The sequence below is a fragment of the Hyperolius riggenbachi genome, chromosome 9 (genome assembly GCF_040937935.1).
Source record: "Hyperolius riggenbachi isolate aHypRig1 chromosome 9, aHypRig1.pri, whole genome shotgun sequence".
NCBI classification, from domain to species: Eukaryota; Metazoa; Chordata; class Amphibia; order Anura; family Hyperoliidae; genus Hyperolius; species Hyperolius riggenbachi.
The window spans coordinates 218797047-219064885 of NC_090654.1; the positions used below are offsets into that span (position 1 = coordinate 218797047).

Sequence of the window (267839 nt, forward strand, 5' to 3'; positions counted from 1 at the left end):
TATATTGGTTTATTGGCCTTTAACCAACTGGATTAATGATTCAGAAACATTAAAGTGGACCTGAACTCTTGCACAGGATGGAAGGAAAACAGAGAAATGCACCCTGTATGTACAGTATTTAGAGAGTTTAGCCTGCTTAATCCCCCTCATTTGTGTCTAATCGCAAGTTGTAATATGACCCTCCTCTGTGTCACATGACTGCTTATGGCAGATAAGGCCATTTGAAAGCACAGGCTGTAAACAATGTGTCTGCTTCCATAAATAAGGAAGTATAAACTTTGCAGATTTATTTTAGGATTTGTATCAGCTGTAAAAAATATACATGTTTTTTGTTTAAAGGTTATTATGTTGTGTATCTTTTAGAGCAGAGAGAAGTTCTGAGTTCAGGTCTACTTTAACTACTGACCACTGATCTGAGGGTCTGCTCTGCTGCACATTTTCAAGGTGGTGGTGGGTGGGGGGGACCTCATGCTTCATGCCAGCAGCAGGAATATATACAATGATCCCCAGGGCCCCACCCAAACTCACTCTCACCTAAATCCTAAACCCCCCTGAGGGTCTTCCTACACCTGCAGTGCCTGGTCCTTTCAGGTCAGGCATTTGCGCAATGCTCTGGGAGCGCTCTGCGCATGCGTATGATGTCAATTGTGACATCATGAGCAGAGCGCATCCAGCAGGTCAGGCGAATGATGAAGAATGCGTGGCGCGCCGTCAGGTCTGTGTGACTTGTAGGAGAAGCTGCGCGCCACCGGATACAAAAAGCCATGCGCAGTTGCGCACCACGACACCAGATACAAGAAAAGCATCAGGGCTTTTGAGTGAGCGAGCGGCCGGCAGTATTGTACTAGTGGCGGTGGTGTGGGGCCTCTTCAGGTACGGGCCTGGGGAGAATGCCCCACTTGCCCCCCCCCCCAAAGGCCGCCTCTGGTTGGAAGTATCATAAAATGTGTAAACTGTATCTGGAGGAGTGGGACGAGCAGAGAATTTTCTCTTCTTTCCTTGCTCACAAATTACTTAATAAGGAGTCGAGCTGCATTGCATGAGCTTGTTTTTGTTGTGAGTTTCCTGTATGTCCTACCTTGTATGTTAACCCATTTATCTATTGTACAGTGCTGCGCAATATGTTGGCGCTTTACAAATACAATAAATAATATGTACTGAATAGCGGAGATGCCGCCGCACGGGTGAGCGGCATGGCGGCTATCTCCGCGTTCCAGCCGGCGGCTTCTGCCGCGCAGCAACATGCTGCTGGTTCGCCTGGTCCTTCTAGTGCACACAGATTGAGAGCTACGCGAGCGCGCGCCAGGCGATAGGACCTTTATGCTAGTAGAAGGGGAGTCAGCTGATCAAGCCGATCAGCTGACTCCAGCTATGCCCCGGATTGGCTGAGTGACTGGGGCGGCGCTGTGGAGCGCTCTGGGTATATATAGGACTTGCCTGTCGGTTGCAAGTAGTCTGCTGTTGCGAAAGCTTACGTGTGAGCACTCAGAGTCAGACCATAGTCAGATCTTACAGTGTGTTAGAACCAGCCGGAGCTGAGAATTCACACTTAGTCAGATTCCGTTGATAGCCTTATTACTCTATTGTATTGTGAAACTTCTGTACCATTCTGTAGACTAGTTCCCAGGTGTTGAAACCAAGGACTTCACACCTAAGACTAGGATATTGCTACATTGCTCCTGTTTATGTGTTAGACTAGTTCCCAGGTGTTGAAACCAAGGACTTCACACCTAGATTAGGACTGTTATATACTTCTGTTTACCTGTTATGATCTCTGGCTTTCCTGACCACTCTCCGGCTTACTGATTTGGTACTTCCGCCCACCTGATAAACTGTTGCCGACCTTGCCTGTACCCGGATACTGAATCAGTCTTCCGTCTCTGTACTTTATTTGTCCGTATGTTGCTGACCTGGCTTGTCTGACCTTTCTGGCTGTCACCTAACCTTTAGGTGATCAGCTTTACTGTACTGTCTGTGACATTTGCTCTTCAGGTGTTCATTAGCTGCAAGCACAGACTTATGGTCACCTGCTCCTCAGGAGACCATCTTGCAGCACAGTCAGTGAATGGTCCCTGCCCCTCAGGGGTCCACTGGCTGCAGTACAGTCTGATTCTCTGCCCCTCAGGGAATCTTTGGCTGCAGTATAATCTGATTCCCTGCTCCTCAGGGAATCCTTGGTTGCAGTCCAATCATTATCTCCAATCCATCTGTTATCCCATTTGCAGCCCAGTAAGTGGTCCCTGCTCCTCAGGCGTCCACTGGCTGCAGTACAATCTGATTCCCTGCTCCTCAGGGAGTCCTCGGCTGCAGTTCAATCATAATCACTCATTCCATCTGTTATCTCATTTGCAGACCAGTCAGTGGTCCCGGCCCCTCAGGGGTCCACTGGCTGCAGTGCAGTCTGATTCCCTGCTCCTCAGGGAATCCTTGCCTGCAGTAGTGTCTGTGTCTCCCGCTTCTCGGGAGATAACTTCTCTGATTACTGTTGCATGAAACACAATACCACATTGGGTGTCCTGTGTCTAGCTATACTAGTATTATTGGTGATTCTGCAGATCACCACATAATCAGGTATAGCATCTGTTATTGGTGATACTGCAGATCACCAATAATCAGAAAAATCTGTGTTGCTGACACCAATCGTTACAGAACAGCAGACCAAAAACATAATGGACGCACTGCGCAGCCGAGTTGAAGGACTAGCCACTTCGGTGGATAACCTCATCAGGGTGCTTGATGCCCACTAGACTCAGATTACCGCTCTGTCTGGGTCAGTACAGGTCCTTCAAACGACTGTGAATACAGTGCGATCCCCTCCAGTTACAGACCTTCGCATGTCTGTACCTGAAAAGTTTTCTGGACATAGATCTGACTTACAAAATTTCAGATATCGAGTGTTATCATATTTTGGGTTGAGGCCTACCCTGTCGGGAACTGAGCCTCAGAGAGTTGTGTTCATAAAGATAAAGTTATCATCTGTTCAGGAATTTTTTAAGGCCATGGCCATTATATATGATGATCCGGATATTGCTTTCACCGCTGAACGGAAGCTAAAAACTAGGGGTGGGACGACGAATCCGGCGAATCCACGAATCCCTCGAATATTGGGAAATGTTCGAGATTCGTGGATTCGAATCCCGACGCCATTTTCCACTATACGAATCCGCCGAATCCCGACGCCGCATCGCCGCGCATCCGCCGCTCGCACTTGTCCTCCTCCGACCTCATCTGACCCCCCCGCGCCTCCTCCGCTCGCCCCCCCTGCCCGCATCCACTCACCTATCCATAGCGGAGCGCAGAGCGGCAGACCTCTCGCCGACTTCCTGGTTCCCCCTAGTGACCGGCTCTTACATCGACGTCATCAGTAAGAGCCGGTCCGGCCACTAGAGGTAACAGGGAAGTAACTAGTAGCTCTGCGCTCCACGGGAAAGGTGAGTAGATTATTATGCAGGGGTGAGCGGAAGAGGCACGGGGGACGGAGGGGGCCGTGGGGGGGTTGGCGGGGGAGGGGGGTTCTATCTACCTACCTACCTACCTACCGACCTAACACTATCCCTACCTACCTACAGGCCGCTATACCTACCTACCTACAGGCCGCTATACCTACTTACCTACAGGCCCCTATACCTACCTAAAGGCCCCCTATACGCACCTACCTGCCTACCTAAAGGCCCCTATACCTACCTAAAGGCCCCTATACCTACCTACCTACCTACCTAAAGGCCCCTATACCTACCTACCTACCTACCTAATGGCCCCTATACCTACCTACCTACAGGCCACTATACCTACCTACAGGCCTCAATACCTACCTACCTACCCACCTACAGGCCCCCTATACATACCTACCTACCTAAAGGCACCTATACCTACCTACCTACCGGACACTATACCTACCTACCTACAGGCAACTATACCTACCTACAGGCCACTATACCTACCTACCTACCTACCTACCTACCGGCCACTATCCTTACCTACCTACAGGCTGCTATACCTACCTACCTACCTACCTACAGGCCGCTATACCCACCTACCTAAAGGCCCCCTATACCTACCTAAAGGCCCCCTATACGTACCTACCTACCTACCTACCTAAAGGCCCCTATACCTACCTACCTACCTAAAGGCCCCTATACCTACCTACAGGCCACTATACCTACCTACAGGCCTCAATACCTACCTACCTACCTACAGGCCCCCTATACGTACCTACCTACCTAAAGGCACCTATACCTGCCTACCTACATACTTACCTATACTTAAGGCCCTATACCCTGCTACCTATACTGAAGGTCCCTTTACCTACCTACCTACCTACCTAAAGGCCCCTATACCTACCTACCTACATACCTACCTATACTTAAGGCCCTATACCCTGCTACCTATACGGAAGGTCCCTTTACCTACCTACCTACCTACACTGAAGGCACATGTACCTTACTACCTATACTGAAGGCCCCTATACCTAGCTACCTACCTATACTGAAGGCACATATACCCTGCTACCTATACTGAAGGCACTTATACCCTGCTACCTATACTGAAGGCCCATATACCCTGCTACCTATACTGAAGGCCCATATACCCTGCTACCTATACTGAAGGCCCATATACCCTGCTACCTATACTGAAGGCCCATATACCCTGCTACCTATACTGAAGGCCCATATACCCTGCTACCTATACTGAAGGCCCATATACCCTGCTACCTATACTGAAGGCCCATATACCCTGCTACCTATACTGAAGGCCCATATACCCTGCTACCTATACTGAAGGCCCATAAACCCTGCTACCTATACTGAAGGCCCCTATACCTTGCTACCTATACTGAAAGCTACCAATATTGAAGGCACCCATACCTAGCTAGCTATACTGAAGGCACCTTTACCTCGCTACCTATGCCTGGGTACCTATACTGCGGGCAACTATACCACGGATCGCACAATTTTTATGTGCAGGATTCGTTAGATTCGGGATTCGAAAGGTTCGAGATATTCGAGAACCTTTTTAGATTCGGATCCGGATTCGGATTCGAAGAAATTGTGGATTCGTCCCATCCCTACTAAAAACCCTGCGCCAGGGTCGAGATCCGGTAGAGGTTTACGCAGCAGAATTCAGGAAGTGGGCTGTATCAGCTAGATGGGGAACATATGCACTATTGGACTGTTTTTTGTCAGGGTTATCTGATGCAGTTTCTGACTTGGTGTTGGGACATCCTGAGCCCAAGTCCATAGATGAGGCAATTTCATTGGCTGTACGGGTAGATCGCCGCTTACGTTATCAAAAACAGACCCGAGGTAGAAATGCTGTAAGAAATGTCTCCTGCGCCTCCTCTCCAACCTCGTCATCTCCACCTGAGCCAATGCAAATTGCACATTCTAGATTGACGCAGGTGGAAAAGAATCGCAGGAAATCAGAAAGACTGTGTTTATACTGTGCTGAGGAGGGTCACATGGTTCAGAATTGTCCTAAGAAGTCGGGAAACGCTGCCGCCTAGGTGTAGTCAGACTGTTCCCACAGAAGTTTTTGTAGACTCCGGCTCTGCAGCCAACTTTATAGATTATGATTTTGCAAAAAGATTGGGAATTCCCTTACTCCCGTTAGACCGACAGATTCTGGTCACTGCAGTTGATGACTCTCCATTACAAAGTTGACAACCTCTTTCTCAAACTCCCTTGTTGGTGTGTAATATAGGGGTATTACATAAAGAGAGTTTACAATTCCTTGTCCTGCAGATGGCAACCTCCACCATTATCCTTGGTATGCCTTGGTTGCAACTTCACTCCCCTCAGATTGACTGGGCTTCAGGTCAGCTAAAGAGCTGGTCGGCCCATTGTCATCATCATTGTTTGGAGAAAGTAACTGTTTGTGCCACCAAGATTCAGGTTAAAGGAGTGCCAGTACAGTATGCGGAATTTGCGGATGTGTTCTGTCCTAAATCCGCAGATAAACTCCTGCCTCACCGTAGCTTCGACTGTCCCATTGATTCAAGATCTGGTTGTATGCCTCCTAGGGGTCACCTTTATAATCTGTCAGGACCTGAGAAAGTGGCAATGCAGGAGTACATCAAAGAAAATTTGGCCAAAGGCTACGTCCGCCCTTCCCGTTCACCAGCTGGGGCAGGTTTCTTTTTTGTGCGGAAAAAAGATGGAGGCCTCCGATCCTGCATTGACTACCGAAGTTTAAATAAGATTACAGTAAAAAATCGTTACCCTTTGCCTTTGATTGACGATTTGTTCGCTCAGGTGACCAATGCTAGTATTTTTTCCAAACTGGATTTACGAGGTGCATACAACCTGGTATGGATTAGAGATAGTGACGAATGGAAGATGGCGTTCAACACACCCGACGGGCACTACGAGTATCTGGTTATGCCCTTCGGGTTGTGTAACGCCCCTGCCGTCTTCCAGGAGTTGATCAATGAGGTTTTCAGGGAGGTACTGGGGAAATTCGTGCTAGTGTATCTAGACGATATACTGATTTTCTCTCCTAAACTGACTGAACATCGTAAACATGTCAGGTTCATTTTAAAGAAATTAAGACAGAACTCACTGTATGCCATGTTAGAAAAGTGCCTCTTCGAGGTCACTTCTGTTCCTTTTTTGGGTTATATTATCTCCACATCTGGACTCTCCATGGATCCAGAGAAAGTCTCTGCTGTTTTGGAGTGGCCACAACCTGTGGGTTTAAAGGCACTCCAAAGATTTTTGGGCTTTGCCAATTACTACAGGAGATTCATCAAGGGGTTCTCATCGGTAGTGTCACCCCTCACCAGTCTTACCAAGAAAGGGGCTGACACTTACCACTGGTCAGCAGAGGCACATTCTGCCTTTTCCACACTGAAAAAACTGTTCTGTTCTGCTCCCATTTTGAGACATGTGGATGTCACCTTCCCCTTCATAGTAGAGGTCGATGCCTCAGAGGTCGGGGTTGGGGCTGTACTGTCTCAACGCTCTGGTTTGCAAGGCAAACTTCACCCATGTGCCTACTTTTCCCGTAGGTTCTCTCCTGTTGAGAAGAACTACGATATTGGCAACCGAAAGCTTAAGGCCATTAAATTAGCCTTTGAAGAATGGCGACATTGGCTAGAAGGGGCAGAGCATACCATCACACAGTCTATATGGATCATAAGAACTTGGAGTACATAGAAGGAGCCAAAAGACTTAGCCCTCGACAGGCCCGTTGGTCCTTATTCTTTTCAAGATTCAGATTTGTCATAACGTACACACCAGGTAGTAAGAACATCAAAGCTGACGCTCTATCTAGGTGTTTCGAGCATGAGACAGTACAACCTTCAACCCCTGAAACCATCCTACCTCAGATAGTAGTCTTAGCAGCTACTGAGACCTGGGAGGACTGGATGGCTACTCTGGGCCCTTATCAACAGGACGTTCCAGAGGGGAAGTCTGAGGGAGTTATGTTTGTACCACTGCCTTTCCGCCTGCAACTCTTACAATTATTCCATTCCCATAAAAATGCGGGGCATCCTGGGGCTGCCAGAACTCAGGATTTACTGGCCAGATGCGCTTGGTGGCCTACGCTGGCAACAGATTGTAAGGAGTTTGTGAGAGAGAACTCAGTTTGTGCTAGAAGTAAGCCCTCTCGCCAGGCACCAGTGGGTACACTACAACCTCTACCAGTGCTAAATGAACCCTGGACTCATTTGTCAATGGACTTTGTAGGAGAGCTCCCCCGGTCTGAGGGCAAGACGGTCATTTGGGTGGTAGTGGATAGGTTCAGTAAGATGGGTCATTTTGTCCCTCTGAAAGGACTCCCCTCGGCCCAGGAGTTAGCTGATCTCTTCATTCAACACGTTTTCCGGTTGCATGGCATTCCGGAGAATGTGGTGTCAGATCGGGGAGTCCAGTTCGTGTCAAAATTTTGGAAAGCCTTTTGCCATCAGCTGGGTATGGACCTTTCATTTTCATCAGGCTACCACCCACAGACCAATGGTCAGACCGAGAGAGTTAACCAGTCCCTTGAGCAGTTTCTCAGATGTTATGTGGCAGATGCACAGTCCGATTGGGTAAAGTTTTTGCCGTTTGCAGAATTTGCACATAACAATCTGAAGAGTTCCTCTTCAGGATTTTCCCCATTTCAGGTAGTTTCGGGAAGATCTCCCAAGTTTGCTTCATTACCTGTGGCATCTACCCCATTTCCGGCCCTGGAGGATTGGCAAAGGGCATTGAGGGAGATTTGGGGAATGGTTAAGAGGAATTTGGGGAAAGCCTTCCAGACAGAAGAAACAGGCAGATAAAGATGGTCTGTGGAGTGGAAGTTTTCCTCAGGGGACATGGTGTGGGTATCTACTCGGCATTTAGCTTTAAAACAACCATCACCTAAGTTGGGACCTAGATTTGTTGGGCCATACCCGGTGTCAAGAAAGATTAATGACGTCACTTATGCGATTGATCTCCCAGCCAGCATGAGAGGTGTGAGATCATTCCATGTTTCTCTGTTAAAGCCTGCGGTGCACGTAGATTCCTCCCCCCGTGATGGTTGACGACCAACCTGAGTATGAGATCGAGAAGATTTTGGATTCTCGGTTAGTGCAAAATTCTGTACAGTATCTGGTCCACTGGAAGGGGTATGGTCTAGAGGGGTGTACTTGGGTGCCAGGCGACAGGACCTTTATGCGAGTAGAAGGGGAGTCAGCTGATCAAGCCGATCAGCTGACACCAGCTATGCCCCGGATTGGCTGAGTTACTGGGGCGGAGCTGTGGAGCGCTCTGGGTATATATAGGACTTGCCTGTCAGTTGCAAGTTGTCTGCTGTTGCGAATGCTTACGTGTGAGCACTCAGACCATAGTCAGATCTTACAGTGTGTTAGAACCAGCCGGAGCTGGGAATTCACACTTCGTCAGATTCCGTTGATAGCCTTATTATTCTATTTTATTGTGAAACTTCTGTACTATTCTGTAGACTAGTTCCCAGGTGTTGAAACCAAGGACTTCACACCTAAGACTAGGAAATTGCTACATTGCTACCGTTTATGTGTTGGACCAGTTCCCAGGTGTTGAAACCAAGGACTTCACACCTAGATTAGGACTGTTATATACTTCTGTTTACCTGTTATGATCTCTGGCTTTCTTGACCACTCTCCGGCTTACTGATTCGGTACTTCCGCCCACCTGATAAACTGTTGCCGACCTTGCCTGTACCCGGATACTGAATCAGTCTTCCGTCTCTGTACTTTATTTGTCCGTATGTTGCTGACCTGGCTTGTTTGACCTTTCTGGCTGTCACCTAACCTTTAGGTGATCAGCTTTACTGTACTGTCTGTGACATTTGCTCTTCAGGTGTTCATTAGCTGCAAGCACAGACTTATGGTCACCTGCTCCTCAGGAGACCATCTTGCAGCACAGTCAGTGAATGGTCCCTGCCCCTCAGGGGTCCACTGGCTGCAGTACAGTCTGATTCCCTGCCCCTCAGGGAATCTTTGGCTGCAGTATAATCTGATTCCCTGCTCCTCAGGGAATCCTTGGTTGCAGTCCAATCATTATCTCCAATCCATCTGTTATCCCATTTGCAGCCCAGTAAGTGGTCCCTGCTCCTCAGGCGTTCACTGGCTGCAGTACAATCTGATTCCCTGCTCCTCAGGGAATCCTCGACTGCAGTTCAATCATAATCACTCATTCCATCTGTTATCTCATTTGCAGACCAGTCAGTGGTCCCGGCCCCTCAGGGGTCCACTGGCTGCAGTGCAGTCTGATTCCCTGCTCCACAGGGAATCCTTGGCTGCAGTAGTGTCTGTGTCTCCCGCTTCTCGGGAGATAACTTCTCTGATTACTGTTGCATGAAACACAATACCACATTGGGTGTCCTGTGTCTAGCTATACTAGTATTATTGGTGATTCTGTAGATCACCACATAATCAGGTATAGCATCTGTATTATTGGTGATACTGCAGATCACCAATAATCAGAAAAATCGGTGTTGCTGACACCAATCATTACATAAAAATAATAATAACAGGTCCTGCAGCCAACAATGGTATCATTTAGCTCAGTGAGGATCAAATATGCATTTAAAATACATCAGTGCAGTCTTATAGTTTTTATATTTGTACTGTGTTTATTGTTTTTAAGGAAAATGTTATTTTTAGTGTAATCCTACCTCAAAACAGAGGGTACATGCAATAATTCAGCTTCCCGTGAACAAGAAAGATCTTCTATGATGCATGACTGCTGAAAATGCAAATCTGTTTTTAGTCTGAGGGCTTTTTGGTCTCTTTTTCACCTGAAGTGAGAGAGATATGAAGGCTGCCATCAGAACTGGATTAAGGCTAAATGGGGCCCTAAGCAAAGCAACTGATTTGGGCCCCCCCATCATGTCGTAATAGAATCAGAAGATGCAGCTGCACAGCAACATGCCGCACACACTGGGGCAGCCGAGCTACTGGTTGCTATGGGCAACAGCCCGCTTTCCTCTGTGGGTGCACAATGCAGGGAATAGCAGCGGCAAAATGCAGAGTGAGAGATGAATGACTGGGACATTTGCACTCAGGGGCTGGGGCACCCCTGTGAAGAGGGCGCCAGATATCACAGCAGCAGCACTTTCCCCCTGCATCTCCAGCCTGGCAATAGCAGAAAGCTCTGGACACCGCCAAACCGGAAGCCGTTCCCCAGACAGAATTACATAACTACCCCCACCACTGAACAACCGATTTCCTCCCAAACTAGACAGCCACCATGCAGCCTCCATCCCAGTGAATACGATAGTCCTGCAGAGAAGGCAGCCGCAGGGGGGGAGAATGACAGCACCAGATGATTTACATTCGCCTATTGCGATCCAAGCAATAGAGGTCCCGTCATCCGGAGCCCATCTGTCTCCTCTAGAGTGCTGCCGCTCTGTTACTACTACTATTACTATTACTACTTCCTACTTCCTGTCTGATCTGAGAATCAGGAAGTTCAGAGCGAGCGGCTGCACTGTAGAAGAGACAGAGCCCTTAAAGGGACTCCGAGCAGTGCCTGTGGCTATGCCTTTAAGCATACCCACAACTAATTCATTACATCCTCACACCTACCAGCATGATGTTTGTAATTATATCCCCCTGGGTTCCTTATTTTTCATTGCATTGTGCTAAATCGAGCTGCCGACTTTGGAGAAAAGTCGTCCTGTGTAATACAATGTAACTATGGAAAGATGCATATCATTTTTAAGCTCTCTTTCTCCTCTTTTCAATGATAGATAAACTGCCACCCAACGCCTTTTAATTTTCACTATTTTCGCGAAATTGCTGTGGCCGCGATTTCGATCGCGCAAATAGCAAAAACTAAGATGCATAGGGCAGCGGTTTATATATCATTGGAAAGAGGAGAAAGAGAGCTTTAAAATGATATGCATCTTTCCATAGTTACTGCACTGCTCAGAGTCCCTTTAACCATTATACCATCCATCCACCGCTGACAGGATGGCGAGGGCTGGTTTATGTGCTGATGGGGCCCCTTTGATTCTGAATGGGGCCCCAAGTGACTGCTTTTGTTGCCTGGTCGGTAATCTGGCCCTGGCTGCCATATATGCATACATATTGTTCCCACGATGGTCAGTTGGGTGGAGGGGGAGCTGAAAGAAGGTAAAATACTATTCCCCCCCTTCTAGTTACAGCACGTCAAGGGGACATTTAATTTGTGGTCTGGCTATTGTCGGCACCCAAATTACATTGTTTTTGGGAGATATCCCCCTGCGCCGTTATAGCCATAATTAACATTTTGGTCTACGGCACCACCCAAGTCAAGCAGCAGTGCATGGAGCGGATCAGGCGCCTAGATGACCTGTTTCAATATTTATTGCCTTTTAAACAATGTCAGTTTCCTGGTGTCTTGCTGATCTTTCATGCATCAGTAATGTCTGAATCACTCACCTGAAACAAGCATGCAGCAAATCCAGTTAAACGTCAGCATGCTTGTTTGAAGATAATATACAAACTCAGGGTTTGCGCTTCTGGAAAAGTCAATACAACATGAAACAATGTGGTGCGCAAATCTTACCAATAGGTGAATATTGGAAATGGAATAAATACATAGTTAAACATCAGCATGCTACTTTGAAGACTATAGCCAAAAGTATTAGAGGCAGAGGATCATCAAGGCCACCAGGCAATTTGTAATGCTTTTAATGAAGCGCCACACACTAATGTTGTTGACCCTCTTGCTGCCTTGTACGCCTCTCCATTCTATGTGGTACTAGTGTCTGGTAATGCTTTTATCCGTGTGAAAACAAAGGTGAATTTTACACTGTATGTGTGCTTCCACTCTTCTTACTTTGATGGATATTGCTGTTGCTACTTGGCAAGCTGCACACTGCTGGTTAACCTGACCACTGTCCTGCGCATTGGTCACTCCCTATTTCACAATTTGCACTTTTTAAAAGGAAATCAATATGGCACACTCCACATTCCTTCATGACCAGCCAGGTTATTTCTGTGAATACAGAGCTGACTTTGCTCATTTCCCCTTGCGCTACAAGACAGAGCAGAGAGAGGGGGAGGGTGGAATAAAGGACGGATGGCTATGTGCATAGAAATAAAGTCCTACTCTGCTAGCAGCTCTATACTTTGTGTACAGATCTCTGGGTCACATGAATAACTTTCAAAAAGGAGGAAAGAAAGAGGTGCATCAAATAAAACACCACCAGGAGGATGCACTCGAGACTTAAAGAGAAACTCCAACCAAGAATTGAACTTTATCCCAATCAGTAGCTGATACCCCCTTTTACATGAGAAATCTATTCCTTTTCACAAACAGACCATCGGGGGTGCTGTATGACTGATATTGTGGTGAAACCCCTCCCACAAGAAACTCTTAAGTACGTACTCCTGGCAGTTTCCTGTCTGTGAACCTTGCTGCATTGTGGGAAATAGCTGTTTACAGCTGTTTCCAACTGCCAAAAAAACATGCAGCAGCTACATCACCCGCCAACAGTAAAAATGTCACCATGTAATAAATGTCAGAATGTAAATCAGGGATTTAAAAGATTTTACAATGGGCAAACACTGAATAAATCATGTATACATAATTATTGTAAAAGTGAAGCACTTTTTTATTACATTATTTTCACTGGAGTTCCTCTTTAAGTGTTTTTATGGGAATGAGCTGCGCAATGACTCTGAGCACAAGACAGCAAAATAATAAATGAATAAAAATCTAATATAAAGAAAGGTGTGTCCTTCTCAGTCATGCTACACAATTGCTGGCAAAGTAGAACATAACCGTAATTGTGAAATCTGGCAATCATTTGCATTTATTTCCTGCCCCTCCACCACCACACACTTCACCGCACACCTCCTGCATTCATTCATCTCTCACAGCTACAGCCTAGCAGAATTGATTGGGTTTAGCTACACCTGAGCCTTTGGTAATGATAAACACCAGAGAAAAAACTGTCTTTATAAATCAGTGACTGAATAGAGTGGTACTAAGAGTGAAGAGGATGCAGAAGGCACAGTGAGAGCTTGGAAGACTGAGGAAGCTCAAGGATCAGGGGAATCACATCTGACCTGAGGAAAACTACACTGGATGGTATTTATTACTTAATCAATGATTCTTTGATTCATCCTCACTCAGAGCTTACTATTCCTTAGCCTTGTGGGTAGCCTATGCTTACCTCATACTTCAGTTCTCTCTGTTTCGTTGTTCCTTACCTCCTCTTGGGCTTGATTCACTAAGACAAATATCATGCCTTATCAAAGTTAGCACGCCTTATCAAAGTTTACACACCTTATCAGAGTAGCATAGCGAGCGCAATGAATCCGCTCAGGGCAGGACGAGTGGAGCTCTCGTCACTGCCAATTAGCAGGCATAAGTTTGCTACTCTGATAAGGCATGTTCACTTTGATAATGCGTGTTAACTTTGATAAGGCGTGCTATTTGTCTTAGTCAATCAAGGCCCTTGGCTTCAAAGTATTAACTCTGTCCTCTCTGTGCTGCATACTTCATTACTGCTCACCTTCTCTGTATATACACCACAGTCGTCTCTGTTTTATGTCTTATTATAGTTCATTACACTTAATAATAAGACTTTATTGATGGACTTACTTCCGAGTAGTGTTTTTTGGATCATTTTTTGCATTCTCTGATTGGCCAAATACTTCCAAGTTAACTCCGCATTCTCTGATTGGTCCAATGCTTCCGAGTTCTGTAATTGGGCTAAAATTACCGCGTTGTGGTAATGTATTATTTCTACAAAAATCTGATTTCCGATCGGTTTCCGATTTCCGAGCAGTGTCTTTATGTAATTTTTTGCATTCTCTGATTGGCCAAATACTTCCGAGTTGTTTCTGCATTCTCTGATTGGTCCATTGATTTCGAGTTCTGTAATTGGGCTAAAATTACAGAATTGCAGTAATGCAGTATTTCTGCAGAAATCCGATTTCCGAGTTCTGGTTTCCGATTTTCGAGTTCTGATCGGAAATTCGGAATTCCGTTCAGAACTCGGAAATTTCAATTCCGCGAAAATTGCATCCCTATTATTTAATGACAGATAATGTATCTAGTTAAGTGACAAAGTATTTACTATCGATAGTGGCAATTTACATGTATCAAAAGAAAGAACAGTGAATTTCTTGCCGGGGGTTTCCAGGTGGTCAGTAGGCAGTCCATAATTAAACACCTGGAAACCTGGTGCAACTGGCAACACTTTGGCCAGGGATCGCTGCACATCCGCAATATTGCTGCATAAGGATCCCTGACAAATATGCTTAAGGTTTGCACTATTAAAAGTTAGATTAAAAGAAGAAAAATGATGTCCCCACTTCCAAGTTTCTTTAACCCCTTGTAACCCATGCATGGGATTGTCAGAATGCAGAGCCCATACAGTGTGGGGGTCTGCAGCCTGATCTATACCAGACCTGTGACATCTCTGGCTACCCCTGCACTGTGTCCCAATAGGGGTAGGCACGGTACTGTGCTAGAGGAGGGGGAGAAAGGGGGCAGGGAGAGGGCAGCACTGGATGCAGTGTGGGGCTTTAGAATAATAAAGGACTTTTTTCATGGTTGTGTAATTTCACTTTTAAGTGTTCATGGAAATGGGTAAGGGGTAGATCAGAACCCATACACTCATTTCACATGGGGAGGGAGTGGGCATCTGAGGGTCCATTTGTTAAAGGGGGACTCCCAGATGCCACCAAGAACCTCCCCAGGGCCTACTCTCACTAGCCCGGTCGTAATTTCCCCACTCTCCTCCTGGGCACTGGAGGTGGGGATGAGCCCTTTTCCCACAGATTGGACAAGGGTTCTGGGAAAGAGGGGAGGCATTGCTGCCCCTTTCTTCCAGAGCTCCCCCATACCATGGACCATAGGGTCTGGTATAGCTAAGGTTGCGTAGCCCCACATGGTCCAGGCTCCGCTACAGGGCGAGTAGCGGCAGGTCTGATGGCTGAGCTGGGGTTCTGCGCTGTGGGATGGGTACTGACGGAGTGGTGGGTAGCAATGATCAAAGGAGAAGAAAGTAGGGGATCATGACCTTTTTTTTAAAGAACATACCTCCCCAAATCTTTAATTAACCCCTTCTGACCCATGCAGGCTGGTATAGTCAGGATGGCTGTAATAGAGGGGCAACAAAGCATCCCCCTCTTCTACAGACTGCTTGTTCATATCATGGACAAGGGGATGATTCTTATTGGCCCACCTAGTGGATGAATGGAGAGCCCTGGCAGGAGCGGCAAATATGCTTTTGCCAGGGCTCCATTGAAGGAGAGGGGACAGCATCAGTGGTGGTCACATCGGGTCCCACGGGAGGTGAAGATCGACTGGGAAGTGAGCAATGGTGCCAGCAGAGCCTGGCATGCTGCGGTGGATGTCAGGTAACTGCCAGGAAGCTTGCTGGCTCTAGCGATGGGTGACAGCGACAGGTGCACGCACCTACCCCAGGGGAGAGAGGAAGCTGTGCCGTAGTGCTGAAGGACAGCTCCACAGCACAAAACCTTGCTCCCCTTTGCTCAGTTGGTCATTGCACGAATGATGTCTGCAATCCTTGTGTAATGGCCAGGTGATAAGTAGCTCCCTTATTCCAAACTAAGCTACTTATCGTCTAGAATAGAATATGGCCTAATGTCTTTTACAGTGAATATCAGGCAATGCTCATTTCGGAGTGACAACGCCAAACCACATTGTGCATGTATTGCAAGAACATGGGTCTGCAGTAATATAAATTGGGTGCTGGGTAGCATCCAGTGAAAAATGGCGCCTGGTTAAATAATGGCGCCCCCTTCTGCCCGATATTTGTTTAAAAAGATATTTATTGTTTTAAATGGTTAAAATAGTGCAGACCTTGTGAACCCATGGGTGCTGCTAGGTGCCAGGCTAGGTGGGGTGACAGGTGATGAGACAGGACGCATTCTCTGCTATGTAGGGGGCGGCAAAGATCTTCAAGGTAATTAAAGATCGCAAGATTGGAGGATACTGTATTCGTTGGATCATTTACCGAGGATATTGGCGTAAGAATTTTTTTTTAAAGGTACAGATAAGTATTTCTGGTTAATTATGAATCTTAAAATACTTTGCTCGTTGTTGTTTGTGTTTCTATTTCATCTAACTCTTTGTAGAAATGGGTAAGGGGTACTTTGTACCCCTATACTCATTTCTCCTGGGAGGGGGGTGGGCATCTGGGGTCCCCTTCCTATAGGGGACTCCCAGATACTGCCATGAACCCCCCTCGGGAGTCATCGCCCCCACCTCCTTCTGGGGCACTGGAGGTAGGGAAGAGCCCCTTGTCCATGGATTGGACAAGGGCTCGGGGGGAGAGGGGAAGGCTTGACCAAAAAGTATAAGGTCTTATTGAAAAATTATTTTTCCTCTTGTTCCCAATATTCTTCTTAACATAACCTGCAAATTTGGTGTTTCTAGCTTTTAAGGGGGCTTTGCTATTAAACGTTAAAGTCGGCAGGCAGACATTTTCCAAACTGCAGAAAAGCACTGCTTAAAACGATAAATATCGTTGAGGCAGGACAAAAAAAGCAGGGTTTAAAACAATAAATAATGTTTTGACGGTCAGCGCCATTTTTTAACTTTATAAAATGATAAATATCCGTTAATAATGATTTTCAATGAGGCGCCATTTTTATAGCGCTCGCGCCTGGCGCCATTTTTCACTGGCTCGGCTGGGTACCCATTGAAAACATTCAAAGAATTATGTAAAAAAATGCATGTTTCTTCCAATTGGCACAACTGGCTTATGTGCCATACTAAATTTTTATTTTTACTTTTAAAATCAGTAAAATGATTTGTGAGGAAAAGTACAACAAAGGAAACTTCAAACTGTTGGTATCCAATAACAGACAAGAATTGGATATCATTTCCATCTCAAAGGTGATGTGCAGTGGCTTGCAAAAGTATTCGGCCCCCTTGAAGTTTTCCACATTTTGTCACATTGCTGCCACAAACATGAATCAATTTTATTGGAATTCCACATGAAAGACCAATACAAAGTGGTGTACATGTGAGAAGTGGAACGAAAATCATACATCATTCCAAACATTTTTTACAAATAAATAACTGCAAAGTGGGGTGTGCGTAATTATTCAGCCCCCCTGAGTCAATACTTTGTAGAACCACCTTTTGATGCAATTATAGCTGCCAGTCTTTTAGGGTATGTCTCTACCAGCTTTGCACATCTAGAGACTGAAATCCTTGCCTATTCGTCTTTGCAAAACAGCTCCAGCTCAGTCAGATTAGATGGACAACGTTTGTGAACAGCAGTTTTCAGATCTTGCCACAGATTTTCGATTGGATTTAGATCTGGACTTTGACTGGTCCATTCTAACACATGGATATGTTTTGTTTTAAACCATTCCATTGTTGCCCTGGCTTTATGTTTAGGGTCGTTGTCCTGCTGGAAGGTGAACCTTTGCCCCAGTCTCAAGTCTTTTGCAGACTCCAAGAGGTTTCCTTTCAAGATTGCCCTGTATTTGACTCCATCCATCTTCCCATCAACTCTGACCAGCTTCCCTGTCCCTGCTGAAGAGAAGCACCCCAGAACATGATACTGCCACCACCATATTTGACAGTGGGGATGGTGTGTTCAGACTGATGTGCAGTGTTAGTTTTCCGCCACACATAGCGTTTTGCATTTTAGCCAAAAAGTTCAGTTTTGGTCTCATCTGACCAGAGCACCTTCTTCCACATGTTTGCTGTGTCCCCCACATGGCTTGTGGCAAACTGCTAACAGGACTTCTTATGCTTTTCTGTTAACAATGGCTTTCTTCTTGCCACTCTTCCATAAAGGCCAAATTTGTGCAGTGCATGACTAATAGTTGTCCTATGGACAGATTCCCCCACCTGAGCTGTAGATCTTTGCAGTTCGTCCAGAGTCACCATGGGCCTCTTGACTGCATTTCTGATCAGCGCTCTCCTTGTTTGGCCTGTGAGTTTAGGTGGACTGCCTTGTCTTGGTAGGTTTACAGTTGTGCCATACTCCTTCCATTTCTGAATGATCGTTTGAACAGTGCTCCGTGGGATGTTCAAGGCTTTGGAAATCTTTTTGTAGCCTAAGCCTGCTTTAAATTTCTCAATAACTTTATCCCTGACCTGTCTGGTGTGTTCTTTGGACTTCATGGTGTTGTTGCTCCCAATATTCTCTTAGACAACCTCTGAGGTCGTCACAGAGCAGCTGTATTTGTACTGACATTAGATTACACACAGGTGCACTCTATTTAGCCATTAGCACTCATCAGGCAATGTCTATGGGCAACTGAGTGCACTTAGACCAAAGGGGGCTCAATAATTACGCACACCCCACTTTGCAGTTATTGATTTGTAAAAAAATGTTTGGAATCGTGTATGATTTTCGTTCCACTTCTCACGTGTACACCACTTTGTATTGGTCTTTCATTTGGAATTCCAATAAAATTGATTCATGTTTGTGGCAGTAATGTGACAAAATGTGGAAAACTTCAAGGGGGCCGAATACTTTTGCAAGCCACTGTAAATGATGGTTTATGTTTCACCTTTTCTGCTTTAACTCACATGTTTTTGGAAATATGGCTTATCCAGCTGTCTCTGCTCTGCTGATGAGCAGGGAGGGAAGGAACTCAATAACAGGTATATCACAATAACATGCACCTCCTGGTACCATTGCAGGGGTGTAGCAATAGCCATAGTGGCCATAGCAGCTGCTATGGGGCCCTGGAGCAGAGGGGGCCCAGGGAAGGCGGTACTTGATGTATTCCCAATTAATTTTCTTGTATTCCTCCTCATGCTCACTTTTGTCTCAGTACTCATGGGTTATATGCAGTGTAGAATAAGAATGTATATTGCCCAATAAACTCGTAGGGGCAGGTGGCATTGGCCAAAAACGCCTGCATCTGATGGCCCTATGAAAATTTTGCTATGAGACCCCATAATCTCTAGCTATGCCACTGTACCCTTGTCTTGTCTTGGTGTGTCACGAGGAGTAATAAAGATTATTATAACACATCAGACAGCAATACGTCAGAACCATGCTTAAAAAACAGGGCGGGTCTAAGTCCAATATAAGGATTGACGTTGGCACTCCAAATGCGATAATAAACTTGCGTTTATTTAGCAGGTAGCAAAACACAACATGTTTTGGGGTTACCCCCTTTCTCAAGTGTACAAGCAACCCATGACACACAAACCCTTATGTACAAAATGAAAATAGTGCACCACACCCATCATTAGGAGACCTATCCCTTTAGGTCAAATTAACCGCTCCCAACCACATAACCACACCCATGTCCTGCCTAATCACACCCATGTCCCCCGTTTAGGTGGTGAGTGACAGGGACCCCCGTTTAGGTAGTTAGAGACAGGGACCCCGTTTAGGCAGTGAGAGACAGGGACCCCAGTTTATGTAGTGAGTGACAGGGACCCCAGTTTAGGTAGTGAGTGACAGGGACCCCCTTTAGGTAGTGAGTGACAGGGACCCCGTTTAGGTAGTGAGTGACAGGGACCCCCTTTAGGTAGTGAGTAGAGATGGGCCGAACGGTTCGCCGGCGAACGGTTCCACGCGAACTTCGGTGGTTCGCGTTCGCGTCCCGCTGGCGAACCTTTACGGAAGTTCAGTTCGCCCCATAATGCACCTTGAGGGTCAACTTTGACCCTCTACATCACAGTCAGCAGGCCCAGTGTAGCCAATTAGGCTACACTAGCCCCTGGAGCCCCACCCCCCCTTATATAAGGCAGGCAGCGGCGGCCATTACGGTCACTCATGTGCTGCCTGCGTTAGTGAGAGTAGGGCGAGCTGCTGCAGACTGTCTCTCAGGGAAAGATTAGTTAGGCTTAACTTGTTCCTGGCTGGCTGCATACCTGTTCTGTGAACCCACCACTGCATACCTGTACTGTGAACCCACCACTGCATTCCTGTTCAGTGAACCTGCCACTGCATACCTGTTCTGTGAACCCATCACTGCATACCTGTTCAGTGAACCTGCCACTGCATACCTGTGCTGTGAACCCACCACTGCATACCTGTTCTGTGAACCCACCACTGCATACCTGTGCTGTGAACCCATCACTGCATACCTGTTCAGTGAACCTGCCACTGCATACCTGTGCTGTGAACCCATCACTGCATACCTGTTCAGTGAACCTGCCACTGCATACCTGTGCTGTGAACCCACCACTGCATACCTGTTCTGTGAACCCACCACTGCATACCTGTGCTGTGAACCCACCACTGCATACCTGTTCTGTGAACCCACCACTGCATACCTGTTCAGTGAACCCACCACTGCATACCTGTTGTGTTCAGTGAACCCGCCACTGCATACCTGTTCTGTTCAGTGGACCCGCCACTGTATACCTGTTTAGTGAACCCGCCACTGCATACCTGTTGTGTTCAGTGAACCTGCCACTGCATATCTGTTCTGTGAACCCGCCACTGTATACCTGTTCTGTTCAGTGAACCCGCCACTGTATACCTGTTCAGTGAACCCGCCACTGCATACCTGTTGTGTTCAGTGAACCCGCCACTGTATACCTGTACTGTTCAGTGAACCCGCCACTGCATACCTGTTCAGTGAACCCGCCACTGCATACCTGTTGTGTTCAGTGAACCCGCCACTTCATACCTGTTGTGTTCAGTGAACCCGCCACTGCATACCTGTTGTGTTCAGTGAACCTGCCACTGTATACCTGTACTGTTCAGTGAACCCGCCACTGCATACCTGTTCTGTTCAGTGAACCTGCCACTGTATACCTGTACTGTTCAGTGAACCCGCCACTGCATACCTGTTGTGTTCAGTGAACCCACCACTGCATACCTGTTCAGTGAACCCACCACTGCATACCTGTTGTGTTCAGTGAACCTGCCACTGCATACCTGTTCTGTTCAGTGGACCCGCCACTGTATACCTGTTCAGTGAACCCACCACTGCATACCTGTTGTGTTCAGTGAACCTGCCACTGCATACCTGTTCTGTGAACCCGCCACTGTATACCTGTTGTGTTCAGTGAACCCGCCACTGTATACCTGTACTGTTCAGTGAACCCGCCACTGCATACCTGTTCAGTGAACCCGCCACTGCATACCTGTTGTGTTCAGTGAACCCGCCACTGCATACCTGTTGTGTTCAGTGAACCCACCACAGTATACCTGTACTGTTCAGTGAACCCGCCACTGCATACCTGTTCAGTGAACCCGCCACTGCATACCTGTTGTGTTCAGTGAACCCGCCACTGCATACCTGTTGTGTTCAGTGAACCCGCCACTGCATACCTGTTGTGTTCAGTGAACCCACCACTGCATACCTGTTGTGTTCAGTGAACCCGCCACTGCATACCTGTTGTGTTCAGTGAACCTGCCACTGCATACCTGTTCTGTGAACCCGCCACTGTATACCTGTTCTGTTCAGTGAACCCGCCACTGTATACCTGTTCAGTGAACCCGCCACTGCATACCTGTTGTGTTCAGTGAACCCGCCACTGTATACCTGTACTGTTCAGTGAACCCGCCACTGCATACCTGTTCAGTAAACCCGCCACTGCATACCTGTTGTGTTCAGTGAACCCGCCACTGCATACCTGTTGTGTTCAGTGAACCCGCCACTGCATACCTGTACTGTTCAGTGAACCCGCCACTGCATACCTGTTCAGTGAACCCGCCACTGCATACCTGTTGTGTTCAGTGAACCCGCCACTGCATACCTGTTGTGTTCAGTGAACCCGCCACTGCATACCTGTTGTGTTCAGTGAACCCGCCCCTGTATACCTGTACTGTTCAGTGAACCTGCCACTGCATACCTGTTGTGTTCAGTGAACCCGCCACTGCATACCTGTTGTGTTCAGTGAACCCGCCACTGCATACCTGTTGTGTTCAGTGAACCCGCCACTGCATACCTGTTGTGTTCAGTGAACCCGCCACTGCATACCTGTTGTGTTCAGTGAACCCACCGCATCAGTGCGCATACCTGTGCAGTTAAGTGAACCCACAAAGGTAAAGCTGCGCTCAAATGTCCTAATACACAGTCCTTCCAATTAAAAGGATGCTCAGCAATGTGCAAGTCTACACAAATCTATGTTCTCTTCTACCGCAGGTGCAGTAAGCGCCACTTCAGTGAGAAAACCACCACCACACCCCAAGCAGTGGCCACTCACCGTTAGAATAAGACCCTCTGTCAGATGGGTCTTTAGCGCCTATGGGGTCATCTGGCCGCCCCCTGCCATATACGAACAAGTAGATCTTTTGCTTCCTCTGTGTATAGTCCACATCACCTCAGATAAAACAATGCAAAGCTTCCATAGCGTAAAACCATAAAATCAATTTTAATAAGTAAAAGATGTACACTTACAAACCAAGCCGTGGAGATGCGTACAGAGTTTTAATGGGCTCCACCCCAAACGTTGGCCGCCGGGTCGGCTGGATGGCGCTATCTCCTGAGCCTCCCTCCTGGCTCTCACGTCCCTCTCCACGGTGGATACAGTAACCGCGTGTGCTTGACTAGTTTCGTCGTATAAAACGACTCATCAGAAGCTAACGCGGCCCCCAGATGTCTAAAACTTTATACCCGTTGCGGTGAATCCTCCTCCCACCCCCCACTCTTTACCCCGGAAGTGAGCTAGGTGGCTCACCCTCGCTCCTTGGTTGCCGCTCACCACCCGGAAGTGATGTTATACGGCCACTTCTGCCTCTGATAGGCTGCCTCCCACCACCCGTGACCATCACTCTTTCCGAGCGGAATGGCTTCCCAGTTGCTAAGCAACCTTATACCTACGTTATCCTATCCCCTACTCACACAAAAGTAAAGTGTGCCCAACCTTTTAGCCTCCCCGGATGTCAACGTGTGCGGGACCCTTACAGTCAATCTCCCCCTGCCCATTGTCCGGACAAGACTACAGCCAATGCATGATATTATATACTCTCATTTAACCCCATCACCACCTCCCACCGTTTCCATATGTAACATATCACTGCACACTGCACATTAATGTGGAGCGCGCAGTGCATGACGTGAAGCCCATACACTTAGCTTCTTCCTATCCACTTAACATATATTTTCTTAAAGCTGTCCAGGCACAAATATTTTCTTCATTCTCTATATATATAAATCAGATCTACTTGTCTCTATTTGTTCTAGTCATAATTATTCAAAATTGTGGCTGGCCTCCAACCCCTCCTAACCCTAAAATAGGGCTGACATTCTGAGAATGTAATTATCTCCACTACGTGATCCCCAACCCTCTCACAAGTCCAATAAATACTAACCCTACAAACCCCCCAAACTGATCATAAACTAAACACCCCCCACCCTTATTCAATATAAATTCCAAAAAAATTCCAAAAATATAGTTCAATCTAATGCACATTTGTGTGCCACCACACAAATACGCTTGTGCTAAGATGGTTATAATAAACCAAAGTACCAAAAAGTTGTGCATCCCTTATACACTCTACTATCTACAGGATGAATTGGAGACCAGTCCCTCCCCTTCATCAATCGTTACTCAGAAAACATATCAGATCAATATCTGCATTTAATCCCCTTGGTTTTAATGTATTCAGAAGATATATCCACTTTGTCTCTCTTTGTGATACTTCCCTAATCATATCACCACCTCTCCATGGCCTACGTACTTTCTCTACACCGCAGAAGGACAACAGTGAGGGGTTGCACTGATGGAACTCCTTAAAGTGTGCTGATAACGTGTGGCTTTGTAATCCCTTTGCTATGTTTCTAAGATGTTCCCCTATTCTCTCCTTCAACGGTCTTGTTGTCCTCCCAACGTATTGCATTCCGCAGGGACACCACGCCACATACACCACAAATCGATCATTGCATGTGATAAAGTCCCTAATTCTGATGGTTTTGCCACTCGCTGTCCCCCTGATAGTCGTAATCCTCTCCGATCTTGCCTCCCTGCATCCCTTACAATCTCTGCACGGATGGAAGCCTGGTCGCTGCCATCCTTGAAACCTGGATGGTTGTTTTTGTGGCTCCACACAGCTAGGTGCTAATATATTTCGTAAATTCGGTGCTTTTCTATATATAAATTTGGGTCTTGGTGGTAATATTTTCCCCAATTCCACATCTGACAATAGTATCTCCCAATGTTTATTAATAATTCCTTCTACTGATCTATATTGACTACTAAATTCTGTGATAAATGCATAATTATGCACATTCCCTTGGTCTTCTTGTGGTACCCTATTAACCCTACTTGTTCGTATATGGCAGGGGGCGGCCAGATGACCCCATAGGCGCTAAAGACCCATCTGACAGAGGGTCTTATTCTAACGGTGAGTGGCCACTGCTTGGGGTGTGGTGGTGGTTTTCTCACTGAAGTGGCGCTTACTGCACCTGCGGTAGAAGAGAACATAGATTTGTGTAGACTTGCACATTGCTGAGCATCCTTTTAATTGGAAGGACTGTGTATTAGGACATTTGAGCGCAGCTTTACCTTTGTGTGTATTGTATTCGTTTTTAAGCAGCGCACCACCAGTATTAACACACCTGTGTGTATCAGCGCAGTATTTTGGTGTTTTTTATAAGTTAAGTGAACCCACCTACCTACGTGAGTGCACGCAGTGTGATATACCACTCCGTGCATACCCGATATGGACAAAACAGGTAGAGGAAGAGGTAGTGCCAGAGCCAGAGGAAGGCCACCCGGCAGGTATGCGCAAGGTCGTGTAAATGTAATTTCGTGTGGACCTGGCCCACAGTACAGTGCTCGGAAGAAGGCACGTCCCATCACCTCCCAAGATTGTCAGGACGTGGTTGAGTATTTAGCGACACAGAACACCTCATCTTGCTCAGCCACCAGCGCTACTACTAGCACCACTTCCGCTGCATTTGACACTTCGCAAGAATTATTTAGTGGTGAAATCACTGATGCACAGCCATTGTTGTTACAGCCAGATGATTTTTCACCAGCTCATATGTCTGCGTTACGCGGCAACACTATGGATGTAACGTGTAAGGAGGATGAAGGACCTACTGATGGTGCATGTTTGGATTTTTCTGAGGCAAGCGAAGCTGGGCAGGATGATTACGATGCTGACGATGATAGGGATCCTCTGTATGTTCCCAATAGAGGAGATGAAGAGGGGGACAGTTCAGAGGGGGAGTCAGAGAGTAGTAGGAGGAGAGAAGTTGCTGAAAGAAGCTGGGGCAGCTCTTCGTCAGAAACAGCTGGTGGCAGAGTCCGGCACCATGTATCGCCACCTATGTACAGCCAGCCAACTTGCCCTTCAGCATCAGCTGCTGAGGTCCCCATAGTGCCCACATCCCAGGGTGGCTCAGCGGTGTGGAATTTTTTTAATGTGTGTGCCTCAGATCGGACCAAAGCCATCTGTTCGCTCTGCCAACAAAAATTGAGCCGTGGAAAGGCCAACACTCACGTAGGGACAAGTGCCTTACGAAGGCACCTGGAGAAAAGGCACAAACAGCAATGGGATGGCCACCTGAGCAAAAGCAGCAGCAGCACACAAAAGAAAAGTCACCCTCCTTCTCCTCTTCCTCCTTCAGGTGCATCATCTGCTTCTGCCGCTTTCTCCCTTGCACCTTCACAGGCACCCTCCTCCACTCCGCCTCTGCCCTTGAGCGGTTCCTGCTCCTCTGCCCACAGCAGCAGTCAGGTGTCCGTGAAGGAAATGTTTGAGCGGAAGAAGCCAATTTCGGCCAGTCACCCCCTTGCCCGGTGTCTGACAGCTGGCGTGGCGGAACTGTTAGCTCGGCAGCTGTTACCATACCAGCTGGTGGACTCTGAGGCCTTCCATAAATTTGTGGCCATCGGAACACCGCAGTGGAAGATGCCAGGCCGCACTTATTTTTCGAGAAAGGCCATACCCCAACTGCACCGTGAAGTTGAGAGGCAAGTGGTGTCATCTCTTGCGAAGAGCGTTGGGTCAAGGGTACACCTGACCACGGATGCCTGGTCTGCCAAGCACGGGCAGGGCCGCTACATTACGTACACAGCCCATTGGGTGAACCTGGTGGTGAACGATGGCAAGCAGGGCGCAGCGGACCAAATTGTGACACCTCCACGGCTTGCAGGCAGGCCTCCTGCCACCTCCTCTCCTCCTGCTACATGCTCTTCGCTGTCCTCCTCCTCCTTGGCTGAGTGGCAGTTCTCCTCTCCAGCTACACAGCCCCAGCTCCGCAGGGCCTATGCTGCATGCCAGGTACGATGCTGTAACGCCATCTTAGACATGTTTTGTCTCAAAGCGGAGAGTCACACTGGAGCAGCTCTCCTGGCTGCTCTTAAGAAACAGGTGGATGAGTTGCTGACCCCGCACCACCTGGAGATAGGCAACGTGGTGTGCGACAACGGCAGCAATCTGCTTGCCGCTTTGCATATGGGGAAGCTGACACACATACCCTGCATGGCACATGTCATGAATCTAGTTGTTCAAAGATTTGTGGCAAAGTACCCTGGCTTAGCGGATGTCCTGAAGCAGGCCAGGAAGTTCTGTGAGCATTTGAGGCGGTCTTACACAGCCATGGCACGATTTGCAGAAATTCAGCGGAAAAACAACATGCCGGTGAGACGCCTCATTTGCGATAGCCCGACTCGCTGGAATTCGACCCTGCTCATGTTCTCCCGCCTGCTAGAACAGAAGAAAGCCGTCACCCACTACCTCTACAACTACAGTAGAATGAAACAGTCTGGGAAGATGGAGATGTTCTGGCCCGACAACTGGACGGACACTGATGAAAAATGCATGCAGGCTCATGCGGCCGTTTGAGGAGGTGACCAACCTGGTGAGCCGCAGTGAGGGCACCATCAGCGACTTAATTCCCTACGCTTACTTCTTGGAGCGTGCTGTGCGTAGAGTGGCGGATGAAGCTGTGAATGAGCGTGACCAGGAACCGTTACGGCAGGAACAGGCATGGGACCAATTTTCATCAGACCCAGCTGTTTCCTCAACACCTGCGGCAGCACAGAGGGGGGAGGAGGAGGAAGAAGAGAAGTCGTGTGCAGAAGACGAGTCAGACTCAGAGGATGATGAGCAAGGTGTTTCTTTGGGGGAGGAGGAGGAGGAGGAGGAGGAGGGGACGGCGGCAGGAGAACACCCGCAGCAGGCGTCGCAGGGGGCTTGTGCTGCTCAACCTTCCCGTGGTATTGTTCGCGGCTGGGGGGAGGATGTTGACTTACGTGACGTCACTGAGGAAGAGCAAGAGGAGATGGAGGGTACTGGATCCGACTTTGTGCAGATGTCGTCTTTTATGCTGTCCTGCCTGTTGAGGGACCCCCGTATAAAAAACCTCAAGGGGAATGAGCTGTACTGGGTGGCCACACTACTAGACCCTCGGTACAGGCACAAAGTGGCGGACCTGTTACCAACTCACCGGAAGGTGGAAAGGATGCAGCACATGCAAAACCAGCTGTCAACTATGCTTTACAATGCCTTTAAGGGTGATGTGACAGCACAACGCCAGCAAGGTACCACTGCCACTAATCCTCCTCCCGTGTCCACGCAGTCAAAGACAGGACGCTCCAGCGATCTCATGGTGATGTCGGACATGCGGACGTTCTTTAGTCCAACGCCTCGCCGTAGCCCTTCCGGATCCACCCTCCACCAACGCCTGGAACGGCAGGTAGCTGACTACCTGGCCTTAAGTGTGGATGTAGACACTGCTGTGAACAGCGATGAGGAACCCTTGAACTACTGGGTGCGCAGGCTTGACCTGTGGCCAGAGCTGTCCCAATTTGCCATCCAACTTCTCTCCTGCCCTGCCGCAAGCGTCCTGTCAGAAAGGACCTTCAGCGCAGCTGGAGGCATTGTCACAGAGAAGAGAAGTCGCCTAAATCACAAAAGTGTTAAGTACCTCGCCTTTATCAAAATGAATGAGGCATGGATCCCAGAGGGCTGCTGCCCGCCCCAAGACTAAGTCAGTCCCCGCACACACAGCATCTCTGCCTGCACGCCGTGTGACTGGCTGCCTGGGCTGCCCCAAGAAGACTAAGTCGCTCCCAGTCCCTCCACACAGCATGTCTGCCTGCAGGCCGCTTGACTACCTTCTCCGCCACCACCAACAGGGTCCGGGACTCCAGGCGGATTGCTGAATTTTTTAGGCCGCTGCTAGCAGCGGCCGCTGTAATAATTTTTCTGGTGCGTGTACATGACTGCCTAATTTTTCTGGCTGCACTGCGGGCAGCTGCAACAACAAAAGAAAAGGCATGTACATGCGCCCATTCCCCTTCGTGATCATTACCTTGCCGTGGTGAAGGGGCTTGCATATCACAATGAAGCAATGACCGGCGCCTAGATGAGTGTCTCGGGGGGCACACAAAAGATAATAAGGTCGTTGCTTCATTGTGGTCAGACCAAATTTGATCAGCTGGACAGTCACTGTTCTGTCATTCAGCTACATCAGCCAGGCGACCATATGGGCTGTAAAGCCACCAAAACCTGCACTCTCGCCATGGTGCGCACCAGTCCAGCACGGCCATCACTACACAAACAGCTGTTTGTGGTGCGTTACACGGTGAGTTTGGTGTGTCAGTGTGAAGCAGTACCTTAATTACACTACCTGATTGATGTATACACATGCAAGATGTTTTAAAGCACTTTAGGCTTGTCACTTAGCATTCAATGTGATTTCTGCCCTTAAAACGCTGCTTTGCGTCAAATCCAGATTTTTCCCTGGGACTTTTGGCATGTATCCCACTCCGCCATGCCCCCCTCCAGGTGTTAGACCCCTTGAAACATCTTTTCCATCAGTTTTGTGGCCAGCATAATTATTTTTTTTTTCAAAGTTCGCATCTCCATTGAAGTCTATTGCGGTTCGCGAACTTTAACGCGAACCGAACGTTACACGAAAGTTCGCGAACCCGGTTCGCGAACCTAAAATCGGAGGTTCGGCCCATCTCTAGTAGTGAGTGACAGGGACCCCCTTTAGATAGTGAGTGACAGGGACCCCATTTAGGTAGTGAGTGAAAGGGACCCCCTTTAGGTAGGGAGTGAAAGGGACCCCCTTTAGGTAGTGAGTGACAGGGACCCCCTTTAGGTAGTGAGTGACAGGGACCCCGTTTAGGTAGGGAGTGACAGGGACCCCCTTTAGCTAGTGAGTGACAGGGAGCCCCATTTAGCTAGTGAGTGACAGGGACCCCTGTTTAGGCAGTGAGTGACAGGGACCCCATTTAGGTAGTGATTGACAGGGAGCCCCGTTTAGCTAGTGAGTGACGGGAAGCCCCGTTTAGCTAGTGAGTAACAGGGACTCCCGGTCAGCTAGTGAGTGACAGGGACCCCGTTTGGGTAGTGAGTGACAGGAGCCCCCCCTCTAGCCGCCGCCGCTCCCCCCTCACCTCGCAGCCAGCAGACCTCAGGATCAGCGGGCGACCCGACCAGTAAGAGCGGGCGCCGGACGCACCCGCTTTGTATGCGGAAGTGATGTCACTTCTGCATATCAGTGCGGTGTGCTAGGTCCTAGCGTCCGCACTATTGGTTGTCGCCTGATCGAGGTCTGACGTGCTAGAGGGAGAGGGAGAGGGGAGCGACGGCTAGAGTGGGGGAGCAGTGGCCAGAGGGGGTGAGCGGCGGCCGAGCGGAGCCTCTCAGAGACAGGCGCCTGGGTGCAATGCACCCACAGCACCCGCCCAGGCGCGGCCCTGCCACCCACAATGCGGTGACCAATCATCACAACCTGGGGGAGAGAACACATCAGAGCATATGTATTAGATACAATTAAACATCTTTACAAAAAACATTTCGGATGAAACATATCATTCAGTCCTCTAGGGGTTATTGAATCCAACCTCCTCATCCATCTTGCCTCTTTTTGTAACAGCAATCTATCCCTATTTCCCCCTCTAGTGAGTGGAGGTACATGGTCCAACACCATCCATTTGAGCTGCGACACACACCATGTCCATGGGCATGGAAATGTCTGCCCATTGGTGTGTGGCTGCTCGGCTTGAATAGGTCAGACCCTCGGATAGAGCCTCTGTGTTCCTGTATTCTTGTCTTTACATCCCTTGTGGTCTTTCCCACATATAACAATACACAGGGGCACTTCAGTGCATAAACCACAAACTCGCTGCAACACGTATACATCGACTGGATATAGATTGTTTCACCCGAATATGGGTGTCACACATGATCCTCTTTGATAATCGTGCCACAGCAGTCGCAGTTCATGCACAGAAATGTTCCCCTTTTCCGTGTCAATTTGCTCATCTCAACACATCTCTCTGACAGATAAACCTTACTGACCATATTTTTTATGGTCCTCCCTCTCCTGAACGCAAACAACGGGGGTTCCTTGAACACCTCTCCGTACACTGGGTCCTGTTGTAACACTGGCCAATATTTATTGACCACCTGTCTAACTATACCTGACTGACTGCATTATGTTTGGACAAATGGGATCCGTTTAGAGATTTTATCAATTTTGGGTTTCCCCACCAACAAGGATTCTCTGTCAATCCTGCCCACCTCTGTCTTTACTCTATCCAGCATTTTGGGGTCATACCCTTTGGAGATAAACTTTCTCACTAGCTTGGCCGCTGCTGTCTGATACCCCTCCTTGGTGGACGCTATCCTCCTAGCTCTCGAAAACTGCCCCTTCGGTATGGCTATGATCACACTCCGGTTGTGGAAACTGTCAACACGGAGCAGGTTGTTATGATCTGTCGACTTAGTGTACAGATCTGTACACAACCCCTCCTATGATACAGAGATGGAAACATCCAAATACTGTATTACTCTATCTGAGTATTCCATGGTAAACTTGATTGTCGGATGAGCTGCATTAGCCTCATTCAACATCAGTTGTAGCTTATCTACCTCTCCCTGCCATACAATCAAAATGTCGTTGACAAATCTGTAGTATCCAACAATCTCGTTGCAATACTTTGCAATACTTTTCATTTGCCACAGGGAACCCCATGCTCGTGCCTTGTTTCTGCAAATAGAAATCATTTTCAAACTTCAAGTAATTGTTCACTAATACCATTTTCAAACAGTCGAGCAGAATTAGCCATCGTTTTCTTCAATATACTTCATACCCTCCTCATGCAGTATTGAGGTAAACAAACTCTGTACATCAAGCGTTGCCAATGTTAACCCTTCAAAGTTGACATTGAAACCTTTCAACCTCTGCAGTAAGTCAGTGGTGTCTTTCAGACACGTAGGTATCCCCCTGACAAGATCCTGCAAGTAATGACCAATAAACTTAGACAAAGGGTACAACACCGACCCAATAGCCGAAACTATTGGACGTCCCTGAGGCTGGGTCAAGCTTTTATGAATCTTGGGCAATAAGTATAACAGTGACACTTGTGGATGTTCTACTTCTAGGAATTTAGCAGTCCCCTTTGTGATCAAACCTAGTAACAAGGCCTCCTGTACCATGTGTTGCAGCGAGTTTGTGGTTTATGCACCGACGTACCCCTGTGGATTGTTATATGTGGGAAAGACCACTCACTAGAGGGGGAAATAAGGATAGATTGCTGTTACAAAAAGAGGCAAGATGGATGAGGAGGTTGGATTCAATAACCCCTAGAGGACTGAATGATATGTTTAGTCTGAAATGCTTTTTTGTAATGTAAAGATGTTTAATTGTAACTAATACATATGCTCTAATGTGTTCTCTCCCCCAGGGCATGATGATTGGTCACCGCACGGTGGGTAGTGGAGAAAGGGAACATGTCGTATCCCTGGGGCAATGAGTCACTGTAGAATAAGGCTTATACAGTTGTATTGTTGTATAAGTGATTATACTTAATGTATGCTGATGCTCATGTTTACTCATGTGTTTAGCTGGATAGACATGTCTATGTGTAGTGCCCAGTAAGAGGTTTTTGGACTGACCCTGCGGGGTTAATTGGATTTTGAACTGTGACATCACCCGGGTCAGCTGACCTAAAGGGGTCTCCTAATGATGGGTGTGGTGCACTATATTCATGTTGTACATAAAGGTTTGTGTGTCATGGGTTGTTTGTACACTTGAGAAAGGGGGTAACCCCGAAACATGTTCTGTTTTGCTACCTGCAAAAGAAACGCAAGTTTATTATCGCCTTTGGAGTGCTGACCTCAATCTTTATATTACATTGTCTACTTTGTGGATTGGTGACCCACGGAGGATCGTGCACCGACAGATCAGGTGTGTGAAGCCTGGGTGGGTGAGTACTCCAGTACCTTGACTGTCCGGGTCTAACACCAAATCAATGTGTGCTGTAGTGTTTTATTTATTTATTTATTTTATAAATAGTGCTGTGTATAATATGGCAAGGCTAAAAATTAAAATTAGGCCTAACACTGTACGATACCTCATGCCATACCCAAACAATAGGCTTTAATAATTTTGAAGTGCAGTATTTAAAAACAAATGAAGGCAAACATACTTACTGTTATGCACTGTTAATATAGCTTTGTGTATTCTGCAATGCCGTTTTTTTTTTTTGGGGGGGGGGGGGGGGGGGTTGCTTGAGAATTCTGGTTTACTGAGTTATGGATAACTGAGACTTTACTGTATTTGTAAAACAATTATTGCTTTCTCTTCTTCAATTAGTACACAATGCATCGGACAAAGGTTCTGGGATTGACAGCTGGAGGTGTGACTCTCCTGGTGATCGGAATTCTCATTGGACAATTTGCCATCAGTCCAAAACTACCTATTTGGCTGCAAAGAATGAGCAAAGATGGAGACCCTGAAATCAGTCGTCAACTTCAGCAAGAGATTAAGGCTGAGGAAATCCACAAAAACTTGAAGTACGACCATAAGGCTTTTTTGATTTTGCTTGTTCAATTATAAAGTGAAGCTGTCAGGAAAGCATAATAAAAGCTAATCCACTTGTCTATAAAAATGCAAGCTCTGGGATGTTTTAATATTCACTGCTGTTCATGGAAAAGACAAAACACAGAACATTTATAACGCGCTTTTCTCCTGGCAGACTCAAAGCGCCAGAGCTGCAGCCATTAGGGTGTGCTCAGTAGGCAGTAGCAGTGTCAGGGAGTCTTGCCCAAGGTCTCTTTGCTGAATAAGTGCTGGCATGATGAGGTGTGCAAGTCCTTCAAAGATCTCTAGCTGCATACTTAATTCAGGTCAGGGGCTTATTAAATTTTAAATGCCAACATCATGTTGAGTGCCCCAGAGCTTCTACCTTTAAAAACAACAAGTCAGTTATATCACCTGACACATTTTGGCCTTTTACATTTCATACCAATGTCAGTTTCAATTCACTCAGTCCCTGTATGGTTTAATATTTGAAAGGTTCAGTGTATACTGTACATAGATCAATGTCTGTATGAGAGATTATTCCTGTCATAAAATCTCAGCAATTCTTCCAATGATTATAAAATTCAATCACTTTATTAAATTTTAGTTAAAGCATATACATGACGAGACACTAGGAATTATAACAGCTGGCAATCATAAACCTCTATATACTATAATACTTCTGATTTGTTATTTAAATGACATCAGCAACACACAAAGGGCTTGATTCACAAAGCGGTGCTAACTGTCTAGCACGGGTGTGCTAAACAGTTAGCACGGCAAGTGCCGTTCGCGGACTTTTGCGTGCACAAAGTGCCGCGATTCACATGCTAACTGTTTAGCACACCCGTGCTAGACAGTTAGCACCGCTTTGTGAATCAAGCCCAAAATAAGCAGACACATTAGCAGACAGGAGCAAGAATTCACGCACACAATCAGTTTTTCCAGCAAAAAAAAAATTAATTTTCTTTTTTCCTATTTTTTTTTTAATTAGTGTTTTGTGCTGAAAGAAAAATATTATAGTAATTAATGTTTCTCTTCTCAATACAGCAAAGTCCCCAGCAGGGCCGGACCGAGGCAGAGGCGAGAGAGGCTCCAGCCTCAGGGCGCAGTGTAGGAAGGGGCGCAAAATTCACTCATTCCCCTATTGTGTTTGAAGCAGAGAGAAATAAGAAAAGGGGATACATGGCAGCGACTGCAAGCCAGATAACTAGAGATTAAGGTGTTGGGTGTTCTGGGGTGCCTCTTAGTCTAATAGCAATCAGGGTGAGACGGCTGGGGTGGAAGGGATAGAGGGCATACTTTGGTGTCTCAGCCTTGGGTGCTAGCGGACCTTTTCCCGTCTTTGGTCCCCAGTATCTGGCACTGATCGCCTGATGCTGGATACATGTGTTTGCTGGTTGCTTGCGCAACTGGCTTAAAAAAACACAAACTTACCCCCCGTGTAGCATAAAGTACTCACTGAGTGTCCAGCGCTGTCTTCTGACCCTCCTGTAGCTCCTAGCAGCTGTCCGGCATCCTCTGTGCGCAGCTCCAATGTGTCACCTGACCCGCTGGGATCCGTGCATGGATGCTGGAAAGCAGCTAGCAGCTACAGGAAGGTTAGAAGACAGTGCTGGACACTGACTCAGTGAGTATTTTTTGCCCTGCAAAACCCCCCAAGCATAGTCCCCATTATCCCTCCAGGCATGCCGGTTAGTTGAGACTTCCAGAGTCCTGGATTTAGAGCTGGTCCACACTAGGTCCGGAAACGTATCCGTGGCTGCGTTTTTCAAACCTGATGAAAAACGGAGTCCCGGATACTAATGTTTAAAATAGCAGCCAGCCTCACCTAAGTAAAAAACGGATCCATCTGCGTTTGCGGGGACCCGTTTTCAAAACCTGAACGGAAGGTCCGGACCTGCTGCATTTTCATGCAACGGATCAGGACCACGGATACACGCAGGGGTAGTGAAAAGCAATGAGAAAAAACGCAGAGCACTACACACAACCCGACCCACACCTGCAGAGCACTACACACAACCCGACCCACACCTGCAAAGCACTACACACAACCTGACCCACACCCACAGAGCACTAAACACAACTTGACCCACACCGCAGAGCACTACACACAACCCGATCCACACCTGCAGAGCACTACACACAACCCGACCCACACCCGCAGAGCACAACACACAACCCGACCCACACCCGCAGAGCACTACACACAACCCGACCCACACCTGCAGAGCACTACACACAACCCGACCCACACCTGCAAAGCACTACACACAACCTGACCCACACCCACAGAGCACTAAACACAACTTGACCCACACCGCAGAGCACTACACACAACCCGATCCACACCTACAGAGCACTACACACAACCTGACCCACACCCGCAGAGCACAACACACAACCCGACCCACACCCGCAGAGCACTACACACAACCCGACCCACACCTGCAGAGCACTACACAAAACCCAACCCACACCTGCAGAACACTACACACAACCTGACCCACACCTGCAGAGCACTACACACAACCTGACCCGCACCTGCAGAGCACTACACACAACCCGACCCACACCTGCAGAGCACTACCCACAACCTGTCCCACACCTGCAGAGCACTATACACAACCTGACCCACACCTGACCTAAAGCAAAAATAGGTACCCGAAACCAAACCGCATTTCAATGCAGGCCTCTAACAGGAAGTGAATGATATAACAGGGCATTAGGGGATGAAACCCATGAAAAATACATCAGTGATTGACTTGCTGATAAAAGCAAGTGCTGCTAATATGAGGTACAGCTGAGAGCTGCAACAGGAAGTGAATGATATAGCAAGGGATGAAACCCATGGAAAATACATTAGTGTATGCCTTTGTAACTATAAGGTTATATTATTAGTTCTGAGGCACTATTTGGTTTCCACTGGTTGTGAAATTTCTATTTACACTTTAGCTGAATTACATTGTTCAGGCTTTCAGATGAAGTGGCCCGACCTTTCAGTTTTACAACGTCTTTGGTTCAAAATATTTCATTTCTCAGCTCTTGCAATCATCTGTAAGAGCATTGTGCTTCAAGGTATGCTGCTGAATTATGTCACTTGCTGCTTGACTGAGCATCAAGGTCAGTGTTCAGTGCGGTGACACTGGAAGGTGATGGAGTCCAGCTGATTGTGCTGATCACCTAGATGTTTGCCATTGTTACTGTTTCATTGATAAACGACAGCACGCCCAGGCAAGCACTGGAAGTACAGTAAACGTCCATTGGCACGGGCAGCAGCACATTGCGTTACTCCTGGGAGGTGGAAGCAGAGATTCAATTGTGCAGGGCTTCCTAGACTTTAGTTAGCTGATTCCTGGTCTCTACTGGTGAACAATTACCTTAGGTCTACAACAGAAGTTACAATTTAAAATTACTTTTTAACTTTACATATGTGATTTGTTAGTCATAATTCATTGTGGGTTATGCTTAAAACAAGTTGTTCATTTCTCATGCATATTTATTCCAGCACTGACAGCACAGAACTGTGGCCCATATGCAATTACCGTTTTCTCTTAGGAGATTTTTCATGTTCTCTTTACAATAACTTTTCAGCACCTTGCAATTAAAAAAGTATCAAAAAAATAGGTTAAAAAGTACTATCAAAATTATTTTGAGTATTTTCTTGCATGCTGGTGGTTTAAAGGGCATTTTATTGACAAGTTATGAAAATAAAACTCAGGAGAAAAAATGAATTGCATACTGGTCCATGTTTTTCACAATGAGCAATCCTTGTTTTTCATTGGAGCTTAAAGAGGACCTGAACTCAGAACGTCCTCTCTGCTCTAAAAGATAAGCAACAGCATAATAATCTCTAAAGAAAAATATTTATTAGTTACAGCTGATACAAATCCTGAAATAAATCTGCACCGTTTCTACTTCCTGTTTTCCTGGAAGCAGACATATTATTAACATCCTGTGCTTTCAAATGAGCTAATCTGTCTTATCTGCCATGGCAGTCAGGTGACACAGGGAGAGATCAAATTACAGTTTGTGCTTAGTCGTATATGATGGGGAATTAGGCTAAATTCTCTAAATACATACAGGGTGCATTTCCCTATGTTTTTCTTCTGTCCGATGCAAGAGTTCAGGTCCACTTTAATTATGTCTTTTGTTGACAATTCAAGCTTGTAGCTGAATAGCACGATAGCCCATATGCAATTAACTTTTTCTTCTGAGTTATCTCCCAGGAGATAATTTTCATATTCTCTTTAAAATAACTTTTAAGTATTTTACAATTGAAAAAAGTAGTAAAAAGTACTAGCAAAATGATTCTGAGTATTTTCTTTCTTGCTGGTGGTTTAAAAGGCATTTTATGACAAGGTGTAAAAAATATCACCTGGGAGAAAAGTCAGGAGAAAAATGTAATTGCATATGGGCCCCATTAAACCACAGCAAGCAAGTAAATATTAATAATTTTGACAGTCCTTTTTACCCACCTATTGGTAGTTTTTCACTTGCAAAAGGGACATTACATTTTCAGCTCAAGTATTAAAGGGAACCTGAACTGAGGAAAATTATTTAAAATAAACACATGATGTAGCTGCAAATGAATATTACATACTTACCTCACCGTCAGTTCCTCTCAGAAACTCACCATTTTCTTCTTCCAGTGATCCCTTCCAGTTCTGACAAGATTTTGTCAGAATTGAAATATACCAGTTGCTGTCAGTTATATATCAACTGCTGTCAGTTACAACTGATGTGCAAGGTAATGTCTACGTTTTGATACGGCTCAAGTGGGCTATATTACAGTTTAACAGTGTGCTGACCAGGAAGCTATTATGGGGTAATGGCCATTTTCAAAATGGAGGATGGAGAATTCTATTGATCACAGTGGACAAATGGGACGCAGGAGAGGAGAAAGAGATTGATGAGTAGACTACACAGGAGGTAAGTATGCCCTGTGTATGGTTATTTTGACTTTTCAGTTCAACAACAACAACAAATAACATTTGAAAAGCGCTTTTCTCCCATGGGACTCAAAGCGCATAAGCATGGCTCCGACCATCGTGGTACAGAGGAAGAATTTTATAAGTCCGGAAATGCCAGGCTAAACAGGTGGCTTTTCAGTCTGGATTTGAATAGCTCCAGGGATGGTGCTGTCTTTACTGGGTGTGGCAGGGAGTTCCAAAGAGTAGGGGCAGCATGACAGAAGGCTCCATCTCCAGAATTTTTGAGGTGCACTCTGGGAGTGACCAAGTTTATAGAACTTGCTGATCTGAGGTTGTGAGAGGTAAATAGGAACTATAGTGAAAATAACGTAATGAATAAAATTGCTTATTTTTTACAATATTTATTTATCATGTATTTAGTCAGTGTTTGCCCATTGTAGAATCTTTCCTTTCCCTGATTTACATTCTGAAATGTATCACAGGTGGCCAGTGGCGTAGCTAGACATTATGGGGCCCAACAGCAACATTCTTGTGGGGCCATCTTATCTAGACACTCTTGAGCAATGCTTCCTGTCCCTACTCTATGAATATGAGTTGATTGGTCAATTTACATTCTGAGGCAATGCACACTATGTATAGTCCATGAGCACCGAGACAAGGTCAGAGGGTGGAGCAACAAAGCAAAGTTAATAGTGAACACATCAAGTACCTCCTGGACCCCCTCTTCTCCAGGGCCCCATAGCAGCTGCTGTGGCTGCTATGGCTATTGCTATGCCCCTGCAGGTGGCAACATCTTTAGTCCCGCCAGGTGATCTCTGAGGATTGTTTGTTTTGGATAGGTATATGCACAGAGGGAGATACTGCTTGCTTGGCAGTTGGAAACAGCTGTTATTTCCCACAATGCAATGAGGTTCACAGATTGCAAACTGTCAGGACCACGGCGCTTACATCACACTGCAGGTGTGGGGAGTTCACCACAATATCAGCCATACAGATGTCTCTGATGATCTATTTGAGAAAAGGTAAAGATTTCTTGTGGAAAGAATTGGCTACTGATCGGGGTGAAGTTCAGTCCTGGGTGAAGTTGTCTGCAGTGGGTATGAGTTATGGTAACCGTAGACATGAGGCAGTGACTACCAGAGCTGGCTATGCTCTTATCTGTAAAAGCTGTAAGCTACTGCCACCTGAGGGTGAAAGATCGATTGACAGATTTTGTTCATTTATTCATTGTTCTTATTTCTTGATTGCAAAACACTGTCTCGCACCCCTCACCCATTGCTTCCTTACTGCACACTGATCAGGGGCACTTGCACTGCCATATTTTAATGTCTCACCAAGGTCAGGGCCGGATTTGTACCCTTTACTGCCCTAGGCCACTGTCACCATCCATCCCCCCTTCGGTATAGGTAGAGAGATGACCCCTCCCCCTTCCCTCCAGTATAGGTAGCCAGATGACTCCCATAATCCCTCCTTTTCCCACCCCCTTCAGTATAGGTTGCCAGTTCACCTTCACACCGTAGCAGCCATCAGTGTCACTCACTTCTCTGCTTGTATTCACTGCAGAAGCTTCATCTTCCTTTCCCTCTCCAATGCTGCCCAAGTCCATAGCCGCTGGCCACAATGCAAACATGCACAGAGAGCAAGGTGCCCTGCTGCTCAGGCCACTGGCAGCAGAGTACCATGGTCAGGCGCTTGCCTGACCCCCCTGCATTGCAGCATTAGCAAGCTTGCACCAGTTTAGCCTGCTGTTTTGGTGCCCTTGCTCCTGTGGTGCCCTAGGCCATGGCCTAGGTGGCCTTGCCCTAAATCCGGCCCTGACCAAGGTTCATCTGTAGTAACGGGAATCCTTTGGAAGCAAATGCACATAAATGGAGGCAGAGCATTCTATTTTAAATTTGCTTTAAAGGCTTTTTGAATTGAGAGTCAGTGAGATATACATAGATGCTGCTTCTGGTCAGAGCACTGTGGGCAGAGGATGAGGACAGGAGGGTGGCATACTGTAATCAAAGAAGATATACAGAAGAAAAGAGAACTTGAAATAGACAAGGTTTATGATTCTGCATTTCAAAGACATACTTGTTTAATGCACTAAAGCATTTTTTCAAAATTATGGTAAATACATAAGGAGTCATAAATTACCCATTTTACCCATTTCTGTAGTTGGGGGTCATGGTCAGATTTTTGCATGGGGAGGGCATAGCATAGGGGAACTGATACCCACTCCTGCTACTGGACATGGGAGAGGAGACTGCAAATGAAATAGGAATGCTGTAAATGAGGGTCAACACATGAAAGAAGTTAGCTGCAGGCTGAGGGGCCTGTGAATGGAAGGGTATTGCACATGTAAGGGTAGCTGATGCACATGGAAAGGGGGAGAACTGCATTTGGAGGGAGAAGTGATGCAATACAGTTGTGTTAGACAGGAAAAGTATAAATCAGATCCTAGTGAGGAGGTGGTTATTTTGTTGCCGAATTAAAGAGAAACCGTGACCAAGAATTGAGCTTCATCCCAATCAGTAGCTGATACTCCTTTTCCCATGAGAAATCTTTTCCTTTTCACAAACGGATCATCAGGGGGCTCTGTATGGCTGATATTGTGGTGAAACCCCTCCCACAGTGGGGTGTCAGAACCATGGTCCTGACAGTTTCCTGTCTGTGAACCTCACTGCATTGTGGGAAATAACAGCTGTTTACAGCTGGGTCCAACTGCCAAAAAAGCAAGCAGCATCTTCTTCCAGTGACATCACATGCCAGCAGTAAAAATGTCACCATGTGGTAAATGTCAGAATTTAAACCAGGGCGAGGAAAGATTTTACAATGGGAAAACACTGACTAAATCATTTATAGATAAGTATTGTAAAAATGAAGCACTTTTTTATTACATTACTTTCACTGGAGTTCCTCTTTAAAGTGATAACCACATAGAACAAGTCCAACCATAATTTTACTACTACGGTACCTCTTTCTGGGCACCACTGTTGGGGAAGCGTTGTAACTGATTGTGTTATTCTAACTCGCTGCATGCAGGCTTTGTGTTAAAATCTATGTCCAGTCTCCAGTGTAGTTCACACTCATTATAACTCGAGTGTTATGCAACTGACCATTGTGAGACTATCCTAAGAAAGTGAAAGCCTTGTAGCTGATTCACACACAGTGGTAAAGCCATTTTCAGATTTTGAAGAAAGCAAGATGGCAGCCACCATGAAATAGAGACAAGACATTCTGCAGCTCTGTCCATAAAGGTTAGATGGCACTGTGTTTTATTAAAACAATGGTATTCAGGCATGTAAAATGTAGCAACATCAAATTGAGACATATTTATCACAAGTTAGCCTTGGGCAGTCAGTAAACATAATTTCCGTTGAAAATAATTGCAACGCATTTCTTTGCAGGTTTTTTGCCGGCAAGCCCCATATCGCAGGCAGCGAAAGGGATGAAGAGGTGCTAGCTAATTATATATACAAGACATGGCAATCGAGTTTACATGGAGCAAGGACATACAGTTATACAACTCTCCTCTCTTACCCCAATGCAAGTGATCCAAATTATGTCTCCATCTTGTCTGATGATGGGGAAAGTGAGATATCACAAAAAACTGAAAAGATTCTTACTCCTGACCAGAATGACTCCACCGTGGTCCATCCCTTCAATGCCTACTCACCATCTGGCGTGATTGTGGTAAGACATTTACCAAATACAGAAAAACATATTTAGGGCCGGTTCACATTACAAACGCGGATGGCCACGCATGTGGAATGCAACGCGTACAAACGCACGCCATCTGCGTTTGTATGCGTTGCGGGGCTGATCCCATCACTGAAAAGTGAATGGGACAGCCGCACGTTTTTGCTAAATCTGCGTGCAGCATGCGTTCCCGGACCGCACAGGTCCGGAACGCATGCAGTGTGAACACCAGACAGTGCACTCTATGCACTGTCTGATGTCGTGCGTGTCGGGCCACCCGCACGCGTTTCCAAAACGCGGCTGGAAACGCGTGTAGTGTGAACAGGCCCTTATTGTAACTGCAATGCTTAGGGAGCTGGTTATTTAGAAATATTTGTGTTGATAGATTTAATACATGTCTCAATAAAACCAAACGTGTTTTTTTATCACTAGTAAAGATTCCTTGTAAATGTATGCATGCGTACCTGCAGAAAGGGCACTGGGGAAATTTTGGCACCGGAAATAGCCACTAGTAGAATATAGGTGACTGATAGGGCAGTGATAATTCCGATACTAAAATATCAGTAAATATTACCAAAAATTTACCAATGCTAAACCTAACCGTATTCTCACTTGAGCCCACCCTCTACCTAATCTAACCACCCCCCACTGACTCCAAGCCCTAACTGACCCCACTGATGCCTAACCTTAATTGACCTTCTCTCGCCAATACCTAACCCTGACCACCACCCCCATCGATCCCTAACCGACCCCCCCACCGCAAACCCGATGATATGTATGCTGCCTGCACTACAATATACAAAAATATTGGCCAATGCAGAAGTTTGGGTGTCCAACTGTCCATGTTAGAAGCTCCACTATTTGTAGCCACAGTTTTATATTTTATTGGGTGCCTCCGATGTCCAAGTGTCCCTTTATAGCCACAATTAACATGAACACCTATGGGGTGCCCAAACTTCCCTAGTGGCTCCGGCACCCAAATTTCATGTTTCTGTATAGATACACTTTTATCTAGTTTGATATATATAGTACACAATAGTACACAGCAGATACATAAATACAACAGATAATAGTACAACAATCAGGCAACAAGCAAAGACTATTAATAATACTACAGTTCTTCTATATTCTGTTTCCCGTAGTAAAACAATTTATCTTTCTGTTAATTAGAGTGGTTTATACATACACTTGTGATCACACCACATGTACCTTTTGTACAGAGACATCAAATCACATTACTGTATGCTTGGAAAGCTGAGGAGTTCTGGTCCAGAACTTAGAATAGGAGTCAACTATAGAAACAGGAAGAAAAATAATCAGCAAATAGCTGCTATGCTTTTTCTCTGGCCACATTTTCATTGGTCCCTGTTTATTAATAGTTTTTTTTTCTGAAATGTACATACAGTATATCTGCTCCCAACTGTTCACCAAGATCTCCTAAAGGATATATAAAAGTCAAACTTTTTACGGCGAGTTGATAAGTTAAATTAATTTGTAATATTATTTAGCATGGTTTAGGTGCTGTAGGACCAGCTAACGCCCATAGGCGTCAGCAGGTCTTAAATGGATTACCATGGAAACGGCCGCAAACCGGTGTCTCCGCGAACAGCCGGAGAGCTGCCGATCGCGGCTCGCCGGCAAAATGTAAACACGCGGGGAAGAAATCCCCGCTGTTTACATCATACGGCGCTGCTGCGCAGCAGCGCCGTAGGGCAGATCGGCGATCCTCGGCCTCTGATTGGCCGGGGATCACCGTCATTTGATAGGCTGAAGCCTATCCTACAATGCGCAGGACGGATATCCGTCCTGCGCCGCTTACAGGGGGAGGTAGAGGGAGGGAGAGGGACGGAGCGCCGAAAACGCTGCAGAGGGGGGCTTTGAAGAGCCCCCCCGCAAAGCGCAGCAAGCCGGCGGCGATCAGACCCCCCCCCCAGGAGGACATCCCCCTAGTGGGGAAAAAAGGGGGTAAGTCTGATCGCCCTGGCTCTATCCTGATCTGTGCTGCGGGCTGTAGAGTCCACGCAGCACAGATCAGGCAAACCACCCCTGGTCCTTAAGTGGTTAAGTAAATCAATATCTAAAGCTTTAGTTTACCCTCAAAGATTCCTAATTCATTGTCATTAAAGCTGAATATAATAAACTTACGCTATTTTCAAGTTTGATGCAGCCATTCCAGAACAATTCTCTTCGGAAAAGTCAGTCATGTAACCCAAAGATCCCACTAGAAAGCATGTAGCTGCCACCAGCTGGGGGCCCGAATGGTTCGACCGCGAACTTATTCGCGTGAACTTCGGTGGTTCGCAATCACGGCGAACTGCGAACCCCTATACTACATAATTAGGGTCAACTTTGACCCTTTACATCACAGTCAGCAGGCACAGGGTAGCCAATCAGGCTACACTCCCTCCTGGAGCCCCACCCCCCCTTATAAAAGGCAGGCAGCATCAGGCATTTCACTCACTCGTGTGGCTGCAGTAATTAGAGAAGGGAGAGGTGCTTCAGAGACATTAGGGAAAGCTTAGTTAGGCTACAGTTAGGCTTGTTAGGTTGCTCTTTCTTGCTGATACTTATTGCTAAAAAGCACTCCTCATCCTCAACAGCTCTTTTGAGAGCTAATGTTGTTCTTGTGAACTATTTTTTTGTGTGTGTATCCCACAGACACTTGTGTTGCATATACAGCCCTGTCAGTCAGTCTTAGCTGCTGGACCTTGGCCCCTTGGTAATTCCTACTGTGCCAATGCCAGGCCCAGCACATTCAGTGACTACTTGTGTGTGTGACAGGTGCACATTTGTAATAACCATCACTGCAAATACCTACCTGTTGTTCAGTGCATCCACCCACCTACCTACGTGACCGCACGCAGTCACTGCACCTGTTTACGGTACCTGTGTGTGTGTGTGTGGCGTACGTACAAAAAGGGCGCCCGGACAAAAAGGGCGCGGGGTGTAAACTCTAAATAATAATTAATCATTAATAGGGTTTATAAAAATAGTGTGCTATATTTCGTTTACAAATAAGGTTTAACAAAATTATAAATCATTAAATAATGTTTATGAAGTCGGAAATTGTGAAAACGTTAATCTTCCCTGTTTCTAAAGTTAAACTTATAATTACGTTTATGAAAAAAACAATAATATATGTTTAATTGTTATAATTCTATATTATTGTGAATAACCTTCATTTACAGTTTGTTCTTATAATAAAATCTGAAAATATTCTTTATAACGATTATATAAATATAACTACGTTCGTAATAAGTGTTGTAAAACATTAGTAATTATTACTAAAATTTTACTAAAAATATACCTAAGCCTACTCTTACACAGAACCCTCCCTGTACCTATCCCTAACCCCTAGACCCCCCTGTTGGTGCCTAAACCTAAGACCCCCCTGTTGGTGCCTAAACTTAAGACCCCCTGTTGGTGCCTAAACCTAAGACCCCCCTGTTGGTGCCTAAACCTAAGACCCCCCTGTTGGTGCCTAAACCTAAGACCCCCCTGTTGGTGCCTAAACCTAAGACCCCCTGTTGGTGCCTAAACCTAAGCCCCCCCTGTTGGTGCCTAAACCTAAGACCCCCCCTGTTGGTGCCTAAGTAACCCTCCCTGTACCTACCCCTAACCCCTAGACCCCCCTGTTGGTGCCTAAACCTAAGAACCCCCTGGTGGTGCCTAAACCTAAGACCCCCCTTTATTATGTGGATAATAATGTTTTACTAATTGTGGATGCAAAAAATATTTTGCAATTTACGTTACGTACTGATCGCTTTATTTTGTGAATAATAATGTTTTACAAACAGTAAGGGATAAAACTTTAAATAATGTTTTAATTAGTTAAATAAGATAAATATGTTTAGTATTTTTATAAACGTTATTCGGCACGGGTGCATTTTATAAACGTAAATCACCACAAGCACACTTATAAATCATTAAAAATCTCCTGGCGCCGTTTGTAAACGTTATTTATGTCCTGCGCCCTTTTTTCCTGCTCGGCGCCCATTAAACGCTATTTATTATGAGAGTGAATGGCGGCGCCCTTTTTGTCCACTAGCGGCATGCGCCCTTTTTTCCCGCTTCCATGTGTGTGACAGTTGCACACTTGTAATACCCATCACTATACCTACCCGTTGTTTAGTGCACCCACCTACCTACGTGAGCGCATGCAGTGTGATATTTAATACCACCAGTCACTGTACCTGTTCACGGTACCTGTGTGTGTGTGTGGGACAGCTGCACATTTGTAATACCCTTCGACTGCATATGCCTACCTGTTGTTCAGTGCACCCACCTACCTACGTGAGCGCACGCAGTGTCACTGCACCCGTTCACGGTACCTGTGTGTGTGTGACAGCTGCACATTTGCAATACCCATCACTGCATATACCTACCTTTTGTTTAGTGCACCCACCTACTTACGTGAGCGCACGCAGTGTGATATTTAATACCACCAGTCACTGTACCTGTTCACGGTACCTGTGTGTGTGTGTGTGTGTGTGACAGCTGCACATTTGTAATACCCATCACTGCATATACCTACCTGTTGTTCAGTGCACCCACCTACCTACGTGAGCGCACACAGTGTCACTGCACCTGTTCATGGTACCTGTGTGTGTGACAGCTGAAAATTTGTAATACCAGTCAGTACCTGTGTGTCCTCACTCTGTGTAATATACCACTCCGTGCATACCTGTTAACTGCACCTGTGTGACAGGTGCACATTGTATTGTAATACCAGTCCCTGCATATCTTTTACTGCACCTGTGTGACTGCACATTGTATTAGTCAAGTCAGTGCATACCTTTTACTTCATCCCCCCCCCCCCCCCCGATATGGACAAAACAGGTAGAGGCAGAGGCAGGGGCAGACCCAGAGGCAGGCCACCCTGCAGGTCTGTTCGAGGTCATGCTGATGTGATTTCATGCGGCCCTGGCCCAAAGTACAGTGCTCAGAAAAAGGCACGTCCTATCAACTTCCAAGATTGTCAGGACGTGGTTGATTATTTAACACAGAACACCTCATCTTCCGCAGCCACCAGCGCTACTACAAGCACCACATCCGCTGCATTTGACACTTGGCAGGAATTATTTGGTGGGGAATTAACTGATTCACAGCCATTATTGTTACAACAAGATGAAGGCGCTAAGCAAGTTACACCACCTCATATGTCTGAGTTAGGCGACACTACAGGCGTAACGTGTGAGGAGGAGGAGGATGAAGTACCTGCTGTTGGTGCAGTTTATGAGGTGTCTGAGGCAAGTGAAGCTGGAGAGGATGATTATGATGATTATAATAATACGGATGCCACGTGGGTTCCTAATAGACAAGATGACCAAGGGGACAGTTCAGAGGGGATGTCAGAGAGGAGTAGGAGGAGGCGAGTTGCTGAAAGAAGCAAGGGGAGCTCATCTTCAGAAACAACTGGTGGCAGTGTCCGGCGCCATGTATCGCCACCTATGGACAGCCAGCCAACATGCCCTACAACGTCAGCTGCTGAGGCCACCATAGTGCTCCCACTCCAGGGGGGCTCAGCGGTTTGGAAATTTTTGTGTGTGTCTGCCTTAGATCAGAGCAATAGCATCTGTTCTCTCTGCCCCCAAAAATTGAGCCGTGGAAAGGCCAACAGCTGCGTAGGGACAACTGCCTTACGAAGGCACATGGAGAATAGGTACAAACAACATAGGTCCTTCAGGTGCATCATCTTCAGCCTCTTTCTCCCTTGCACCTTCACAATCACAGCCACCCTCCTTCACTCCGCCTCTCACCTTGAGTGGTTCCTGCTCCTCTGGCCACAGCAGCAGCCAGGTGTCCGTGAGGGCAATCTTTGAGCGGAAGAAGCCAATGTCTGCCAGTCACCCCCTTGCCCAATGTCTGACAGCTGGCTTGGTGGGAAATGTTAGCTCGCCAGCTGTTACCATACCAGCTGGTGGACTCTGAGGCCTTCCGAAATTTTGTGGCCATTGGGACACTGCAGTGGAAGATATCAGGTCGCAATTATTTCTCAAAAAAGGCGATACCCAAACTGTACCATGAAGTTGAGAGGCAAGTGGTGTCATCTCTGGCACACAGCATTGGGTCAAGAGTCCATCTGACCACGGATGCCTGGGCTGCCAAGCACAGTCAGGGCAGGTACATTACTTACACAGCCCATTGAGTCAACCTGGTGACCGCTGGCAAGCAGGGAGTACGTGACTGCGACACCTCCATGGCTTGCAGGCAGGCCTGCTGCCACCTCCTCTCCTCCTGCTACATCCTCTTCGCTGTCATCCTCCTCCTCCTCGGCTGAGTGGCAGTTCCACTCTACTGGTGCTGCGATCTCCTCTCTAGCTACACAGCCCCAGCTCCCCAGGGCCTATGCTGCATGCCAGGTACGATGGTGTCACGCCATCTTAGACATGTCTTGCCTCAAAGCGGAGAGTCACACTGGAGCAGCTCTCCTGGCTGCTCTTAACAAACAGGTGGATCAGTGGCTGACCCCGAACCAGCTGGAGATCAGCAACGTGGTGTGTGACAACGGCAGCAATCTCATTTCGGCTTTGAATTTGGGAAAGTTGACACATGTACCCTGCATGGCACATGTGCTGAATCTCATAATTCAGAGATTTGTGCGTAAGTACCCAGGCTTACAGGACGTCCTAATGCAATCCAGGAAGGTGTGTGGGCATTTCAAGTGGTCTTACACGGCCATGGCACGCTTTGCCTATATTCAGCGGATAAACAACTTGCCGGTGAGATGCTTGATTTGCGATAGCCTGACTAGCTGTAATTCAACCCTCCTGATGTTCGACCGCCTGCTACAACAGGAGAAAGCCGTCAAACAGTATCTCTACAACTACAGTCACAGGACACAGTCTGGGGAGATGGGGATGTTCTGGCCGAAGTACTGGACACTCGTGCAAAATGCCTGCAGGCTCATGCGGCCGTTTGAGGAGGTGACCAACCTGGTGAGTCACAGTGAAGGCGCCATCAGCGACTTGATCCAATATGCTTTCTTCCTTGAGCGTGCCGTGCGTAGAGTGGTGGATCAAGCTGTGGAGTAGGGATGGTCGGAATGCCAATTTCCGATTACGCGGTAAATCCGCATTCCGTCATGTACCGATTACCGATTCCGCTTTCCGCTACCAATTTCCGCATTCCAAGGCGGAATTTCCGCCGGAAATCGACGCAATTCCGCCCGACTTTAACATCGATTTTCTCAAACACTATAAGGTCTTTTTGAAAACTGAAGATTCTTTTTAATAAACCCTGAAAATTTGGTGTTTCTAGGACTTACGGGGGCTTTGCTATTAACTGCTAAAGTCGGCGGATTTTTACTGAAATGTAAAATGCAGAAAATAGGCAGATGTAGACTTTCTGCATTTAACATTACCGTAAAAATCCGCAGACTTTAGCGGTTAATAGCAAAGCCCCCTTAAGTCCTAGAAACACCAAATTTTCAGGGTTTATTAAACCGAATCTTGTGAACAAGATGCAAAAAAAGTTTTCAAAAAGACCTTATAGTTTTTGAGAACATCTATGTTAAAATCGGGTGGAATTTCCGTGATTTCCGGCGGAAATTTCCGTGATTTCCGGCGGAAATCCGCCTACGGCACTTGCATTACCGATTTCCACGTTCCGATGCGGAAATGCAATTTCCGATCGGCATTTCGGAAATTGCATTTCTGCGGAATCCGAATGAGCATCCCTACTGTGGAGGAGCGTGAACAGGAACAGGAGGAAGAGTTGTGTGATCAATTTTCATCAGAACCAGATGTTTCCTCAACACCTGCGGCAGCACAGAGGGGGGAGGTTGAGGAAGAGTCGTGTGGGGAAGAGGAGTCAGATGATGAGGAAGGTGTTGTTTTGGAGGAGGAGGCAGAAGAAGAACCGCAGCAGGTGTCGCAAGGGGCTTGTGCTGCTCAACTTTCCCATGGTATTGTTCGTGGCTGGGGGGAGGAGGAGAACTTACCTGATGTCACTGAGGAAGAGCAAGAGGAGAGGGATAGTACGTCTGCATCCAACTTTGTGCAAATGGCGTCTTTCATGCTGTCCAGCCTGTTGAGTGACCCCCGTATAAAAAAACTCAAGGGGAATGAACTGTACAGGGTGGCCACGCTACTAGACCCTCGGTATAGGCACAAAGTGGCGGAGATGTTTCCAAACCACCAGAAGGCAGAAAGGATACAGCACTTGCAGAACAAGCTGGCAACAATCTGACAAGTTAGCAACAATCCCCTATGAAGAGGTGGATTAGTCCAAAACCTGTCACTTCTGTCAGATTTCTACTACCTACTGTAAGTGACAGCAGCATAGGAGAGAAGTAATTTATGGCTCATTTTACTCTGGAAAAAATGTACTTATTATTTGTATATGTTTGCACATATTTTACATTTTACAGTTTTTCGCTGTAGTGCCCCTTTAAGGATGATGTCACAGCACAACGGAATAAAGGTACCACTGCCAGTAATTCTTCTCCCATGTCCACGCAGGCAAGGACAGGACGCTCCAGCGATTTCATGGTGATGTTGGATATGCGGATATTCTTTAGTCCAACGCCTCGCCTTAGCCCTTCTGGATCCACCCTCCACCAACGCCTGGACCGGCAGGTAGCCGACTACCTGGCCTTAAGTGTGGATGTAGACACTGTGAGCAGCGATGAACCTTTGGACTACTGGGTGTGCAGGCTTGACATGTGGCTAGAGCTGTCACAATTTGCCATCCAACTTCTGTCTTGCTTTGCCTCAAGCGTCCTGTCAGAAAAGACCTTTAGCGCAGCCAGGGCCGGTTCAAGTAACAATTGGGCCCTAGGGCAAAATTAGCCTGGGGGCCCCCCAACAGACATTCCCGACCAAAAAGCATCATTAGAGGCCCTTTGTTGCAGCCAAATTTCCCTCCTGGGCCCCTGAGCTGGCTGCTGACCCTCCCCCAATCACCTCCCAACTTAACAGACTCTGCAGAGTCCCTGGGGAGCAACAGTTAAGATGGGAAGAGACACCTTGGGGGCCCCTACAGGCTCTGGGGCCCTGGGGCAATTGCCCATTTTTTTGAGCGCAGCTGGAGGCATTGTCACTGAGAAGTCGCCTAAGTCACAAAAGTGTTCAGTACTGACTAAGTCAGTCCCCGCACACAGCATCTCTGCCTGCACGCTGTGTGACTGCCTGCCCCATGACTAAGTCGCTCCCCACACAGCATCTCTGCCTGCAGGCCGCTTGACTGCCTTCTCCGCCACCAACAGGGTCCAGGACTCCAGGCGGATTCCTGAATTTTTAAGCCCGCTGCTAGCAGCAGCCGCTATAATAATTTTTCTGATGCGTGTACATGCCTGCCTAATTTTTCTGGCTGCACTGCAGCTGCAACAACAAAACAAAAGGCATGTACATGTGTCAACTCCACTTCGTGATCGTTACCTTGCTGCGGTGAAGGGGCTTGCATATCACAATGAAGCAATGACCGCCGGCTATATGAGTGTCTCGGGGGGGGGGGGGCTAATAAGGTCATTGCTTCATTGTGGACAGACCAAATTCGATCAGCTGGACAGTCACTGTTGCTCTGCCATTGAGCTACCTCAGCTCAGCGACCATATGGGCTTGAAAACCGCCATGGCCTGCACTCTGGCCATGGTGTGCACCAGTCCAGCATGGCCGTCACTGCACAAACAGCTGTTTGCAGTGCCTTACACTGGGAGTTTGGTCTGTCAGTGTGAAGCAGTACTCTAATTACACTCCCTGATTGATGTATACACATGCAAGATGTTTTAAAGCACTTTAAGCCTCCAATTTAGCATGCAATGTGATTTCTGCCCTTAAAACGCTGCTTTGCATCAAATTCAGATTTTTCCCCGGGACTTTTGGCGTGTATCCCACTCCGCCATGCAAAAACTCAGATGTTAGACCCCTTGAAACATCTTTTCCATTATTTTTGTGGCCAGCATAAATGTTTCTAATTTTCGAAGTTCGCCTCCCCATTGAAGTCTACTGCGGTTCGCGGAACTTCGTGCGAACTGAACTTTTTGCGGAGGTTCGCAAACCAAAAATCGGAGGTTCGAGCCATCTCTACTGGGGGATAGTTATCACTGTCCAGCTTCTCCTTATGCTGCTGAAAGATTACCTCTTTGTGGAAGCACTGCAGCTCAGCAGATTTTGTTCATCATTAAGAGACTAAGCTGTAGCTGCAGTGCTTTCCAAAAAAAGTTAATCTCTCAGCAGAGGGAGGTGGTGGGGGAGGTCAGGTGATCTGTGTGATCAGGGAGAGTGGTTGCTGTCCACTCCCAGTTTCTTTTTGACTTCTTCATATATGGGTGATGACTGGATGGGGTAGTATCCTCTCCGTGTATGAGCACAGCCACACTGCATAGGCATGGAGAACGGCCGTAGCTGTGCAGAAAGATGGAACCCCTCCTGCAACAAGTGTATCTTGATCATGATGTTCAAACCCATAACAAGTGTAGTCACAAAATAACTTTATCTAGATTATTATGGATGACTATATCGGAAGGAGGGAAGGTTAATAGTCGCGGCCCCCATAACTCTGGGCCCACCTGCGGTCGCATGAGCTGCTGCCCTATACTTATGCTCTTGTTTACTATCTTATACATTTAAAAAAAATGAAATGCTGAACTTTATATTGCAATTTAATGTGAACAGATAGCAGCGATTCATTCTTAAGATGCTAACATTTTGTTCTCGCAGGGAGACCTGGTATATGTTAACTATGCAACTGTGGAAGATTTTTACTATCTGACCAGGAATCTGTCACTCAACTTAACAGGCACTGTGGCAATTGCTAGATACGGAAAAATATACCGAGGTGACAAGGTCAGTACAGTGAAATAGGCTGGAGCCTTGCAGCAGTATGAAAGTGATAACTGATGACTGTACCAATCCTCCTCCAGGTCAGCATTGCTGCAGAGTTTGGTTGCGCTGGGATGATACTATACTCTGATCCAGCAGACTACGTCTTTGGTCAAGTATATCCACATGACTGGTGGCTACCCGGCACAGGAGCACAGAGAGGATCAATTTATAGAAAAAATGGAGATCCACTGACCCCCAACTATCCATCAATCGGTAAGATATATACAGTCTGTAAATGTGGTAATAGTTCTGTTGTTGTGTAAAGAGTCTTCAAATCTAATCATACAAAGCACTACAACGACTTCAGAAAAAAAACCTGCTAAATTGCTTCAAATAAAATAAATTGTGATAAACAATGCAATCTGAAGATTACCATTACTTGAAACATTAGTCTTATAAATCGGTTCATCTGAAGATTAATGGACCACTATTGCGAAAAAAAGTAGTTCTCAGGGTTTTCTTTGTTTTCAACAGCATTTCCTGAACAGCAGTTGCAAAGTCTAACTGACAAAATAGTATGCAAGTGATTAGGGAGGCTGGCTGGTATCTTACTATTTTGACAGTTAAACTGATGTTCAGGAAATGCTGTTAAAAACAAAGAAAACACTGAGAATCCCCAAGAGCGGATGGACTGGCCCAAAACATGTCGGTTCTGTCAGATTTTAACTGCCTACTTTTTCATGATAGTGGTCCTATTAAAGTAGCAGCAGAGCATTGTACCTTGTTAGCAATCGTTAAAAACAAGAAGTTTTGAATCAGCATGAAGAAGATGATAAACATGCAAATTGATCAGCATTCAGCAAATGTTATGGTATAGCTTTATAATTAGGCCACAACACAGATGTCAACAGGAAAGGGTAGCAGGGAGGTTTTTGCCTCCTGGTCCCTTTGCATCCTCTAAAATTGCCCTGCTTTAGCTTTAAGGGCTATACTACATAGCCACTGCTAAGAGAAAATGGAGAGTGCTTCTTAAAGTGTACCCGAGCCAAAGCTCAGGTCAAAAAGGAAAAGCTTGCCTATGAAGTGGGAAGACACTGGATCCTGTAGAGGCTCCCCATGGCCTTCTTCTGATCCCCTGTAACCGATCACGGACCCCGCCAAAAATGTTGCCAAAAGCTTGTCAAATATGGCCCTCCTCTTCAAGCATGAGTGCAGTCGCACTTGCGCAGTCAGCTGGAGCTGCTCAGCCGCGCTTGTGCTTGAAGAGGTGCATGGCCCAGATCTTCCAGAGGGTCTATAGGATCGAGAGGCTTCCATTTTCTTAGGGAAGTATTTCTTTTTGGACCCAAGCTTTGGCTTGTGGTGGTTTGTTTAGCCAATGCTACTTTTCTGCTACCGAGCAAAAAATCATTTGCCATTGGTTCCCAGCAAGTTGTCATCGTGTCACATTTTCAAACTGCTCAAACGCAGCCATCATGAACACTACATGCAGCATCCAAGACAAGATGACGGGATCTACTGGGGCATTTATTCGAAAAGATGCAAAAAGCTATATGCGTTGTTTAAAGAATGCTTCCATTCATTTCAATCGAATAGGGGTTGTTCACTTTAAACGTTGCTTTTGTTGCCCGCTGAAAGTATCCCCTGAGAACCCTGAGAATCCACCTCCTTCCACACATAGGACTTGATTAAAGCGGACCCAAACCAAACATTTTTTTTTTATGAAAAATATTTAGTTGCACCACTCTGACACATACAAAGATAAATAAACACTCCTTCAAACCTATGAGCATTTCAGTGCATGCTTTTCACCCTTCTCTTTTCATTACTAGGGTTATACAGGTGGCAGCTATTAGCAATTCCTCCATTGCTGGACACCACCTACTTCACCGTTTGCCGGATTTTGTCTCAGCAATATGAAAGGAAGGGAGGGGTTCCTCCAATAAATGTAAAATAACTTATATTTGTCATCATGCAGCTGAAAAAAGGCTGCTATTTATTATTATAATTTAGAAAATAGATTTTATTTCTGAAATATTGTATTTTTAATTTGGGTCCACTTTAACTAAACCGTGATAACTCATATCACGGCCGTTTTCGCGTTTGCGCGCGACAGCGAATTTGTGCGCACAATCACGAATTGGCCGTTTTCACGCGCAAATTCGCGAACGCGTGAAAACGCCCGTGATATGTGTTATCACGGTTTAGTGAATTAAGCCCATACTGTCCACTCACAGAAGATGCAACATGGAGGTAGAGGCATGTGGGAAGTCATGCTCATACACATTGTGTTTCTGGTCAGGACAGCAGAAAGCAGGAGGACAGGAGTGGCAAACAATGGGGACAAATAGGATAGCACATCACCTTATCACTCCCAACGGCCGTACAATGAGGATGGGGATTCTTATTGCACTTCAGTCTGCATTGGATGGCACTGTATCAGGGCATTTATAAACAGCTGTACAGCTCTCATTTTCTGCCAGCTATCCCAGTGCAGCCCTAAATATCTTTCAGAAGTCACAGTGCAGCCCCCAATCTCTGTTAGCAATCACAGTGCAGCCCATAATATCCTACAGGAGACACAGTGCAGCACTCAGTTTCTGTCAGCAGTCACAGTGTAGCCCTCACTTTCTATCAGCAGACACAGTGCAGCCTTTAAAGTGAACCTCCAGACTAAAAATCCACTCAGCAGCACTGAAAAGGCGTGGTGTTTCTTTAACAGTTTCACAGAACTTTGTTTTTCTTACCCAAGCCTCATTTGTAGCTGCACAGAAGAAAACTGCCTGGGCATTTTTCCCCTGATGCTGTGCAAAGCATGATGGGATTTCTGATGTTGTTGTTCTCCTTCTGCTGTTTTGATGCAAATTAGTTTTTTTTTTTAATTTTGAGTTTGAGATTTTAGGCCTATAGCGCGCAGCTGGGAGGGGTGATCAGGACACAGGACAGTTTGAACTGTGTACCTTGCTCCCTGTCAACAAAAAAGATGGCTGCCTCCATGAAAAAGATGGCTGCCCCCACAAAATCACAAACATCTGCCTGTTCTTTTAAAACGGGGTGGGTAAGCGATTATATTACCGATCTATTTTAATTAACATAACTAATGTAAATTAATGACAGTATGTTTGTTTAGGCTGAAGTTCCCCTTAAATCTCTATTATCAGTTTCAATGCAGCCCTCAATCTGTCAGCAGTCACAGTACAGCCCTCAATCTCTATTAGCAGTCACAGTGTAGCCCTCAATCTCTATCAGAAGTCACAGTGCAGCCCTCAATCTTTGTCAGCAGTCACAGTGCAGCCCTCAATCTCTGTCAGCAGTCACAGTTCAGCCCTCAATCTCTGTCAGCAGTCACAGTACAGCCCTAAATCTCTATCAATAGTCACAGTGAAGACCGCAATCTCTGTCAGAAGTCACAATGCAGCACTCATTCTATGTCAGCAGTCAAAGTGCAGACCTCGATTTCTGTTGGCAGTGACAGTGCAGCCCTCAATATCTGTCAGCAGTCACAGTTCAGCCCTCAATCTCTGTCAGCAGTCACAGTTCAGCCCTCAATCTCTGTCAGCAGTCACAGTGCAGCCCTAACCTGTCAGCAGTCACAGTGCAGCCCTCAATCTCTGTCAGCAGTCACAGTGCAGCCCTAAACTGTCAGCAGTAACAGTGCAGCCCTCAATCTCTGTCAGCAGTCACAGTGCAGCCCTCAATCTGTCAGAAGTCACAGTGCAGCCCTCAATCTCTGTCAGCAGTCACAGTTCGGCCCTCAATCTCTGTCAGCAGTCATAGTTCAGCCCTCAGTCTCTGTCAGCAGTCACAGTGCAGCCCTCAATCTCTGTTGGCAGTCATAGTACACCACTTGAACTTTCTCACCAGTCTCAGTGCAGCCCTCAATCTCTGTCAGCAGTCACAGTTCAGCCCTCAATCTCTGTCAGCAGCAGTCACAGTACAGCCCTAAATCTCTATCAATAGTCACAGTGAAGACCTCAATCTCTTTCTGAAGTCACAATGCAGCACTCATTCTATGTCAGCAGTCACCGTGCAGCCCTCAATCTGTCAGCAGTCACAGTGCACCCCTCAATCTCTGCCAGCAGTCACAGTGCAGCCCTCAATCTCCGTCAGCTGTCACAGTGCACCCCTCAACCTCTGTCAGCAGTCACAGTGCAGCCCTAATCTGTCAGCAGTCACAGTGCAGCCCTCAATATTTGTCAGCAGTCACATTGCAGCCCTCAATCTGTCAGTAGTCAAAGTGCAGCCCTCAATCTCTGTCAGCAGTCACAGTGCAGCCCTCAATCTGTCAGCAGTCACAGTGAAGCCCTCTAACTCTGTCAGCAGTCACAGTACAGCCCTCAATCTCTGTCAGCAGTCACAGTGCAGCCCTCAATCTGTCAGCAGTCACAGTGCAGCCCTCAATCTCTGTTGGCAGTCACAGTACACCACTCTAACTTTTTCACCAGTCACAGTGCAGCCCTCAATCTATGTCAGCAGTCAAAGTGCAGCCCTCGATCTCTGTTGGCAGTCACAGTGCAGCCCTCAATCTCTGTCAGCAGTCACAGTTCAGCCCTCAATCTCTGTCAGCAGTCACAGTTCAGCCCTCAATCTCTGTCAGCAGTCACAGTGCAGCCCTCAATCTCTGTCAGCAGTTACAGTGCAGCCCTAATCTGTCAGCAGTCACAGTGCAGCCCTCAATCTCTGTCAGCAGTCACAGTGCAGCCCTAATCTGTCAGCAGTCACAGTGCAGCCCTCAATCTCTGTCAGCAGTCACAGTGCAGTCCTCAATCTGTCAGCAGTCACAGTACAGCCCTCAATCTCTGTCAGCAGTCACAGTTCAGCCCTCAATCTCTGTCAGCAGTCACAGTGCAGCCCTCAATCTGTCAGCAGTCAGGCCTAGTGCACACCAGAGCAGTTCGGCAGCGTTTTTCGATCCTTTTGTGGATGTGGAAACGCTTGGGTAATGTATTTCAATGGGCTGGTGCACACCAGAGTGGGAGGCGTTTTGCAGAAACGCATACTCCCGGGCTGCTGCAGATTTTGGATTGCGAAGGTGTTTCTGCCTCCATTGTAAAGTATAGGAAAAACGCAAACCGCTCTGAAAAACGGCAGTTCAGAGTGGTTTTGCAGGCGTTTTTGTTACAGAAGGTGTTCAGTAACAGCTTTACTGTAACAATATATGAAATCTACTACACCAAAAACGCTTCACAAAACCGCAAAATGCTAGGTGAAATGCTACAGAAAAATAAGAAAAAGCGTTTCAAAATCTGCTAGCATTTTGCGGATGTGCTAGCGGGTTTTGGTGTGCCCCAGGCCTCACAGTGCAGCCCTCAATCTCTGTCAGCAGTCACAGTGCACACCCCAATCTCTGTCAGAAGTCACAGTTCAGCCCTCAATCTCTGTCAGCAGTCACAGTGCAGCCCTTAATCTCTGTTGGCAGTCATAGTACATCACTTGAACTTTCTCACCAGTCTTAGTGCAGCCATCAATCTCTGTCAGCAGTCACAGTTCAGTCCTCAATCTCTTTTAGCAGCAGTCACAGTACAGCCCTAAATCTCTGTTAGCAGTTACAGGGCAGCCCTCAATCTCTGTCAGTAGTCGCAATGCAGCCCTCATCCTATGTCAGCAGTCACAGTGCAGCCCTCAATCTCTGTTGGCAGTTACAGTGCAGCCCTTTCTCAGCAGTCGCAGTGCAGCGCTAGATCTCTGTCAGTAATCACAATGCAGCCCTCAAACTCTATCATCAGTCATGGTGCAGCCCTCAATCTCTATCAACAGTCGCAGTGTAGTCAATTCACTCACTGGCATAAATGGATTTTACTGAGCCAAAATGAATAATTATTACATTTTTACTAAACAATGACTTTGTCTACTTTTTGATAAATAACTTGCAAAAAAATTACACTTTTGTCTTTGTTTTTAGAAATAGTAAAAGTACTGCTAGGTACACACAATGCGTTTTTTCGGTCAATTTTCCGTCCGATCAATTTTCCGCTCGATTTTCCACTCGATTCTCTTACATAAAAATAAATATCGGAAATAATATTGGACATGTCGGAATTTATCTATCGAACCATCTATCTGCCACAAAAACGTAAGGTGTGTACCTAGCATAAGTAGTGAAACAAACATAATTACATTCTTTCTTTTTTAGTAATGTGGTGCATAGCTTACTCAGTGGCTGGTTGAGTTTATTGAAACTGGAAACCAATTTTATTTTTTAGACTCTGCATTTTTCTTGAACGAAAAAGATATTGTAATATCAAAGATCCCAATAACTCCAATAGGCTACAATGATGCAGTCAAGTATCTCAGGTAATGTCTCCACTGTGTTCAATCTCAACTACTACTACTACTAATAATAATAACTGTGTTGACATTTTTTTTCAAAATTAGACATTTTTCAGGGAAACCAGTTAAGTTTCTGCTATTAGCTAGAATAGAGTCTGATTGTTTACTTTTGGTAACAAATCCAATTGTCATCCTATTTACTTTGCTCATTCAGATTCTGTGGAAATTAAATTTCCACATTTCGTATCCTTCTGTCCCCCTTTGTGCCTCCTTTTGTCCCGCACTGTGCCTCCTTCTGTCCCCCTTTGTGCCTCCTCCCGCCCCCTGGGTGCCTCCTTCTGCCCCCCTGTGCCTTTTCCTGTTTCCCTTTGTGACTCCTGGTCCTGAGGCCTCCTCCTGTCCCCTTGTGCCTCCCTCTGTCCCCATACCTTTTTCTGTCCCCTTGAGCTTTATTCTGTCTCTTTGTGCTACCTCTGCCACCCTGTGCATCCTTATGTCCCACTGTGCCTAGGCTCCTTCTGTCCCCCTTTGTGCCTGTCTCTGTCCCCCGTGCCTCCTTATGTCCCCTTGTGCCACTATATGTCCCTGTCCCCCTCCTGCACTCCCCCAGCCCAGTGTGTAAATGCAGAGTTAGAGCAGCAGAAGCTGTCCGCTGGCCTTCCTTCCGGAGTCCAGCACTGTGCCTGTGTGACTATACTGTCTGCTTTGAGTCCGCCAGGAGAAAAGCGCAATATAAATGTTATTTGTCTTGTCTTGTCCTCTAGTGCCAGAATCTCACTATCCTCATGTCGCGTGTAATCATGCTACATGCAGTAGGAGAAGCTGGGCACTAGGCCAAGCGGACAGGCAGAAGCACAGCCCTGGACTCCAGGGGAGAGGTGAGATCACAGCTTCTGCTGCGATATACTCTGCAGTTGATTTAGAAGTGTTTAGCAAAACTGAAGTACTTCAGGTTACTGCTCCATACTGGATGCCTGATTCATTATTATAAGAGCTGGTTAATTAACTGGCAAATAGGAAGGTTTTATTGAGTCAATTCGTAACCCTCTATTGGTCAGGGGAGGTGAGTACCGCAGAAGAGTGTTGCACTCATCAAAACCCATTTATTGCATATAAATGCAAACAGTACTCAGGTGTTGTGTTTATTCTAGTAAGATGTCTGGTGTGGAAGCTCCAAGCACCTGGAGAGGAAGGCTGAACATCACATACAGATTAGGACCAGGTTTTGACACTCCATTTGATAAAAGGTAATCATTTCATAGACTTGTTTAGATATTCTTTATATTAACTATATAGAAAATGTGGTATGTTGGCCTCCTGGTAATATAATGTCTAAGATAATGATTTGCAAAGTTCTCCTTTAACTCTTTTAACCAGATAAAATGCTTATGCATTTCTAACGTCAAGTGACTCTTTCTTACAGTACATTACTTAATTACATGTCTAATATATTCACTGTCACTTACACCAGTTTTGTCTACTCACTTTTGATCAGCGGAATTTCGATTGTTTCTGACAAATTTTAGTGTTCCAAAATAAACTCTCACTGTGTTCTGTAACTCTCAGAGCAGGAGACAGACAACAGGCACAAGGTAATACAGCAGAAACTAGGTGACACCATGCAAGCTTTCAGGCCACTGTTATTTATGAGCAGTAACCAAGCCGGTAACCAAGGCAGGCACTGGGCAGTAGAGATGGCCCGTATGGTTCCCGGCGAACTTCCGGTGGTTCGCGTTCGCCATGTAACGCAAACTTTTACGGAAGTTCCGTTCGCCCCCATAGTGTGCCATTAGGGTCAAATTTGACCCTCTAAATCACAGTCAGCAGGCACATTGTAGCCAATTAGGCTACACTCTCTCCTGGAGCCACTCCTCCCCTTATAAAAGGCAGGCTTCGCTGGCCATTAATTCACTCGTGTACCTGCATTAATTAGTGAAGGGACAGCTGCTGACTCTCATAGGGAAAGATTAGTTAGGCTCTTGTAGGCTTGTTAGCTTGCTCCTGGCTGATTGTTATTGCTAAAATAACACCACTCAACAGCTCTTTTGAGAGCTAATGTTCTCCTGATGTGTTTTTTTTTTTGTGTTGCCCACTGACACTGCATTATACAGCCCTATCTGTTGCAGCTGGACCTTGGTAATTGTTATTACTGTGCCAGCCAGGCCCTGCCTAACTATCTATACTGGGACACCTACCTATGCCTACCTAACTACTGGGGCACCTACTTACCTATACAGGGACACCTACCTATGCCTACCTACCTACCTATACTAGGGCACCTACCTATGCCTACCTACCTATACTAGGGCACCTACCTATGCCTGCCTACCTATACTGGGTCTCCTACCTATGCCTACCTAACTACTGGGGCACCTACTTACCTATACGGGGACACCTACCTATGCCTACCTACCTATACTGGGTCTCCTACCTATGCCCAGGGCCGGGCCGAGGCATAGGCTGGAGAGGCTCCAGCCTCAGGGCGCAGTGTAGGAGGAGGCGCACAATTCATTCAGTTGTCATTCCTAATTGTGTATGAAGCAGAAAGAAATAAGAAAAGGGGATACATAGCAGCGACTGCAAGCCAGATAACTAGATATTAAGGTGTTAGGTAGGTTGTGGGCCCTGTGGCCCTCTTAGTGTAATAGCAATCAGTGTGTGACAGGTGGGGTGGGAGGGGATGGAGGGGCACACTTTGGTGTCTCAGCCTTGGGTGCTGGAGGACCTTGTCCCGGCTCTGCCTATGCCTAGCTAACTACTGGGGCACCTACCTATGCCTATCTACCTATACTGGGACACCTACCTATGCCTACCTACCTATACTGGAACTCCTACCTATATCTACCTACCTATACTGGGACTCCTACCTATGCCTAGCTACAGTGGGTTGCAAAAGTATTCGGCCCCCTTGAAGTTTTCCACATTTTTTCATATTACTGCCACAAACATGAATCAATTTTATTGGAATTCCACATGAAAGACCAATACAAGGTGGTATACACATGAGAAGTGGAACGAAAATCATACATGATTCCAAACATTTTTTACAAATAAATAACTGCAAAGTGGGGTGTGCGTAATTATTCAGCCCCCTGAGTTAATACTTTGTAGAACCACCTTTTGCTGCAATTACAGCTGCCAGTCTTTTAGGGTATGTCTCTATCAGCTTTGCACATCTAGAAACTGAAATCCTTGCCCATTCTTCTTTGCAAAACAGCTCTAGCTCAGTCAGATTAGATGGACAGCGTTTGTGAACAGCAGTTTTCAGATCTTGCCACAGATTCTCGATTGGATTTAGATCTGGACTTTGACTGGGCCATTCTAACACATAAATATGTTTTGTTTTAAACCATTCCATTGTTGCCCTGGCTTTATGTTTAGGGCCATTGTCCTCCTGGAAGGTGAACCTCCGCCCCAGTCTCAAGTATTTTGCAGTCTCCAAGAGGTTTTCTTCCAAGTTTGCCCTGTATTTGGCTCCATCCATCTTCCCATCAACTCTGACCAGCTTCCCTGTCCCTGCTGAAGAGATGCACCCCCGCGCATGATGCTGCCACCACCATATTTCACAGTGGGGATGGTGTGTTCAGAGTAATGTGCAGTGTTAGTTTTCTGCCACACATAGCGTTTTGCATTTTGGCCAAAAAGTTCCATTTTGGTCTCATCTGACCAGAGCACCTTCTTCCACATGGTTGCTGTGTCCCCCACATGGCTTGTGGCAAACTGCAAACGGGACTTCTTATGCTTTCTGTTAACAATGCCTTTCCTCTTGCCACTGTTCCATAAAGGCCAACTTTGTACAGTGCATAACTAATAGTTGTCCTATGGACAGAGTCTCCCACCTGAGCTGTAGATCTCTGCAGCTCGTCCAGAGTCACCATGGGCCTCTTGACTGCATTTCTGATCAGCACTCTCCTTGTTCGGCCTGTGAGTTTAGGTGGATGGCCTTGTCTTGGCAGGTTTACAGTTGTGCCATACTCCTTCCATTTCTGAATGATCGCTTGAACAGTGCTCCTTGGGATGTTCAAGGCTTTGGAAATCTTTTTGTAGCCTAAGCCTGCTTTAAATTTCTCAATAACTTGATCCCTGACCTGTCTTGGACCTGTCTTGTGTGTTCTTTGGACTTCACGGTGTTGTTGCTCCCAATATTCTCTTAGACAACCTCTGAGGTCCTCACAGCGCAGCTGTATTTGTACTGACATTAGATTACACACAGGTGCACTCTATTTAGTCATTAGCACTCATCAGGCAATGTCTATAGGCAACTGACTGCACTCATATCAAAGGGGGCCGAATAATTATGAACACACCACTTTGCAGTTATTTATTTGTAAAAAATATTTGGAATTATGTATGATTTTCGTTCCACTTCTCATGTGTACACCACTTTGTGTTGGTCTTTCATGTGGAATTCCAATACAATTTATTCATGTTTGTGGCAGTAATATGACAAAATGTGGAAAACTTCAAGGGGGCCGAATACTTTTGCAACCCACTGTAACTACTGGGGCACCTACCTATGCCTATCTACCTATACTGGGATACCTACCTATGCCTACCTACCTATACTGGGACTCCTACCTATGCCTAGCTAACTACTGACCAAATTTGATCAGCTAGACACTCAGTCACTGTTGTTCTGTCATTCAGCTACCTCAGCCCGACCATATGGGCTTGAAAACCGCCATGGCCTGCACTCTCGCCATGGTGCGCACCAGTCCAGCACGGCTGTCACTACACAAACAGATGTTTGCGGTGCATTACACAGTGAGTTTGGTGTGTCAGTGTGAAGCAGAACTCTAATTACACTCCCTGATTTATGTATACACATGCAAGATGTTTTAAAGAACTTTAGGCCTGCAATTTAGCATTCAATGTGATTTCTGCCCTTAAAACGCTGCTTTGCGTCAAATCCAGATTTTTCCTCGGGACTTTTGGCATCTATCCCACTCATCCATGCCCCACCTTCAGGTGTTAGACCCCTTGAAACATCTTTTCCATCACTTTTGTGGCCAGCATAAGTGTTTCTAGTTTTCAAAGTTTGCCTCCCCATTGAAGTCTATTGCAGTTTGCGAAAGTTTGCGCAAACCGAACCTTTCACGGAAGTTCGCGAACCCGGTTCGTGAACCGAAAATCAGGGGTTCGGACCATCTTTACTGGGCAGCAGGTGGCTAGAATAATGCACCTCCACTCCACCTGGTGGCGCACAGTGCAAGCACGGGATAATTGATTAGTTGGTAAGAAGGTGCTTGGAATGAGAGGAGTCATATTAAAATCAAACTTCTACTCTTTGTAAAGGTAACCACACAAAATACATTTTTTGTGTATATTTCTTTTAAATTCAAGAAATGCAATCACATTTTCTGACTGATTGTAACATTTGAAAAATCTGGCCAATATATTACACACGTGTTCAACTTTTTCCCAATTATATATAAAAAAAAATTGATTAAAAAAAATTGCTTGGTTCTCTAAATCAAAATATTGACAATCTAGCGTACACCATTTAATTGTAATAAAAGTTTATCATAGAAATCGGCAACTCCTGGCAGACTTGTCTCAATAAAAATGGGAAATTCAATCTTTTTTAATTGAATAAAGAAGAAACTTGATTTTTCTGTAGAAATGATCATTTGTCTCAAATGACTGTAAAATGTAATCTTTTTATTGTATCTTGTGTGGCCACTTTGAGTCTGCAACTAAAAGTGGCTGCCTAGTGTACTGGTTAAGGGCTCTGCCTCTGACACAGGCGACCAGGGTTTGAATCTTGGCTCTTCCTGTTCAGTAAGTAATTTAGAAAGGAAACCTTGGGCAAAACTCCCTAGCACTGCCCTTTTAAGTGCATCCTAGAGGCTGCAGCTCCGGTGCTTTGAGTTTGCCAGGAGATAAGCGTGATATAAATGTTCTGTGTCTTGTCTTGCAACTGTGCCAATCACTTACTCAAGTTTTTAGGGATAGCGAACATGCACATCTGTAATTTGCTTCTGACATAATTTTGTGAAACATATAGGTCGGATCTTAAACACAGCGTTTAAACCAGGCATGGGCAAACTTGGCCCTCCAGCTGTTACGGAATTACAAGTCCCCTAATGCATTTGCCTTTATAAGTCATGACTGTGGCTGTCAGACTCCTGCAATGCATTGTGGGACTTGTAGTTCCTTAACAGCTGGAGGGCCAAGTTTGCCCATGCCTGGTTTAAACCTTAACTGGGATTCTATGGATTATTGTTAACATTTATTGCGTAACCAATACTACTTAAATGCAGATGAAACACCTGTTTTATAAAGGAACAATTATGTCAGAAAAAAGGATGGGACAGACCAAACTATTATAGTTAAAATACAGCTTTATTAATACAAATTGGGAAAATATGAATTTTACAAGGGTGGGAGGAAGGATGAAAAATGATGACTACCAAGTACCTTAAATGCAAACTGAAACATCAATCCTACTGTCTTTATGATGAGATATCAGAGGGCTGGATTTACCATAAGGCACTGTAGGCACGTGCCTACAGGTGCCTGATGATGGAAAGGTGGCTCACTCCTCTCCCCAAGTGCCTCCTTCCCTCCTTGTTTGATGAGATTCCTGATGAAAGTGTAAATGAAATTTTAATCTATCTTTCACCATGTGTTGTGATCCCACTCGGATAGATTATCTTGATCTTACTCTGAGTGGGTCTCAGACATCGGGCAGGATCGTCACGCAGACCTACAGGAAGGCATGTTCCGGCAACTCACTTTTGCTTGCAACAAGTTGCCATCCTAGCCATACGCTGAGGGCAATCCCTTATGGTGAGATGTTGAAAATAGCTCGTAATTGTTCTGATCCTAGTGCTTTGGGGCAGGAGTTGGATGTGGTGGAGGAAAGGCTTCGGGAGCGGGGATATAGTGACCAATTAATTAGTAAAGCCAGACAGCAGATATTGCGCAAGAAACGCCAGGATCTGCTGAGCGCGGGAACCGGAAGCAGGACTGAGCAAAGAAGGAGTCTTACTTTTTCTACTCCTTATAGTTTAGAATACAATAAAATTGTCAACATTGTGAAGAAGTATTTGCCGGTCCTGCATTCGGACCCCAAACTCCGCAAGATACTGGGTGAAGGATGTGCTTTTTCTGCACGGCGTGCCCCCACTTTGGGGACCCGTCTCTCTCCGAGCCTTTTTTCTAGCTCTCCCAGGCCGGTTCCTACTTGGTTGACCTGCAAGGGTTCATATAGATGCGGGTATAGCACCTGCAGGTACTGTCGCGTCCACAAGCAGACACGAGATATTTTCTCGATTTTTAAGGGCGAGAGATTTGAAATGAAACAATACATTAATTGTAATTCTAGCAATGTTGTTTATCTCATCACCTGTGATGCTTGTGGACTGCAGTATGTGGGGTGCACTACCCGCCCCCTGAGACAACGCATCTCAGAGCATTATAATGGACCAGGCAGATGCATCAGGAATGAAGCTTTTGTTACCCAGGTTTCTAGCGTATCTAAACATTTTTTGAGGGAACATCGGGGGGGATATGGCTAGTTTTACTTTTCAGGGGGTAGAGAGGGTCACACGTTCACCCAGAGGAGGTGACTTATACAGATGTCTCTTGAAACGGGAGGCTCTATGGATATGGAAACTGGGCACACGTATCCCTGCGGGTCTTAATTCTAAAATGGATGTTAGTTTAACATATGACATAAGAACATAATCCCTCTGGGTTTCTTTTTGCCTGCTTCCTTCCTCCTCTCCCCCCCCCTCCCCCCCTCTCCGTTTCCCTCTCCCCTCTTTCTCCCCCTTTCTTTCCCTACCAGTATCCTATTTTTGTATACCATATTGCTTGATAAACTTATGTCTGTTGCTAGGCTGTTTACTTATCTTGATGTGGAACAATTTACCATTGGTTTTTAACCTTTTGATCTTTGTATGTTGGTTCTGCCATTTTAAATGTAACTAATGTATATGTCACTTTAAGAGGGATAGCCATGCTCAATGTGGGCGGGCACCCGACTATTTAAACCTGTGCTGAATTTATGTATGTTGGCTATGATTAAGGAGCCTTTCAGAGCTCTGATACGCGTCAGCCTTTTGTGTGTCTACTGATAATTCAATAAAGAAAGAAAAAGTTTTTTACACTCACCCTTGGTGCAGCGGGCTATCATTTTTTTCTACCTGTAAATGAAAGGTAGCTCACCCTGCTCTCGGTATTCCACTATCAAGTTCTCCCTTCAGTCAGGGGCACCTCTAGCTACTTAATACTGAGTTTCCACTAGCTACCTAATACTTAGGGGCCACATAGCTACTTAATATTGAGGGCACTTCTGGCTACCTAATACTAAGTGGAGCCTGTATCTACGTATGACAGAAAAGGGAAGTAAGGAAGAAGTTACAGCTGGGACAGCCAGCACACTTGTGGTGCAGTTCTGTGGGGGATTTTAGGTCCATGAAGGGTGAAGTCCAAGGTACCAGGACATCTGTGCCTGTAGGCTCCTGTGAGGTAAATACAGGCCTGTGAGATATAATTTATGTTATAGGAATAAATCACCAATAGTGAAACTGGAGACATCCCTGAAACAATTGTTATAGTATAATTTCAAAGTTGCATAGGCCAGCCAAAAGATTGATGGCCATCGATAATTAAAGTTACTATATTTGCCACAACCAATTACCTTTTTTGTTCATCATTGCCCATGACAAAAGCTACTGGTGGCTCTGGCTCTCCATACTTTAACTGGGTACTCTGTCCTCTGGTACTCTGTTAGCTGAGTTGGTCCCTGGCCACGCGCATCATTGTTTGCGTTCTCGTCATCAAGTGCGTCCTCTGCAGGCACAGTACAAGGTCTCTCTTACTGCACCTGCACAGGACGTGCTTTAGGATAGGAATGTATACAAGGATGCACGTGGCAAAAATAAAACTAACCCGAGGCTGGGGACCGGAGGATAGTGGAAGACAGGCGAGGTCACAGGATGGCTGCAGGGGGCTTGGGGAAGCCCCAGGTAAAAAATAAAACTATTAACTAAACTAAAACTGATTGTAAACTTTTTATTTTACCACTAGATGGCAGTCAATGTGCTCTATACAAGTGCTGCTGAGCAGTGTACAGAGAACATGGTGTAAAAATAACCATTCTACTGAAAGAGGATGCTAGCCCAAATAAACCCTGACAGCAAATTCACATTAACTGTATATGGTAAAGCAGGACTTACCTGCTAAATGTCTCTCTTTTCTTTATGAAATGTGATAATGCAGAGTTGCTGGTATTGGAAGCATCTCCTCAGTAGAGATGGCCAAAACGGTTCGCACCCATATTTATTCACGCAAACTTCGGGGGTTCACGTTCGTTCGACCCCCCCCCCTATACTACATCATTAGGGTCAACTTTGACCCTCTACATCACAGTCAGCAGACACAGGATAGCCAATCAGGCTACACTCCCTCCTGGAGCCCCCCCCCCCCCCCTTATAAAATGCAGGCAGCGTCAGCCATTTCACTCACTCCTGTGGCTGCAGTAATTAGAGAAGGGAGAGGAACCTGCTGTAGACATAGGGAAAGCTTAGTTAGGCTCTTGTTAGGCTTGTTAGCTTGCTCCTTGCTGATACTTATTGCTAAAAAGCACCCCTCAACAGCTCTTTTGAGAGCTAATGTTGTTCTTGTGATCATTTTTTTTGTGTGTCCCACAGACACTTGTTGCATATACAGCCCTGTCAGTCAGTCGCAGCTGGCCCTTGGCCCCTTGGTAATTCCTATTGTGCCACTGCCAGGCCCAGCACATTCAGTGACTACCTGTGTGTGTGACAGCTGCACATTTGTAATACCAATCACTGCATACCTGCCTGTTCAGTGCACCTACCTACGTGAGCACGCGCAGTGTTATTTACCAGTCACTGCACCTGTTCACGGTACCTGTATGTGTGTGACAGCTGCACATTTGTAATACCAATCACTGCATACCTACCTGTTCAGTGCACCTACCTACGTGAGCGCACGCAGTGTTATATACCAGTCACTGCACCTGTTCTCGGTACCCGTGTGTGTGACAGCTGCACATTTGTAATACCAACCACTGCATATATGTTCACTGCACCCGTGTGACTGCACATTGTACTAGTCAAGTCTGTGCATCCCTTTCACTTCACCCCCCCCCTCCCCCTCAATATGGGCAAAACAGGCATAGGTAGGCCACCCGGCAGGTCTGTTCGAGGTTGTGCTGTCGTGATTTCGTGCGACCCTGGGCCAAAGTACAGTGTTCAGAAGGCGCGTGCCATCAACCCCCAAGATTGTTAGGATGTAGTTGACTATTTAACACAGAACACCTCATCCTCCTCAGCCTCCTCCTGCTCTGATTCTGGCACCCCACTTAACACTCAGTCGGCCACCACCACCAAAGTGCCATCACCCCAGGGCTCAGCGATGTGGACATTTTTGTGTGTGTCTGCCCCAGATGAGAGCAATGCCATCTGTACTCTCTGCCACCAAAAATTGAGCCGTGGAAAGACCAAGACCCGTGTAGGAACAACTTCCTTACGAAGGCACATAATGACAAAGCACAAACTACAATGGGATGACCACCTGAGGAAAAGCAGCACACAAAAGCAAAGCCGTACACCACAGTGGAAGATACCAGGCTGCAAATATTTCTCAAAAAAGGTGACACCCAAACTCTACCGTGATGTTGAAAGGCAAGTGGTGTCATCTCTGGCACACACCATTGGGTCAAGGGTCCATCTGACCATGTGGTCTGCAAAGCACGGTCAGGCCTGCCCGAAGACTAAGTCAGTCCCCACACACAGCATCTCTGCCTGCACGCCGTGTGACTGCCTGCCCCAAGACTAAGTCGGTCCCCACACAGCATCTCTGCCTGCAGGCCGCTTGACTGCCTTCTCCGCCATCACCAACAGGGTCCAGGACTCCAGGCCGCTATAATAATTTTTCTGCTGCGTGTACATGCCTGCCTAATTTTTCTGGCTGCACTGCAGCTGCAACAACAAAACAAAAGGCATGTACATGTGTCAATTCCCCTTCATGATCGTTACCTTGCCGCGGTGAAGGGGCTTGCGTATCACAATGAAGCAATGACTGCCGGTTATATGAGTGTCTCGGGGTGGAGGGGGGGCACACCAAAGATAATAAGGTCATTGCTTCATTGTGGACAGACCAAATTCGATCAGCTGGACAGTCACTGTTGTTCTATCATTGAGCTACCTCAGCCTGGCGACCATATGGGCTTGAAAACCGCTATCGCCTGCACTCTGGCCTTGGTGCGCACCAGTCCAGCATGGCCATCACTACACAAACAGCTGTTTGCTGTGCGTTACACAATGAGTCTGGTCTGCCAGTGTGAAGCAGTGCACTAATTACACTCCCTAATTGATGTATACACATGCAAGATGTTTTAAAGCACTTTAGGCCTCCAATTTAGCATGCAATGTGATTTCTGCCCTTAAAACGCTGCTGTGCGTCAAATCCAGATTTCCCCCCCGGGATTTTTGGCATGTATCCCACTCCGCCATGCAAAAACTCAAGTGTTAGACCCATTGAAACATCTTTTCCATCACTTTTGTGGCCAGCATAAATGTTTGTAGTTTTCAAAGTTCGCCTCCCCATTGAAGTCTATTGCGGTTCGTGAAAGTTCACGCGAACCAAACTTTTGCGGAAGTTCGCGTTCGAGGTTCGCGAACCGAAAATCGGAGGTTCGAGACATCTCTACTCCTCAGTAGCAAAGCAGAACTCTGCACCGAAAGCAGTTTCTGGATGGATGAGTAGTAGTCTGGTTTCCCATTCACTTGCATCAGGGTATGTGCACGTATCATAAAGTGAGTGAATCGGAACTGGGTTTAGCTGGTCGGAAATGGCTTTCAATGGCCAATGCGATGGTCTATTTTGCTCCTCAGTAGATGCTTCTGGTCCTAATCCCTTTACATTAATTTTTTTTTTTTAACCTAAAGCATAGTTTATTGAGAACAATGCAGCGAATGTTACAACACTGCCTGGTGCAAGGCAGAATGCACATATAGAAGTATATATAGAACATACATGCAAAGTAACAGACAAGGTGTATAATTACATAGTGAAAATAAGGAGATACATAAGTCAAATGTTGTAATTTAAAGGTTTAGATCTTTTACATGATGTCAAAAAGAGAGAGCATTATCATACAATTGAGGCACACATTTCTGACACAACCTAAATGGTATAGTGCGTCATGTTATTGAAGGTCAAGTGGGAACATGAAAGGCGGGGAAACATTGTATGGCAGAAAAGGACCGAGATTTTAAAGTGACTATCTTTCTATCCAACTATCCCATATCAGATGAAATTTATTTATGGCGTTCCTGTGAAGATAGATGAGCTTCTTGTATGAAAGAGTGCTATCTATTCTAGTTATCCAGGCTTGGAGTGTAGGAGGTTCAGCTGAAAGCCATTTTTGAGCTATTTCTTGTCTAGCTTGGAATAAGGTTTGAGAGATAAGTATTCTGGTATTATTAGACATAAAATCATCTGTAATTAGACCTAAGATGCACATAGCAGGATCCATCTTCACAGGGCAGCCCATTTTGTCATGTAAGAATTGTACTAGTTGTTTCCAGAACATTGCAATAAGGGGACATTCCCAGATTAAGTGAAAGAAAGTGGGAGTAGCGGAGGAGCATTTAGGGCAAACGGGGGATATACTGGGGTCAAACTTAGCTAGCTTTAGGGGAGTAAGATAGGCTTGGTGGATGATGTATACCTGTGTAAGGCGTTCTCTAATAGATGGGGAAGTAAGTCTAGCCGCCTGAAGAATATCATCCCAGTCCTCATCATTAATTTCGAGGCCACATGCCACCCACTTTCCCCTAGAAGGGGCGTTGTATAATTCGGATTTATGTTGAATAAAAATTGAGTATAGTTCTCCCACCATATGTTTCTGTTGACCATTATGGATCTTATCTATAATAAGGGATGTGTGTATAGGTACTGCTGAAGTGCCAAATTGGGCTTTAAAGGCATGAGATAACTGGATATAGCTAATGTAGAATTTGGACGAAAGGTCAAATCTGGAAGAGAGAGTCCCAAATGAGAGAAGCCTGCCTCTCTCCAAGATCTGACCCAGGAAGACTATACCCTTTGACACCCAGAGATGGACATCAGGGAGGCCCATGAGTTCGGGAAGGTGGTGGTTGTTCCAAAGGGGAGTGTGGGATTCCATTTGAGTGGTAGGGAAATACCAGAAGTTCCACTGCCACACTTTAGTTGCTTGGTCAAGAAGGGTATGTGCTTTGGGGCCACGAGGTAAAGTACACCTCATAAGGTCTAGAGCAAGGGAAGCGCATCTGGGGTCCCTATCATAACCATATATTTCTGGGTTATAAGCCATATCTGAGGAGAACCATGCTGCTATTTGCTGCAACTGTGCTGCAATATAGTATTTTTGGAATGAGGGTAGGGCTAGTCCGCCTTCACCATTGGGGTTTTGCATTAGCTTATAGCGTATTTTCGCCCGCCCATTGTTCCATACTAAACTGAGTATTAATGACCTTAGGCGTTTAAAAAAGTGTTGGGTAATATATACTGGAGAATGATGGAGAACATATAAAATTTTAGGGAGGAGGATCATTTTTACTAGGTTGACTCTACCAGTCACTGAAAGGGGAAGTTTAGTCCAAGATCTGCTCTTATCTCTGACTAACTGGAGAAGAGGGTATATCTCGTTGTGTATATATTGTTTAGGATCTAGATGGATAGTAACTCCCAGATACTTAAATTATGTCACAATTTGCAATGGTGGAGCAGGTACAGGTGATTCTGGGTCGGGCTGGTCTATGAGTAAGATTACTGTTTTTCCTTTGTTTAGCTGAAGACCTGAGTAGTACCCAGACTCCTGGATTACATCTAGTGCTAGGTCTAAAGAGGGGCCTATATCAGCCAAATATAGAATGGTGTCATCCGCATACATGGATATTTTCTCATGCGTATGGGGAGTACGAAGACCATGTATATTTGGATGATCTCTGATTCTGCATGCAAGGGGTTCAGCTGCTAAAGCATATAAAAGAGGGGACAGGGGGCACCCCTGCCTCGTACCTCTTTCAAGGGAAAAGGACTCAGAGACCCAGTAGTTTGTGCATATGTGGGCACAGGGATTTGTATATAGTATTTGTACCCATTTCATAAACCTGTCTCCGAATCCAAATCTGGCAAGAACCGCCTGTAGATATGGCCATTCGACGGTATTGAAAGCCTTAGCCATGTCAAGCGAGGCTACCGCTTTCTGACCTGGGTTGCTGTGTGCACATTGGAGGTTCGCCATAAGCCTCCGAATGTTTATGGCCGTGTTCTTGCCAGGCATAAAACCTGTCTGATCAGGATGAACTAGGTCTAAGATTACAGTATTAAGTCTAATGGCAAGTGCTTTGGCCAAGATTTTAGCATCAACCGGAAGTAAAGATATGGGCCTATAAGATTCACATAAAAGTATATTCTTCCCAGGCTTAGGGAGCACTACTATTAAGGCCTCACACATTGAAGAAGGCAATGTAGCATTTTCAAAGGCCTCTTCATACAGTTCTAGGAGTAAGGGCGATAGTTCCTCTGAGAACCTTTTATATATTTCAATAGGGATACCATCCAGGCCGGGCGCTTCCTTGGAGGGGAAGCTAGCTATTGCCATTTCAAGCTCAGCTATGGTAAAAGGTTTGTCTAGTAGGTCACGTTGTTCAGGAGAAAGGCGTGGGAGATTAATTTCAGTTAAGAATATCTCAGAGTCTGATTGAGTTGCTGGCGATTTAGTTTGATATAGGTTCTTATAGTATTCCTGAAATGTGGAGTTTACAATTTCTGGGCCCCGTACCTCAACACCTGCCTTATCTAAGATGGATGCAATTACAGGGGGTGCTGCATAAGTATGTGAAATTTTAGCTAAGAGGGTACCAGTGCGCTCCCCTTGCTCATAGTATGTCTGTTTTTGAAAAAAAAAGTGAGGATTTGGCCCTTTCCTCATGGTGTAGGGCAAGGCTTCTAATAGCACGTTGCCAACTCTCATAATTAGTGGGCTGTGGCTCCTGAAGGTATTTCTGTTCTAGGGAGGATACCTGTGCCTGGAGTTTTTGCTCCTCTTGCACGTTTGACATTTTATGGGAAGAGACTGCTTTGATAAGGATACCTCTTAGGTAAGCTTTAAAGGTTTCCCATACTAGCATTCTGTTATCCTCATCTCTATGAATGTGTATAAACTCTGTTATCTCTCTGCGTATCTTCTCATCTGCTCCAATGACATCCAGCCAAAATGGGTTAAATTTCCATAGTCTGGGCGGAGGGGGAGTTCCCCATTGTATAGAAAGCTGAATTGGGGAGTGGTCAGAGACCAAACGGGGTAGTAGCTTAATTTGTGATACCAGTGGGAGCAGATGAGGTGACGCCAAAACAAAGTCAATACGCGATAGGGTACGGTATGTAGCTGAGGAACAGGTATAACCTGGCTCCCCAGGGTGCAAATGGGTCCATACATCCAGCATACTTATTTTGTTTAAAAATAAAGAGAAGGAGGTTTCTTTATCTATTTGCGGAGGGAACCTGTCGTGTTTTGGGTTTTTGACCGAATTAAAGTCCCCCATCCATAGTGCGGGAATCCCAGGGTATCTCATTATGAAGGATAAACCCTCTTTAAGAGGGGTAACCGAGTGTGGAGGGGGGACATAATATACCAATAAGAGGAGAGGCAAACACGCTATAGTGCAATTGAGAAAGATGAATCTACCCATTGGGTCAATTTGAGAGGCAATAAGTTGAAACTGAAGTTTCTTATTGATTAGAATTGATACTCCCCGTGAGGTCTTGGAAAATGTAGCATGATACGCCCACCCCACCCATCCCCTTCAAAGACTTAAGGTTTTAGTGCCCGACAGATGGGTCTCCTGAAGAGCCACTATGTCAGGTTTTTGTTTGTAGAGATAGGATAGCAGTGTTTGCCTCTTTATCTTATCGTTCACTCCTCGTACATTCCATGTAATTAAGGTTAGCTGAGATGCCATTTGACAGTATATCCAAGTAATTTGCAATGTTCTATATCATTATAAAAATAGCATGTGTTCATTCTATAGCTGCACGCATAATGCTGAATCGCACCAGTTACAATGGTTACTAAAAGTAGATCCCAATACCCACCCTGCCCTTCCTTTAACACGAAGAAGTTTTGAATCAGGATGATACCATTTATTGGCTAACTTAGAGATGGATAAACAGTGAGCTTTCGACTTATAAAAAGCCTTCGTCGGACTGATTCCTGACCAAAACTGAAAAACACAGCTTATATACACTGACATACAGAGGAGAAACATTCTTTAGCATTCTTTAAAACGAGGAGGGCTTTAACCCCAAACCCAATAACATATAACCAGCTAACATAGAAGCTATAACCTAACTCCAAATAGTAGCTGAGGAGATAACACAACAGAAGCACAAGGTAGAGACACATTAGTGCTAGAGGTGGAGGTTGCACTTGAGATCTGAGGGGGGGGGGGGGGGGGTCCGTGCCCCAAAAAGAATGGAAATGACATATTCCATCAGGCACCCGGCCAGTTACTGAACTCAGTATAAGTTATATGCCCAAGTCCCAGAGATGTCCCGTATTCACATCCATTATGCTATGCCGCAATGCACTGTCAGCAATCAGGTGTTGGAAGGGGGGGGAGGGGTGAAGAGGAAAAATAAAAGGGGGGGGGGAAGTGGATTAGGACGAGGGGTTTGGGCAGGGGGGGGGGGGGTTACATAGTTACATAGTTGTTTTGGTTGAAAAAAGACATACGTCCATCGAGTTCAACCAGTATAAAGTACAACACCAGCCTGCTCCCTCACATATCCCTGTTGATCCAGAGGAAGGCGAAAAAACCCTTACAAGGCATGGTCCAATTAGCCCCTAAAGGGAAAAATTCCTTCCCGACTCCAGATGGCAATCAGATAAAATCCCTGGATCAACATCATTAGGCATTACCTAGTAATTGTAGCCATTGATGTCTTTCAATGCAGGGAAAGTATCTAAGCCCCCTTTAAATGCAGGTATAGAGTTTGCCATAACGACTTCCTGTGGCAATGCATTCCACATCTTAATCACTCTTACTGTAAAGAACCCTTTCCTAAATAAATGGCTAAAACGTTTTTCCTCCATGCGCAGATCATATCCTCTAGTCCTTTGAGAAGGCCTAGGGACAAAAAGCTCATCCGCCAAGCTATTATAATGCCCTCTGATGTATTTATACATGTTAATTAGATCCCCTCTAAGGCGTCTTTTCTCTAGACTAAATAAACCCAGTTTATCTAACCTTTCTTGATAAGTGAGACCTTCCATCCCACGTATCAATTTTGTTGCTCGTCTCTGCACCTGCTCTAAAACTGCAATATCTTTTTTGTAATGTGGTGCCCAGAACTGAATTTCATATTCCAGATGTGGCCTTACTAGAGAGTTAAACAGAGGCAATATTATGCTAGCATCTCGAGTTTTTATTTCCCTTTTAATGCATCCCAAAATTTTGTTAGCTTTAGCTGCAGCTGCTTGGCGTATGATTATTTAACTTGTTGTCAATGAGTACTCCTAAGTCCTTCTCCAAGTTTGATGTCCCCAACTGTATCCCATTTATTTTGTATGGTGCTAGACCATTAGTACGTCCAAAATGCATGACTTTACATTTGTCAACATTGAATTTCATCTGCCATGTATGTGCCCATATAGCCATCCTATCCAGATCCTGTTGCAATATGACACTATCTTCCTGAGAGTTGATGATTCTGCACAATTTTGTATCATCTGCAAAAATAGCAACATTGCTCACTACTGCATCTACTAGGTCATTAATAAATACATTGAAGAGCACTGGACCCAGAACAGACCCCTGTGGGACCCCACTGCTAACAGTCTCCCATTTTGAGTACGATCCATTGACCACAACTCTTTGTTTTCTGTCCATTAGCCAGTTCCCTATCCATGAACACAGACTCTTCCCCAGTCCTTGCATCCTCAACTTTTGCACCAGACTTTTGTGGGGAACAGTGTCGAAGGCCTTTGCAAAGTCCAAGTATATCACATCTACAGCATTCCCAATATCCATATTAGCATTCACTACCTCATAAAAGCTGAGCATGTTAGTCAAACAGGACCTGTCTTTAGTAAACCCATGTTGATGCTGAGAAATAAGATTATTTTCTACTATGAAGTCATGTATAGTATCTCTTAGTAGCCCCTCAAATAGTTTGCATACAACTGATGTTAAGCTTACAGGTCTATAATTTCCTGGATCTGATTTTTTGCCCTTCTTAAATAATGGGAAACGTGGGCTGTACGCCAATCCACTGGGACTCTGCCAATTGCAAGAGAGTCACAAAAGATAAGATAAAGGGGTTTATCTATAACTGAACTTAATTCCCTTAGGACCCGAGGATGCATGCCATCCGGGCCAGGTGCCTTGTCTATTTTTAATTTATTTAGTCTTGCCTTCACTTCTTCCTGCGTTAAGTATTTAATATTACAGTTAGAAGATTGAGACTCTTCCACCTCTGTAGTTTGCAACAGTGCTGTTTCTTTTGTGAAGACAGAAGCAAAGAAAGCATTTAATAACTTTGCCTTACCTTGGTCATCCACCATTGAGTTTCCACCCTCATCCTTTAGGAGTCCTATACAGTCAACCTTTCTTTTTTTAGAGTTAATGTACTTGTAAAGATTTTTTGGGTTAGATTTGATATCCTTAGCGATTTGTTTTTCAGCTTTAATCTTTGCCTGCCTAATTTCTTTTTTACAATTTTTATTGCACTTCTTATAATTGCTTAGTGCAGCCTCGGTCCCCTCCTGTTTTAAGACCTTATAGGCATTCTTTTTCCTCTTCATTTTATCTTTAACCTTTCTATTCATCCATAGAGGCCTTTTTTTATTCCTAGATATTTTGTTTCCATATGGGATATACATACTACAATATTGATTGAGTATAAGTTTAAAAGCTTGCCATTTCCCTTCAGTGTCTTCCCCTTGTAGTACATTATCCCAGTTCACCAAACTTAGTGCCTGCCTAATTTGATTGAACTTTGCTTTTCTAAAATTCATAGTTTTAGTGGTCCCGCTGCCCCGTGGCCTATCAGTCACCAGATTAAACGTTATCATGTTGTGATCACTATTTCCCAAATGTTCTTGAACCTGCACATTTGATACATTATCTGGTCTATTAGAAATATTCAGATCCAGTAACGCATTCCCCCTAGTTGGTTCAGTTACCATTTGAGTCAAGTAATTGTCCTGTAGTGCTGCCAGAAATCTGCTGCTTTTACCAGAATGGGTAGCCTCAATACTCCAGTCAATGTCTGGAAAGTTGAAGTCGCCCATAATTATGACCTCATTTTTACTTGCAACTTTTTCAATCTGCTGTAGTAATCGCAGTTCTGCAGCTTCATTAATAAGAGGTGGCCTGTAGCATACCCCAATAAGCAATTGTCAACTTTTATTTCCACCATGAATATTTACCCAAACGGACTCCACATCTTCGCAATCTTCCTCCATCTCATCGTTGAGGACAGCTGTAAGAGAATTCTTAACAAAGAGACAAACCCCTCCAGTTGAGTATGGAAAGAGGGAGGGATGACAGGGTAAGGGGGTACAGTGCAGAGATATCTGTTGTCGGTTACTGGCATATTAGAGAAAAAGACATTAGCCCATGCAAAACATGATAGAGTGCTAGCAGCCAATAATGATGTGCAACCAGAGGCGTATCTAGAGGGGTGCAGGCATGGCATGTGCCATGGGCGCCACAGCACCATGGGCGCCATGGCTGCCTCCTCCTCCCTCATACTTCACCACCTACTACTGAGAGATGTCTCTCAGGCATTTGTACCGGCTCTTTTACTGGAGGACATTTCTTACTACCTATACTGGGGGTCTACTTCTACTGGGAGACACCTGCCAAATCTATACTGAGGGGGATACTTACTGTGGGGAACCTCTTATTACCTATACTGAGGGACTACTTATACTGGGTGGATACCTCTTCCCACATATGCTAAAGAAGGCTGCTTATACTGGGGAGACATCTCTAACTACATATACTGGGAGGGCAACGTAAACATATGTGTACTTATACTGGGTGAACTACCTCTGGCTACCTATACTTGGGTGCTACCTCTGGTTACCTATACTTGGGTGCTACCTCTGGTTACTTTTACTTGGGGGTTAACTCTAGCAACCAATACTGGGGAGACTTGTATCATTGCAAGAAAAGAAGCTGTTATTATGGGACAAGGTGGTCTGATGGGGGGAGGGGGGGCGCAATTTCAGTGTTTGCCATAGGCGCTATGTCACCCAGATACGCCCCTGTGTGCAACACTGTGGTTGCTGTTGACTAAGCAAGCCTCTTTTTTGCATCCATGTTATAGCAGGGTCTGGAGTACAACAGTTCTGGTTGCAATAAGATCCTCAGGATCAGCAGTAGCCTATGTAGGTATTCAAGTATGTGTCTATAAGTTTGCATTTCAGGAAGATGTTGCATAGGCAGATGGTAAAGGCCGCTGTAGGTATATTAAAAGTAGGTGCGTCACAAATCAGGACAGCCATTGTTGCGGAAGGTAGTTAGGACTCTGAGGCCATGGCCTCTAAGTTGGTAAGGTTCAGCAAGGCGATACAGGTGAAAGATTAGTCTTGTTCACCATCATCAGGGTGAAGGGTCTCTTGTGAGGTGTAAAGCGAAAGTTACTCACTGTTCAGGCGATCTTGAAGGTGACTGGCGAGCACGGGGACTTCGTGGCCTAGTTTCAAGCCAGTTAAATACCTCTTGTGGGGCTGCAAAGAACTGGGCGCGGTCTCCTTCTTCCACACGCAGCCTGGCAGGATACATCATGGAGTATGGTGTGTGTAGGTCCCGAAGGCGCTTTTTAGCTGCTGTAAATAATGCACGTTGCTTTTGGACTTCCAGGGAAAAGTTGGGATAAAAGGAAATTCTGGCATTTTGATAGGTGATTTCCCCTTTGTTCCTTGCGACACGGAGGATGGTGTCCCTGTCGCGGTAGTTCAGGGCTTTGAAGATGAAGTTGCGTGGTGGGGCACCCGGCGGGGGTATCTTAGATGAGATGCGATGCGCCCGTTCTATAATGAATACTGAAGAGAAAGTATCTCTGCCAAAGATGTCGGTCAGGAGTGTTTCCGAGAATAACTCTGGGTTGGGGCCTTCTACCTTTTCGGGCAGGCCTACGATTCTAATATTAGATCTGCAGTTCCTGTTTTCAGAATCAGAATCAGAATCAGAATCATCTTTATTGTCGCCAAGCACACCGATTGGTGAGCCCGGAATTGCTTGTGGTTCACATGGCAATGGCAGTTCAGGAACATATAACATATATAACATATGACAGAAATATAATGCCCGGCAGACATAAGCAAGGCAAAGCAAAACATACACGCAAATATATGGAGCAGCACAGTTAGAGTCTTGGGAGGGTCAGAATTTACAGCTTTGGGGGAGGGTTGCCCTGGGGGCTAGGGTGTCCCAGTGGTGGGGGAGGGGGGTCTTGAGTTTAGTGAGTTCAACAGGTGGACTGCTTGGGGGAAGAAGGTGTTCATGTGTCTAGTGGTTTTGGTGGGGATGGATCTGAACCGGCGACCCAGTGGAAGGGTCTCAAAGTAGCATCTGCCCGGGTGGGAGGGGTTGACTAGGATCTTGGAGGCCCTTGTCTTCATTCTCATGGAGTAGAGGAGATCTAGCGAGGGCAGGTGGGCGCCTATGATCTTTTCTGCTGCGTTTATCACTCTGTGGAGTTTGTATTTATCCTTAGAAGTTGCGCCGGCATACCAGACGATGATGGAGCAGCAGAGGATGGATTCGATGGTCGAGGTGTAAAAGCTGTTTTTGAGGTCATCTTGCCTAGAGTGCAAAGTTTTAAGTTCCCGCTACGTTGCTTGCATTGCTGGCTGCAGAGGCCTAGTGGAGTTCTCTAGCGAACTTATACGGTCTTCCGCTTGGGTGACACGCGCTCTCAGGTTCTGCATGTCCTGCCTCACTAACGAGACATCCGTGCGGACCTCTTCCAGTTTAACAGTTATGACAGTTAGACTCGCCTGACATGCTGAGACCCCCTCCAGGAGCTGTTCGAGCGGGCTTGGTAGTGGTGCTGGCTGGGAGGATTCATCTTCCGAGAGGTTGTCTGGAGTGCCTGAGACACTGGGAGTATCGGCGCCATCTTGGCTGGTATGTTTGAATTGTCGGAGCTTCGCCGCCGCTTCTGTGGCTCTGCGAGTCATGACCGGAGAGAAGGGCTGTGGGTTGCGGGGATTCTTAGCTGTGTCCTGGGTGGTATTAAGGGCATCCAGGGTGCCGGCGAATATCTTTAAAACGGGTTTAAGCACAGAGCCTCTCCGAAGTGCTTCTTTACCTCATGAGCTTCCGGTCACGCCCCCCCCCCCCCCCCCCACCTTTACATTAATTTACATTTAAAATAAACGGGAGAATTAAACAAGAAAGATTTGCTTCACCGGATTAAGTTTATACAACACATATAAGTATGTTGAGGAGTACTTGCAGGGGCGTAGCAATAGGGGATGCAGAGGTTGCAACTGCACCCGGGCCCTTGGGCCAGAGGGGCCCACCCTCAACCACAGTATTAGCTTTTTGTTGGTCCTGTAGTGATAATAATTAGAGATGGCCTGAACCTCCGATTTTCAGTTCCGGGTTTTTTGAACCTACCACGAAAGTTTGGTTCGCGCAATCTTTCGCGAACTGCAATAGACTTCAATGGGGAGGCGAACTTTGAAAACTAGAAACATTTATGCTGGCCAGAAAAGTGATGGAAAAGATGTTTCTGTAATGATCTGCTCTGCTGTCTGCACCAGCAGACAGCTTTTTGACCATTTCTTAGGTCTGAGTGCTGCAGGTCCCTGGAAAAGAGACCTGTCTTCACTCTGCAACTTGCTGAGCTGCTGCTCTGGTGAGGAATTTGCATCCACTTGGCATGCAAATTGCTTAGCTGCTTCCTTTGATGGCTAGCAGTATAAATACCATTTCCTCCCAGAATCCCTTGCTGGTCATGATGGTTTGTTCCTGCTAACTTACCTGGAGTCTCAGCCTTTGCTAATTGTTTGTTAAAATTATCTTAGAGTAATTCCTTGGGAGTGCACTAAGCATTCCTTCTAGTGTAGTCAGGTTGTATTATCTGTATTGCCTTGTACTGTCTATCTGTTGCGATTGTCTTGTCGTCAGTGGCGGTCGACAGGAAATCGTTCTGTCTGTTGGAATCGCATTCGCCCTAGCGGTAGCGGCGGTGGTTCCTTCTGTACTCTGTCTTAGGGGTGCAAGCCAGAGCAGCGGTTGCTACTGGTTACCCCATCTGTCTGTCTGTTTGGATCGCATTCGCCCTAGCGGTAGTGGCGGTGGTTCCTTCTGTATTCTGTCTGGGAGTGTAGGCCAGAGCTACGGTTGCTACTGGTTACTCCTTCTGTCTGTCTTGTCTGGAACGAACGCTTGCAGTAGGCTCGGTGAGGTAACCGTTTAGCAAGCGTTCGCGTTCTCTTTTCATTTTCGTGTTTCATTGGTTAGTTAGGGTTGGCGTGTTTTGTCTCTGTTGCGCTTTTCGTGCGGAGACCACGCCATTAGCGTGCTTTGTCACTGTTGCGCTTTTCGTGCGGCGACCGCGCTTAGCGAGTGCGTTTTTATTTTCCTTAGCGTTCTGATTATTGTTATTTGCTGTGTCTTTCTTGCTACACTCGTGCACTGTCTTGCTCAGTCTTGTGTCACTGTTGGCAATCGCCACTCTTGCGATTGCGTTCCTACTTGGTTTCTGCTGTTTTGTGTTCACCGTCGCCGGGTGGCGACTAGATTGGTGGACACACATACATTCTGTCTCTGTGCTCACTTTCTCTCTACAGGTGCATTGCACCCAAGCTCGGTTCTGTCATTTTATACGCTTGTGGAGGACTTCCGCAGTGCCAGCGCACATCTTGTGCGCTGACCACGGAGATAATTCCACAATCGTTACAGTTTCAAGGGGTCTAACACATGGAGGGGGACATGGCGGAGTGGGATACATCCCAAAATTCCCGGGGAAAAATCCAGATTGGATGCAAAGCAGCGTTTTAAGGGCAGAAATCACATTGGGCTTGATTCACAAAGCGGTGCTAACCTACTTAGCACGTCTAAAGTCTTTAGACGTGCTAACCAGGGTGCTAAGTAGGTTAGCACCGGATTTCTCAATCAGATTGCGTGCTAACTTTGAGCGCGCAAAGTTTTACGCGCGCAAAGTCCTATGCGCGCTAAGTCCCATAGGCTTTAATGGGCACTTCGCGCGGAGCGCCCTGCGCTCTGTGCAGTGTGCGCGTAAAGTTTTACGCGCATCAAGTTTTGCGCGCGAAAACTCGTTTAGACGTGCTAAGGGGGTTTTCACAGGCGTGCTAACAGTTAGCACCGCTTTGTGAATCAAGCCCATTGAATGCTAACTTGCAGGCCTAAAGTGCTTTAAAACATCTTGCATGTGTATACATCAATCAGGGAGTGTAATTAGAGCACTGCTTCACACTGACACACCAAACTCACTGTGTAACGCACCGCAAACAGCTAGGCTAGTGCGCACCATGGCCAGAGTGCAGGCCATGGTGATTTTCATGCCCATATGGTCGCCGGGCTGTGGTAGCTCAATGACAGAACAACAGTGACTGTCCAGCAGATTAAATTTGGTCTGTCCACAATGAAGCAACAACCTTATTATCTTTGGTGCGCCACCCCCCGAGACACTCATATGGCCGGTGGTCATTGCTTCATTGTGATACGCAAGCCCCTTCACCGCGGCAAGGTAATGATCATGAAGGGGAATGGGCATATGTACACGCCTTTTGTTTTGTTGTTGCAGCCGCAGTGCAGCCAGAAAAATTAGGCAGGCATGTACACGCACCAGAAAAATTATTATAGCGGCCGCTTAAAAATTCAGGAATCCGCCTGGAGTCCTGGACCCTGTTGGTGGTGGCGGAGAAGGCAGTCAAGCGGACTGCAGGTAGATATGCTGTGTGAGGAACGACTTAGTCTTGGGGCAGGCAGTCACACAGCGTGCAGGCAGAGATGATGAGTGTGGGGACTGACTTAGTCTTCGGGCAGGCCTGAGCGTGCTTTGCAGACCAGGCATCCGTGGTTTGACCCAACGCTGTGTGCCAGAGATGTCACCACTTGCCTTTCAACATCACGGTACAGTTTGGGTATCGCCTTTTTTTGAGAAAAAATTGCGGCCTGGTATCTTCCACTGCGGTGTGTGGCTTTGCTTTTGTGTGCTGCTTTTCCTCAGGTGGTCATCCCATTGCAGTGTGTGCTTTGTAATCACGTGCCTTCGTAAGGTAGTTGTCCCTACACGGGTCTTGGTCTTTCCACGGCTCAATTTTCAGTGGCAGAGAGTACATATAGCATTGCTCTCATCTGAGGCAGACACGCAAAAATTTCCACACCGCTGAGCCCTGGGGTGATGGCACTTTGGTGGTGGTGGCCGACTGAGTGTTAAGTGGGGTGCCAGTATCAGAGAAGGAGGAGGAAGATATGTCACGCTTCCGTGCGGAAGCTGAGAAAGATGAGGTGTTCTGTGTTAAATAGTCAACTATGTCCTGACAATATTGGGGGTTGATGGCACGTGCCTTCTTCTGAACACTGTACTTTGGTCAAGGGCCACACGAAATCATGAGAGCGCGACCTCGAACAGACCTGCCATGTGGCCTGTCTCTGCCTTTTGTTATGTCCATATTGGGGGGGATGAAGTGAAAGGTATGCACTGATTTGACTAATACAATGTGCAGTCACACAGGTGCAGTTAACAGGTATGCACGGAGTGGTATATCACACTGCGTGCACTCACGTAGGTAGGTGGGTGCACTGAACACAACAGGTAGGTAAATGCAGTGATTGGTATTACAATGTGCACCTGTCACACACAGACAGGTAGCGGACAGGCACTGTGACACTGCGTGCGCTCAGCTCACGTAGGTAGGTGGGTGCACTGTGAACAACAGGTAGGTAGGTATATGCAGTAATGGGTAATACAATGTGCACCTTTCACACACAGACAGGTAGCGGACAGGCACAGTGACACTGCATGCGCTCAGGTCACGTACGTAGGTGGGTGCACTGGGAACAACAGGTAGGTAGGTATATGCAGTAATGGGTATTACAATGTGCACCTGTCACACACACAGGTAGTCACTGAATGTGCTGGGCCTGGCAGTGGCACACACAGTATGAATTATCAAGGCTGCCTATGCAACACAAGTGTCAGTGGGACACACAGAAAAAAAATTAGATCACAAGAACAAGATTAGCTCTCAAAAGAGCTGTTGTGGGATGCTATTTTAGCAATAAGAATCAGCAAGGAGCAAGCTAACAAGCCTTCAAGACCCTAACTAATCTTTCCCTATGAGAGTCTGCAGCAGCAGCAGCAGCTGTCTCTTCTCTATTTACTGCAGGCACACAAGTGAGTAAAATGGCCGGCGTTGCCTGCCTTTTATAAGGGGGGAGGAGTGGCTCCAGGAAGGAGTGTAGCCTGATTGGCTACAATGTGCCTGCTGACTGTGATGTAGAGGGTCAAAGTTGACCCTAATGGTGCATTATGGGGGCGAACCGAGCTTCCGGGAAAGTTCGCCTTAGATGGCGAACGCGAACCACCGGAAGTTTACCTGGAACCGTTCACCGGCGAACCGTTCGGGCCATCTCTACCTGGAATATGCTGAAACGTCCCGGAGCAAAATTTTAAAAAGTACTCTAACTTCACAGTTTACACTGATATTAAACATATACATATGACAGCTTTTCCTGCATGAACAACCCGTTCGAATTCTTTCTGATACACTGACTATGCCTATATCTAGTCTTAAGAAAGTACTCCACTTATGCTTGTGGAGTTTTGGCAATTTCTTTGATTGGAGTGTTCTCAGCTGGCAAACTGGATATTTTGTTCATCACTTCAGCATTTGAGCAGCTGTAAAGTGCTATGATCTGGCCAATCTGTTCTAAGAAATATTGACGTTGTTGATCCAGCTTCAGATGGAATCCTTATGATTTTATGATGGTCGAGTTTACTTAAATGGGCACTACAGCGAAAAACTGTAAAATTGAAAATATGTGCAAACATATACAAATAAGAAGTACATTTTTTTCCAGAGTAAAATGAGCCATAAATTACTTTTCTCTTATGTTGCTGTCACTTACAGTAGGTAGTAGAAATCTGACAGAAGTGACAGGTTTTGGACTAGTCCATCTCTTTATAGGGAATTCTCAGGGATATATTTATTTTCAATAGCACTTAGTGAATGGCAGTTGCTCTGTCCAACCGCCAAAAACTGTGTAGCGAGCAGGGAAGCTGGCCAGCATCATTGTTTAAATCCTTTTTCAGGAATATCTTTATAAAGAATAAAAGCCTTGCTGAGAATCCCCTATGAAGATATGGACTAGTCCTAAACCTGTCACTTCTGTCAGAATTCTACTACCTACTGTAAGTGACAGCAACATAGGAGAAAAGTAATTTATGTCTCATTTTACTCTGGAAAAAAATGTACTTCTTATTTGAATATGTTTGCACATATTTTACATTTTACAGTTTTTCGCTGTAGTGCCCCTTTAATAATTTTCATAAATATGTGTTTACAGTAATTTATATATATATAAAAAAGCTCACACTTATTCTTAAAGCCATTTGGATGAAGTTCATCTGTGGCCATTTGTTTGTCCAGTACTTACCATTGGGATGGTAGATACCTTCATCGGTATAATTATTTGAATAATGTAACAACAAACATGGCATTTGCAAAGTGCTTTTCTCCCCTAGGACTCAAAGCGCATAGATTTGTTTCCGATCAATACGTAGTTCCAGGGTGGAATGGTATAGAGGGAAATGCTATGTATTCATAAATACCAGAAGAATTATGCAAACGGACACAGGAGCATGGCTGTGAAGTCAATATTGTCTAATCTGAGCTTAACCTCCTTGGCGGTAACCCCGTGTGTGACACGGGGTAAGCCGCCGGAGGGTGCCGCTCAGGCCCTGCTGGGCCGATTTACATATTTTTTTTTCAAACACGCAGCTAGCACTTTGCTAGCTGCGTGTTTGGTCTGATCGCCGCCGCCCGCCGCCGATGCGCCGCTACCCGCCGCGGAAACAGGCCCCCCCGCATACCCCTTGCGCAGCCTGACTAATCGCCACCAGGCTGCGCTATGGGATGGATCGGGACTCCCTGTGACGTCATGACGTCCATGACGTCACTCCGTTCGTCGCCATGGCGACGGGGGAAGCCCTCAAGGAAATCCCGTTCAGAACGGGATTTCCTTACGGGCAAGCAGCGCCGGCGGCGATCGGAGGGGACGGGCGGACGCCACGGGGAGGGGGGGGGGGGATCATGTAGCTAGCGCTAGGCTAGCTACATGCTAAAAAAAAAAGTGAAAAAACCCTCCCACGGCTGCGCAGCCGCAGGAATTATACCGCCAGGGGGGTTAAATAAAGCTGATGTAAAGAAAAAAAAATCCCAGACTAAACAGGTGCCTTTTCAATTTGGCTTTAACCTCTTGCCAACCGCTCCATGCCAATTGGCGTGAACGTGGCGGCAGCCCCAGGACCACTCCACGCCAATTGGTGTGAAGTCCTGGGGCGGGGTTTTGCAGGAGACATCTCTGCTTGATTGACATAGCACCGCTACGTCATCAGTCTCCCAGTGGCGATCGCTTCTAGCAGACTGTTATACAGTGAAACCGCCATCTATTTACACTGTACAGCGCTGCGATCTACGGCAGCGCTGTACTGTGAGGACAGCCATGTGACAGCCGTGGGGGCAGCCGATCGCTGTCATAGGCTGGCGGCGGGAGGGAGGATTATAAAAATAACAATAAAATAGGATCATTTATTAAAAAAACACAATAAATATTTATAAAAAAAAAATATCCTGGGAGTGATCATAGCCCACCAACAGAAAGCTCTGTTGGTGGGCAGAAAGGGGGCAGGGGATCACTTGTGTGCTAGGTAGTACAGCCCTGCTGCGAGGCCTTAAAGCTGCAGTGGCCTAATTAGTAAAAAATGGCCTGGTCACTAGGGGGGTTTACGCCTGTGGTCCTTAACTGGTTAAACAACCCAGGAGTTGTGTTCTAAGGGGTAGGTGCCACATGACAGAAATCTCTGGCTTTTGAGTTGGACCAAGTTTTTAGGGCCTCTTGATCTGAGGTTGTGGGCGCTGTCATGAAGTTGCAGCAAATTCTTCTGGTATCCAAGGACTACATTATTTAGAAATGTGAATGTTAGAAGGCCAATTTAAAAAAGGATTCTCAATTTTGTTGGTAGCCAGTGGAGTGATCCAAGGATCTGCGATATGTGACAGCAGAAAAAAAAAAGAGCAATAGGAGTAACGTTCAAATTTAAAACATAGCTTTTAATTCAAAGTGGGCAAGACCAAACATTATTACAAAAATATAAAAATGTCGACATAAACAAATATGATCAACAATAAGATGAACACCTGATGTGTATGAATGATAAAAATGCCTGTGATACCAAATGATCTAAAACTGAGCCCCATATGAATAAATCCATCTTTAGAGTACATAGTGAATTAATTTTTGGGAAGGTAAGCCAACATCTACCTGTTCTTCAAAGTGTTTTTAATTGTGTTATTTATTTTTTTGGCACTTCCAATGTTTGCCTATTTCATTTCTCCTCTGTTGAGAGGTTGAATTTGTAAAATTTTCATAACAATTATCTTTCTGGAGTGCGACCACCCAAAGCAGGTAGTTTTGGCACTTGGTGCCGCTATAGCACTAATGCTATAGTGCCCACCCCACACAACGGTAGTTCGGGGTTCCGGAGATCACCGGACCCCGAATTAATGCTCCCTTTGAGCTGCTAATAAGGGGAATAGTATTTAAAGCTGCCAGGAATTTGAGCAACAGCAGGGTGAGCCGTCATTTGGCTCACCCTTCTCCCAGCTCACCAGCGAGGTACGACCACCATCCTCCTGGTTTTCACAGTGGCAACAAGGGTTTGTGAGTACAACCTTTTCATACATTTTTTACTCTGGCTTATTTAGATACGCCATATTTGGCTTCTTGAGTTGTAATGATGTTGTGGATCTCTCACTGTAGGTGTTGCTGAAATCAGCACAGCAATGTGTGGCTTGGCCTCAGGACGTAAGAAACCAAAATACTGCAGACGTCAGTCAGTCTGAAAATAGGCTTGAAACAATTGATTTATTGGTTACGCTGGGCAGAGCATTTAAAATTAGCAATCACAGCAGTAATGATTTCAGTGCAAATAACAGTTTAACAGCTGTATGATCTAAGCACAATAGAGTACTTTTCCAATAGGATTCTATCTCGGTTTGCCTGGAAACATTTCAGGGTGCTGTGTCACTGCCATGCACTTGCCTTAGGGGATAGGAGAGATCAAGAGAAACAAATTACACAGGTTTCAAGATGCACAGTGAAATGAAGCCATGAAGAAGAAAATTAGAGTCATCCTGGTTATTGATACAGGTTTCACCAACTGAAAATGAATCAAGGAGGATAATCTAAGAATAAGTAGGGAGAACCAGAAGCAACAGCTTAAGGTCTGACAGCTGATATCATTGTAAATCTTACTATCTACATATATATATATATATATATATATATATATATATATATATATATATATATATATATATACACAATATACAGTATATATATATATATACACACAGAGCAAGAGAGAGAGAGAGACAGTACATTGGAGAGAGTGTGCTATGGTTCACCTGTACGGCCACAGCATCTGTCTTCCACACTTCCACAGGGTGTACTTCACGTGTGTGAGCGGATAGCTGCCTTAATAGCAGGATGCAAACTCCGTAACCTCCAGCCAATGAGAATGCATGTGCGTGCCACTACCGTGCACATGCACAGTACCAGACCATGCCACCTGTTAAGTCCTTAAAAAGTGCTTCTGTCAGCTGGATGATGCTGTAATCTCAGCAGTTTACTCAGTACTACGTTCCCTCTAATAATTGACTGACTTCTGTTGTGACCTGGCTTGCCCTTGGCCCAACTTCAAACCCGACTATCTGACCTTGGCCTGAATACTGTTCTTGAACTTACACTACTTGTCCTGACCTTGAGCTTGTTCCTAGACCATGACTGCCTGACTGGGCCTCCTGCCTGTGACCTTTGCTTATGCATACACCAGACACACTCCCCACTGACCTTGTTCTGCCGAATGACTATTCTTCTTGTCTCTGGAGGGGCAATCTCAGGTGTCATAACCTGGAGGCTATAAGTTGGCTGTCACCCACTAGAGATGGTGGCCAAAAATCTCTTGCAATGTGCTTTGTTGAAGACTTGTAGCCAGGGCCGGCGCTACCATAGAGGCAAAAGAGGCAGCTGCCCCAGGGCCCCAGAGCTTGTAGGGGCCCCCAGTGGCTACAAGAGGAAAACATTTTTTTCAAATCGGCCTTATAGTTTTTGAGAAAATCGATTTTAAATTTTCAAAGGGAAAAAAATACACATTTAAAAACCTGCCGACTTTAATGGTTAATAGCAAATCCACCTCAAATGCTAGAAACCCTAAATTTGCAGGATATGTTAAGGAGATCATTAGGAATAAGAGGAAAAAAACAATTTTTAAAAAAGACCTTATCATTTTTGAGAAAATCGAATTTAAAGTTGCGAAGGAAAAAAGTATACTTTTAAATGCGGTAAATGTCACTTTTAGTAGCAAACCTAACGGTAGTGTAATTTTACATGCATCAAACTAAAGCGCAATAAATTTCCTGACAGGGTTTCCAGGGGGTCTATACACAGCCACAGCGCTTTGGCCAGGGATCGCTATACAGCCGCAATATGGCTGTATGAAGATCCCTGGCATTTTTTCCTGTTTTCCCAATTTTTTTTTTATGTTTAGAGTGTGGGAATTATTATTATTTTTTTTTTTTAATTATGTGGGGTCCCCCCTCCTGAAACTTTTTAACCCCTTGTCCCCCATGCAGGCTGGGATAGCCAGAATGTGGAGCTCCGACCGATTGGAACTTCACACCCTGACTATACCAGCTGCAAAAAAGGTCCCCTAATGCCGATTTTTTTTCCGGGGTATATGTTGGGGTGGCCCCCCAGGTTTATTTTGCCCTGGGGCCCCATTGTTTCTTAAACCTGCCCTGCTTGTAGCCACCTAAATTCTGTGCCCTGGGAGAGCCCACATCTACTCACCAGAGACAGGTGCTCATGGGTTTTCTCCAAGTAGAGAGGGTTCTCAGCTTTCAGTTTAGTAAGCCACCTATTTAGTGGCAAGGTTTTGGTTATGTTTTGTTTCCTGTTTTTTATGTAACTTTAGCAGGTGCAGTCTTTTAGACCTTAGTGTGATATCCCCACCTAACCCAGTAAGAGGGGGCACTCACCCTTTTCCTAGACCCTCAATTAAATAGGGTCAATTTTGGGTCATCTATGCTGCCCACCTTATCTAGATACCATCGCCAGTTCTCCTGCTTGATTATAGCTGATGAACCAATTCACCCTAAATAAAAGACAGTCGAACCACCATAACATAAAACTGTATGATAAAATTGAATTGACTTAAAATTCACACTCACATGTAACAGCAGCAACATAACTCCCAGAGTTTTAATGGGCTCTAACCCGAGTGATGGCCACCTGGCTGGCTGGGAACAGCGCTGCTTGCCTGATTGGTCCAGATCCAAGTTCCACCCTCCAGCAATACAAATCGATGCGTCCACGCCCTCCACTCTACTAGTTTTATTGCTCTCGCCATCATTTGTGTATTCTAATGCAGCATGAGATGCTATATGTAGCACCCAGCATCGTTTGTGTTTGTGGTTTCTGTGTCCTCCTAGGGACTCAAAATGTGATGCGAGGACGGAATGACGGGAACTGAAGTCAAATGTTTTTCTGTGTGGCAGTCACACACTGTACTGGGCCAAAAAGTGAATCGAGGAAGGGCCTGGGAGGATAGCAAGATACCAAGAAGCCTATGGGGACTGTAAGAAGCCCCAGGCAAGTAAAACAAAAGAACTCTATTTATGTTTTAGAAAAAGGGTTCTGAAGGGCACACCATCAAGGTTATTGTCGGGTGCTTGACACTGACACATAGGCAGTGTCTCAAGTATATCTATGGAAGAATGTGTCAGCACACCGCTTTTCCTTTAAATCAAGCTCTTTTAATGAGCCATACGTCACAAAAGGTACAAAACCGACAATTGTTTCGGGGGCCTCACAGGGTCCCCCTTCTTCAAGGCGTAGTTACAAATACATGCATGTACAAATCACCATATAAACTAACATAATCCCCCAACACCCCACCCATAATGATGCTAAACAGTGATGTCATCTCCATTGTTTACAACATAATCTTGCCACATAATCAATTGCAACCTGTAATCAAAACACTTGGTTAGGAAATAATGTTTATCAGTGCGCACAGTTTTACTATATATTGTGATTCATACCCTCTGGGGGTCCTTCAAGTCACCCCCCGTTATTAGACAGTAGATAATTGCTGCAGCATTTGAACGTGCGAACTAGGGCAAACCGTTACTGACCAGACTGATAGGCTGGTTGTCCTCGCGCGCTGTTTCCAGAAGCTCCGCCCCTCGCCTGCGATAGGTAGAGGGATCTGTAGCCATGTAGTGCGCCGCTCTCTCTGTCTAATTCCGCCCGACCATGACGGAGCTACATGCTCCGCCACTAATGAGCGTGTTCGCCATCACTGCGTCACGGGGCTGGTCGCATCCTATTGGCGTACAGCCGTCGCTATGCCACAGCAGCAATTATCTACTGTCTAATAACGGGGGGTGACTTGAAGGACCCCCAGAGGGTATGAATCACAATATATAGTAAAACTGTGCGCACTGATAAACATTATTTCCTAACCAAGTGTTTTGATTACAGGTTGCAATTGATTATGTGGCAAGATTATGTTGTAAACAATGGAGATGACATCACTGTTTAGCATCATTATGGGTGGGGTGTTGGGGGATTATGTTAGTTTATATGGTGATTTGTACATGCATGTATTTGTAACTACGCCTTGAAGAAGGGGGACCCTGTGAGGCCCCCGAAACAATTGTCGGTTTTGTACCTTTTGTGACGTATGGCTCATTAAAAGAGCTTGATTTAAAGGAAAAGCGGTGTGCTGACACACTCTATTTATGTTTGACTGTTGCTTGGGTATCCTTCACATTTCCAAGGTAACACACCCTAAAGGATATCTGAGATAAAATATAAAAGTTTAGCTTTACCTATAAGGGGCTTCTTCCAGGCCCTAGAGGTTTATTGGTTCCAGTGCTATAGTGCGGCTGCCCTCCACAGTGCCGTTCTCCTGTCCATAATATCTCTGATCCAAGCTGGGTTGCTGGATTCTGCATTACCGCTCCTGTGGCTAGGAGCATTCTGCGCTTGGGTTGACGATGTTATGGACGTGACAGTGGCAACATGGTGGTGACCAAACTGAAGCACTGGAACTAATACACTTCTAGGGTCTGAAAGAAGCATCATGAAAGAAAAAGCTGAACTTCAAATAAGCAGTGTCTTTACTTGTGTCCATAATGCTGGACGTGGACTGCGTCCTCTGTTGCCCTACCCATGGCTCTGTTCAGCTATAATTTGGACTGGACTAGGCCTCGACCCAAGGAAGAAGTGTTTGCCCCACATGTGCAGTTCAGCCTCTCATGCACTGCTGCCAGCTGCTGTGAGTACGCGCTGTGAGTACGCTTTCTGAATAAACTGCTCATGCACATTATGCACAAGGCCCAAACTGTACATGTGCAGCAGATCTCTTCCAATTCAAACATCCCCCTAGTCCGGACTAAATTCTAAATTACAGCTAAATTGAGCCATGGGGGGGGGGGAAATGGAGGACACATTTTGCATCCAGGAAGCATTTTGTACAAAAGGATTGACAGTGCTTAAAGGAAAAATAGCTTAACTTAGTTACCTGCACCTTTTGCAGCTCCCTGCAGTCATCCTGTATCTGCGCTGTAATTCTGAGACCCTTCGGCCAGCAGCGGCGACTTCCTGAAAGCTGTCTGGCCATGAGCCTCCTCATCGCCTCCCCGTGCATGGCAGCGTTCTGCGCTTGCATAGTATGGGAAATTCGCTACTGCACATGCGCAGAACGCTCCGGTCAGCAGGAGAACGATTAGGGTGCACACAGCTCAGCTCTGCACAAGCACAGTAGCCACTGATTGGCCACAAACGGCCAGCTTTCAGGGAGTCGCTACTGCTTGCTGGTGGGTAACGGAAGGATGGTGTGGGCACAGGATGGCTGAAGGGGACTGCAAGAAGCCCCAGGTAAGTTAAACTGAGAGGGTTTTTTAGGCTTAACTGTAATGCTTTAATTACAAATACCAAATGTATCTTTAAATAAATAAATCTTTAAAACTCCCACCCACCATGAATACATACTTTTCCTCAGACTCCAGGAGCCTGACTCTCCTTGGCCTGCTGCCGCTGCTTGTACTGTGCCTGGTCAGGGTCATTGATGCCAGACTTCACACACAGTTCTTTCCTGCTGTGCCTGCTGCATCTCTCCTCCTCCCATCAGCCCAAGTGCAGTGTGGGGAAGCAAGAAGGAGACATAGGGGTGGAACTGGTGGTGGAAATAGAAACCACCAGCTCAGGGAGGTGGAACGGAGGAGACGGAGACACCACCAGGGAGGGGGGTCAGAGGAGAACAGTGCAGACAGGGTGACAAGGGTAATGTAAACGTATTACATTACCCTAATGCACACACACGCAGCAGCGCGACCCCCTACACGCAAACAGTGTGGCCGCAAGCTCAATGATGCGCACCCACAGGAGAGGACAAACATCACTGCAACTGCTGCCTGGGGCCTGGTGTGTGGCACTGTGTTCACCGGGCCCCAGATTTACTCAGGCCCCATACGCTTCTCCCTTCTGTTCTACCCTATAATCGGCCCTGCTCCCATCAGCACGGCTGCACTGTGCAGGCACACTGATGGCCCATGCATTCATGCACTGAGGAAAAAGCTGTACATGAGTGGCTCCATGCTACTGCACAGGCTGTCTTACACCTGCACAGTGCGGCCACGCTCAGGGCCGGTGCTACCATAGAGGCAAAGGGGGCAATTGCCCCAGGGCCCTAGAGCCTGTAGAGGCCCCAAGGTGTCTCCCCACCAACTTAACTGTGCTGCCCTGCCACATCTTCGGCAGAGTAGCATTTCACCTGTCCTTGCAGGCGTGGGTGACAGAGGAGCATGCCTGCTGGGACAGGGCCCTGAGGACCACAGTTAAGTTGGGGTAAGTGGGGAAGGGTCACAGACAGCCCAGTTGCCCTGTTGGGAAATATGGCTGCAACAAAAGGGCCCTAAGGCTACTTTATGGTTGGGGAAGGGGGGTATCTGTTAGGGGGCCCCGGGTTCATTTTGCCCAGCGGCCCCATAGGTACTAGAACTAGCCCTGTCCACGCTCGTACACAGATGGGAGCAAAGCTGCGCTAACATATTCAACAAGTCCTTATCAAAAAGGTTCTGTGGGTCCCAGCACTGGAATGGCGAGCTTGAGGGGGAAGCCTCTAGATTATTTGTATTTGCTCTGCTGAGGTAAGTATGAAACTTTTTAGCAAAATTTCACTTCAGGTACCCTTTAACTAACTAAAAATTTCCACAATGTGGCTTCCAATTTGTTTCTTAGAAACTGGAGAAAAATGCATGCCTGCAAATATAACATAACTTTACAGCCTGGAATGTTCACTGTTTATAAAAAACTTTACCACTAAATCTTTTTTAGTAGTTAGCATTGCCTTACCCAAGAAAAAAAGAGAAAAAATAAGTTTTGTTTTCGATAAAAACATACAAAAGCAACGAGAAACCAAAGGACAAGTTAAAAAATAAAATCAATTTCAAATGTAAGAGCAGTACTTAGAGCAATCAGGTATCATTAGACTCTTTTAGTTTCCATGGCTCAAACATAGCAATATGGAATATTGCATAAAAGCGGTTAGCTAGATCGTCCAGCTAAAAAAGAGAACCAGCTGCAGAAAGTTGCCTGCTATTTTTCTGTGTTGAGTGTATAAAATATTTTGATTGCATCATATTATTATGATTACTATTATCATCAGTGTCATTTTTTTTTATTAAACACTGCAGCTTGCAAGTTTGGAAACATCAATAAACTTTCATACAGAAATGGAAATGTCAAAAATATCACACAGTAATTAAACAGCCAGGAGTGAACCACGCACATTGTGCTTGCTGCAGTAGCAAAGGTCTCGTGTAACTATGGCAACCAGGCGCAAGCTGCTAATAATTCCTTCACAACAACCCCCCAAGCATGACAAAACTCAAGACATCTAAGTAACGGACTGAATGGTACAAAGTATATAAAACTATTCAGTCTGTAGTGTGAAGTAAATCACCTCTGAAAACAGTGAATTTTATTATATATATATTTGATTTATTTATCTGTTAAAGTATGACCTTCTGCCTCATTTCATGATATTGGGGCACTTCACAGTCATGAGAAAAATAATGTACACTCTCTTTCATTCCTAAAGTTTTTTGTATCAAATTATAAAAAAATCATCTGTTCCTAAAATTAATTAATGCTAACCAGGGGCGTAGCAATAGGGGTTGCAGAGGTAGCGACCGCATCGGGGCCCTTGGGCCAGAGGGGCCCCGAAGGGCCCTCTGTCAACTACAGTATTAGCTCTCTATTGGTCCTGTGCTCATAATAATCACTTCTATAGATACTTTGAATAGTGGTAATCCTTAACAAACTGTTCCCCATTCCCTTCTTGCACCTCTGACACTGTAGTTGCCCTTGGCAGGTTTTGGTGCGCCGTATCAATTGTTACGTATAGAGTGCTTGGGGGGCCCCATTGTAAAACTTGCATCGGGGCCCACTGCTCCTTAGCTACGCCACTGATGCTAACCTCAGGTGTAAAACAACACACCACAGATTCCACGAGTTATCATTTAACAAAAATGAAGCCAAAGTGGAGAAGCTATGCATAGAAAACGAATCATTTAATAGCTAGTAGAACCACTTTTACTATCAATATCTTTAAAGGGAACCTTAACTGTTGTAAAAAAAAAAAAGAGTTTAATTTACCTGGAACTTCCACTGGCCCCCTGCAGACGTCCTGTGCCCACGCAAACTGGGCCTCCGGTCCCTCGCTGTGAGCCAGTTTCGTTGCCAGCGATTGGCCAGTCGGTGGGCTCCTGCGCAGCCCTGGCCACACGCGTCCTCGATCACGCTCCAGTTGCCTACCTGCGCATGTGCAGCCTGAGGTACATTTTTTAGTGGATACTACATGCCTTATCACCATAATGATAACACTAGAAACATTAGATTATTAAAGACAGGAGATGAGTTTAGTGAATTGAGGCCATTACCCTGTTGAATTAACTAATTTCATCTAAGCTTTAGCTTTTAACTGGGAACCATATTTTTTCTATCTTTCTCTAACGGTACTGTCATAAACTTCAGATTTAACATGTTACCTAAAAGGTAAAAGGCTGAGAAGTGAGCTTTTTTTTTCCTGTTTGTTATTTTTGCAATCTCTCTGCTTGCATAATCTGACCTTCGCATGAATTTGATTGGACGTCTACTCTTGTCGCACAAAAGCGATTTCCCTTTGAGTTAGTGCCGCTGATTCGCACTGAAACGCAACTTCCTGTAACGTGCATGTGTTAGCTAGTGAGATACTTTTTACTTCACTTAGCTGCTAATTGATAAGAATGCAGTTGACATCCAGAATTCTCAGATTGTGTTGAAGTATAACAAACTATGTATACAATGCAGAAAAGCTTCTGTTGTACATCACTATGTACTGATATGAGACTTATGTGCTTTAGGTCTACTGGAGAAAAGCGCTTTACAGAGGTTTTGTTGTTGCTATTGTATCCAGGGGAGAAGCAGACAACTTTATCTCCTTTATTTGCTCATTTACAAGTCATTGTAATAATTTGCCCCCAAACTGGCAACTTTATCAAATAGCTTCAGTGAAGCATAAATATACCTTCAAATGACATTAGAGAAGTCTTATACTGTTTCATATTTATTTTTACTGTGTTTAATGTTTTAGAGCAACATTTTAATTTTAAAGTTCCATCCTACTTTATTCTGTACGCTTTGCCTCAGCAGTAGTTTGGGTCCTTTCACACTGCAGCAGCAGCGTTGCAGAATAATTCTGCATGTCAACTCACTGCCTAGTGCCCATACAATTACAGGATCTTCTCAAAAAATTAGCATATTGTGATAAAGTTCATTATTTTCTGTAATGTACTGATAAACATTAGACTTTCATATATTTTAGATTCAAATACACACAACTGAAGTAGTTCAAGCCTTTTATTGTTTTAATATTGATGATTTTGGCATACAGCTCATGAAAACCCAAATTTCCTATCTCAAAAAATTAGCATATTTCATCCGACCAATAAAAGAAAATTGTTTTTAAAACAAAAAAAGTCAACCTTCAAATAATTATGTTCAGTTATGCACTCAATACTTGGTCGGGAATCCTTTTGCAGAAGTGACTGCTTCAATACGGTGTGGCATGGAGGCAATCAGCCTGTGGCACTGCCCAGGTGTTATGGAGGCCCAGGATGCTTCGATAGCGGCCTTAAGCTCATCCAGAGTGTTGGGTCTTGCGTCTCTCAACTTTCTCTTCACAATATCCCACAGATTCTCTATGGGGTTCAGGTCAGGAGAGTTGGCAGGCCAATTGAGCACAGTAATACCATGGTCAGTAAACCATTTACCAGTGGTTTTGGCACTGTGAGCAGGTGCTAGGTCGTGCTGAAAAATGAAATCTTCATCTCCATAAAGCTTTTCAGCAGATGGAAGCAGGAAGTGCTCCAAAATCTCCTGATAGCTAGCTGCATTGACCCTGCCCTTGATAAAACACAGTGGACCAACACCAGCAGCTGACATGGCACCCCAGACCATCACTGACTGTGGGTACTTGACACTGGACTCAAGGCATTTTGGCATTTCCCTCTCCCCAGTCTTCCTCCAGACTCTGGAACCTTGATTTCCGAATGACATGTAAAAGTTGCTTTCATCCGAAAAAAGTACTTTGGACCACTGAGCAACAGTCCAGTGCTGCTTCTCTGTAGCCCAGGTCAGGCGCTTCTGCCACTGTTTCTGGTTCCAAAGTGGGTTTATGCTTCCATCTGCTGAAAAGCTTTATGGAGATGAAGATTTCATTTTTCAGCACGACCTGGCACCTGCTCACAGTGCCAAAACCACTGGTAAATGGTTTACTGACCATGGTATTATTGTGCTCAATTGGCCTGCCAACTCTCCTGACCTGAACCCCATAGAGAATCTGTGGGATATTGTGAAGAGAAAGTTGAGAGACGCAAGACCCAACACTCTGGATGAGCTTAAGGCCGCTATCGAAGCATCCTCGGCCTTAATAACACCTGGGCAGTGCCACAGGCTGATTGCCTCCATGCCACGCCACATTGAAGCAGTCATTTCTGCAAAAGGATTTTGACCAAGTATTGAGTGCATAACTGAACATAATTATTTGAAAGTTGACTTTGTTTGTTTTAAAAACACTTTTCTTTTATTGGTCGGATGAAATATGCTAATTTGTTGAGATAGGAAATTTGGGTTTTCATGAGTTGTATGCCAAAATCATCAATATTAAAACAATAAAAGGCTTGAACTACTTCAGTTGTGTGTATTTGAATCTAAAATATTTGAACGTCTAATGTTTATCAGTACATTACAGAAAATAATGAACTTTATCACAATATGCTAATTTTTTGAGAAGATCCTGTATATAGGCCTGTTCACATCTCTGTGTTTAGTTTCAAAGACTTTTATTAGGAATAATCAATGAATACAAATTCGCCATGAATCACCTCAAAGACACATCTCTGTGTTTAACAGATCACAATATTCTAACTCGCTGCATGCAGACGTTTATGTCCAGTCTCCATTACAGTTCACACACATTATAACACGTGTATAACGCAACATGTGAACCCAGCCCATGTCTTTGTTGAATAAATGACACATGTTTGTTCTGTTTTTAAAATCTTGCTAAGGGCGAAAATATTTTTTTTCCTTGTATTCTGACAAGACCTTTGTATTAAAAGGAGGTATAGTTTATTTTTCTCATGGCTGTAAATAGATAGAACCACTACAAATGGACTTATACATGAATTAGTATATTCATGTAAAGGTGAACCTGGCAGCTACTTTGGAATCCACAATGTAGGCAACCCTGATTTTTCAGCTCTGTAGCTCTTAAAGCAGTAAGGTCAGCCATACCATGCCAGGAAAAAAAACACACATAAATACGTTATCTACTTACAAAACAGATGTATTGTTCTGTCCATGTTTTGATTTCAGTGAATTTTATATAGTAAATGAAGAGAATTCTGTTCCTGGCCAGGGGCAAGTCTTTTTCCCATAGTCTGAAGCTAAATCCTGATGTCATTTCATCCCCTAAGTTTTTTTTTTTATTTTGTCTTCCAATCTGCTGTGTCATCTCTGGCTTGCTGGTAAACACGTATGAGCACAGTATCAGATTTCACCCTCAGCCTGTCACACTGCAGCGTGCTCAGACCAATCAATGAGAAGCAAGAATGTAGGAGGGGATAGAGCTTCCCTCTCTCACTGTCAGCAATGGTGAGACAATAGAGCTTGGCAGAGTGAGATAAGATAATTACAGCACAGACATTTCTGAATAGATTGGAGAGCTTCCACTGCAGCGTGAGATTATTGGCAGCATTATAAACACAATGCAGTGTTTAAATGGAATTTGATCTTGTGGCTGACAACCCCGCTTTAAGGCAAACACAATTATCATTCGTCAAATACTTAACACTCGGCAATCCCTAAACAACTATTATGAAAACAATTGAACTACCTTGTTGCACTTTTTACTGGTTTAGAATAGTTTAATTCTCCATTGACTGGAGAATGGAAATAAATGAACCAAAGAAAAGCCTGAAGCTGCTGATCACCAAGCTAAGTTCACATGGACAGCAGACAGATGGTGGAATCACATCCTGTTAGCTGCTCACATACAACAACAGAAATTTGTGAGCAGCTGTAGGTCTTAATATTGCAACACCTGAATGGCTGGCAACCATTTGCCAGATGTTACATGTGAGCACTGTCCACCACACATTTACCATCTGTCAACCACTATCCCTGACTACACTTGTGAATCACCCTATTTGGCTGCACATCCAACAATCAAGTGGGAGTTTTGGTGACAATAATATGTTAAAGTGTATTTGCAATTAACTCACATAGGGTGATCAAAATAGCCTTCCAGAGACTTCCATTCAAATCCATCGAATTACTGAAATAAAATCAACTGTTTGTCATTAAATGGACAAAGCCATACACCATACAATCTTTATTGTACAATCTTGTTTCTATTTTCCAACTCTTTGTAATATGAAGACTTACTTTATCTAAAGATGTGGGAACACTAAAGATTGTACAGTGAAGACTGTATGGTGTATGGCCAACTACCGGATGTAGTATTGCCTTCCTGTGTCTGAACACTCCCATCTCTAGAGCACAACAAGAAAATGGATGAAGGTTTCACTGTAATGTTTAATGCAAAATTGGTCAACTCGGGGATTTAACCTTTTGAGGACTGCAGTGTTAAACCTCCTAAAGACCAGGCCATTTTTCACTAAATTGGCCTCTGCAGCTTTAAGGCCTTGATGCAGGGCCGCACAACTCAGCACACAAGTGACCCCCCCCCCCATTTCTCCTCACCTACAGAGCTTTCTGTTGGGGGGGGGGGGTCTGATCGCTCCCCCAATGTTTATTTATTTTTTACATATATTATTCTTATTTATCTTTCTATAAATTTACTTTTTTTTTAATCCTCCTCCCTCCCCCGTCAGCCTATCAGCGCGATTGGCTGTAATAGGCTTCAGCTATTTGTGGTGCATTACACAGTGAGTTTGCTCTGTCAGTGTGTAGCAGTACACTACTTACACTAACTGCTGATCCATGTATACACACTCAAGATGTTTTCAACTTTAGGCCTCCAATTTAGCAATGCAATGTGCTAGATTCTCCGCGGGCGGACAATAGCGGGGAATCGAGAGGAAGATAAGGAGCGCCCGTGTGGACAAGCGGGGATCGATCCAGGCACCGGTGGGGACAAGCGGGGATGCGCCGGGATCGAGCCAGCGGCTCCATCCGGCGCATAATCTTATCCGTGTATGCCCAGCAGAGCCGAGACAAGGTCCTCCAGCACCCAAGGCTGAGACACCAAAGTGCGCCCCTCCATCCCACCCACCCCAGCTGTCACACTGATTGCTATTAGACAAAGAGGCGCCTCGGGGCCCCCAACAACCCCAACACCTGGATTTCTAGTTGTCTGGCTTTCTGTCACTGCCATGTATCCCCTTTTCTTATTTCTCTCTGCTACAAACCAAACAGGGGAATGATAGCTGAGTGATTTGTGCGCCCCCTCCTACACTGCACCCTGAGGCTGGAGCCTCTCTCGCCTCTGCCTCGGCCCGGCCCTGATGCCCAGCATTAGACTCCTTGAAACATCTTTTCCATCACTTTTGTGGCTAGAAACGGTGTTTGTAGTTTTGAAAGTTCGCCTGCCCATTGAAGTCTATTGCGGTTCGAAAAGTTTGCAGGTTCGCAAACTTTTTCGGAAGTTCGAGTTCGAGGTTTGCGAACCGAATGTCGGAGGTTCAAGCCATCTCTAGTGCAGACACTGGGGAATTAGACAAAGGGGTTAGCAGTCATTCAAATGGTTTCAATCCATATTTGTACTGCTATAGGATATTTATAAGATATTAATAGCAAGAACAAGGACTGCAATAAGATGTAGGTACATGTATTGTTCATTCATCGTGCACTGTCATTTCTTTCTGTTTATTTCTGCTGCCTATTATTTGCCTGCACTGAAGCTGCCATTAGCTGGTGATGTCAGCATTATGCAAAAAAGATTTCACAGTATTGAAACGCAGCACGTGCACAGTCAATGCAGAGTGTCATCTGGAAAAGCTAAAGTAAACAAAACTCAGGTTAACTCATTTTTGTTTGTACAAGGAAGGCAAAATATGTTCACTTCTGCGCCTTAATTAATGTCAGTTCAAACTCCCGTGTGTTCAGTCTTTTGTCTTATTTGAAATCCTTCTTCTTCTTTTTTTTTTTTTTTTTAAAGTAAGTTGTATTTTAACACAAATGCTAGCTTTATATTTGTAAATATATGTATATTTGGGTATCAGTCCTTGGATTAGAAGAACTATAAACATGTAAAGGTGTTATTGGATTTAATGTTTGAGAATAAAAATACAAATAAAAAACTTTAAAAGCACAGGTACTGAAAGGGAAAAGAAACAAACACATCTGCACAGTCTGTATTGTGATACTAAGGGCTTGATTCACTAAGACAAATAGCATGCCTTTTTTGAGTTAACACTCCTTATCAGAGATAACACACCTTATCAAAGTTAACATGCCTTATCAGAGTAGCACAGCGAGCGCTACGAACTTATGCCTGCTAATTGGCAATGACAAGAGCGCCACTCATCCTGCCCTGAGCCAATGCGGGTTCGTAGCACTTACTATGCTACTCTGATAAGGCGTGTTAACTTTGATAAGGTGTGTTATCTCTGATAAGGAGTGTTAACTCGGATAAGGCATGCTATTTGTCTTAGTGAGTCAAGCCCTAAGTGTCATAATAGTTTACATGCAAACTCAACAGCAGATGATGCTAATGCTGATAAATGTAAACTATTTGCAATATGAAGCCTTCATTCTTAGCGGGTATATCCAAAAGATAGCATCCTTTTTTTGTTTTACAAACACTTTGTAACGATTGTGGAGTTGTCTCCGTGGTCAGCGCACCAGACGTGCGCTGACGCGGCGGATTTCCTCCACAAGCGTATAATTGAGGACACCCAGGCTAGGTGCTATGCACCCGCAGAGGGCAATTCCCACCGGCAGATGGCGCTGTGGGGTGCAGGCGAACACAGCCGCTGCACAGCCACAGATGCCAAATGGGAATTGTACAGATCCAGGACAAGGTACGATCAGGCAGGGCTGGATAGCCCACAGGGAACAGAGCAAAGGGACAGAACCAATGTGTGCCCAGCAAACTAGTCGCCACCCAGCGACGTCAAACACACAACGGCGGAAACGAAGTAGGAAATGCAATCGCAAGAATGGCGATTGCCAATAGCGACACAAGACTGAGCAGGACAGAGCACAAGGGTAGCAAAGGCACAGCAAATCATACAAAGAGAACGATAAGGAAAATAACAAACGCTAGCTGAACGCAAACACTGCACTCATTCGCAACAGTGCACGCATTCGTGCGCGGTCTCCGCGTGTTACGCACAACAGAGACAAGCACGCCTAACTAACCAAAGACAGACAAACACGAAACAGAGAACGCGAGCGCTTGCTTAACGGTTACCTCATCGAGCCTCCAGCAAGAGTTCGTAGCAGACAAGACAGAAACACACGAAAACAGGGACAGGCGAGAGATAGGATCCACAGCACTAGCGAAAGTGGCCAGCGTGATCCAGGTAGACAGAACAGAAGGATCCACAGCACTAGCGCTAGGCGAGTGCGATCCAGGCAGACAGAGTAGCAGAAAAGAAGGATCCACAGCACTAGCGAAAGTGACTAGCGCGATCCAGGTACAGAGTAGCAGAACAGAAGGATCCACAGCACTAGCGAAAGTGACTAGCGCGATCCAGGTACAGAGTAGCAGAACAGAAGGATCCACAGCACTAGCGGAAAGTGGCTAGCGCGATCCAAGGAGACAGATCAGAAGAGATAGCTGGTAGCAACCGCTGCACCAGCTATACTCCAAGAACAGAGATCAGAACCATTTCCTGTCGACCACCGCTGGGACAGGACAATAGCAACAGAACAAACAAACAGATAAACAATTCCAACTGCACTAAGGAAACCTGCCTAGTGCAGTTTTCCAGGAATTACTCTAAGATAACTTCAACAAGAAGTAGCATGGCTGACACTCTCTAGGAGTGTTTACTACAAACCCTGAAGGAATGACCAGCAAAGGACTGTGGGTAATCCCAACCTTTATACAGCCAGTCATCACAGGAGGCAGGTAGGGGATTTGCATAACGAATGTATGCAAATTCCTCAGCAGCAAGCTGCAATACTGACAAAAAGTCTCTCTTAAAGAGACCTGCAGAATGCAGACCTGAACAGTGGTCAAAAAGCTGCCTGTCTGCACAGGCAGCTGAGCAGATTCTCACACACTTCTTGCTTTATGGCAGTCTGTGAACTTACCATAAGCCCGTTTGTAATATGACTTATCAGTCATTCTGGGCTAAAACTAGGTACACAGGCTCAATCAGTGCCAAGCTTGATTCTACAGGCAACACTGCAGCGCACAAACTGTGTACAGATGCATGTTACTATGGGGGGAGAGTAGGGTTAATGGTGCAGCGGTTGATGGGTGGAGTGAAGTGGAGAACAATGGGATTTGGTTTTATTCTGATGTCACTGTCTCTAAAGTGGTAGATCTTTATGCAGTGTTGGGAGACTTACATAGACATTGGACTCAAAACACTTGAGAGTTGCACTTGCAGCCACTAAGGGTACACTTAGTGGGTCACCCTGGAGTGCTAAAGTGTACCAGAGCTTAATGAAACAAAAAGATTTATACATATCGGCTCCAGTCTACGCAGTCTTACATCAGACTTCAGCCAACTGGCAGAAGTGGGGGACCAGGTTCCCAAAGCTGCAGGCAGTGGAGGACGGCAGTGTGGTACCGATCTGTGCATATGGGGCTGGAGGAAGCCCCAGGTATGTATAAATCTTTTTATTATATTCAGCTGAGTCCCTTTAAGGCACATGCATGATTAAAGTTGGCTGAGGCCGCTGATGATGACTGCCTTAGCCATTAATCTGGTGTGTGTGCAGCATCCTCTGACAAGTGACTACTGCTTGGCTAGCAATCCCTCCAGTGGAACAACTCAGCCAAGTGACAGACTATTGCTTTGTGCACACCCGCCACGTCATACGTGCACCACGCATTAGCCCTCCGCCTCCCCGCATAGCAACTGAATGTGTCATCAGCTATACAGCTGACTGTGTGACTGACCCCCAATGGGCGACATCAGTCACCATGGCATCTAGCAACTGCTTGATCTGAAATGTAAGGATTGAACACTATACTATCAAAAAGCATATTCAGGTAACCAATACATTTGTTAAAGGAATACTGTAGGGGGTTGGGGGGAAATGAGTTGAACTTACCCGGGGCTTCTAATGGTCCCCCGCAGACATCCTGTGCCCGCGCAGGCACTCACCGATGCTCCGGCCTCGCCTCCGGTTCACTTCTAGAATTTCAGACTTTAAAGTCTGAAAACCACATTGCCTGCATTTACGTGTCCTCGCTCCCACTGATGTCACCAGGAGCGTACTGCACAGGCCCAGTAGGGTCTATGCCTGTGCAGTACGCTCCTGGTGACATCACCGGGAGCGAGGACACTGCAACACAGGCGCAGTGGTTTTCAGACTTTAACCACTTGCCGACCGCACGCTTATACCGTGCGTCGGCAAAGTGGCAGCTGCAGGACCAGCGACGCAGTACTGCGTCGCCAGCTGCAGGCTGATTAATCAGGAAGCAGCCGCTCGTGCGAGCGGCTGCTTCCTGTCAAATCACGGCGGGGGGCTCCGTGAATAGCCTGCGGGCCGCCGATGGCGGCTCGCAGGCTAAATGTAAACACAAGCGGAAATAATCCGCTTTGTTTACATTTGTATGGCGCTGCTGCGCAGCAGCGCCGTAAGGCAGATCGGCGATCCCCGGCCAATCAGCGGCCGGGGATCGCCGCCATGTGACAGGGGACGTCCTGTCACTGGCTGCACAGGACGGATAGCGTCCTGTGCAGCCCAGATCTCCCGGGGGAGCAGGTAGGAGAGGGAGGGGGGAGAATGTCGCAGCGGAGGGGGGCTTTGAGGTGCCCCCCCGCAAAATGCCTGCAGGTAGGAGCGATCAGACCCCCCCTGCACATCATCCCCATAGGGGGGAAAAAAGGGGGGCGATCTGATCGCTCTGTGTGGCCGCGGATCTGTGCTGGGGGCTGCAGAGCCCACCCAGCACAGATCCAAACAAACAGCGCTGGTCCTTAAGGGGGGGTAAAGGGTGGGTCCTCAAGTGGTTAAAGTCTGAAATTCCAGAAGTGAACTGGAGGCAGGGCCGGAGCATCAGTGAGTGGCTGCGCGGGCACAGGATGTCTGTGGGGGACCATTAGAAGCCCCGGGTAAGTGCAACTCATTTTCCCCTGACCCCCCTACAGTATCCCTTTAAGTTCATGGATGCTGCCCCTCCAAATCATAAACATGTTATCTATGTACCTTGCCTAAAAAACAGTGTGGCCAAGGTATATCGGTTACTTAAACACATATACCTCTTCAAGATAGTCAACAAATAGGTTAACAAAGGCTGCGGCTGCCTAGCTGACCATTGCTGTGCTCCTGCATTACCTATATTCTATACCATTCCTGTTCAAAGCTAAAACAATTTACGGTAAGAATTAATTCAAGGCCCACCTATATAAACTCTGTGGGAAAAATTCTATTCCCTTGTTTAACCACTTGAGGACCGCAGTGGTAAACCCCCCTAAAGACCAGGCCATGTTTTGAGAAATTGGCCATTGCAGCTTTAAGGCCAAGCTACAGGGCCACACAAAACAGCACACAAGTGATCCCTCCCCTTTTCTCCCCACCAACAGAGCTCTCTGTTGGTGGGGTCTGATCACCCCCAAGATGTTTTTTGTAAATAAAGAATTATTTCTTTATTTTAATAATATTTTTTACAATTTTTTTTATAACCCCCCCCTCCCTCCCTCCCTCGGGAGGCCAGCCAATCAGCGTGATCGGCTGTCATAGGCTGAAGCCTATGACAGTGGATCATTTCCACAGCAACAGAGGGGACAGCCATGTGACACCCCAGTACAGCGCTGTTGCAGATTGCAGAGCTGTACCAAGTAAAAAGACGGCGGTTTCGCTATCTAACAGTCTCCCGAGCGGCGATTGCGGCTGGGAAACTGAAGGCGGTGCGGGGGGCTGCCTACCAAGCAGGGGATGCGCGCAGCCTGCACGCGATCTCCTGCAGTAGCCTGCCCCAGGACTTGATGCCAATTGGCATTAGGCGGTCCTGGGGCTGGTAGGTAGTTAATGGAAAACTGAGGTGACGTGACCGAGTCGGACTGGGTCAGACTATGGCATAACCCTCGCTAATTAGTAATTACAGCCATAAAATACTTTTCTGTCAGTAAATAGCTTCTGAGGGCAGGAAAGAGATAAAATGATCAATAATTCATAGATTTGAGCTCAAGCATGCTTCAATGAAGGTGTCATTCAGCATTCAACAGTAAAAACTAGATTTAAATATAAAATAAAACTTTGGGATATCTAAAAAAGGTCATTTTTAGGAGAAGGAGGATGGATACAATTGTTTTTCTCATCAGTTTATTTTGACCTTGGATGTCCTTTAAGCAAAAGGTGTCTTACCGTGTCTAGGCTGGCCTAGTTGGCGATGGGGGTGTAGAGAGAGTCAATAACTATTGTGCAGAGGATCCTGTAGCTAGTTTGCTCAGACATTGTGCTCAATATCTATAGGAAATACTTTGTGTCCTTATTGTGAGTAGCACATAGTAGAAAGAATCACAACATTTTGGGCACTTGAGAAAGGGCGTTTGCCCAAAATATTCAGCTGGTTTATACTATGTACACCTCATAATATAAGCGGGATCATTTGTAGTTGGCTGAGCTTTTTAAACAATGCAAATTGCCTGGCAGTTAGGCTGATCATCTGCCTCTAATACTCTTAGCCATAGACCCGGAACAAGCATTCAGATCAGGTGCTCTGACTGAACTCCAACTAGATTAACCACATGCTTGTTTCAGGTGAGTGATTCGAACACTACTGAAGCCAAAGAGATCAGCAGGAATGCCAAGCAATGGGTATTCTTTTAAAGAAAACCTGAACTGAAAATTAAAAGTCAAAATAAGCATACACAAGTCATACTTACCTCCCTTGTAGACTACTCCTCAATCTCTTTCTCCTGTTCTGCATCCTGTTTGTCCACTGTGATCAATGGAATTCTCCGTCCTCCATTTTGAAAATGGCCAATACACCATAACAGCTTTCTGGTCAGCACACAGTTAAACTGTAACATCGCCCATTTGAGCCATAGGGAAACATGGACACATCAGTTCTCCTCTCAGATGTAACTGACAGCAACTGATAGATAACTGACAGCAACTGATATATTTCAGTTCTGACAAAATGTTGTCAGAACTGGAAGGGATCATTGTCAGAAGAAAACGGTGAGTTTCTGAGAGGAACTGATGGCAAGGTAACTATGTAATGTTCACTTGAAGTTACCTCATGTGTTTATTTTAAATAATTTTACTCAGTACAGGTTCTCTTTAAGAGAAAATGAATACATTGTCCCCCATATGCCTCTCACTTTAAGTACTGGCTCTAGCCAGGAATCAAACCTTGATCTTCTATATCAAAGCTGGTGACCTTAACCAGTATACTATCCAGCCAATCAGATCCCTTCAAAAGGCTTATATTTACACAAGATACAACTTATCAAATCAAATCAAAGATAGCTTTATTGGTATGACCAAGATTTATACATGCATTGCCAAAGCATTGGGATGGGGGACATGAAACAGGGTGGGGTAAAGATGGGTAGCAGTTTTGTGGACATTTTTAGGTTTACAGTTCATTTATGCTATGTTCTTCTATGCTGTGACATAGTGTGCAGCGAGTGTCACTGTGGATTCCTCTTCTCGTAGAGTGTAGTGCTTTCTCTCATCCTCTAATGCGTGGCAGTCTGGAAATAGTTCCATCAATTTCTTAAACACGGTTTCTCTGGTTGCAGTATATTTGGGGCAGTGCAGCAGGAAGTGATTCTTGTCTTCGAGGGTCTTCTGCTCACAGTGTTGGCATAGTCTCTCCTCCTTGGATTTGTATGTCTGTCTGTACTATACATAAATTATTAATTGTGTGTTCTTGTATATTTACAGTCAAATAAAGCTTTATGTGAAAACATACAATGTAAGGAAAAGAATCAAGAATGTCATTGGATTCATTGAAGGACAATATGAGCCAGGTATGTAACTTAAACTGTAACTCAATACAACTGTTATAACTATTATACAACTAGGACAGAACATCTCCAAAGTGACAAGTCTTAAAGGAGGACTGTAGGGGGGTACATGTAAAAAGAGTTGAACTTACCTGGGGCTTCTAACGGTCCCCCAAAAACATCCTGTGCCCGCGCAGCCAGTCACCGATGCTCTCGTCCCTGCCTCTGGTTCACTTCTGGAATTTCTGTCTTTAAAGTCAGAAAACGACTGCGCCTGCATGCCTGCGTCCTCGTTCCCGCTGATCTCACCAGGAGTGTAGTGCGCAGACCCAGTATGGTCTGTGCCTGCGCAGTACACGCCTCGTGACATCAGCGGGAGCGAGGACAGGACACGGCTGCTCAGTAGCAGTGGTTTTCCGACTTTAATGTCGGAAATTCCAGAATTTAAATGGAGGTGGGGACCGGAGCATAGGTGAGTGGCTGCACGGGCACAGGATGTCTGTGGGGGACCAGTAAAGTCATAGGTAAGTTGAACTCTTTCCCCCCCCTACAGTATTTTTTTAAGGTGTATTCTATTCATATAGACTCCACTTCACAACTTACAGGAGTTAAATAATCTGGTACTAAAGGACACCTTCAGAAGTCTAGTAGATTCCATGCCTATTTATTTTTTAGAAAAAATTCTGAAACATTTATCAGAAATATCCACCTTATCCACCACTCCCAGCTGAATCCTTTTATTGTATCATGTGTATCATGTGCTTAGATGAATGTTCAAGGTTAGTGTTTTGGGAGGGAATAGGTTAAGGTTAGGGTAGGTCAAAGAGATAAGAGGTCATGAGAGGTCAAATCTATGCCCTGTTTATCTCAACTTGTCCCAGCCGGGGTGAACAGTTCAACTTCCACGCTGCATGCCTCAGCTGTTCCCATCGCTTGAGCCGATGCAACAATACTGCAGCCTACTCTGCAGTCACAGTGACAGCAAAGCATCGTATCTCAGTCAGAAGTGACCTCCTGATATCTGTGAGCTAATAACAGTTATCACTGTGTACTAAAGGTAAAGGATGGCTCTGGTTCTAAAGGGTCCAGACCCTTCCAGTCCTGAAAGGGTTAAGGAAAGTCAAGTTAGGAGGAGCAAGTTAAGGGACATCAGGACTAATGTTTCAACTCACAACAAATGCACTGGGAAGATGGCATCTTGATGTGTCCTTTACAAAATGACAGGTAATAGCTAGGCTGATGCCTTACGACTTCTTTAGTTTCTGAGATGCCGGTTGTTTGATAGCAGGATGGGTGTTTCAGAGCCCACCTGATTCATATTTCATATGTTCCCTTCTGTCCCATCTGTTACAGAACCATAATTATACCATAAAATATATTTTAAGCAAACCTGTACTTAAAGGGATACTGTACTAAGACTAAACAAACAAAAAAAACCCTAAACATAGTACCATGCAAAGCAATTACTATATTTAGAGTCAGTGCTGTTTGTTATGTAATTTGAGTTACTATAGTGCAATATCGCCTGATGTGGAACTTTTTGCAACTCTCACCATAATCGTGGTCACTGGAAACAAGACCTGGATACAGTGGGCCAGCTCCATCCCTCTCAGTCCACATTGTAACATCAATCCCCACTAATCCAGCATGATGTCAAAATGTGGGAAGGGTGGAGCCAGTCTCTGTATCCAGGTCAAGCTCTGTGTGAACATGCTACAGCTGGATTTACATAGATGGAGCTTGAAAACATTTGAGGATACTGGATACCGATGGATCTCTTGTAGTCCTCCAATGGGCCTCTTGCCATGGTAATCTCCCGATGGGCCTCATGCCGTGTTAGTCCCCGATAGGCTTCTTGCAATGTTAGTCCCTCGATGGGCCTCTTGCCGTGTTAGTCCCCCGATGGGCCTCTTGCCTCATTAGTCCCCCGATGGGCATGTTGCCTCATTAGTCCCCCAACAGGGCCTCTTGCAGTGGTAATCCCCAATGAATTTCTTGCTGTGGTAATCCTCCGATGGGCTACTTGCCGTATTAGTCCCCGATAGGTCCCCTGATGGATCTCTTGCCGTTGTAGTCCCCTGATGGGCCTCTTGCGGTGTTAGTACCCCGATGGGCCTCTTGCCGTTTTAGTCCTCCGATCGGCCTCTTGCCTTGTTAGTCCCCAATTATCTACTTGCCGTGGTAGTCCCCCGATGGGCCGCTTGCCGTTGTAGACCTCGTTGGGCCTCTTAACGTGTCAGTCCTCTAATGGGCCTTTGGCCATTGTAGTCCCTCGATGGGCCTCTTGCCATTGTAGTCCCTCGATCAAGGTCTTGCTGATGTCGTCCCCGATGGTCCTCTTGCCGTTGTAGTCCCCAGATGGGCCTCTTGCCATTGTAGTCTCCCGATGGGTCTCTTGCCGTTGTCATCCCCCGATGGGCCTCTTGCCGTTGTTGTCCCCCGATGGGCCTCTTGCCGTTGTAGTCCCTCGATGGGCCTCTTGCCGTTGTAGTCCCTTGATGGGTCTCTTGCCATTATAGTCCCTCAATGGTCCTCTTGCCGTGTTTGTCCCCCGATGGGCCTCTTGATGTGTTAGTCCCCAGATAGGCATTTTGCCATTGTATTCCCTCGATGGGCCTCTTGCATTGCAGTCCCTCGATGGTCCTCTTGCCATTGTAATCTGCGATGGACCTTTTTCCATTGTAGTCCCCGTTGGGCCTCTTACTGTGTCAGTCCTCTGATGGGCCTCTTGCCGTTGTAGTCCCCCGATAAGTCTCTTGCCATGTTAGTTCCTCGATAGGCCTCTTGGCATGCTTGTCCCTCGATATTCCTTTTTCCGTTGTAGTTCCTTGATGTCCTCTTATCGTTGTAGTCCCAGATGGGCCTCTTGCCACTGTAGTCCTCGTTGGGCCTCTTACTGTGTCAGTTCTCTGATGGGCCTCTTGCCATTCTAGTCCCATGAATTTGTAGTCCCACGATGGGCCTCTTGCCATTGTCCCCTGATGGGCCTCTTGCTGTTGTAGTCCCCTAATGAGCCTCTTGCAGTTGTAGCCCCTCGATGGTCCTCTTGCTATTGTAATCCCCAGATAGGCCTCTTGCCATTGTAGTCCCTCGATGGGCCTCTTGCCGTTGAAGTCCCTCGATAGGTCTCTTGCTGTTATCGTCCCCCGATGGTCCTCTTGCCATTGTAGTCCCCTGATAGTCCTCTTGCTGTTGTAGTCCTCTGATGGGCCTCTGGTCGTTGTAGTCTCCCGACGGAACTCTTTAATTTGTCGTCCCCCGGTGGTCCTCTTGCCGTCGTATTTCACACATGAGCCTCTTGAAGTTGTAGTCCCTCGATGGGCCTCCAGCCGTTGTAGTCACCCGATGGTCATCTTGACATTGTAGACCCTTCATGGGCCTCTTGCCGTTGTCGTCCCTCGATGGTCATCTTGCAGTTGTAGTCCTCTGATGGTCATCTTGCCATTGTAGTCTCCCGATAAGCCTCTAGCTGTTATAGTCCCTCTATGGGTTCTTTGCCATTGCAGTCCCTCGATGGTCATCTTGCCATTGTAGTCCCTCTATGGGCCTCTTGCCGTTGTAGTCCCCCGATGGTCATCTTGCCGTTGTAGTCCCCCGATGGACTTCTTGCCGTTGTAGTCCCCCGATGGTCATCTTGCCGTTGTAGTTCCCCGATGTTTATATTGCCATTGTAGTCCCTTGATGGGCCTCTTGCCGTTGTAGTCCCTTGATGGTCATCTTGCCGTTGTAGTCCCTTGATGGGCCTCTTGCCATTGTAGTCTCCCGATAAACCGCTTGCAGCTGTAGTCCCTCGATGGTCATCTTCCCGTTGTAGTCCCCCGATGGTCATCTTGCCGTTGTAGTCCCCGATAGTCATCTTGACATTGTAGTCCCTTGATGGGCCTCTTGCCGTTGTCATCCCACGATGGCCATCTTACCATTGTAGTCACCCGATGGTCATCTTGCCGTTGTAGTCTCCGGATAAGCCTCTTGCTGTTGTAGTCCCTCGATGGGCTTCTTGCCGTTGTAGTCCCTCGATGGTCATCTTGCCGTTGTAGTCCCCAATGGTCATCTTGCCGTTGTAGTCCCCCGATGGTCATCTTGTAGTCCCTCTATGTGCCTCTTGCCGTTGTAGTCCCTCGATGGTCATCTTGATGTTGTAGTCCCCCAATGGTCATCTTGTCATTGTAGTCCCCCGATGGTCTTCTTGCAGTTGTAGTCCCCCGATCGGCCTTTTGCCGTTGTAGTCCCCCGATGGGCTTCTTGCTGTTGTAGTCACTCGATGAGCCAGATACCCTGCTGAATTGTCAGCTAAACCCTCCCCTCTTGCTGGGAACTAGTTCATCCCACCAACCTAGTATATGTTGGCACAACCCACCCCATACTAACTGAACAAGAGAAGAATCTTCCAATGTAAAACACAATCTTCTCTAAGGAACCTACCCCCACCCCTTTTATATCCTATAACAGTTGAAACGTCTACTATGACAATACCCTAACTAGTTGAAAGGCATACAAACTCAAGTAAAAATGTGCCCTCCTAAGGGAAACCTCCCACCCCACCAGTATGCTATAGATGTGGTCTCAATTTCACTTCTGACTTGGACCCACACAATGCCTTCTACTTCCCCTGACAAACATACCAAGAAGAGTACCACTTCTGGCTGCAGATATATTGTAATTGATTTGTGTGACAAATGAAAGGTGCAGTAGAGATCAAAGTCTCTGCTTCTGTTAAGACCCCATAAATAGCATAGATGCATTGTCCCTACCCTGCTGAATTGTCAGCTAAAGCCCCCCTCCCTGGGAACCATTTCATCCCACTAACCTAGAATATATTGGCACAACCCACCCCATGCTAACTGAACAAGAGAAGAATCTTCCAATAAAAAAACCCAATCTTCTCTAAGGAACCTACCCCCCACCCTTTTTATTGCCTATAATAGTTGAAAGATTTACTATCACAATACCCTAACTAGTTAAATGGAGTACAAACTCAAGGAAACCACACACTCTTGCCGTGTTTGTCCCCAAATGGGCCTCTTACCATTGTGGTCCCTCGATGCTCCTCTTGCCATTGTAGTCCTCTGATTGGCCTCTTGCCATTGTGGTTTCTGTTGGGCCTCTTGCCGTGTCAGTCCTCTGATGGGCCTCTTGCCGTTGTAGTCCCCAAATGGGCCTCTTTGCAGTTGTAGTCCCCCGATGATCTTCTTTTCATTGTAGTCCCCCGATGGGCCTCTTGCCGTTGTAGTCTCCCGATAAGCCTCTTGCCGTTGTAGTCCCTAGATGGGCCTCTTGCCGTTGTAGTCCCTCGATGGGCATCTTGCATTTGTAGTCCCCCGATGGTCATCTTGCCATTGTAGTCTCCCGATAAACCGCTTGCAGCTGTAGTCCCTCGATGGTCATCTTCCCGTTGTAGTCCCCCGATGGTCATCTTGCCGTTGTAGTCCCCGATAGTCATCTTGACATTGTAGTCCCTTGATGGGCCTCTTGCCGTTGTCATCCCACGATGGCCATCTTACCATTGTAGTCACCCGATGGTCATCTTGCCGTTGTAGTCTCCGGATAAGCCTCTTGCTGTTGTAGTCCCTCGATGGGCTTCTTGCCGTTGTAGTCCCTCGATGGTCATCTTGCCGTTGTAGTCCCCAATGGTCATCTTGCCGTTGTAGTCCCCCGATGGTCATGTTGTAGTCCCTCTATGTGCCTCTTGCCGTTGTAGTCCCTCGATGGTCATCTTGATGTTGTAGTCCCCCAATGGTCATCTTGTCATTGTAGTCCCCCGATGGTCTTCTTGCAGTTGTAGTCCCCCGATCGGCCTTTTGCCGTTGTAGTCCCCCGATGGGCTTCTTGCTGTTGTAGTCACTCGATGAGCCAGATACCCTGCTGAATTGTCAGCTAAACCCTCCCCTCTTGCTGGGAACTAGTTCATCCCACCAACCTAGTATATGTTGGCACAACCTACCCCATACTAACTGAACAAGAGAAGAATCTTCCAATGTAAAACACAATCTTCTCTAAGGAACCTACCCCCACCCCTTTTATATCCTATAACAGTTGAAACGTCTACTATGACAATACCCTAACTAGTTGAAAGGCATACAAACTCAAGTAAAAATGTGCCCTCCTAAGGGAAACCTCCCACCCCACCAGTATGCTATAGATGTGGTCTAAATTTCACTTCTGACTTGGACCCACACAATGCCTTCTACTTCCCCTGACAAACATACCAAGAAGAGTACCACTTCTGGCTGCAGATATATTGTAATTGATTTGTGTGACAAATGAAAGGTGCAGTAGAGATCAAAGTCTCTGCTTCTGTTAAGACCCCATAAATAGCATAGATGCATTGTCCCTACCCTGCTGAATTGTCAGCTAAAGCCCCCCTCCCTGGGAACCATTTCATCCCACTAACCTAGAATATGTTGGCACAACCCACCCCATGCTAACTGAACAAGAGAAGAATCTTCCAATAAAAAAACCCAATCTTCTCTAAGGAACCTACCCCCCACCCTTTTTATTGCCTATAATAGTTGAAAGATTTACTATCACAATACCCTAACTAGTTAAATGGAGTACAAACTCAAGGAAACCACACACTCTTGCCGTGTTTGTCCCCAAATGGGCCTCTTACCATTGTGGTCCCTCGATGCTCCTCTTGCCATTGTAGTCCTCTGATTGGCCTCTTGCCATTGTGGTTTCTGTTGGGCCTCTTGCCGTGTCAGTCCTCTGATGGGCCTCTTGCCGTTGTAGTCCCCAAATGGGCCTCTTTGCAGTTGTAGTCCCCCGATGATCTTCTTTTCATTGTAGTCCCCCGATGGGCCTCTTGCCGTTGTAGTCACCCGATAAGCCTCTTGCCGTTGTAGTCCCTAGATGGGCCTCTTGCCGTTGTAGTCCCTAGATGGGCATCTTGCATTTGTAGTCCCCCGATGGTCATCTTGCCATTGTAGTCTCCCGATAAGCCTCTTGCCGTTGTATTCCCTTAATGGGTCTCTTGCCGTTGTAGTCCCTCGATGGTCATCTTGCCGTTGTAGTCCCCAGATGGACATCTTGCGGTTGTAGTCCCTCGATGGTCATCTTGCCATTGTATTCCCTCTATGGGCCTCTTGCCGTTGTAGTCCCTCGATGGTCATCTTGCCGTTGTAGTCCCCGATGGTCATCTTGCCGTTGTAGTCCCCCGATGGTCTTCTTGCCCTTGGAGTCCCCCGATGGTCATCTTGTCATTGTAGTCCCCCGATGGTCATCTTGCCGTTGTAGTCCCCCGTTGGTCATCTTGCCATTGTAGTCCCTCTATGGGCCTCTTGCCGTTGTAGTCCCTCAATGGGCCTCTAGCCATTGTAATCTCCCGATAAACCACTTGCAGTTGCAGTCCCTCGATGGTCATCTTTCCATTGTAGTCCCCCAATGGTCATCTTGCCGTTGTAGTCACCCGATGGTCATCTTGACATTGTAGTCCCTTGATGGGCCTCTTGCCATTGTCGTCCCTCGACGGTCATCTTGCCGTTGTAGTCCCCCGATGGTCATCTTGCCATTGTAGTCTCCCGATAAGCCTCTTGCTGTTATAGTCCCTCGATGGGCTTCTTGCCGTTGTAGTCCCTCAATGGTCATCTTGCCGTTGTAGTCTCCCGATGGTCATCTTGCCGTTGTAGTCCCCCGATAACCATCTTGCCATTGTAATCCCTCTATGGGCCTCTTGCCGTTGTAGTCCCTCGATGGTCATCTTGACGTTGTAGTCCCCTGATGGTCGTCTTGCCGTTGTAGTCCCCGATGGTCTTCTTGCCGTCGTAGTCCCCCGATCGGCCATTTGCCTTTGTAGTCCCCCGATGGGCCTCTTGCTGTTGTAGTCACTCGATGGGCCAGATACCTTGCTGAATTGTCAGCTAAACCCTTCCCTGTTCCTCGTAACTAGTTCATCCCACCAACCTAGTATATGTTGGCACAACCCTCCACATGCTAACTGAACAAGAGAAGAATCTTCCAATGTAAAACACAATCTTCTCTAAGAAACCTACCTCGACCCCTTTTATATCCTATAACAGTTCAAACGTCTACTATGACAATACCCTAACTAGTTGAAAGGCATACAAACTCAAGGAAAAATCCACCCTCCTAAGGGAAACCTCCCACCCCACCAGTATGCTATAGATGTGGTCTAAATTTCACTTCTGACTTGGACCCACACAATGCCTTCTACTTCCCTTGACAAACATACCAAGAAGAGTACCACTTCTGGCTGCAGATATATTGTAATTGATTTGTGTGACAAATGAAAGGTGCAGTAGAGATCAAAGTCTCTGCTTCTGTTAAGACCCCATAAATAGCATAGATGCATTGTCCCTACCCTGCTGAATTGTCAGCTAAAGCCCCCCTCCCTGGGAACCATTTCATCCCACTAACCTAGTATATGTTGGCACAACCCACCCCATGCTAACTGAACAAGAGAAGAATCTTCCAAAAAAAAAACCCCAATCTTCTCTAAGGAACCTACCCCCCCACCCCTAATATTGCCTATAATAGTTGAAAGATCTACAATCACAATACCCTAACTAGTTGAATGGTGTACTAACTCAAGGAAACCACACACTCTTGCCGTGTTAGTCCCCGAATGGGCCTCTTACCATTGTGGTCCCTCGATGCTCCTCTTAGTATTGTAGTCCTCCGATGGGCCTCTTGCCATTGTGGTCTCTGTTGGGCCTCTTGCCGTGTCAGTCCTCTGATGGGCCTCTTGCCATTGTAGTCCCCAAATGTGCCTCTTTGCAGTTGTAGTCCCCCGATGATCATCTTTTCATTGTAGTCTACCGATGAGCCTCTTGCCGTTGTAGTCTCCCGATAAGCCTCTTGCCGTTGTAGTCTCCCGATAAGCCTTTTGCCGTTGTAGTCCCTCGATGGGCCTCTTGCCATTGTAGTCCCTCAATGGTCATCTTGCCGTTGTAGTCCCCCGATGGTCATCTTGCCGTTGTAGTCTCCTGATAAGCCTCCTGCCGTTATATTTCTTCGATGGGTCTCTTGCCGTTTTAGTCCCTCGATGGTCATCTTGCCGTTGTAGTCTCCCGATGGTTATCTTGCCGTTGTAGTCCCCCTATGGTCATCTTGCCATTGTAGTCCCTCTATGGGCCTCTTGCCGTTGTAGTCCCTCGATGGTCATCTTGCCGTTGTAGTCCCCCGATGGTCATCTTGCCGTTGTAGTCCGCCGATGGTCATCTTGCCGTTGTAGTCCCCCGATGGTCATCTTGCCATTGTAGTCCCTTGATGGGCCTCTTGCCATTGTAGTCCCTCGATGGTCATCTTGCCGTTGTAGTCCCTCGATGGGCCTCTTGCCATTGTAGTCTCCCGATAAACCTCTTGCAGTTGTAGACCCTCGATGGTCATCTTCCCGTTGTAGTCCCCCGATGGTCATCTTGCCGTTGTAGTCCCCCAATGGTCATCTTGACATTGTAGTCCCTTGATGGGCCTCTTGCCGTTGTCATCCTTCGATGGTCATCTTGCCGTTGTAGTCCCCCGATGGTCATCTTGCCGTTGTAGTCTCCCGATAAGCCTCTTGTTGTTGTAGTCCCTCAATGGCCTTGCCTTGTAGTCCCTCGATGGTAATCTTGCCGTTTTAGTCCCCCGATGGTCATCTTGCCGTTGTAGTCCCAGATGGTCATCTTGCCATTTTAGTCCCTCTATGTGCCTCTTGCCGTTGTAGTCCCTCGATGGTCATCTTGCCATTGTAGTCCCCCGATGGTCATCTTGCCGTTGTAGTCCCCCGATGGTCATCTTGCCGTTGTAAACCCCCAATGGTCTCCTTGCTGTTGTAGTCCCCCGATCGGCCTTTTGCCGTTGTAGTTCCCCGATGGGCCTCTTGCTGTTGTAGTCACTCGATGGGCCAGAAAACCTGCTGAATTGTCAGCTAAACCCTCCCCTCTTCCTGGGAACTAGTTCATCCCACCAACCTAGTATATGTTGGCACAACCACCCATGCTAACTGAACAAGAGAAAAATCTTCCAATGTAAAACACAATCTTCTCTAAGGAACCTACCTCCACCCCTTTTATATCCTTTAACAATTGAAACGTCCTATATGACAATACCCTAACTAGTTGAAAGGCATACAAACTCAAGGAAAAATCCGTCCTGTTTAGGGAAACTTCCCATCCCACCAGTATGCTATAGATGTGGTCTCAATTTCACTTCTGACTTGGACCCACACAATGCCTTCTACTTCCCCTGACAAACATACCAAGAAGAGTACCACTTCTGGCTGCAGATATATTGTAATTGATTTGTGTGACAAATGAAAGGTGCAGTAGAAATCAAAGTCTCTGCTTCTGTTAAGAACCCATAAATAGCATAGATGCATGGTCCCTACCCTGCTGAATTGTCAGCTAAAGCCCCCCTCCCTGGGAACCATTTCATCCCACTAACCTAGTATATGTTGTCACAACCCACCCCATGCTAGCTGAACAAGAGAAGAATCTTCCAATAAAAAAAACCCAATCTTCTCTAAGGAACCTACCCTCCACCCCTTTTATTGCCTATAATAGTTGAAAGATCTACCATCACAATACCCTAACTAGTTGAATGGAGTACAAACTCGAGGAAACCACACACTCTTACCGTTTTAGTCCCCTAATTGGCCTCTTACCATTGTGGTCCTTCGACGGTCCTCTTGCCATTGTAGTCCTCCGATGGGCCTCTTGCCATTGTAGTCTCTGTTGGGCCTCTTGCCGTGTCAGTCCTCTGATAGGCCTCTTGCCATTGTAATCCCCACATGGACCTCTTTGCAGTTGTAGTCCCCCAATGATCATCTTTTCATTGTAGTCCCCCGATGGGCCTCTTGCCATTTCAGTCTCCGATAAGCCTCTTGCCGTTGTAGTCCTTCAATGGGCCTCTTGCCATTGTAATCTCCCGATAAACCTCTTCCCGTTGTAGTCCCCCGATGGTCATCTTACCATTGTAGTCCCCCGATGACATCTTGCCATTGTAGCCTCCTGATAATCCTTTTGCAGTTGGAGTCCCTCGATGGTCATCTTGCCGTTTTAGTCCCCAGATGGTCATCTTGCCATTGTAGTCTCCCGATAAGCCTCTTGCCGTTGTAGTCCCTCGATGGACATCTTGCCGTTGTAGTCCGCCGATGGTCATCTTACTGTTGTAGTCCCCGGTGGTCATCTTGCCATTGTAGTCCCTCGATGGACCTCTTGCCGTTGTAATCTCCTGAGAAGCCTCTTGCCGTTGTAGTCCCTCGATGGTCATCTTGCCGTTGCAGTCCCTCGGTGGTCATATTGCTGTTGTAGTCCCCCAATGGTCATCTCTCCGTTATAGTCCCCCGATGGGCCTCTTGCCGTTGTAGTCTCCCGATAAGCCTCTTGCCGGTGTAGTCCCTCGATGGGCCTCCTGCCATTGTAGCCTCCCGATAAGCCTCTTGCCGTTGTAGTCCCTCGATGGCTATCTTGCCATTGTAATCCCCCGATGGTCATCTTGCCATTGCAGTCCCCCGATGATCATCTTGCTGTGTTAGTCCCCCGGATGGGCCTCTTGAAATTTTAATCCCCCGATGGGCCTCCTTGCAGTTGTAGTTTCCCGATGATCATCTTTTTGTTGTAGTCCCCCGATGGTCCTACACAACGCCTTCTACTTCCCCTGACAAACATACCAAGAAGAGTGCCACTTCTGGCTGCAGATATATTGTAATTGATTTGTGTGACAAATGAAAGGTGCAGTAGAGATCAAAGTCTCTGCTTCTGTTAAGACCCCATAAATAGCATAGATGCATGGTCCCTACCCTGCTGAATTGTCAGCTAAAACCCCCCTCTCCGGGAACCATTTCATCCCACTAACCTAGTATATGTTGGCACAACCCACCCCATGCTAACTGGCTAACTGAACAAGAGAAGAATCTTCCAATAAAAAAATCCTATCTTCTCTAAGGAACCTACCCCCCACCACTTTTATTGCCTATAATAGTTGAAAGATCTACAATCACAATACCTTAACTAGTTGAATGGAGTACAAACTCGAGGAAACCACACACTCTTGCCGTGTTAGTCCCCAAATGGGCCTCTTGCCATTGTAGTCCCTCGATGGTCCTCTTGCCATTGTAGTCCTCCGATGGGCCTCTTGCCATTGTAATCTCTGTTGGGCCTCTTGCCGTGTCAGTTCTCTGATGAGCCTCTTGCCGTTGTAGTCCCCACATGGGTCTCTTTGCTTTGTAGTCCCTCGATGGGTCTCTTGCCATGTTAGTCCCCCGATGGGCCTCTTGCCGTGTTAGTCCCCCAAAGGGTCTCTTGCCATGCTAGTCCCCCGACGGGTCTCTTGCCGTGTTAGTCTCCTCATGGGCCTCTTGCCGTGTTAGTCCCCCGATCGGCCTCTTGCCATGTTAGTCCCCCGATGGGCCTGTTGCCATGTTAGTACCCAGATGAGCCTCTTGACGTTGTACCCCTGTTGTGCCTCTTGCTGTTGTTGTCCCTGATGATCATCTTGGCATTGTGGATTCCCCAATGGTCATCATACCGTTGTAGCCTCCCGGATGGGTCTCTTACAGTGTTAGTCCCCCAATGGGCCACTTGTCATGTTAATCCTCTGATGGGCCTCTTGCTGTGGTAGTTCTCTGACGAGCCTCTTGCCGTGGAAGTCCTCCGATGGGCCTCTTGCCGTGGTAGTCCTCTGACGGGCCTCTTGCCGTGTTAATCCCTTGATGGGCCGCTTGCCGTTGTAGTCCACCGATGGGTTTCTTGCCGTACTAGTCCTTATTGGGTTTTTTACCATGTCAGTCCTCTGATGGGCCTCTTGCCATTGTAGCCCCTCGATGGGCCTCTTGCATTGTAGTCCCTCGATGGTCCTGTTGCCATTGTAGTCCTTCGATGGGCCTCTTGCCATGATAGTCCCTCTATGGCCCTCTATGGGTCTTTTGCCGTTTAGTCCCCTGATGGATCTCTTGCCGTTGTAGTCCCCCGATGGGCCTCTTACTGTGTTACTCCCCTGATGGGCCTATCTCTGTGTTAGTCCACCTAAGGACCTCTTGCCATGTTATTCCCCTGATGGATCTCTTGCCATATAGTCCCCCGATGGATCTCTTGCTGTTGTTAGTCCCCCAAAGGGCTTCTTGCTGTGCTAGTCCCCCGATGGATCTCTTGCCATTGTAGTCCCCTGATAGGCCTCTTGCCGTGTTAGTTCTACGATGGGCCTCTTGCCCTGTTAGTCCCCTGTTGGACCTCTTGCAGTGTTAGTCCCCCAATTGGCCTCTTGCCGTGGTAGTCCCCCCGATGGGCCTCTTGCCGTGTTAGTCCCCGATGGGTCCCTTGCCGTTGTAGTCAGGGGCTTACTGCACATGTGCGGCTCTGGCCGCATGCTTCCCCTATTGCACTCCCATAACTGGGAGAGTTCAGCATGTGTAGAGTACTACTGCACAGGAACAGAACACTTCCAGCACAGCAGCGAGATAGGGGAATGCACTTGACCGCACTGCGCCAACTTGCTGATTTACCGGGCCGGATTGCGGAGGCTGCAGGCAGCAAAGGAACACAACAAGGGAGCGATCAGGCCGAAGGGAGGTGGAGGAAGCCCCAGGTACATACAAAACTTTTTTTCCTTCATCTCAGGAACACTTTAAGTTATTTCAAATTGCAGTGAACTCATTCCGCAGCAACTAGTAACCGAAAAGTTGGTTAAATTGTAAAGTAAAGTTTTTACAAACAAAAGAAGGGAAGTAAAGAAAACAATCAAGCATCCTGGTATTTCAAGAATAGTGTACAAAAAGTATGAAACTTTCATCTAAATGAATAAATTATTTGTTCTTTAAAAGACAATTCACAGTTTTATATTAGGTCCTCTTTTCTCAATTCAAGTAGGCCTTAAGTGCCAATCTAAGATTCAAACCAACATTTGATAATTATCACAAAGCCCGACCAATTAGTGACAGACTAAAGGCTCGTAGAAACAACCAACCAATTCGGCCGATTGTCATCTGAATTTGGTCTGTTGGACAACAATCAAGCATGTGTACACATGGCAAACAACTTGACAAGCGACTGATAACAAGCGGTTTGCCCGATTTAACCAGCCGATCAACTCACATGACTGTTGGGCAGGTACCGCGCAGTTGGCCACATAAAGTGCTTTAAGCGACGTGGACTTGTTTTGAATGAGGCCATGTCATGCATTCTGTCATTTTGCTTGCCCGTGCAGTGCGTAAATGAGTTGGTCGTTTAGTTGGTTTGCGTGCAGAAAATACCAGTTGTGTAAATGGTTTGTCGCGGAGTCAGACAAGTCGTGCAACTGGTTGTGCACTTAATTGGATGTGTGTATGAGCCTTAAAGAGACTCTGAAGCGAAATAAATTTGCTACATTTACCTTATAATTCGCTTCAGAAGTTTCATCTGCGCTAAACTGCCGCATTCCCCTTGAAAAACGAGGGCTGCAGACCCCCAAAATCCCCAGGGGGACTAAGGCCGGCGCTTCCTGGAAGGGGCAAAGCTCTCTGCTGTAGCTCTGCCTCTCCTGCTGTCAATCGCCGCACATTGCCGCCTCTCCCCGCCCCTCTCACTCGTCCTTCACAGAGAGGGGCGGGCCCCGCTGATCACCACCTCTCACCGCTCCTCTCAGTCCTCTTTCCCTGAGAGAGGCGGCAATTAGCTGAGGATTGACGCTAATGGAGGCAGAGCTACAGCGCTAAGCTCTGCCTCCCTGGGCAGCAAAATCCACAACTTTGAAAGTTGTGGAGTTTTGCCCCAGAATTTGGGGGGGGGGGGGGGGGGGTATAAAACCCTAGTTCCGCGGTGGGAATGCAGCGTTTTAGCACTGGCCATATTTCTTAACCTAAATAACAGGTAGTACCACGTTTTTAAATTGGGTTCAGACTCTCTGTAAGAAACAATTACATGTAGGTATACAAGTGCCTCATCCTCAAGATCACAGGTGCCGAACCTCAGGCCTGGAGGGCCAGATCTATGCCAGTGTTTAGGATTGACTGAGAAAGAGAGGAATGTGTTCTACCTGATGGACCACACCTTTCCTGATTTAGTCCCATCAATTCATTTGAGCTGCGTCAAAAATGTGTGAGAACTTCGGCCCTCGAAGGACCGGTTTGATATCCCTGCTCTAGATCACCACCCCTGCTAAAGCCCCATACACACGCTCAACAGCGGTCTTTATGCTTTCACAACTTTTGTTGAGGCACAAGTTTAAACACCTAAAGAAAGGCTTTTGCTATTGATCAAAGAGCTGATAAAACTGATAAGAAGTCAATCCAACTGTTGGAGACCGTTGAGCGTGTGTATGCCTCAGAAATAGTAAAATTAAAGATACAGCTGTAGTAAGAATTTACACACAACAATCAACATTCACATTGTCGCAATAAAAATCAAAGGAAGGCACAAAATTCAATTTACAGCCTGAAATACACGTTAGAAAAAGTGCAGCCAAGATGATAATTCTGTCATCACAGCCAAGCATCTATTGCATGCACAGCTGGCAAATTCCATATTTCGATTATGCGATTCACAGCAGTAGCCAGCGTCACAAACAATTGTACTATTTGTTTTATTTTCGTGCTGCAGTATTTTGCTCACTCAAATGCCGCCGGTCTTTCCTACCTTTCCTTTTCAATTAACAGTACATGCTGCACTTTATAACTGAACAACATGTCTGTACAGTGCTTGTGCCCTGAAATTTTACCCTACCAATCAATGATCGTTAAGGGTGACATGGTTTAAGAGTGTTTAAGAGGTTTAATGGAAACCTAAAGTGAGAGGAGTACGAAGGCTGCCATTTTCATTCCATTATAAACAATGCCAGTTGCCTGGCTGCCATGCTGAGCTTTTGGCCAGGTTCACAGTTGTCCGTTGCATAGAGCACACGTTAGCATATGTGTGAACTGCAATGGAGACTAGATATAGAGGTTACTTCAAAGCCTGCATGCAGCTAGTTATTTACAATGCAGAGATGTGAACAGGCCCATAGATTTGTATGGGCAGTGAGTTGACAAGCAGAATTATTCTGTGATTGGGCTAAAATTTCCAATCGGAAATGGGGACATTTAAATTCTGCATAATCCGAATAAGCATCCCTATTCCTCACCTCGGTTTTTCTTAACATTTTACCCGAGCTGAAGTTCGGGTACAAAAGGGGATATTTACTTAAAGGGGAACTGAAGAGAGGTATATGGAGGCTGTCATGTTTATTTCCTTTTAAGCAATACCAGTTGCCTGACAGCCCTGCTGGTCCTCTGCCTCTAATGCTGGGTACACACGATGAGATTTCCCGTTCGATTCCCGGATCGATTCGATTAAATCAAACATGTTCGATTGGATTTCGATCTATTTTTTCATGATAGGTATGCAAAATCGACGGAAAAAACGATCGAAATCCAATCGAACATGTTTGCTTTAATCGAATCGATCCGGGAATCGAACGGGAAATCTCATCGTGTGTACCCAGCATAATACTATTAGCCATAGCCCCTGAACAAGCATTTAGCAGATCAGATGTTTCAGTGGTTCAGACTTTAAAGTCAGATCTGCCAAGACTAGCTGCATGCTTGTTTCTGGTTTTATTCCGATACTACTGCAGAGAAATAGACCAGCAGGGCTGCCAGGCAACTGGTATTGATTAAAAGGTAATAAACATGACAGCCTCCATATAGCTCTCTCTTTAGTTCCCCTTTAAAGAGTGGGAAACATCCTACTGAGGCTTCTCTCTGCGTTCTGCTTCCCTCCTCCCCTTGCCGAGCACGGATTCCAGAAGATTGCCAAAAAGGGATCGTCAGCAATCCTATCGGGCGCCGCGCTCCTACTCTGGCATCTGTGCGGCTGTGCAGTCGCCTCTGCATGGCTGCACTCATCACAGAATAGGAATGCGGCCTCAATATTTCTTTAACCTTCCTGGCGGTAAGCCGCGCAGGAGGTTTTCTCCGGCCCTGCTGGGCCGATTTTCTTAATTTTTTTTTTGCTGGGCGCAGCTAGCACTTTGCTAGCTGCGCCAGCACACTGATCGCCGCCGCCCCGCGCCCGATCACCGCTATACGTTGCGGCGCGCCCCCCCCCCCCCCCCCCCAGACCCCGTGCGCTGCCTGGCCAATCAGTGCCAGGCAGCGCCGAGGGGTGGATCGGGACTCCCAATGACGTCACGACGGCGCTGACATCATCCCGCCCCGTCGCCATGGCGACGGGGGAAGCCCTCCAGGAAATCCCGTTCTTTGAACGGGATTTCCTGATCGGAGATCGCCGAAGGCGATCGAAGAGGGCGGGGGGATGCCGCTGAGCAGCGGCTATCATGTAGCGAGCCCTGGGCTCGCTACATGATATAAGGAAAAAAAAAACAACCAAAAAAAAACTGCCGCGCTGCCTCCTGGCGGAATTTTTCATACCGCCAGGAGGGTTAAAGGGAATCTGTAAGAAAAAAAGAGCTCCTGGGGGGTACTTACCTCAGGAGGGGGAAGCTTCTGGTTCTGAATGAGGCTTACCCCGTCCTCTTCAGCCTCTGGGATCCAGCACTGGCAGCTCCTGAAAATTCCACTGATGGTAGCAGCTGCAGTGCGCAGCAATATTTACCATCTGCGCTCCCGCGCAGGCGAAGTAGTGGCTTTCCGATGTGGTGGAAATAGCCAAGCTGATGAGGTCTGCTCTACTGTGCATGTGCAAGTCACCTGCGTCTGCTGTTCAGGGGCTGCCAGACCTGGATTGCCGAGACTTAAGGTGGCCACACATGATACTATAAAATGATTTGATTTTAGGTCAGGATCGGACATGTTGGATTTAATTGAATCGTAAATAGAATCGTAATCGAATTGTACAAAGAATCGTATCGTGTAGATGGGGCTGAACAGATATTTAAAAAATTGTATGGTGTGTTGCCACCTTTAGAAGGATGGCGTAAGCCTCATTAAGATCCAGAGGCTTCCCCCTCCAAGGTAAGTCCCCTCCTGGGGAAGTTTTCTTTATTACAGGATAACTTAAAGCAATGCATCCCCACACCAGAAAATATTATTTTAGGTAGAAGTCCAGCCCCACAAAATTCAGCAGTGTGTTAAAAATGATGTATGAAGGATTTTGTGGTGGTGGGAACACTGGTGGCAGAAGATGCAATCACTGTTGTGCTGAAATTCAGTCTGCCATTACCTCTGCAAACTTGCCTTTTTCAGCATTTGTGGAACTACAAGTCTCAGCATGTCTTTGGTAACCAAAACTTCCTGAGACTATTATTTAGACAACTAACTAAATGTACTGAGACTGCCTCTTTAGCATTTGTGTCAGCAGAATCTCCACCCATTACTGTTCATTTTGAATCTCTCATAATGTGACTGGTTCAGCTGCCTGCTTGCTGAGGCTGCTGGGGTACAGATCCACATGGCTGTATACAATGTGCAGTAGGGGAAGCTTCAACCACTCACACAAACCTCTGCTCTTAGATTGAAGAAGCCACACCCTCTAAGACTGCCACTGGGGCAACAAGTAGCAGGGTTATTGGCCCTGCAGTGGCTATGTGAGCACTATGATTGGCCAGGTAGCCGGTGTTCCGGGCTTAATGCTGGCATGTGAGAAGTGACATGCAGCTGGGCTCATCCTTGCACCATGTAATGGGAGGAGGAGGGTCTGAGGAAATACATCAGTGGCTACCCTGCCCTGTGCCGTGCAAAGTGGTGGTATGGTAACATCTAACTAGCAATGAGGCACAGATATTCTGAGCTCACTCCTGGGCACATCACTGAATGACAATATAGGGGCACATTACTGTAACGATGCACGTGGTGCCTAGGTTTTCATAGACGGGTCATTCCACTGACGGCCAGTAGGTGGAGCGCCGGACACAAAGTTTGGATGGCTGACATGCACGGTGAGCTCTCATCGCTCCGTGAGATGCGGGTAGGCTGTACAGCGATGTCTGGTTATCTTGGGATAATCCAGAGACACGTCCAGCTCTTCCCCGGTAACGCGGCTAGTCCGTCCACGGAGGATGTTTTCCTGTTACCACAGCAACGCATGTGATGTGACGTAGCCCCGCAGCTGTGCGGGAGACGATGCACGTGGCTACAGCATCCCTTCCGCTGACAAAGTGCTTTAAAGGGGAACTGAAGAGAGAGGTATATGGAGGCTGTCATGTTTGTTTCCTTTTAATCAATACCAGTTGCCTGGCAGACCTGCTGGTCTATTTCTCTGCAGTAGTATCTGATTAAAAACAGAAACAAGCATGCAGCTAGTCTTGTCAGATCAGACTTATAAGTCTGAACCACTGAAACACCTGATCTGCTGCATGCTTGTTCAGGGGCTATGGCTAATAGTATTAGAGGCAGAGGATCAACAGGGCTGCCAGGCAACTGGTATTGTCTAAAAGGAAATAAACATGATAGCCTCCATATACCTCTCTCTTCAGTTCCCCTTTAAATTATTATTCAGATACAGTATATATTTGCCTGTTATTGTACATTTATCATTCTGTCCAGCTGTCTTTCACAACACGGTGTACTTTTTAGTGAGATCACTGATTCTGGTCCATCTGTGGACGTAGCACGTCAGACCTCAGATCCTAGATACCCAGAATGTCACCAATGGTTCTGTAAAGGGAGTGATCCGCTGGTTGTGTTTTGTTGTTGTTGTATTTTCTTTGTTTGGGCGAGGCTTTCTTTATTTCTAATATTTATTTCCCTCTCTCGCATAAAGAGCCCCACCCCCTACCCGCGGGAAGCCCCACCCCCACCTGGTTAACTCTAGAGTGGAGCACCAGTAGTGCATAGAAGGGCATCTTAGTGTGGTATTTGGGTGCTGCTATTACATTTGTAATTTGGGTGCTGGCAATGGATCCAAAATTAGGTGCAGAGGTTTAGAAATTAAGTAATTAGTAGATATTTTTTTATATATATTCCCCTTGATTACTTTGCACAGGGAGAGCCATTGCAGCTTCTCCCTGGGCCTAATCAAACATGATGTGAACATACCTATGCTTCACAGTGACCTCTCCCGTCCGTAGCACCCAGTACTCACATCTGCGTAGAGCAGGGGTCCCCAAACTTTTTCGATCAAGGGCCGGTTCAACATACTTCAGACTGCTGGGGGGCCGGAGTATAAATAAAATGTAGAAAACATTACAATGAGCCTAGGTAGTGTAAACTATTACCTGTTAACATGTGCAGCCCTTATGTCTCCCATTTAACCAAATCCGATACTATGCCCCCCAACACAGCATGTGCAGATAGTATGTCCTGCAACGCAGAGGAGAAGTCCCAGCAGCAGCCATTCATGTGGCACCCGAAGAACATCTTTGCTACAGACAGTGAAGCATACCCAGGTGACAACCTGCAGTTCGACTGGACCCATGTAGATGGGTGGAGCCAGCACTGCTATTCTATATGTGGGTCGCAGATATTTAAAGATGCAGTGGACCGCATCTATAAGTAATAGATTTTGAGAGTGGGGGGCCGGTGAAAAAGCATTAGTGGGCCGCATTCAGCCCGCGGGCCTTAGTTTGAGGACCACTGGCGTAGAGCCTCCACATGGCACCCACTATCTGCACTCACATGATAACCAGTGGCAGGGGTCGCAGGGGTGATTGCTACGGGCATACATACATATACATTTATATGTGTGACATTTCTATATTTTCTATTCAGCAATGGGACTTTGGATACTATCTGTAAGCGTATGTTTGTTTTAACCAATGCGGTTGCTGTATGGTTTTTATATTTAGTTTTTTTTTAAGTGGTTTCTGTTATAAGTTCGATAATACTGTACATTATTTTGGATTTCATGTAGTTTTCACTACATACTCATTCAGAGCTGGTTTCGGAAGTCATATCTGTACTCAGTGGTGCATGTGTAAGTTTACATATACCTTGTTTCCCCTATAATAAGACCTACCCTGAAAATAAGGCCTAGCTTATATTTCAAACATGCTTGAAATATAAGCCCTACCCCGATAATAAGTCCTAGCTGGGACGCTTTGTGTATGGGGAGGTGTGCGGTCTCTTACTGCAACTACCTTGTGGCTGCGTCCCCCTCCGTTCCAAGTAACTTCTCCAGTGTCAGCAGAGGCATCGAATTCAAGCTGTGAGGGTTCCCTTTGACCCTCACACTGACACTGTGCGCAGTACGTTTTTCCACCTCTGCGCTGGTGCTCCCCTCTTGTCATAATCATGTGCGCCCGGCTGATGCGTTACAGGTGCACATTGATTATGACGAGGGGATCGCCATCGCAGAGCAGACCAAGCGTGCTGCACCAGAGTCGCGGTCAAAGGACTCCCTCACAGCTTGAATACTATGTCGCCACTGATACTGGAGAAGTTACTTGGAATGGAGGCACAGCGGATGTGTGGTAAGAGACCACACACATCCCCATACACAAAGCGTTTACCCCTCTCTGGAGAGTAAACCCTCCCCAAAAAAGCCCTAGAACATATTTCTCTTTGCAAAAGAATATAAGACAGTGTCTTATATTCGGGGAAAGACAGTAGATGTAAGTATATGATGATGGTTCTCTTCACTGCACAGCCTTGTGCAGAAATGCTTATTGTGATATTTTCTCATGTATTGGTGGTCTGAAAGATACACCACTCTGTGACATATATGATGTTATGGATATCTGTTGTTGCTATTATTTGTCGGTATTCTTACAATCTTTTCAATAAAAAGAGTTAACAAGATATGAAACGGATCACAATGGATGCTAATGGATCCTAAACAAAGCAATCGGATTCATTCACATTAGGCCATTCATTACGGATCCATTCCGTCCAATATGGAAAACTGAAAGTTTAGGTCGTTTGCAATGATCAGGGTTGCCAACCTAATTTTTAAATTTTTCCAGACAAAATGCCCAAAAAAACCTGGACACCGAAAATAAATTTTGGACGGACAGGGGGCAAAGTCAGTAGCAAACTTTTAAAGGAATACTTAAGCCTGAAAAAAAAAAAACAGTTTAACTTACTGGAGCTTCTTGCAGCGCCCTTGCAGTCATCCCGACCCTTCAGTCACCAGCAGCGACCTACTTAAAGTTGGCCGGTCATGGCCAGTTGCAGCTGAGCCACACGTATCCTGATTGCTGCACATGTGGAGTAGCGATTTCCCCTGATCAACTTTGAGGGGGTCGCCGCTACTGACTGGAGGGTTGCGGAAGGACTGTGGGGGCACAGGGTGACTACAGAGGGCTGCAAGAAGCCCCAGGTAAGTTAAAATGCATTTTTTTTTACGGCTTAAGCTTTCCTTTAAGGAGAGTTGTGGGTGGGGCTAAACTGGACATTATTACAATTTGTTTTATTTCTTAGTATTTATATGGCACTGACATCACTGTAGCACTTTACAGAGTACATAGTCATGTCACTGACTGTCCTCAGATGAGCTCCCAATCTAATTCTACCATAGTCATAGTGTAATGTCCTACCATATTATTATTATAATTATTGTGTGTTTGTGTAGCTCTGACATTGTCTGCAGCACCTTACAGAGTACATAGTCATGTCACTGACTGTCCTCAGAGGAGCTCCCAATCTACTCCTACCATAGTCATAGTCTCATGTGTAACCTACCATATTATTATTAAACTGGACATTATTAAAATTTGTTTTATTTCTTAGTATTTATATGGCACTGACATCTTCTACACTTTACAGTGTACATAGTCATGTCAGTGACTGTCTTCAGAGGTGCTCACAACCTAATCCCTACCATATTCATAGTTTACAGTTATGTTTTACCATATTACTGATATGTATTTATATAGCACTGACATCTTCTGCAATGCTTTACAGAGTACATAGTCATGTCACTGACTGTCCTCAGAGGAGCTCACAACCTAAACCCAACCACAGTCATAGTCTAATATCCTACCATATTATTATGATTATTATGTATTTATATAGAACTGATATCTTTTTCAGCACTTTACTTTACCCTGTCTAATCCTACCATAGTCATAGTCTCTTGTCCTGCCATATTGTTATGTATTTATTAACCTGCCTAATCACAGTAATGAATTATCAGATATAAAACTGTTGAATGCAGAGAAGAGTAAAAAGTGCATGAATCAGCAGCCGTGAAATGAGCAAAAAAACTGCAACAGTGCAATGTACAATATTAAATAAAGTGCAAGTGCATAAGGAATTAATAGGTGCTGTCTGCAAAGCAGCACTCTGTATATGAAAGGAGAAGAGTGACTCGTCATAGCAGATATTAAATAAAAGATCAGAAGCAAGGTTAAACATAGTACAGAGCCATGTAAATAAGGTACTTATCAATAAAAAGATAAAGGTTGGTGAAAGCAGCAGTGTGGAGCCCCCGGTCAGCCTCTCCAATGTTTCACACGCTAGCGTTCTTTAAAGGCTGCTGGGGAACTCGGGCAGTAGGGTAGCAGCGCAGTAGTACAGCCCTGTTTTTAGGGACGGGCAGAGCGGGTGACTGCCCAGGGTGTAATGGCAGAGGGGCGCAGAATCAGGGGGAGCGCAGGCACATGCAGGGAGGAGATAAAAACTCACCCTCCGGGATCCATACACTGAGTCTATCTTCTTCCTCTTAGGCGTCATCACAGGGCGAGGACGAAGATAGACCCAGCATGTGGATACCGAAAGGTGAATTTTTAACTGCTCTCTGCATTTCCCTCGCCGACCGCTGAGTGGTGGTGGGAAGACCTCTCTAACTAAAATGTGTGTGGGGGATAGGGAGGGGGCTCCAGCTGACAGTACTGTGTGTGGGGGGTGGGAAGGGGGCGCTCTGGCTGCCTATATTGGGCGGGTATCTTTCGACACTCGCCCTGGGAGCAAATTCACCTAGAAACTGCCCTGCAGTAGTATGACGTGCTCAGGTCATAAAGCTAATAACAGAGGGCGTGTCAAGTATGTAGCGTGTCTCCGTCGTTGCAGACATAAGCAGCAGACGAGGGGAGGACCTGTGGCTTAAAGAACAAGTGACACCCATGCTAACCTAGAAATAAAAAACACATATATAAGTAGATAAATACTACTTCTACTTGCATAACAGTGGTATTGTGCTATCCACGTAATGATTCCTGTGAATTTTATAAAGGAAAAGCAGAAAATCCTATTCTAGGCAGTAGCCATCTTGCCAAGCTAATGCTGACATCATATCCTCCCTGACTCTTGTTTTCCCCCCCTCCCTTCTCTTGTTCATTGTGTATTCATTAGCTGCCCTCCTCCCAGAGTCTTCAGACACTCCCACTGAGGTGTATACTAGGAACTACACTGTCTTATCCTCCAATCACTGAGTCACCTCAGCCTTGCTTGTAAACACAAGTGAGCAGAGGTGTTTCAGATAAGAAAGCTAGGCAGGAAAATAAATGGAAGAGGAGGAATATATTATAGATAAAAAGAACTCCCAGCATGCAGTTCTTTGGCACTGTTTGGCACTAGGATCAGTGTTCATAAAGTATGTGATAACTCCAGCAGAAAAAGTTTTTTGCAAGTTTTGAATGCAGGATTAGCATCTTTATCACTTAATACACTCAGACCAGTTGCTGTTGAAATTTTATTTTTATGGAGACAATACCGCTTTAAAGGTGTCGTGGCCAACGCAAGCCTCATATAGGGAGATACTTACAGTCTGACACGTGCACTAGAGATTTGGAGCAACGGACTCCCTTTAATTGACGCGCATACAAAAAATATGGACTAGTATGGGCGGCCCAATATATCCTTGATTTTTATGTACTGTCCATCAAAAGACGGACGCTTGGCAACCCTGGTAGTAATTTCAGTTCGAATATGGTACTCAATTTGTCAGGTGACCAGGCAACAGCATCACTAAATCTATGTATCACACAATGGAGACTTTGAGAAGTTTTATTCCCCATTCAGTTTAAAAGCAACATTTCTAGCTTGGCCTAAATTTGACACTTAATGTAACTACACAGAGCACTAAAGAGTGTAGAGATATATTGCAAACTAACAGCTGACAGACTGCTTCTTTCCCTTATGTCTTATAACAGATCGCTATGTGGTTCTGGGAAATCACAGAGACGCCTGGGTTTTTGGAGCCATTGATCCTTCTAGTGGCACCTCTGTCATGATGGAGTTGAGCAGAGCAATGTCCCAGCTACTTAAAAAAGGTACAAAAGCAAATGGTTTACCGGGGGAACACCAACTTTTAAACAACTTCAGAAAGATGTTCCCATGACAACATTCAATTATCAAATGTATTTGAATTTGCATTTTTCTTATGAACACGGTTGCATGGGGCTTGACCTAGCTGCAGCACACACCTCCACCTACATTTTAACATTATCACTCTCCACACTAGGGCAAGTGGACAGGTTGGCAGGGGAAAGGGGTTTGGAAGTGACATTGCAGTAAGTATTGGAGCCAACCAGTAAATCCAGATCAAAAAGTTTTTGCATTTCAAATATGCGCCGATGACGTCTACAAAAACAAATACCAAAATATTTCCTATGTCTTTGTAACCGCTCACTAACAAACATTCCGCAGAGATCAGTTGAAGGACTAAAGATGTTGCCACCTCACCTGTGATCAATTTCAGAATGGAAATTGATGAAAGATTTTACAATGGACAAACACTACTAAATAAATCATAAATCAATATTATCAAAAAATAAGCAATTTTATCCATTTTGTTATTGTCAGTTTCTCGTTAAAGAACAATTTCAGCTCTCTGATCAAGCTAAAGTAACTGAAAGCACACAGTTGCCACTCTTGGCAACGCTGGCATTGCTGCCTCTTGTTACCCTATCTTTCACTGTATTTTCCAGTAGACGTTCTCACTCAGCAGCTTTACAATAACACCAGAAGGTGATTTTCTCATCTCACGTCCACCAGCTGGGATAAAGTGCCCAACGCTTTATGTTTGCTCCAGTATCTACAACATATGTATAGGGGAAGAACAGTGAGCCAAATGTGTAGGACTATTCCATTTCAAAACTGATACATTTACTAACTTAGACTATAAATACACTAACGAGTTTGCATAGAAACAATTACGCCAGCTGTATAGGAGTTAAAGAGAACCCGAGGTGTGTTATCTGCATACAGAGGCTGGATCTGCCTATACAGCCCAGCCTCTGTTGCTATCCCAAACCCCACTAAGGTCCCCCTGCACTCTGCAATCCCTCATAAACCACAGCCATGCTGTGAGGCTGTGTTTACATCTGTAGTGTCAGTCTCAGCTGCTCCCCCGCCTCCTGCATAGCTCCGGTCCCTGCCTCCCGTCCCTTCCCTCCAATCAGCAGGGAGGGAAGGGATGCAGGCGGGGACTGGAGTTCTGCAGGAGGCGGGGAGAGCAGCAGACTGACACTATAGAGATAAACACAGTCAGCTCTGACAAGCTGTTTTTCAGCAGCGTGGCTGTGATTTATGAGGGATTGCAGAGTGCAGGGGGACCTTAGGGGGGTTTGGGATAGCAACAGAGGCTGGGCTGTATAGGCAGATCCAGCCTCTGTATGCAGATAATATTCTTCAAACCCACCTCGGGTTCTCTTTAAAATGTCTTTACCAGTATAGACTGTATATTACTTAGCGGTTTGTTTTCAAGACTCATTTTCTTTGACATTATGATTATAACCAGAATGAGATATTTGGCCGCCAAGGCAGCAACCTGAAACTGGGCCTCCCCAAGTATATAACAAAATGTATCGGAACTCCCCAAGCTAAACATTGTGATGTATTTATTTCTTTAATATAAGCAAATAGGAATATCCATCAATTGCAAATATGGCTGTGCCACACCAAGAGAATAAGCATTTCTCATTTTCAGAGCTCTATCATTCCTGCCACACCTGTGTATTACAATTGGAATTATTCCAGTGACATTATTTTTTTAGAAGAATATCTGGGAAATGTTCAAGCACAACAACATTCTATAGAAATGTTTGTACAGTTTTCATAGATACTAAATAGGCTTAAAGTGGACCTGAATTCTTGCACATGACACAAGGAAAACAGAGAGAAATGCACCCTGTGTGTTTTTAGAGACAAGAGCCTGTCTAATTCCCCCTTATCTTTAAAGGAGTACTGTAATAAAATTACTTCAACTTACATGGGGCTTCCACCGGCCCCCGCAGACGTCCTGTGCCCGTGCCGTGACAAAACTATCCTCCGGTCCCCGCTGCAGCTCGCTTACAGCTGTTGTGACTTTAATGTCGCCAGAAACTGCGTCCTTGCTCCCGCTGATGTCTCCAGGAGCTAGGAGGCAGGCGTCCAGGGCTTGCGCAGTTGCTTGCAACATTAAAGGGAACCTAAACCGAGAAGGATATGGATTTTTTCTTTCAAAATACCAGTTGCCTGACTCTCCTGTTGATCCTGTGTCTCTAATACTATAAGCCAATGTCCTCAATTCAGTAAGATCATGCTGGAGATAATGAGGCAAGAGAAAACTTGCCACCACACAGTGAGAGAGTTATCTTATCACTTCATTCCTTAAAGAGAATCTGTACTCTAAAATTCTTACAATAAAAAGCATACCATTCTATTCATTATGTTCTTCTGGGCCCCTCTGTGCTGTTTCTGCCACTCTCTGCTGCAATCCTGGCTTGTAATTGCCATTTTTAGGCAGTGTTTACAAACAAAAGACATGGCTTCTAACTAGAGTGTGATAGGCTTGAGAATAGCTCAGTCTCTGACTCATATAGAGCTTGGAGAGGGTGTGTATAGCTTCTGCCAATGACAAGCAGTGCAGCACATTCCACACATTCCAGCCTCAGCCGACAGAGTCGACAGAAGAGAGAAGATTACATCCTATAACAGAGATAACACAGCCACTGTGCAACTAGAAAAGGCTGCAGTAACACAGACCACATTAGAACAGGTATAGGAACTTATAGGATAGAAGAAATAAGGCTGAACATTTTGTTACAGAGTCTCTTTAAAGAGAACCCAAGGTGGGATTTAATTATGTTAGTGGAGCAGTTGTGCACACTAACACCAGCCTCTGTTGCCCCATGGTGTGCCTCCAGGCCCCCCCTGCGCGCCGCTATACCCCCCGCAGTGCTAGCGACACACAGCGTGTCGCCAGCACAATGTTTACATATGCCTGTCTGTCAGCGCCGCTCCCCCGCCTCCTCCGTATCGGCACTACCCGCCCGCGCCACTTCCCTCCAATCAGCGGGAGGGAAGGGACGCGGGCGGGTAGCGGAGGAGGCGAGGGAGCGGCGCTAACAGACAGGCATAGGTAAACATTGTGCTGGCGACACGCTGTGTGTCGCTAGCACTGCGGGGGGTATAGTGGCGCGCAGGGGGGTCCTGGAGACACACCGTGGGGCAACAGAGGCTGGTGTTAGTGTGCACAACCAGCCTCTGTGCCCCACTAACATAATTAAATCCCAACTCGGGTTCTCTTTAAGTTACCTCCTCTGCAGTTAAGTTACCTCCTCTGTAGTTACTTACACACACACAGCTAATTAACCTCCTGGGCGTTACGGACGAGCTCAGCTCGTCCAGTAACACCGCAGGGCACTGCTCAGGCCCTGGTGGGGCGATTTGGACAATTTTTTTTTCAAACACGCAGCTAGCACTTTGCTAGCTGCATGTTTGTTCTGATCGCCGCCGATGCGCCACTACCCGCCGCGAAAGAGGGCCCCCCGCAGACCCCGTGTGCGGCCTAGCCAATCACCGCCAGGCTGCGCTGTGGGGTGGATCGTTAACTTAAAGACAGAAGAGTTAACTTTAGGTTTGCCTGAGGTAAAATGTTTCCTGAATACTACATGCCTCGTCACCATGGTGATAACTATAGAAACGTTATTAAAGACAGGAGATGAGCTTAGTGAATTGAGGCCATTATCTTATAAAGTATCTCTTTTGGGCCTGATGCACTAACTTTTGGTAAACTACTTATGCCAGGGGAGTAATGCGTGTTGTGCAATAAGTGCAGCTCATATTACCTGGGTAATGTGCGCATCGCGGTGGTAAGGGGCAATTCCTTACTTACGCAAGTAGCATACTATGCGTTACCATAGCAACTCGCACGTTGCTTATTGCATCCCACGCACTACTCACCTGGATTCAAGACCGGTATAAGACTGGTTTCACAGTAGGACGTTGCGTTTTAGGGGACGTTATGGTCGCATAACGTGCCCCTAACGCAAAGCCTGGTGCTCTCTGATGTGGACGTCAGAGTGAGCCGCGTTGTGCAGCTGGCGTCCGTGATGCGTACTCTTGGACGCATGCGGCATCACGTGGTCCCGCCCGGCCAATCGCCGCACAGAGCGGCCGCTCCAGGAAGTAAACACTGCACGTCACTGAGTGCAGTGAATATTAATTAGCCATGTGCCTGGCCGCTCTCCGCTCCTCCCCAACATTACTGAGCATGTGCAAGCAGTCTAACGCGGCTCTGACGCTTATAAAGTACTGCATGCAGTATGTTGTCTTATGGCGCAGCGTTACTAGGTAACGCAACGTGGGCACTGTGAACAGCCCATTGATTTTTCATTGCTGTGCGGTGGGGTGCGTTACAGGCTGCTCTAACGTGCGCCTGTAACGTCCCACTGTGAAACCAGCCTAACTGCTGTCCGCTGCCTGTACACAGCAAATTTACCTAAAGTAAGTGCATCAGACCATTTATTTCCTTATTTTATGATTTATTACTCCTTATTTGTCTTCATGCTAGGTACACACCATATTTCCAACATGTCTGATCTGAATTTCGATCGATTTTCCGATCGACTGTTACTATTTTTATTAATCGATTTTAAATTTTCATAGAACTGAACGAAAATAGATCTAAAAACGATTAAAAACACAATCAAAAAATCTATTGAAATTCAGATCGGACATGTTGGAAATAATTGATCTGGCAGGTAAATCTGCCAGAAAATTGTATGGTGTGTTCCCAGCATCACACAGGATTTATTTTCCTTTACCTGTCTTAATTCATAGTTTATTCCTCCTTATCTGTTTACCTTGTGAATCATCTCTTCTTTTCCTGTTTATCTCATGAATTATCTCTCCTTATTTGTTTTATATCATGAATTAACTCATGAATATCTCATGAATTACCGTATTTCGCGCCGTATAAGACGCTCCGGAATATAAGACGCACCCAAATTTAGAGGGCAAGAACCAGGAAAAAAATACTAAACCTAGTGCGTCCATGTTCCAGGAGCATCTTGTACATGTTGTGTGCTCCTGTGTACCTCATGTCTCTTCCTGTGTGCACCATCTGTCCTGCTGTATGCCCCATGTGTTTTTCTATGTGTCCAGTGTGCCCCTTCTCCCCATGAGTACCTGTCTGCCTGTCTCCCTCATGTGTACCCTGTCTGCCTGTCTCCCTCATGTGTACCCTGTCTGCCTGTCTCCCTCTGTGTCCTGTTTCCCCCATGTGTCCTGACTGCCCCATCTCCCCATATGTCCTCCTGTGTCTGTCTCCCCATGTGTCATGTCTCCCATATGTGTCCCTTCTCCCCATGTGCACCTTGTCTGCCTGTCTCCCACATGTGTCCTGACTGCCCCTTCTCCCCATATGTCCTCCTGTGTCTGTCTCCCCATGTGTCATGTCTCCCATATGTGTCCCTTCTCCCCATGTGCACCTTGTCTGCCTGTCTCCCACATGTGTCCTGACTGCCCCTTCTCCCCATGTGTCCTCCTGGGTCAGTCTCCCCATGTGTCCTCCTGTGTCAGTCTCCCCATGTGTCCTCCTGTGTCAGTCTCCCCATGTGTCCTCCTGTGTCAGTCTCCCCATGTGTCCTCCTGTGTCAGTCTGTGTCCTCTCCCCATGTGTCCTCCTGTGTCAGCCTGTGTCCCTCTCCCCATGTGTCCTCCTGTGTCAGTCTGTGTCCCTATCCCCATGTGTCCTCATGTGTCAGTCTGTGTCCTCCCCATGTGTCCTCCTGTGTCCCTCTCCCCATGTGTCCTCCTGTGTCAGTCTGTGTCCTCCCCATGTGTCCTCCTGTATCCCTCTCCCCATGTGTCCACCTGTGTCAGTCTGTGTCTATCTCCCCATGTGTCCTCCTGTGTCAGTCTGTGTCCTCCCCATGTGTCCCTCTCCCCATCAGACCTGTTTCCCCCATGTGGCATGTGCCTGGCTCCCCTGCGTGCTTAAGGTGTCCCCCTCTAATTTCCTCCTGCCCCCTCCATGTGTGCATCTCCCCAGTCCCCTACACCGCCCCCCCCCCCCCGCGTGTCTCCGATATCTCTGAGGTAAAGCCTTCCTCCCTCCGGGTCTGCATCTGCAGCAGCTCACCTCATACATGCCGCCGCGAAGACTGCAGACACCCGGCTACTCCATGTGTTCCCTCTACTGCGCGGCTTGTACCGATGACGCAATCAGTACAAGTCGCGCAGTAGAGGAAATACATGGAGTAGCCGGGTGTCTGCAGTCATCGCGGCGGCATGTATGAGGTAAGCCGCTGCAGATGCAGACCCGGAGGGAGGAAGGCTTTACATCGGAGATATCGGAGACACGCGCGGGTGGCGGGGGGGACCGGGGAGATGCACACATGGAGGGGGCAGGAGGAAATTAGAGGGGGACACCTTAAGCATGCAGGGGAGCCAGGCACAGCGAGCGCACACACAGGCAGGGAATCCCCAATGGCGGCGGGTCGGCGGTTCATATCAGTCGGCGTTCGCAAGTTGGGGATTCCCTGCCTTTGCCGTATAAGACGTAGGGACTTTTTCTCCCTATTTTTGGGGGAGAAAAAGTGTGTCTTATACGGCGGAAAATACGGTATCTCTCCTTGCAGCTGAAGTGTAAAATAAAGTGTCTTATGCCTGGTACACACGATGCAAATTCCCATCAGATTCATGGTCGAATTGATACTTTCCAACAGGTTGGATCTGATTTCCGATCGTTTTTCTGATCGATTTTGTATTAAAGTGATCGGAAAATTAATCAGAAAAACGATCGGAAATCAGATTGGATATGTGCGCTGGTTGTGCATGGCAATATAACCGCTATTTTGTGCATCTGGCCCAAGGAGAAAGATTTCATGAGATGAACAGATAAGGGCTTACTTAGGGCCCATTCACACCTGAACGGGAATCACGCGATTCCAGCTCATGGCAAACCGCTAGTGGTTTTGTAAAAACCGCTACACATTGTAGCAAGTGGCAGTGTTCTCACTGCCGCGTTTGCAGTTAGCGATAACAGCAAACGCGCTGCATGCAGCGGTTTGCCGGCGATTTGCAATTGTGATTAGAGTGCAAAGCATGCTAATCGCGATCACTCCAAAACCGCCACAGTGTCCAGTGATTTTTCCGCGTTAATCACTCCCGCAAGTTTTGCGATTCTAGGTGTGAATGGGCCCTTACAGTATTTTTCACCATATTTATTTTAGTTATTTATTGTATTATGTATTTATTGTGTTGTAACCTCATTGTGCCAGCTTGCTTAGTTGATTTTTTTGTACACATAAAATACAGCCATGTTCCCAGCAGAGAATATGAGAAGAGATGTCAGTGCATGCGACAATCACTAGATTAACAGGCTAAGTGAAAATGTAAAAAAAAAAAAAAGTAAGAAGGGTTACTGTCATGTCCCATGACTTTGTGATTTATTTATATTGATCTGTGTTGACACTCTGCTGCCCCCTACTGTCCATTATCTTTGTTTGTTAATGCAGAGATTTATTGTACTGTATAATTTTCCCCTTCTCAGCTCCTGTAGTTAGACTTGTGATGCTTAACTCCTCCCACTCTGCTGTGAGGAGCCATTTTATGCCAGTACATGATTGTATGCAGAAGTCTCTCTGTACCTGGTCAAAGTATCGTCTTTTACCTATTGAATTGTTCACTTACAAGATCTGGAGTGTGAAGAATAAACACTTAGACCTTTCTTCGTGTCAATTTGATCGAGTTAAGCTGTCTGATGAGACTGTAAAGGAGTGAGTCATACTATTACAGGTCAGTCACACACACAGAGTAAGCTGCCTCAGTAATATCTACACTCACTGCCAGCATAGCCGAGTCAGAACAGTAAAAGACGGCTTGCCATTACAGAAGAAACTGTCTCACAGAGCTGTAAGCCAGTTACAGCTCCAGCAGCATACAGTCAGGAACTAACAGTGTCAGCCCAAATCATCAGTGTGTGTGTGAAGAGGACAGCTGCATCTCTGACACAGCTCACCTACCTCACACAGCTACAGGCCTTTCCCCTCTGCTCTGCCATAGCTGTCTGTCACCATGTCTCAAGAGGACTCTACAGAGGGTGAGGCACAACTCCAGTCAGTGCAAGAGGAAAGCACAGATCCAAGTCTGCAGTCTAGTGACACAGGAAAGAGGCTCACTAAGCCAACTCGGAAGGTGAAAGAAAATCTAGAAAGTTCTAGACAAAGTCTCTCATCAAAAGTTACAACTTCATGGGAAGAAGTGCTGACTCACTCTAATTCAGTATCTCAGTTCACAAATGATGTGTCATCTCTAGAATCAGCTCTAGGACTGCTATCTAAAGCATTTCAACAGTACAAAGATGTAAGTGAAAATTACATTATGATTCTGCAAAGACTAAATGCAGAAGATGCATTAAATGAACTAAGAAGTTTTCAAATCCTGAATTCTGAAAGAGAAAGCCTAGTATTACAAATCCAGTCTAAAGCAGAGGCCAAAATCAATCAACTTCGCAAAGCACAATCTCACACATCTGTTTCCAGCAAGCAGTCAAATCGGTCAAAATCACGATCATCGAAATCACGATCATCAAAGTATTCAAGTATCAGCGAGCAACTTATAAAGGCACGTGCAGATTCAGAAGCCCTTAAAATACAGTCTGCCTTTGCACAAAGAAAAGCAGAAATGGAAATTGATGCAGCTCGCAAAAAGGCAGAAATAGCAATCCTGGAACAACAATGTGCGCACGCCACAGCAATGGCAAGGCTGAAGGTTCTAGAGCAAGCTGCCAATGAGTGCGATGAGGTTAATACAATTTTAAGCGAAATTCAAGAGGAGGATGCCCTTAAACTAACAAGAGACTATGTTCTGAACCATCAAAGTGAACCGTCGGTTGGTTTAGATGTGCCTCGCAATACAAACATTCTTCAAGACCAACGGAAGATTGATTCTTCTGCCCCACCTCATACCGAAGATCACAACAGTACATTACCTACTTGCCATCCTGATCCTTCCTCATATGCCACAGTGAACCAAGGCCCTTGGCCTCAGCAAGCTCAGCACTTAAATGCTCATGTGCAATCTTATTTGACAGCAAGTCAAATACCTGCCAACCCAGCAGTCCCATACTCACATGCAACTAGGCCTATGGACTTTAAACCAGCTCCTGAGCTGAATGCCTATGCAGTCCCTTACATCCCAGCATCTGTTCGCCACAACACCACAAATAATGCATTCAATGCCACTCAGCCTGCAAACTCATTCCCAAAGTCAGAGAGAACAGATATGTCAGAGTTTGCTAGGTTTATGATTCGCCGGGAGCTTACCAAGACAAGCCTGACAAAGTTTGATGATCTGCCGGAGAATTATAGAGCCTGGAAGTATGCCTTCAAAGGTGCAATTAGTGACCTTGGCATCACTGCAGCTGAAGAGCTAGACCTTCTCATCCGGTGGCTAGGCCCACAATCTTCAGAACGTGTAAAGAGACTCAGATCAGTTCACCTCTGTAATCCTACAGGAGGCCTCAAAGCTGCTTGGGACCGACTAGAGCAGAGCTTTGGCAGCCCTGAGGTTATAGAAAATGCCTTGCTCAAACGTTTGAAGAACTTTCCAAACATATCCAGCAAAGACAGCCTGAGATTTCAGGAGCTCAGCGACCTCCTTCTAGAACTTCAGCTGGCTAAGCAAGACACTCACCTACCAGGCCTCAGTTACCTGGACACATCTCAGGGAGTGAACCCCATTGTCTCCAAGCTGCCTTACAATATTCAAGAGAAGTGGTCTGGATTAGGGTCAAGGTACAAAAGACAGTATCAAGTCTCCTTTCCTCCTTTTTCTTACTTCTGTGAGTTCATCAGAGACATTGCAGAGATCAAGAACGATCCAAGCTTCTCCTACTGTCAACCCAATTCCCCTGGTCCACCTCCTGCTAAATCTGACAGCTCTCACCCCGACTATACAAGCTGTAAATATCCAGTATCAGTAAAGAAGACTGATGTCCTCCCCACACCTTCAACTACTCCAGTTGAAAGCAATCTGGGTGACAAGATTGAAGACCCTAATTGCCTATGTCCTATTCACAAGGCACCACATGCCCTCAAAAAGTGTATTGGCTTCAGAAAGAAACCACTTCAAGAACGCAAGGAGCTTCTTAAAAGATTTGGAGTGTGTTTCAGATGTTGTGCTTCTACTGAGCACCTTGCCAAGGACTGCAAAATTTCCATTAAGTGCAAAGACTGTGGCTGTGAAGATCATGTACAAGCACTCCATCCATCTCAGCTCAATCTTACACAGCCTGCAGATTCTTCCACAGTGACAGCGCATGGCGGGGAGAGTGCCAGTCAAACAGGACCTCACACATCAGTATCATCTTCATGCACAGAGGTCTGCGGTGATAATCTCCATGCCAAGTCCTGTGCGAAGATATGTTTAGTCAATGTATACCCCAGCGACCAACCAGAAAAGACTCTAAGAGTATACGCTATTCTCGATGATCAGAGTAATCAATCGCTAGCTAAGTCAGAACTCTTTGATCATTTCAAGCTAAAGGGAGAACTTTATCCTTATACCCTAGGAACCTGTAGTGGTATTACAGAGGTCTCTGGAAGAAGAACCAGTGGACTGATGGTATCTTCTCTTCAGGGCAATCTAGAGCTTCCCTTACCAACACTCATGGAGTGTCACCAGATTCCATTTAATAGAGAAGAAATTCCTACTCCTGAAGCGGTTCTTCATCATCCCCATTTAAGGCCTATAGCCAGTGAAATACCAGCCCTTGACAAAAACGCAAAGATCTTGCTCTTGCTCGGCAGAGACATCCTCAAGGTGCACAAGGTGCGCCAGCAAATAAATGGTCCAGATGATGCTCCATTTGCCCAGCGCCTTGACTTAGGGTGGGTTGTCATAGGAAATGTTTGCATAGACAACATGAAAGGGCATACCAATGTTTCCTCATTCAAGACCTGCATCTTGCCAAATGGTCGCAACACTTCTCTTGAGCCATGCCCACACCATTACCAGGAAAAGGAAAGGCTGAGCTGCAGCAAGTGGCAGCATGACCAACAGAGTAACGTGAACACCTTTCTGTCCTGGGATGACACCCTTGGATCAACAGTGATTCATTCAACAAGTGAAGACAGTAAACAAATACCTTCAAGGGAACATAGACAAGCTCTCAGTCTCATGGTCAGTATATTTGCTCAAGATGATTCAAACATCCAGAAATTAATGGAAATCTTCCTACCTGAAGACCAAGCAATTAACTTGCAAGACCGAGATCATAGCTCTGATATTCCTCCTACACAGCGCAGCCTTTGTGATATCAATCTTGATGCCTTCAAGTTTCAGGTGCTATCTTATGAAAAACCCTTCTCCAAGTGGGCACTGCTGTCTGTAGTGAACACCAACTATGACCCTCTCGAGTTCATAACCCCTGTCACCACTCAAGGAAAGATACTGTTTGGACAATTTATTGTAGAAAATATAGACCGGGACACTTCATTACCCAATTGGAAACAACTATCAGAGACATGGAAGAAATCTCTGGAGGCATTACAGCAACTCCAGGTCCCCTTCTGTTATGCTATCAGCTCCCTAACAGCTCTTACCAGAAGGGAAATCCACATCTCACCTAATGCATTGATTGAAATCATAGCAGCAGTGGTCTACTTCAGGAACTCAGGAGCCTACAATATTTCCTACGGCTCAGAGCGAAGCTCATCCCAACCAGTTACAGAATTGGCGCCTCCTTTGCCAAGGGAAGAAATCACATAAAGGAACTTTGTCTCCTCATCACGGCGGGGAGCTTAATGCCACAGGCGGGGAGCTTAATGCCACAGACTATGTCATGACTTTCCTTGAACACCTATATACTTTTCCACTTGGATTACAATGGAGTGGTGGAAGTTTGGCCATGTGCGGCTTCCCCAGCCCGAAGATGGGTTTCTTCAAAGTATTTGTTGACTATTGGCCTCAAGTTTTCGCTGTAGACTTTATAGTTGGTGCTGTTTACCATTGCATTGTGTTATGTTTCTTGTTTTTCAGATCACCAGACCCATGGATTGAACAGTTATTCCAAGAACTTTAGTGTAATAACACTTTGTGTATTGTGAAATCTAAAAGATTTCAGGCGGGGAGTGTCATGTCCCATGACTTTGTGATTTATTTATATTGATCTGTGTTGACACTCTGCTGCCCCCTACTGTCCATTATCTTTGTTTGTTAATGCAGAGATTTATTGTACTGTATAATTTTCCCCTTCTCAGCTCCTGTAGTTAGACTTGTGATGCTTAACTCCTCCCACTCTGCTGTGAGGAGCCATTTTATGCCAGTACATGATTGTATGCAGAAGTCTCTCTGTACCTGGTCAAAGTATCGTCTTTTACCTATTGAATTGTTCACTTACAAGATCTGGAGTGTGAAGAATAAACACTTAGACCTTTCTTCGTGTCAATTTGATCGAGTTAAGCTGTCTGATGAGACTGTAAAGGAGTGAGTCATACTATTACAGGTCAGTCACACACACAGAGTAAGCTGCCTCAGTAATATCTACACTCACTGCCAGCATAGCCGAGTCAGAACAGTTACTGTCTTGTGGCGTTACTCATGCATCCAACCTCCATCACTGAACTCAGAGGTACTGTCTCCTCCCAGGATGTGAAGAAAGTTAGCAGAATTTATGATATTTTTGCTGCTATGATATATGCAAATAAATATTTGCTATTTATATATCAAAAGACAAGTTGATTTGATTTCTCATTTACTGGCTGCTGACAGGCTGGCGCCCGCGAAGGTCCATCTTGTTCTGCAGTTGGGGAGCAGAGGAATATGGTTTAATCGGATCAACAGAATGGGTGGAAGTAAGTATTGTGCCCTTAAAATTAAATCTTTTTTTTCTCTAATCAATGCTTTCAGAATAATGACATTACCAAGATAGGTATTTGACAAAGGCCTATACGAGATTGGAGTTGGTGAATTCCCCTTTAAGTTGTTTTGCTCCCAGTTACTGTCTAAACTCCAAGCAAGCTTGGTTGGTCCCCACAGCAATATATATTTTTGCAAAAGTAGACACATAGCCTTATGTCAATGTCCCAGCTGCAGGCACAGAATTCTGTGCTTGCTCGGTGTAGCGTATACTATACAGTGGTGTGAAAAACTATTTGCCCCCTTCCTGATTTCTTATTCTTTTGCATGTTTGTCACACTTAAATGTTTCTGCTCATTAAAAACCGTTAACTATTAGTCAAAGATAACATAATTGAACACAAAATGCAGTTTTAAATGATGGTTTTTATTATTTAGTGAGAAAAATAACTCAAAACCTACATGGCCCTGTGTGAAAAAGAAATTGCCCCCTGAACCTAATAACTGGTTGGGCCACCCTTAGCAGCAATAACTGCAATCAAGCGTTTGCGATAACTTGCAACGAGTCTTTTACAGCGCTCTGGAGGAATTTTAGCCCACTCATCTTTGCAGAATTGTTGTAATTCAGCTTCATTTGAGGGTTTTCTAGCATGAACCGCCTTTTTAAGGTCATGCCACAACATCTCAATAGGATTCAGGTCAGGACTTTGACTAGGCCACTCCAAAGTCTTCATTTTGTTTTTCTTCAGCCATTCAGAGGTGGATTTGCTGGTGTGTTTTGGGTCATTGTCCTGCTGCAGCACCCAAGATCGCTTCAGCTTGAGTTGACAAACAGATGGCCGGACATTCTCCTTCAGGATTTTTTGGTAGACAGTAGAATTCATGGTTCCATCTATCACAGCAAGCCTTCCACGTCCTGAAGCAGCAAAACAACCCCAGACCATCACACTACCACCACCATATTTTACTGTTGGTATGATGTTCTTTTGCTGAAATGCTGTGTTACTTCTACGCCAGATGTAACGGGACACGCACCTTCCAAAAAGTTCAACTTTTGTCTCGTCGGTTCACAAGGTATTTTCCCAAAAGTCTTGCCAATCATTGAGATGTTTTTTTAGCAAAATTGAGACGAGCCTTAATGTTCTTTTTGCTTAAAAGTTGTTTGCGCCTTGGATATTTGCCATGCAGACCGTTTTTGCCCAGTCTCTTTCTTATGGTGGAGTCATGAACAATGACCTTAATTGAGGCAAGTGAGGCCTGCAGTTCTTTAGGTGTTGTCCTGGGGTCTTTTGTGGCCTCTCGGATGAGTTTTCTCTGCGCTCTTGGGGTAATTTTGGTCGGCCAGCCACTCCTGGGAAGGTTCATCACTGTTCCATGTTTTTGCTATTTGTGGATAATGGCTCTCTCTGTGGTTTGCTGGAGTCCCAAACTTTTAGAAATGGCTTTATAACCTTTACCAGACTGATAGATCTCAATTACAGTACTTTTGTTCTCATTTGTTCCTGAATTTCTTTGGATCTTGGCATGATGTCTAGCTTTTGAAGTGCTTTTGGTCTACTTCTCTGTGTCAGATAGCTCCTATTTAAGTGATTTCTTGATTGAAACAGGTGTGGCAGTAATCAGGCCTGGGGGTGACTACAGAAATTGAACTCAGGTGTGATAAACCACAGTTAAGTTATTTTTTAACAAGGGGGGCAATCACTTTTTCACACAGGGCCATGTAGATTTGGAGTTGTTTTTTCTCACTAAATAATAAAAACCATCATTTAAAACTGCATTTTGTGTTCAATTATGTTATCTTTGACTAATAGTTAACGGTTTTTGATGAGCGGAAACATTTAAGTGTGACAAACATGCAAAAGAATAAGAAATCAGGAAGGGGGCAAATAGTTTTTCACACCACTGTACGTGCCAAGAGCATCTGGCAGCTCTTCAGGTACAGATACCAAAATGCACTTATCTCACACTTACTTAAAATCATAAATGTACGAATTATACATGTTAGTGTTATTAAAGCGTATGCAACCTGAAAATGGACACAGCTGTGTTTAAAGTGCAACTAAACTGACTTTTGACATGGGGCAGTGCCGCCATCAAACATTTCTGGGCACAATACTGAGCAGACCTACTGCCACCTCCACCCCCTCATGCCAAAATAATTTGTAGGAAAAAACTCTTTGCTAAGTTGCGCTCTGCTGCGCATGTGCCGGCCTGCTGTGTGCCTCCTTGATCACACTCCCGTGGCCAGTATTGCTCTCACTATATTAAGACTCATAGCTGCACATGCACAGGAAGCAGATCAAGGAAGGGAACTGGGAGGACAGCAAGAGACCAACAAGCCTATGGGAAATGGAAGAAGTTTTACTTACCTAGAGTTTCTTCCAGCCCCTAGAGGCCTATCAGTTCCAGTTCTGCAGTTCCACCACCCTTCATGGTGCCACTGACCTCTCTGTAACACTGTCGACACAAGCTGGGTCGTTGGCTTCTGTGCATGCATGGACGACTTTGCGCACCTCTCACAATAGAGCAAAAAAAAAAAAAAAAAAGAATAAGGAAAAGAAAAAACTTTAGCAAAATATAATTTGTTTAAATTGCCAGCAAATGTTATTTTCTTTATTACTGCTAAACAACAGCCTTTATGTAGTCTTATAACTGGTATACAAATAGGTAATCGGGAATACAGTATATTTCCTAGGGCTGGATTTACCATAAGGCATGGTAGGCACATGCCTACAGGCACCTGGTGATGGAAAGGCGGCTCACTCCCTTCCCTGAGTGCTTCTCTCTTGCCTTACCTAAGCACAGTCCTGATGAGTGTAAAATAGAATTGACTCACCCTGCGCTTTGCATTTCACAGAGCAGGGTGAGTAAGAGATCTCCCTTCAGTCAGGGGCACCACCAGCTGCTTAATACTGAGGTTCCTCTAGCTACCTAATACTTGAGGGAACCTCTAGCTACCTAATATTTGGGGCACCTCTAGCTATTTAATATTGAGGGTACTTATAGCTACCTAATACTAAGTGGCACCTGTAGCTACCTACGATGGGCAAGGGAAGTAAGGGAGAAGTGACTGGGACAGACAGCACACTTGCGGGGCGGTTCGGCTGGGGTTTGTAGGTTCATGGAGGACAGAGTCTAAGGTGCCAGGACATCTGTGCCTATAGGCTCTTGTGAGGTAAAGCCGGGCCTGTCAGGGCTGCATATCTGTATTTTTTACATTACTTCAACTGGTTCTGTTTCCACAGCATTTATTAGATAAACATTCACATTGAAAACACATTATTAATGTATTTTGTCATTCAAGTTAAATATATTGATTTTTAATAACTCCGGTTATCAGTTTAATTTCCTTCTGCTTGCATTAGTGCTGGTTTTGTGGTTTCCTGCTATTGAGTTTGCTCATTTCTGCTGCTAATTGTTTGCCACAACCCACCACTCCCCCTGTCTGTTCAAAGGACTCTTAACAAGTCAAAGGAAGTACAAGTGTGATCCAAATGTACTAGGCTTTTCTGTATCACATGTGTGCATACATGTACACGATCCTGATATGTAAGAACCTCTGAGTTAAATGTCTTTTATTGACTTACTCTGCTAAAGGAGTCATTAAGTGTGCAGCAGGAGAGAAGCAGATATACCTTTATTTTCAAGTGTTGCCCTATGACAATATCTGATGTGCTCCTTAGGTTCAGCTGATACAGTGAAATTAAAACCCCTCTATTTAGGGCTACATAAACACTTTGCAATTGCGAAGACTGAGGCCCTTTGCACACTGGCATTGTGAACCTGCATTGTGCTACCATTTCTTACCGCAAGGTGCCACAAGGGCAATGTACTGGTAAGGTAGTGGAGCCTTACAGAGTTAATGCCGTGCAACAAGAGCATCGCTCTGCAAATGCACACACCCAGTGTAAAACTGGTCTGAAAAAAAACCCCAGGAATAAAAAAATATTTTTTGCCCTACTGCTGTGTTTTTGAGTGATTTCTGGGAGATTAGTTTTATAAGAGTAATCTCTAGGTGGGTTATCTAGAATGGGAAAAATATCCTAAATGAACAATAATCTCACCATTGAGGTCTATAGTCAAAATTAAAAGTGATGGGTTGCTAACATTTTTCCTAGTTCCAGGGCAGACATACTTTTGCTGCCTAGGGCCAGTTTATTTGTTTTTTGTGGACACCGGGCCTCCCCCCCCCCCCCCCCCATCTTTTCTTGAGAAGTTCCTGCTCAAGCATAGCAGCTTCCCTATCAGGGGCTTACCGTAACTACAATTTATGATTCCTCTAGCAAAAGTTTAATGAAGCCCCCTCCCTATGCACGAACCCGATTTCGGGCACGCGTTACGACGCACGTCATGACAGCGAGTTGTTGTGCTGCAGCGCTTTAGCGCCACTAGTTCTAAATCATGCAACAAGAAAACTCTTGCGTCCTGCGATTATTAATGTTCCCACAGGCGATACAACTTAACGCTCTGAAATGCTTTAGCTAATCAATAGACTTTTGTGTTACCTTGCTTGTCGCATCCTATGTGCGGTCCGTCAGAATGGACGGCACAGCACCTAGTGGGAAAGGAGCCTGAACAGGGAGTGATCTACAGTTCAGTGGCCCAGCAAAAGGGATAAAGCTGTTTCTACTGTACTTTGGACCTTGGACTACGGGAGCCCAACTTCAACTTCTGTATTAGCTCTTCATTGGTGCTATGCTGGTAATGATCACCTCTGTGTAGCAATCTCCCCTACGAACCAGGAAAAAAGGGCGCAGGAGCCCTTATGGAAAAAAATGGTGCCGCCATAGGCGACTGTAATGAAAGCCACATTTTGTTGCATTGTTTGTTGCACAAGGAAATTTGGGCGCATGGCAGTGGCCGTTAGCAGGTGCCTCAGGGTGCTGAATTTTACCTTCTTTGCCGCAAATCTTGGCTGTTTGCCGCAAGTCTTGGCTGCTTTAAAGGTAAATTTGGGCACCCGGAGGCCTTCATAGCCGCATATTGTGGCATTGCAGAAGGTGGGAGTAGCTTTAGAAAGGGGATTTAGGGTTAGGCACCACCACGGGGGGAATAAGGTTTAAGCACCACCAGAGGGTCTTAGGGTTAGGCACCACCGGGGTAGGGCGGGTCTTAGGGTTAGACACCACCAGGCAAGGGTTCTGTGTGAGACTAGGGTTAGGTTTAGCCATAGTTAATTATCACTAAATATTAACGATATTTTACTAGTGGCAATCCCCTGCACCCTTTTTTTCCAGGCACCTTTATTTCATGTATCCCTTCCCTGCCCTGCTTACACCTCTCTTGACTCTGCATCTATCCTTGGCTTGTTATGTATAAAGGTCGTGAGGGGGCTCAATGTAATACCTGCACTGTGGCCCCTGACATGAGGGAGATCCTTGCTCAAGGATGGGTGGGAGGAGTCACTCTAATTTAGGGCTTGTACAAGAAATCAAGCATCTACAGCTTCCCCCCTCTCCTTAATGCACATAGAGAAGAGCTGCCACTTTTTAATAACTCCAAGTTCTTAGCTTCTTTTAAAACGACCTTTAAAGGAGTCATCAATCAATCCTTCCCCCTAATCTACTTGCCTGGAACTTCTTCCAGCCCCTTGCAGCTGACATGTCCCACGCCGCTGTTCCGCTCTCAGCCGCTGGCCGGGAGCCCTGCATGGTGTCTGGCCAGGCCATCCTCACCTGCGCAAGCGCCACTGTACAGTCCTGACAATGTGGACTTGATTGACAGTGGTGCAGGCGCAGTAGAGAATGGCCTGGCGAGACACCATGCGGGGATCCCATGCCGGCGGCTGAGAGCGGAGCTGCGGCGTGGGACTTGTCAGCTGCAAGGGGCTGGAGGAAGCCCCAGGTAAGTAGATCCGAGGGTAGGGGAGATTGCTTGATGACTCCTTTAAAATAGCAAGGGTAGCAAAGCAGTAGAATTGGTACCAAAGCGGTTAACAATCTGCTTATATAGCTGTTTTATATACAATTCATGAAACAAAACTGAGCAAAGTCTTTTCATTGCTTTATAAAAAGGAAAAAAAAAACACAGTCCGTAGGCATTTAAACAAGCAGCAAGTGGAAAATGATCTCCCTAAATAACATCACAAAAGAATCTATAAGCCCCATTGCGCTCTTTGACTTTACCTCCCTGAGTGCAACAAAGCCAGTGTAAGTCAATGGAAGATTTTTTTACCTTACAGTTTCTCTTTAGACTACCTCTTACAGCTTTTTGAAGGTGTTTTTCTTGCTTTTTTTCTTTTTGAAGTTTTCATCAGTTCACTACTGCGTGATGAAGTATTAGGTGTTTGTGTGACTAATTACATATACTGGGCAGTTTATATTTTAAACATAGTATTAAAAAGTAGATATTCTCAGGTATTAAGCACTTACTGAACCGGAGTTATTCAGTCCAACTGCCCAATTACATCGTGCAAATGAGCAAGGAGGGTGACCGGCATCTTTAAATCGATCCTTTCAAGGGAGCTCTTTTGTAAAGCATACAAGGGATATTCCCCCATGAGGAAATTGACTTGTCTAAAATCTGCCAGATCTGTCTGCTTTTTATACCTATTGTAAGTGAAAGCAAAATAGGAAAAAAGTAATTTATGCTGCATTTTACTCTTGAAGAAATGTATATTTACATGTATGTATACATGTATGTATGTATGTATACATACATACATTCGTATGTATGCGTCATGTAAAAATGTTAACATTTTTACATGACGGTTGTCCTTTAACCAGTTACCCTCAAGATAATAGCCATATTTTTATGAAAACTGGAATGTATGGCTAAACCTTCCATTAAAGGATATCCAAGGTAAATCAATAACAATGGATTTACTTACCTGGAGCTTCTTCCAGCCCCTAGAGTTCTCGTCTGTCCCTCGCCGCAGCTGCAGTCTGCTTGTTGGTCTCACCGGTAGAGATGGGCCGAACCTCCGATTTTAGGTTCGCGAACCCTGTTCGCGAACTTCTGCGAAAGGTTCGGTTCGCGAAAAAGTTTGCGAACCGCAATAGACTTCAATGGGGAGGCGAACTTTCAAAGTTTTAAAAAATTCTATCAACTGGAAAAATGATAGAAAACATGTTTCAAAAGCTCTAATACCTGGAGCCCCACCTAATTGAGTGAAATACACATCACTGCTGGAGGACCCACCCACCCACCCTCCCTCCCTCCTCCAAGCAAGGTCCTTTATACCATTTGCCTACCTACACTAATTAGTTATGGGACAGCTGCTACACACTCTGCTAGGGAAATTTTAATTGGCCTCCTCCCACCTCCCTTCTACCTATTCCCTCCTCCCTCCTACCAGAGGGAGGAGGGTCTCTTCTGCCAGAGAATTATACTATTTTAAAAACCAGTATACATCATACCATAGCTGGTACATCATACCATAGCTGGGAATACATACATGAGTATACATCATACCATAGCTGGGGATACATACATGAGTATACATCATACTATAGCTAGGAATCGAACCCAGATCTCACTGTGTGGTGGGCACGTCACCCTAAGCACTGTACCACTACAGAAGTAAGTGAAGCTAGCCTAAAATTTAACATTTATGCTCAATGCAATAGAACCATTAGGTTGCTTAAAGGAGAACTGTAGTGAGAGGTATATGGAGGCTGCCATATTGATTTCCTTTTAAGCTATACCAGTTGCCTGGCAGCCCTGCTGATCTATTTGGCTGCAGTAATAATAATAATCCAAACATTTGTATAGTGCTTTTCTCCTGTCGGACTCAAAGTGCTCAAGAGCTGCAAGCCACAGGGACACGCTCAAGAGGCCACCCTGCAGTGTTAGGGAGTCTTGCCTTGAACTCCTTACTGAATAGGTACTTGACCTAGCCAGGATTCAAACCCTGGTCTCCCATGTCAAAGGCAGAGCCCTTAACCAGTACACTATCCAGCCACTGTAGTGTGAATCACACCAGAAACAAGCATGCAGCTAATCTTGTCAGATCTTACAAAAATGTCAAACACCAGATCTGCTGCATGCTTGTTCAGGGTCTAGGGCTAAAAGTATTGGAGGCAGAGGATCTGCAGGATAGCCAGGTAACTGGTATTGCTTAAAAGGAAATCAATATGGTAGCCTCCATATACCTTTCACTACAGTTCTCCTTTAAAGGGAACCTTAACTGAGAATGATATGGATGTTTCCTGTAAACAATACCAGTTGCCTGGCAGTCCAGCTGATCTTTGTGACTGCAATAGTGGCTGAATCACACCCTGAAACAAGCATGCAGCTAATCCAGTCTGACTTCAGTCAGAGCACCTGATCTGCATGCTTGTTCAGGGGCTGTGGCTAAAAGTATTAGAGACACAGGATCAGCAGGCGATTCAGGCAACTGGTATTATTTTAAAAGGAAAAATCCATATCCTTCTCCGTTTAGGTTCCCTTTAAGGATTTGTAGCATAAAAGCCAACTCACATTGGCTGGGATTTGAACCTGGGTCTCACTGTATGGTGGACAAGCACACTAACCACTATACCAACTGAAGCTGGCCTGAAATTGCTGGCCATGCAGCAGATCTGGTGTTTGACATTTTTGTAAGATCTGACAAGATTAGCTGCATGCTTGTTTCTGGTGTGATTCACACTACAGTGGCTGGATAGTGTACTGGTTAAGGGCTCTGCCTTTGACATGGAAGACCAGGGTTTGAATCCTGGCTAGGTCAAGTACCTATTCAGTAAGGAGTTCAAGGCAAGACTCCCTAACACTGCAGGGTGGCCTCTTGAGCGCGTCCCTGTGGCTTGCAGCTCTTGAGCGCTTTGAGTCCGACAGGAGAAAAGCACTATACAAATGTTTGGATTATTATTATTACTGCAGCCAAATAGATCAGCAGGGCTGCCAGGCAACTGGTATAGCTTAAAAGGAAATCAATATGGCAGCCTCCATATACCTCTCACTACAGTTCTACTTTAAGCAACCTAATGGTTCTATTGCATTGAGCATAAATGTTAAATTTTAGGCTAGCTTCACTTACTTCTGTAGTGGTACACATGGCCGGATTTCTGGCAAGGCCACATAGGCCATGGCCTAGGGCACCAGATAAACAAGGGGCGGCCTGCAGACAGTGGGCATTATTTGCAGGGCATTATTTGCAAGTGTCCAAACAAATGAAAGTGGTCAGGATAACTGCACTATTAGTACCAGCTGGCATCTGCCTGTACTGTGCTACAGGCAGCTGCAGTCCGTTAACCAAACGTTTGTGAACAGTGTGTGACTAGCAAAACGTCAGACCTTGACCAATGACATAGCAGCAGCTGCAGGCAGTTACAGAAGGCCGGGTCTCACGCACTTGGTGTGGGGGATGAAAGAACCAGGGGCAGCACCAGCAAATAGTACAGAATACAGAAGGCAGCCTCTCACAGTACCCATTTCTTAATTATTGATTGGCCAGCACTGTTACCCTGAAAACAGCAGTGGGTACAGGACTCAGTTTTACGTGTTGCTGACCCCACCCAATGTCCAATGGTGAGCCACTTTTGACTATGTGTGTGTGTGGTGGAAGGCTCCCACCACGCCCATCACCTGTAGATCGCTTGATTGACCAGTTCCCCCATCTGACATGATTGATTCACTTCACGTTGCCATGGAGACCTCGGCACTAGCCCCAATAGTGGACACCATCGGCCCAAAAATTTTTGGATTGGTGTGTGTGGAGAGAGGTGGTAGGAACGGTTTCGGTTGGGGCGGCTGGTAATAGTCGGCCTTGGGCGGTAAGAAGTACAAATCCGGCCCTGGTGGTACAGTGCTTAGGGTGACGTGCCCACCACACAGTGAGATCTGGGTTCGATTCCTAGCTATGGTATGATGTATACTCATGTATGTATCCCCAGCTATGGTATGATGTATACTCATGTATGTATTCCCAGCTATGGTATGATGTACCAGCTATGGTATGATGTATACTGGTTTTTAAAATAGTATAATTCCCTGGCAGAAGAGACCCTCCTCCCTCCGGTAGAAGGGAGGACAATTAAAATCTCCCTAGCAGAGTGTGTAGCAGCTGTCCCATAACTAATTAGTGTAGGCAGACAACTGAGTCAAATGGTATAAAGGACCTAGCTTGAAGGGAGGGTGGGCGGATTCTCTAGCCCTGAAAGCAGTGTGTTTGACAATAACATGTCTGCTGACAGTGAAATGGAGGGTAAAAATTTTGCTCAATACAGCAGTATGGGGCGAATCGAACTTCCGCAAAAGTTCGCCTGATGCAGGCGAACGCGAACCCCCAAAGTTCGCCTGGAACCGTTCGCAGGTGAACCGTTCGGCCCATCTCTACGTCACCGGCAGGCTCTGAAGTATCGCCGACCCCAGCAGGTCGGCATCTTATGCACATGTGCTTGCGTACATCCGCACCCTGCATGACTGTGTCATCAGGAGCGTACTGCACACAAGCGCAGTATGCTCCCGGTGACGGCACGGGTGCTTGTCTGCACATGTGCAGAAGATGCTGACCCGTTGGGGATACTTCAGAGCCTGCCAGGGGGACCAGCGAGGAGACCAAATCTGCGGCGAAGGACAGATGAGGGGCTGGAAGTAAGGTAAGTCAATTGATTTTTATTGATTTATTGATAACTTGTCTATATATCTTATCTAAAGTTTAGATAGTTTACACAGCATATCCCGCTGCAAACAGCTTCAAAAGTTTATGATTATTTATTCCTGTGATACAATGAGGGCAACCATGTTCTGTTTGTCACATTGTCACAGGCTGAGGGCTGGAGATGCTTTCAGCTTGCCTGTCTGTAAATTCTGTCCCCACTCCTCCTCCCTTCTTCCATCTGCCTCTGAAATCAATGGCTAGTAACCTCATCCTCCTCCTGCCCAGACTGCGCTCCCATAAGCCCTTGCTACAGTGCCAAGGCACAAAATGAGCTGTGGATGAGGCTTGTTTAGTTTATAGTGAATTAGAGTGTTAAAACAAAACAAAAAAATTTATTTGGCTTGAGGAATGCCCTATAAACTATATGAAAGGAACACAATTAAAGGGGCACTACAGCGAAAAACTGTAAAATTTAAAATATGTGCAAACATATACAAATAAGAAGTACATTTTTTCCTGAGTAAAATGAGCCATAAATTACATTTCTCCTATAATGCTGTCACTTACAGTAAGCAGTAGAAATTTGACAGAAGTGACAGGTTTTGGACTAATCCATCTCTTCATAGGGGATTCTCAGCGAGGCTTTTATTCTTTATAAAGATATTCCCTAAAAAGGATTAAAACAATGATGCTGGCCAGCTTCCCTGCTCCCTACACAGTTTTTTTTGGCAGTTGGACAGAGCAACTGCCATTCACAAAGTGCTTTTGATAATAAATATATCCCTAAGAATCCCCTATAAAGAGATGGACTAGTCCAAAATCTGTCACTTCTGTCAGATTTCTACTACCTACTGTAAGTGACAGCAACATAGGAGAAAAGTAATTTATGTCTCATTTTACTCTGGAAAAAATGTACTTCTTATTTGTGTATGTTTGCACATATTTTAAATTTTACAGTTTTCACTGTAGCACCCCTTTAAGCAATGAGTAAAAGTTTATCTTGGATCCACTTTAAGATCCCACTTATTGTCACAATTTCCATTTAAATCTAGGTATAATATAACCAACTTTGTCACCGCCTAAGACTAAGATTGGTTGATTCCATTACATTCTACTCTCCTTTCTTTGAAACCAGTAAGACGTTTAATTTCAGCTCTTTCTTTGTTACCTTTGTTTGATTGTTTCATACCTTCATCTTCATATAAGATAACAAGCATTAATACATTGAAGAGGCACTGTAGTGACAATATAATAGAAAGCAGTAAATTATTCAGGATACCCATTTTCCTGTTCTCAGCATCAGAAACACGTCCTATACAGGTAGTCCCCGGTTAACGATTGAAATAGGGACTGTAGGTTCGTTCTTAACCTGAATCTGTTCTTAGGTTGGAACATTGTGCCATCTCTTTCCCCTGTACCTCCTCTGTGCCTCCAGTGCCCCCCTCTGTGTCACCTCTGCCCTTTGTACCTGTTTCTGCAAGTTTAAAAGCCATTTTTTCTTAGATTTTTTTAAAATCGATTTTCTCAAAAACTACAAGTCCAGTTTGAAACATTTTTTTTTACTTGTTCCCATGGAAACAGAGAATCCATGCCGTTCGTAAGTCGGGGACTACTTGTATGTACCTCCTGGCCCACAACTACTTTATGTTTGACGGCAGTTTCTTCCTCCAGAGGCGGGGTGCCTCTATGGGCGCTAAATTCTCACCATCCCTTGCCAATCTTTATATGGGGTGGTGGGAGGAGTGCCACATTTTTGGGGGAGACTGCCGTCTGCTCTAGAGTGTTGTGTGGTACGGGAGGTACATCGACGACCTTTTGATTATCTGGAGGGGCGACGCTTCAGGCGCAGCATGTTTGGTTGAATATTTCAACCAGAAAAATTTGAACTTACAGTTCACTTATATGGCTGACATTGTTTCCATCAATTACCTGGTTATTACATTGAGTGGGGATGCCGACACTGGATTTGTTAACACCTGTACATATACGAAATCGTGTAGTGGCAATGCCACTCTCAGAGCGGATAGTTGTCATCCAGCACACACTATCCGCGGCATTCCTGTCGGTGAGTTTATCAGAGCCAGACGGAATTGTTCTAGGGAAGAGAATCTATCTGGGGAGCTAGTCATTGTTGAAAAACGCCTGAGGGCACGAGGTTACCCCCCAAGGACAATCAAGAGGGGGAGACTTAGAGCCATGGAAAGAAGCCAGATTGAGCTGTTACAGAGTGACAGTCATTTGGCTCGCGACCAACTAAAACTAACCTTTGTGACCACCTATTCAGTGGAGTACAGGCGTGTGACCAACATCATTTCTAAATACCTCCCTATTTTGGAAGGGGATGTTGGTCTTTCGCCTGTCCTGAGGGGTGGCGTGAGATTTTCCAGCAGACGGGCTCCCACTTTGGGGCAGAAGCTCTCTCCTAGTTTGTTTACATCCGGTACCACTACGGACACTTGGTTGGCAGTTAAGGGGTCCTTTAGATGTACCGTTGCGATATGTAGATATTGCCACCTACACTACAAAACAAGAACGTCTGTCTCTGCCTCAAATGACCGCCGTTATGATCTTAAGCAGTTTATTAATTGTGGCACCCGCTATGAAGTATATCTTATTGACTGCACTTGTTGCTCAATTCAATATGGCGGGTGCTCTACCAGGCCTTTGAGACAGAGAATAGCCGAACACTACTTGGGGGCGGGATAGTCCACTACTAAAATTTCGAATGTAGCAAAACATTTTAGGGATGTACATGGTGGGGACATGACGGGTTTCCGTTTTCAGGGTGTGGAGAGGGTTACGTTACCGAAGAGAGGGGGCGATTTATGTAAAATTCTTCTCAAAAGAGAGGCAATGTGGATATATTGCCTGGGGACCAGGCTGCCCCATGGCTTAAACGCCTGGTGGAATCTAGCATTTATTACTTAAATGGCTACCAATGGTCTCGATTCTCCCGATTTTATGTACCCTATCCTGGTATGATGGATTCCATTTGCCAACATAGTTGTGTGGACTCCACTTACCAATATGGTTGTGTTGCCTCATCTATACTTATTAGACTTTTGTCCATTATCGCTGTTTTTTATTTACTTTTTATTAGTATTCTTGTATTTTTTATAAATTTTTCTTATTCGCTTTTATAAGGTATATTGTTTGGTATAACATTCACAAGAATGACTGCCTTTGTCTCCACCTCCATGTGGGGGTGGAGTTTTGATTGGTAAGAGTAGGACATCCCACTATTTATAGGGGGTTGTGGCCATTGTTCAATCAGCTATGATTAAGAGCTGAGGTAGCTCAAAACATGTTAGCTTATTGATGCATGTGTGTATTGCTATACTGGATACGTCCTAAATAAAGACTTTGAATCCTGGACAAGTGCGGACCTTCTTGCTGTGTACTGTGGGCCTTGCTGACCTGGCCGTGCACGGTCCAGCGATTGGTGGGTCGAGCGGTTTTCACACAGACTTCATCTGTATGTATATATTGCTGTAAATTGGTATTTAGCCCCACCCTCCCAGTGATTCCTAGCCTAGGCTTTTTAACTATGCGTAATTCTCCTCCCAAAGCATTTTGGGAGACCAGGTATTATTTTCGTTAGCTTTGGGATACTCAGAAACAGACATTCCGCAGAGCTGCACCTGCCTAAGACTAAAGATGTCACTACCGGTGATAAATTTCAGAATGTAAAGCAGGGTGAGGAAAGTTTTTACAATTGGCAAACACTGGCTAAATAATTTATAAATGAATATTGTAAGAAAAAAAAAAAAGTTGTATTCATTCTGTTATTTTCACCATTGTTCATCTGTAAGTTTGATGTAATTTGTCTTTTTCTACTAATACTACTTTGCCTTACTGTAGGATAACTATTGCTCATTGTTTATTAAGATTCATCATCAGATATATATATACATACACACATTTGTTATTAGTTATTAGTTCTCTTTACCATTAAAGAGACACTGAAGCGAAAAAAAAAATTATGATATTATGATTTGTATGTGTAGTACAGCTAAGAAATAAAACATTAAGATCAGATACATCAGTCTAATTGTTTCCAGTACAGGAAGAGTTAAGAAACTCCAGTTGTTATCTCTATGCAAACAAGCCATTAACTCTCCGACTAAGTCTTAAGGTGGCCATACAATGGCCCGATTCGTGGCCGTTTCGACAGCAGATTCGATCCTGGGATCGAATCTGCTGCCAATCGTTCGCGGTAAACGTACCCGCCGATCCGATTTCCTCCTGAAATCGGATCGGTCCGTCGATCGCGCCGTGCGGGAAATTACCCTCGATCGCCCGCGGGTAGGGAGCGCGTCGCTAGCGGCGGCCGATCCGGTATACATTACCTGAAGCTGGCTCCCGGGCATCTTCTCCGCGCTGCACGGCTCTGTTCCGGCTCCATCCCGGCGCTTCCTGTGTCACTCCGTGACCAGGAAGTTCAAATAGAGGGCGCTCAGGTAATGTATACGGGGGGGGAGGGGGGACAGGCGGCAGGAGTAGCTCAACAGATTGTGATCGGTTTCAGGCTGAAATCTATTCACAATCTCTTTGCAGTAAAGGCAGCCATACGATCCCTCTCTGATCAGATTCGATCAGATAGGGATCTGTCAGCTGGTCGATCTAATGGCAAATCGACCAGTGTATGGCTACCTTTAGTCGTGGAGAGGGCTGTTATCTGACTTTTATTATCTCAACTGTAAGTTAACTGTTTACTTTGTCTCTGCTAGAGGAGAGGTCATTACTTCACAGACTGCTCTGAAAGACTCATTTTGAATGCTGAGTGTTGTGTAATCTGCACATAATATAGAATGATGCAATGTTAGAAAAAACACTATATACCTGAAAATAAAAGTATGAGAATATTTTCTTTGCTGCTAATCTTCTAGTAATTATTCATAGTACACAACCAATTCACTATATCATATTTTTTTTTCGCTTCAGTGTCTCTTTAATGAAGCTTTTTTTTTTTTTTGAGCAAATTGCTCTTATTAATAGTGGGAAGAGCACTGGAAGCACACCAGCCACAAAACCGGAATGTTCTGCTCAATGTCAGGGCTATCCCCAAGCTTATCATGTACTTTCAGTAAGGAGTCATTGGGCAAGAGTTTGAGTTTGACAGGAGAAAAGTACTATAAAAATGTTGGAATTATTATTCATAAAAGAGCAGAAATGTGTTAATATTTCATACTGCCCATAAAGGAAACGTTTGCAAGTAGGTAAAAAAAATTGACTTTTTTTTACATGTTTACTTTACCTATAATACACATTGCTAAGGATAGTGAATGTAATGTTTTTCTTGTGTACCAGTGAAGCTGAGAATGACTGTACTTTGCCTTCCGCAGGAGATGGAGAAAGTCTTAGGCTCCCGGAGTGTTGCCTACATAAATTTGGACTGTGCTGTTATTGGTAAGGATAAATCACATGCTGGTTAACAAATTCATTATAGTGAATGTGTTGGACAGAATATTCCATTTGTACATGTAAAGAACTAGGCAGATACCTCTAGCAATGCTTATTTGATAGATTACAAAATTACTAAATGTATCATTCAAATAAAATTATTCAGGTGAAAAAGAGGTCTGTTTTTTATGTGAAACTGATTTGATGCCAAACTTTGGCTTATAGATTTCATTTTTAATTTTTAAGGCTGGTTCATATACAGCAGAAGTGTAACAATAACCATAGCAGCCATTAGTGACTCTTATGGGGCCCAGGAGTGCAGAGGGGCCCGTTGAGCCCTAATCTGCTAACTGCCACTTTCATTTCTGCGTCTTTTCCTCCCTGTGACCATTGGGCAATTGTAAGTGGTGGATTTTAAGGAAGGGTTGGATGCATTCAGAGTGTAGGGATTTGGGAAATGAGGGGGGGGCGGGGGTAGTAGTGATTATGGCCCGATCCAATTCACCTTTTCTCCAAGTTTTTTTTTTAGGGTATAATTTTCAACTTCTGTTTAAAACAACTTTTCAGCACTCTGCAATTGAAAAAGCACCAAACAGTAGGCGCAGCAGTACTGTCAGATATATTCTGGTTATTGTCTTGCTTGCTGGTGGCTTAAAAAGCATTTAATCGATAAGATATGAAATATCTCCTAGGAGAAAACTTAGTAGTAAAACAACATACATTGCAACGTCTATTTATATACATAAAGGAGGATGGAGGAGTGATGTCATTGCTTAAATATGGCTAGGTCTAGTGGCCCCTTACAAAATGTACTTTGGGGCCCCATGATTTGTAGTTTTGCCACATATTATACTCATCTATACATTATGTTAAGATCATCATTATTTTCACAATCTGGGCACTTTTACTTGTATACACTTATATGGGAGACACTTTAACCATTCTGCGACCGCCTCACCCAGAATTGCGGCCACAGTGTGGCTCTTCTGAGACCGCCTAACCCCGGATTGCATCATCTCGTGATGTACAAGATTTGCAGGGAACGAGCGCTCGCTCTGTGACTGTTCCCTGCAGGGGGAGAGAGGCGGCCACAGCAATCAGGCTGTTACCAAACAAAAAATACATTTATTTATATGTATAACGCTGCCATCTATTGCAGTGCTATACAGGGGACAGCTCTGTCGTTGAGCTGTCCCCAGGAGAGTCATGGAAACGGATCCCGCTCATAGGCTAATGCCTATGAGAGGTGATCTATATGACTGGATGTTGGGTGGGGGCGGGGGGGCAACATAAATTTAAATAAAATAGTTTTTTTTCAAAACAACAAACAAAAACAAATACATTAATTAAAAAAAACAAAAACATCACAGCAGCAATCAGATGCCACCAGTGCCACCATCAGACAGCTGCAGAGCACTGGATTGTGAAAAATGGCCTTGTCACTAAATTATAACAAAACTAAAGGGGGAAAAAAGAAAAGCTGCCTTCTAGGTATCCTGTTTACTTACATAGCTACCTGTCTAGGTATTTTTATTGTCTCACAATAGGATTATACCTCGTCAAGTCTCAGGAGTGCTACAGCAAAGAAAGGGGATGACAACCCTGTGGCACAGTTCTTTGCTGGTGCCAACTGCCAAGTGATGATGTCTACGCCGTGATGAAAGCTCCTAGACCATGCATTTAAAGGGTCATGTGAATTGTCCCTCACACACACTTTTACTTTTTTATGAGTTCAGATTAACAAATAAATAATAATAGTACCTTATATTCCTTTGAAGGGAATCCAAACCAAGTAAAATTATTTAAAATAAACATATGATGTACCTGCAAATGAATATTACATACCTTGACGACAGTTCCTCTCAGAAGCTCACCATTTTCTTCTTACAATGATTCCTTCCAGTTCTGACAAGATTTTGTCAGAACTGAAATATAGCAGTTGCTGTCAGTTATATAGCAGTTGCTGTCAGTTATAACTGAAAGGACAACTGATGAGCAAGGTAATGTCCATTTTTCCCTATGGCTCACAAGGGGCAATAGTGCAGTTTAACAGTGTGCTGACTAGAACGTTATTATGGGGTAATGGCTATTTCCAAAATGTCAGACAGAGAATTCCACTGATCAGTGTATAAACAGGACAGATGAGAGGAGAAAGAGATTGATAGGTAGACTACACGGGAGGTAAGTATGATGTGTGTATGTTTATTTTGACTTTTAATTTTCAGTTCAGGGTTGCTTTAAAGCAATGAATGATAGCGTAGTGGATAGCATTCTCGCCTTTCAGCACTGGCTCCCTGATTACAATCCAGGACACTATCTGCACAGAGTTTGTATGTTCTCGCATTGTCGGCATGGGTTTTCTTCAGGCAGTCCGGTTTCTGCCCACATCCCAAGAACACACAGATAAGTTAATTGGCTTCCCCCCTAAGTTGGCACTAGACTACAATGGACATATGACTGTGGTATGTCCATCAAGAGCTCCTCTGAGGGACAGTTTGTGACAAGAGTATATAAACTCTGTAAAAGCAATGTGGAAGATGTCAGCTCTATATAAACACTAAATAATAAAAATATGAGCACTTTCACGTATGATGAGGTGGAACAGGTTACCTTCCCTGCTGCTACCATTTCACCGTACTCGCTGTTCCCTATTGATCCACTGTCAAGTGCTTTCTTCTGCATTATCCTTTGTTCTGGATCTATTGACCAGCAGTCCATGAGCCCTTGGAGCAAATTACAGTTTATTTCTGTTTTGACTTGTGCAGGTAGTCAAGTAGTGATTAGTTTGTATGGCTACGAATTTTTCGTTTTTTTCTTGCTATGCTTTTTTTCTTCTCTAGTGAAAGTAATGTAGAATAAAATAAATAACAAAGAGGCCTCAGTCCTTTTTGTTGACATTTTCTCATAGGTAATTGTAGAAAAGGAATGCAGAAATAATGGTTGCCAGATTTTCTCCATAAAGACAAATCATCGCACTAATCAATATCTTACTATTTTTTTCATCCACTGTTTTGTTGTCGTAGAAAATCAATGAATAGAAGTTTGATTGCAGAAAACATGAATGTAGGTTCACATTTGAGATGATCGACTTTTTGTTATTACTTATCATGATGACTGTAATCATCAGGCTGCTGGTGGGCTACAATACCACTGTTATATATCTCTTTTAGGCTTTTAACCTTTAGTCAGGGCCAAAACCATCCTTCTACAGGACAAGCATACAGTGCACAGAATTCAGGCTACCAGAGCCAGAGCTTACTTGGTCAGCACACTTTTGTATGTGGGGACTCAACCATGGCCATGGCCTTGTCTCCTTGTGGAGGCTGCATAAGAAGAGATTAGGGTTAGGTGTGAGGAAGGGGGAAGCGCCAAAACCACCAATGAGAACAATGTCACACAGTGAAGTTTGCTTAGTTTGCCTTCTTAAAACAGAAGAAATTTACAATAATTCAGCTTTAAGTGAACATCTGTGGTTACACTTAATGCACAGCTGAAGCTTGTAAACTTTAGCAAGCCATATAGCCAAAACCCAGTACCCTATTCAGATGAGCAACCTGGTCCTCTTGGAGATCTAATGGCTCTAAAGACTAAGGTCAGAATATGTTATGACATATCTAAGATGGCGCTGTAGCAAGACGCCACGGCACACAGGGCTCCGGCTCTTTTTCTTCTGCTGCCCTTCTCCCCCGTCGTCCACTCGTCTTTCTGGGCGGGATGGACTCCTCTCATCCAGGGGACACAGGCAGGCCAGGCGCCGGCAGTCACGAGCTGCCGATCGGTTCGGGATAGGGCCGCCACCCACGTGGCTGGCCGCGGATCCCCATGCACGCCCATCTCCGGCTGCTCCGCATTTCCAACAGCACCCGCCGCTGTGGCAACCCAGGACGCCCAGCTACCACGACTGGGACATGGCCGCGTGCAGGACACCTGATGCGGGCCGGAGGTCACGGGAGGCCACTCGTTTTGGGATCGGGCCGCCACCCACGTGGCTGGCTGCGGTCCCCCGTGCACGCCGCTCCTGCTTCGCCCTCCAGCGAGCCAACGCCGCTGCCAGCGACAACGGCAGGCCAGGCGCCAGCGATCACGAGGGGCTGCTCGTTTTGGGATCACCTCCCCTCCCCAGTGGGAGCCGCTCCGCTGTGCAGCCATGGAGGACCAGGCTGCCACTGCTGAGCCTTTTATCTCAGGTAACGGGTCTGGGAGCCGCAGCCAGGAGGTCACATGGACACATCTGCCGGGTCGAGGAGCCGGAGGGAAGCACAGCAGCGGTCATCACAATCATCATCAGCCCCCTTCGGATTATCTGCTGGGGGGGGGCGCAGGCCAGGGGCTAATTTTTGCAAATCTGTGTGGGAGCTGTGGGGCTGGGACTTTTATGGACCATGTGGACTGGTTAACAACTATGGGGACGAAGGGACTCTATGTCTATCTCTCACTACATGTGGGGGGTCTGGAGGGCTGCAGGGCAGAGAGCGCAGCTCAGATTGTGGCTGGCAGCTCCGCTGGACATAGCTCTTGGACAGACCCCTCTGGTCTTTCTTGTCTTTCTCTCGTCAATGTGCAATGTGTTATATGTAAGGTATGCTCTGAGGAATGCTTATTGTTTGTCTACTGTATTGTCTACTGTAACTTGTGTAATGCATAACCTATGTTTACTGTACCATCACCGACCCTGATTGTGCCAAAAATAATTCCGGGTACAACTCACAGTTGTACTTGGCGAAATAAATCTGATTCTGATTCTGATGATGACTAAGGTGACATTTATGGTACATTATGATGAAGGAAGAATTTTTGCCCTGTGAAGTAGTAGCACTGGCTTTCAACTGTATGATGTAATTTCTTGACTGTAGAATAAAGAGGAAGAGTGCTCGAAGGAGACCTCAGCATTAGACGCACTCTCAGAATAAGGTCTCGCTGGTAACAGATGGATTAGGAGTACCAACCTGGATATAGAAAAGCTCTTCCAGCAATTCATCCTTTAAGCTTTGACTGCCTTCAGTTGCAGACTGGCCAAATTTACCACTGGTGTAGTATGATAGCCTACCTATTCAATCTGCTCATAGTATTGAAAACCTGAAGGGGGAGGGTTGGAGGCTCAGTACACCTAGCTGCTAACCATAAAAGGAGGAAGTAACACCTGGCTAATGAAAGGGGGACACACACACCTGACTAACTAAAGGAAGGAGGAGGAGGCACATCTGGCAAACTAATGGTGGAAGAATACCTGGCTAATCAGGTAACCTATACTAGGCGGGTGGGGAGAGGGGGGATTGGGGGGCGAGTTGGTCGAGATGCTTTTATCAGGGGCGACAGATGACAGTGGGACTTCGGTGGTACAAAGTAAAAAACGGCCCTGGCTCTCACTGCATTAAAGAACTTCTTTGTGCCTTAAAGAGACTCTGTAACGTCAAAAAGATCCCCTGGGGGGTACTCACCTCGGGTGGGGGAAGCCTCCGGATCCTAATGAGGCTTCCCACGCCGTCCTCTGTCCCACGGGGGTCTTGCTGCAGCCCTCCGAACAGCCGGCGACAGACCCGACTGTCAGTTCAATATTTACCTTTGCTGGCTCTAGCGGGGGCGCTGTGGCTGCTTTCGGCTCCGAACTACACGGAAATACCCAATCTCAGTCGGGTCCGCTCTACTGTGCAGGCGCCGGAAACTTGCGCCTGCGCAGTAGAGCAGATCCGACGGCGATCGGGTATTTGCGTGTAGTTCGGAGCCGACAGCCGTCAGAGCGCCTGTGCAGGAGCCGGGAAGGTAAATATTGACGTCATCTTTCACAGAGGGCTGCAGCGAGACCCCCGTGGGACAGAGGACGGCGTGGGAAGCCTCATTAGGATCCGGAGGCTTCCCCCACCCGAGGTGAGTACCCCCCAGGGGATCTTTTGACGTTACAGATCCTCTTTAAGTAAATGTGGTTGCAGAAAGATATAAGCTCCAATACTGTGGACAGTATGCTGATAAATTCACAGTGTGTTGCAAAATTGAGACAGCTGGTGACGAAGTGTGAGTTTGGTACCCTTGCAGAGGAGAGGATTGAGGATCAACTGGTAGAAAAGACAAACTCAAATTGTGATAGGGAGGGACTGCTTTTGGAACATGGTTTAACCCTAGAAAAGACTAATATCATTGCAAGCTATAGGCTTGCTATACACCACTGGTTCTGGATGCTTGCCTTGCTTACAAGGGTGAAAAGGGATAATTTGCATATTCAGTAGTGAAGCATTGCGGATAACCACAAATGTTCACTTATAGCTGAGTTATTGCAAATTTCCTTCTGTTTTAAGAAGGCAAATTTCACCAAGCATTGCTTATTAGTAGGAGGGCTTTTCGGTCTACTGCTAGACTGGTTCAAGAACCCAACAAGGACAGGTAGATAAGACTCTGCTCAGTTATAGTGTTTCAGGGCTGGCCGCGAAGAGTTAAACTCTCAGAAGAGGGAGAATGTGGGCGGAGGTCAGGTCTGCTGCCCACTCCTAGTACCTCTCTGACTATCCCATTTGGATGGGTAGGGTATGGAATTTAGTCTTTGTTCAGATGGGCTTCTGCAGAGTGGCTGTTGTTGGTTCATTTAACTGATGGGACGTACACAGTATCGTAACATGGTGCAGTGCGAGGAAAGAAGTGAAATCAACGCAATATGGGAAACTAGCCTCAAGGTTAGTTGGCAATGTTTTTTTTTTTTTAAGGTTAGGCAAGGGGGGGGGGGGGGGTGGAGTCGGTTAGGGTTAGGCATCAGAGGGCGTGGCTAGAGTTAGGCATTAGTAGATGGAGGGTTCTTTGTGAAAATAGGGTTAGTAGGCCTGAAAGATAAATCGAATTCAAACCAAAATCATGATCACCAAGATCACGATTTTGGAATCGTCAAAGCGGCAATTATCGCAATCACGTCTTTTCCACATGGGGAAGTTTGAAGAAGTGGCTTCAAACTTCTCCAAAGTCCCGATGCATGCGGCCCTCAGCATTGGACATACCTTCCGCACGAGTCCAACGTTGTCCGTCCTCTATCGCAGTCTGCCGGCTTTTGTGCTTGCTTGGCAAACTCCAGGTTCCTGTATGTCACATGACATATAGGAAGTATTCCGTGCATCAGAGCCTGCAGGAGGCGAAGTGGATAGACTGGACTCGTGCTGGAAGCTATGTCCAGAACTGATGCAGCTTGGGGGACAGAGGAGGCACAGAGAGATACAGAGTGGGCACAGAGAGTGACAGAGACACAAAGGGGGCAAGATAGACCCAGAGGTGGCATGAAGAGGCAAAGGGGGCACAAGGAGAGATGGGGACAGAGGGGGAACAAAGCTTGATTTGAAGGAAATCGTGAATCGAAATCACAATTTCAGACAAAAATTGTTCAATTCAATTTTTTCTTAAAATCGTTCAGGCCTAAGGGTTAGGTTTAGTTGTAGTAAACTATCAGTATCATTTACCAATATTTTACTATTAGAATTTGAGATGCAAAAGAATAGAATCGGTAAAGTTACTGATATTCTACTAACCGCTATTTCGGACACCCTTTTTGCATGTACGCGGAAACTGGGGTTCTTATTACAAAGCTCTCTAGTTCTAAAACATTTCTGTAGACAATAATTACCAGGGATGCATCATGAAGACACTGTACAGGGACTATTGGTTTCTTGTCTTTAAGACAAGACAAAGAACATTTATATTGTGCAGTAGCAGTGTTGGGGAGTCTAGCCCAAGGACTCCTTACTGAATAGGTGCTGGCTTACTGAACAGGAATAGCTGAGATTCAAACCCTGGTTTGCTGTGTTGGAGGCAGACCCCTTTACCATTACACTATCCAGCCACTTTAAGATGTGCCCCTGTAAATTACTTTCTAGAGAAATGTTTTAGAACTCGAGAAGTTTGGCATGTACTCTTGTTGCGTGGAAGGATACCACATATATTTATCCGCAACTAACAGAGTGTAGTGAGAAAATATGAGTTCTGTCTCTCTCACACAGCAGATGGTGATAAGCAGCACATGTTGTACAGCCTTCAGGGGCTGAAAAGGAACATGAGTGGCAGCTTGAACTCTGCTTATTTAAGATGTTTAAAAATGAGCGGTGACCTCATCTATTTAGCAGTGAATTCTGGAACGCCAGTCTGATTCCTTCTACTGAAACATTTCTCTAAACGGTTCTGCAGGTTTTCTGACTGGTGCTGGAGAACAAAGATAATAAACCTTGCACCTCCGATTTCATATTACCATAACTTTATCTTCTTAACATTTAGGCTGTGTTTATCTTGGTTGAGACTTTATTTGTTCTAGTGGAAACACTTCTTGATTCATGATTACATCTCTTCCTCGCAGGAAATTCCACCCTCGGTGCGGCTGCAACTCCCATCCTGCATAAACTGCTGTACGCTGCCGCCAAAAAGGTACAAGCGTCACTCACTACTGGGCTGGACAATACACACTATATACACGCTATGTACTCACTATAGAATGTTTCCTTGTCACATCACTCATCATAGAAAACAACTCTGCTCTTATCTGTTTGTATGTAAAGCTATTTTTAATGTAAATGATGACACGGAAATTCCACTTTTGTTGGGAACATCTCAGTTTGCCTTTATGTGTAGCAAGGATTAACAATAAACATTGTGGTTGATTTACTAAAGGTATTGCATTATTTATCTCCCCTCTTTTATTTTTAACTTAAACTATAAAGGTCCGTACACACACGCAACAAAACTATAAAGGTCCGTACACACACGCAACAAAACTATAAAGGTCCATACGCAAAGGTGTACAGAGGCGCCGAAAGGATAAAAATATATAAAAAGTTTAAAATTGTTTTGGTTGCGGTGGTGGACCAATCAACCATAAACAGACAACCGAGCTGTCGATTTTCAAAATATATATATAGTTTATTCAATTGCTCCCAGTAGAGAGTCGCAACGCGTTTCGCGGGCAAGGACCCGCTTCTTCAGGCAATAAAGGGCAGGAGCAATACACTAGAAAATGACAGAGATACATGGCGATCATCAGAATACTGTGTGTGGTACAATTGTATGCATTCAGTATGTTATATAAACACATAATTATTACAGCGTGGATAGTAACAACAACATGCATATGTTTATCATAAAAATTCCATATTGCAACTTATATTACATTGTACAATTTTTATGGAATTTTAATGATAAACATATGCATGTTGTTGTTACTATCCACGCTGTAATAATTATGTGTTTATATAACATACTGAACGCATACAATTGTACCACACACAGTATTCTGATAATCGCCATGTATCTCTGTCATTTTCTAGTGTATTGCTCCTGCCCTTTATTGCCTGAAGAAGCGGGTCCTTGCCCGCGAAACGCGTTGCGACTCTCTACTGGGAGCAATTGAATAAACTATATACAGGATCTTCTCAAAAAATTAGCATATTGTGATAAAGTTCATTATTTTCTGTAATGTACTGATAAACTTTAGACTTTGATATATTTTAGATTCATTACACACAACTGAAGTAGTTCAAAGCCTTTTATTGTTTTAATATTGATGATTTTGGCATACAGCTCATGAAAACCCAAAATTCCTATCTCAAAAAATTAGCATATCACAAAAAGGTTCTCTAAGCAAGCTATTAACCTAATCATCTGAATCAACTAATTAACTCTAAACACCTGCAAAAGATTCCTGAGGCTTTTAAAACTCCCAGCCTGGTTCATTACTCAAAACCGCAATCATGGGTAAGACTGCCGACCTGACTGCTGTCCAGAAAGCCATCATTGACACCCTCAAGCAAGAGGGTAAGACACAGAAAGAAATTTCTGAACGAATAGGCTGTTCCCAGAGTGCTGTATCAAGGCACCTCAGTGGGAAGTCTGTGGGAAGGAAAAAGTGTGGCAGAAAACGCTGCACAACGAGAAGAGGTGATCAGACCCTGAGGAAGATTGTGGAGAAGGACCGATTCCAGACCTTGGGGGACCTGCGGAAGCAGTGGACTGAGTCTGGAGTAGAAACATCCTGAGCCACCGTGTACAGGTGTGTGCAGGAAATGGGCTACAGGTGCCGCATTCCCCAGGTCAAGCCACTTTTGAACCAGACAAGTGGCAGAAGTGCCTGACCTGGGCTACAGAGAAGCAGCACTGAACTGTTGCTCAGTGGTCCAAAGTACTTTTCGGATGAAAGCAACATTTGCACGTCATTCGGAAATCAAGGTGCCAGAGTCTGGAGGAAGACTGGGGAGAGGGAAATGCCAAAATGTCTGAAGTCCAGTGTCAAGTACAGGTCAGGCGCTTCTGCCGCTGTTTCTCGTTCAAAAGTGGCTTTATCTGGGGAATGCGGCACCTGTAGCCCATTTCCTGTACATGCCTGTACACGGTGGCTCGGGATGTTTCTACTCCAGACTCAGTCCACTGCTTCCACAGGTCCCCCAAGGTCTGGAATCGGTCTATCTCTGCAATCTTCCTCAGAGTCCGATCACCACTTTTTGTTGTGCAGCGTTTTCTGCCACATTTTTTCCTTCCCACAGACTTCTCACTGAGGTGCCTTGATACAGCACTCTGGGAACAGCCTATTCATTCAGAAATTTATTTTTGTGTCTTACCCTCTTGCTTGAGGGTGTCAATGATGGCCTTCTGGACAGCAGTCAGGTCGGCAGTCTTACCCATGATTGCGGTTTTGAGTAATGAACCAGGCTGGGAGTTTTAAAAGCCTCAGGAATCTTTTGCAGGTGTTTAGAGTTAATTAGTTGATTCAGATGATTAGGTTAATAGCTCGTTTAGAGAACCTTTTCGTGATATGCTAATTTTTTGAAATAGGAATTTTGGGTTTTCATGAGCTGTATGCCAAAATCATCAATATTAAAACAATAAAAGGCTTTGAACTACTTCAGTTGTGTGTAATGAATCTAAAATATATCAAAGTCTAAAGTTTATCAGTACATTACAGAAAATAATGAACTTTATCACAATATGCTAATTTTTTGAGAAGATCCTGTATATATTTTGAAAATCGACAGCTCGGTTGTCTGTTTATGGTTGATTGGTCCACCACCGCAACCAAAACAATTTTAAACTTTTTATATATTTTTATCCTTCCGGCGCCTCTGTACACCTTTGTGCATCCAGAAGTCCACCCTTGGTGGAAGGGTGATCTACCCTACACATTTCCTCTATCCACGGAGAGCGACATCTTAATCCTGAGTGGGGACAGGCTTGTTCTCCCCACCTGCCTGAGCAGTGGTTGCTTTGGAGGCAACCCTGGTTTGTGAGTATATTACTTGCATTTCATAATACATCCCTCCCCCTATTTATACATACTACACCATATTGGGCTCTCGGTCTTCTATCTTTTATCTTTGCAAAGGTCCATACACACACGCAACAAAACTATAAAGGTCCATACACACACGCAACAAAACTATAAAGGTCCATACACAAACGCAACAAAACTATAAAGATCCGTACACACACGCAACAAAACTAAAGATCCGTACAAACACGCAACAAAACTATAAAGGTCCGTACACACACGCAACAAAACTATAAAGAACCATACACACACGTAACAAAACTATAAAGATCCGTACACACACGCAACAAAACTATAAAGGTCCGTACACACACGCAACAAAACTATAAAGGTCTGAACACACGCAACAAAACTATAAAGGTCCGTACACACACGCAACAAAACTATAAAGGTCCGAACACACACGCAACAAAACTATAAAGGTCCGTACACACATGCAACAAAACTATAAAGGTCCGAACACACACGCAACAAAACTATAAAGGTCCGTACACACATGCAACAAAACTATAAAGGTCCGTACACACACGCAACAAAACTATAAAGGTCCGAACACACACGCAACAAAACTATAAAGGTCCGTACACACACGCAACAAAACTATAAAGGTCCGTACACACACGCAACAAAAGTCGCAGAAAACAGATTACCAACATCGCAGGAACAATTTTACCGCGGCTTCATTGAAAAGGCTTGTCTTCTCAGCCCTCCCGACTTTCCATACAACCATCTCAATTAAATAGTTTGTGCACAGGTGAAAATGACACTATGCACAATATACGCCCATTCAGTAAAACAATGTTGTTCAAACAACATTGTACACGTGTGGCGGTCTGCACGATATCTGCCCAACACTGGTCTGATGGATGGATCGGCAAAATGCACGGTGTTGGTCACTTGTTGTTGTCTTTTGGCTACATGTTTGCATATGATTGTTGTGCACGGCTATATTACCATTACTTCTAGCAGGTCTACTTTAAGCAGAGGAACAATTTGATAATGATTAACACTACTGAAAGCACAAATAGAGGTGATTATTACCATTATAGGGCCGATGAAGAGATCATGTAGCAGTTGAAGGCGGGATCCTGCTGGGACCTTTAAGCATCAACTACAAGGTACAATTTTCCGTCAGATCGGCTCTTTTAGATGGATCTACTAGATAATTTCCAACTGGTCCAATCGGATTGCGTTCGATTTTGCAGTAGATTTTGGGTATTTATCAAAGCAAAATCTATGGAAAAATTGATCTGAAACAATTTGGACGTCTACACACGATGCAATTTCTTATTAGATCTATCTAATAGACCTGCCTATCTGATGGAAAATTGCACCGTGTAGGTGAGGCTTTAGGTCCTGGGGCCCTACTGCAATTGTAGCCTCTGCATTCCCTATTGCTGTGCCACTGCCAAATGGCAATTTAACCCTCCTGGCGGTTTAATTATTTCCGCCAGGAGGCAGCGCAGCAGTTTTTTTTTTTTAAAATCATGTAGCGAGCCCAGGGCTCGCTACATGATAACCGCTGCTCAGCAGCATCCCCCCCCCCCCCGCCCGCTTCGATCGCCTTCGGCTATCTCCGATCAGGAAATCCCGTTCAAAGAATGGGATTTCCTGGAGGGCTTCCCCTGTCGCCATGGCAACGGGGCGGGATGACGTCACCTACGTCAGCGACGTCGGGATGTCATTGGGAGTCCCGATCCACCCCTCGGCGCTGCCTGGCACTGATTGGCCAGGCAGCGCACGGGGTCTGGGGGGGGGGGGGGCGCGCGACGCGACGGATAGTGGCGATCGAGCGCGGGGCAGCGGCGATCGATGTGCTGACGCAGCTAGCAAAGTGCTAGCTGCGTCCAGCAAAAAAAAAATTAAGTAAATCGGCCCAGTAGGGCCTGAGAAAACCTACTGCACGGCTTACCCCGAACTACGTTCGGGGTTACCGCCAGGAAGGTTAGGAGGATTAACTACTTGTTGCACGCCGTGCAGTACATTCATGGCCCTGCAAAATTCACAGGATGCACCAGGGCCGTGAATGCAAGTCTGCAGCGGCGTGCATCCGACGCTCGCTCCCGTTCGCCCACGTGCGCGCACCGCCGCTTAGAGGGGAGGTTAATGAATGGGACCGCAGTTCCCATTCATAAATCTAAGTCCCCGATTTAATGAATACGGGCGTCTAAGAAACAATTTTTTTCTACGAGACGCTGGCATTCATTGTATCTTCCTGTTGTTACACTGCTACGCATTTCTTCCGATTCACGTGCTTACGTATGTGAATCAGAAATAATGACGGAGCAAATCTTGTGGCCAAATAGTATATTACACCAAAAATCATTTTTATTTAATAAAAATCCCCACACTGACTTTTATAATTAACTATTTCCCTCCCACACCCACATTAAAATTTATGTCAAGGTGGTATATTACTATTAATTTTTAATTTATGGGCTTGTAATTGGTGATGGCCGCAAAACTGAAAAAATGCACCTTTATTTCCAAATAAAATATTGGCACCATACATGGTACTAGGGAAAGTAAAATGGAAAACGGACAAATAAAATGTGTGGCTTTTATCCACAGTAGAACGTTTTATTTTATGGCCAAAAACTGAAAAATAATGAATTTTTTCAATTTTTTTCTTATTGTTCATGTTAAAATGTATTTAGGATAAAATAATTCTTGGCATACTGCACCTCCCAAAGAAAGCCTAAAGGTGGCCATACACTGGTCGATGTGCCATTAGATCGACCAGCTGACAGATCCCTATCTGATCGAATCTGATCAGATAGGGATCGTATGGCTGCCTTTACTGCAAACAGATTGTGAATCGATTTCAGCCTGAAACCGATCACAATCTGTTCAGCTGCTCCTGCCGCCTGTCCCCCCCCCCCCGTATACATTACCTGAGGCTGGCTCCCGGGCGTCTTCTCCGCACTGCACCGCACCGCTGTTCTTGCTCCATCCCGGCGCTTCCTGTGTTACTCCGTGACCAGGAAGTTCAAATAGAGCGCCCTCTATTTCAACTTCCTGGTCACCGGAGTGACACAGGAAGTATAAGCGTACACTGGGACATGCGGAAATGCGGTGCAGCGAGGAGAAGAGGACCCCGGAGCCAGCTTCAGGTAATGTATACATGCTCGGATCGGGCCCGAATCGTACGCCGCAAGCGACGCGCTCCTACCGCCGGGCGATCGAGGGTAATTTCCCGCACGGCGCGATCGACGGTCCGATCCGATTTCGGGAGGGAATCGGATCGGCGGGTGCGTTTAGCGCAAGCGATTGGCAGCAGATCCGATCCCAGGATCGGATCTGCTGTCGAAACGGCCGTGAATCGAGCCAGTGTATGGCCTGCTTAAATGGTGGCGAGAAAAACAAGATAGAGATCATTACGCTGTGATTTGTAGTAATTAAGTTATTGGCGAAAGAAAGGGAGGAGTGCTGACAGGTGAAAATTGCTCTGGTCCACAAGGGGAAAAAACCCTAAGTCATCAAGTGGTTAACAGAGTATATATTTTCAGAAAACTAGGAATTTCCCATCTGCTGAGCTACTGCTATGATTAAAGGGCCTATTGGTAAAACTGGTCATCAACCAGATAGTCCGAAAAGTGTGTTTAGTTCTGCATTAATAACGGCACTTTTTAGATTACCATATTTATAAAAAAAAATTCTGTTGCTACTGTTATGCGTGCTACACAACTAGTGTGACACACATTACATTACAGACATGACCGTTGTGTAAGTAAGGTTGAATGCACTAAATACACAACTCACTGTATGTCAGTGGCGTAAGTACCAATAAAATTGCGCACAGCAACAGGTGCTACAATGGAGCAGCACCGGCAACTGTAGGAGGGCCCAGAGCTTTGAGAGGGCCCCAACTACTAACCTTCCCTTCCACCACTAAAAGGGTCCATCCTCCAGGTCAGGTGTTTTTCTGGCTGCACTGAAACCCCAGTCTGTGAAGGTCATCATGGATAGGCAAGGGAAAGGGTGTGAACATTGAGGGACCATTCAAAGTTTTGCTGGGGGGCCCCTTGATTTGTAGATACGCCCCTGCACAGCACTTTTACCATTGGTTAGTGAATATACTAAGCCATTGTCACTTTAGTGGGTCAGTGGTTTGTTTTTTATTACCTTTCTCATCAGCAATCTACAGTCAAAATCCACAATCACATCAACTGAAAAAAAAATGAAGCAAAAGTGGAATTTCCCTTTCATGCCACAGTAAGATGTACTGAACTGTGACAGCCCATGGCCTAACAATGCACATTGTTCTGCATGGATCCCTGTTGTGAATCAGCAGGGTGACCACTTCCTGCCCAGATTTATCCTGGTGATCATCAGTCAATCATCTCGCTTAGCCTGCCCGGGTTAGAGGCAGTGGTATTTACACACAGCACATTCATGCTGTGAGTCTCAAATATCGATAAAAGGTCACACAATCATTGTTGTGCTGATATGATTGCAGATATTCTTCAAAACTCTTATTGTATTAGTTCTCTCATATATGCTGTTATAGGCAGGAAGTACTGCTAGTGGCATTTTACTACTGCACACAGTCGTGTGAAAAAGCCAGTGCACGCCAAAAAGTCTTCTTAATGTACGGTATATATGAAAGTATGAATATTTTATCTCCATACACTCCAACAGTGTATAAAAAAAGAGATATAACTGAACAAAAAACTAAGTGAAATATTGATTGTGCAATGATTTACACATGGAAAACTGACAGCTATGCCATTTCATTTTCGTGGGTATTGTATACAATGGAAGAAACAACCTTAAAGAGAAAGCGTAACCGAGAATTGAACTTCATTCCAATCTGTAGCTGATACCCCCTTTCTCATGAGAAATCTTTTCCTTTCGTTCCCAACTGCCAAAAAAGCAAGCAGCATATTTTTCCACTGACATCACCTGCCAGCAGTAAAAATGTCACCATGTGATAAATGTCAGAATGTAAATCAGGGAGAGGAAAGATTTTACAATGGCCTAACACTGACTAAATCATTTATACATAATTATTAATAATTTTCTAGTGAATACTGAAAATGGATTTTTGTATATAATAACAGGTAGAGAATCCGAACCCAGCTGAGGTACAAGCAGGACGCAGATCTGTTTTTGACACATGGTTAAAGAGTACACCATCTGCTCATAATCCAAGTCTCCCAAGGTATGTGCATCAAGTGCCGATTAGTAGCTTTATATTTTGTGCGGAAAGACAAGATAGTGAATGACAGCACTGCGTGACATGCTCACATCCTCTAAAGCTGTGTACACATGCTAGGTAACACTCAGCCAAGATGGTCCAGAGCCTGAATCTAGCTGTGTGCAGGTGTCCCCAACTTCCCGTAAAAATTCAGCACAAGGAAGGTTACAGTCATTTGGGCTACAATAATACCTATCTCTCAAGTTTAAGTTTCTGAGCCTGTCTGACCGAGATAGAGAAAAGACCACAAGGGCAAGATTTTTCCCTAAAGTTGAATGAATTGCTTGTCCATTCCCACAACTACTCATGCTGCACCCCAAAACCACAGCATTATTAATACCTACACACAGAGGCGGGACAAGGTACTTCAGCACCCAAGGCTGAGACGCCAAATTGCGCCCTTCCATCCCTCCCGCCCCAGCCGTCACACACTGATTGCTATTCTGGAGTTATCTGGCTTGCAGTTACTGCCATGTATCCCCTTTTCTTGATTCTCTCTGCTTCAAATACAATAATGGAATGATAGCTGAGTGAGTTGTGTGTCCCCTCCTACACTGCACCCTGACGCTGGAGCCTCTCCCGCCTCGGCCCGGCTCTGCCTACCCAGGATGTGTAGTGCCTACACAGGATGTCATTATTAGTACCTACACAGGATTAGTACCTACACATGATGCCTAGCATAGCCACACCAGAGTGCAGGGACAGTTCAAGCGGTGTGGGGGCTCGGGGCAAAGGTATCCTGGGGGCCCCCTAACCTCCCTCCTCCCCCAAGCAAAATCAGTCCCAGGGGCCCCCTGAGCTGGCTGTCACAAGGACCGGGGTAAATACCTTAATAGGAGAAAACTTGCTCAAATAAGTAAGAAGTGATATATTTACAGATTTGCTTTCAGATTGCAGTCATAAAATTGTGGTTTATTACAAGGCATAATAGGTGAACCATCTTGAATGTCTTTCAGTGTGAATAACTTGGGATCTGGGAGTGATTATACGGCATTCCTACAAATTGCTGGAGTTTCTGCAGTTGATCTATTTTATGACTATGATAAGGTAATGTAAAGACAAGTATATAATGCAGTCTTTTGCTTTGATTTAATAATCAATTCAGTTTAATATAATGTAATATATATATTTTTTTTTTTTTCGGAACAAACTAGTCTTTCTTTGGGAAGGATTTTCTCCCAAGAATGATTTTATTTCTTAAATACATTATTTCGGATACCCGAAGTGACATGGGACATGATAAGATAGACATGGGTATTTACAGTGCCTAGCACACAAATAAATATGCTGTGTTCCTTTTTTTCTTTCTCTGCCTGAAAGAGTTAAATATCAGCTATGAAAGTGGCTGACTCAGTCCTGACTCAGACAGGAAGTGACTACAGTGTGACCCTCACTGATAAGAAATTCCCCTTTTTATCTCTTTCTTGCTCTCAGAAGCCATTTTCTGCTAGGAAAGTGTTTTATAGTTGGAATTTCTTATCAGTGAGGGTCACACTGTAGTCACTTCCTGTCTGAGTCAGGACTCGGTAGTTTTGGGGCGATTCCGCCTCAATGTAAAGTATAGGAGAAACGCAGAACACTCACAAAAACGCCTTGAGTAGCGATTGCGTTCGCATTTTTAAAAATAAATACATTGTATTTATTCTTTTCCGGGTCAAAGAGTTCACTTCCTGACTTGCATCAGGGAGTGAATTAAAAAGCTGATTGGGAAAAGCGCGTATAAATGCGCTTTGCACAAAAACGAATTGCCCACCCAAGCGCCGGGAAGAGAAAGGAAAAAAACTCCTAAAAAAACGACCAATGCGAACGGCGACGTGAGCAGAACGCAATGTGAACGAGGCCTAAAGTGGCATGGGAATGGCAGTATTGAAGAATCAATTCCCAGGAAAGCTCTGTGAAATGTCAGTGGATTTGGAATTAAAAAGGAACTACATTTGTAATCCATACATTTTAATTGTTTTTGTCCTTCACAAGCTACTGGCTGCGCAAGTTCCAGCTGGCCTATTTACCTATTTGAATCTCTAATGCTAGGTACACACCATACAATTTTCTGTAATGCCTAGTCTACACGGCACGATGCTACTTATCAATCGAGCCGCTGATGCGGCTCGAATGATAAGATCCGACAGGTCCAATCTCGCCGCCGCTCGATTCCCCGCGAGCGGACAATAGCGGGGAATCGAGCGGAAGATAAGCGATGCCAGCGGGGACGAGCGGGTATCGAATCAGACGCGGACGAGCGGGGACGCGGCGGGGATGCGGAAGAGGCGTTCCGGCGGCTAATCGAGCAGCCGGATCGCTCCGTCTAGATCTAGCTTTAGATTTACCTGCCAGATCAATTTTTTCCAACATGTCCGATCTGAATTTCGATAGATTTTTCGATTTTCCGATGGTTTTTAATCGTTTTTTGGATCTTTTTTTAATCAATTTTCATTAAAGTGAACAAAAATTGATTGAACAAAAAAAAAACGATAAAAAATTGCGGAAGAGGCGTTCCGGCGGCTAATCGAGCAGCCGGATCGCTCCGTCTAGATCTAGCTTTAGATTTACCTGCCAGATCAATTTTTTCCAACATGTCCGATCTAAATTTCGATAGATTTTTCGATTTTCCGATGGTTCTTAATTGTTTTTTGGATCTTTTTTTAATCGATTTTCATTGAAGTGAACAAAAAATGATTGAACAAAAAAAAAGCGATAAAAAAAAACGAAAAACCGATCGAAATTTAGATTGGACATGTTAGAAAAATCGATTTGGCAGGTAATACTAACAGAAAATTGTATGGTGTGTACCTAGAATAGGGAAGATGATCAGAGAAACAGATGACAGGAGATTTGAATTACAGCTTCGGGGACAATAGTATTAATGCTGGGAATACATCATGAGATTTTTTGACAGATAAATGGTTCGATAGATAATTTTCGACAGGTCCGATCTTATTTTTGATCGTTTTTCTGATCGATTTCTCATAGAAGTGAATGGAAATCGATTATAAAAATGATCGGAAAATCAATCGGACAGGAAGGGCTTGATTCACTATGCGGCGCTAAGTGTTAACGCCGCAGTGAAAAGCCCATTAGCGCATGTAAAGTAGCTTTGAGCGTACTAATAGTCTTGCAGAGCTACATCGCCGAAACCATCGCGCGATGCGACGATAACATCGCATGCGGTGTGCTGAAAACGGGGCATATGGTGCCCCTGAAACATTGCACCAGTGCGCCCTAAAGGTCGCACCGTCGGGTGCACTGCTGCGACGTTAAAGGGGCATCATATGCCCCGTTATCATCGCATTGCACGACGTTTTCGGCGCACCACGGTACCACGCGCAGTGCGACGTTCTCGCACACAAAGTCGTTATCACTGCAGTTTGGAAGTCTTAACCTTTAAGAAGTCCAAACTGCCATACCGCCGCTTTGTGAACCGAGCCCTAAATCTGCTGAAAAATCTCATTGTGTATTCCCAGCATAAGGTGGCCACTAAAGATCCAATTTCTAGCAAAAAATAATTTGAGCGATCAGATAATTCTGATCGGAAGTGAAATATCGTAATGCATCATTCACTACACCACCAACGAAACAATCTTTACTTCCTATCTATCACAACCGAGTCGATGAAATCCAAATTTGGTTCGAATGAAATCCAGTCGGACGGCTGTTTTTATAATTGTTTCTAATTGATTATGCCTATCAACTAAGATTTTGACAACCAATCCGATCACTTCGATTAGAATTATGATTTTTCGCTAGAAATTGGACCGTTAGTGGCCACCTTTATTGTTGCTTGGCAGTAGCTGCTAGTGCTTATCGTTGTTTATAGAAGTACTGTTTTAGCAATATTTCAAAGCATATTGTAAGCAAGGGACAAATATTAATTGCATTAGCTGAAATAACCATGGATATACATCTATGTAATATATTGTTAAAGATACACTGAAGCGAAAAAAATGTTTATGATATAATGATTTGTATGTGTAGTACAGCTAAGAAATAAAACATTAACAGCAGAGATATGAGTCTAAGATTGTTTCCAGTACCGGAAGAGTTAAGAAACTCCAGTTGTTATCTATGCAAAAAAAGCCATTGACTTTCAATGTTGCAGAGAGCTCTGTCTTCTGAAGCTTATTATCTCAACTGTCAGTCACTGTATTTTCTTTTTCTCCCCAGAGAACAGGTCAATAGTTCACAAGACTGCTGTGTAAAAACATTTAGAGTGCTGAGTAGTGTGTAAACTGCAAATATTAGAGAATGATTCAATGTTATAAAAAACACTATACAATATAGCGGAAAATAAAAATATGAGAATGTTTTCTTTGCTGCTAATCTTCTAGTAATTATCCGTACTACACAACCAATTCATTATATCAATTTTTTTTTCGCTTCAGTGTCTCTAAGTTGTTATCTAAGACCATCTTTGGAGCTCCTTGAAAAGTGTTTTTTGGGTTAGATACCGTAATAACTTTTCAATGTCCCTTTTATAGGCGAAGCCCATTGTATAATGTCACCAAGTGAGGAAAGGGTGCTAAGAGTGTTTGATCTTATCAGTTCTTTGACAAATATACAATTAGGTCGACTTTCCAATATTATATTTCAATATCTATTGAGTGGTGCTAGGTTTTCATTGTTCCAGGACGTTGTGATGCCACTCCACTAAAGAACAAACAGCAGGAATATACCGCTATACTGGTGGGAACTCATGGGAACAATGTGCACTCGTCAATGGTAGCAGCAGTGGAGGGCCAACTTAAAGAGAATCTGTATTGTTAAAATCGCACAAAAGTAAACATACCAGTGCATTAGGGGACATCTCCTATTACCCTCTGTCACAATTTCGCCGCTCCTCGCCGCATTAAAAGTGGTTAAAAACAGTTTTTAAAAGTTTGTTTATAAACAAACAAAATGACCACCAAAACAGGAAGTAGGTTGATGTACAGTATGTCCACACATAGAAAATACACCCATACACAAGCAGGCTGTATACACCCTTCCTTTTGAATCTCAAGAGATCATTTGTGTGTTTCTTTCCCCCTGCAGCTATCTTCCACTGAAGTGTCAGGCTGTTTCTTCCTGCAGAGTGCAGACAGCTCTGCCTGTATGTAATTCCTCAGTATGTGAAAGCCCAGCCAGCTCAGAGGAGGATTTATCCAGCTTGTAAAAGATAATAGAGCAGAGAGAAGCTGCACTAATCTAAATAGCACACAGCAGTGTGCAGAGAGGGGCCTGGAGGGGGGAGATGCATCACAGAACCACAACACTGAAGAACTTGGCAGCCTTCCAGACACAGGCTGACAAGTCTGACAAGAGAGAGATAAGTTGATTTATTACAGAGATGGTGATAGTAGAACGTGCTGCAGTAAGCCAGAACACATTAGAATAGCTTTTGGAACTTGTAGGATGATAAAAAACAGGATGCAATTTTTGTTACGGAGTCTCTTTAAAGGGGAGCTGTAAGGACATTAAATAGAGCATAATATATGATTTTGAATACCCTTTTCCCTTATTTAGCCTGGTTTCATCAGAAATGCTTCTTATATCTATATATTGCTGTATACTGAATGTAGCCCCGCCCTCCCAGTGATGTATAGCCTAGACCAGTGGTTCCCAACCTTTGCCAGGTTGTGACCCATCACGCCAAATATTCAGATCTCTGTGACACGTCACACATATGTAATAGAAAAATATCCATAATAATCATGAAAGAGGGCTCCAGAGACAATGTGACTGCTGCTGACCCAAGAAGGGGGCTTCAGGGACAATATGCTGATGCCACAATGGGGGGCCGCAGGGGAAATATGCCTATGGTGGTGCTACCGTACTGGCACAAAGGAGGGGAGGGGCTGCAGGGGCAATACACTGTTACAGGCACAATGAGATGGGAGGGGATTGCAGGGCTAATAAGGTGCTGCTGACACAATAAGATGGCTGCAGAGGCAATATGCTGCTGCTGTGATTGATGTTGCCTAGTGCAGAGATGCTTCTCTGCGTTTTCAGACCAGTCAGTCAGATACAGCAATCTAAAACCAGCTTTTCCAGGGTCATTTAGCACGGTACTTGCCATCACAGGCCATATAATGGGCAATAATATCCCTTCCACAGGCACCAAGTATCATAGCTAATAGCATTCTTCTCACACCTCTTCCTGTGTTGCTTGAAAAGCTGCAAGAGAACATCTTCCAGTTTACTATGGCACAGATTTGCTGCCTGTGGTTCCCCAGTCTGGCTCCCTCCCTTGCTTCTCTGCTCACTTATCAGGGTTACAAAAAACGATCACCAATGTACACAAATGCGGACCACGGACATTTTCTTGTAGCCATGTTTTAGCTGTAGTCATAGCAGAGGAGGATGAAAAACAGAGAAGCGGGAGGGAGAGGCGACACATACCCGAAGACTGGTTCGGGAACCAGTGGCCTACACTATGATATAATGCAGACTTCTGCCCTGTCTGTGATACCAACTGACATTCCTGCTCACTACACAGAGGGAAAAAAATCCACCATGATTCACCTTGCCAGCAGTAAATATGTCTGCATCTCCTATATTTAAGACTGTAAATCAGAGTCAGATGAGATTTTACAATGGGTAAATATTGACTAAATTATTCCAGTTATATACAGTACAGTTCTAAATAACTGTATATTCCTTTCAATTTTTATGACATCACATTCACATTGTAAAGAGAAACTCCAACCAAGAATTGAACTTTATCCCAATCAGTAGCTGATACCCCTTTTTACATGAGAAGTCTATTCCTTTTCACAAACAGACCATCAGGGGGCGCTGTATGACTGATATTGTGGTGAAACCTCTTCCACAAGAAACTCTCTCCTGGCAGTTTCCTGTCTGGGAACCTTGCTGCATTGTGGGAAATAGCTGTTTACAGCTGTTTCCAACTGCCAAAAAACCATGCAGCAGCTACATCACCTGCCAACAGTAAAAATGTCACCATGTAATAACTGCCAGAATGTAAATCAGGGGTTTAAAAGATTTTACAATGGGCAAACACTGACTAAATCATGTATACATAATTATTGTAAAACTGAAGCACTTTTTTTATTACATTATTTTCACTGGAGTTCCTCTTTAAGCCTTGCAGTGCAGTTAAATCAGAATTAGGATGTGGCTGGACATGTCCAAAAATTTTGCATAGCAACCTTTCATTTTACTGTGATATGGCCTGAATTTTGTCACAATGACAGATGAACAGGTCAATTCGGTTGCAGTTTCTCATATCTGCTACCAACGATAAATCAATTAGCCATGACATAACAAGAACAATATGAAAGATCATAGTTCTTTTTATAGATGCACACCAGGTTAACACGATATATACTATCTGCTCCTTCCTCACTAGGCTATGCTCAATGCTGCTTCAGGCTAGCCAACAGAGTTTTAAGAGCTTCTTATACCAGGGGCAAACCCTGCCCACATTAAGGCAACAGAATCTGATAATACAATATTTCTCCAAAACAATATAATGAGAGTTGTCACTGCTCATTTTTGTGTGTGCCATGGCCTGCATTATGGTCAGAGGCAAGGCTGGATTTACCATAAGGCACTGTAGGAACGTGCCTACCAGCGCCCAATGATGAAAAGGCGACTCACTTCCTTGCCTGAGACCTACCTCCCTCCTTCTCTATACAGAGTCCTGATTAGAGTTTAAATGAGAGGTTACTCATGTGGCTTTCTGCATTCCACTGACAGATCTCCTTTCAGTCAGGGGCACCTCTAGTTACTTAATACTAAGAGTACCTCTGGTTACCTAAAATTAAAGGGCACCCATAGCAACCTATGACAGGCTAGGGAAGTAAGGGAGAAGTGACAGCTAGGACAGCCAGCACACTTGCAGTTCGGTGGGTGTTTGTAGGGTTATGGAGGGTGAAATGTAAGGTCCCAGGAAATCTTGCCTATAGACTCCTGTAAGGTAAATCCGGGCCTGGTCAGAGGGCATAGTCTTCTTTGGCTGAATAGCCCTTAGCACTGTTATAGGAAGTAGAGATGCCGGCGAATGGTTCCCGAACAAACTCCTCACTTGTACTACTTCTGGGTCACTATGACCCAGAGTAGTACGGCTGTGCTGGCCCGGCAGTGCGCATCCTAGATCGTGCTCCTGCTGCCGGGCACTTTCTGCGCATGTGTGTGACGTCGTGACATCACGCTCATGCGCAGAGAGTGCCCGGCAACGTGAGCGTGATCAAAGACACGCAGCGCCAGGCCAGCGCAGCCGTACTACTCCGGGTTATAGCGACCCAGAAGTAGTACTGCCCCCATAGAGATTCGCCTGCGAACAGTTCGGGCCATAATAGGAAGCAGCTATAGCAATCAAAATACACATTTGTAGGGTTAGGGTTATTGAAAGGTCGTAAGATAATTTGGGATTAGGCACAATTTAAAGGGGGATATTAAAGTTTAGCGTTGGGGGAATGGGAAAAGTTTAGATTAGACATCAGGTAGGGAAGAGAATAAAATTTGTGATAATAGGAGATAAGAAGAGTCATATGGAGGTCACACACAGGGCAAAGGGGACATTAGGGTTAGAAAAGGGTTGGGACGGGTCAAGGTTTGTTTGCAGGGCCCTAAAACTTGTTATTAAAGATGGCCCGAACCTCCGATTTCGGGTTCGCGAACCTTCGCCAAATGTTCGATTCGCGCAAACTTTCGGGAACTGCAATAGACTTCAATGGGGAGGCGAACTTTGAAAACTACAAACATTTATGCTGGCCACAAAAGTTATGGAAAAGATGTTTCAAGGGGTCTAACACCTGGAGGGGGGCATGGCGGAGTGGGATAGATGCCAAAAGTCCCGGGGAAAAATCTGGATTTGACACAAAGCAGCGTTTTAAGGGCAGAAATCACATTGAATGCTAAATTGCAGGCCTAAAGTGCTTTAAAACATCTTGCATGTGTATACATCAATCAGGGAGTGTAATTAGAGCACTGCTTCACACTGACACACCAAACTCACTGTGTAACGCACCGCAAACAGCTGTTTGTGTAGTGACGGCCGTGCTGGACTGGTGCGCACCATGGCCAGAGTGCAGGCTGTGGCGGTTTTCAAGCCCATATGGTCGCCAGGCTGTGGTAGCTCAATGATAGAACAACAGTGACTGTCCAGCTGATCAAATTTGGTCTGTCCACAATGAAGCAACGACCTTATTATCTTGGGTGTGCCCCCCCCCCCCCCCTCCGAGACACTCATATAGCCGTCGGTCATTTCTTCATTGTGATACGCAAGCCCCTTTACCGCGGCAAGGTAATGATCACGAAGGGGAATTGGCACATGTACATGCCTTTTGTTTTGTTGTTGCAGCTGCAGTGCAGCCAGAAAAGTTAGGCAGCCTTGTACACGCACCAGAAAAATTATTATAGCGGCCGCTGCTAGCAGCAGCCTTAAAAATTCAGGAATCCACCTGGAGTCCTGGACCCTGTTGGTGGTGGCGGAGAAGGCAGTCAAGCGGCCTGCAGGCAGAGATGCTGTGTGGGGAGCGATTTAGTCTTGGGGCAAGCAGTCACACGGCGTGCAGGCAGAGATGCTGTGTGTGGGGACTGACTTAGTCTTCGGTCGGGCAGTAGCCCTCCGGGATCCATGCCTCATTCATTTTGATAAAGGTGAGGTACTGAACACTTTTGTGACTTAGGCGATTTCTCTCCTCAGTGACAATGCCTCCAGCTGCGCTGAAGGTCCTTTCTGACAGGACGCTTGAGGCAGGGCAAGACAGAAGTTGGATGGCAAATTGGGACAGCTCTGGCAACAGGTCAAGCCTGTGCACCCAGTAGTCCAAGGGTTTATCGCTGCTCACAGTGTCTACATCCACACTTAAGGCCAGGTAGTCGGCTACCTGGCGGTCGAGGCGGTGGTGGAGGGTGGATCCAGAAGGGCTAAGACTAAAGAATGTCTGCATGTCCGACATCACCATGAGATCGCTGGAGCGTCCTGTCCTTGCCTGCGTAAACATGGGAGGAGGATTACTGGCAGTGGTACCTTTATTTCATTGTGCTGTGACATCACCCTTAAACGCATTGTAAAGCATAGTTGCCAGCTTGTTCTGCATGTGCTGCATCCTTTCTGCCTTCAGGTGAGTTGGTAACATGTCCGCCACTTTGTGCCTATACCGAGGGTCTAGTAGCGTGGCCACCCAGTACAGGTCATTCCCCTTGAGTTTTTTTATACGAGGGTCCCTCAACAGGCTGGACAGCATGAAAGATGCCATCTGCACAAAGTTGAATCCAGACGTACTATCCATCTCCTCTTGCTCTTCCTCAGTGACGTCAGGTAAGTCCTCCTCCTCCCCCCAGCCACGAACAATACCACGGGAATGTCGAGCAGCACAAGCCCCCTGCGACGCCTGCTGCGGTTGTTCTTCTGCCGCCGCCTCCTCCTCCTCCAAAGAAACACCTTCCTCATCATCCGAGTCTGACTCCTCTTCCCCACACGACTCTTCCTCCTCCTCTCTGCTCTGTGCTGCTGCAGGTGTTGAGGAAACATCTTGTTCTGATGAAAATTGCTCCCACAACTGTTCCTCCCATAACTGTTCCTGTTCATGCTCCTCCACAGCTTGATCCACCACTCTACGCATGGCACGCTCCAGGAAGTAAGCGTACGGGATCAAGTCGCTGATGGTGCCTTCACTGCGACTCACCAGGTTGGTCACCTCCTCAAACGGCCGCATGAGTCTGCAGGCATTTCGCATCAGTGTCCAGTTGTTGGGCCAGAACATCCCCATCTCCCCAGATTGTGTCCTTTTACTATAATTGTACGGGTACTGGGTGACGGCTTTCTCCTGTTCTAGCAGGCGAGAGAACATGACCAGGGTCGAATTCCAGCGAGTTGGGCTATCACATATCAAGCGTCTCACCGGCAAGTTGTTTCTCCCCTGAATGTTTGCAAAGCGTGCCATGGCCATGTAAGACAGCCTGAAATGCCGACACAACTTCCTGGCCTGCTTCAGGACGTCCTCTAAGCCTCGGTACTTTGACACAAATTTTTGAATGACTAGATTCAGCACATGTGCCATGCAGGGTACATGTGTCAGCTTTCCCAAATTCAAAACGGAAATGAGATTGCTGCGGTTGTCACACACCACGTTGCCGATCTCCAGCTGGTGCGGGGTCAGCCACTGATCCACCTGTTTGTTAAGAGCAGCCAGAAGAGCTGGTCTAGTGTGACTCTCCGCTTTAAGGCAAGACATGTCTAAGATGGCGTGACACCGTCGTACCTGGCATGCAGCATAGGCCAAGGGGAGATGGGGCTGTGTAGCTGGAGAGGAGATCGCAGCACCAGTAGAGTTGAACTGCTACTCAGCCAAGGAGGAGGAGGAGGATGATAGCGAAGAGGATGTAGCAGGAGGAGAAGAAGAGGAGGTGGCAGGAGGCCTGCCTGCAAGCCATTGAGGTGTCACAAGTTGGTCCGCTGCACAGCCACGTACTCCTTGCTTGCCATCGGTAACCAGGTTGACCCAATGGGCTGTGTAAGTAATGTACCTGCCCTGACCGTGCTTGGCAGACCAGGCATCCGTGGTCAGGTGGACCCTTGACCCAACGCTGTGTGCCAGCGATGACACCACTTGCCTCTCAACTTCACGGTATAGTTTGGGTATTGCCTTTTTAGAGAAATAACTGCGGCCTGGTATCTTCCACTGCGGTGTCGCAATGGCCACAAATTTACGGAAGGCCTCAGAGTCCACCAGCTGGTATGGTAACAGCTGGCGAGCTAACAGTTTCGCCAAGCCAGCTGTCAGACGCTGGGCAAGGGGGTGACTGGCAGAAATTGGCTTTTTCCTCTCAAAGATTTCCTTCACGGACACCTGGCTGCTGTGGGCAGAGGAGCAGGAACCGCTCAAGGGCAGAGTGGGAGTGGAAGAGGGTGGCTGTGAAGGTGCAAGGGAGAAAGTGGCTGAAGATGCTGCACCTGAAGGAGGAAGAGGAGAAGGAGGGTGGCTTTGCTTTTGTGTGCTGCTTTTGCTCAAGTGCTCTTCCCATTGCAGTTTGTGCCTTTTCTGCAGGTGCATTCGTAAGGCAGTTGTCCCTACATGGTTGTTGGCCTTTCCACGGCTCAATTTTTGGAGGCAGAGAGAACAGATGGCATTGCTCTGATCTACGGACGACACACTAAAACATTTCCAAACCGCTGAGCCCCCTTGGGGTAATGGCACTATGGTGGCATCAGCAGCTGACGTTGAAGGGCATGTTGGCTGGTACCGGACACTGCCACCAGCTGTTTCTGACAACGAGCTCCCCCTGCTTCTTTCAGCAACTCGTCTCCTCCTATTCCTCTATGGCTCCCCCTCTGAACTGATGAACTTGTCTCTTAGGATCCCACGTGGTATCCGTATCATCGTCATCATCATAATCATCCTGCCCAGCTTCGCTTGCCTCAGACACCTCCAAAACTGCACCAACTGCAGGTACTTCATCATCCTCATCCTCACACGTTACGTCCATAGTGTCGCCGCCTAACTCAGACATATGAGGTGGTGTAACTTACTTAGCGCCTTCATCTGGTTGGAACAATAATGGCCGTGAATCAGTTAATTCCCCACCAATTAACTCCTGCGAAGTGTCAAATGCAGTGGCTGTGGTGCTTGTAGTAGCGCTGATAGCTGCGGAAGATGAGGTGTTCTGTGTTAAATAGTCAACCACATCCTGACAATCTTGGGAGTTGATGGGACGTGCCTTCTTCTGAGCACTGTACTTTGAGCCAGGGCCGCACGAAATCGCATCAACACGACCTCGCACAAACCTGCCGGGTGGCCTCCCTCTGGGTCTGCCTCTACCTCTGCCTCTACCTGTTTTGTCCATATCGGGGGGGGATGAAGTGAAAGGTATGCATTGACTTGACTAATACAATGTTCAGTCACACAGGTGCAGTTAACAGGTATGCACGGAGTGGTACAGTATATCACACTGCGTGCGCTCATGTAGGTGGTAAGGTGCACAGTGCACTGAAGTGAACAACAGCAGGTAGGTATATGCAGTGGGTATTACAATGTGCACCTGTCACACACAGACAGGTACCGGACAGGCACAGTGCCTCTGCAAGCGCTCACGTAGGTGGATGGGTGCACAGTGAACAACAGGTAGGTATATGCAGTGGGTATTACAATGTGCACTTGTCAGACACACAGACAGGTACCGGACAGGCACAGTGACACTGTGTGCGCTCAGCTAACGTAGGTAGGTGGGTGCACTGTGAACAGCAGGTAGGTATATGCAGTGGGTATTACAATGTGCACCTGTCACACACAGACAGGTACCGGACAGGCACAGTGACACTGCGTGCGCTCACGTAGGTGGGTGGGTGCACAGTGAACAACAGGTAGGTAGGTATATGCAGTGATGGGTATTACAATGTGCACCTGGCACACACACAGGTAGTCACTAAATGTGCTGGGCCTGGCAGTGGCACACATAGTAGGAATTACCAAGGCTGTCTATGCAACACAAGTATCAGTGGGGTACACACACACACACACAAAATAGATCACAAGAACAAGATTAGCTCTCAAAAGAGCTGTTGTGGGGTGCTATTTTAGCAATAAGAATCAGCAAGGAGCAAGCTAAGAAGCCTACAAAAGCCTAACTAAGCTTTCCCTATGAGAGTCTGCAGCAGCTTTCCCTTCTCTAATTACTGCAGGCACACGAGTGAGTGAAAAGCCTCACGCTGCCTGCCTTTTATAAGGGGGTAGGGCCTCCAGGAGGGAGTGTAGCCTGATTGGCTACAATGTGCCTGCTGACTGTGATGTAGATGGTCAAAATTGACCCTCTTGATGCACTATGGGGGCGAATCGAACTTCCGGTAAAGTTCGCAGTTCTCCACGATCGCGAACTCCAGAAGTTTGCCGGCGAACCGTTCGGGCCATCTCTAGTTGTTATTGGCATGATTCTCGACTGCTTATACCCAGAACTGAACTGAAGAGGCTGGTGACTGGGAAAAACAGGTCTGCCAGTATATGTCAGCTCTTATACTTCTCTATTGTAAATGTTAATGCTGATTTAGCAACAATCCACAAACCTGAAAAGAAATAAATATATGATTAGTAATTATGCTTTTTAGTGCAAATCATTGTCACTGAGATTCTGTAAAATATTTGTTTCTGATTTCAGAAATACGCTCTAGGTTCATACCCCGTGTATCACTCTGTGTACGAATCAGTGGACTTAGTGTCTCGTATTTTGGACAGAGGCTTTAAGTATCACCAAGCTATGGCAAGAATTACTGGGGAAATAGCCCTGCGCCTGGCTGATGATGTCATCCTGAACTTTGACTGCGTGGAATATGCAGAGGCCTTACGGAGGATTGTCCGTGATGTACAAACCGGTTATAGACAGATATTTCACAAGCATAATATAACAACAGGTAAGCATTCACGTGTTTAATTTCTATCATGTTACATTTTTTCTCCAGAGCTTGTAATACAAAACCCAGGGTGTGGCTAAAATGCCCTCCTCCAGGCAGAGGCGTAACCAATGGGGGAGCATTCCCTTGCACCTGCACAAAGTACAGGTGGTGGGGAGGGGGTCAACTTTATACTTTCCCTCTAATACAGGATCCCTTCTCCTTTGATGTTTGGTTGGAAAAGTTATGGTGGACCTGATGACTACACTAGTTACTGTATATGACCAGTGGTAGATGGGCACCTTGTACGTGGGGCTCAACAAAGGGGTAAAAGGGAATAAACATGGGGGGCCCCATCAAAGTGTTTCATGATTTGTAGTTGCTCCCCTTGCTCCAGGCGCACACGATTGCCACTAAGCATAATCTTAGAGGCAGCTATGCTCACTCCAAAAAAGGAAGCGGTTTAACACTCAACTCAACCTCCCGCCTTAGATAGCAATAAGCAATACTAATTCATTAGTGGAGGCACCATTTTTTTGAATGGTCATGATGGAGGCACTCTTCTTGGGCACAGATCACTTTCAAGCACTCGCCTGCTGAGTATATGTGTACAATGTGCATGCCTGTATTTTGCATGTATATGTGTAAAGTGTGTATGTAAGGCACATTAGTGATGAGTGTGCATTGTGAGTATGTACAGTGTGAAAAATTATCTTATAGTACCAAGCTTAATATAGTAAGTAGTGTCCTGGTTAGCCGAAACTCAGAAAACCAGGACTCTCAACCAACCTGGGGCGAGCGCCTCCCTCCCACTAATGCAGAGCAGTGAGCAGCAGAAAACCCTTATTAGTGCTCTGGGCGCCAGTCTTCTTCACTTCTTACAGCTGCCCTGCTGCATCCACCATAGGTACCATGTACTATCTACAGGATTAACAGATAGCACTTTCTGCAACTTGGCCTGATGAAGGGTCTTTTGTGCCCGAAACGAGCGTGTCGTTGCCTCTTCCTAAATTGCATTAAGTTTACGATAAAGTTCATGTTTGTGCTATAATTCTGTATTGGAAGCATCCGCAAGAAACCTCTTACAGAGATATTTTTAATCAAAACCCTTTTTCAATTTTGTGTCAATAAAGTTTTTGATATTTTTGCATTCAAAAGATCCTGTATGAACTTTTCTTGCTATGGTCCTTTCTATATGCATGAAGTGTGTGAAAGGGTGAAGTGGATGACCCTAAAAAGGATCGAAATGTTTTTTTCTTTTTTTCCTCTTATGTAAAAAAGGCATCACTCCCAATTACACTACAACTAAACAGCATCCACCATAGGTCCCTGATGTGTCACCTGACATGTACTGGGTCATGTGACACCCAACGGGAGCCGTACAGTAGATGCAGCAGAACAGCTGGCAGCTTTAAAGTGAACCAGAGACGAAGCACCCTCATGTATTTTACCATATATATCAGTGGGAACATTAGAGAAAACACCTACTCTGCTTTCTGTTTCATTCTTCACTGCTCAGCCTGCTTCTAATCAGCCCTGATAAAATCCCCAACTGAGCATTCAATCTGGCTTTGCTCAGGAATCATTATAGCGGAGTCTGCCTTTTCTGATGACTTTTCAAGCCCAAGCCTGCCCCCTTCTGGCTCTGCTATAATGACTCAGTCTCAGCTATAATAATTCCTGAGCAAAGCCCTATCAGGGCTGATAAGAAGCAGGCTGAGCAGTGAAGAATGAAACCGAGAGCAGGGTAGGTGTTTTCTCTAATGTTCCCACTGATATTTATGATAAAATACATGAGGGTGCTTCATCTCTGGCTCACTTTAAGAAGTGCTGCAGTCTTGAAGGAGAGCATCTTTCCAGAAAGGCCAGCTGGATGGTTCTTGTGATGACATCATCAAGATTTGCTCTGCTCCGCAAACATCACTTTCAATAAAGGTTTTGTTGTTTTTAGAATGAAAATGCCATCAACGTTTGAAAGGTAGATTTATATTTTTTCCTTTAGCTCAGTGGTAAAATCCAAGAAACATATCTGCATAAATGGACTAATCCATCTTTTGCCTTTGAAATGTATATTAAAACATCCTGGAAAGCACTTACTGAAAGATTAGAATCGTATGCATTATGTACAGCCTATAAGGAGCACAAAGATAAATAAAATGCACTTCAGCCTGAAATGTTTGCATTAAAGGATGGGGGTTGCTATACCGACTGGCAGTGTGTTCTGTGCTTTTTTCCAGATGCTGTCAGGGATGCCACAGAAGTATTTTATCAGGCAGCTATGGCACTGCAACAACGGGCAGAGAAGGTGAATAGAGAGGAGTGAGTATCAGATATGTTTATAGTGATTTCCCTGCCTTCAGAATGATATGACATCCACAAAAGACATGCAGCTCCTTCACATACAAGTGCTGACTGAAGGGGGAATACACTTCTATTATAAAATTACCATATAGTGCAGTGCAGCACAAATATTTCCTAAGTTAATATTATTAAAAGGTATATTTGAACCTGTTGCTCTTTTTTGTAATAAAACATTGTATAAGGATTGAATTCAGCTGCCGCTTCAGTTTCTCTGTGGGTGGGCAGATGGATTTGCTGGTCACCACCACTCCAAGTGCACTGAGCACCATATCAGATGACAAACAAGCACTTCTAGGGCATGTTCTGCAAGTTCTGGCCAATGGTATGTCTTGGACTTCCAGTAGTACATACAGGGCCGGTTCTAGATACAATGCGGCTCTGGACAAACCCCTTCCCCCCAACAGACACCTCCTCCTCAAAGGAATTCCCCCACCAATCCTCATAGTCCTTGAGTTTGGGAGCCTGACTCAGCAACTTCAAACTTGCAAGTAGGACACAGAAGGAATCAGCTCACCAATGTAGATAGAACAAATGTAGATAAAACAATGTAGATAAAACCAATTTTTATTGTGGGAACAGACAAGTGGACAATCAGCCTAAATCATCATCATCATCAGCAGCAGCAGCAGCAACAGTTTATGCGTATTTGAGCAAATGCAGTGGCGTAGCTAAGGAGCTTTGGGCCCCGATGCAAGTTTTACATTGGGGCCCCCCAAGCACTCTATACATAACAATTGATACAGCGCACTAAAACCTGCCAATGGCAACTACAGTGTCAGAGGTACAAGAAGGTAATGGTGAGCACTTTGTTAATAATTACCACTATTCAGAGTATCTATATAAATGATTATTATGAGCACAGGACCAACAAAGAGCTAATACTGAAATTGAGAGAGGGCCCAAGGGCCTTGATGCGGTCGCAACCTCTGCACCCCTTATTGCTAAGCCCCTGAGCAAATGGTGTCTCCACCTTCTAAAAAGTTGTTGCTTCTGTTCTTAAAGAGCACAAATTCAAAAGTATAAAAACCTCCCCCAACCCCCCTGCTTAGCTGGTTTTGCTGTTAATTAAATGGCAACATTTCTCCGACCTCCTTTTGCTGCTAACCTACCAGCATGTTCCTGAGCTCCAGTGAAGTCTGTTTCAGCAGGTAGACAAAAGGTATATTATTGCTCTGCACTGCTTTCAAATGATGACTTTTGTTGTTTACTTAAAGGGCTCTAAACTCAAGAGATCTCCAAAATATTGCCTCACCCCTACATACATTAGCTGGCTGCTGTATCAATAAATGGAGGTAGTGTGGAAAACCTAATTCACATTCAAAAGAATCGGTACTAAAGGCATTGCTATCACATGCATTCATCCACAGTAAGAACTTTATTTTTTTAAAAATCTAGGAGACTTTCAGTTCCACTAAGTGTCAAATAGTGTGGAAAGAGGTTAGATTCTATTGCATTTTTTCCTACTTCACAATCACAAAAAAATATTAGCCCTGATATATGAGAGCCCCCCAGCATACATTACCACCTGTAGCGATGGATGGAGGTAGTGTATGCAGAGTTCCCCAACCCTGTCCTCAAGGCCCACCAACAGCGAGTCAGGTAATCTCGGCACCGGCATGGCACCGTGTAACACCTGACTTGGACACCACCATAGACCATAACGATATTTACGGCTATTTTTGCGCTGGGGAAATTTCTCCTGAAATCACTGTAATTTGTGTGCCGGCAATAGACGGACACCTAATTATGTCTCTGAAGGGACAAATTAGGTTATCAGTAGGGGAACATACTTGTTATATTCCCCTACATTAGGGAAGAATTGGCAGCGCAACCTAAACCAGGCTGCATCTGAAATGACTACCAACAGAGGTGTGCAGAGCCCCTCCCCCCTGAGGCAAACACACACCTTGTATTCAAAACAGATGCTCTACTATGCACTCAATTCCTAAACTCTGACTAAAAATGGAATGCAAACATGAAATAGCAAATGGGAGCAGCTAGCCATAAAGTAAACTTACAATTTTTTGAACATCAGGGAAAAGTGGCAGTGCTTCCCAAGACAAGCCGCGTCTTAATGACTAACAGCATAGATGTGTAGAGCCTACTTATAGGCAGAATACACATCTTGCATTCAAAACAGATGCACCATAATGCCCCTACATTGCCTAGTACAGGGAAAGCTGTCTCTCTTGCTTCCCTCAGCACCCAGCTGACCACTGCCAGGAACATACGTACACACCAACAATACATGTTTTGCAGGAAACCAAAAACATTCACAGGTGGTGTAGTTAGTGTCTCTGCAGCCGTGATTAACCACTTTACCCCCGCCCGTACGGATTTCTCCGTACTTTCCACGTTCCCGCCGCTGCCCGCGCTTCCGCTCGTAAACACGCCGCCCGCCGCTAGTAAACACGCCGCCGCCCGCTCGCCCAGAGATCAACGAACGGGAAAATCCATTCCCGTTCGTTGATCTAAGCCCCGCAATGATCCGCTGCCGCTCGGCTGAGCAGCGCGATCATTGTGAGAAATAACAAACTCCCAGCCTCTTTCTACTTCCTGCAAGCGTCCGGAAGGACGCTTGCAGGTCGCATGAAACAAAAAGTTACTGTTGCCATCTTTTGGCCAAATAGTAAAACTACACCCTAAGCATTTTTTACACACAAATAAACTAGTTTTACACAAAAAATTAACTCCTTACCTCCCACACTCCCCATTTTTTTTTTTGTAATTAAAAAAAAAATAAAAAATTTACAATTTAAAAAAAATACATAAATAGTTACCTTAGGGACTGAACTTTTTAAATATTTATGTCAGGAGGGTACAACACTGTTACTTTATAAACTATGGGCTTGTAATTAGGGATGGACGCAAAACTGAAAAAAATGCACCTTTATTTCCAATTAAAATATTGGCGGCAAACATTGTGATAGGGACATAATTTAAACGGTTTTATAACCGGGACAAATAGGCAAGTACATTTAATGGGTTTTAATGACAGTAGCATGCATTATTTAAAAACTATAAAGGCCGAAAACTGAAAAATAATAAATTTTTTCCCACATTTTTTCCTATTTTCCCATTAAAACACATTTAGAATAAAATTATTCTTGGCATAATGTCCCACCTAAAGAAAGTCTAATTGGTGGCGAAAAAAACAAGATATAGTTCATTTCATTGCGATAAGTAATGATAAAATTATAGACGAATGAATGGAAGGAGCGCTGAAAGGTGAAAATTGCTCTGGTGGTCAAGGGGTAAAACCCCTCAGTTGGGAAGTGGTTAAATTACATCTGCGTATTTTCACAAAACATTCACTGTTGGTGGGCCTTGAGGAGAAGACAGGGCTTGGGAACATCTACCACAGAAAGTGTTTAGTGGCAGAATCTCTTCTTGAGTACCATGAGAAAGGTGGCACCACCGAGTTCTCTGCCCATGAGTGGGGAACAATAGTATAGCTGAACTTGTTCTTAGAAGCTAACTTGTGCTTTAGTGCCTTCTCCGCCATCAGCTCCCTCACAGTCCATTCTACTCATATAAAAGTCTGTTCATTATGTTACCATCTACTATGGCAGTGATAGGCAAACTTAGCACTCCAGCTGTTAAGGAACTGCAAGTACCACAATGCATTGCAGGAGTCAGACATTCATGATTCATAAAGGCAAATGCACTTTGGGACTTGTAGTTCCTTAACAGCTAGAGAGCCAAGTTTGCCTATCACTGTACTATGGCCATTGTAGTAAAAAAGAAATCTAAAAAAAATCACAGAAGCTGTCAGATTCCACAGAGACGTCTGATTTTATATGCTCTGTTTAATATCCATTTTACATGTGTGATACATACAGTATGTTATAACAGTTAACTGTCAGCATTCATTACAAAAGCATAATATGTCCCTCCAGCAGGGGAAAGAGGAAATGTCAGGGCCATTGTTGTTCTTTTTATGCTGCATTTAGTGTTATTCCCAATTCCCATCTCCACAGAGGAGTTTCCCTACAGGAAAACGCACTGCGACCTAAATTAGCATAACCTTCCTAGCTGGGAATTTCTTGTCCTTGACAGCCAATGAAGGTAATTTCCCTAGTGCAGAAAAACTGGTCCCACGGTGCCAGAATCGCTCATTCTCGTAAAGCACAGCTGCCTGTTAAAACCTTTTTTTTTCGTATGGACTTGTATGTAGTTCTAATTTATGATGACGAAAATCATATGATTTCATTTTTTTCACCATTTACCCCATAATTTATGAAGGTGAAATACACTGAGGTCAGTGGAGGAAGGAAAGTCTCCCCAAAGAGGGTCTTAAAGGGACACTTAAGTCAAACAAAAAAAATGAGTTTGACTCACCTAGGGCTTCCAATAGCCCCCTGCAGCTGTCCGGTGCCCTCGCCGTCTCCCTCCGATCCTCCTGGCCCCGCCAGCAGCCACTTCCTGTTTCGGTGACAGGAGCTGACAGGCTGGGGACGCGAGTGATCCTTCGCGTTCCCAGACACATTAGCACCCTCTATGCTGCTATATGGTATATGATATATGCTATAGCAGCATAGATGGCGCTATTGTGGCCAGAAACGCGAAGAATCACTCGCATCCCCAGCCTGTCAGCTCCTGTCACCGAAACAGGAAGTGGCTGCCGGCGGGGCCAGGAGGATCGGAGGGAGGTGGCGAGGGCACCGGACAGCTGCAGCGGGCTATTGGAAGCCCCAGGTGAGTAAAACTCAATTTTTTTATTTCGACTTAAGTGTCCCTTTAAAGCAGTAGGATCAGCCATACTATGCCAGGGAAAAAAACACATATATATAAGTAGATAAATACTTGATCTACTTACATAACACATGTATTATACTGTCCACGTTTTGATTTCAGTGAATGTTATATAGTAAATTACGAGAATTCTGTTCCTGGTGGGGGCCATGTCTTTTGCTCACAGTTAAGGCTAACTCATGATGTCATTTCTGCCCTTTACTTTTTTTTTTGTCTCCTCCAATCGCTGAGTCGCCTCAGCCTTGCTTGTAAACACAAGTGAGTAGGGGATCAGGTTTCAGATAAGCAGCAGACAGGGAAATAAAGGGAAGAGGAGGAATATATTATAGATAAAAAGAACCCCCAGCATGCAATTCTTTGGCACGACTACTAAAGGGCCAGTGTTCCTTAAGTATGTGATAACTCCAAATCATAACAGCAGAAAAAGTTTTGAATGCAGGATTAGCATCTTTATCACTTAATACACTCAGACCAGTTGCTGTCGAAATTTGATTTTTATGGTGACGATACCGGCACTCTAGCTGCCAATTTTTAAGTGCACCTGATAGCTGAAGAAAACAACAACGAAGAAATAAAAGTTTAGGGGGTTTTTTTTACATGCTATCTATACAGTAGTTCCCATTGTGTTAGGTTTTATGAGCCACTTCATAAAAATATAAAAAAAATAAAATAAAACAAATATAGTTAAAGGAAAACAGAGCTGACATAAAGTAAAAGCAAGAAGTTTTAAATCAGGATGATACCATGCAAACCTGGGGCTTCCTCCAGCCCCATACACGTGGATCGCTCCCATGCCGCCATCCTCAGTCACTTCAGTCAGTCGCGGCCAGTCTGACGCAAGTGAAGTGCGCTATTTATGTATCTCTCCAGCAGCTACCGGAAATATACGTAGAGTGCGCACTTCTCTTGTGCAGACTGGCTGCAACTGGCTGAAGTAAGGGGACCCGGTACCGGAGAGGAAGAAGACTGAGGACAGCGGCGTGGAAGCGATCTGTGCGCATGGGGCTGGAGAAAGCACAAGGTATGAATAAAATGTTTACTTTATGTCAGCTCTGGTATACTTTATTAAATTATACTTAAAGAAAAATGGATGAATTTATTTTGTTTGATTAATTGGCCAAATTTGTTAACCAGGAACATTACCATATCGATATGTTTGCAAATACACTGCTCAAAAAAATAAAGGGAACACTTAAACAACATATTGTAACTCCAAGTCAATCGCACTTCTGTGAATTCAAACTGTCCACTTAGGTAGTAACACTGATTGACAATCAATTTCACATGCTGCTTTGCAAATTGAATAGACAAAAGCAGTGGCGTAGCTACAAACCTCTGGGCCCCGATGCGGAATCTGGATGTGCCCCCACGGCAACAACAGCCCCCCTCCCCCGGCAACACCCGACACACACACATATCCAAATCCCTACAGCCAGCTATAGGTCCCCCCAGTATAGGTAGCCAGGCATAGGTAAGCCAGTATAGTTGCCCCCGGTATAGGTTAGCCAGGTAGGTGCCTCCAGCATAGGTAGCCAGTATAGTTGCCCCCAGTATAGGTTATATAGGCAGGCGCCGCCGGTATAGGTTAGATAGATAGGTGCCCCCAGTACAGGTTAGCTAGGTGGGTGCCTCTAATATAGGTAGCCAGAATAGTTGCCCCCAGCATAGGTTAGATAGGTAGGTGCCCCCAGTATAGGTTAGTTAGGTAGGTGCCTCCAATATAGGTAGCCAGTATAGTTGCCACCTGTATAGGCTAGCTAGGTGCCCCGAATACAGGTTAGACAAGTAAGTGCCCCCAGGTTAGATAGGTAGGTGCCCCCCAGGTTAGATAGGTAGGTGCCCCCCAGTATAGGTTAGATGAGGTAGGTGCCCCCCAGTATATGTTAGGTAGCTGCCCCCCAGGATAGATTAGGTAGCTTTCCCTCAGGATAGGTTAGAGTAGGTAGCTGCCCCCAGGATAGGTTAGAGTAGGTAGCTGCCCCAGAATAGGTTAGAGTAGGTAGCTGCCCCCGGGATAGGTTAGAGTAGGTAGCTGCCCCCCAGGATAGGTTAGAGTAGGTAGCTGCCCCCCAGGATAGGTTAGAGTAGGTAGCTGCCCCCCAGGATAGATTAGGTAGCTGCCCCCCAGGATAGATTAGGTAGCTGCCCCCCAGGATAGGTTAGATTAGGTAGCTGCCCCCCCAGTACAGGTTAGATGAGGTAGGTGCCCCCCAGTATATGTTATGTAGCTTCCCCCCAGGATAGATTAGGTAGCTTTCCCCCAGGATAGGTTAGATTAGGTAGCTGCCCCCAGGATAGGTTAGAGTAGGTAGCTGCCCCCCAGAATAGGTTAGAGTAGGTAGCTGCCCCCCGGGATAGGTTAGAGTAGGTAGCTGCCCCCCAGGATAGGTTAGAGTAGGTAGCTGCCCCCCAGGATAGGTTAGAGTAGGTAGCTCCCCTCAGGATAGATTAGGTAGCTGCCCCCCAGGATAGATTAGGTAGCTGCCCCCCAGGATAGATTAGGTAGCTGCCCCCCAGGATAGGTTAGATTAGGTAGCTGCCCCCCAGGATAGGTTAGATTAGGTAGCTGCCCCCCCCCAGGATAGGTTAGGTAGGTAGCTGCCCCCCCAGGATAGGTTAGGTGGGTAGCTGCCCCCCAGGATAGGTTAGGTAGGTAGCTGCCCCCCAGGATAGATTAGGTAGGTAGCTGCCCCCCAGGATAGGTTAGGTAGGTAGCTGCCCCCCCAGGATAGGTTAGGTAGGTAGCTGCCCCTCCCAGGATAGGTTAGGTAGGTAGCTGCCCCCCCCCCCCAGGATAGGTTAGGTAGGTAGCTGCCCCCCCAGGATAGGTTAGGTAGGTAGCTGCCCCCCCAGGATAGGTTAGGTAGGTAGCTGCCCCCCCAGGATAGATTAGGTAGCTGCCCCCCCCAGGATAGGTTAGGTAGGTAGCTGCCCCCCCCCCAGGATAGGTTAGGTAGGTAGCTGCACCCCCCCCCCCAGGATAGGTTAGGTAGGTAGCTGCCCCCCCAGGATAGATTAGATTAGGTAGCTGCCCCCCAGGATAGGTTAGATTAGGTAGCTGCCCCCCCAGGATAGGTTAGGTGGGTAGCTGCCCCCCAGGATTAGGTAGGTAGGTAGGTGCCCCCCCCCATAATGAAGGGGGGAGCCGCAGCTGCGGGGAGGGCAGCCCGACCTCTCCCTCCCTTCCTCTCCCCGGGCCCCCCCCCCCCTTCAAATGCAGAGTGCGCGGTGCACGGAAGCGCTGTAGCAGGCAGAACTCACCTCCGTCCCTGCGCTGCTGATCTCCTCCCGCTCTGTATAGATGTTGTTACACACTGCTTCCTGTTTAGCCGGAAGCAGTGTGTATCAGCATCTATACAGCGGGAGGAGATCAGCGGCGCTTGGAACGCAAGGACGGAGGTGAGTTCAGCCTACTACAGCGCTTCTGTGCGCCGCGCACTCTGCATTTGAAGGGGGGGGGGGGCCCGGGGAGAGGAAGGGAGGGAGAGGTCGGGCTGCCCTCGCCGCGGCTGCGGCTTCCCCCTCCCAATAGCGCGCACGGGCCGCACGGCCACTACAAAAAGACATGGGCCCCCCCGGGCCCCTCCCCCGCCTCTTCAGGAGCCGGGCCCAGTCGCCGTGGCGACCGTTGCGACCACAGGCCCTACGCCCCTGGACAAAAGGTGGAAATTATAGGCAATTAGCAAGACATCTCCAAAAAAGGAGTGGTTCTGCAGGTGGTGACCACAGACCACTTCTCAGTTCCTGTGCTTTCTGTCTGATGTTTTGGTCACTTTTGAATGCTAGTGGTGCTTTCACTCTAGTGGTAACATGAGACAGAGTCTACAGCCCACACAAGTGGCTCAGGTAGCTCATCCTCATCCAGGATGGCACATCAATGCGAGCTGTGGCAAGAAGGCTTGCTGTGTCTGTCAGCATAGTGTCCAGAGCATGGAGACGTTACCAGGAGACAGGCCAGTACATCAAGAGACGTGTAGGAGAAAAAGAGAGAACACCAAGAGCCCAATATAGTGTAGTATGTGCTGGTAATGTATAATTGGAAGAGTAATATTAATTTAATACTCACAAACCAGGGTTACGAATTAGGCAACCACTGTCAAAGCAGGTGGGGAGATTGTCCTGACCCCACTCAGAATTAAAAAGTCGCTCTCTGTAGTAGAAGAAGGAAGGGTACAACCCTCCACCACGGGTGGACTTGTTGTAGATAATGGGATAACAGAGGTGCCAACAGGATAAAAAACTCTAAAAGAACTTAAAAACCCATCTTGGTAATAGAGGAGGTAGTGGTGGACTTACCTCCTCCAAGCAGAACATACGACTGTGCATTTTCAGTCAAAATAATTTTATTGGATACTCCAAATAAAGTGCAACGCGTTTCGCGGGGTACAAACCCTCTTCATCAGGCAATAACAGATAGGAGTAAACAGCATCTGCCAGTATCATCAACAGGGCCGGATTTGTACTTTTTTCCACCCAAGGCCAGCTGTTGCCAGCCGCCCTCCAACTAACAGCTTCTCCCAGCCCCCCCCCCCATAGTTTTTTTTATGGTGCGAGCATATGGCCATCGGCAAGTGTTTCCGTACTGGGCATATGAAAGTAAGATCTGTAGATGCTGTAGGAGCTAAGGAGCTTGTGTATAGTTTTTTTCCTCCATGCACTTCATATTACTGGATATATTCGGACCTACAGTACTGATACACTCGCCCACTGTTGCTCTTATGCACTGAAGAAACCTATTTGACCAGGGAGGGACCCAGCACTGGAATTGTGTGTGTATACAGTATAAAAGGAAGCAATTAGAACTGAGGAAACCTCCACAGGTTCCAGCATGCTCTCCTCTATATAGTATTGGGGTGCCTCCAGAGCAAGCTGCCGAGCCCCAAGGCAGAGTGTGTTTGCTTCATCCTCATGTGCTGTCAGGTCACAGAAATGAGGCACCTGCGAAGATGAAGACCGAAGCACGCAGAGTAGTGTGCTGGCTGGACAGGTGGGTGGATTCCACTGCAAATACTCTGCAAGGGCCACCAAGGACAACTATTAACTTTGCAGGAGATCAGAGGGTTTGGGACCCTGGGATTCACCCCAATACTATAAGAAGGAGATGGGGCATGTTGGAAGATGTGGTGCCTCTATGTAAGAGTGAGCCTGCTGGGAGCTATGGTGCCTCTATGAAGCAGAGTTGCATGCTGGAAGCTGTGAAGCTTCTATGGAGCAGAGTAGCATGCTGGGAGTTGTACTATGGAGGGACATGCTGGTAGCTGTGGTGCCTCTACAGTAGGAGATTACACAAATGAGCCACCACCTAATGTTGCTTCCTGTGTTGGGCTACAGGGGTCAGGACCATGTACTTACAGATTAGCTGCAGAATGGATTTTCACCCAGGCATGGGATCCTACAGCCTCGCTTCTACTCACTGGGGAAAGCTGCCTCCTCTCTCTCCCTCCCTCCCCCGTGCTCTGGCATCTTGCAAGGAACTTCAGAAGGGAGGCTAGCGTGTGTACAAAGAGCTGCCGCGACCCTTCTGATCTGTGCACGGAGGTTTCACTCTGCTTGTGCTCTCTGGGGTTTCTGACCTGCTATACGTCATCCCCAGTGGCACAGCGAGACCTCCTTGTGATCAGCGTCTTTCTCCTCTTTAGCCGCCCGCTGGTGCTGCACAGAAACAAGTTCCATCATGAAAAGCAATGCGGGCGGCCGCGGATGGACAACAGAGAGGACTGTGAACATGAGTGAGTGGCTCTAGCTCCAGGTGCACCAGCGGTGCACCCTCCTGTCCGCGGCCGCCGACCGCTAGCCAATGCTTTATGCAAACTTTTACAAATAGTGGCCACGGACGAAAGGACTCTTTGCTGCATGTGTGTGTTTGAGGAGGGAGGGGGAGAGGCAATCAGAGAGTGAGGGTGGACGGACTGGCGCCTGGGCAAGCCGCGGGTGGCCGGCCACCATTGTTTACTACCCGCCTGCACACACATTTTCTGCCCTTTAGTCGCCCCAAGCAGTGCTGAATTTCTGGCGCCCTAGGCCAATGCCTATATTGGCTTGCCAGAAATCCGGCCCTGATCATCAACGCTGAGCGCCTCACAAAGAGCATTGATGATACTGGCAGATGGTGTTTACTCCTATCTGTTATTGCCTGATGAAGTGGGTTGTACCCCGCGAAACGCGTTGCACTTTATTTGGAGTATCCAATAAAATTGTTTTGACTGAAAATCCCCAGTCGTATGTTCTGCTTGGAGGAGGTAAGTCCACCACTACCTCCTCTATTACCAAGATGGGTTTTTAAGTTCTTTTAGTGTTTTTTATCCTGTTGGTGCCTCTGTTATCCTATTATCTAGAGACGTGGAGGAGGCTGTAGGAGGGAAACAATCCTCCGCTTTTGTACAAGGAGGAGCACTGCCAGAGCCCTGCAAAATGACCTTTAGAAGGCCACAAATGTACATGTGTCTGCTCAAACGGTCAGAAACAGACTCAATTAGGGTGGCATGAGGGCCCAACATCCACAGGTGGGGGTTGTACTTACAGCCCAACACCGTGCAGGACGTTTGGCATTTGCCAGAGAACACCAAGATTAGCAAATTTGCCACTGACGCCCTGTGCTCTTCACAGATGAAAGCAGGTTCACGCTGAGCACATGCGATGTGACAGTCGTGATAGGTTCTGGAGATGCCCACAACCTACCTCTACTGGTCTCTTCATCTCCACAAGTATGGTCCATGTATGCCCAGTAGACTGAAGCTGCTTGCGCACAGAGGAAAAAGCTATGCACAAGTGGCTTCATGTTACTGGGCATCAGTGGTGCTCAAATACCCCTTTTCAAAATTCGAGTTAGGTCGAATTCGAATAGTAAATTATTCAAGGTCAGTCGAATATTCGAGTCGAATAATTTTTACTATTCGATTCGACCTCGGAATTCGAGCTCACTATTCGAGTCGGTATTCAAGCTCATTATTCGAGCTGACTATTCGAAATGGCCTTAAATAGCTTCCAACACTTGTTTTGATGGTGAATGATGCAAGAAACCTCTTTTTTTCCAAGTAACAACAGCAAGTGATTATGTGGGGATGTTCCTTTAAAAAAAAAAAGTTGAAAAGAGAAGTTGTGTCCAGAAATTTGTTCAGTACTGTATATACTTCTTCTTCTTCTTCTTTATCTTCTATATCTTCTTCTTCTTCTTCTTCTATATCTTCTTCTTCTATATCTTCTTCTTCTATATCTTCTTCTATATCTTCTTCTTCTTTTATATTGTCTTCTTCTTCTTCTTCATCTTCTTCATCATCATCTTCTTCTTCTTCATCTTCTTTTTCTTCATCTTCTTCATCTTCTTCATCTTCTTCTTCATCTTCTTCATCTTCTTCTTCATCTTCTTCATCTTCTTCTTCTTCATCTTCTTCATCTTCTTCATCTTCTTCTTCTTCATCTTCTTCATCTTCTTCTTCATCTTCTTCATCTTCTTCATCTTCTTCTTCATCTTCTTCATCTTCTTCATCTTCTTCTTCATCTTCTTCTTCTTCTTCATCATCTTCTTCTTCTTCTTCATCATCTTCTTCTTCTTCATCTTCTTCATCTTCATCTTCTTCATCATCTTCATCTTCTTCTTCTTCTTCATCTTCATCTTCATCTTCATCTTCTTCTCCTTCTCCTTCTCCTTCTCCTTCTTCTTCTTCTTCTTCTTCTTCTTCTTCTTCTTCTTCTTCTTCTTCTTCTTCTTCTTCTTCTTCTTCTTCTTCTTCTTCATCTTCTTCATCTTCTTCTTCTTCATCTTCTTCATCTTCTTCTATATCGTCTTCTTCTTCACTTATTTCTCTTTTCAAATTTTTTTTTTTAAAGAAATGCAGCTATTTTTGAGCGTAACAAATAGCTGGTGGCGCACGCATGTTGGAAGCGCCATTGTATGTGCTCCCTGGCAGTGGAAACACACAGACAGCAGGAGGTAAATTCAGCAGCAGGAGGAGGAGGATGAGTGTGTGGCAGCAGGCAGTCAATGAGGCAGGCAGCGTGACATAATAGCCCTGGTACCTAGCGGTGATACCAGGGCTGTAAATAAACACAGCAGGCAGGAGGTCCCAGACAGCGGTCGTGCAGCCCACATTGTGTCCAATACACAACTGGGACAACACAGTTTTCAACCCGGGCACCTCAGAAAAATTAAACCTTTTTTTTTTTTGGTTTTTTTTGTTTTGTTTTTACAACAAATTACACAGATATAGCTATTTTTTGACGTAATAGCTGGTGGCAGAGTGGCAGCAGAAGGTAAATCTGTGTACCCTGGCAGTGGGAAACACAGACAGACAGCAGCAGCAGCAGGAGGAATGGAGGAGTAATTATGTGTGCAGCTATTGTTTGACGTAATAGCTGGTGGCAGAGTGGCAGCAGAAGGTAAATCTGTGTACCCTGGCAGTGGGAAACACAGACAGACAGCAGCAGCAGCAGGAGGAATGGAGGAGTAATGTGAGCAGCTATTGTTTGACGTAATAGCTGGTGGCAGAGTGGCAGCAGAAGCTAATTCTGTGTACCCTGGCAGTGGGAAACACAGACAGACAGCAGCATCAGCAGGAGGAATGGAGGAGTAGTGTGAGTGTGGCAGCAGGTAGGCAGCGTGACATAATAGCCCTGGTACCTAGCGGTGATACCAGGCCGTAAATGAACACAACAGGAGGTCCCAGACAGCGGTCGTGCAGCCCACATCGTGTCCAATACACAACTGGGACAACACAGTTTTCAACCCGGGCACCTCAGAAAAATTAAACCTTTTTTTTTTTTAATGGTTTTTTGGTTTTGTTTTTACAACAAATTACACAGATATAGCTATTTTTTGACGTAATAGCTGGTGGCAGAGTGGCAGCAGAAGGTAAATCTGTGTACCCTGGCAGTGGGAAACACAGACAGACAGCAGCAGCAGCAGGAGGAATGGAGGAGTAATTATGTGTGCAGCTATTGTTTGACGTAATAGCTGGTGGCAGAGTGGCAGCAGAAGGTAAATCTGTGTACCCTGGCAGTGGGAAACACAGACAGACAGCAGCAGCAGCAGGAGGAATGGAGGAGTAATGTGAGCAGCTATTGTTTGACGTAATAGCTGGTGGCAGAGTGGCAGCAGAAGCTAATTCTGTGTACCCTGGCAGTGGGAAACACAGACAGACAGCAGCATCAGCAGGAGGAATGGAGGAGTAGTGTGAGTGTGGCAGCAGGTAGGCAGCGTGACATAATAGCCCTGGTACCTAGCGGTGATACCAGGCCGTAAATGAACACAACAGGAGGTCCCAGACAGCGGTCGTGCAGCCCACATCGTGTCCAATACACAACTGGGACAACACAGTTTTCAACCCGGGCACCTCAGAAAAATTAAACCTTTTTTTTTTTTTTTGTTTTTTTTTGTTTTGTTTTTACAACCAATTACACAGATATAGCTATTTTTTGACGTAATAGCTGGTGGCAGAGTGGCAGCAGATGGTAAATCTGTGTACCCTGGCAGTGGGAAACACAGACAGACAGACAGCAGCAGCAGCAGGAGGAATGGAGGAGTAATTATGTGTGCAGCTATTGTTTGACGTAATAGCTGGTGGCAGACTGGCAGCAGAAGGTAATTCTGTGTACCCTGGCAGTGGGAAACACAGACAGACAGCAGCAGCAGGAGGAATGGAGGAGTAGTGTGAGTGTGGCAGCAGGCAGGCAGCGTGACATAATAGCCCTGGTACCTAGCGGTGATACCAGGCCGTAAATGAACACAACAGGAGGTCCCAGACAGCGGTCGTGCAGCCCACATCGTGTCCAATACACAACTGGGACAACACAGTTTTCAACCCGGGCACCTCAGAAAAATTAAACCTTTTTTTTTTTTTAATGGTTTTTTGGTTTTGTTTGTAAAACAAATTACACAGATATATAGCTATTGTTTGACGTAATAGCTGGTGGCAGAGTGGCAGCAGAAGGTAAATCTGTGTACCCTGGCAGTGGGAAACACAGACAGACAGCAGAAGGGCAGTACACAGCAGCCCACTGTAGGTGTAAAATGTGTGGCTGCAGGCGACGTAATAGTCAAAGTGAACCAGGCTGGCTTAGTGAGCAGGAGCCAGGAGGTGGTAAAGGGTGGTAAGGCACATTAACGATGGTTCTTAGCCAGTTCATGTCCCCCTCTCGCCGACAACAGGGGCCAGGAACTCGCCTTCCACCCACGCCTGGTTCATCTTGAGAAACGTCAGTCTGTCCACAGACTTGTGAGACAGACGTGAGCGTTTCTCGGTGACCACACCACCAGCTGCACTGAAGCAGCGCTCGGACAGCACGCTGGAAGGGGGGCAGGACAGCACTTCCAGGGCGTACTGCGCCAGCTCGCTCCAGATCTCCAGGCGCTTGACCCAATACTCCATGGGATCAACAGGGGCATCGCTGTCAAGCCCGCTGTAGGACCCCATGTAGTCAGCCATCATGCGGGTCAGGCGCTGGCTGTGACCGGTGGAGGATGCTGCTGCATGCACCTCCTCTCTAGTCACTGCTGCCGGAGCCTCTACAGTCCTGTAGAGCTCATGGCTGAGAGACAGCAGGTCTGTGGGGCGCTTGCTGCTGGATGCAGGCACCTGATGCTGCCTCTGTGCTGGCTGCTGGACAGTGGGGGTGGAAGGCTGGGGGAAGGCTTCCTCCAAGCGCTCAACAAGGGCCTGCTGCAAGCTCCTTATTTGTTGCGCTGGGTCTCCTCCTGCAGGCGGCAGGAACTGGCTCAACTTCCCCTTGAGGCGTGGGTCCAACATCATGCTGATCCAGATGTCCTCCCTCTGCTTCATCTGGATCACCCTGGGGTCTCTGCGCAGGCACGTCAGCATGTGCGCTGCCATTGGGAAGAGGCGGGCCACGTCTGCTGGCACATCGACGGCAGTGTTGCTGTCCTCATCCTCCTCCTCTGCCCCGTCAGCCTCATCCTCTCTCCACCCCCGCACCAACTCAGCTGCACTGTGCTGCTCCCCCTCATCACCAGCAAGGTCAGGGACCTCCACCAAGTCCTCCTCCTCCTCCCCCTCAGAGGTGGACTGTGCAGCTGCTTGCCGCTCCTGCTGGTCCAAGGCTGCCGCTCCCTGTTCCAGCAAAGCATCGAGGGCCCTGTTCAGCAGACAAACCAGGGGCACCCACTCGCAGACCATAGCATGGTCCCTGCTCACCATGTTAGTGGCCTGCAGAAAGGGAGCCAGCACTAAGCACACCTGCTGCATGTGCCTCCAGTCATCATCGGGGACGATGGACGGGATGTTGCTGGTCTTGTCCCTTCTCTGAGCGGCGGAAACAGTGGCCAGGGCAAGGTACTGGTTAACAGCGTGCTTCTGTTCAACCAGACGCTCCAACATCGCCAGGGTGGAGTTCCAGCGAGTCGGAACGTCAAGGATCAGCCGATGGCGTGGCAGATCCAGCTCCTTTTGCACGTCTTCCAGGCTTGCACAGGCTGCAGCCGAGCGCCGGAAGTGACGCACAACGTTCCTTGCCGTTTCCAGCAGTTCGCCCATCCCCTGGTAGGTGCGCAAGAACTTCTGCACCACCAGGTTCAGCACGTGGGCAAGACAGGGGATGTGGGTCAGGTTTCCCCTGTCTATTGCGGCAACCAGATTGGCCCCATTGTCGGCCACCACCTCTCCGACTCTGAGGCCTCTGGGGGTCAGCCAAATCCTCTCCTGCTCCTGGAGTTTGGCCAACACATGGGTTGCCATCAGCTTGGTCTTCCCAAGGCTGACCAAGTGCAGCAGCGCTTGGCAGTGGCGGGCCTTCACGCTGCTGCTGAGGCGGGGGGTTTGGCCAGGTGTGCCGGAGGATGGCAGAGGATCGGAGGAACCTGCTGCAGTTCCCCTGACCCTGCGGGGTGGCACCACCCACTGTGTTGCTGCTGCTGCTGTGCCCGCTGCTGCTCTCCCATCCTCACCCCCTTCCACCAAGCTGACCCAGTGGACAGTGAAGGACAGGTAGCGGCCTGTCCCGAAGCGGCTGCTCCAGGAGTCCATGGTGACGTGGACCCTTTCACCAACCGCGTGCTCCAGCCCTCGCTCCACATTGGCCATCACAAAGCGGTGCAGTGCAGGAATGGCCTTGCGGGAGAAAAAGTGTCTGCTGGGGAGCTGCCAGTCTGGGGCTGCGCAAGCAAGCAGCGCACGAATGTCGCTCCCCTCCTGCACGAGCGTGTACGGCAGGAGTTGGGAGCACATGGCCCGTGCCAGCAAGCCGTTCAGCTGCCGCACGCGACGGCTGCTGGGAGGCAGAGCCCTAACCACCCCCTGGAAGGACTCGCTCAAAAGGCTCTGGCGTGGCCTTTTGCTGGCACGGGAATCAGCAGACACAGCGGAGGAGGCCACTGAGGACTGGCTGCCAGAACAGGCCTCAGTGTCGGCGGCAGGAGTTGCAGAGGGGGGAGGAGCAATGCGTTTCCGCACTCCTGCTGGTGCTGCTGGAGGAGCAGGAGGGCGGGTGGCTGCTGTTGCTGCTGCTGCTGAAGGCTGTGCAGTGATGGGTGTGGTGCCACTGCCAGCACCAGATGCCTTCAGCCTCTGGAACTCCTCATGCTGGTGGAAATGTTTCGCAGCAAGGTGGTTGATGAGCGAGCTGGTGCTGAACTTTAAGGGGTCTGCACCTCTGCTCAACTTCCGCTGACAGTGGTTGCAAGTGGCGTACTTGCTGTACACAGTGGGCATGGTGAAATATCGCCAGATTGGTGACAGAAACATCCCCCTACGGCATGGAAGCGCTGCTGCCTGTCTCCCTGTGGTGGTTAGGGGGGGGGGGGCTTGGGGGGCTTGGGTGCGGCTGGTGGTGGTACTGGCAGATGCTGCTGCTGCTGCTGCTGAGCCTGAGACACCAGCAGGCTGTGGGACCTGCCTACTGCTGCCAATGCTTGCAATGATGCGCCTCCTTGCAAGGCCCACAAGAGCATCCTCCTCCTCCTCCTCAGAGCTGCTGAGGACGACATCCCCTGGAGGTGGTGGCACCCAGTCTCTGTCTGTCACCGGGTCATCATCATCCTCCCCCTCCTGAAACATGTCCTGCTGGGATGATGACCCCCCAAACTCCTCTCCTGATGCATGGATGGGCTGCTTGACTGTCGCCACAGTCTTGCTGTCCAATCCCTCATCCCCCAAAGTGCCCATCAGCATCTCCTCCTCAAAATCGCCAACAACAGCAGACAATACCCTGATGGTGCCTGGGGTAAAAATACTGCTGAGTGACAGGTCGCCAACTTGTGACGGTGAACTGGCCTCCTCCCCAGACCCTGCTGGGCGGCTGCTGCGAACAGGGGTGGTGGTGGTGGTGGTGGTGAGGGTGGAGGCCTCGGATGCAGAGCTGATGGCGGGCTGCTCATCCTCCGTCATGAGTTGCACCACAGTGTCTGCATGCTTTTCCTCAATGGGACGTTTCCGACCCGGCTGGAGGAAAATCGGAGCAGGTGCTACACGCTGCTGCTGCTGTGTCTCTGCAGCGTGAGTTGCAGATGCTCCTGCTGGGCGGCGCCCAAGGCGTCCACGGCCAGTGGCTATGGGAGGAATGTTAGCCACTGACGCTGCTGCTGCTGCTGCGGAACTGTGCATGGTGGCGCGGCCGCGGCCTGCCACAATGCTGCTCCCTCTCCTCCTGATTCCCTTGCTGCCCTTCCCCTTGCCCAAACCGCGCTGGCTGCCACTTCCAGACATCTTCGATGTTTTGGGCGTATAGACAAAAGTTTTTTAAAAGGGCGGGTGAAAAGTGGGGTACTTTTATGGAGTGGGTTGGTGGGTGAGGTGACTGAGTGAGTGTCCCTAGTACAGTAAGTAAGTAGTAACAGTCAGGAAGTACAACTAGCAGTTACAATAATCAGTAGTAATCACAAGTAAATTTAGTGTGTGTACACTACAGACAGTGAGTGCACGCACGCGCAAACACGCGCAGGAGCTAGCCTATGAACAGTGACTGAGTGAGTGTCCCTAGTACAGTAAGTAAGTAAGTAGTAACAGTCAGTAAGTACAACTAACTAATTACAATAATCAATCAGTTATCAGAAGGAAATAGAGTGTGTGTAGTGTGTGTACACAGACAGTGAGTGCACACACGCAGGAGCTAGTAGCCTATGAACAGTGACTGAGTGTCCTAGACTCCTAGTACAGTAAGAGTAAGTAGTAACAGTAAGTACAACTAACTAATTACAATAATCAATCAGTTATCAGAAGGAAATAGAGTGTGTGTAGTGTGTACACAGACAGTGAGTGCACACACGCAGGAGCTAGTAGCCTATGAACAGTGACTGAGTGTCCTAGACTCCTAGTACAGTAAGTAGTAACAGTAAGTACAACTAACTAATTACAATAATCAATTACAATAATCAATCAGTTATCAGAAGGAAATAGAGTGTGTGTACTGTGTGTACACAGACAGTGAGTGCACACACGCAGGAGCTAGTAGCCTATGAACAGTGACTGAGTGTCCTAGACTCCTAGTACAGTAAGAGTAAGTAGTAACAGTAAGTACAACTAACTAATTACAATAATGAATCAGTTATCAGAAGGAAATAGAGTGTGTGTAGTGTGTGTACACAGACAGTGAGTGCACACACGCAGGAGCTAGTAGCCTATGAACAGTGACTGAGTGTCCTAGACTCCTAGTACAGTAAGTAGTAACAGTAAGTACAACTAACTAATTACAATAATCAATTACAATAATCAATCAGTTATCAGAAGGAAATAGAGTGTGTGTAGTGTGTACACAGAAAGTGAGTGCACACACGCAGGAGCTAGTAGCCTATGAACAGTGACTGAGTGTCCTAGACTCCTAGTACAGTAAGAGTAAGTAGTAACAGTAAGTACAAACAACTAACTAATTACAATAATGAATCAGTTATCAGAAGGAAATAGAGTGTGTGTAGTGTGTGTACACAGACAGTGAGTGCACACACGCAGGAGCTAGTAGACTATGAACAGTGACTGAGTGTCCTAGACTCCTAGTACAGTAAGAGTAAGTAGTAACAGTAAGTACAACTAACTAATTACAATAAGCAATCAGTTATCAGAAGGAAATAGAGTGTGTGTAGTGTGTGTACACAGACAGTGAGTGCACACACGCAGGAGCTAGTAGCCTATGAACAGTGACTGAGTGTCCTAGACTCCTAGTACAGTAAGTAGTAACAGTAAGTACAACTAACTAATTACAATAATCAATTACAATAATCAATCAGTTATCAGAAGGAAATAGAGTGTGTGTAGTGTGTACACAGAAAGTGAGTGCACACACGCAGGAGCTAGTAGCCTATGAACAGTGACTGAGTGTCCTAGACTCCTAGTACAGTAAGAGTAAGTAGTAACAGTAAGTACAAACAACTAACTAATTACAATAATCAATCAGTTATCAGAAGGAAATAGAGTGTGTGTAGTGTGTGTACACAGACAGTGAGTGCACACACGCAGGAGCTAGTAGACTATGAACAGTGACTGAGTGTCCTAGACTCCTAGTACAGTAAGAGTAAGTAGTAACAGTAAGTACAACTAACTAATTACAATAAGCAATCAGTTATCAGAAGGAAATAGAGTGTGTGTAGTGTGTGTACACAGACAGTGAGTGCACACACGCAGGAGCTAGTAGCCTATGAACAGTGACTGAGTGTCCTAGACTCCTAGTACAGTAAGAGTAAGTAGTAACAGTAAGTACAAACAACTAACTAATTACAATAATCAATCAGTTATCAGAAGGAAATAGAGTGTGTGTAGTGTGTACACAGACAGTGAGTGCACACACGCAGGAGCTAGTAGCCTATGAACAGTGACTGAGTGTCCTAGACTCCTAGTACAGTAAGTAGTAACAGTAAGTACAACTAACTAATTACAATAATCAATCAGTTATCAGAAGGAAATAGAGTGTGTGTAGTGTGTACACAGACAGTGAGTGCACACACGCAGGAGCTAGTAGCCTATGAACAGTGACTGAGTGTCCTAGACTCCTAGTACAGTAAGTAGTAACAGTAAGTACAACTAACTAATTACAATAATCAATTACAATAATCATTCAGTTATCAGAAGGAAATAGAGTGTGTGTAGTGTGTACACAGAAAGTGAGTGCACACACGCAGGAGCAGCTAGTAGCCTATGAACAGTGACAGTGAGTGTCCTAGTACAGTTACAGTATATAACTACAATACTAATACAATCAGTAGTAAAGGACAGCAGAAATACTGGTATAGAATAGAGAGAAATAAACAGAGGACAGGAGGACAGCTGCCCACACAGGCAAGGCCCTGAGGCCTAAAGCTGTAAGCCTGCAGCAGCTGGCCTGTCTCTATGTAACACAAAAGCTACTAACTAAAATACAATGTCTAACTAACTAACAACAATATAGGTGTGTATAGGAGGTGTATGTGAGCAAAAACGCTAGGTAAATGACCACAATAGAGCTCTTGCTAAGCCAAAGCACAAAGGAGCAACTCTCTCTCTGTACAAGTCTCAGGCAAGCACGGAGAAACGGAACATGGCGGCCGCTATTTATAGGGTAGGGGCTGGCCAGGGTCCCCCTCTGTGATTGGCTGCCGTCAGAGGGCCTGGGAGCCCTCTGATTGGCTCTAAGGACATCAATCTGGGCTATGACGCTATTCGAGCTCGGTACCGAGCTCGAATAGCGCCGTTTGCTCGAATAGCTCGAATAGTGAATGGGCTATTCGAGTGTACTCGAATAGCCCATTCGAATAGCTACAGCTATTCGGAGCTCGAATACCGAGCTCGAATAGCTGGAAAAGAGCTTGAATATTCGAGCTACTCGAATATTCGAGCTCTGCTGAGCACCACTGCTGGGCATGTCCGGACCACACTTGTACATGTGTAGTATAGTAGCACTCATACACGGAACACTGCACTGGAACAGTGGACCACAGAATGATCAGTTTTCTCTACTGAGGTAAATATCTTATTTTAATTTCTATTCCTCTTTCAGGTACACTTTAAGAATGATACCCACTATGCTCCATACTTCCCAAGCAAGTGCCCACTTTAATACCATATAATAGTCATATTTCTAAGGGACATATTTCTTGGCTATCATATAATATAGGACTATAAGATACAATGAAGCTTGATAGCCAATTCACAGGTTCATCATTACACCTTTATTCATTGGTCTGGAAAAGGCCTAACAATTAAAAGGAACCTGAAGCGAATGGAATATGAAGGCTGCCATATTTATTTACTTTTATACAATACCAGTTGCCTGGTAATCCTGCAATTCCTCAGTCTCTTATATGTTTAGCCACAGACCCTGAACAAGCATGCAGGTCAGATGTTTCTGACAAGATTAGCTGCATGCTTGTTTCAGGTATGTGATCTGCTTACTACTGATGGCAAAGGGACCAGCAGGATGGCCAGGCAGTTGGTACTGTGTAAAAGGAAATAAATATGGCAGCCACCATACACAGCACCTCTCGGTTCAGGTGTACTTTAATAATTATCAGTGTTGGTTTTACTAGTTGCCTCTGTGTCGACATGCCCTCCATAGAAAAACTCACTCTTCTCCGTAAAGAAGGAGTTTACATCACTTTGAATAATGAGGACAGAACACTGGGGAGGTGTGTTTCAGTAGAACATATGTTAATTGTCCTTAGTCATATGATCTAAAATGATATGATTAGTTATTGTGACATATCTGGGATACCTTTCCCCTCCCTCCCTCTAATTCCTCTACCCTGATACTGGCAGAATTATTTATGGCAAGTAATAGTCTAGAGATATTTCTACATACTGACTAGATGTTGCTCTTTCAGTGTGATGGAGGAGGGGGTTGTTAATTTTCCCACCACTACAAAGTGATACAGGAATGGGAGATCATATGTGCTTCTGCAGCACTGTGTTCTTTCTCGTGGACGATTCACTGGCACTGTGAAGCTCTTTTAGGTGTACATAATGAATTCCTGATGAAACCTGGACGATATACAGTAGCACCATTGGCTTGATTTAATAATGCATCTCAGAGATCCCCAATAGTGATGGTCATGTCTAGGAGAACTTGTAGAGAAGTATGTGATTTGTTTGATCAGCTGATAGATTTACAAGGCTCTGATTTGCTGTGATCACATCCTCCTTTAGCACATGACCATGACTTGCAAATCAGAGACTTTAATATCTATCACCTCACCAAATTGATCACATGCTTCTTCATGAGTTCTCCTAGGCATGACCATCACTAATCCCCAAGGACCTCCAGTAGGTATATCACAAGTGATACAAGAAACTGTTTTTTTAAAAAACTGTTTTACCCATCCAAAATAGAGATTGCTTGTTAATTTCCAGCTTCACGTAGGAAAGAGGATACACCCATAATTTCATTAGTTTAAGTCAGTGAGTCAGCTGGTTTACAAAACCATATAATCCAAACTGCAGACAGCTGTTTCAGCCTTCTTCAGTGTAAACCTACGAATTATTATGGCTATTTGGTTGGACTCGAGACATAGATGTATTACAGATTAACCAATTAAAGGAGGGCTCAGGTTTGTTATTTTAGGCAGCATTTTTTTATATGTGTTTTTTTGCACTAGTGACTGAAGGTGGCAAGGGGAAACTGGGGGAATGTTGAGAGGGACACGTGGTTCAACGGACCAACAAGTGAGAAGTGGCAAAAGGAAGCACACCTCTGTTAGGGAAAGAGAGGGCTAGTGGACCTATAGTGGAGGAGTAAAAGTTCCAATGAGTTTATATTTGAGTCGAATCAAGAACAATCAGGTCTCGACCTGGATTTAAAGGCTATAAAAGCTCAAATTTTTATTGTATCACAGTATAAATGCACAACATTTCAGCACAGAGGCCTTTGTCAAGTGCTCTTGATAAAGCACTTGACAAAGCCCTCTGATCCGAAACGTTGTGCATTTATACTGTAATACAATAAAAATGTTAGCTTTTATAGCCTTTAAATCCAGGTCGAGACCTGGCAGTTCTTGATTTGACGTATGTTCCCCTGCACCTTCTCAGGGCCTGGGTGCTGACTGGTCAACTCCCTGGTGTTTTCAATTTATGCAGCAGTTGAGCAATTGATCAAATTTATCGATTTTATATTTGAGTCAACCATACTTAATGTTCTGCCATGTAAAAATGGTAGGCTTGGTTTACTTTCAATTTGGTTTATATCTGAGAAAACATTATACATTTTTTACCTGAAGATTATTTGGACTGGTGTGATTTTTTCAAACAAAAACCTTTTTGAAAACGATCAACCGTCATGGTGTAAATGTAATATTCAATATGTTGGAAAAACAACACAGACCAAATACAACGTTACGACCTAGTCTTCATTGCATTTTCAGAGAAATTAAAGTCCTTTTGGGGCCTGGTGCAATTCAAGGATATAAAAAAATTGATGAGGGATTTAATACTTACCGTAGTTTAATACTCCTGCTGTCGATGTGATTTTAATCTCATCTGGCATGTTACGCTGCTTTACTAGGGGATTTTAAGCGAGAAACTTTGTGATTTCTATTGCACTTGTAGAGCTGTTCTCAGCATCACGCATCACTTCCTAATATATTTTCTGTCATGTTTGCAGCCCATTGGAGGTGAGAAAAATTAATGATCAACTAATGCAACTGGAAAGAGCTTTTACTGACCCCTTTGGAGTAGCTGGCAACCTGGAACACCGGTAAATCTGTAGAACAGATCTATTCATATGTATCTGTAGTTGACATAATCAAATCAGTCTAATTTGTTGTAACCAGGGATTCTTCAACATCCATATGGAGTAAGGACACCGCACTGTGAAACAAATATGGAGTAGTTGCCCACAAAACAAAATAATGTTCTATCTGATAAAGAGAACCTCTCAGTGAAACGGATTAAATGCCTTTATTACTACACTTACCTGAGTAGTGTTTAAAGAGACACTGAAGAGAAAAAAAAATTATGATATTATGATTTGTATGTGTAGTGCAGCTAAGAAATAAAACATTAAGATCAGATACATCAGTCTAATTGTTTCCAGTACAAGAAGAGTTGAGAAACTCCAGTTGTTATCTCTATGCAAACAAGCCATTAAGCTCTCCGACTAAGTTAGTCGTGGAGAGGGCTGTTATCCGACTTTGATCATCTCCACTGTAAGTGAACTGTTTACTTTTCCTCTGCTAGAGGAGAGGTCATTACTTCACAGACTGCTCTGAAAGACTCATTTTGAATGCTGAGTGTTGTGTAATCTGCACATATTATAGAATGATGCAATGTTAGAAAAAACACTATATACCTGAAAATAAAAGTATGAGAATATTTTCTTTGCTGCTAATCTTCTAGTAATTATTCATAGTACACAACCAATTCACTATATCATATATATTTTTTTTTTTGCTTCAGTGTCTCTTTAAGAAAAGCTCAATGTCATTGAATGAAATTATCTGCGATGAGTTAAAATCAGTTTTATCTTTTCATGTTGTACTAGTCATATGCTTATGCCAGTTTCTGTAGTCAAAGTCAGGTCGAGGCAGAGGCGTGGGAGGCATCAGCCTTGGATGCAGCATTGAGGAGAACCTCGCTGTCAGCCTGAAAAGCCAGGCCTTGTCCATACTAGCAAATGCAGATGGTCGTGTGATTGGAATCTTATAGTGTCCCAATACCATGCTTTAGTCAGTCAGGAATGTTGTTTCATGTCTGCTCATTAGTCCATTTTTAAAGCAATTTATAGTAAAAGTTATATATTAATTTATCCTCCTCAAAAATTGTGTGTTTAGTTAAAGTTCAGGGTATTGTGTGTCCCTTATGGACGTTTATGTTACAAAAACCCACAATGCTTTGCAAACTGAGTAACTTCAGCATCCTCTATTATATTTATCAAATTAAAGCTCAACACACACCATACAATCTTGGTTGTACAGATTTACCAAATCTATGTAGTATAAGGGCCAACAGATTGAAAATACCTTGAATGATTGATTGGATAAGCTCCTATACTACATGAAAGTGGTAAGAATGAACAACTAAGATTGCATGGTGTGTGTTGAGCCTTTGTATTAACACAAAAATATGAAAATAACATAAATTACCAATCTGTAAACTAGAACTGAAATAAAACTGGCTGGAAATATAATATTTTAACAGAAACAAAGCCTTCCTTGTTAACAAGCTTGTGTGGCAGGTTGTATTGTATTTTTCATAGTCTTTTTCTTTTACTTCTATTTTTACTCAGCAGTGCATTTTTCTCCAGTATGGAAAGCAAAAACATCATTAGAAAACACAGCAATTGTACACCGATCTTTTCATTATGCTCTATCCGCACAGTGTAATTGCAGCCAATTATGCTGGTTGAAAGCAGCAACAAAAAGCAGATATTACAATGTAAAAAAAAAAGTACATAATGTACAAGAGACAAGAAAAGTTTTGTATGCTTAGTAATATTATCTCTGTATTCCTCAGTTAGCTACATGGTAAAATATAATACAACTGAAACAACTTGACTGTGACATATAAGGGTCCTGTAAACGTTCTCAATTCTAAAACAATTGGGCAGTAAGAGAAATGTGTTCAGTCATGCAGACTCTAACAAAATACTCATAAAGTCTTTCCAGTTAACACAATGGTTATATGTTCAGGGACGTTTCTGGGTACAGGCACTCCAGGCAAATGTTTGAGACACTCTGTAGTGTACAGAATACAATATGAATGAATTCAATTTTAGTTCAGGCAGTCTGCACGGCACAACACTGCATGTTCCAGCCTTTTCTGGTGTCCTTGTAATGTCTTACAACTTTCCAGTGTCACCTGTGATGTTATCCTTGGCTAATGCTTCCCAACTCATCCACTTACCTCTCCATAGAGCATGCATATGTATGTGATGATGGGAGTGTCACAGGTTGCTTTGCCTGGTGTACCAGTTTACACCAAGTCATTTCTGTAACAAAAAAAAACTTGGACCAAAAACAAACACAGGCATACCTCCTAACTTTTTGACATAAGAAGGCTGGACACTGTGAAGACACTCTCTCATCACATCTTTATCCATGCATGTCATAAAAATAAATTAGCAAGAGTTGTAATTTTGTAACTCAAACTCCACTGGTACCTTCTATAAACATTCATTTTCGTTCATAATATTAACTTTTGAAAGATAGTTAAAAGATAGGGAAAAAGAGAGTCAAACAAGCTCATTTTTTTAATTTAAAAATAAATATAGTTACACAAATCTATACATAAGTCCTAAAAGTAGGACAAATGAAGAAGAAAGAGGGGTAGAGATTTGGTTCCCAAATTGAAAAAGGCACAGTTGGGAGCTATGCACATGGAGAGTACAGCATCATCAAAAACATTTGTACGACCCAAAGTGCATCACAGTGGCAGAGGCGTAGCTAGGCTTTTTTTACGGCACCCCCCCCCCCCCCCAGTTTTTGCGCCCCCCCTCTGGTCAAATTAGGCATGGCCATGCATCAGAATGTGGGTGTGGTCATTGGTGGAGCCAAATGTACAAATGCTGTTTAGATAGCCAGACGTGCCCCCTTCCCCGTTTAGATAGCCAAATGTACCCCCGTTTATATAGCCAGATGTGCCTCCCTTCCCATCATTTAGATAGCCAGATGTACCCCCTATAGTTAGCCAGATGTGCCCCCCTTGTTCTGTTGCTGTTAACAGGGAGAGAAGCAGGGGCACTCCGGGTACTGCCAGCGAGCTGCCTCTCACTTGGGAAAGCGGTGGCCATGCTCTGCGCCCCCTTACAGTGCTGCGCCCGGGGACATGTGTTCCCCGTTGTCCACCCATAGCTACGCCTATGCACAGTGGGATGGTGTTCCAGCAAGTAGGATTCTGAAAACACTAGCCAATTTTTCTCTTGACAATAGCCTTGAGATAAGTTCTCTTAAAGATCTGTACACACTCCTGACTAAGGCGGCCGATAATGACACATTGGTACAGTGGCCATCATCCACCACCCCCCGCGACGGCCAATCGCATTGTCTGTGCCCCTCCCCCGCCTGCTGCCAATGTCACGCACGTGTTGCTCCTTTGTCCACCCACCCTTCCTGCATAGCTATAAAACGTGTCGTCAGCTGCATAGATGACAGGTGTCTGTACGGGTTGGCCGCGATGTCACCCTAGGGGAATGGGATCCTGATCCCTACGGGCGATGTGTGTACACACCTTTTAAGATGGCTTGCGTTATCTTACCCATTTAGGTTTTCCAAGTGTAAGGCTGTTGGCTGGTCATTTGTCATATTTATGTAATCTTTCTTTGAACAGGGAACTTCCTTGCTCTGTGATCGTAATTGTACAATATCTGCAGGGTGGATTTAATTCTTGCTTGAGTTATGACCAGATTTTTCCTTTAAATCCCCATTGTTCTTTCCTTCTCCGTGTGTCCTGAAAGCTGATTAACACTCATAGTGGGGAGAGAGGTAGAAGGAGGCCTGACCTCTCACTTTTTTGTTCTCTGCAGCTATTAGCGAAACCGTTTTCATTATTTTTAATAACAATACTAGGATGTGCCTAGGTCTCAATGTATCTGCCTTACATAGCACGGAAAGTGTGACTATCCCCATTTCCAGCTTTTCTAGGCATGATTCATGATATTGGGAAGGAAAAATCATCAGAGGTCCTTGCCATGTTCTCACAGTTCCTTGCAGATTTTTTTATTCTGCTCTAACAGTTTAATATTTAAAGGAACACTGTAGCACATGGCTGTGCACTGAACAGGTGGAAAGCTCACCAGCTGGAGCATTTTTCCCCTTTTGAGGTCCCCGGTTTAGGCAGTAGAGGGGTCGGCTCGAGTTATGCATTGGGCAAGTCCGTTATGGCAGTTCAGCAACAAAACATGCGTCAGTCATTACATGAAGTATTTGTGAACCCTTTTTTAGATGCTTTGATTGGTTTACATGGGGTGAGGAAGGATCAGAAGTTGTCCCATAACCACATGGCTGAAAAGACAATAAAAAGCCTCCATGAACTAGGTGCTATTATAAATGCATCAGTGGTGTAGTGAAAGAGCTACAGAGCATTGGTCCATATACAATTCAGTTTTCCTTCTTAGTTTTCTCCAAGTTGATATTTTCACACCTTGTTCATAAAATGCGTTTTAACCTCTTGCCGACTTCTCCACGCCAATTGGCGTGAGCGGTGCAACAGCTCCAGGACCACTCCTCGCCAACTGGTGTGAGCAGCGCGACAGCTCCCGGACCGCTCCACGCCGATTGGTGTGAACGGCTGAGAATGGGCTTTTCAGGAGAGTGCGCGCATCTCCACTCTGATGACGGAGCTCCGCTCTGCCTCCAGTCTCCCAGCAGCAATCGCCGCTCGGAGACAGTTAGACGGCGAAACTGCCATCTAATAGGACTGTACAGCGCTGCGATCTAAGGCAGCACTGTACTGGGGACAGCCGTGTGACACGGCTGACACAGGAGCGATCCGCTGTGATAGGCTTTTTTTTTCAATTGTGAAATGCTAAATAGTTATTTTAAAGAGAAGATGAAAAAGTGAATTGAATATGGGCAATAGTGTGAGTTTTACATTAATCCCAATGGTTTTACAAACCATTATTGAAAAAAAAAAAATAACAAACATGAAAAAACAAATAGAAAGTAATTTTTTTCCCAGAGTAAAATGTGCTATAAATGTATTTTCTCCTATGTTGCTACCACTTACAGTCAGTAGTAGAAATCTGACAGAAATGACAGATTTTAAACTGGCCCATCTCCATAGGGCAGTGATCTGCAAACTTGGCTCTCCAGCTGTTAAGGAACTACAATTCCCACAATGCATTGCGGGAGTCTGACAGCCACAGTCATGATTCATGAAGGCAAATGCATTGTGGGACTTGTAGTTCCTTAACAGCTGGAGAGCCAAGTTTGCAGATCACTGCCTTAGGGGGTTCTTAGGGTTTTCGTTCAAAAGCTCTTTGTGAAGGGCAGTTGCTCAGTCCAACTGGCAGAATATTGCGCACACGGATGGTGGTGGGGGGCTGCATCTTTGTAGAGACCTTTTCCAGGGAGTGCTTTTATATAGAATAAATGAAATACTGAGAATCTCCCATGAATACGTGTGCTAGTCAAAAACCTGTCCATTCCGTCAGATTTCTACTAACTACTGTAAGTGACAGCAATGTAGGAGAGAAGTCATTTTTTAGTTCATTTTACCCTGGAAGGAAACATACTTCTTATTTGTATGTGTTAACATGTATTTGAATTTTTTTTTTTTTGCAATAGTGGTCCTTTAAGCACTCTATACATTACTATTGATATGGGGCACCAAAATCATCCAATTACAGCCTTCATCAGAGAGGTTTAAATAGGGGAGGAGAACACTTTAAACAGGGGAGAGGAATAATTACCACTTTTCAAAGGATGTACTGTATGAAGGTGATCTTTATCATTACCACCATAAGGCCAACAAAGTCCTAATACAGCAGTTGAATGATGGCCCCTGGTTGGTTCCTGAGAACCAGGGTCCCTGGTGAGGTTCTAACCTCTGCATCCCTTATTGCTGCTCTCCTGAAATCCAGGATCTATTAAACATACATTTCTTACTGCCAATGCGTTCAGATGACTAAGATTGCATGGTCACTGTATCACTAACCTTTCGGCAAACCTGACTATGATCTGTTATACAAAGGAGGGTTGCAAAGATGAATCTTCTAATAGCAGAACATTTACGCTACCAGATTTTCAGATTTATTTATGTTCTGCAATGTTAACTGGCTCAGTAAAACCGTAGTAAAATAAGCCGACAGCAAGACAGAAACTGCACAAATTCTGCACAATGTGAATATCTTTCTTGTACAGTGTACTTGTGTACAGTATTTCTTCTGCATACATATTTTTTAACAGTTACATTTTATTAGTTTTGGAGTACAGAATGAAAAAGGGAGACAGACACATACTGTATGCCTTTATGTACAATAAATAACCTCATCTGAAAAATCAACATATAACAAAATAAAGGAAAGGGGGGGGGGGGAGAAGAAGGCTGCGCATCCCTAAACATATAACAAAATACATTTTATAATGCTAGCATCCTGTTAATCTTACACACGGTAACTTGGAAAAGATTTCACATTCTAGGTCTACAAACAGGTAGATGACATTTATCATCTCAATAAATAGTCACTTGGGTCGATTCATAAAAGGCTGTGTGAAAAAAAATCTGGTCAGGAAAATACCGCATTCGGTATTTTAGACTTTTGTATGCTAATGCATAAAATTTTTCACAGGTGTGCTAGAAGTTCGGTAAATTACCAAAGCCCATTGACAAAAACCTGTTCATAACAGCAGAAGATAGTGGAGTGTCTCTGTGTTGTTACAAGCTGTTCCGTGCAGTGAGGGCATTACAATAGTAAGAGGCATCCCAGACATCCCTTTAGATGTACATGTTTTGATATACTGCCTCTGCTTGCTTTGAATCTGTCTATTAGTCTTTCTTAACATTCTATTTAATTGCCACAGCTTAGATTAACTTCCAAGAAACGTCATACAGTACATGCCATGCTAAGGTGATTTTTCCCCACTAGCTCCTACACATCTTCAAACAGGAACCCAAGAGGTTAAACAGCCAAACAGCCTAAGGTATTCAGGGGAAGCCTTTTTTGTTCCGATGCTGCCTGGAGGTTTTAAAGGTTGTCCCGCCTGGGTTTTTTTAAAGGTTGTCCCACCTGAAAAGGCTGCGGGTCCTATTAGATTCCATCATCCATACTTGCAGAAGACGACGGGAGCGGTTTCTATTGACTCTCTGCTTCTGTCAGTCACAGCTCTCACTGCTTCTGCTTGTGAGTCACGGCTCCCAGCACAGTCTCCTCGCACAGACTCCGCATTCTTTTCACCACTCCAAAGTAGACTATATTCTTTTGTGACTTTACCACAAATTGTAGACTTTATGAATTGACATTTACTGACATATGTTGAGGTATTTACTGCACAAGTCGGTAATTTACCTCACTGCTCAGTAATTTCCGCTTTTCCTAAGTGCTCAGTAAAGTCAGTTGTTTTCTGCATTACCGAATGCAGTGATGCTTTATGAATTGACCCCATAGTCTAATTCTGGCCTTATTAGCATCATCTTCTCAGAAAATGGCCGGTGCACACACTGCGAAAGAAAGGAAAAGATAAATAGGAAAAAGAAGAGTGAAATAACAAGCTCACACCCACTGTTCCCCCTCCACCCCACAACATGGAGTTCCCCGCCCTAGCTCGAAATATCCATGACAGGTTTAACTTTTTTTCCCATCTTGCCCCAAATTTCTGAAACTTCTTTGAGCAGTCCCTGCTCAGTTCCTGTTGATGAAAAGGCAGTGTTCGCTCCATACTCTTTTAGCCGGCTGCTTCGCCCAGCTAATTTTGGTGAGCACCCGGCAGTCATTGGCTCACCTCCTAGGATGTGTTCCTCACCTGGCTACTTTTTCATGCCAGCTGGCTGGAAACATTTTCTGAGAAGAATACTATGTTAGGGCACTGGTTTCCTTACCTGTCCAAAGATTAACTGTGGATACCGATTCTGAGTTCTGTAACTTTAGGATGAATCTTCTGTCATAGAATGCAAGAGGGCAAAACAAAATCTTCTAGTATCTGCCTATCTGGAGGTAATTTCTTCATCTAGCTGACACAAATGAAGAAACCCTGGTTCAGGAACCAGATCAGTATTAATTATTGTATTTATTGTTTTATAAATAATTTCCCAAGGCGGTCACTTTACCACAATAATACCAGAAAATATGAATAAATATACTTGTTTCTCTGTGGCATCTTATGAATGCATTTTTGTATTTTGTATACTGTTACATTATAGCAAAGGAAAATTATTTGCTAAATAAGATTTAAAAGAAGTATTTTACTAAGGCTTTAAAGTGAGCCCGAGGTGAAAATAAACTGATGAGATAAACAATTGTGTTTATCCTCCTATGCCTAAAATGACTTTTTTTTAAACTATCCCACGGTTTTATTTTTTTGTTTAAACATTTACAAATTAGATTGAGTGTTTTGTTGTCTCTGCTCAGTGGCAGCCTATTAAGTGTCCCTAAATGAAAATACATGAACGTGCTTTGCTTTCAGAAGTTGTATTCTGCCAGGAAAACCTTTATGACTGTAATTTGCTTATCAGTGATGCTTACTACATTCCCAACAAGGTACCGACAAGAGAGAAGCTGTCACTTGCATGCCTGAAAATTAACTCTTTTAGGCAGGCCCGGCCCGCTCATGAGGCGGGGTGAAACTTTTGCCTCAGGCGGCAAATTTCCAGGGGCGGCACCCGCCCATCCGTGGGTGCGGGGAGCCGGCCCGCCGAGCTGGAGGGGTAGCTGGCAGGACGGGGGTATTGGGCCAGCAGCGGGGAGGGGGGTCGGACCCCCCCCTCCCTCGCCTGGGTCCCCCGTCCTCCGCTCCCCTCCAGCCTAAATAGAAGCAGCCGTATGTGTAAGAGGCACGGGCGGGGAGACACTTACCTCCTCCTCGCTCCAGCGTGCGCTCCACTGACATCACTTCCTGCAGGACGCTGCAGGAAGTGACGTCAGTGGAGCGCACGCTGGGAAGAGGTGAGTGTCCTCCCCGCCCGTGCCTCTTACACATACGGCTGCTTCTATTTAGGCTGGAGGGGAGCGGAGGACGGGGGCGAGGGAGGGGGGGGGTCCGACCCTGCTTTTAGGCAGCAAAATAAAACAAGTAAAACTGCCTGGTTATTAACATGTTTTGCACTGTACATACACATGTTTATCTCATCATGTCACATATCGCCTTAGGAACACTTTTTAAAGTAAGGTTCCTGTCTACACAGTTTGCAAAAATGTGACCATTTTTTTTTTAAATAAACTTTCACCTATTTCTGTACTTTCCTCATTATGCAGGCATGTGATATACGCCCCTAATGTGCACAATTCGTACGCTGCCTCCAGTTTCCCTGGGCTGGCTGCTGCTATGTTTGACATTGAAAATGATCCAGACCAGGAAAGACGTTGGCAACAAGTCAGAAAAGAAATTTCCACCATTGCCTTTACCTTATCGTCTGCTGCCAGCACCATGCAGGACACCAGCAGTATAGGTGGAGGCCCCAGGAAGGAAGACCACAGCGCGCTTTGATGATGCGTTCCCCATAAAAGAAGCATGTCTGCAAATCTACATACTGTACAAAGCTTCTGTCTTTATATGTACTTTGACTTTTGTGTCTGCTGATTTTCTTTTCTCTTTTATGATGATCTTATGGCGTTTAAGTATTTTTAACTATGATTATGTGCATACATTAAATAAAAATAACTATAAAATATTAACAGTGTACCGACTTATTCAGGAAGGCAAAGAGCAAAGACCAGAGAGGCATAATTATTGAGGTGCAAGAAAAACTAGAGCAAAGGTGGAGAAGCTGTTCCATGTAGGGGTGAACGAGCGAGGTGTGGTAAAGGAAGCAGAAAATCTCAATAGCACTTGAAAAGTACATGCCAACAAGTCTCATTATTAAAATAAACTTCCATTTTACCTTTTATTTTATAATTAAAGTTTAGCACTTAAGCGTTATTTGCCTACTTCAGCAGGCCTGTCCGTCCTTCCCCCGACTGCAGAGATTTCAGGCTGCTAAGGATTTCAAGCAGCAAATTAATTGTTTTATTACACTCATTACAAGAAGTAAACAAAACCTTTTCATCAACAGAGGAGGTGGGTAATTAGGACAAAGTCTCTTCAAAGACCTTATCTAGAAGGAATGTGTTAAGATAGCAACAATGACTACTGTACATAATGTAAATTAGAAAGGTGAGAAGGGGAGGGGGGAACATGGGGCTCCTATAGACAGAATAAATTCCATTGAAAGAAAGGGTGCTTAGTTCTCTTGAAGGGACCAATGGGGAGGCCCAGCGGTACTTTCAAAGATGCTTTTCTGGGGCTTGGTATACTTTATTATAGCATTATTATTATAGCAAATCCCAACCCTTTGACTGCTGCTGGCACCCATACCCCCACCCCCCTTCCCTGCCAAAACACATAGCACCCACTGTCACCAATACCCAAAGCACCCTGCCCAGACACCCCTGCACTGCTGTACGCTAATCCCCGCTCAGCAGGGGGTTAGCATGCAGTGAGTGGCAATGATAGATCCCCCTCTGATCAGTTGTTGATCTGAGGGGATCTATCTTTTGGGCATGTTGGGAGAGAGTCTACCAGCGTATGGCAGGCTTTACAGGTACATTCTTTCTACTTCTAATAAAGAGCATGAATCAGAGACGGGAAAAAAACTGAAGTCAAGTCTAATTTTTTGTCCTCTATATGAATACACATAAATGCATACTTTCTCTATGTTTTACTAGTCCATTCATCTTCTATTTTATTATGTAGTATTCTTGGTTCCATTCATATCACAGCCAGAGTAATACATTGACCATAAAATAGCAGGAAAACACAGAAACGAATGGAGGCACATTGTTATAATACACAATTGCTGCTTGCAAGCCTGTTATCTCCTTGCAGATCAAACCAGGAAAGACGTGGAAAATTTACAATATCAATAAGTGTGTGCAGGGTGGTTTATTATTCATATCTCCATATCTGCTTGGAGCCAGGATTTGATATTTACATTGTAACATACGGGAATTGCAGCCCTCATTTAATATTAAACTAGCTGTTTTCTGCATCGCCTGTGAAGTGAGTCATTTAGGGCTGGTAATTTATTTAGCTGTTTTCCTCTGGAACATGACATGCAGCATTGACAGTTCTGTGTCGGGTTGTTTGTCATCCCCCCTCCGGCGATTTGATTGGCTTCAGTATCGAGGGATGCAGAGGGCGCTGGTTGCAGAATGGGAGCCACCAATAGCAGCATGACTTCCACACGCGTAACCTGAAGATAAGAGTCTCAGGGGAGAGTGAGCTGACACAGAAATGGCAAAGCTGTGTGTTGTATCCATAAAGTCATTGGAAGGTAAATCACTAGTGAAAGATTAGAAGGCTAATTTAATGGAAACATGAGAGTATTATGGAAGGAACCTTTGCTTGGTTACTGTGCGGGTCCTGTGACTCTAATACATTATGAATCTGATGTGCTAAAAGCATCTCCAGAACTCTGCATGCATCTCCACGGCATTATTATTAGTGATCCATTAAAAGGAGTCTGAAGCGATAATAAAAAAAAAAAAACAGATACTCACCTAAAGGGGCCAATACACCTAACGATTTTCCCGCAGATATACAGCAAATTCGATCACCGTGATCGAATCTGCTGTGAAATTGTTTGCGCAAATGCAAACGATTGATCAGTCAATTGTTACCGTCGAGCCGTCCGTGCTGAAGATGTTTCTCGATCGCCGGCGGGTCGGGAGTGCGTCGATAGCGGCGTTCGAATGCCCAACCACCGACGCAATACAGCGGCAATACATTACCTGATCCGGCTGGCGCGTATCCCCACTGTCACCGCTGCTCCGTCTCCGCGCTGGGCTCCGAGTCCAGCAGGCTTCACTTCTTCCTGTCCCGGGAGGAAGTTTAAACAGTAGAGCGCCCTCTACTGTTTAAACTTCCCCGGACAGAAAGAAGTGAAGCCAGCTGGAACCGGAGCCCAGCGGAGAAGAAGACAGCGGGGACACGCGCCGGCGGAGCAGGTAATGTATGCGGGGGGGGGGGGGGCAGCGGCAGCACCACCACAGATTGTGATCGGTTTCATGCTGAAATCGATTCACAATCTGTTTGCAATAAAGGCAGCCATACGATCCCTCTCTGATCACATTCGATCAGGGAGGGATCTATCTGTTGGTTGAATCTGATGACAACCCGACCAGTGTATAGCCTCCTTTAGGAGATTCCTATAAAGCCTTCCCAGTCTCCTCACAGTGTCCCCATTCCCCCACAGGCTCCCCCGTTAGCAGTCTACGACTTATAGTCGTGGACTGCTCTCTTCCGCTTCGCCTGGGCTTCGGCAGTCTTCAGAGACACTCGGCCTACTGAAGATGTGCTACACCTTACTGTGCACACGTGAGCGCCACCCCTTTTCGGGAGCTTGAGTGCTTCTGAATACTGCTGAGTCTCTCGTGGCAGGAGATTCAAACGGAGGAGCCTGCGGGGAGCGAGGACACTGTGAGGAGAACAGGAAAGCTCTAAAGCAGAGTTCCCCAACTCTGTCCTCAAGGCCCACCAACAGTACGTGTTTTGCAGGAAACCAGAAACATGCACAGGTGAGGTAATTGGCGTCTCAGCAGAGCAGATTAACTACCTATGTGGATTTCTACAAAACATGCACTGTTTGTGGCCCCAGAGGACAGGGTTGGGGAACACTTCTCTAAAGGGTCCAGAGCCTTCCCTCTCCTTAGGTAAGTATCTGTTTTTTATTTTATTTTTGTTGAGTTTCGCTTCAGACTTGCTTTAAAGAGGAGCTTTAACCAAGGATTGAACTTCATTCCAATCAGTAGCTGATACTCCCTCTTCCACGAGAAATCTTTACCTTTTCTCGAATAGATCATCAGGGGGTTCTGTGCAGATGATATTGTGGTGAAATTTCTCCCACTGTGTGATGTCATGACCATGGTCCTGAAAGTTTGCTGTCTGTGAACCTCGTTGCATTGTGAGAAATAACAGCTTTTTAGAACTGCCAAGCAAGGAGTATCTTCCTCTGTGCATAAAACGCATAGTAACAAACATTCCATATTGTCTGTGTTTTGGTCCACAAAGGTGTATACCTGCATTTTTTTTGATCGGGAAATAAAGACGTTAATTGTGGCTGAGATGGTATAGGCGTATATGGCCAATTTGTGTGAATTTTCTTTAGTTCTAGTAATTACTGGCCACATCGACCCACCGGTCTACACTTATATATATATATATATATATATATATATATATATATATATATATATATATATATATATAGATGGTGATGTTAAATGCACGATCTGACTGCAACTACATGGCAAATTCCCATTTTTTATTCCATAGAGATCACCTGGAAGAACCACTAGTGATAAATTTCAGAATGTTAATCAGCGAGAGGAAAGATTTTACAATGGGCAAACACTGACTAAATAATCTATAAATTAATATTGTAAAAAAAAAATAAGAAATTGTATTCATTATGTTATTTTTCTCTACAGTTCCTCTTTTAGCCTGGTGTGGACATTATTGACATTATGTTATTATGTTATAAAAACTGTGTTACTATTATTTTGCATTTATACAGTCCCAACATATTCCACAACGCTTAAAGTGTACCAGAGGTGATTAAATCTAAATATTCAATACCTCCCCAGGGCTTCATCAAGCCCCATAAACACTTGTTAGTCCCTCGCCATCCTCCCGCAGTCTGCTGTTCAGTGGCAATCAGCCCGGTAATTGCTTCTGTCGGGTCCAATCTGGGTCTTCTGCACATGCGTGGGCTTTCCGTGCATGTGCAGAAGACCCAGACTGACGTGGCTGAAGCAATTACCGGGAGTGATTGCCGCTGAACGGCAGACTGTGGGAGGATGGCGAGGGACTCGCACGTGTTTATGGGGCTGGGGAAGCCCTGGATAAGTATTGAATCTTTAGATTTAATCATCTCTGGTTTACTTTAACACTGAACAAGTCATGTTACAAACTGTTCCTCAGAAGTAGACAAGTACAGAGCTGGGGGAGCATGAAATGGGGCCCTAGCTAATGCGGTAGCTCTGGCTGCCCTTTATGGTTATTTTGGAAATCTGAGGATGAAGGAGTTCAGAGAAGGTGGCAGGTGGACCACTTGAAATCATTTAGCCCCAGCCACCTGCCTAGTTTGCCTTGTGGGTGATCCTGTTCTGGCATCTAGGTGGCCACAAATAGACAATATTATACACTTTAAGGCCCAGTACAAAAAAAAATGGTTCCGAATGAATGCAAGCAGATCCTATACAAAGCAATAGGATCCATTCACATCAGTACGTTCATAACGGACCCCCGATTCTAGTCCGATGAGCAGAACACAAGGGTGTGCGGCTCACGATTTTTCTGGATTGGCCGGACAAAGCACATGCTGACTGATGCTGTCCATTCTCACTAAACTGGTTGTCATGTACATTTTGCAGATTTTTACTCACCTGCTGCTGTCGCATTCAGGTCCTCCTCCACTGCTGCAATCGCTACTTGGTTCATTGCACATATCCAAGCTCCATCAGAAACATCAGGCTCCCACTGGGTTGCAACAGATCAATAAGAATTCTCACTGGTTTGAGGAAAGATTCCCATTAGTCTGTTGCAATCCAATGGGGAGCCTCAATGCTTTTGCTGGGGCTTCTCCCGTGCAGTGGACTCAAGCAGCAGTGCCAGTGGTGGCGGAGGAACTCGAATGTGATGCCGACAAGTATATTGAGCAGGTGGGGGTGCGGAATGTAACAGGACCAACAGATGAAAATGAATGCCAATGTTACAAAGTGATATATATGTTTGAAACTGAAAACATCATTTTTATAGGATCAGTTTGTCATCCAGTACAGCCTTAAACAGTTTAAAACAAGTAAATTGTTTACATACAGTACTTCCCACAGATTACAAAGTAGGTCAGTAAAATGTATTGATATATAGCACAGCAAGATCCCACATTGCATGGCAATATCCCTCTACAGCCTCACAATTTTGACCAAGCTATGAGTGTGTTTATACATATATATATATAGCAGTCAATGAGAGGTGTGGAGGTGGGATTTGAGGGCTGCATGGAGAATTCACTTCGGATTTTGTCAATTTTATCAGTGAAGTATGTTGCAAATTCTTCAGCTGATAAGCAAGATGAAGGAGGAGGAGGGGGATGGAGAACGGAGTTGAAGGTGCTGAACAAGCGCTTTGGATTTTGGCAATGGGTGGATATTAGGGAAGAAAAATAGGACTGTTTGCCACATAGAGTGCTTTTCTGAAGTTGTTCAAGGCTTTTTTATATGAGATGAAGTCTTCAGTTGTGTTGCTTTTCCTCCAATGCCGTTCAGCTACTCTAGAGCATCTTTTCAACTGTTTAGTGGCTTTGGTCATCCAGGGTTGGCGACTGACACAGTGATTGCGGACAGAGGGGTGCAGTCATCCATGACTTTTGTGATGGAGCTGTAGTGTGTAGCAGCCTGGGTTAGTGAAGCATTGTGTGAGGAGAAGTGCCAGGGCATCAGAGACAGATTGCAAGTCTAGATTGCGATAGTTTCTGCGATTATGTAAGCATGCTTGTGCCAAGGTGGTAGGAAAAGAGGAGGAAAGAGAAAAGTTTAGTACGTTATGATAAGAGAGTGGTAGTAGATCATTAGTAAAGTCAGTGACAGAACAGAGATGAGTGAAGACGAGGTCTAGCGTATGGCCATCAGTGTGAGTTTAGGTAGGGGACCACTGAGATAAGCCATAGGAGGAAGTGAGTGACAGAAGTTTGTTGGAGCAGTGTTATTGGTGTCAATAGGAATGTTAAAATCACCCTTGATGATGGTAGGGATTTCAGAGGACAGGAACTGGAGAAGCCAGGCAGAGAAATGGTCTAAGAAAACAGAAGCAGGGCCTGGAGGGCGGCAAATAACTGTGATTTGGAGGTTTGCAAATACCCCCCAAAGGGAAGAAAATTCATAAAACAAAATGGTGGAGAGGGAATATTTACTAAATAGCGGTAGTTAATGTATTTGTGCAATGGTAAAATATTCCTCAAGGCAAAGTAAATCATAAGTTGATACAAGGGGAGATAATTTAGAAGATAAAGGCAGGTTGGGGAGGGTTGGGCAGTGGGGCCTGGCCATGGAGTTATACAGGGAAGGCCTGCTGGGATCCCGGTCTGCTCCCACAGTGGCATGTACTAGACGGACGCATAGAATCTAACTGGTGGAGTTCTTGCAGTGACATCCAGAGCGGTTGTCGAAGTCATTAGAAAGTAGCCAAAATGAGGTATGTTTAGGAATGCTCCAGACATTCAGTATACTGGTAAAAGTATCATTGACAAATACAAATGATCAGAAAAGATCACAGTGGTGGGCAGCTGACCAAAGTTAGGGAAACTAACCTAGGTTTAGACATACAGGTATAATGACACAGTAGAATGACATTTAATTCCAGGAACTGTTCAGTCATTCTGAACATCCTGTTTTGCCGAGGGATGATCAGTGTGTTCCAAGCACAAGTTTTACTAATCACCATGCATTTACTGCAAGGGCTATTATTCTGATCAGTGTCTTTGAACAGAAACAGAAATAACAAAACTCCTTCTGGGAATGTCTTAAAAACAGGATACAAAAAAAATAAGATAAATAGTAAATTCACACTGTACCCAAACCCATCCTACAGACTGTTGTTACCTGAGTAAAGCCATATGATACTCTTATTCTCCATGCCTAGCCAGTTACATTATCCCAGCGCCAACCCTTATCATTCAATTCATGCACATCCAAGTACACCCAGGGCCTTTTTTTAGGCAAAGACATTCCTGGCCGTTGCTTGGAGTGCCTTTGGTACCGGGGGCACCATGCTCCTGAATAAAGCCCTGCCCCAAATGAAGCCACACCCCAAATGGAGCCTTGCCCCGAATGAGGCCCCACCATACACGGGTGTTCATTTACCTGCTCCTGCAAGAAGAGCTGTGAAATCAAATGCGACAGGATTGGTGGCTTGTTTCTATCTCAGGGACTCCTTGTGCCTCCTTATATGGCTCATGATTTATATCCTCTAGTGTGTGTGTGTTTTTTTGTTTGTTTCGGGGAGGACACAGGACTTCTAGCCTGGGGTGACAACAAGGCTAAAAACCGTCCTGAGTACCCCGATATGCTTCTTTCTTATGATCATCCATATGCAGAAACCCTCTTATTCTGTGTGCATCTAGTACATGTGCATCAGCAACACCAAGTCATAGATAGCCCATTTATTTTTCTGTGTGCAGAATGCACAAATTCCTTGTACAGTAAGTTCCTGTTTTTTTGTTCTGCACAACCCCCTTCCTCCCATAAGGCCACTTTTCCTCTTCCATGTGTATCCCCCATGTAAAGCACCTTCCAATGTGCAGGATGATCTCATCATTCAATGTGCACAGTGCATTCAACTCTTATTTTCAGCCTTCTGATGTGTATTGCCCAATGAGCAGCTGTCCTCCATCCCCACCTCTGTATATGTGCAGCTCCTCTCCGGTGCCACCAGAAGTGTAAATATAGATGGATGGACCTACCACTCAAAACTTTGAAAAGCCCCCATTCCAGTCCAGAACCCCCTTTTAGCCCTCTAGACATGCAGAATAGTGCAGGGAGAAGTAGTATACTTCACCTAATTCCAGCGCTGGGTCACATCCTCACCGCTGGCGTGCAGCTGCATAGTCAATATGAATACCAAGGAGCCATACTGAGCTATGCGACTGCACACTGGCAGTGCTGTGGAGAGAGGGGAGTGAATGAGACGTAGCGCTGGAAGCAGGTAATCTATACTGCCTCCTTCACTTCTCTGCATGTGAGGGATGGAGAGAAAAGCAGGCACCGCCTCAATATTGGGGGTCGCAGGAGCAACTGTTACATGGTTGTCTGCAATATCCATCCCAGGCCAGGATCTATTTGGTCAGGGCCGTTTCTAGCCTTTTTTATCTCCCCAGGTTACATGTCTTGTCCAGGGGGACAGAGAGATGCATGGGGTGGGGTGGAGGTTGCCAACGTACACTATCCGGACCTTGGGATGTCTGCTCTCCAGGGACCGGCAATGCTGCTGCTTCTCAGGACGCAGTACTTCCTGCTGCTGCACACACGCAGCAGAAGGAGGTGATCGAACAGCCTCAGGCGCAGAGCTTCAATCAGGGGCGGGGCTTAATCCAGGAGCATGGCACCTCCCAGGACCAGTGGCACTCCAGGCAATGTCCTGGAATGGCTTTGGTTAAAACCGGTTCTGGCTTATGCAGAAATCTGTCCTCATAATTAGGTCTAATTTTGTTCCATTTAGAAGCCTTACCCCTTGTGGAGTCTGCAGAGCTCTTTTATCCAGATGCGTGCAAAGAAAACCGAAGCCAAAGTGCAGATGTTACCCAGAGCATTCAGTCAGAACCCTTGTTTGGCACCAGACTGCATACTCTGGGCAACTGTTCTACTGTTGCTCTAGTTTTTGGTCCATCTGTCTTGATAAATGTATCTCTTACAGAACTCTTATCATTATCAGTCCAGCTGGGATCTATAAAACAGTCACCACTGCCAACTCAGTGCCTCTGCAACATTTGTTACATACTCAAATCAGCACGTGGAGCAAAGCACAACATTGGGCATTATACATGATGATACACTTGTGACATCCAAGTACAGCTGTTACTTACAAGACTAAACTTATATGCAAAGTACAATGGGGATTTTTCTTTTATTGCACTGGGTTATCAAGGCTGCCCATCCTTGTGAGTCATCAATCTATGAGCAATGAGGCGTGTGTGATTCCATGTATAGCTGCGTAATCACTGCGTACACACAAGCAGATGTCATACAGTCTATCTCAACAGCTCAGAACGTCATACCCTGGACAGGTAACGTCTGGGGAAAATGTGGAAAATTATAGTCATCCTGCCACTTGGAAATAATGTACTATTTGCAGTGTCTATGTGTAAATATATACTGAAAGCTAAAGGATGCACAGATGACAAATGAGTGACACCATTCATACAGTATCCATCAATGTTCTTAACTACAATTATTATTATACTTTCTACAGCGCTTTACAGAGGATAATCAATAATTCATATAACTGCCCCTTAGGGCTCTTTCACATTAGGGCAGATTTTCTGCGTTTCACGCAACGGGTAAAGTGTGCGTTACCCAAGGTGAAATGAAAGTCCATAGACTTTCATTTTAGCTTTCACATATAACGCTGTGTTTTTGTGCGTTGCGTTACACTGCACCCAGGCGCAGTTTTTCGGCCGACGCTAGCTTTATGCGTTACAATGTTAGTCAATGTAAAACGCACACTATGCTCGTTTTTAAACCGTTAACGCAGGCAATCAGTCCCAGAATGCAACAGAGGAACAATGTAGAAAGTTGAAAACTAAAAGAAAAAAAAATTACCTGCGTTTTCCTATGTGCTGTAACGCATTGAAAACGCATTAAAAACGCACACTCACTGTAGTGCAATGCATATTAAAACGCATACAACAAAACGTATGCTTTGAGCGTTCTCCAACGCAAGCTCTGATGTGAAAGAGCCCTCTGGTCCTTTTCTTTTTTTTTTTTTTTTTTCCTTTTTGACTTCCCAAACAGTGTGATTAAGTGATCAGGAGGTCTGGATCCAATGAAAACAGCTCCTAACCGAATTACGGAGTTCAGCTGTCTATAGTATAGTGCCGCTGCCAGTCCCCCCTGGGTTCTGCTGTCCTCCCCAAAACTAGCAACAATTTGATTGTCGCTAGACTCCTTTTCCCCCTTCCAGCCATCAATCATCTGCTCCCCTGCCTTCTCCATGCATCACTCCAGCGCCTCTTGCCACAGACTGACCGACAGATGTGTTCTCCTTGTTATACTGCCTGATGAAGCGGGATGTTTGCCCGTGAAACGCATTGCATCACTATTGGAGAATTGTTTTAATAAATTGAATTATAAATTTTACGGCTATATTAGCCTGGTCATTTACATATCTGGGGGAGGTGAATCCACCCATTTCCCTCCTTTTAGACGGTTTTTAATTCATTTTATACTTGTTTGGCGCCTCTATTACTCCCGTTACTCCATATCTTAGTCCACCCTTGGTGGAGGGGTGTATCCCCATTTCTCCTTCTATAGAGAGCGACTTTTTTTAGACCTGAGTGGGGTCAGGTTATAATTCTCCCCACCAGCGTTATCAGTGGTTGCCTGCATGGTAACCCTGACTTGTGAGTATAACTTTTATCTACTATATATTCCTAACCTTCCAAAATACTACACCAGATTTGGCTCTCGGTTTCCCATTCTTGTCTTCCTAAACAAATGCAGTGTAGTTTTAACTACGTGCAGTACCGAAGCAGTTAATAAGACTCAAAACCTAATCTCAGTACCTTGGTCTAGGGCCAAGTTAAGAAAAAGCCTACCGCTGTGTTTTTGGGAGAAAACCCAAGGAAACATCGACCATATTCATCAAAGCCAGTTCAATTGGAGCAAACTAGTGCAAAACAGGTGCAAAAGTAGAACATTTGCTCACATTGACCAATCACAATTCTCGGTCTAGACATCTTGCTCCATTTTTTCTTATCTTACTTTAGTGGTTTCCAACCTAATTTAGACTGTGGCACACGATCACGTACCTTTGTGACACGCCACTATGAACTTTTGTGACACATGACACACCACCATGGATCTTTTTGACATTACACCATGAACCTTTGTGACACACCACCATGGATCTTTGTGATACACCACCATAACCCTGTATAACACACCACCATAACCCTGTATAACACACCACCATAACGCTGTATAACACACCACCATAACCCTGTGTGACACACCACCATAACTCTGTGTGACAAACCTCCATGGACCTTTGTGACACACCATTATGATCGACCTTAAAAAGTTTGTGACACATAGCACTATATTTTCCATGTAGATTCCAGCATTTGGCAATAAGTATGTAAATATCTGACACATGAGCTAAACTGCAGTACATTGATTAGGAACCATGGGTACAACATGGTTATGTTCCTCTCAACAGGACTTGTTGTCTATTACAAAATCCTTTTAAACATGAGATTGTCTCCTCTCCTGAATTTCATATTTCTGGATGTATGTAAACTCTAGGCAGTAATTAATGTGTCCCCAGAGTTCTCAATGATATGGCTTTTTTTTAACCATTTTTCTGTTGTGCAGGTGCCTGGAGTTCGAATTGGTGACATAACAGTCAATGTATCTCATGTACTGTTTTGCTATTCTTATGGTAGTGTAAGTGTTAAGTACATATGACACTGACCTAAATAACTGACATTGCTCTACAGTATATTAGTCAAGAAGAATAATGGCAATGGCACCCCAACAGGAGGATAAGATGCACCTGCCTAACTAGTTGAGTTAGTATCACCATTTTTCTTTTGTTCTTTTATTCCCTATATATTTAGAGGTAATTAACACAACCAATTTCTTTCAAAATGATTGTATTTCATTACCATCTGCAGCCTTCAAGGACTTACTGTGCAGCTACTGTGGATTACACTGTATGTAACCCTCAATAGACTGGCATATTGTTCTTTAACAAAAATGCAAACTCTTCAAGTTTTCTAAAACACAAATAGTTGCTCTTTGAACTGCTAATTGGGCACCACTCCAGTAAAATAGGAAACCCATGGTTTGCAATGTTAATTGAAACTACTGTATGGCCCAGTGGGTAATTTTGGGCCAGCAGCACTCGATAGTTGCCATTTTTAGTTGTCTCGAATATCAGTCGAGGGCATTTTTAACTTTTCACCAGATATTGCATTAGGAGGTCATGAATAAATGTATTTAGCTCAATACGTTCACCATCGACTGCGCAAGCAACACAGCTACCGTAATCTAATTTTCCAAGATGCTGCGTGTAGCTTCTAATGTCGGCTGCATTCGCGGTTTCTTGACCCCTGGGGGGCTTAAAACACAACGTGATGATGAATAGACTGGAAATTATGCCAAATGCTTTCTTGCTCTGTAGCAGAAAAGCGTTTGACATCGGCGTTACAAGCCGCCAGGAGCTGGCTGTCTGAACGTGCCCTTAGGCATTGATAGAGGGGGGTTCAAGGGAGAATAGGTTAGGTTTAGTAACCTAATTTTCTGAAAAATTACTGATATTCTTCTATAGTTTTATTGGTATCAGGAAAATCGGGCACATGCGGCATCTAGGCAAATTGGGACTTTATCAGCAAGTCGGCACCAAAAGAGAAATTCAGGTGCCAGACAACACCCAATAATTATCGGGGTGATTTTGCTTTTTTTCTGTTTTTTTGGACTGACAGGTGGAGGGGGTCTTAGGGTTAGATACCACCTGGGAGAGTCTTAGGTTTAGAGGTATAGGCACCGCCAAAAGGTGGTGGGGGGGTGGGGGGGGGTTAGGGTTAGGCATCGGTAGTGGAGGGTTCTTTGTGAAAGTAAGGTTGGGGTTAGCTATACAGGAAAATCACTTTTTAGTAAACTCCAAGGGACCAGGAAAAGTTTTTTTACTATATCAGAAATTGTCCTGGAAATGGCCCGGCATGTCCTGGTACATTCTCTGCTACAAAGGAGCAACTCTCCTCCCATTAGAGGTACAGTACAAGCACTTGCACATTTGGCGGACTACAAGGTTAAGTAAGCCTTAGGGCTGCATAGCCAGGCTGGACAAATTGCTGGTACAGTATCCAGGGCTCCTTAAAAACTGCAGCTGTCAATGTATAGAGGCAGCCACTCGCTTCCTGTGAGTTGCTCTGGTACCTCCATAGGTCAGACTTCAGCCTCTCTTCAAAATGCAGCCAATCATGATAAGCCACTCGCATCTGTAATGCTAGTAGCTCCAATACCTCAGTGGGCGGGATTTAGCACTCTCCTCTCCATTCTCCTTAGTTTTGCAGCGAGGCGGCCTGCTCTGATCTGCACTACAAATGAAAATAGCCTGTACTGCGCTCCCCACGCTACCAGGAGAGTTATCACTAACAAGGGAAGAGATACCCGGGAGTGGGTACAATCCCGTGGGAGGACTGTGCTGATACTTTTATCAGTGATTGCAATGTGGAAGTGGTAACGCTGCATTCTCTTTTGTTTACATTAACATTATTCCTCATTTGGCCCAGGCTGCTTATTTGTACAGTACTGTATATCCAGCACTGGTGCATTCTTCTTGTCTTACAAATGTTATCAGGCATCAACTCACCTACAACCAGCCTGAAGAGAGCAGAGGACCATGGTGTGAGAAACGAGGCAGCTGCGGCGAACAGCACCGCCGGCGCAGCTGCCTCCATGCGGCCATCCGTACCCTCGGCGTCCAGGACGCCGAGGATGGAACGTTTTTCCGGGCAGGGGGTCGCCATACAGACGGAACCTTTATGCGGGGAGGAAGCCCGTCAGCTGACCGTCAGAGGAGTCCCACGGCGCCCAGGATTGGCTGATTCGGAGGGGCGTGCCAGCTCCTCTGCTTCATAAGCCTCCTGGCTTCATTATAGGATTGTCTGTTGTTGTGAATACTTGCGTGTTAGCGCTCAGACCTTAGGCTAGTTCCCTGGTGTTGATGCTAAGGATTTCACACCTAGTCTAGGATATTGCTATCTTGCTATTTGTTTATTGTAGACTAGTTCCCGGGTGTTGATGCCAAGGAGTTCACACCCAGACTAGGATATTGTTTACTGTATTGATCTCCTGTGTATAACTCTTAGCTATTACCTCTGACTCTGATCCTGCCTTCTGATCCTGTACTTTCGCCTATCTGCCTACCTGTTGCTGAACCTCTGCCTGATTACCGTTTACTCTCTTGTCTCACGATTCTGTACCGACACGTACCTTTCTGTTACCGACCCTTGCCTGCCTGACCATTCTATTCGCCAGTGGGCCCTCGCCACTGGTGAGGTGTTTACTGCGCCAGCTCCGCTGGTTAAGCAACTCTGCTAGGCTATAGTTCAGCCTTAATTACCTGCTCACTAGGTATCTGTCATTTTAGTATTACTGTATCTCGTAGGCTGCAGTACAGTCTGACTCACCCGCCCCTCGGGTGTTCATTTTCCTGCAGTATATTCTGAACCACCCGCTCCTCGGGAGATTCAGCCTCTTCAGTATTGTTTCTCCAGCTTGTTGGAGCCTGTACGCTAGTGCCGCTCCGTGTACTGGTAGTACCTCACCAGCCCCTCTGGTGACGTTTCTTAAAATTATTAAAGTTATGGTTGCACCCAAACACTTACACTTTATTAGGTGTCCAGAGGTTAGCCATACTTTATTGGTGATTCTGGAGATCACTAACAATCAGGTATACATCTGTATAGTTGGTGATACTGCAGATCATCAATAATCAGATACTCTCTGTGTGCTGACACCAATCATTACACATGGGCTTCACACTGACATAGGAAGCATTTGTCGCCCATTGTTTACTATATCCAGAGTCCACATCATGTAGGGGCCAAAAAATATTTACTGTAACATAAGTTTTATTGTATCAGAGTTTACTATACCAGGAGTTACTTTTATAGACTTATAATGGAGATTGGCTGGGACCTGGAGAGGTAGTTTACTATACCCAAATGTTTACTATATCAGAGTTTATTTTAATGAGATAATATTGTAGTAAAATATCGGTAACACCCATTGCCCAATAGTAGAATATCGGTAATTTTACCTATATTCTACAAGCGGTTAACCCTGGAACCCAAATTACCATGGTGCCCTTTTTACAAGTCAGCAGAACACCAGGATCTACCTTAATTTATTTGGTAGCGCAGCTCATACTATCTGTCTGCAGCACATTTATGCTCTTGCACCCTATTCTATTCCTCTCCCCTCCCCCCCCCCCCCCCCCCCCAAACAAGGATTGATTAAAGCAAAAACTCTCACGCAGAAAATTTCCTTCAAGATGGATGATTTCCAAAGATCAGTCATTATCCACCTTCTATATATCCCAGTCATCAAGTGGCGGCTGCAAGCAATGCTCAGATCAAGTGCATCATTTGCAATCCTTGTGCTGAGTCTGACTAACCTAATACAGTTCTATCTAGAATTTTTAATTACTGTTTCTCTGACTGAGCCTCGCTGCAATCTATGTAGATGGGGGTAGAAATAGCTTTAGTGTTGTTTCTCGCTGAACACAAGCCAGATTCCAATGCTATAAGGTGGTCTGCCTGGCTTAATATGCTTCTGTCAGTAAATATAGTTAATAACACTGTTACCATGGCAACCGAATACCATGCTACCATCATTAAGATATGCAGTAAAACAGATGTAGAATTGGAAAGACAGCACTCTAATTGGAACAGACTTTCTCAATAGTGTTTTTTCCAGGCACCACTCAATGCGTTAATAGTGTTTGTTTTTTTATTAAGAGGATTAAATGGACCTTTGGATTAAGTCAGTGTTGAACCCATGTTAGTTCATGCTGGAGAAGGTGGGTGGCTACCAATACCAAAACGTGGACAGGAATGAGCGGAGCAAGGCAGTGCATCCCTGGTGCTATCATGTGGCTCATCAGATTTGCATGGATGATGACATCTAGGAACATTACACTATATTATACATACAAGCTACCATACAGCACTGATTGTAAGTAGTCAGTGCTCTACATGGGGCTGGGTTTAATTTATTTACATTTACATAATTCGGAATATTGAAATGGTGCTCTTTAGTAGTGAAGTCAAAAGCAGAAAATGTCACTAAAGGTGGCCACTAACGGTACAATTTGCCGAAACATAGCTTACGAACGATTCTTCTTATAAACAGTAGGAAATTATCATTTGTGACCACTAATGGACAAAAATATCCTAACCAATCTGATCAAATTAATAAAATGAATCAATTTTTTTGATCGATCCCATCAATCTGATTGGATTGGTTAGGCAATTTTTGTCTATTAGTAGTCCCAAACAATCATTTCCAATCATTCATATGAAGAATCTTTTGTAAATGATCATTTGACAGATTGTACTTTTAGTGGCCACCTTATGATGCAAATTCTAGTTTGACAGGAATATAAAGCTATGCAGGATGAATTGGAACTTTACAAGGGATAATCAAATTGGCAAACTGCCAATCAATTAACAGGCAGCTGATTAGTGAGTTGCTTGTCTATTGATTGGAAGATTCTTAATCAGATAAATTCTTCCAAATTTGTGCCATTTCCTACCAAACCAGAATGTACATACTTGCAGAGCTTTGTATTTGTTCTTTTGACTATCCTAGGGCACCCGTCACCAACCACCCCACCTGATTCTAAATGTACCCCCAATGATACAATATAGTTGTACAATTGTATCACATCTGTGTAATACGAGGGACTGCTTAAAGTATCCATTCAAAAATATATTTACCTAGTTTACACTTCTACTACAGAGAAGTAGTAAGATTGTAAAATCAAGGTTGTATAATTGATGGGTAGCATAAGGGCCTGTTTCCACTACACGCAGATTGGATGCAGAATGGATGCAGAAAAACTGACTCCAATGAATGTCTATGGGCCTGTTTCTACTAAACGAGATTTGTCTGATACAGATTTTCCCATAGGCATTCATTGAAGTCAGTTTTCCACATCCATTCTGCATCCAATCTGCGTGTAGTGGAAACAGGCCCATAAGGGTATACACACACACACATACATACTGTAAATGTCACCCATAGGGACTGAGATCCATTACCTAGGGTGACAGTTCTGGCCTTGAGCTTATACCTATCTACACTCGGGAAACATCTGTCTATCTATACTGAGGGAGGGTTCATATCTGGCCACCTGGGGGTCTACCAATACAAAGGGGGCTACTTCTGGCTACCTATACTGGGGGATGTTAGAGGGTACCTCTGTCCACCAATTTTAGAGGGCTACTTAATACTGAAGGCACCTCTGGCAACCTAAAACCAGTGTGTGTGTGTATGTGTGTGGGGGGGAGGCGGGGGGGTTCGGGGGGGGGGGGAGCACATAGGTGCCTTATCATTTTTTTTGGGGGGGGGGGGGACAAGGAGAGGAAATTTTGCCATGGGGCCTCATGATTTCTAGGTACGCCCCTGCATGTCTGTTAATTCAAGTTGCAGATAGATATTATCATATGTATTTGAAGTTTGCATGAAATGAAGAGTTAAAAATGACAGCTGTCTTTGTCTGTCTTGTTCCTGAGCTTTTAACATTCATAACCTTGCTATCTTGCATCATTTACACCGTCACACCTCAGTCTTCTTACTGACAAGCAGGTATTAACACCTCCTTGAAATCTACTAATTAGGTCTCAAATCAAGTAATCTGTTGATATTTTCACCACGCATTGCAGTCTGCAGAACGGAACACATCTCTACACCTAGAGAGTACAAGTTCGTACGTAGGCTAGGAAAATCTTGGTTGAAAAGATCATTCTGTGAAGTCTTAGCTAAGAAGCTGCTGTGTGTACAGTGGTCCCATAATGCTGGTTAGCAATCTGGTACTCCACTAGACAACACAGCAGCCCACAAGCCATGTGTGGGTGCATCACTTGTTCACTGGTGTGTACTGACTGTTATAGTGATGCCCTTTTCTGTTGCCCCTGGTAATGCAGCTTCCATCTTCTATTGCCCCATTATAGTGCTCCCAGGCAGAAACACTGATTGAAGCCTGAAACATCTCTACATCCCTATTTTAGATATTTAAAAAAAAAAAGTTTAGCTTTTGAAGAAAAAATAGAATGCTTAATACTAATCTTCTAACACCATGTTCCCTAATGTCCATGCAACTAGGGAAGATACAACTGCAATGAAGTCATGCCTTCCTCCCAGGGGCGGACTGACCATTAGGGCACTCGGTACGGACAGAGGGCCCGTGCTCAGGGGGGGGCCCGCCGCCCACCAGAGAACCCTGAGCAGGAGGGGAGACAGCCAGTGAAGGAGGGTGATGGGCATAGCAGCTGAGAAGGGGGGAAGTTCCCCCCCCCCCTTCCCTCACATACATCAAAAAAGGGCGTCGGGAAAAAAGGGCGCGTGGTGTAAACGATAAGCAGTATCGTTTATAAAAATATTGTGTAGAATTTTGTTTACAAATAGTGTTTTAAGAATTTATAAATCATTAAATAATGTGTATGAAATCGGCAATTCTTAAAACGTTAATCTTCCCTCTTTCTAAACTGAAACTTATAATTACGCAACCACAAGCACAAAAGGACTTAACCTTGCTGGCTCCTTGTATAAGTAGCAAACAATTAAAGTATTTATGTGCATGAGACAGTAAGTATTTTGAATTATTCAGCGTGACAACTTATAATTACGTTTGTTAAAAAAAACAGTAATATTTGTTTAAACATTATAATTATATATTGTTATGAATAATCTTGATTTATCGTTTATTATTATAATAAAATGTGAAAATATTGTTTATAACAATGATATTAATATAAGTACATTCATAATAACTGTTGATTAGTATTATTAAAATTGTACTAAAACTATACCTAACCCTACTCTCACACAGAACCCTCCCTGTACCTATCCCTAACCCCTAGACCTCCTGGTGGTGCCTAAACCTAAGACCCCCTCTGGTGGTGCCTAAACCTAAGACCCTCCTGGTGGTGCCTAAACCTATGACCCCCCCTGGTGGTGCCTAAAATTAACCACCCCAAAGCCCTCCCTGTACCTATCCCTAACCCTAGACCCCCTGGTGGCGCCTAAACTTAAGACCCCCCTGGGGGTGCCTAAACCTAAGACCCCCCTGGTGGTGCCTAAACCTAAGAGCCCCCCTGGTGGTGCCTAAACCTAAGACCCCCTATGGATAATAATGTTTTACAAACATTAATAAATAAAAAAAATTAAATTTTTTAAATATTTTTTTTGGGTGGATAATAATGTTTCAGAAATGATTTACAAATAGTGATTGTAAAAAAATATATTGCAATTCACATTAAGTACTGATCGCTTTATTTTGTGAATAATAATGTTTTACAAACAGTAAGGGTTAAAATGTTAAATAATGTTTTAATTAAATAGGATAAATATGTTTAGTATTTTTATAAACGTTAATTCGTCACGGGCTCATTTTCTAAACGTAAATCATCACAAGCACAGTTATAAAACATTAAAAATCACCGGGCGCCGTTTGTAAAACGTTAATAATCTCCGGCGCCCTTTTTTCCCTGTTCGGCGCCCATTAAACGATATTTATAATGGGAGTGAATGGGGCGCCCTTTTTGTCCACTTGTCTCATGCGCCCAAATCTCCTGCTTCCCCTTCCCTCACCTTGGGGCCCCCCTTCCTGGCGCTCCCCTCCAGAATCTGTAAAGTGTCGGACTCGCACAACGAGCAGCGGCTGACAGCGGGTGGAGACTTACCGCTGTACAGCCACCGGAGGGAGCGCTGATCTGTGTGCCACTAGTCTGGGCTTGAGAAGCCCAGACTAGTGGCACACAGATCAGTGCTCCCTCTGGTGGCTGTACAGCGGTAAGTCTCCGCCCGCTGTCAGCCGCTGTGCGACACTTTACAGATTCTGGAGGGGAGAGCCAGAAAGGGGGGCCCCAAGGTGAAGGAAGGGGGGGGGGGGGAACTTCCCCCCTTCTCTGCTGCTATGCCCATCGCCCTCCTTCACTGGCTGTCTCCCCTCCTGGAGACACCTACAAGCCTGGCTGCATATACTAGGGGCACTTATAGACCTAGCTACATATACTGAGGGCACCTATATACCTGGCTATACTGGGGACGCATATACACCTGGCTGCATATACTGAGGACACCTATAGACCTAGCTATACTGGGGACACCTATACACCTGGCTGCATATATTGGGGAGACCTATACACCTGGCTGCATATACTGGGGGCACTTATACACCTGACTACATATACTGGGGGCACTTATAGACCTAGCTACATATACTGGGGGCACCTACAGACCTGGCTATACTGGGGACACCTAGACACCTGACTGCATATGCTGGGGAGACCTTTACACCTGGCTGCATATACCACTGCTAAGGTCATGCATATTTTGCCCCACCCATGACCACGCCCACATTCTGTTGCGTGACCACACCCATTTTTGGCAGGGGTTTTTCCCAGTATAAAATATCACAATATAACATATTTACTGTTGTCATTAAATTATTATATCTTAGTCTGTAAAAATATAACGTGAAAGGTGGGAAACACTGGTATGGGGGCCCCATAATCTCCTATTGCCCGGGGGCCCCATGAGTTGTCAGTCCGCCCCTGCTTCCTCCTGACATCCTATGCATCTGCCCAGACACTGCACTGCCTGCTAGGCCATCCCCCAAGTGTATGTGTGGTTGCCCATGCTGAGTGTTGAAGTCTCACCTCTCCACTAGCATGACTCCTGGCCTTCTCAAGTGTTCTACGTTACCATGAGCGCGTGTACCACATGACCTGGCGTGTCAGTGTCACGCAGTGACGGCGAACACAGGAGGAGGCTAGGAGTCATACCAGCCAATATGTGAGCCTGTAACACTCCAAATGAGGGCGTGGGGACACTCCTACACTTTGGGGGACACTAGCCGGGAGTTTGACAATTGTTGCAATATCGCACACTGAGATTTTTCTGCGATTCTTAATAGACTGATTTGACCAATTTCAGCCAGAAATTCAAAGATCAGTCAGGTGGCCATGTTGTGGCACCAATTCTCTTCTGATTCGATAAAATGATTGATTCGGAAGGTGGATCGGTCCGCTGTATCGATTAATGTGTGGGTACCCTTTATTATACAAAGAAGACTTATTTTATCTACCTTTGTTTGAAGAATGTAAAACAAAAGATACATATTATGAGAGAATGGCTATAAACAGATAAATATCTGAGTGTAATCTTAATGTAAAGCTCCGTACTCACCACCCGACGGGTCCAGTGAGGTGCCCTTGGTGATGGTCGTTAGTGACGACTCTTCCTGCCGGCGGGTTAAGTGTGACGCGTGTTCGAGACTGCAAGCAATCGGGAATCTGATCTGCTGTTTTTGCTGTGCGACACTAAGAAACGTTCACGTGGTCGTGCATCTGTACCCGTGTCGTGATATCACGGAAACGACTGCTCGCAGCTCAAAAAATTGCCGGTCGTTGGGAAAATCGTGACGTGGGTACATAGCTTTAATGAGTGTTCAGTTTATGGGCTTGATTCACAAAGCGGTGCAAAGTGTTTGCACGCCTGTGAAAAGCCCTTTATCACGCCTAAACTCAGTTTAGGCGTGATAAGAAGAAACTCGCGCGAATTTTCCGCGCGCAAAGTTTTCCGCGCGCAAAGCACTCGGCGCTTCGCGCGAAGCTCCCATTAAGCCCTATAGGACTTTGCGCGCGCACATACGCGCGTACGCGCGGTAGCTTCGCGCGAAGAGCAGCACAAATCGGTGATAACTCAGTGGTGCAAAGGTTATCACGCCTAAAGTCTTTTAGGCGTGATAACTGGGTTATCACCGCTTTGTGAATCGAGCCCTATGTATTGATGAACAGAAATACAATAACAGTACTGAAAAGTATTGAAAGGGACAAACTAAATTCACCTTATGAATATGTATAAACACTAGTATGGTTTGAACAGTAGTAATGTACTGGTATATTAAATGGTGTTAACTCTTTTGGAAAAAAAGCCAGGGACATGCACTATTGTATTTATCAGTATAAAAATGCTATAATCGTTAATTACATTATCCTTCATCTTCATCATCATGGGCTAATTAAGCAATAGGTATTTCATTATAATTTCACCTGTTCGAAGACTGTACTTTGATTCCTGTCTTCTGAATGGGACTTTATGCCACATCCTGGGCCTGGGCCAATTCACTTTGTCTCCTAAGTCTTCTGCTAGGTGATATTTTCACATTATAATTAAAATGCCTTTTACGTCCCCAGCAAGCAAGAGAATACTCAAAACAATTTTGACAGTACTTGTTCACCTTTTTTTTAAATTATTTCCTAGAAGAAACTTAGGAAAGAAAAGTGAATTGGCTTCCTGTCTCAGCCAGTCCTCATCTTCCACTTTTATCCTGACAATATCCTAACCATTCCTGACCTTCTGCCTGGAATTGACTGTGATTACCATTGTTATTCCTTACCCACTCTACTGCCATTCTGCCTTACTGGTACTTTGCATGAATGTTGTTGCTGCTGTCTGCTGACATGTAGTCTACACAAACCTATTTGGTTAAACAGAGAATCCACCTCCTGCCTTGACTGATCACTGTCTGATTCCTGTCAGTACACAGCTAGTTCTTTGAACACAACCTGTCTTCTGTCAGCACTGAACTTTGGCTTAAAGCACAACTGACTTAAGGCAAAGCTACCTAAGCTAAGCACGGAGGCATGTTCATGCTGCATCAATCTGCGCATTGTTCACGCCTTTCCTTGTTCCCCTTAGAAAAAATTTACTTTTGGCAAAAAATCTAATTTTCAGACATGAAGAGGCAGGCTTGCTGCAATGTTACCTTCTGTGACCCTCCCATTTCCTCCCCTTCCCCATCCCTTAAGGGAATTGAATGGGTCGGAGAAGGGGAGGGAATGGGAGGGGCCATGGGAGGGAACATCGCAGCAAGCCTGCCTCTTCCTGTCCGAAACTTTGACTTTAGCCTACAGTCAAATTTTTCAAGGAGCTACTATAGAGATTGTGAAAGGAGGATGGCGAAAGTGAGAAGAATGGACAACGCACAGGTATATGTGGATCCAGCATGAAGATACCTCTGTGCATGCCTTAGTAACTTTGCCTCCAGTCAGGTATCCTTTAAAACAAACAAGTCTGCCTCCAGACCCGTCACCCTTATTGTGACCAAAAGTCTCTGCTGCCTTTGATCAAGTTGGGCTGTTTTTTTTAATCAAGTGTCACTACATTTGCGCTGACTGAGTTGGTTATACAGAGAGTCAACCCCATGGCTGATTAATGCCAAGAATGCCAGGTTATGGTAGAGAATGATTTCTCTAACCTGTTGCACTGAGATGTAATGCAAGCAGTAATAAGGGCCAGATTGTATAACCCACTTCCTTAATGAAGTTTAAAAATATATATATATATTTTCAGGATCTAATACATACATGTCATACTCTGGCCAAATCCTGCCTGCAGAGCCATCAAATTTGGCCCACAAGTGGTTTCTACACTTTGCATTTTGCTTGGGCCACTCTAGACCACCAGGAAATCTATGTTAGAGGTTAAGCTCTAAATCACCAGGTAAGCCATTGAGGAAAAAGGGGGGGGGGGCACTAGACACCACAGAACTGAATATGGACGGAAGGGGCCACCAGACACAAGGGATTTGTATAGTGGTGGGAGGACCACTAAACACCAAGCAACTATAGGGGATGGAGGGAGGACCACTAGACACCAGGAACTATATAAAGAAGGAAGTAGGGCCACTAAACACCAGGAAACTGTATAAAGGAAAGAGGGTGACCACTAGACATCAGGGATCTGTAGAGGGGTGGGGCATTAAACAACAGGAAATGTTATGAGCGTGGGAGGTGGCCATTAGACATTGAGGTTGACCCACGACTTGGTCAGTTTGTGCCCACTTTGTTTTTGAGTTTGACACCCCTGATCTAATAGGAACAATTATGATTTGCTAAATTTCAATCTAGCCATACTGAAAGCTGCACTATGTCCAGAGTCACAATTGAATGTTTTACTTTGCTCTAAAATAGTCCAAACACCTGTTATTTCAATAAAAAATATTGAAGCAAGAAACTGACGTAAACACACACAGCCAGTGAAGAAAATCAGCTGAAAGAGATACGAGTAAGTACGTCACGCATGAAGACAGTCCTAAAAATGGCCTCTTTAAAGGTAACTTGGGTCCTCTCTTTAATCTCAAGCTCACTTCTTTTCTTTCAGAAGCGTTAGACAGGCAAAGCTATCTCTGATATGAAGTCATCAATCAATTGATTTGTTCTCCCAAGCCCCGTTTTGCTGGAGGAGCTGTCACCTATCCAGAAGATAAAAGGTTGTTTCCCTGGATATTTATAGTTCCGGAGCCTTTAATGTGAAGTTGCAACATCTCAGCCCGTAGCCAAAAGTCATTCTTCCCTATAACAGCATCACATCCTTGTTATAATGAATAAAGAAGGAAGGGGGGAGGTAAACCTGTACTATTTGATTTGTATTTGTTAAAGATCAATCATGGTGAGTCACAAAAGGAGACGAGAATGTACAAACATTCTACCATCAATTGTTATATTTTATCACTTAATATACAAAAGGTGTCTGCTAAAAGACAAGCCAATTTTATAGCTATTTCCACAGCAACCACTAGAGTGATTGTCAGGCCCGGATTTACATCACCGGAGCCTGTAGGCACAGATGTCCTGGTACCTTAGAGTTTCATAAACCTACAAACCTTCACCAAACCACACTGCAAATGTTCTGACCAGCCCAGCTGTCCCTTCTCCCTTACTTCCCTTGCCAATCATAGGCAGCTACAGGTGTCCCTTAGAATTAGGTAGCCAGAGGTGCCCCAGACTGAAGGGAGGAGTCGTCAGTGGAATGACGAGAGCAGGGTGAGTAACCTCTCATTTACACCCTCATCAGGACTCTGCATAGGGAAGGCAGAAGGGAGGCATTTGGGGAGGGGAGTGAACCATCTTTCCATCATCAGGCGCCTGTAGGCAAGTGCCTACAGTGCCTTATGATAAATCCGGCCCTGGTGATTGTAGTTATTAAAGAGAATCTGTACTCTAATATTCTTACAATAAAAAGCATATAATTCTATTCATTATTTTCTCCTGTGCCCCTTTGTGCTGTTTCTGCCACTCTCTGCTGCAATCCTGGCTTGTAATTAACAGTTTTAGGCAGTGTTTACAAACAAACTAACCAGCTTCTAATAGGCTCAGCTAAGCATAGTGTTTGAGTCATTCAGAGTGTGCAGGGGGCCTGCAGAGGGTGTGTATCGCTTCTACCAATCACAAGCAGCCCTGCACATTTCACACAATCAAGCCTTAGCCCGACAAACAGGACAGAGGAAAGATACATTGATTTATTACAGAGACAGTGCAGTTAGGAAAGACTGCAGTAAGCCAGAGCAGATTAGAACAGGCATAGGAACTTATAGGATAGAAGAACTAAGGCTGAAAAATTTGTTACAGAGTCTCTTTAAAGTGGACCTGAATTCTTGCGCAGGGCAGAAGAAAAACATAGAGAAATCCACCCTGTACGTATTTAGAGAGTTAAGCCTCTCTAATTCCTCCTCCTCTGTGACTAATCACAACTTGTAATTTGATCTCAGCTGAGTCAGCTGGCTGCCACTGCTGAGGAGCTGATTGGTGAACACAGGATGTTAACAATATGTCTGCTACCATGGAAGCAGTAAGTAGACACACTGCAGATTTACTGCAGGATTTGTGTCAGCTGTAACAAAGAAATGTTTTTTTCTTTAAAAGTTATTATGCTGTTGCTTATCTGTTAGAACGGAGAGTAAGTTCTGAGTTCAGGTCCGTTTTAATGTAAAATTACATTAACTTCTCCCTCATTCACCTCCTTATATCCTAGCATTACTAATGTTTGACTGGTGGTCACAAGTAGGGCTACTCAAATCCGGATCCGGGAGAAACCCGGATAGTTGCTATCCGGATATCTCCCAGTAAACCTGTGCGGGCTTCGGGGTGTCAAGCTTACCTGTCTGACGTCTTCTTTGCCCATCCCTGGCGCCTCCCACAATGTGGTCCACGTGGCGGTCATGTGACTACAAACACTTCCTCCTTCTGGGTTGAAGGAGGCGCCAGGGACGGACGAAGAAGACGTCAGACAGGAAAGCTTAACCCCCCCCCCCCACCCAGCCCGCACAGGTTTACTGGGAGATATCCGGATAGCAACTATCCGGGTTTCTCCCGGATCCGGATTTGAGCAACCCTAGCCGCAAGCATCAACATGTGTACAACAGGCAACAACAGTATCAATAGGGGTTGCAGAGGTCTCGACTGCACCAAGGCCCTTGGGCCAGAGGGGCTCCATAGGGCCCTCCATCAACTGTAGTATTAGCACTTTATTGGTCCTGTGCTGGTAATAATCACTTTTATAGATGCTTTAAATAACAATAATCATTAACAAGCTGTTCCCTATCCCCTTCTGGCACCTCTGACACTCTGTTCTCCTTGACAGGTTTTGGTGCGCCGTATCAATTGTTATGTATAGAGTTTTGTACAGAAGGAGACATTGGCAGCGCTTCCAAACAGAGGCTGCACCCGAATTAACTACCTGCAATACATGTGTAGAGCTCCACAATATGGACAAAATTACACAACTTGTATTCAAAACAGGTACAGCAAAGGAGGGCTTTAGCTTCAGTATAAATAATATGTGCACAAATTATTCTCTACTAGACCTCCCCACGGCGATGACGGGCCCTCTCGGGGAAAACCTACCGCTAATCTAATGATAAAAACATAATTTTTTTCCTAGTGCTGCCAATCATAAAATGGAATACATATTTCTTCAAACAGACATCAAACAAATGACTTTGGGCGTTAGCTTCAGTATAAATAATATAAGGTCATTTGTATGATGTTTGTATAGAGTGTTAGCGGGGGGAGGACAATGTAACTTACACCGGTGCCCATAGCTCCTTAGCTACATAACTGAACAGTATCTTGTATGTTTGTCGTTTCTTATTACAGCTTCTGAGATTACAGCAGAAGAGTTCATTGGCTAAGGGTGCAGACACACACAGCAAATTTTGATTGGTGAATCCTTGGTACTAAAATCTGCGTTCCCACTTCCCAGTACTGCCCGGGTCCACGGATCCATATAATTTTTTGGGCAGCACTATCAAACTGTGGTACTATGAGTGAGTTGCCATGGTCCTTCTGTGCTGTCACACTCACCGTCTGTCTGCAGATGGATTGTTCAACACAGCTACGCCATCTGACATGTAGTCCTTGACCATCTTCTCCAGGCGATTGGTGTTGGAGGACGTGGAACTGCCCGATTGCTTTTCTGTGGGCTGCTGCATGGGTGTCAGAAAATGTTCCCACTCCAAGGACACTGCCAATACCATTCCCTTTTGGGCACTAGCAGCAGCTTGTGTTCTTTGCTGCCCTCCTGGTCCTCCTGGGTTTGCTGAAGTCAGTCTGTCGGCGTACAACTGGCTAGAGAAGGAGGAGGATGTCAATCTCCTCTCTAAAGTCTCCATCCTCAAGGGCCTGCTGGAATTGTTCCATTTTTGACCTGTCTGACACTTTCTTCAATCAGTTTTTTAACATTGTGTTTGTATAAACTGGGTATAAACCCAGTAATTGGTGTTGTCCAGAATAATGAATAATAATGAATAGTGAATAATGCGCGGGCCGCGTTCAATGCAGTCTAGCATGAATTGAGCCATGTGTGCCAGAGAATCCTGCCAGACTCCTCTGTCTTCATGTTCTTGTGAGCGTTGTGATTGTTGTGATGCACCATATTCGTCACCAGCATCACTTTCTTCCTCTTCTGCTGTCCATTCCCGCTAAATTGTGGAAGTCCAACGTGCACCGCTCTGTCCCTCGGCAGTGGGGGCATCCAATTCCTGCTCCAACTCCAGCTGTTCCTCGTCCTGTTCTTTGTCATAGCTGGGACCAGCGTTTCCTGAGGCAGGTTGCCTGATGTTGGTATCATCACGCTGATCGTTTTCATCTTCAGATTCCCCCACTTGCATCATGCCAGCGGTTTCCATCTTCAACATTGATTTCTTCAGTAAACACAGCAGTGGTATTGTAATGCTGACTGTAGAGTTGTCACTGCTCAGTCACAAGCAACGTGGATTGCTCAAAATTTTGGAGGACTTGGCAGAGATCCAACATGGTGCCCCAATCAGATCCACAGAAGCTTGGTAGCTAGCAGCTGGAATGCGCCTCGGCACTGCGCAAAAGCGTGCTAGCATGTGCAGCGTAGAATTCCAGCGCATAGGGAGGGACATCACCCAGCGAGCGATGGTGCGCTAGATTGAAGCGCTCCTGCATCTCTTGGTGAGTCCTTCAGAAGCGGTACTGGACTTTAAAAAATGTTTGTGTTTTTTTTCCTTCAACAGAAGATCTGCCACGTTGGAGTAAGGAGGACGCCGCCGACCCCGACACCAAGCTGAACCCCGGCGAACTCCAAGCAGAGGATCTTCAGGAACCCTCAAGTCTTTGAGCAAGCTGAGGAGGATCAGCAGTCCCGACGAGACCTCTCCTCATATGTGACTGTGTGCAGTGGAGTAGAGCTCCCCAGAACAACCTCTCACTTGTCACTTTGTCACTGGTCACTTTGTCACTTTGTCATTTTGTCACTTTGCCACTTTGTCACTTGTCACTTTGTCACTTGTCACTTTGTCACTTGTCACTTTGTCATTTTGTCACTTTGTCATTTTGTCACTTTGTCAGTCACTTTGTCACTTTGTCACTTTGTCACTGGTCACTTTGTCACTTTTCACTTTGTCACTTGTCACTTGGTCACTTGTCACTTGGTCACTTGGTCACTTGGTCACTTGTCCAGATGATCTCGGTACACCTCCTGCGATTCAAATTCCTGCACACATTGCTCTGGGATTTGGGTGTGATGAATGATGCATCTAACTGGCCACCGGAGGCAATTAAGGCCTTGAAAACATTGAAAGCAGCTTTCTGTTCCGCCCCCATTTTGCGTCATGTTGAGTTGTTGACGTCATGTTCATCCTCGGCCTCGCCTTGCATTTCAGTGCGAGGTGCATTTTCCACAGAAAAAGGTTGTGAATCCGGGCACAACATTTGTGGCTGTTCCATTGACCTTTCACAGGTAGAAGATTGTGGGGGTGGGAATAGCTCCTCCGAATAGCCCATTGTGTCCTGAAAACTACTCATTGCATTGCTTTGCGCACGCATTTTTTTGTCCTCATGCAAGGCCTGAGTTGCGCCTGAAAGCGTGGCCTTCTCCTCCTGCGCCTCCTCCTGTTCCATCACGTCTGCTGCTGCTGGGTTAGCGTTGCCGCCCGGTCCCTGTTTATTGAACCTCTTATCTTTATTACATTTATGACTGCATGGCGGTACAAAGCATGCTATCCGCACGCTTCTTGTCCTCATGCAAGGCCTGGGTTGTTGTGTCTCAAAGCGTGGCCTTCTCCTCCTGCGCCTCCTCCTGTTCCATCACGTGTGCTGCTGCTGCTGCTGGGTTAGCGTTGCCGGTCCCTGTTTATGGAACCTCTTATCTTTATTACATTTATGACTGCATGGCGGTAAAAAGCATGCTATCCGCACGCTTCTTGTCCTCATGCAAGGCCTGGGTTGTTGTGTCTCAAAGCGTGGCCTTCTCCTCCTGCGCCTCCTCCTGTTCCATCACGTGTGCTGCTGCTGCTGCTGGGTTAGCGTTGCCGGTCCCTGTTTATGGAACCTCTCATCTTTATTACATTTATGACTGCATGGCGGTAAAAAGCATGCTATCCGCACGCTTCTTGTCCTCATGCAAGGCCTGGGTTGTTGTGTCTCAAAAAGCGTGGCCTTCTCCTCGTGCGCCTCCTCCTCCTGTTCCATCACGTGTGCTGCTGCTGGTGCTGGGTTAGCGTTACCGGTCCCTTTTCCTGGAACCTCTTCTCTGTATTACATTTATGACTGCATGGCGACAAAAAGCATGTTACCTGTGCAAAGAAACATGACATTTTCCACATTTAAAAGACAGTTTTTTCTGTGAAACTTTACAATCAATTTTCTCAAAAACTATAAGCTCTTTTTCAAATATTTTTTTTCCTCTTGTACCCACTCCCAAGGTGCACATACCCTGCAAATTCGGGTATGTAGCATGTAAGGAAGCTTTACAAAGCACGAAAGTTCGGGTCCCCATTGACTTCCATTATGTTCGGAGTTCGGCGTGAACACCCGAACATCGCGGCGATGTTCGGCGAACGTTCGCGAACCCGAACATCTAGGTGTTCGCCCAACACTAGTATAAACCTGTGGTCCTCAAGTGGTTAAGACCAGAGTATAAATGGTGCTACAAAGGTGAAATGCTAAACAAATAAATAAATATTGCTTGGATTACCTTTCTCATCCATCCCTTTGGGGCATGATCTCAACCTTTTACACGCAACAAATGTTCTCCTTGATTTAACCCATCAGTAAAATCACCATGTCTGGGGCTTAGGGAGTCCCTCTTAGGACTCCATAGATGCGTCTAGTGAAAAATGGCGCCGGCAAAAAAATGGCGCCCCCTTCTGCCCGATATATGTTTAAAACGATATTTATCGTTTTAAAGGTTAAAATAGTGCAGACCTTTTGAACGAAATTTATCGTTTTAAACTTTGTTTTTTTTGTCCTGCCTGAAAGATATTTATCGTTTTAACCCCTGCTTTGCTGCCGTTTGGAAAATATCTGCCCGCCGGCTTTAATGTTTAATAGCAAAGCCCCCTTAAAAGCTAAAAACACCAAATTTGCAGGGAAGAAGAAAATTGTGAACAAGAGGAACATTTTTTTTTTCAAAAAGACCTTATAGTTTTTGAGAAAATCGATTCTGAATATTGTTTCCCAGTATCTTTTGAACATATCCTGCAAATTTGGTGTTGCTAGGATTTAAGGGGACTTTGCTATTAACTGCTCTCACCCTTTTGTGTCATGGAATGTTAATTCAATTGCTTGCACTCTGTTAGACATTTATACATTTTAGTCATCATGTTAAATCAAGTTGTAATCAGCAGTACTGTATCTTGTATCAGTGTTCATATTTCATGTATATCATTGTCTGTATCATTATGTATCCCTTGTTTGTTTTCTTACATTGTACAGCGTCACGGAATATGTTGGCGCTTTATAAATAAATAATATTAATAATAATAATAAAATCGGCGGGAATTGTTTCCGCCGCTGAAATGTCATTACGCGATTTAAATAGATACATTTTCCTCTTTGAAGATTTAAAATCGATTTTCTCAAAAACTATAAGGTCTTTTTGAACAATTTTTTTTCTTCGTGTTCCCACTATTCTTCTTAACATTCCCTACACATTTGGTGTTTCTGGCATTTAAAGGGGCTTTGCTATTAACCGCTAAAGTCGACGGGCGTTTAATTTTCCCACGGTCAGAAGAAGAATATTCAAAATCGATTTTCTCAAAAACTATAAGGTCTTTTTGAAAAAAAAAAATTTTCCTCTTGTTCACAATTTTCTTCTTAACATTCCCTGCAAATTTGGTGTTTTTAGCTTTTAAGGGGGCTTTGCTATTAAACATTAAAGCCGGCGGGCAGATATTTTCCAAACGGCAGCAAAGCAAGGGTTAAAACGAAAAATATCGTTTGGGAGTAACACAAATATAAATATAAACGATAAATATCGTTTTTAAAGCCGGCGCCGTTTTTTAGCTGTCAAAAACGAAAAATAACTAGCGATAGTGGTTCTCTATGGGGCGCTGTTTTTTAACTACGATAACTGGCGCCATTTTTAACGGACCCCATAGATGCGTGCATGCCTAGACTGATGTAGGAAAGCAATAGTGCCTAGAGTAGGGCTATAAGAAATATCAGTAATTACCGGTATACCAGATGTGACAAGAGACATGTGGCACGATGAGATCAACATGAACATGTACTACCAATTCTACCTAGAACTTGCCTGTGTTTTAGCCCATTTTTAGGCCACTGCCTAATTGGTTGCAGCCATGCTGTGGGTGGGCCACGGCAATGCAGGCAGAGGTTTACAAAGAGCTTTGGCAGTCTTCAGGGAACATGGCCGCAACTACATTCCCGAGGAGAGGCGGTGGGGTCTCACCTGTGACCCAATGACATCAGATCAGGTCGTAATTACCGGAGGAGCGACTTAGGCTACATACTGAGATTTTCAGCCCTTAAACCCCAAATAAGAATATGGGACTTCAGGAAAGTTCTATGTTGGATACATTGTACAGGTAAAATTGCTGATCTTATAATATTATTTTCATTTCAAGTTTACTTTAACTGTTAGCTCAGCTTTGTAAGTTCACGGAGTTCAGATCTGAAAACATGAAAGAGATCAGTTCTAAGGGGCCCTTTCTCCATTTTTGATCTTGCTTGCTTATCCTCACATGGCACATTGCTAGAACCGGCACGGGTTCTTTTTTCCAAACTACTGTCAGCTCACTTGATGTGAGGTATGCAGGAAGGGGGGCATGCGTGTAAATGATGTGAACTGAACTATGTTTGGCATGTTACACTACCTCATGTTTCCTGTCTCTGTGTTTTGTTCCCGAGCAAAGCAGTCATATCCTCTCAGGCTTCCGCAGAAATGCATATCAAGGGATGCAGTCAGAAAACTGAGCCAGTGTGTGCATGAGAAAAGCAAGGGATGTGGGACGTTTGGCTTCCAATGTTTGCCATGTCTCTGGCCTGGCTACCTGTGGCTCTAGGGGATGACCCGTTCTGTCCCGGATCGGGTAACTGCTACACCATCCAGACTGCCATGCTGCCGTTTCACAAAGCAAATATGACTTGCGGCTCCAACGGATATCTTGCCAGCATGAAAACCCAACAAGAACAGGCGGAAATCCTGGAACTTCTGACTCAAGACAAGGGGAACATCAGTATATTCTGGCTTGGACTGTATGTACCTTCTGGAAAATGCATTGGGAAGAACAAGGAACTGTATGGATTTGTGTGGATTTCTGGTGGTGAGGATACACAGGTTAGTGTATGGGAGGAGGTTCCTCAACCAACCTGTACATTAAAAAGGAGATGCGTTCTCCTAAAAATCAAGAGAGACACTGCCAAAACTGATTCTAGAGCCCATCACTTGGTGTGGAGAAATGTCAAATGTGATCGAAATCTTGCTTCAATTTGCCGCTCTAATGAACCTGTAAATATTTTTCCAAAAGAAGACATACAAGTGGTAACCCGTCCCTCAACAGATAATTATACACCACATGCTCCATCCACATACCGTCAGACAGAGATACTTCTATCTGCTTCAGAAACTGCAGAGCTATGCAAAGGATTCTGGGAAAATGTGACTTCTACATGTGAGATAAACATCACTTATGTGTGTAATGGCACGCACTGCTCTTGTGGTAATGTAAACCATGGCAGAGAGCATGATGCAATTAGGAGATGCAAAGAAGAACAAAAGATCTGTGTGGAAGAATGTATAAAGTCCAGCAAGGTTTTCTGTCTTTGTGCTCCATGTGTTGGAGAAGGATGCACAATCAATGGCTCTGTGTCCGCAGGGTCTACCATATCACCAAGTACAGTACTCAACCCACTTATCAGTACATCTGCACCACCACATGACGAAAACTTAATGGATCAACTGATCATTCCTCTCATCCTTGGATTAGTGGCTTTAGGGATTTTGATCATGCTTGTTTGGGGTGGAGTTCAAATGTGTGTTAGAAAAAAGAAGCCAAAGAGGAGAAAGTCAATCATACCAGTCCCACCCGAAATGGGAAGCGAAACAGACTCTACAGATCACTCATCCAGTGAAGAAGATGATGAGGAAGAGGAGGAGGAGGAGGGGGAGGAAACCCAGCAGAGGACAGAGAATCCATGACAATGGAACATAACTGGCATGATGCCTGACACAATCATCAATCTGGAGTGTGAATATATAAATGCTTGTACATATCGTCAAAAACTTTTACACTACTTGTATAAATGAATGCATCTGTGAAGTAGTAGGAGAAATTCAGCAAACCTTCAAGCTAAACCAGCTAAACTAAATTAAAATCTTAATTCCAATCAAGCTTTTTCTTTACATTTTAGATAGAATAGAGAGGAGTTAGAGCTGTAGGTTGTTCCTGATGTCCGTGTCTCCATTGGTAACCATTTTTTTTCAACCATCTGAGCTTCAGAGTGTGAATGCTTTTGATCACCAAAATAAGTAAGTAAGTGGGACAGCAATTATAACCTGAGAAACATTCAAAATGTTTTATATATATATATATATATATATATATATATATATATATATATCCCCACTTTCTGCTAGACCAGGAAGAAAGGAAAAGGTCCATTAAATGGAGGGCTAGGCTATAATTTTGGCCGGTGAGTGATGGGGAACACAGTGTGTAAGCCGTAGCTAGTATATTGCTGACCTGATATGAGCAATTTTTGTCTTAAGCCCCATACACACGCTCAACAGCAACAACTAAAAAAAGTATTTTGCTATTGTTCAAAAGCTGATAAGACTGATAAGAAGTCAATCCAGCTGTTGGAATGAATTCTTAACAGTCTTATCAGCTGTTTGAGCAATAGCAACATACTTTTTTTAGTTGTTTCAACTTGTTTCACTACAAAAGTTGTTTGACAATTGTGCTGCATAAAAGACTGCTGTTGAGCGTGTGTATGGGGCTTTAAAGGGAACCTAAACTGAGAAGGATATTGATTTTTTTCTTTTAAAATAATACCAGTTGCCTGGCTCTCCTGCTGAGCATGTGTCTTTAGCCACAGCCCCATCAACAAGCATGCAGATCAGGTGCTCTGACTGAAGTCAGACTAGAATTCAGACTGGATTAGCTGCATGCTTGTTTCAGGTGTGTGATTCAGCCACTACTGCAGCCAAAGAGATCAGCAGGACTGCCAAGCAACTGGTATTGTTTAAAAAAAATCTATATCCCTCTCAGTTAAAGGAGTTGTCAGCCAAAATTTAAAAAATGAGGTTTACTCACCTGGGGCTTTCTCCAGCCCCTTGCAGCCGACTGTCCCACGCCGACCGCACCGCTCTCTGCCGCCGCCTTACTGCGCCTGCGCAAACCGCCGCTGTCATTCATGGCCATGTGGTCTGCGGCGCACTGCTCAGGCGCAGTAGCTCTGCGCCTGCGCCGTGCGCCCCGGATCAGAGCAGGATCATCAACCAGGCAACCCAAGCAGGTGCTTGGGGCCTTGTGGGTGTCAAGGGGATCCACCTGCCACCTTCTTTGGCCTCTCTCCATTTCAGCATACCACAAAGAACCAGAGCGGGGTGCCAAATCTACTACCTTGCCAAGGGCCCTGTTCCATCTTAATCTATCTCGAGTACACATACACCAAGGCTGCTGCTGCAGCTGTATTCTGTGATGCAGTGTGGCAGTTAGTGATGAGCAAAAATTATGCCCATGCGTAATGTTGCATCATAATTCGCAGTTACGCATCGTGATCGTAATGCAAAATTTTGGAGGAAAGCGTAATTAATTTCATATGTAATTGTATGCATTTGTAATTGCGCGTGAATTTCATGCTGACTTTGGCGGTGAATAGCAAGGCATACATACATGCTATTGCACCTAAATTGCTACCTATGTTAAGGAGAATAGTGGGTGCAAGTCAAAAAAAGACATTGCAGTTTTTCAGAAAATCGATTTTAAGACTATAAAGAAAATTATCTTTAGGTTTTTAAACTGTCATTTTTCTGAATCTAAAAAACATTTTTCTTTGCATTTTTAAAATCAATTTTCTCAAAAACTACAAGGTCTTTTTGAAAAAAAAAAATGTTTTTGACTTGCACCCACTATTCTCCTTAGCAGCACATGGAACAGTTTTGATAGCAATAGCATGTATGGGGTCTTTGCTACTTCTTGCTTCTATTCACCACCAAAATCAGTATAAAATTACATGTAAATTACACGTGACTACATGCGCAATTACAAATGCTAATACAAAATCAATTGAATTAACAATTTGTAATTACTTATAGGCGTAATTGGGAAAATGTACTCAAAATCTCGCGTAATCGTAATTAGCTGATTAGAGTCATCACTAGTGGCAGTATCATTGAGTATCACCGGTGATACAGTGCAAGTAAAATGAGAGTAAAGTGGTTGCTCGGAGCAACCAATCATGTTTCAGCTGTTACATTAATCAAGAGTTCTGATTGGTAGCTTTGGGCTTTGACTGACCAATGTTACCTCTAAGTATGAGGGTTCACCTACACAATCTGCTCATAGTATTCAATGTCTGTTTACCCTCATACTACATGGAGGTGGTAACATTGGTCAGTGATTGGCCAATCATAATTGAAAGTGCGTACCAGGCTTCTCCTGTGTCATATCAGATCATAACAAAGATTGCTGAGTGAATAGGTCGTTGTGCAATTGCAGTAACATGTATGGACTGTATGTACTGTATATTGAAAACAATTGGGGGTGCTTTTAAAAATTTTGCAGTGCAGGTGCTGCACACAACTTACACTTGCATGGCAGGTATTTCAACAACTTTTTAACGTTCTTTACTATGACCTGATATGACACAAGTGAGCATTGGAAGACATAACAAAAGTTATTTAGGTGATACCTTTAATCACGAGCTGGGTCAGGTTCTGATCTAGTTCTGTAACATGCCTGAAAGTTTGCAAATAAATATTTTACAGTTAGTCATTAAAGGTATCACTAAATAACTTTTATGTCTTCAGATTCTCTCCATGACTAATGCAAGTGAGCATTGCAAATTTTTGCCACTTACCAAGTTTTGAAAGAACCCTGTCCAGGTTTTCTGGACCACACAGCCTCTCCTTTGTGCTCGAGCCTCTGTGAATCAGGTCGTTGGCATTTAAAATGAAATATGATTATTATTAATTATCTAGTAAAAAGACTAGACTGTTCTTTATGCTGGGAATACACGGCTCGATTTTGAGTCATCAAGATGGCTCGATAGATAATTTCTGACATGTCCAATCTCCCGCCTCGATTGTTTCACCGCTCGATTCCGGATTGAAGTGAATGAAAAAAGATAAGAAAAAAAAGAAGCAGAAGATAAGAGAATTGACTGTGGAATTGAGCGGTGAAACGATCGAGCGGGAGAATTGAGCGGCAAAATCAAGCCGTGTATGCCCAGCATTAGAAACCCTCACCAGCTAAATGTCATTATCAGTTTGACCACTCGAGCTGTGATATGTTTTTTGATTGGTTACTAAGGGTTACATTAGCTGAGTATACCAGATGTCAGTGATCAGTGTTGCAATCAGGTCAGGGTGTCCTGGTGTTCTTTAGCCTGCATTTTTTTAGTTTCCACTCATATCATACCTGCAGCGAGGCCAGACCTTGAGTAGCATTCACAGGTCTCATAGCAGAGGCTGGATAAATGATAGTTTCCTGACCTGCACTGCCATGCGCGGAGAGCGGTATGCACAAAAGGTTATCACTGCTCACTGCACAATAATG

At 45.3% G+C, this 267839-nt stretch overlaps 1 protein-coding gene across 1 annotated transcript; it reads left to right on the forward strand.

Annotated features, from left to right (window-relative positions):
- Positions 1 to 13354: 13354 nt before the first annotated feature.
- On the forward strand, positions 13355 to 230571 carry LOC137531888 (putative N-acetylated-alpha-linked acidic dipeptidase). Its single transcript, XM_068251892.1, has 18 exons — positions 13355 to 13529; positions 32924 to 33123; positions 41457 to 41742; positions 52410 to 52535; positions 52613 to 52787; positions 58718 to 58808; positions 59936 to 60031; positions 109751 to 109836; positions 134689 to 134808; positions 147521 to 147603; positions 163492 to 163555; positions 171867 to 171934; positions 179888 to 179988; positions 180981 to 181071; positions 194119 to 194371; positions 196588 to 196669; positions 220970 to 221062; positions 230213 to 230571. The coding sequence occupies exons 1-18, from the start codon at positions 13527 to 13529 to the stop codon at positions 230442 to 230444; spliced, it is 2250 nt and encodes a 749-aa protein (XP_068107993.1). The 5' UTR covers positions 13355 to 13526; the 3' UTR covers positions 230445 to 230571.
- The last annotated feature ends 37268 nt before the right edge of the window (positions 230572 to 267839 follow it).

Excerpts from the sequence above, each read along its gene's own strand:
- LOC137531888 (XM_068251892.1), top strand. Across the intron at positions 33,124-41,456 it reads GAAATCCACAAAAACTTGAA|GTTTTTTGCCGGCAAGCCCC; the intron begins GTACGACCATAA and ends ATTTCTTTGCAG. Across the intron at positions 52,788-58,717 it reads CCCCAACTATCCATCAATCG|ACTCTGCATTTTTCTTGAAC; the intron begins GTAAGATATATA and ends TTTATTTTTTAG.